Genomic DNA, 288,358 nt, shown 5'->3' on the forward strand with positions numbered 1-288,358 from the left:
TCGAGTCTGAGATCCATGCGAAGTCCGGAGTGAAAGGGGCAGTCCGGACCGATGGGTTCCGAAGCGGGGCGAATCAGGAGCTGCGAGGTTATCCGTATGAGAGGCTTCCGAGATGCAAGGTTCTGAAGCAAGACTTCGCCATTACGGAGTAGGCTAGATCCGAAGCAAGGGTGTTCCGAATGTGAGAACCTTCCTGGTTCCTTAGAAGGTGTCCGGACTAAGAGGGTTCCAGACCAAGAGGAGTCCGAACCAAGAGGTTCAGGACCAAGAGGATTCCGGACCAAGAGGGTTTCGGACCAAGAGGTGCCGGACCAAGACGGTCCTTTTGGGGTTTCCACTTCTGGTTTTGAGTTGTTTTCGACTGAGGAAGGTACTTAGGGAGATTTGAGAGAGATTTGAGATACATGGAGAGATTTCACATACTTGGAGAGATTTGAAAGAGATTTCACATACTTGGAGAGATTTAGGAGAAATTCACTATTCTTGGAGAGATTTCATATACTTAGAGAGATTTGGGAGAGATTCACTATTCTTGGAGAGATTTGGGAGAGATTCACTATTCTTGGAGAGATTTTTGGATACTTAGAGAGATTTGGGAGAGATTTCACATACTTGGAGAGATTTGGGAGACATGTACTATTCTTAGAGAGATTTCATATACTTAGAGAGATTTGGGAGAGATTTCACATACTTGGATAGATATGGGAGAGATTTCACATACATGGAGAGATTTAGGAGAGATTTCACATACTTGGAGAGATTTGCATTCTAACACTATATGGCTCCTTAGGAACTCATATTGAACACTTAGGTGTGTTAGCACAAGTCTCAAATTAGTCCTTGCTTACCCGAGGATGAAATTTCCTAGCCAAAAATGTTGGTTGTGACACTTATCTAATGGACAAGTCATTGACAAAGGTCAGAGTTCATCGACAAGGTTAGAGTTCGACAACGGCTTTTGAGAGCTACGATCGCCAGTTGGTTTTTGAAGTCATACGCAATAATAGTTTTAGACTTATCCAAGTGGGAGACTGTTGGATTAGTGTCTAGCTCCATAACTATATTTGGTATGTACTTGACCCGACTTGGCATGGTCCATTTGGGTTGCATGGCATCAGAACATTTGGATAGACCGTTTGTGAGGAAAGGACATTTGTGACATATTAATATATTATAAGTTCTAATATATTAATATGAAATCATGTTATTTAATTAGTATTGATCAAGAATAAATTTGGATTTAATTTAGTGATCAAAAGAGACTAATTAAATATATGGCGATTGATTATGTAAGTCATTCATTCTTATATATGTGGGCTTTTGATCCATGATTCCTTATGTTGGGTTTAACCCATGTGGTGACCCATGGATACTCCATGGTGGTTAAAACCCATGTAGCATAAGGAATGGGTTACAAGGTGTAACCCTAATGTTGACACTATATAAGTACCCATTTAGCTCAAGAAATATGCACTAGTGATACACATATGAGGGCTAGCCGATTTGAGCAAGAGTGTGTTCTTCTCAAGGTTATTACATGTGTTGGTCTTGTTGTGAACCATTTGAGGTGTCACACTTGGGGCACTAGGCTCTCGAGCTTCATGGAGTCGAGCTACATCAAAAAGGTATGTATTTCTATCTAGTTTATTACCCAAGTATTATCAAAGATTGTATGCTAGTTAGGGTAATACCTTGGAATATTCATATTTGCATGTATAATAAAGAAAACATAGATCCAAGATATTTAGGGTTGCATGTACACTTAGGATTGTTAGAATGCTCAAAACCCAAAAGTGGTATCAGAGCCTAGGCTGGTTTTCTTGTTATAGTTGCAAAAGTGGCTGAAAATTGAAGCTTTTATGTTGTCTGGACAGCAGACTCGCCGAATCCATGAGGGGACTCGCCGATTCCAAGGCAAAACTCATCCAACTCGTCGAGTTGGTTCATGCACTCGATGAGTTGGACCCCCAGACAACATATCTTCGACTGTTTTGGATGAAAATGGACTAGCAACATTACCCTAAGTTGTTTTTCAACTTATAAACCTGTTTTTGGTGTGGTGATGTTCATAGTAATCCAATTTAAAAGATAATTGTCAATAGATTCATGTTTTCTATTAGTTTAATGGCTAGGCTAATTACATGAAAAAGTTTGATTAAATCATCTTGTTCTTATGAGTTGGTTAGATTAATAGAAAAGTTATGTGAAATTGTTTTTTTCAATCCAAATTAATCTAAGAGTTGATTCTAAAATGTGTTTTTGTAACTTGTCCTCAAGTTATATGAAAAGTCACATTTAAGATTCATAAAACTCATAAATATTTCCATAGGTTAGGAATAAATAAATGTCATATTCTTTTAAAGTCTTCCATAACTTTTCCTCAAGTTATGGAACTTGAAGAGTTTTTTGTATTAAAACTACTTTAAACACATAATTTACGGAAATTGAATAGTTTTGAATAGTTTCCAAACTTGCCCTCAAGTTTTGGAATTTGAAAAGTTTTCCCTCATGAATACTTTAATTCCAAGTAAAGCCCTTAAAATTTTAAAAGTTAAAATTCAACCCTTATACTTTATAGTGTTATAAGTTAATAATATATATGTATAAGAGCAAGTCAGTCTTACCATTAGTAGGCGTCATTCACGAAGTCGGTCTATAAGGGGGGTATAAAATTAGTGCCTATAGAATGGCAGTTTAATGGGTGTCCACTCTCACCCACAGTTTCCTTGACAGGTGGAGGGTCGTTAGCCGAACGGGTAGGACAAGGACTAGAATTCTCCCTTCGTAAAAAGTATTAATGATAAATATAAAGTAACTAAACCTTTTATAAATTCCCAATCTAAGTTACTTTAGGAAAATGTGATTTTGGTGGTAATCCATGAAATTACACTTTGCACTTTGCTTAAGTCGGTTAGTGGAGAGCGTGTGGTTAACCGACACACTATCTGGATTTAACAAGGTAGGCAAAGGGTAACTTAATGTTTATCCTAGTATCGGTGGAGCGCATGTGGTTAACCGGCACATGGATTGAGGGGTATTTGCAAGGTTATTCATACCTTGTTTTGTGATCCTCGACATCCCAGTCACAAAACCTGAAGGGCACATTGAAGATTGAAACATGCCATTGAAAGTTTAATGAATTTTAAAAGATATAAGAGTTTCAAATCCAAGTAAAATCTAATTAAGTTATTTCGTTTTCATGGTGGAAATTGGTGAATCGTCATTCGCCTACCTTCAAATATTTTATAGCTTGGATTGCGGCATCCCTCTTCCAAGTTATTAAAGTATTATGTTGAGTCCTAGCCTTAATATTTCATATTGGGTGTTATATTAAGGAGTTTAAATCAACTATCTTGAATATATCCCAAGAGATGTCTACTTCAGACATCTATGATCTTCCCAAATCTCTTGGAACTTCACTTCGTCCACCTCCTCCGATTATTCTCCCTAACCCACAAGTTCAAGGTCACTCAAGCCCTATTGGCAAGCAAGGTCTATGTGTGATCACATCTTGGAGATGAAGTCACATATTGAAAATCCGGGAGAGTTGGGTATCAAAGTCTTAAGAAATTTAGATGTTCAATCACTTTCAAAGTCACACAGTGAGTTCCTTTGGGACTGCTATGAAACAGACTATGACATGACCCTTAATGATCTTATTTATTTGCTTGGTGCTGCTGAATCAGTAATGATTTGGAGCTTTGGTAAAGAAAATTTGATTAATAGATCAACTTCCCAATCTACAATTGACATTGAAAATGGTAACATTAGATATATAGAAAAGCCTTCTCTTCCCAAGGAAAGGGATTGACCATAGTCAACTAGGTTGACCAAATGGTATAGAGAAAGGCATGTCTGCGATAGTCCCATGTACCATTTACAAAGACTCCATATATTTCTCTTGCCAAAGGAAGGGGCATTGATTGCGAAGCTACCTATTTACCTGAAAGATCATAAGGTTGATCAAGTCAAGAAATTTGACTCTACTTCAGGTAAAGACCACTATCTAACTCTGTTAAGTTTCTATTTTGAGATTCTTGTTACATGATGTGACTGGGTCACATGTTGATGTTTTAAAAATCAAAGAAAAGTGAAGAAACTTAAAGGAAGTATACGCCGATTCTGATCACGACGATGGATTTCGATCGGATGGTTCGGTGATCAGAATTTTGAGCTGTTACTTAGGAGTTATGATATATTGCTTAGGAATAGATAACAACAAAGTTTTCCTTATACTTTTGCACTGTAGGGATAAGTTTTTTCTGAAAAGTTTGAAAATAAAAGGAAAATTTTGATTTCATTTATTCTAAGTATCCTTACAATGGCATTTGTGGAAAATTGTTGCTTATAAGATTCCATTGATAGCAGTATCGAAAAATGGATTTGTTCCTATCATTTGTGGTAGTCTCTAAATTTACCAAATAAGGAAAGATTCTCATCACCCAAGGTTTCAGTTGGATAGAAACTTGGAAATCATGCAAGTTGCATAGTATGATGAATGAGATTTTCATCTTTGGAAAATTAAGACTAATTCCTTATTCACATGTATATGTGAGTCAAGTGAAGGACTAAGGGATCGAGTACACATTCTTTTGCACTGGTCAAGTCCACCACAAAAAATCGATAATACTATTCATCATGATTTACTAAAGTTTAGTAAATATGGTTATACTCATAGGTTTAAGTATAATTCTGAAGCATTGGAAAAGTTTCAATGTATGGCAGAACGAATGAGAAGAATCAAATTAAGCAAAAGGATAAAAGTTTCTCAAATCTGAAAAGATGGGAGTGTACTTTAGTATCAGGTTTTGAGATCATCTTAATGATTTAGAAATCATATCACAATTAGTCTCTAAGGAAATCTTAGTGCATTCTTATGACTAAGAAGAGGAATCTTGAATTGTTGGAATGGTTAAATCAAGATTGTATGATAGTTAGGGTAATACCTTGGAATATTCATATTTGCATGTATAATAGAGAAAACATATATCCAAGGTATTTAGGGTTGCATGTACACTTAGGAGTGTTAGAATGCTCAAAACCCAAAAGTCGTATCAGAGCGTAGACTTGTTTTCTTGTTCTACTTGCAAAAGTGGTTGAAAATCGAAGTTTGTATGCTGTCTGGACAGCAGAATCACCAAGTCCAAGGAAAAACTCATCCAACTCGCCGGGTCCACTTATGCACTCGACAAGTTCGACCTCCAGAAAACATATCTTCGACTGTTTTGGCTGAAAATGGATTAGGAACATTACCCTAAGCTGTTTTTCAACTTATAAAGCCATTTATGGTGTGGTAATGTTCATAATAATCCAATTTAAAAGATAATTGTCAATAGATTCATGTTTTGTATTAGTTTAATGGCTAGGCTAATTATATGAAAAAGTTTGATTAAATCATATTGTTCTTATGAGTTACTTAGATTAATAGAAAAGTTATGTGAAATTGTTGTTTTCAATCCAAATTAATCTAAGAGTTGATTCTAAAATGTGTTTTTGTAACTTGTCCTCAAGTTATATGAGAAGTCACATTTAAGATTCATAAAACTCATAAATATTTCCATAGGTTAGGAATAAATAAATGTCATATTCTTTTAAAGTCTTCCATAACTTTTCCTCAAGTTATGGAACTTGAAGAGTTTTTTGTATTAAAACTACTTTAAACACATAATTTACGGAAATTGAATAGTTTTGAATAGTTTCCAAACTTGCCCTCAAGTTTTGGAATTTGAAAAGTTTTCCCTCATGAATACTTTAATTCCAAGTTAAGCCCTTAGAATTCTTAAAGTTAAAATTCAACCCTTATACTTTATAGTATTATAAGTTAATAATATATATGTATAAGAGCAAGTCAGTCTTACCGTTAGTAGGCCTCAATCAGGAAGCCGGTCTATAAGGTGGGTATAAGGTTAGTGCCTATAAAATGGCAGTTTAATGGGTGTCCAGACTCACCCACCGCTTCATTGACTGGTGGAGGGTCGTTAGCCGAATGGGTAGGACAAGGACTAGAATTCTCCCTTCATTAAAAGTATTAATGATAAATATAAAGTAACCAAACCTTTTATAAACTCCCAATATAAGTTAGTTTAGGAAAACATGATTTTGGTGCTAAGTCATGAAATAACACTTTGCACTTTGCTTAAGTCGGTTAGTGGAGCACGTGTGGTTAACCGACACACTAGCTGGATTTAACAAGATAGGCAAAGGGTAACTTAATGTTTATCCTAGTATCGGTGGAGCGCGTGTGGTTAACCGGCACATAAATTGAGGGGTAAATTATTAAGAGTACCAAGTATATTTGGATGTTTATTCACACCTTGTTTTGTGATCCTCAGCATCCCAGTCACAAAACCTGAAGGGCAAACTCGAGATTGAAACACGCCACTGAAAGTTCAATGAATCTCAAAAGATGTAGGAGTTTCAAATCCAAGTAAAACCTAATTAAGTTATTTCGTTTTCATGGTGGAAATTAGTGAATCGTCATTCTCCTACCTTCAAATATTTTATTGCTTGGATTACGGCATCCCTCTTCCAAGTTATAAAAGTATTGTGTTGGGTCCTAGCCTTAATATTTCATTTTGGGTGTTATATTAAGGAATTTAAATCAACTATCTTGACTATCTCCCAAAAGATGTCTACTTCAGACATCTATGATCTACCCAAATCTCTTGGAACTTCACTTCCTCTACCTCCTCTGATTATTCTCCCTAACCCACAAGTTCAAGGTCACTCAAGCCCTATTGGCAAGCAAGGTCTATGTGTGATCACATCTTGGAGATGAAGTCACATATTGACAATCCGGGAGAGTTGGGTGTCAAAGTCTTAAGAAAGTTAGATGTTCAATCACTTTCTAAGTCACATACTGATTTCCTTTGGGACTGCTATGAAACAGACTATGAAATGACCCTTAATGATCTTATCTATTTGCTTGGTGCTGTTGAATCAGCAATGATTTAGAGCTTTGGTAAAGCAAATTTGATTAGTAGATCAACATCCCAATCTACCATGGACATTGACAATGGTAACATTGGATATCTAGAAAAGCCTTCTCTTCTTAAGGAAAGGGATTGAGCATAGTCAACTAGGTTGACCAAATGGTAAAGAGAAAGGCAGGTCTAAGATAGTCCCATGTACCATTTACAAAGAGTCCATATGTTTCTCTTGCTAAAGGAAGGTGCATTGGTTGCGAAACTGCCTATTTACCTGAAAGATCATAAGGTTGATCAAGTCAAAAATTTTGACTCTACTTCAGGTAAAGACCACTATCTAACTCTGTTAAATTTCTATTCTGAGATTCTTGTTACATGATGTGACTGGGTTACATGTTGATGTTTCAGAAATAAAAGAAAAGTGAAGAAACTTAAAGGAAGTATACGCTGATTCTGATCGCGATGATAGATTTTGATAGTATGGTTCAATGATTAGAATTTTGAGCTGTTACTTAGGAGTTATGATATATTGCTGATGAATAGATAACAACAAAGTTTTCCATATATTTTTGCACTGTAAGGATAAGTTTTTCCGCAAAGTTTTAAAATTAAAGGAAATTTTTGATTTCATTTATTCTAAGTATCCTTACAATGGCATTTGTGGAAAATTGTTGCTTATATGATTCCGTTGATAGCAGTATTGGAAAATGGATTTGAACCTATCATATGTGGTAGTGTCTAAATTTACCAAATAAGGAAAGATTCTCATCACCCAAGGTTTCAGTTGGATAGAAACTTGGAAATCATGCAAGTTGTATAGTATTATGAATGACAATTTTCATCTTTGGAAAATTGAGACTAATTCCTTATTCACATGTATATGTGAGTCAAGTGAAGGACTAATGGATCGAGTATACATTCTTTTGAAATGTTCAAGTCCACCACAAAAGATAGATAAGACTATTCGTCATGATTTACTAAAGTTTAGTAAATATGGTTATACTTACAAGTTTAAGTATAATTATGAAGCATTGGAAAAGTTTTGATGTTTGGCAGAACGAATAAGAAAAATCAATTTAGGCAGAAGGATAAAAGTTTCTCAAATCTAAAAAGATGGAAGAGTACTTTACTATTAGGTGTTGTGATCAACTTAATGATTTAGAAATCCTATCACAATTACTCCTCTAAGGAAATCTTAGTGCATTCTTATGACTAAGAAAAGGAATCTTGAATTGTTTGAATGGTTAAATCAAGAAGATGAGTCATACTTCGTTCCAAAAAATGTCTTAGAGTCACACTCCAAGACTGTAAGTTTAGTGACATATCTTAAATAAAGGTCTAAAACACTTGTAAAATGTAAGAGTAAAAGTGTCCTACTCTTGTACATTTTAAAATTGGTAAGTTGTGATGTTTTGGATAAAACAAAGACCAACTTAGGCCAATTGTGTGAAGTGTTTGTCTTGATAAAGAACCCGCACTATCTCTTGAATATTTGGCAAGATAGTCTTATATGTCTAGAGGACAGTGGGAGTCTTAGAGATTCTGAAAGCCTCAAGATCAAATCAAGAATAAAACTTGTAGTTTATCACTAGCACACGACTTGAGGTTTATAACCTATCATGTTGACATATTTCTACTTCTGTGCTAATTCTAGTGAAAGTTGGCTTTGCGTATGTGTTCTGAGAGTTCTCAATTGGTTGCATAACAACTTGGAAGCAATGGTAGTCCCTTGTGCTGCCAGGTGGCAAGAAGTTAAGACTGCACAAGTTCAATCCATAAAAGTTTGGATTTGTCATTAACCTTGTCTTGTGATTATGGTTTTGAAAAATTCACATGGATAGGAACACATACACCATAAAATCAAAGTATCATAAGGTTTCTCTCTGATTAATGAAAATGATGGTGAGGAAACACTTTCACTTAGTAGAATTTAAGTAGATAATATTTGTTATATTTGCATTCTCAAAGTCGTTAGTTGAGCGTGTTTGGTTAACCGGACACTAACATGGACTTGTGAGGAATGGCAAAGGTCTAAACAATTGAGACTATGATTACGGCATCCCTTTTCATAGTTCTGAAATTGTTTGGACACACATATGTGCTATTTAAGGAAAGGTGTATGATTTTGAGTAAGTTTTATCAAAGCATCTCGTGTCAGAAGTCTAAACTTTGGTAAGAAAGTCTATAAAGTATTGATTTGTTGAAGTCTAGCTGATTTCTGAGTACTTGTCAAAGCTAATGGGAGCATGAGTGTATTGTTAATAATCATCATGTTAGTGGGAGCAAGATATTTATGATAAAGATCGCAAGTTAGCAATGTTAATTATAGAAAACAAAAGTTTCAATTCGTGGAGTTGTAGGGGTTGAAAATATGTTTTGCTATAATTAAAGGAGAGGAAAATACTTCATTTCAATTCTAAAAGCTTAGGTTAGGTTTTAATCATCTTTAGTCAAGGATATATATATATATATATATATATATATATATGAATTTTTGTGTTGGAATGGCTCAACATAAGGAAATTCTATATATGGGTCCATTATTTGCGTTCTAAAGTTCGGTTATGATTATGACATCCCTTTTCATAATATGAATTATGAGAACTTGGAAAATAGAAATATTGTAGCAAAAGGACTGGTCTTGTATCATGTATTTATGTGAGACATGATTAATCGTGTCCCATATGCTTCGGATATAGGATCGATTGAATGTGCTATAAAATTCATCTTTTCTAAAATTTTCCAAGTGCTTGGGGCATTAAGGATATGTTTGGCGGAGTAGCTGAAAAGCTAGCTGTTAGCTGAAAAGCTAGTTGATGCCTGAAAAGCTAGTTGTTAAATAAAAAGCTAGCTGATAAAAAATAACGTTTTGTAAAACTTGCTGAAATATATAAAATTACATAAAAGGACATGTAAGAATATGTGTTTCTATAATTAATTAAGGGGTGTATTTGGAAAATTTTAAAAAAGCTCCTAGAAAGCTAGTCTAAGTATCTTTTGAAAAAGCTAGCTTATAAGCTACTTTTTGGCTTACCAAACACGACAACATAAAAAAGCTTGAAAAATAAGCTAGCTTATCAGCTAGCTGTGGCGCGCCAAACACAGCCTAAGAAGGGAAAAGGTCTAGAATTGGATATGACTAAAATGATTAAGCAGTTGTCGAGGACATTCTAAGGTTTACCAAAGATTGGTTGCTCAGGGACAGTTAGAAGTTTAGTGTTAATTTTGAAGAACCATATTGACATATTTTTGAAAAGAGGCAACTCTTGTTTAGAAGTGGTAGTCAAAATGAGAATATGGAAATATTCCCATAGGTGGGAATTCTTCCTTAAATCTGTGTAAGATTAGGAAACTTAATGCAAAAGAATATTCAAAGGCATGAACTTTGAATATAAGACTTTGGTTTCATGGAGTGGGTCTCCTTTGGAATACTCTATAATGTATGTTGACAAGTCTTTGTGACTTTCTGCATAATCATTATAAGGGGGCCAATGCATATAAGTTTAGAATCTAACAGCTTTAGGTAAATGGTAGGAATTTGGAATTCTTGCATTTGTGGTAAGGAATTGGGATTGTGAAATGAGAATCATTGGACTTATGTTCAATCGATCTATTTCACAAAGTAAAGATCATAGAAAAAACATAGTGTGCATACTTGGTGTATGGCATGACTAATGTTTAGACAAACATAGTGTGCATACTTAGTGTATGGCATGACTAGTGTTCAGAAAACATATTGTACATGCTTGGAGAATGGGACAACTATTGTTTTAATTCAAGTATAGAGTTGATAGTTTGAAAGAGTATGCAATGAATGATGGGTAATAAATATGGTGATAAATAAAAGGTGTTTTATTTATATTCATAGGTTCTGAGACCATATTGGATTCGATTATTCTTGTGTTTTACTTTCCATGTTTTGACTTCCAGAACAACTAGGTCGTTCTTCCTGAATGACTAAGTTATTCAAACCATCCATAGTCGGTCATACGTTGGAAGTAGATATGAATCAAGATTGTCATGGTTTGGCTTGTAGAGGTCTAAGATGTTGGACAAAGTGGTGCTACAATACTCATGAGTGCTCATAAGTTTTGAGTATTGGATTCAACCCACGCTCATTGGAATCACTTCATCGATTTTATCAGGAGTGATAAAGAGATGATAATATCTTATATTCTTCAAACATAGAGATACGAGTTGTTACTATGAGTTGGTTATACATTGATTGCACGAAGACGCATTGGTCACTCGATGTTATAAAACGTGTCTTCGTGTATGATTCAATAAGTAGTAGAACAATACATATAAGTCGAACTTTATCCATTCCTTTTACTTTCGTGATAAAAGCGATATCTGTGGGCCCCTCGATGATTTAGTGATGACACCCCAAAGTGCTTGGCCAAGCTAGGACTAATGTGATTTGTTCAGTTACTCAATCGTCATAAATCGGAAATCGAGAAAAAACAAATGGACAGAGAGAATGATTATAATCCATGTCTCATTCCATATGATATCTAGAATGGAGGAATATATGATCCCTTATCTAATGGACAAGTCATTGATAAAGGTCAAAGTTCATCGACAAGGTCAGAGTTCGACATCGGCTTTTGAGAGCTACGATAAACAGTTGGTTTTTGAAGTCATACACAATAATAGTTTTAGACTTATCCAAGTGGGAGACTGTTGGATTAGTGTCTAAGTCCATAACTATATTTGCTATGTACTTGACCCGACTCGGCATAGTCCATTTGGGTTGTATGGCATTAGAACATTTGGATAGACCGTTTGTGAGGAGAGGACATTTGTGACATATTAATATATTATAAGTTTTTGTATCTTATTATGAAAGCATGTTATTTAATTAGTATTGATCAAGAATAAATTTGGACTTAATTTAGTGATCAAAAGAGACTAATTAAATATATGGGGATTGATTGTGTAAATCATTCATTCTTATATATGTGGGCTTTTGATCCATGATTCCTTATGTTAGGTGTAACCCATGTGGTGACCCATCGATACTCCATGGAGATTAAAACCCATGGAGCATAAGGAATGGGTAAAGTCATGGGTTACATGGTGTAACCCTAATGTGCACACTATATAACTACCACTTTAGTTCAAGAAATGTGCACTAGTGACACATATATGAGGGCTGGCCGATTTGAACATGAGTGTCTTCTTCTCATCGTTATTCCATGTGTTGGTGATGTTGTGTGAACCATTTGAGGTGTCAGACTTGGGGCACTAGGCTCTCGAGCTTCATGGAGTCAAGCTACATCAACAAGGTATGTATTTCAATCTAGTTTATTACCCAAGTATCAAAGATTATATTCTAGTTAGGTAATACCTTGGAATATTCATATTTGCATGTATAATAGAGAAAACATAGATACAAGGTATTTAGGTTTGCATGTACACTTAGGAGTGTTAGAATGCTCAAAACCTAACAGTGGTGTCAGAGCCTGGGCTTGTCTTATTGTTATACTTGCAAAAGTGGCTGGAAATCGAAGTTTTTATGGTGTCTTGACAGCAAACTCGCCGAGTCCAAGGTAAAAGCATGAACCAACTCGCCGAGTTGGTTCATGCACTCGATGAGTTGGACCCCCAGACAACATATCTTCGACTGTTTTGGCTGGAAATGGACTGCGAACATTACCCTAAGCTGTTTTTCAACTTATAAACGTGTTTTTGGTGTGGTAATGTTCATACTAATCCAATGTAAAAGATAATTGTCAATAGATTCATGTTTAGTATTACTTTAATGGCAAGGCTAATTACATGAAAATTTTTGATTAAATTATCTTGTTCTTATGAGTTGCTTAGATTAATAGAAAAGTTATGTGAAATTGTTGTTTTGTATTCAAATTAATCTAAGAGTTGATTCTGAAATGTGTTTTTGTAACTTTTCCTCAAGTTATATGAAAAGTCACATTTAAGATTCATAAAAATCATAAATATTTCCATAGGTTATGAATAAAGAAAAGTCATATTCTTTTAAAGTCTTCCATAACTTGTCCTCAAGTTATGGAACTTGAAGAGTTTTTTCTATTGAAACTACTTTAAACACATAAGTTATGGAAATTGAATAGTTTTGAATAGTTTCCAAACTTGCCCTCAAGTTTTGGAATTTGAAAAGTTTTCCCTCATGAATACTTTAATTCCAAGTTAAGCCCTTAGAATTCTTAAAGTTAAAATTCAACCCTTATACTTTATAGTATTATAAGTTAATAATATATATGTATAAGAGCAAGTCAGTCTTACCATTAGTAGGCCTCAATCAGGAAGCCGGTCTATAAGGTGGGTATAAGGTTAGTGCCTATAAAATGGCAGTTTAATGGGTGTCCAGACTCACCCACCGCTTCATTGACTGGTGGAGGGTTGTTAGCCGAATGGGTAGGACAAGGACTAGAATTCTCCCTTCATTAAAAGTATTAATGATAAATATAAAGTAACCAAACCTTTTATAAATTCCCAATCTAAGTTACTTTAGAAAAATGTGATTTTGGTGCTAAGCCATGAAATTACACTTTGCACTTTGCTTAAGTCGGTTAGTGGAGCACGTGTGGTTAACCGAGACACTAGCTGGATTCAACAAGATAGGTAAAGGGTAACTTAATGTTTATCCTAGTATCAGTGGAGCACGTGTGGTTAACCGACACATCGATTGAGGGGTAAATTATTAAGAGTAGCAAGTATATTTGGATGTTTATTCACACCTTGTTTTGCGATCCTCAGCATCCCAGTCACAAAACCTGAAGGGCACACTTGATATTGAAACATGCCATTGAAAGTTCAATGAATCTCAAAAGATCTAGGAGTTTCAAATCGAAGTAAAACCAAATTAAGTTATTTTGTTTTCATGGTGGAAATTGGTGAATCGTCATTCGCCTACCTTCAAATATTTTATAGCTTGGATTACGACATCCCTCTTCCAAGTTATAAAAGTATTGTGTTGGGTCCTAGCCTTAATATTTCATATTGGTTGTTATATTAAGGACTTTAAATCAACTATCTTGAATATCTCCCAAAAGATGTCTAGCTCAGACATCTATGATCTTCCCAAATCTATTGGAACTTCACTTCGTCCACCTCCTCCAATTATTCTCCCTAACCCACAAGTTCAAGGTCACTCAAGCCCTATTGGGAAGCAAGGTCTATGTGTGATCACATCTTGGAGATGAAGTCTCATATTGACAAGCCGGGAGAGTTAGGTGTCAAGGTCTTAAGAAAGTTGGATGTTCAATCACTTTCTAAGTCACATAGTAAGTTCCTTTGGGACTGCTATGAAATGGACTATGACATGTGTAACAACCCGAAATTTTGTATCATTGCTTGTAACCCTTTTCATAATCCATTTCAGTTAACCAATCGTCGTTTTCAAATTCGTTTCCGATTTAGCCATTTAATTAAGTCATTAAATTGTAATTATCTAAAATGACTTAATGGGTGTCATAATGCATTTTGAAATCATTCTAACACCCCATTCTAGTGATCGGAACATTTCTAGAATCAACCATATCGGATTACGGCAACTTGGCCAGGTGCGAGTAAAAGCCCTGTCTAAAGTCGGTATCGGGTAGAATTTCACCGTGTCCAAATCCTGAACACTATTTAAAGTGTTCTAAGCCTTCATTTGAAGCTTTTGCTTCATCTCTCTACTCTCTCTCTAACCTCTCTCCTCATCCAAGAATTAGGTCCAAAATCAATGAATTAAGGCTCCAAATCATAGAGGTAACCTTCCTAACTTGTTATCCAACCTCTTAAGCCTTCAAATCTATGTTTAAAATTGTCATTTTGGACCTGGAACATGTGTTTACGGCCAAGGAGCATGCTTGGGCCGTAAACACATAAAATCATGGGTTTTTGAGCAATTTAACCCTTCCAAACCATCATTGGGACTTAGATATGACCTTAAGGCTTGCAAACCCGGACTTAGAACACCCTAAACATGGATTTTAAGGGACAAATAAGACTTTACGGCCAAAGAACATGCTTAGGCCGTAAACTCATCATTCATGGGGAGTAAACTCATTTAAACATGTTAGAAAGCCATACAACTACACCAAAAGCCTTGGAATAAATCCTAGAATCATCTAAAAATAGTTTGGGGACCTTAAACATGTTAAACACCCTCCAATTAGGTGTTTACGGCCAAGGCACCCCAAGAACATGTTCATGGGCCGTAAACTCCTTTATACATGTCAAATGATACCCTAAATTCATACCAAGGCTTGGAAAATTAGTTAGAATCACATGTGATTGTCCTAAGCATCACAAATTAAATATGGTTTGAGGTTGGGGGAGTTTACGGCCGTAAACTCCAAGCTTACAGCCGTGAAATCCCATAAGTGATGTATATGTTGAATCAATCCATTCTAAGGCATTAGAAAAATCCATTCTAGCATTCCCCATGTCTATTCAAGCCATTTAGCACTCAAAATCACCCAAACAGGAGTTCACGACCGTGAAATCATGTATGTAGGGGATATATGGCCGAAAAATCATTAGGGAGTTTACTCTTGAGGAGTAAACTCAATTCCCAAGTCCCTCGCTTCATTACAAGTCCGTAGATGTCACCCGGGTCACTCCAAACACTTGTTTTAAAGTGTTTTAGTTCATCAGAGCATAATGTTCTATCTAATTAGTATTTTTAAATCTAATTAGATATATTTAGATATTATTTCATAATACATAGGAACCTCGCGTGTAATCAAGCCCCGAACCAACGTTTAGCATCCAAAATCATCACATTTCCTCGTCTGGTGAGTTCATACCCCTACCCTTTTTCACTGTTTTTCACTGTTTTTAGGGGGGAACACAAGCAAAGTACAAGGGATTACTTGTACTCAAAACTTGTTTTCATGTGTGTGTTTCACATTTTATATGCTTTTAACACTGATTGATACAGCTAATAACTGTTTGAACATGCAGATCACGTAAACATATATTTGTGAAATGGATTTTAAACTGTTATGTTTTATATATATATTTCACAAATGGTTTTCCACATTTTATCAGTTAAAAGCATGACATTAGAACCTTTGAACATAAAACTTGTACACAGTTTTGTCCTCGGTAACACTTCACAGAGATACGCGAGTGGAGGATTATCATATTATTACTAGTAATTTGTTAGTCCTGTATGATTGGAGACACGTCCTCGGCGAACACTCCACAGAGATACGCGAGTGAAGGAATGCACCCGTAACCAGAATCTCTAGGATAAGGAGCGTGACTTGAGTGTATAGATCTATACGGGGCTGACTACCCCACACCTGACTGCTAGCTACAACCGAACCGAAATGGTTCAAGGGTGACGAAAGTCATAAGGTGATGTGGACTACTTATTGTCATATCTAGTCTATCGTATGGTTATGGAACTCATAAGTAGAATAACAGATATTCACTTAATAGTAATAATGAATAACATAATACATTTCACAAGATAACCAGGTTTCAGTATACATCTTTCATATTGGTAACCAACAGTCAGGAAAGTATGGGACTTTCCTGGGGAACATTATACATAACTAGAAAAGGGTAACAAACCGGGTAACTTTACATCTCAAAAGGGTAAACATGTTTTTCAGAATACATGTTTTACATTTGATAACCAACAATCAGGAACGTATGGGGTTTTCCTGGGAATACATTTGTACATAAGCAGAACAGTATAACAAACCAGATAACCTAACTACATTTCATAAGAGTAAACGTGTTTTCAGTGTACAACCTTACTTTACTTTTCATCTTGAGAACCATTAACCAACCTTTTAAGAAAATACGGGATTTTCTTGGTGTGTGTAACATTTTCAGAAACAGAAAGGAAACCTGAACATTTTCACAAAACAAAACCGCTTATGAACTCACCAGCGTTATGCTGATTTTCAAACCGCTTGTGTTCTCAGGTCAGCGTTAGAACAGGTACCCGAAGATCCTTTTGTCCAAAGATGGAGTGCGCAGAAGACCTGTTTCATTTTGTTCATATATACTATGTATCACATGTACAACTTTACTTTTGAAACAATTGTAAAAATTTTCTATATGTAATGTAATGGTTGTTTACTTTACTTACTATGTGCATTGGATTTGATACTCAACGTAGAGTCAACTGTAACAGCCCGGATTCCCAGGTACTATTTATTCTTATAATTTTTGGTGATTTGTGAGGAGACTCGGCGAGTTGGAGCTCAAACTCGCCGAGTATGATCGCGGTTTGGGCACGGGTTCGCGTCCGGACTCGGCGAGTCCATGCTGTTTAATGAAACCCTAATTTCCAGGGTATGAGACCTATTTAAAGGGGCTTATGGCCGTCATTTGCGGCCACCAACCCCAGAGAGAACCCTAAAGAGTCCTTGAGCGTTTTGTGAGAGAGAAGAGGAAGATCCTTGGCAATTTGTGGGTGTTTTTGCATATAGAAGAGGATCAAGGCAACAGGAGACCAGATGAGGTGCTAATCTAGTGATTCTTAAGCTCAAAGACTTCATTTGAGGTAACCATTCGTTCCTTTCTCAGTCCTTGGTGTAAATCTTAGAGTTAGGGTTTCTTTGTGGAATGATCCATGGAGTAATTGGCCTCTTCTCATGTTGGTGCTTTAGATCTGGACCCAAAGAGGTCCAGAGACCCTTTTTCCTCAAGCTTTATGAGTGTTAATGGAGGCCATGAGCTTAGAATAGCATTCTAGAGACCATATCATCAAATAAGGCCTTTGGACCTTTGCATGAGCACCAAGATTGTAACTTTACGTGATGAATGTGGTTGGAAGGACTGGATCTATGAGTTATTGGAACGGATCTGACCTCAGGAGTGAGTTTGAGTTTATGCATGGCATAGACTCGTCGAGTCCGAAGAACAGACTCGGCGAGTAGCATGAAGATTGTCCTTAACCACTCAGCGAGTGGTCTTGCCGAGTTAAGGGGTTGACTCAGTGATTCAGGGAGAGTCAGAGAGGGTTGACGGGTGGACTGAGTCAAGCTGGAACTCGCCGAGTTGTTCTTGAGACTCGGCGAGTTGAGTCGTGGTGGCCCCGCGATTCATGCCAGGTGGAACTCGTCGAGTCAGGGAAGTACTCGGCGTATCAAGGGTAAATCCTAGGGAGTCAGTGAACACGTATAGACTCGCCGAGTCGCTCTAGTGCACTTGCCGAGTCCGGTCAGAGTTGACCGTTGACCGTTGACCAGTGTTGACTTGATAGGGGTAGTCAACCTTAGTTGTGAAAGTGTTAATTAGAGATATATTGTGTTATAGGAGGATTATAGCTCGGGGAATCGAGCGCGAGTGATTTCCGGGATTTGCGAGTTATCGAGTTACGCGAGGTGAGTCTTCTCACTATACTTTACCTTAAGTAGGTAATCAGAGTTATGTTACAGAGTATTTGTATGCTATATGTATGTTATGTGTTGTACTGCATTATTTCTAGGTGATTTATGTTGTGCATGTTTATAGAGTTGGAACCGGAAGGTTCACAGAGTTAGAACCAGAGGGTTCACAGAGTAGGGTCCACGGACCCACAGAGTTATAGCCTGGAGTGGCTAATATGTGTTATGTGTGGTATTTTGGGGAACTCACTAAGCTTTGTGCTTACAGTGTTGGTGTTATTTGTTTCAGGTACTAGTGATGACCGTGAGAAGGCGCCAGCTTGATCAGTACACACACACGGGATTTTATGTTATCAGATCTTGGGAATATTATATAGCATGGATTGAGTTTCAAACATTAATGTTTTTATGAATGTTAAATGAATTGTGTTTTTATAAAATGTGAAAAATTGTTTTGAAATTTTCGGTGTTACAAGTTGGTATCAGAGCCTTGGTTTGAGGGATTCGAGTACACCTTCGGGTGTATTTGAACTCAAACTGAGGATTTGAGAAGTATTTTCAAAAAGAGTAAAGATTTTTGGAAGAACGCAGAGCAGAGTTGTGTGTACGATCAGTCCGCGCCCGAACGGTGATTTCCCAAAATACCCTCATGTTATGTGATATTGATATTGATATGATGTATTCTCATGGTAGAGTTGGCTAGGTACTCCTATTAGGACTAGAGTGCCTGATTTGTGATGCCTTAGCCTAGGGAGATGTGAGCTGCTATGAGATGCTTGAGAGTGAGTAGGTAGCAGCGAGGGGCTTATGAGAGATCTATTAGAGAGTGGAGTATGCATGATAGAGTACTTGGAATTTGGGATCCAAAGAGGAGGACTTGGGGTGTATTCTGATACGGTGAGGACAGTAGTATTGGGCCTGTACTACTAAAAGCACCGGAGCGGTGTACAACCCAAGTAGGAATCTTTGGAATGCCAAGGATCAAGGAGGAATGAGTTGTCGAGTGTGAGTATGCTCGAATGGATTCTAATTTATCGTATGTTGTATTTCAGAGGTAGATCATGGTGAGGACACGTCTGATGTCTGAGAGAAGTGGGGCCAGTGATGAGGAGATCTGCCGGATCATCCATGAGGAGGTGGCTGCGGCCATCAGGGCAGAGATACCAGAGATGTTCGGGTCTATTAAGACCACGTTGATTGAGACCTTCGACGAGCGTTATGCCACTCTTTCTGAGGCTGCTGTTGCAGCGGCCACTGCAGCTATTGTTGCCGCGAGGCCGCAGGGTGGTGATGCGTTGCTGTTCCGAGAGTTCAGCAACACAAAACCGCCGGAGTTTGATGGGACCCAGGACCCGGTGGCGGCTATGAGATGGATTTCTGACATAGAGGGGTGTTTCTTCACTTGCTCATCTCCTGAGCATTTGAGAGTTTGGTTCGCGCTGAACCAGCTTCGCTTGGGAGCGAAGGACTGGTGGAAGTTTGTGACGGCGCACTTTACGCCTGCTGAGCTTGCGGCAGTGACCTGGGAGAGGTTCACTGCCATGTTCCGAGATGAGTACTTTCCCCAGGTGGAGAGGGAGCGTTTGGCCCAGGAGTTTGTGACCCTCAAGCAGGGTACTGAGTCTGTTACGGTGATTACCAGGATGTTCCATGAGAGGGCGATGTTCTGCCCTGAGCACGTGTCCACTGAGCAGGCACGTATGAGCCGATATTTGAGTATCTTGAGGCGAGAAATTCAGTAGTTCGTGGAGAACTCCTCATACCAGTCATTTTCCGAGCTTCAGGAAAATGCCCGGAAGAGGGAGATTGAGCTAGAGACTCAGGCCAGGGAGGAGGCGGAGTCTCAGGGGAGGGATCGGCGACCGACGCAGTCTCAGCCGGCAGCCAAGCGGGCCAAGCCCGCTGATCCCAAATCAGGGAGCCAGAAGGGCCGCACTTGTAGGAAGTGCGGCAAGGGTCATGATGGAGTCTGTAGAGTGGGATCTTGCTACAAATGTGGCAAGGAGGGGCATATGGCCAAGGACTGCCCCAAGGGGTTTGTGGTGTGTTTCCACTGCAACCAGACCGGACAACGGAAGGCAAAGTGTCCGCAATTGCGAGGATCATCTTAGGGAGCACCTCAGGGATCTGCCCCTGCCGCCATCAGAGCTACCGAGAGTCGGCCAGTGAAGGCTGAGGCGCCGAGGGCACGAGGGAGAGCTTTTCAGTTGACCGCGGAGGAGGTCCGTGCAGCGCCCGATGTCGTGGCTGGTATGTATTCTTTCGTGTATTTATTTTGATGTTGAGATATTATGCTTATTTTATGTTATGCGTAGGTACTTTTCTTGTGAATTCTGTACCTGCCTTGGTGTTATTTGACTCGAGTGCGAGTCGGTCTTTTGTATCTTTGGCTTTTAGTCAGCATATCAGTGTTAGTCGTGAGGCGTTGAGTCGGCCTCTGAGAGTTTCCATAGCTGACGAGAGGGTGATATATGCCATAGAGGTTCTCCAAGAGTGCGTATTCGAGATTTTCGGTGTTGAGTTCCCGATTGATTTGGTTCCTATTGCGATGGGTGATGTCTGTCTCATTGTGGGCATGGACTGGTTGAGCAGATTCGGTGCGGTTATCGACTGCGAGCGACAGCTGGTGACCATACGAGACCCTAGTGGGGGAGTTCTTACGGTGTACGGCGAGGGTACCCGTTCTGGATCAGCGTTTTGTTCGGCCGCTAGGGTGAGGCAGTGTCTACAGCAGGGGTCTGTAAGGGTTTTGTGGCGTATGTGATGGATACGCGGGTGGATTCCGAGAGACCGAGGTCAGTTGAGGAGGTTCCGATAGTGCGTGAGTTCCCGGATGTATTTCCAGAGGAGTTGCCGGGTGTACCTCCTGTGAGGCAAGTGGAGTTCAGTATCGATTTGGTTCCGGGGGCCGCGCCTATCGTTAACGTGCCTTATCGCCTTGCACCTCCAGAGATGCAAGAGTTATCCAGCTTCAGGAGCTGCTGGGGAAGGGGTTTATTCGGCCGAGCAGCTCGCCGTGGGGAGCGCCTATCCTGTTCGTCAAGAAGAAGGATGGTTCACACCGGATGTGCATTGATTACCGGGAGTTGAACAAGTTGACGGTCAAGAACCGTTACCCATTGCCGAGGATCGACGATTTGTTCGATCAGTTGTAGGGAGCATCTTGGTTCTCCAAGATCGATTTGAGGTCTGGATATCATCAGGTGAGGGTGCGAGATGAGGACGTCCAGAAGTCAGCGTTCAGGACGCGTTATGGGCATTATCAGTTTGTGGTGATGGCTTTCGGGCTCACCAATGCCCCGGCAGTGTTCATGGATCTCATGAACCGAGTGTGCAGGCCGATGCTGGATCGGTCGGTGATTGTATTCATCGACGACATTTTGGTGTATTCGAGATCTAGAGAGCAGCATGAGGAGCATTTGAGGGAGATTCTCGGAGTTTTGTGATCGGAGAGACTTTATGCCAAATTCTCCAAGTGTGATTTCTGGTTGCGGGAGGTCCAGTTCCTAGGACATCTCGTTAACCAGAAAGGGATATTGGTCGACCCGGCCAAAGTTGAGGCGGTGATGAGTTGGGAGGTGCCAAGGTCACCCTCCGAGATCAGGAGTTTCCTAGGGTTGGCAGGTTATTATCGGAGATTTATCAAGGATTTCTCTAAAATCGCAGTGCCACTCACCAGGTTGACCCGGAAGGGTTTCGCTTTTTCATGGGGCCCCGAGCAGCAGGCCTCCTTTAAGACACTTCGGCAAAGGTTATGCGAAGCCCCGGTGTTAGTCCTCCCGGAGGGGATGGAGGACTTTGTGGTATACTGTGATGCATCGACTTTGGGGTTAGGGGCGGTGCTGATGTAGAGAGGGCATGTGATAGCATATGCATCGAGGCAGCTGAAGCCTCATGAGACGAGATATCCCACCCATGATCTAGAGTTGGGGGCAGTGGTGTTCGCCCTCAAGATTTGGCGTCACTACCTGTATGGGGTTCGGTGTACGATATACACGGACCATAAGAGTTTGAAGTATTTGATGGATCAGCCCAACCTAAATATGCGATAGAGAAGGTGGTTGGATGTGGTCAAGGATTAAGATTGTGAGATCCTGTACCACCCAGGCAAGGCTAATGTTGTAGCCGATGCACTGAGCCGCAGAGCGGAGAGCACCCCACTGCGGGATGTATGTTTGAGATTGACCGTGATAGCTCCAGTGTTGGACGCCATTCGTGGGGCACAGGCCGAGGCTGTGCAACCTGAGATGCAGAAGAAAGAGCGAGTTGTTGGTTTGATTTCAGAGTTCGTCACCGATGGTCGGGGGCTTATGACATTCTAGGGGCGTATCTGGGTGCCGTTTGTGGGAGGAACGCGTACGATTTTGATGGAAGAGGCTCATCGGTCGAAATTTTCGATCCATCCTGGGGCCACTAAGATGTATTTGGACCTGAGGAAGGAGTATTGGTGGCCCTGTATGAAAAGGGATGTTGCATGGTTTGTCGAGAGGTGCTTGACCTGCCGTAGGGTGAAGGCCGAGCACCAGAGACTGCATGGTAAGTTGCAGCCGTTGGAGGTTCCCGAATGGAAGTGGGAATAGATCACCATGGATTTTATCACCAAATTGCCAAGGACTGCCAGGGGAGTTGATGCAATTTGGGTGATTGTGGACAGGTTGACGAAGAGCGCTCACTTTCTTGATATCAGCGAGAGTTCTTCAGCAGAGAAATTGGCAGAGGTGTACGTGAGGGAAGTGGTATCTCGGCATGGAGTGCCGATCTCGATTGTTTCAGACCATGATGTGCGTTTCACTTCCAGATTCTGGAAGAAGTTTCATGAGGAGTTGGGTACTAGGCTGCATTTTAGTACCGCATATCACCCCCAGACAGACGGACAGAGTGAGCGGACGATTCAGACGCTCGAGGACATGCTCCGGGCATGTGTGTTGGATTTCGGGGGAAGTTGGGATACGTATTTGCCCTTGGCAGAGTTTTCCTACAACAACAACCATCATTCAAGCATTGGTATGCCGCCCTTTGAGCTGTTGTATGGGCGGAGGTGTCTAACCCCCATTTGTTGGGGAGAGGTTCGACAGCGTGCGATGGGCAGTACATAGATCGTGCTTCAGACGACAGAGCAGATCCAGCAAGTCAGACAGAGGTTGTTGACCGCTCAGAGTCGTCAGAAAAGTTATGCAGACCGACGCCGGTCCGAGCTTGAGTTTCAGGTCGGCGACCTTGTACTCCTGAAGGTCTCTCCTTGGAAAGGAGTGATTCGATTCAGGAAGAGGGGCAAGTTGGGGCCCCAATATATTGGTCCATTCCGAGTGATCGTGAGGGTAGGCCGGGTAGCCTATCGTTTGGATTTGCCAGCAGAGTTGGGGCAGATTCACGACACTTTCCATGTGTCGCAGCTGCGGAAGTGTATAGCCGACGAGCCGACAGTGGTTCCATTAGAGGATATTCAGGTGGATGCGAGCCTGAATTATGCGGAGAGGCCCGTGGCAATCAGAGATCGCAAAATCAAGGTTCTGAGGAACAAGGAGGTACCTTTGGTTTTGGTTCAGTGGCAGCATCGGAAGGGGTCCGAGATAACTTGGGAGCCGGAGCATGAGATGCGTGAGCAGCATCCAGAGTTATTTGCAGAGTGAGACTTCGAGGGCGAAGTCTAGTTCTAGTAGGGGAGAATTGTTACAGCCCGGATTCCCAGGTATTATTTATTCTGATAATTTTTGGTGATTTGTGACGAGACTCGGCGAGTTGGAGCTCAAACTCGCCGAGTATGATCGCGGTTTGGGCACGGGTTCGCATCCGAACTCGACGAGTCCAAAAGGTGGACTCGGCGAGTCCACGCTGTTTAATGAAACCCTAATTTCCAGGGTATGAGACCTATTTAAAGGGGCTTATGGCCGTCATTTGCGTCCACCAACCCCAGAGAGAACCCTAAAGAGTCCTTGAGCGTTTTGTGAGAGAGAAGAGGAAGATCCTTGACTATTTATGGGTGTTTTTGCATATAGAAGAGGATCAAGGCAAGAGGAGACCAACGGAGGTGCTAATCCAGTGATTCTTGAGCTCAGAGACTTCATTTGAGGTAACCATTCGTTCCTTTCTCAGTCCTTGGTGTAAATCTTAGAGTTAGGGTTTCTTTGTGGAATGATCCATGGAGTAATTGGCCTCTTCTCATGTTGGTGCTTTAGATCTGGACCTAAAGAGGTCCAAAGACCCTTTTTCCTCAAGCTTTATGAGTGTTAATGGAGGCCATGAGCTTAGAATAGCTTTCTAGAGACCATATCATCAAATAAGGCCTTTGGACCTTTGCATGAGCACCAAGATTGTAACTTTACGTGATGAATGTGCTTGGAAGGACTGGATCTATGAGTTATTGGAACGGATCTGACCTCAGGAGTGAGTTTGAGTTTATGCATGGCATAGACTCGCCGAGTCCGAAGAACAGACTTGGCGAGTATCATGAAGATTGTCCTTAACCACTCAGCGAGTGGTCTTGCCGAGTTAAGGGGTTGACTCAGTGATTCAGGGAGAGTCAGAGAGGGTCGATGGGTGGACTGAGTCAAGCTGGAACTTGCCGAGTTGTTCTTGAGACTCGGCGAGTTGAGTCGTGGTGGCCCCGCGATTCATGTCAGGTGGAACTCGTCGAGTCAGGGAAGTACTCGGCGTGTCAAAGGAGGATCCTAGGGAGTCAGTGAATACGTATAGACTCGCCGAGTCGCTCTAGTGCACTCGCCGAGTCCGGTCAGAGTTGACCGTTGACTGTAGACCAGAGTTGACTAGTGTTGACTTGATAAGGATAGTCAACCTTAGTTGTGAAAGTGTTAATTAGAGATATATTGTGTTATAGGAGGATTATAGCTCGGGGAATCGAGTGCGAGTGATTTCCGGGATTTGCGAGTTATCGAGATACGCGAGGTGAGTCTTCTTACTATACTTTACCTTAAGTAGGTAATCAGAGTTATGTGACAGAGTATTTTTATGCTATATGTATGTTATGTGTTGTACTGCATTATTTCTATGTGATTTATGCTGTGCATGTTTATAGAGTTGGAACCGGAAGGTTCACAGAGTTAGAACCAGAGGGTTCACAGAGTAGGGTCCACGGACCCACAGAGTTATAGCCTCGAGTGGGTAATATGTGTTATGTGTGGTATTTTGGGGAACTCACTAAGCTTTGTGCTTACAGTGTTGGTGTTATTTGTTTCAGGTACTAGTGATGACCGTGGGAAGGCGCCGGCTTGATCAGTACACACACACGGGATTTTATGTTATCAGATCTTGGGAATATTATATAGCATGGATTGAGTTTCAAACATTAATGTTTTTATGAATGTTAAATGAATTGTGTTTTTATAAAATGTGAAAAATTATTTTGAAATTTTCGGTGTTACATCAACCCCAAAAATGTTTCCGCCTTCGGTTTCGGGGTGTGACAACATGACCCTTAATAATCTTATCTATTTTCTTGGTGCTGCTGAATCAGTAATGATTTGGAGCTTTGGTAAAGCAAATTTTATTAGTAGATCAACTTCCCAATCTACCATGGACATTGACAATGGTAACATTGCATATATAGAAAAGCCTTATCTTCCCAAGGAAAGGGATTGAACATAGTCAACTAGGTTGACCAAATGGTAAAGAGAAAGGCAAGTCTGCGATAGTCCCATGTACCATTTACAAAGAGTCCATATGTTTCTCTTGCCAAAGGAAGGGGCATTGATTGCGAAGCTGCCTATTTACTTGAAAGATCATAACGTTGATCTAGTCCAGAAGTTTGACTCTACTTCAAGTAAAGTCCACTATCTAACTCTGTTAAGTTTCTATTCTAAGATTCTTGTTACATGATGTGAATAGGTCACATGTTGATGTTTTAAAAATCAAAGAAAAGTGAAGAAACTTGAAGGAAGTATATGTTGATTCTGATCGCAAAGATGGATTTCTATCGTGCGGTTTGGTGATCAGAATTTTGAGTTGTTACCTAGGAGTTATGATATACAACTTAGGCATAGATAACAACAAAGTTTTCCATATACTTTTGCACTGTAAGGATAAGTTTTTTCGCAAAGTTTTAAAATAAAAGGAAAATTTTGATTTCATTTATTCTAAGTATCCTTACAATCGCAATTGTGGAAAATTGTTTCTTATATGATTCAATTGATACAGTATTGGTAAGTGGATTTGTTCCTATCATTTGTGGTAGTGTATAAATTCACCAAATAAGGAAAGATTCTCATCACCTAAGGTTTCGGTTGGATAGAAACTTGGAAAATTATGACTAATTCCTTATTCATATGTATATGTGAGTCAAGTGAAGGACTAACGGATCTAGTACACATTCTTGTGAACTGGTCAAGCCCACCACAAAAGATCGATAAGACTATTCCTCATGATTTACAAATGTTTAGTAAATATGGTTATACTTACTAGTATAAATATAATTCTGAAGCATTGGAAAAGTTTCGATGTATGGAAGAACGAATGAGAACAATCAAATTAGGCAGAAGGATAAAAGTTTCTTAAATCTGAAAAGATGGGAGAGTACTTTATATCAGGTTTTGTGATCATCTTAATGATTTATAAATCATATCACAATTAGTCGTATTAGGAAATCTTAGTGCATTCTTATGACTAAGAAGAGGAATCTTGAATTGTTGGAATGGTTAAATCAAGAAGATGAGTCATACTTCGTTCCAAAAAATGTCTTAGAGTCACACTCCAAGACTGTAAGTTTAGTGACATATCTTAAATAAAGGTCTAAAACACTTGTAAAATGTAAGAGTAAAAGTGTCCTACTCTTGTACATTTTAAAATTGGTAAGTTGTGATGTTTTGGATAAAACAAAGACCAACTTAGGCCAATTGTGTGAAGTGTTTGTCTTGATAAAGAACCCGCACTATCTCTTGAATATTTGGCAAGATAGTCTTATATGTCTAGAGGACAGTGGGAGTCTTAGAGATTCTGAAAGCCTCAAGATCAAATCAAGAATAAAACTTGTAGTTTATCACTAGCACACGACTTGAGGTTTATAACCTATCATGTTGACATATTTCTACTTCTGTGCTAATTCTAGTGAAAGTTGGCTTTGCGTATGTGTTCTGAGAGTTCTCAATTGGTTGCATAACAACTTGGAAGCAATGGTAGTCCCTTGTGCTGCCAGGTGGCAAGAAGTTAAGACTGCACAAGTTCAATCCATAAATTTTGGATTTGTCACTAACCTTGTCTTGTGATTATGGATTTGACAAATTCACATGGATAGGAACACATACACCACAAAATCAAAGTGTCATAAGGTTTCTTTCCGATTCATGAAACTGATGGTGAGGAAACACTTTCACTAAGGAGAATTTATGTAGATAATAGTTGTGATATTTGCATTCTCAAAGTCGTTAGTAGAGCGTGTTTGGTTAACCGACACACTAACTTGGACTTGTAATGAATAGAAAAGGTCTAAACAATTGAGACTATGATTACGACATCCCTTTTCATATTTCTGAAATTGTTTAGACACAAATATGTGCTATGTAAGGAAAGGTGTATGATTTTGAGTAAGTTTTATCAAAGCATCTCGTATCAAAAGTCTAAACTTTGGTAAGAAAGTGAATAAAGTATAGATTTCTAGAAGTCCAACTGATTTCTGAGTATATGAGAAAGCTAGTGGGAGCATGAGTGTGTTGCTAATAATGATCATGTTAGTGGGAGCATGATAATTATGATAAAGTTTGCAAGTTAGCAATGTTAATTATAGAAAACAAAAGTTTCAATTCGTGGAGTTGCAGGGGTTGAAAAGTTGTTTTGCTATAATTAAGGGAGAGGAAATTATACTTCTTTTCAATTATAAAAGCTTAGATTGAGGTCTTAATAATCTTTAGTCAAGGATATATATCAATTTTTGTGTTGGAATGGTAAACATAAGGAAATTCTATATATGGGTCCATTATTTGCGTTCTAAAATTCGATTATGATTACAACATCCCTTTTCATAATCGGAATTATGAGAACTTGGCAAATAGAAATATTGTAGAAAAAGGACTGGTCTAGTATCATGTCTTTATGTGAGACATCATAAATCATGTCCTATATGCTTCGAATATAGGACCGATTGGGTGTGCTATAATATTCATCCTTTCTAAAATTTTCCAAATGACTGGGGCATTAAGAAGGGAAAGATCTAGAATTGGATATGACTAAAATGATTAAGCAATTTTCGAGGACATTCTAAGGTTTATCAAAGATTGGTTGCTCAGGGACAGTTGGAAGTATAGTGTTAATTTTGGATGAACCATATTGACATATTCTGAAAAGAGGCAACTCTTGTTCAGAAGTGATAGTCAAAATGAGAATATGGAAATATTCCCATCGGTGGGAGTTATTCCTTAAATCTGTGTAAGATTAGGAAACTTAATGCAAGAAGAATGTTCAAAGGCATGAACTTTTAATATGAAATTTCGGTTCCATGGAGTGGGTGTCCTTTGGAATACTCTGCAATGTATGTTGACAAGCCTTTGTGACTTTATGCATAATCATTACAAGTGGACCAATGCATATAAGTTTGGAATCTAACAGATTTAGGTAAATGGCAAAAATTTGGAATTCTTGCATTTGCGGTAAGGAATTGGGATTTTGATGGACTTGGTCCTATGGTGAATATAGGTGGTGGAGCTCGTGGCTATGATTCGGGAGTTTGATCTTATCACTACAGTTCGACATTATGGTGTGAGTTTTCCTCACTATACTCAAGAGTCGAAGGCACCAAGGCCCACCCTTTGGATTGTTATCTTGCTTTGTTATTAGTGAGATCGGTTAGATCGGTATCCTAGTAGATAGGATGTTGCTATGATTAGAGATCTATAGATCAGTTGACTATCTGTAGACTGTTATGTGATTCCCTGTTATATGTGGACGTTTTTGATTGGTAGTTAAGGGTATTCAATCATGTGGATGATTGGACCCTAGTATGTTGTCTTTGTAGACTGTTATATGATTATTTGATATAGGTGCACATGTTTGATTGGTACCGAGAGTATTCCATCCCAAGGATGATTGGACTCATAGTATCGTGGTATTCCAACTCGGTGGATGAGGCCCGGGGGTATTCCAACTCGATGGTTAATTGGACCCATAGTATGTTGGCATTCTAACGCGATAGTTGAGGGTCGGGGGTATTCCAACCTAACAGTTAATTTGACCTATATATGTTGGCATTCCAACTCGATGGTTGGCGATCGGGGGTATTCTAACCCAATGGTTAACTGACCCATAGTATGTTGGCATTCCAAACCGATGGTTCAGGGTCGGGGGTATTCTAACCCAATGGTTGATTGGACCCATAGTAAGTTGGCATTCCAACCCGATGGTTGAGGGACGGGGGTATTCCAACCCGTTGGTTCATCGGACCCATTGTATGTTGTTTGTGATTATATGTATGTTATTGTTTGTATGGGTATTTTGGGGGAACTCAGTAAGCTTCAAGCTTACAATTTCAGTTTTGGTTTCAGGTACTTCAGATGATCGCAGAAAAGCGAAAGCCTAATCGTGCACCTCCTCGCATTTTTATGATTTTTTTCTGGGATACTCTGATATAAAACTATTTTTAAACCATTTTGTAATAAATAACAGTTTTTGAATGTTTTAAAAAGTTTTAAATTTTCACGAATTTTATGGATGTTACATCATCACCAAGCTTCCCAAGACCGCACGTGGAGTAGATTCGATATGGGTCATCATGGATTGGTTGACCAAGAGTGCGCATTTTATCCCGATCCAAGAGAGTATATCGGCTGAGAAACTAGCCGAGATCTATGTTTGAGAGGTGGTGGTATGTCATGGAGTGCCCGTTTCGGTGTTGTCAGACCGAGATGTCCGTTTCACTTCCAGGTTTTGGAAGCAGTTTCACGACGAGATGGGTACTCGTCTCCACTTCAACACCGCTTTCCACCCTCAGGCGGATGGACATAGCAAGAGGACGATATAGACTCTCGAGGACATGCTAGGTGCATGTGTCCTGGATTTCGGTGAGAGGATCCAGACTACTTAGAGTCGGCAGAAAAGCTATGCCGACAAGCGTTGTTCATGCTTGGAGTTTCAGGTGGGCGACATGGTTCTCCTGAAGGTGTCACCTTGGAAATGTGTCATTCAGTTCAAGAAGTGGGGAAAGCTGCGCCCCAGATAAATCCATTCAGGGTGTTAGCACGGGTAGGTCGGGTTGCTTACCGTTTAGATCTTCCAGCAGAGCTCAGCCAGATCCACAACACTTTCCATGTTTCTCAGTTGTGGAAGTGCTTAGTGGATGACTCGGCAGTTGTGCTTCTAGAGCATATTCAGGTTCATGATAGCGTGAATTACATCAAGAGACAAGTAACTATTCTCGATAAGAAGACGAAGGAGCTGAGGAACAAGAGGGTTGAGCTGGTGAATATGCAGTGGCAGCACTGCAAGGGTTCCGAGTGAACTTGGGAGCCCGAGGAAGAGACGAGGGAGCACTACACAGAGTTGTTTCCCGATGCAACAGACTTCAAGGACGAAGTCTTAGAAAATTAGGGGAGAATTGTAACGTCTGGATCCTAGTACACATTTAATTATAATTTATTCACTTTTGCAGAGCTTCTCGACGAGCTAGGAGCCGCAAACTCGTCAAGTAGAAACCAGAATGGACATGAGATTTTAAATCACCTACTCGACGAGTTGAGAGCCTTAATGTCACACCCCAAAACCATGAATGGCGGAAACGTTCTGGGGCGGAGGACTTCATGTACAGTATCACAACAATGAATAGTAGTAAACAAGAAACAACATCATCCATTGCATTAATAATATAATTTCAATACAAGTGTTCTGATATGTCTAATAGACACTAAAGTATAAATCAAAATGAAAGATGAGTCTTGAACGAGCTCTATCTTCTCTAAACCTTGCATCGGTACCTGTCTACCGTTGACCTGAGGATACAAGTTATTTTGAAAGAGAGTATCAACTTTAAAGCTGGTGAGATCATAAGTATTTTAGTGTCTTAATTTGTATGAAAGTATTTGTACGTATGAAATGTAAGTATTTGTACGTGTATGAAACGTATGTATTTGTACGTGTATGAAATGTAAGTATGAAGAAGTTTTGAACATCCTAGAAAGCCCTATGCTTCTTACTGAAAGTAGCCTTCTACCAAGGCATCTAGTATCTGTGTGTGCCTCTTGTAAGAGTGTGTATTTTCCCAAATCTGACTATCATTAACCAAAAATATAGTTTCTACATTACCGTGCATCGTTTGAATGTTCAGGAAGTGAATGTAATGGGAAAATGAAATAGTACTATAGTGTAGTTTCAAATAACTACAACCGTACTAACTACCTTAAATCTATTATAAATTAAAGTAACATGTGATCGACCTGTATCCTGCTACCGACTCTAGTAAAACGACGATGTAAGATGCCGTAAGAAATGACATTTGGCACCCGTAGACTTGCAAGTCCCACTATAGCGAGCAGCAAGGTGTAGGATAGTCAATCCAGTATAGATCTATACACAAACTCATACGCTCCCCAATAAAGGAGATTTGGGATACAAAAACGGTCATGTAGGAAGTGCATGAGTCGTTTAATGGTTCACATAACTGCATGAAAGTACATGTAATGAATGTGCTAACTGTAAAGTGTACTCTTTCTCTGTCTAGCCTGTATGTACTGTAATGTTCTGCTTGTGCTAGCTGTGAAGTGTTTTCTATCTCTATCTAGCATGTATAGTAATGTACTGTGTGTACTAGTTGTAATGTGTGTTCTCTCTCTATCTAGAAAGTATTGACTCATGAATGAACTGACTCGTGGTATGATTCCGCATTCTAGTAATCGTATTAGTATCTTCCTAAACTACCCATATGGTAGCTTACTAGTAATGTAACTGGTACGTATCAACATGGAAGTATACCCTTGCTACCCAAGGGTATTGACTTGACTGGAAGAACCTTTATGACTATATATGTACACATGATATATAACTAATATTTAAACGACCTTCGGACGGATACCCGATACCCTACCAGACCACATCCCAACGGGGAAAAGGAAATAAAGCGGGTTAGCCTTCCTAAGTCCTTCAAACATTACTTATATAACTATGCATATCTAGGCATGCAATTGACAATATAAAAGTATAAAATAAGTTTTGTAAAACCTTTGAAAAGTTTTATAACTAGGAAAAGATGACTTGATGTCAGTTTGTAAAACGATTTGAAAACAGTTTGTTTAATGAGAACAATTTAAAGTATAAGGAAAACCTTTGTTTTGAAACACAACTGTAACATGGTTTGAAAAGAAACATTCAGTATGTAAGAAAGGTTAACAAAGAGTTTTAAATGAGTAAACATGTTTTGGAAAACCATTTGAGGTAATCTGTTTGGTAAAACAACTAAAAGAGTAGTAAATCCTTTTGTATGCTACTTATTAATCACATGTGATTGATATAATAACTAGCATGATTCAACTTGTATCTCCACACCATAAAAGCATTTAAAAACATTTAAACCATTGATTAAGGGGTATGAACTCACCTGTAGCAAGTGGTTGGGATTGAACGGACTGTATAGGATGCTAGGTGTCAAGTGAAGACTTGTACACACTCTATGATCCTAGTTAACATATAATATCACTTATATGTAACCAATTAGCCTTTAAACAATGAGATAACAAATTTAAGACATCCTAAGTCATGTTAAACACTTTATATAAGTGTTATAAGTGCTATGGAGTGCATCTAAGTGTTGTAGGACAAAGCTATTGAGCTTAGGGTTCAAGGGAACCCCTAATATGAGTTTACTCCCTAAAGACCATAACCTATTGAGTTTACGGTCGTAAACCCTAGAGTTTACAGCCCTAAGCTCATAACCTTTTGACCATTTTTTGGTTTGAAGTCTTCTAGGCCATTCCAAGCATTCCTACTTCATGTTTAAGCCTTAGCAAATGTTTTGTGGCATCAATACACTCCTAGATGGAGTTTACGGTCCATGGACCATTTCTCCATGAGTTTTCTTCCGTAAACTCTTATGGACTAAGGTATTTTGATGTTTTCAAGCCCCAAACACTTCAAGGTAAGGGTCTAGGCTTTATTCTAGGCATAAGGAAGGAATATGGGTCATTAATAACACATTTTGGGGTGTTTACGGTTTTGGGAGATCCCCAAACCGTAAACACTTTAAATGAGTCATTTTGGTGGTTTTTATATGCTAAACACATCAAGGAAGGGTCTAAACTAGTTACCAAGGCTTAGGATAAGCTAGGGCACACATTGGCACCCTAAATAGGGTTTACGGTCCAAGGTTTTCTTGGACCATAAACACCTTTGATCTTGGTGTTGTGGGATGATTTATTGAGGTATAGAAGTGTAACAAAGCTTGTAAGACTCTAGGATAGAAGCACTTACAAGTTAGAAGCTCGAAAAGGTCCAAAAGGCCAAGAACACAAGTGTGTGTTCTTGGTGTAAATTGAAGATTGACCCTTTTGGAATGATTTCACGATTAGAAGTGTGTTAAAACATTAGATTAAGTCATATAATAACTTAAGAAGGCTAGAAACACTTACTAGATCGAAGATCTCTAAAAACTTTTGGATGATACTTGAGAGAGAATTTTGACTTGGATCTTGAGATTTGGAAAAAGTGCAAATCATGACTAACTCTTATATATATATACTCCCAAATACACTGATAAGTCTCCTATGACCACCAAGGTACGTGCTATTCTTGAATCTTTTAATATTCCTCTAATTGCTTATGATGCTGAAATAACTGCTTTCGATGATATTGTTGTTTATTTTGATGTTGTTATTGTGTCTGCTAATACTAAGGCTCAAAATCTAAAAACAAAACTAGCTGAGACACGAAGACAGTTAGACATAAAATGAAGCAGGGTAGATTATCTTGAACTACAGATGAAAAATGTCAATTCTGATAGGGATAGTCTAGATAGAGATGTTAGATTGTTGTTAGCTCAACGAAACATCTACTGTAATTCAGCTAAGAGACTATATGCGAAGTTAACTGTTTTACATCATTCATCCGAAATAAGCAAAGAACAACATAGAAAATTACTACCTTTTCTTGCTTATAAACGTGAAAAAGTTGATGTTATATCGTGTGATTGTGAAGATACTATTGCTCAGTTTGACAAAATACCTGATGATAGATTTGCATATGGTATTGTCAAAATTGATGAATTTCTGAATGCTGATGAATTGGTAGATATTGTAAATGATAGTTTAACGAAGACTGAACAAATTAAGATTTTAAAGAAAACTAAGACTTCGACTCTTGATTCTCAACTCAATTATGCTGATTTCGATGATAATTTAGATAATGTGAGTGAAATTAGTGAAATCGAATAGGATGAAGAGATTTATTGTTCTAAACTGTCTGTAAAATATATAACGTCTAAGGTCAAAGGTAAAGAAATTTTAGTTGATTTGATAGTGAAGGTTGACACTGGCAAACCATCAGCTTCGCAACTTTTTGACTTTGATGATGTGGAAGTTCGAAGTAGCCAAACATATGACACTGATGATGATGAAGAGAAAGTGAAAACTTCGTGTGAATGTAAGAAAGAGAAGAATGTTTCAACCTAAACATCACCTACACGTGTTGTTGTTAAACAAGTGTATGGTGACACGAAGGAATTCTACTAAGTTCATAATGACAAAGGTGCACACTACTTAGTTTGACATCCCCTAATTTCTTGGCCAGAAAAGACCGATTTAATTTATGCTTTTTAAAATAAAATTAGAGAAATATTTTTAAAAGATGTTGCGGAATTGGTCCCCAAACAACATATGATAAAAGTTTATCAAAATCCTTCATTAAGAAGGTATATATTTTCCATATATATCAAAACCTCGGGATTTCATGTTCCGATACAGATCAAAAGCATAAACAAGACATTATAAGCCTTTCAACAGTTATTTACAACTACTGGCCTATAATCCGAAAATCTCTCGTCGTACTCCGACTATGCTTGGGGTCCACTACCTGTAACATAAAAAGCTGAGTGGGTCAGGCTTGGGAGCCTAGTGATCATATAGGGATTTCAACCCACAATAATAATAAACTTACTAAGTTCATCAATCAACAATAACCCTGATTACCCGTTCCCGTTATCCTCACTTTATGTCCCTACACACTTGTCACAAGGGACCTAGCTTAAAGAATATCATCGGGATAGACACTACTGCTAAGGGGTTTCCTCAGCCATACATGTCCTAAAGGCAACCATGAGGGGGATGGAGTACATCGAATGAACACCCAAGTTCATTAACACCTACAGGTTGCGGACCTGCTAATGTTTCCCACTGGACTGTCTAGAAAGTTTGTGGTCGTCATCCAAACTCCGCTAGATGACTGGATCTCAAAACACATCGAGGCCTCTCCTCAATTTTATTTTATCACACATCACTATCTACCCATGTTCTACCCAACACATTTGTAGACAAAAATACTTATACAGTTTAAAACTTGTATAAAACGTTAACTCAACAGTCACCTCAAATAAACAATTAATATATCTACACATACCACGTATTATAAGGTAAATACTTCATATCTATGTGTAAACTGAAAGTGACTATACACTCACATGATTTCATGATAATCGGGCAGCAATTCGTTTCCTAAAACGATCGTTTCTAATAAAACCAAAAGTTTTATTGGGAAACCGGGCTTTGCAAAAGTCAGGCTTCGAAACCGAAAAGATAATTTTTCCGGGCTTCTTGGGCACTTCGTGGAGTATTCCGGGCTTTACAATCGATACCGGGGCTTTGCGGGATGTTAAGGTGAAGAAAATATGAAGAAAGGGGCTAAATATGGCAATTTCTTAAAAATATCCGAGAAGGCTCGCAGCCTTCTATTTATAGGGAAGAGCTTCTAATCGGACGGCTGAGAAGGTGCCACGCCTCGCAGATCCGAGGGCTCGCAGGGAAGGTTCGCACGTGGCTGCGCATGGCTCGCACCTGCGAGGGTCTCGCTGGCAGCTTGTGATTGGACCGAGGTCTAGGCTCCGAAGTAGAGGGTTCATGGCATGCTGCGAGGGCTTGGTCTCGTGCAACTTTATGTAAAGATATCGGGCTTATCCTTGTTTCGACCACTACAACTTTATGTAAAGATATCGGGCTTATCTCACACTTTAATTATGACGCTTATTTTTATTCTTAATTAATTAAATCCTAATAATTAAGCATAAAACACATAATTCATTTAAAATTCACATAACTCCTTTTCCTTTCTTCTATATGAGTTACAAAGGTTAACCTAGACCATTATGTCAATATTAATGCCTAGCCTAGAAACACAGGCTTTACAACTCTCTCCCCCTTAGGATGATTCCGTCCCCGGAATCACATAACGACAAACAACTACGGGTAGCGACTCACTATGTCACTCTCCGTTTCCTAGGTGGGATTTGGCCCATGTATATGTTTCCAACGTACAGGCACTAAATCGACTGTCTTACGTTACAACTTCTTAGTCTTACGGTTAACGATTGCGTCAGGTTCTCCAATTAACCTCTTGTTTTCATCCAACCTTAATTCAGAAATGGGAATTATGTCGGGCACACCTCCCGTGAACTTTCTCAAATAACACACATGAAAGGTGTTATGAATACTCTCTAGTTCTTCCGGTAATTCTAGCTTGTAAGCTTGATTCCCGATCCTCTGAAGAACTTTAAATGGTCCAATAAACTTTGGACTCAACTTTCCCCTTCTACCAAATCTTATAAGTCCATTCCACGACGAGAATTTAAGTAAAACCGAATCTCCAACATCAAAGGATATCGGTTGTCTTTTCTTGTCAGCGTAACTCTTTTGTCGATCTTGAGCAGCTAACATCCTTTCCCTTATCACTTTCAACTTTTCGGCAGTCTGATGGACTATTTCAGGTCCCATAAACTGCTTTTCCCCAGCTTCCAGCCAACATGATGGCGTTCGACACTTTTCCCCATACAAGGCGTTATAAGGTGCCATCCTAATGCTTGAGTGGAATCTATTATTATAGGAGAATTCTACTAAAGGTAAGTGTTCATCCCAGTTACCTTAGAATTCTAGGGTACATGCTCTCAGCATATCCTCCAATGTTTGAATCGTTCGTTCACTCTGACCATCGGTTTGCGGATGGTAAGTTGTACTCAAACACAACTTGGTACCCAATTCCTCTTGTAGACTCCTCCAAAATCTTGAGGTAAAACGGCTATCACGATCGGATACAATCGTTAGCGGAACATCGTGAAGCCTCACAATTTCATTCACGTAAGAATTTGCAAGTTTATCAATAGACCACGTCTCTTTGGTTGCTATGAAATGCATACTCTTAGTGAAGTGATCAACGACCACCCAAATCATGTCGTGACCGTTCCTTGTTCTTGGTAGTTTAGTCACAAAATCCATGGTGATGTCTTCCCATTTACCCTTGGGTACGGGTAACGGTTCTAAACTTCCATACGGTTTCTAATGTTATGCCTTAACCCTAGCACAAGTTACACACTCGGCCACATACTTAGCAACATCGAGCTTCATCGTGGGCCACTAGTAATAGGGTTTTGGATCCCTATACATTTTTGTACTGCCGGGATGAATCGAGTACATGGTCTTGTGAGCTTCTTCCATCAGAAGATCTCTTACTCCGCCCGTCTTAGGTACCCAAATCCTATCTTGGAATATCTTCAACCCTTGGTTGTTTGTACCGAACACTAACGTTTTGCCCAAAAGTTCTTCCTTTCGGTCATTTTTCTCCAAAGCTTCCTCTTGAACTTTCTTTATACTTTCCACAATTGTCGAGACAACTTCAATTCTCAACGCTCTTGGCCTTTTCTTTTCAAGGTTTACCTTCCGACTGAGAGTATCAGCAAAAACATTTGCTTTACCAGGGTGGTAAAGTATCTCACAGTCGTAGTCCTTGAGTAACTCTAGCCAGCGTCGTTGCCTCATGTTCAATTCCTTCTGATTAAAGAGATATTGGAGACTCTTATGATCAGTGAAAAGCTTGCATTTAGTACCATAAAGATATTGCCTTCATATCTTTAAGGCAAATACTACCGCTGCCAACTCCAAATCGTAAGTGGAGTAGTTCTTTTCATGCTCCTTCAATTTCCTTGATGCACACACTATCACTTTATCCCTTTGGGTCAGAACATAACCTAACCCAACTCCAGAGGCATCACTTTAAATTGTGAAGTCCTCAACTCCGTCAGGTGACGAGAGAGTCAGTGCTTCACACGACGTCTTCTTTAACTTCTCAAAGCTTCCTATGCTTCTCATTCCAAGTATAGACAGCTCCTTTGTGGGTCAAAGCTGTCAATGGAGTCGTGATCTAAGAAAAGCCTTGGATAATTCTGTGATAATATCCAGCTAATCCTAAAAAGCTTCAGATCTCCATAGGACATTCAATCGTAACCTTCGAGTTACAGAATAAATCCTTATTGAGGACTCCTTCTTTTTCTTGGAATAAGTACTTTCCTTCATTTATTGTAACAGACCAATGGGTCATGTTCTAATGATATCTCATTGTATACTGCACTACTTAGACTCATATCTCCTTAGGACAATTTTGTTTTTTTTTAAACAAACTACACCTTCCTTCATGTTCTAATGTGATACAATCACAGTTCCACATGTATTATTCCTAAATCTCAACTTCTTTAACAATGAGTGCGATACTTCTGTTGATCGCTTTAATCATCTTTTACTTCAATCTTCTGGCTTAAGTCAAATGCTACATCGAACTTGGTTCTCTGAACCACGTAACATACTCATCTTAGTCGGACTCAATTCAGTATGACCTCTAAGGTCAGAATAACAATCATCTTCTTAGTCATTACCGAAACGATGGTAGCGACAGACTAGAACAAGACGGAATCAATTAATAGCTCCTTGGTAACCTTGTGACTTTCCCTGATCCAAGTACGAGTCCTGTGCTTTCGGTAGTAGAGGCCTCTACTACCATTCGCACCTACTCATACTCGTCCCAAGTATTGTCTTGCAGTTCTCCAAATCACCATACAAGAATTTCATATAGTCATTCAATTCATCATATGACAAAACCAGGGTTTATATTATTTCCTTGAAATGATTACACAAAGGTTCACGTTTACCCTATACTATGCTTCTAATAGGCCTAACCACTTGTTACTATTCACATTACTACTTTAGAACTTGATCTTCTTCTTTCACAGCCTCAAGTGTCATCTGAAAGGCTCTCACCTTCGGCTTTGGTGGTAGATTGGGCTTTGCAGCATCCTTCCTCTTCGGATAGTCTTTAAAAACATGCCCTTCTTCATGGCATTCAAAACATACCCTCTTGTCGGATGGACACACGTTGGCATAATGCCCATTCTTTCCACATTTGAAGCAAGTCACCTCCTCACTACATTTCCCTGAGTGATTTTTCTTGCACTTCTCACACAACTTCACTTCACCTCCTCCTCCTCCAAACTTCTTAAACTTAGAAAATTTGCTTCTCTTGCTGGAACCTGAAGTTCCTTCAAATTTTTTCTTTTCACCAACTTCCACCCTTTCCAGACCCTTCTCTCTGATCTGAACCTCAACGTTCTTAGCAGCCCAGATGGCGGCTTTCAAAGTGGTTTCTTGCTTGACCATCGGACCAAAATCTGCTGGTAATCCGAGGGCGAACTTGTTGATCTTAGAGAGTTCAGTTGGAACTAGGTAAGGAACAAGCTTCATCTTTTCAGTAAAACTAGCAGCGTATTCAGTAACGCTCATCTTTCCCTTCTTTAAATTCTGGAACTCATTATTAATCTCCAGAAGATCCTGCTCAGAGCAGTATTGCAGTTTTAGTTGTAGTACAAAGTCTTCCCAAGACATCTTACTAGCTTCTCCATTGGGCATCGAATTAGTTAGTAACTTCCACCAGTTCAACACACTAGACTTTAACAGAGGAATCGCAAGTGCGGTCTTTTTGTTTGTTGTTGCACTCGCAACTTTCAAACATCGTCTCCATTTCGGAGATCCAATTCATGACTTCCACCGGTGTCAGACTTCCAGATAGACACGGCGGTTTAGATGCCATGAAATCTTTGTATTTGCATCCGCGTCCATCAACTCCTCCATCCTGGTTGTTTTGTCTAACTATCGGTGGGTTGGCTTGACCAAGAGTCCCACTGTAGTTCCCTCGTACTGATTGCCCTTCATTCAATACGGGCTGTTCAGCAGGCATCGTAGTCTCTTCTCTATGTTGTTGTAGTAATCGCCTTGTCTCCTCCATCTGGCGATCTAACATCATCTGGATCATGGCTTGTACCCTAGCCATCGTCATTGGCTCAGGTGCAGCTCCTACAATGTCACACCCCCAAACCAGAACGGCGGAAACGTTCGGGGGCGGAGGACGTCATATTCAGTATCATAACAGCTCATAGAAAGGAAAGTACACACCACCATATATATTAAAGTTTCCAAAATGTTTACATAATTGTATTCGTTACATGTTCAAAAGATAATACATAAACATCCTTCAAAAGAAGTAATTAATGTCAGCACGTTAATCCCCAAAAGTTGATTTCCAAATCTGCTTAGTGGTTCCCTGAGAATACAAGTTATTTCAAAGAAAAAGTGTCAACAATTAAGTTGGTGAGTTCATGAGTAGTGTTTTGAGAAAATGTACGCCATTCGAAAGTTCGTGTATGTTTTCCAGAAAACGAAGTATTTCAAATGTAAAGAGTTATGATTCGTTGTGTTGAAAATGAATGTATTAGATCCAGAAAATCCCATATTTTCCATAATAGTTGAGATATGATTTGTTGTGTTTTCCAAGAAAACCCCTTATTTTCTTATAAAAGTATGAATTGCATATGAATATTCGTGTTATAAGTAGTAAATAATTGCACCAGGAAAATCCCTTATTTTCCTATTAGTTGTTTGGTTTGTATACAGGAAAAACCTTTATTTTCCTAACATAACTAGCAGTCTCTAAGACCGAAAATCGCAAGCAACCGACGTGCTTAAAGGTTGTGTCATAGTTTTATATAATAAAGCTATACGAAGATCGCACTTGTTAGATGAGGAATAGTTTTAATAGCTACTCATTCATAAAAGCATAATACCATAATAATTGTATATCCGGTGAGTTTTATAACCATACTAAACATAATATGCCTGTAGCGACGTTCTTCAGGCGTCGTAGCGTTATGAAAAATTGTCACCCCAAAGGACGGACTGTAGCTAACAGTCAGGGCGCGGGATCATGACTTCCCGTATAGATCTATACACATTTGACACGTTCTCCGAACGGGAGACTCTGGTTATAGACAGGACTTGTAGTGATACGTTTTAGCAAAAGGTAGTATTTGAAGATGTACACGCCTCACGGATTCTCAACTAAGTCTGTATTAAAGTAATAGTTTTGTATGCAAAGTTTATCCTTTTTCACAATGTTTGACAAAGCATAAATCAGAAGTTCTTTGAATGTATAAAACAGTTTAGTAACGATGGTTACCCTTGATATGATGTATTTGTATGGAAATGTATAAATAAAACATATTTCTATTTATAAAACATATTGTATCCCAAGAGGGTAAAGCTGTGTTGTGAGGTGTTTTGCATGATAATAACTTCATAAGATAGTTAAAACAACAGTATGAAAAGTATATCAAAAGATCGATGTTTTACACGATTTTAGTTGTGTGTTTACTTGTATTCCCCCCCTAAAAGAGTATAAAAAGCATTTAAAAACGTATTTAAAGTGTGTTTGTAAGGGTATGAACTCACTTGAAAGCTTGAAGAAAGCGAGAAGAAAACTGGGCAGAGTTTCGTCTCGGGAAACGGATTTTTCTCGGGATTCTCGGGAATCTCGGGAGTAAAATCGACCTTCGGGACTTGAGTAAAATGACCAGGGCTTCGGGGTAGTGTGGGCACGGAAAACAAGGCAAGATCGTGAGAGAAATGAGAGAAATGGGGTGAATTTCCCAGAACCCTCGCATCTCTATTTATAGTGGTCTGGGAAGCCTCGGTACGCGGGGCGTACGCTCGTACGCGGGGCGTACTCGTGCGTCACCCATGACCGAGTCCTCGACTGCTTCGCTTCGGATGGGACGGATAGGCTTGGCTCGCATAGAGGCGACGTGGACGGACCGAGACCAAGGCTTTCACGTACGTTGGGCGTACGAGACTACGCAGCGCGTAACTCGGATGAGGACGCTGACTCGTTCTTCGGATAATACCGGGAGTTTATATTTAAATTTATATTTATTTTAAATAAACTTCTAAAATTCATATCTCCTTCATACGAACTCCGTTTTCGACGTTCTTTATATCTACGCGAAGGTGAGACTACGATCTACAACTTTCGTTTAGATTCCGTTGGCAAATTATGAAATTAAATTTATTATGTCGTGATTAAGGAATTTCTTTAGAAATTCATAACTTCTTTATCTGACGCCGGTTTTTGCCAGACTTTTTACCGCTAAATTACCATTGTCGAGACTTTCGATTCTCGTTTAGGTCATTCCGGCCAAAAGTCGCTCGATCTCCGATTCGAGTTTTTAGCTGCCCACTTCTATATCCGTAATTTAGAATGGTCATAACTTCTTCGTTATAACTCGAATTTTAGTGTTCTTTATATGCTTGGAAACCTTAAGACGATATCTACTACATAGCGTACTCCAAACAGAGCCTTTGAATACTTCATTTTTTTGATGATATTCTAATTACTTTTTCAAAGAGGTTACAAGGCTCGAATTTCAAGGACCTGAAATGACGGGTTGTTACATACAACAGGTACTTGCTCAACTACTTGAGGTTGAGGCTCTTGATCCCTGGTTCCGTTTGCATTTGCAACTCCACTACGAGTTCTTGCCATTACAATCTATATACGGAATAAGGTGAATTTAGGTCTTTACCCTCGATAGGTATTTAATTTCCCTTATCCCTCCGAAACGTTTACATGTTAGTTCTAATCTCGTAATCGTACGGTTAGAATCCTACACACATAACGCTTCCAGATCCGGTCGGCATCAGACCATAGATCCGAACAATAATGGCATATATGGCAAACATATAACATTTAGCATATAAGGGCATTTTAGGCATCTTTCCTAAAATAAACTAGTGCTCGTGTCTAAAATATGGTAGACACTCATCTCACAATCATCACTTAGCATTCTAAGTTTAAGTCTAGAAATTCTACAATTTCTTAGTTCGCTTAAACTAATGCTCTGATACCAACTGTGACATCCCCAAATTTCTCGGCCAGAAAAGACCGGTTTAATTTATGCTTTTTAAAATAAAATCAAAGAAATCTTTTTAAAAGATGTTGCGGAATTGGTCCCCAAACAACATATGATAAAAGTTTATCAAAATCCTTCATTAAGAAGGTATATATTTTCCATATATATCAAAACCTCGGGATGTCATGTTCCGATACAGATCAAAAGCATAAACAAGACATTATAAGCCTTTCAACAGCTATTTACAACTACTGGCCTATAATCCAAAAATCTCTCGTCGTACTCCGACTATGCTCGGGGTCCACTACCTGTAACATAAAAAGCTGAGTGGGTCAGGCTTGGGAGCCTGGTGAGCATATAGGGTTTTCAACCCACAATAATGATAAACTTACTAAGTTCATCAATCAACAATAACCCTGATTACCTTTCCCGTTATCCTCACTTTATGTCCCTAAACACTTGTCACAAGGGACCTAGCTTAAAGAATATCATTGGGATGGACACTACTGCTAAGGGGTTTCCTCATCCATACATGTCCTGAAGGCAACCATGAGGGGGATGGAGTACAGCGAATGAACACCCAAGTTCATTAACACCTACAGGTTGCAGACCTCAAATACTTATACAGTTTAAAACTTGTATAAAACGTTAACTCAATAGTCACCTCAAATAAACAATTAATATATCTACACATACCACGTATTATAAGGTAAATACTTCATATCTATGTGTAAAATGAAAGTGACTATACACTCACATGATTTCATGATAATCGGGCAGCAATTCGTTTCCTAAAACGATCGTTTCTAATAAAACCGGGAGTTTTATTGAGAAACCGGGCTTTGCAAAAGTCGGGCTTCAAAACCGAAAAGATAACTTTTCCGTGCTTCTCGGGCACTTCGTGGAGTATTCCGGGCTTTGCAAAAGTCGGGCTTCAAAACCGAAAAGATAACTTGAAAAGATAACTTTTCAAGTTTTTAGCTGTCTACTGCTAAGTTGAAACTTCGAAAAATCATAACTTCCTCATACTATGTCAGATTTGGGTGTTCTTTTTATCGAACTTCTCGGTTTAACGAATACTACGACTTTCGTTTAGATCACTAAGGCTAAAAATTAGTTTATCGAAAACTCACTTTTTACGACATTCAGCACTGTGCCGGTTTTGTCGCGAAACTTCGACAGGTCATAACTTCTTCGTTATAACTCGGATTTTGGTATTCTTTATATCCCCGAAATCCTTGTTTCGACCACTACAACTTTATGTAAAGATATCGGGCTTATCTCACACTTTAATTTTGACGCTTATTTTTATTCTTAATTACTTAAATCCTAATAATTAAGCATAAAACACATAATTCATTTAAAATTCACATAATTCCTTTTCATTTCTTCTAGATGAGTTAGAAAGGTTAACCTAGACCATTATGTCAATATTAATGCCTAGCCTAGAAACACGGGCTTTACACTTAGAAACTAACACGGTTGTCTATCCGAATTTTACGTGCACTGATAAAACAGTTTTTCCAAACCAAGTTTTCGTAACTGCTGGAAATGTTGAGAAAATCAAGCCTGAACTTAACAAAATGGTTGAAAATGATAACAAACGGTCAACTACCAAAGATTTCTTTGCAAATCAAAACACGGTAGAAAACAATTTAACTCAAAATTCTTATGTTTTTCAACATCAAAAACCACCACAAAATTGGGTGGTTAAACAAGAAGAAGAAGAGAAAGTGTTTCAAAAAGATGGTAAAAAAATCAGAAGTGAAATTGAATTCTCACGAATTTAAAATGATGGTTGGAAAATTTTCAAGTGAAAACAATGTTTCGAAACGAAAAGCACGGAAGACAATTTTTTGGCAAATAGTGTCTAACGAAAAGCCTAATGATGTTAAAATGCAGGATTCGATAAATAAAAAGTTAGGATCTATTCGAAAATATGATAACATTAGAAAATATGAGACTTCGCATAACTTTGTGAATGATCGTAAATTTCAAAATGTTAGAACATCAACGAATAATTCACCAATTTTGAATGACAAAACCCAATCAAAAACAAAATTTTCACCTAAACAACCAAATTTTCCAAATCATTCGATCACAAAACCAACCAAAGTGTCTTACGCAAAAAGAAAATCTGATGTAAATTCGATCAACAATTGGCTGGAAGGAAAAGGAAAACAATTTCAAAATGGCAAATTTTCACAACAACAAATCAAGACTGCATTCGAAAAATATGTGAATGAATCTTCTGTTGATAGTTCATCCTCTTATGGTTCGAATGTTCCAATACAAAAATGGAAACCAGTTGTGGAAGTTAAGCAGGTTACGAAGGCTGAGGTGAAAATCAAGGAAAACCCAAAACTATCGAACAACTTTATTTCAATATCTAGATCTGATGATGTTGATTTAATTCAAAGTGTAAAGGAAAAAGTAAAAACCTAGGTTTTAAATTCTAAGAATCTGTTTAATGATATTAATGAAGGACCCAAAAACTCTTGGGTTCCTAAATTTTTTCATTAAATGTGGGTGATTTGTAATGAGCAATACGATTCGAAATGGTATATTGACAGTGGTTGCTCTCGTCATATGATTGGAAGAAAGGAGAACTTGCAAGAATATAGAATCTTGGAAAATGCTGGAGTAGTCAAATGCGGTAATAATCATAAGTGTCAAATGAAAGGCTATGGAAAAGTCACGAATGGGAAATTCATAGTAAATGGAGTTGCTTATGTCGAAGGCCTTCAACATAACTTGATTAGTGTTTCACAACTTGTTGTGGGCACTGGAAATCAGGTGGTGTTTAATGAAGAAGGCAACATCATATCGAAAGTGAACACAAATGAAGTGCTTCTCAAGTCAAAAATATATGGAGACATGTTCACACTCGACATCAAACCGATTGTGGGCAAACTAGCAGTGTGTCTCTTGTCGAAGGCTTCTAATGATGTAAGCTGGCTATGGCATCACAGATTATCTCACTTGAACTTTCGCAATATTAATAAACTTGTCACTGAAGATTTGGTTTGAGGTTTGCCTGTACTTAAATTTGATAATGATACTTTATGTGCAGCTTGTGAACAAGGAAAACAACACAGAAAAGGACATCCAATCATTATAGATTCGAATATCGTAGAACCGTTGGAACTTCTTCACATCGACTTATGTGGACCATCGACTGTTGAGACACTCAATAAAAATCGGTACATTTGAGTTGTTGTTGATGATTTTTCTCGATTTACATGGTTATTTTTTTCTCAGGTTAAAATCTGAGGTTGCTCAAACGATGATCGACTTTATCAAGAAGATTGAGATGAGTCTTAAAAAGAGTGTTCGCAAGATCAAAAGCGATAATGGTTCTAAGTTTAAAAATCAAAAGTTGGCTCATTTCTCACAGCTAAGGGAATTTCGCATAATTTTTCATCACCATATACACCACAACAAAATGGTGTGGTCGAAAGGAGGAATAGGTCTCTATGTGAAGCAGCTAGGACTATGCTGACATATGCGAACTTACCTCAATATCTTTGGGCTGAAGTTGTGTCAACTGCGTGTTTTAGTCAGAATCGCTCATTCATTCATCGAAGATTCAATACTACTCCATAGGAAATACTTAACAATCGAAAACCTAATGTAAAATTTTTACATGTTTTTGGTTGCAGGTGTTTTATAATGAACTTAAAAGATAATCTTTCCAAGTTCGATGCGAAGGCAGATGAAGGCATATTCTTAGGATATTCGCATAATTCTGTTGCATACAGAGTATTAAACAAGCGAACATGAAAAGTTGAAAAGACTTTCAACTTAACCTTTGATGAGTATTTTCTTAAGCAGATAGATCGCCAATTCGAACAAAAACCCATCATAGCTGATTCAAATAATCAAGTTGAAAATGAAAATACTATTGATTTTGATTATGAATTAATATTTGGTATTCCCGATAGGGTGATCGATGCTGAAATTCATGCTGCTGATAATCAAACACCAGAATCCTCAAAACACAATGATGACTCTACTTATACATCTGACTCAAATAGTACCGAAAGCATGCCTGAAGTTCGTATGGAGGGGGAGCATACGACTGATGATATCAGTGTTCAAGGTAGGCATACTTTTGAGGGGGAGAAAAGACATGAAGATCAACATGTTGAGGGGGAGCATCAAGATAATAATCAAGTTAAGGGGGAGCTTGAAGGTTCAGTTGAGGGGAGTATGAATTTGATGACAATATTTCAGTTGTTGAAACTGAAAACGAAGAAGCGTATGAGGATGCACCATTAGACTTCGATCCGACATATCCACCAATGGAAAAATGGACAAAAACTCATCCCAAAGAACAGGTCATAGGGAATCCTCAAGACGGTGTGTTGACAAGAGCTCAGATTCGTGCCAAAAACGAGGTACTTCATGCAAATCAAGAATTGTGTATGTTTAATGTTTTTATTTCGAAAATAGAGCCAAAGATAGTAAAGAATGCAATGGAACACTCAGATTGGGTTGTTGCCATGCAATCTGAACTGGCTGAATTCGAACGAAACAAGGTTTGGAGACTTATTCCTAAACGTTCTGATGTTTCGATTGTCGGGTTAAAATGGATTTTCAAAAATAAAACCGACAAAGATGGCAATATTATTCGAAACAAGGCTAGGCTTGTAGTAAAATGATATTTGCAACAAGAAGGAATTGATTATGAAGAAACCTTCATCCCTGTCGCAAGACTCGAGGCAGTTCGCATATTTTTAGCATATGCAGCTCACAAAAATTTCGATGTTTATCAAATGGACGTTAAGTGCGCATTCTTGAATGGAGAGCTAGAAGAAACTGTCTATGTCGAACAACCACCGGGCTTCGTAAGTAAGGAACATCCTGATCATGTCTATATTCTAGACACCACAGTTTATGGATTAAAACAAGCATCAAGAGCATGGTATGCAACTCTTACCAATTTCATAAAACAGTCAAAATTTAAGCAAGGATCAGTTGATCCCACACTATTTAGAAAGAAAGTGGGTAATCATCTAATGCTTGTTCAAATCTATGTTGATGATATTATTTTTGGCTCAACTGACCCTGAATTGTCTAATGAATTCGAAAATCTTATGAAAAGTCAATTCAAAATGAGCATGATGGGAAAAATAAATAATTTTCTTGGTTTGAATATAAGACAAAATAAGGATGGAATTTTTATCAATCAAGAAAAATACACGAAGAATATGATCGAGAATTTTGGAATGACGAACAGTACAAAGCTTAAAGTATCAATGGCAGTGGGAACAAGACTAACTCCTTCGTTAGATGCTCCTGTTGTTGATCTAACCCTTTATCTAAGCATGATAGGGTCTTTATTGTACTTAAATGTAAGTAGGTCTGATATTATGTTTTCAGTTTGTAATTGTGCCAGGTATCAAGCAAATCCCAGAGAGCCCCACTTAACTGCAGTGAAAAACATTTTTCGCTATCTTAAGGGGACATTTTCGTTAGGACTTTGGTATCCTTCGAATTCAGGATTTTTCATTCAACCTTTTTCGGATGCTGACCTAGGGGGATGTACTTTGGATCGAAAAAGTACGAGTGGTGGATGTCAACTTTTGGATGGGAAGCTGGTGAGTTGGCAATCAAATAAGCAAACTTGTGTTGTTATCTCTACTGCTGAAGCTGAATATATTTCGGCTGCTGCCTGTACTTCTCAAATTATTTGGATCCAAAGTCAACTTCGTGATTATGCAATAAATATGAAAAATATTCCCTTGTACTGTGATTCTCAAAGTGTGATTCGCATTTGTCACAATCTTGTACAACACTCAAAGACAAAACACATTGCTCTTCGATATCACTTTATCAAAGATCATGTAGAGGAAAGGAATATCGAAGTACATTTTGTTAAGACCACTGAACAACTTGCTGATATTTTTACTAAAGCTCTTGATGAAAAATCTTTTGTGAGAGTTTTAGCAGGTTTAGGAATGCTCGATGCGAATTCAGTGCCAAATAATATCACTTAAGGATGAAAGAAGTTTGTCAAGTAAATAAATGTTCATTCAGCGGATCTGAGTCGGAATCATTCAGAAGTTATTGTGCGTTAAGAAGCTTCGCTATGTTTCACATTCGTATTTTGGGTAACATGAGTTTATTTTACTTCTTTTCTTTAAAACATTGAGAAAACACGAAAAACCAAAAATATTTTCATTTGTTTGTAATCTTTTCGAAAAATACAAAAACAACAAAAAGATTTTCTTTTTCTTTGTCTTTCATTTTCTAAAAATATAAAATTCCAAAAAGATTTTCTTAAGTTTGTATTATTTTCTTAAATTTGTTTTAATTTTTTTTAAATATAAAAACACAAAAAGATTTTTGTTCTTTTAATTTTGTTCTTTTAGATTTGTGTTTTTCAGTACTAGTGGGAGAAAAATTCGAAGTGGACATGCTTAGTTTTCTATGGGAAGGTATCATTTCTTTGAACTATATACTAGTTAGGGTGTCCCTAGAAGCATGTTGCTGCATGTCGACCTAAGCCTCAAATGACTCTATGTGTATCAAAAGAAAGCCTTAATGAAATTTTCATACGAAAGTGTCTTCCCAATTAGGCTTAATGAAATTTTCATACGAAAGTGTCTTTGCATAAGTCCAATGAGCTACCTTACTCTTCTCACATGAGTTAAGAGTATTCTGTTTGGTCCAAAAATAACAGAGGTACATTCGATCTTAAAACCAATCTTTTTCATCACAAAATTTCTTAACACAATGCACACACGAAGACACATGTCCTTGAGGTCACTTGATCAAACCAATCGTGATTTAGACATGTCATCAATCTGTGTTAATGATCTTATTTCATGAGTCCGTGAAGTAAGTAAAACCCAAAATCTTCACACATTAAGGAATTGACGGGGAACCATGTTCCAGAATTATACGAAACATTTGTTTCTGTAGCTGGTATTTCATATACTCCAAATCATATTCATTCATATGAGTGGTCCTGATCAAATGCTCGAAGCCCACGATGTTTGTTTCCCAACAGGATCCAACACTTAATTTTTTTTATGAATATGATTTCTGTGTGAGTATATATCTGAATCCATTGTTACTTTTGTTGGATTAGTGTCTAAGTCCATAACTATTTTGGTATGTACTTGACCCGATGGTGCATGGTCCTTTTGGGTTGCCTTCACCAAAGCAACTTGATTGGAGAAATAAATAGAGAGAGAGGTTATTATGATTTATTAATATGTTATAAGAATAATATATTAAATGAGAAATCATATTTGTTTAATTAATATTGGTCAATAATTAATTAAGAATTAATTTTGTGATCAAATATAATTAATTAAACTAGAGGGGCTGAATTGTAATTATGTGATAGTTACAAAATAAGGTAAGGATTATCTTATTAATAGGTTGGACGAATTTAAGGTGATAAGGCCTTAGACTTCGACTAGGATAAGGGTTTTCAAGGCTTATCTTATGGTTACTTGGTGAGCAAGTAACTAGATAAGGATAAGGACTAAAACCCTAATCTCTACACCTATATAAAGACCCCAAGGCTCATGAATTCGTCTATGCCTTCCCAAGAGGTCCTAGAGACGAATTCTTATACCTCTCCTCTCTCTTTATACCTTCTCCATTTGCTCTTGGTGTTTGTAAGCCATTAGAGGAGTGACACTTGTGACTCTAAGCCTTCCAAAGTCAATTCAAGGAGGAATTGGGATTGTTATTGCTACATAACAATCAAGGTAATATCTTAAACCTAATTATATGTTAATATCGATTTCCATATGCTAGAATTAGGGTTTATAGTCTTGGATTCAAAGAATGTACAATAGAGGAACCTAGATCCAAGCATTAGGGTTTGTATGAGCACATAGGATGTTCTTAGGACCAAAACACATTAGTGGTATCAGAGACTAGATTGGTTTCAATTGTATTGATGCATTACATGTTCAAAAAATTTGATTTTTGGTTTCTAGAGGCTGGACTTGCCGAGTCCATGCAGACTCGACGAGTCAACTCGTCAGATGGGGTTATCTTCGCGATTTCTTGCTGTTTTTGCTTATGGATAATTACCTTATCATATTAGATCAATATAAATCCGATTTTATGATATATTTGACTATATATTCTTGATCTAATTGAAGATATTTATCAATTAATAAGATAATTGTTTCCTTATGTGATAATTGATTAATTATTTTGACTAAATTGATAAATTGTTTTGCAAGAAATCATTAAATAAATCAAATATGGATAATTATGTGATTAATTGTTAATTTAGATTATTTGTTATTTGGTCCTTATTGTTATGAAAAGTTTCATATTTTCCCCTTAGGTTTTATAGTTTAAATTTGAACCCAAAAGTTTTGTTGTTTTAAAATTTAAATAGTTAAAACCCTAATGTTTTGAAAAAGGTTTCAAAACTTGCCCTCAAGTTTTGGAATTTAAATTTTGATTAATAGGTTAATTTTGATGTATATTTGAATTCTAAACCCTAATGTTTTGAAATGTTTCAAAACTTGCCCTCAAGTTTTGGAATTTAAAAGTTGATTAAAAGTTTAATTAGGAATATTAAGTTCTAAAACCCTAGTATTGTTTTGAAAAAGTTCAAATCACACCCTTATGGTTTTATTAATTAATTAAGGTGTATAATTAATAGAAGTTTAATAAATCCATAAAAGTTTAGGTTTACAATTTAATTGAATTAAAAGTATAATTGTTAAATTAGACCACCTAATATTTTAAAAGTGTAAAATACACCCTATACTATATATAACATTAAAAGTCTAACATATATATATATATATATATATATATATATATATATATATGTATGAGTAAAAGTCAGTCTTACCGTTAGTAGGCCTCATTCACGAAGCTGGTCTATAAGGGGTGTTTAAGGAAATTGCCTATAAAATGGCGATTGAATGGGTATCCACTCTTACCCACGGCACTCTTGAATAGTGGAGGGTCGTTAGCCGAACGGGTAGGATAGGACGAAACCTTCCATTATAAGTATAATGAATTATTAAAGTAACTAAACGTTTTCATAAAATTCCCAATCTTAGTTACTTAGGCAAAAGTGAATTGATGCAATTCCATGAAATTACACTTTGTGCCCTTGCAAAGACGTTAGTGGAGCGTGTGTGGTTTACCGGCACACTAAATGGTTCTAAGCAAAGGTAGAAAAGGGTGACTCAATGTTTGTCATAGTTCGGTGGAGCGTGTGTGGTTTACCGGCACATCGAATAGGTGACTGTAACATGTGAGGGCACCATGTAAGTTTGCATGGTTATTCACACCCGCTTTGTGATCCTCGGCATCCCAGTCACAAATAAGAGGGGCATATCGAGATTTAAACATGCCATTGAAATGTTCAATGAATCTCAAAGGATCTAGGAGTTTTCATAGATTTAAAAAATTAAATTTCCTTTTCGTTTTTAGTGGTGGAAATTAGTGAATCGTCATTCACTTACCTTCAAATATTCTGCAATTAGGGTTACGGAATCCCTCTCCCGAGTTGTAGAATATTGTGTTGGGTCCTACCCTTAGTATCTCATTTGGGTGATTTACTAAGGACTCAATCAATCAACTAACTTGAATTTGTTTTCTCCCGTTTTGTAGATGTCAAAATTTGACAACTATGGTCTTCCCAAATCCCGTGGAACAAGCTTTCCACATGAAGATGATATTCCACGATTCGATCGAGGAACAGGAAATCATGCTTCACTTCCTCCACCTCCTCCAATTATTCTCCCTAACCCACAAGTTCGAAGATTTGAAAATTTCAAGCTCACTCAAGCCCTTTTGGCAAGTAAACATAAAGAAGGAAAGTCGGTGTGTGCACCCGTCCTAGGGATGAAGTCACACATTGATAGGTTAAGAATGTTGGGATCCGTTGTCGGTGAGGTGATGGCTGTTGATTGGGTTCTTCAGTCACTTCCTAACTCATATAGTGAGTTCGTGAGAGAGTACTGTATGATGAACCGCGACATGACCCTTATAGATCTCACCTATATGCTTATTGCTGCTGAATCAGAAATGTTTTGGTGCAATGGAAAAGCAAAGTTGATTGGTGAATCTGCCTTTAAGACCTCTATGCATATAGACAATGGCAACGAAAGACATGCTATGGTCGAAAAGTTTGATCATAAGAGAAAGGCAATGTCTGAAGTAGTTCCATGTCGTGTTCCAAAAGAGTCAATTTGCTTTTATTGCCAAGAGTAAGGGCATTGGAGACGAAGCTGCCCTATTTACCTAAGAGATCTAAGAGATGGGAGAGTCGAAACGTATGGCTCTAATATAGGTAAAATCCATTAACTAACTCTTTAAGCTTCTATTCTAGATTCTTAATACATAATGTGATAAGATTACAATTGATGTTTCGTAGGATCGAAGAAAAGAAATGAAGCTTAAGGGAAGAAATGAGCAGAATCTGACCGTGAAGGAATGGATTTCGATCGCATTTCTCGAAGATTAGATTCTTGAGCTACTACTTAGAGTTAGAATTAGATTACTAAGAAAGATGTATTAGCATAGTTTTTCAATGAATTGCACTATAAGGACAAATTTTTCCGCAATAAACTAAATTTTGATTTTATATTATTTATGTATCCTTGCAATGGCGTATATGAAAAATTGATGTTTGAATGTTTCTATTATTAGCAATAATGGATTTGATTCTTAATTATGTTATTTGTGAAAAATGTCGGAAATTTACCGAATAAGGAAAGTTTCTCATCGCCCAAGTTTCAATTGGACAGAAACTTGGAATCGTGCAACTTGGTTGCACGATGAATGAGAAATTTCATATTTCGAAATTAGACTAATTCATTGACAAAGTGTCAAGTGAAGGACTAGGAAATCAAGTACACAAAGTTGTGTGTTGATCAAGTCCACCACAAGAATAACAAAGATATTCGTCATGATTTACTAAAGGTTTAGTAAATATGACTATACTTATAAGATTAAGTGTAATTCGGAATTGATTAAAAAGGTTTAAATCAATAGCAAAACGAATAAGAAGAATCAAGTAGGCAGAAAGATAAAATTTTCTCCATTCTAAGAAGAAGGGAGAGTACCTTTTATGCTTTATGATAGGTCTTAATGATTAAGAACCATATCTCAATTGATCCTCTAAGTGAGTCTTAGTACAATTGTATGTCTAAGAAGAGGAATCAAGAATTGAAGAAATGGTTAAATCAAGAAGTCAATCATACTTCGTTCCAAAAACAAGTCTTAGAGTTAAGATTGTGAAATTAAGTGATAAGTATTAAGAAGGTTTATAACATTCATCAAATGTGGAAAGTTGTGATGTCTTGGATAAGACAAAGACCAACTAGGACCAATTTATGAAGTGTTTTGATAAAAGCTACACTAACTCTTGAATATTTGTTTGTCAAGAAATGTTTATTGACAAAAGGATCTTATATGTCAAGGAGTCAGTGGGAGTCTTAATGGTCTTGAAAAGTTTCAAGAACAAATCAAATAGACCTTATCGATCATCACTAGCACACGAGTTGAGGTTTACAACCTATCGTGTTGACATTGTTTTGTTTATGTGCCAATCCAATCGAGTTAATTATGCATGTGAGCCCTATGAGTTCTCATTTGAATGCATAAAAGGCAAGGAACTTGATCAAAGGAAAGTACATTGATAAGAAAAGGTGAGATGCTTAACTACTTGGAAGACATGGTGGGCAGCTGTGCTACCATAAGGAAAGAAATCGAGCTTAAGAAAGTTCGATCCATATGAGTTTGAATTTGTCGTAAACTTTGGTTTTGACAAATTCACATGGATAGGAACAAATACACCATTTAAATCCAAGTGTCATAAGATTTCCTCCTTCATGAAAATGATTGTGAGGAAATGCTTTCACTAAGAAAGATTTTAAGAAGATAGTGATTGTAAAATTGCATTCTCGAATTCGATTATGGTTATGGTATCCCTTTCCATAATTTGAATTGTGAGGTTTGGCAATTAGTCTTAATTGTTTAGACACACATATGAACTATCTAAGGCAAAGGTGTATAAGTTCAAGAAACCTTGATAAAAGATTATCAAAGCACTAAGTATTAGAAACATGAACTTAAGAAATTCAATAAGCATTGTTTTTCTGAAAGTTAAAATGTTTATGAATACATGTCGAAGCTAGTTGGAGCATAAGTGTTATGTTTTATAATAATCATCATGATAATGGGAGCATAAATGTTATGATTGTATGATTATTAAGGCACGTATTGCAAGTTGGCAATATTAATTATAGAAAACAAGAGTTATAGCTTGCAAAATCGTAAGGGTTGTAAAGTTGTTTTGCTATAATTAAGGGAGAGAATATTATGCTTCATTTCAAATCTAAAGGATTAGGTTGAGAAATGTTAATAAATTTAGTCAAGGGTACATAGTGTGTTTTTAAAATTTCGATTATGATTACGACATTCCTCTTCACAATTCGAATTCTGAGAACATAGCAAATAAAACATTATGCGTCGTGTCGCATACGCTTCGGGTATAGGATCGATTGAAAATGCTTTAATGTTTGACCATTCTAAAATTTTCCAAATGTCGAGCGCATTTAGAGGGAAAAGGGACTAGAATTGGTTTTGACTAAAACAATTAAACAACTATCAAAGCACAATCCAAAGTTTGACGAGGATTGGTCGCTTGTGAGTAGTTGGAAGCATGGTATTGGATGGACCATATCGACATCATTACGAATAGATAAGATTCTATTAAGAATGAGTTGTCATATGGAAAATGGAAGCGTGTCCATATTGGGAATTGAATATTGAAAAAAAAAATCTATGTCTAAGATTAGGAACTTTTATGCAAAGGATGTTCAAAGGAATGTACTTTGAGTGAGAGACATCATATCTAAGGAATTGTCTTGTAACAATCTCCAATAGAGAACTTTGTAATATCATTGGCAATAGTCTTTGTGACTTTGGTGCAGTGACATTACGAAAAGACAATTGCATAAAATGTTAGAATCTAGCATATTCTATAAGTAGCAAGAATTTGATATTCTTACACTTATGAAAAAGGATTTGGAGTTGTGAAATGAGAATGATTGGAAATGTGTTCAATTTGATCTATTTCACAAAAGTAAGAACCATAGGTAAACATTGTGTGCATGCTAAGAGCATGGGACAAGTGTAATAATTCAAGTAAGAAGTTGATTACCCGAAACAACAAATAATGAGTAATCGATATGGTGATAAATAAAAGGTATTTTATTTATGCTCAAAGGTTTGAGGCCATATGGGATTAGTTTTATTCTTGTGTTTCACATTTGCATGTTTTGACTTCCAGAATAATTTAATTGGTTAAGAACAGTCAAATTATTCAAACCGGCCATAGTCGTTCATATGTTGGAAGTAGATATGAATGAAGACTGTCGTGAATTAGTGTATGGATTGTCTAGAGGAGTATTAGACATAAGCAAATGTTTGCTGCAACGTTCATGAGTGCTTATGAATATGATTTGAGCATTGGATTAAACCCATGCTCACTTGGATCACTCCATGAATTGTATCATGAGTGATTGGTGAGACGATAACATCTTATATTCTTGAAACCGAGATGTGTGAGTTGTATCTTGTGAATCGGTTGCACATTGATAATATGTAAACGCACTAGTAACTTGGTGTCATAAAACATGTTGTTGTGTGTAATTCGGTAAGTGAGTGCAAGCAAGCATTCTATCAAAGTTTATCCATTCCTTTTATCCAAAGAAGGATAAAAGCGATATCTTTGGGCCCCTCGATGATTTAGTGATGACAAACGTAAATGCTCGGCCGGGCTAGGGCTAATTTGATTTGTTCAATTAGTCAGTCGTCATAAATCGGGAATTGAGATATAGTACAAAGAGAATGATTTGAAATCATGTCTCATATGATATCTAGAATGGAAGAATATATGATCCATTATCTAAGGACACGCGTATCTGATATGATCAGAGTTGACAGCGGCTTTGGAAAGCTACGATTGCAGATCAGGATCTGAAGTCATACGCAAAATAGTTGTTAGACTTATCCAAGTGGGAGCCTGTTGGATTAGTGTCTAAGTACATAACTATTTTGGTATGTACTTGACCCGATGGTGCATGGTCCTTTTGGGTTGCCTTCACCAAAGCAACTTGATTGGAGAAATAAATAGAGAGAGAGGTTATTATGATTTATTAATATGTTATAAGAATAATATATTAAATGAGAAATCATATTTGTTTAATTAATATTGGTCAATAATTAATTAAGAATTAATTTTGTGATCAAATATAATTAATTAAACTAGAGGGGCTGAATTGTAATTATGTGATAGTTACAAAATAAGGTAAGGATTATCTTATTAATAGGTTGGACGAATTTAAGGTGATAAGGCCTTAGACTTCGACTAGGATAAGGGTTTTCAAGGCTTATCTTATGGTTACTTGGTGAGCAAGTAACTAGATAAGGATAAGGACTAAAACCCTAATCTCTACACCTATATAAAGACCCCAAGGCTCATGAATTCGTCTATGCCTTCCCAAGAGGTCCTAGAGACGAATTCTTATACCTCTCCTCTCTCTTTATACCTTCTCCATTTGCTCTTGGTGTTTGTAAGCCATTAGAGGAGTGACACTTGTGACTCTAAGCCTTCCAAAGTCAATTCAAGGAGGAATTGGGATTGTTATTGCTACATAACAATCAAGGTAATATCTTAAACCTAATTATATGTTAATATCAATTTCCATATGCTAGAATTAGGGTTTATAGTCTTGGATTCAAAGCATGTACAATAGAGGAACCTAGATCCAAGCATTAGGGTTTGTATGAGCACATAGGATGTTCTTAGGACCAAAACACATCAACTTTTCAATATAATCCAAAGCAATCTTGTCCCTGATCAAAACAATCAAACAAGTAATTTTGGTTACAATTACTCACCTTATGTTTAGGTTGATATCTAACGAAATTCACATAACCACCAAGTTAAGCCTATAAAAGAAGCCCTTCGATACTTCTCTACAAGTAGTCGATTGTATATCACGGGAACACACGAAAGCAGTTGATTACCTCTTTTGATAATTAATGAAGTAACCTTTGCCCGGGGTTTCACTGCTTCGTGTCAATAAAATTTGAAATCACAGAATCCCAAATTTTTCTTAAAGTTGCTTCTTATCTCATTCCTTTGAATCACATGCACTCACGAGATCATTGAGGTTCTACGTACTACCAACTTAGGCTGACGATTTCACAAGTCTTGCATACGACTTCATTTAACATCCCATAAACGAAAGAGCCTAACCTCAAAAACGAAGGGTTCATTTTTTGATAGTTGAGATTGCGAAGGGTTTAAAGTAACCGTTGTCCCTACTTTCAATGCATTTAATAGGGCATGGTCATTACAACGGCACGTAATTACGAGTTTTTAGGAACACGTAACCTGGTCTATAATTCTTCAACGGTTCAATTTTTGGGCAATATATAAAAAGGGAATTTTTCACTGCAATCTTTACGCGATTCATATCTCTCAGACGAACAAAAACCATAGAATTATTCTCTCAAGATATTCCCAAGTTTTCAACAATGGCAGCCAATCAATCCAACACTGAAGAAATTGTGTCACAACCTCTGATGAAAATCCAAAGTACAAATTATCAGGTTGACGCTGTTGTATCGACGTATCCAGAGGAGTTGAAGATGTTAATTGTTGCTCTGAAACGATCACCTTTAGCCACAGTGATGTTTAACTCTTTTTCTGTTCCGATGACCTGGTTATCAATGGCGGCTTCCACAGCTTCATACAACAAAGCAACAGACATCATCACTTTCAACTTGGTGGATGATAGAAGGATTCGATTGACAAAGTCGATGTTCATTAGTTTCTTGGAGATTCCTAACACAACACCATTCTTCAAACCTCACAATGCACAGATTGTTCATATGTTCAATGAGATGGGGCATCAACCACCGTTGGACAAAATAAGTGATTTCAGAAAGTCAGGCTTGCCATGTATGTGGAATTTTCTTTTTGGAATTTTCCTCAGGTTTTTAACAGGTCGAAGTGTAGGTCTTGACAGAGGCAGGATGGAAGTCTATGCTATGGCCATGGGGTTATACTATGATCTAAGTGTTGATTATAGGACTTAATTATGGAAGTAATTTATTAAGATCCTTGAAAATACAACTGTTGAAAAAGGATTTCGTGTACCCGTTATTGGAGCTTGATTCTTCAAAAAGTTTATGAAAAAGCAGGCATTCAAGTTCATGAAGGTGCAGAGGTTGCAGAATTTACCAAGTACCAATGCCCTAAGGTAGTGGAGGATGATGAAAATATCTTTACGAACATTGCGAGAATTCCTGATACAATGCTTCACAAAGTACATTATTCTCATAAAGTGCTCATCAGATATATGAAGACTATCAATCCAGATGTTCAAACTGGAGTTTTGTTAAATGTTGAAGGTGAGTCTTCCAAGCAAACAAAGAAGTCAAAGAATGAGGAGCAAACAAAGACTGAATTACCTAAGTCTTCAGTAGGGGAAGATGTTCAGAAGGTGGTTGGATCTAATAAGCCTGCGAAGGAGATTATACCTTCAAAATCAGGAGTTTTAAAGAAGCTTCGCAAAATGTCTCACAAGCGGACTTCATCTGATGATTCTCCAACCATTCGCAAAACACAAGTGAGTAGTAAGGGAATTGTTATCAGAGAAATTCCTGCACCCACTTCTCCAATGTCCAAGAAAAGGCGGGCCCATGATGTTGCGAAGCATATTACTGGGAAATTGTATAAGAAAAGGAAGCTTGTTGTTAGAGATGGATCTTCAGAAGATGAAGTTGTTCCTGAAACTCTGATTGTTTCGACTTCAACGATGGCAACTACTTCCCTTATGTCTTCAAAAATCACTTCGCATGTTTCTACCACAACTACATTTCCACTCGAAGTAGTCTCTACTGAATCATTTAATGAGGAGGTACCTACTTCTGATATGGTTGTCAACGTATCTGATACGGGGGCACCTATCACAAGTGTCGACACATCATTACCTATTATTTTGTCCACTTCGTTACCTATCTCATCTGAAAGCCTAAATACTTCGTTACCACCATTTCCCATTCCAAACCCATGTGTTATAACTTCACCCATATTTGATCATGTTTTGAAACATCCTTTCACGACTCTATTCCCATATCAATCTCCTGAGGATCCATACCCAATAACTTCTCAAGCTCAATCCGATGATGAAACTGAAGGAGGTGGTTTCAGAGGAACATTTGAAGAACTTCACTTTGATTCAGAGGAGGAGGAGATACCTGACCACATGCTTATGTCGAGTAAACAATTCAAAATCCTGAATCGCAAGTTAAATAACATCCTTCAGTCACAAGCTGACTCTGGTGCGAAGCATTCGCTTTTTGGTATGGAGGTTGATGCGATGATAAAAGCAGCTGAAAGAAGACTGCTTGAAAAGATAGATGGTAATGATCAAAACAATGAGCTTCGGCTTAAAGCTCAAGGGAAAAAGTTTGATGGTGCCTTACAAGAACTGAAAAATGTTACAAAAGAACATCATGTTCTTTTTATCCAAGATGTCAAGGGAGGATGTAAACTTGAAAGTCGAAGAATTGAAGCAAGAGATTGCAAAAGAGCTTCAACAAGTTACTTTGCAAAATTTGATAGTACAACAACGTGTTGATATTGTGGCAAATGCAGTCACAAAGATTGTTAAAGACTATCAATCAACTGCGCCAACTATCGAAGCCAAGAGCAAACATGACAAGGAGCAGTTCGCTAAGCTCATTGAGTTCTTAGCTGAACTAAAAGCCATTGTGTCGAAGCCTACTTCTCAGACAATTTTAACTCCTGAATTTCTAACACTGAAAGTGACTTCGTTGGAGCAGGCAATTCAGAAGGCTTTGGCTCCCATAACAAATTTTACTTCGCTTTTGCCAAAGAATGCCCCACCTGCTTTCACAGGGGTGCAAGGGGGAGAAGTAAAAGGAAGTAAAGGGGAGGATGCGAAAGTTGTTGGGAAAGTATATTCGACTCAACTAAAAATGACATTACCTTTGAATACCAGCTCAATTCCTTCAACAGTAGTAACATCAAAACCAATTACAAAAGTAATTCCTAAAGAAATTAAAATTGGTTCAACAGATAAAGGAAGTTCAAGTGCGAAGCCTGATACTTCAAATGTTGGGAAAGGAATAGGTATTGCTCATGGAAAGTCGAAGGAGGAAAAGAAAGCTGAAATTGATGCTGAGATAGAGAAACATAGACATATTCAAAGCATACTGAGGCTAAGAGAAAATGACCCACCAACAATGAACAAAGGAGATCCTGCGAAGTTATACTCGTTCGAATCAATTGAATCTAGAGTATTGGGGAACCACATGTATGCATTTGAGAAAAAGCCAAGGAAAAGCTATGCCACTTCGAACTCAGATATGTGCCAACTAGACTTCCCAATTAATGAAATGATGTTTTATCACTGCATAGTACAAGGTCAGTGAAAGATTCAAGGATCCTGATGAGTACACATATTTGAAAATTCGATTTCATGTTGTGCTTGGGAAAAATCAAGATGAAGTTTGGTCTTTGGTTAAGATAAAAAGAGTGACAGCTATCAAGAAAGACTTCATGTTCGAGAATCTACTTCAGAATTTTCGTTACTTTGTAGTTCGAGCAGACAACAAACCATTTGATTTCTCAATTGCTGACTTTCCTTTAATGAATCTCAATGATTTCATTCAAGTGGCCCTAATTTTGAAGGATATGGAAGAAAATCAACTGAAGGAAACTGATTTAGATGTGTTCAGACTTGGTTTAGGGAATCTCAAGATATTCGTAGATAATTACTATGATTGCTTGGCCTTAACTGATGAAGAGCTTGCTTCAGGTCTTGGAAGAAAGGTTAATGTTTCTATGGAACCTACGAAGCCACAACGGGAGTTGATGAAATTTGCTGATGGTGAGATTTGTCTCAAACCATTTGGCATGGTGTTCGCAGGGAAAGACACAAAGGGAAAGGCAAAGAGATTCTTGTTCCAAGTTGCTGAGATCGAAAGATATACGACTTCACAATATACGAACTTTATTTTTCGTATGAATAACTACACCAAGAACAATGATGGAGACAAGAAGGAGCTGAAGAAGATAATCACTTGGTACTCAGAAATACGAACGACAATGCACTCAGTTGCTCAAGTTCTCACTAATTGAGTGACTTCGACTGTTTACAAAGGGGGAGAATGTTGAGTCATTTTGTTGTAAAAGTCAAAGCTTTGTCTATTCTATTTCGCATATTTTATTTACTAAGTCATTTTATGTCGAAGCCTAATGTCTAGACTTAGTATTTTTTTGTACACTCATGTTTCCTATAAATAGGGACCGAGGATAGAAGTAGAGACACGAGTCTTTCTGCTTATTTTGTAATCAGTATTGTATTCGAATTCTCTATTCAATACAAACTTGCTGATTAATATTTACATTTGGTGTTCATATCATTCATTACTCATTCATCTAGATCATGATTGCTTTCTAAATCTCGATTACAATTATCATCAGATGTGACGTTCTATGTGAATTCTCATGGCTCAAGTAAACATGATTATCATTTTTACGTGTGGCGGTTCAGGGACAGTTCATTTTTCTACTTTATACATGGCGTTGTCTAATTGGAACTTCATATGAATTTGAATTTGACGCCGGTTATATAAGACGATGTGATCATGCAGTTTCCTTTTTCACATTACCAACATTCACGCAAAAACCCTAATTTCACTTTCTAATCAAGTCTCAAGTTCTCTCTCGATTGTGTATCATGTCTACTGGAAACATTGTGGTCGATCAATCAACACAAATGGCAACGAAATCCCTCAAACAACTATGAAGCTTCAAAGCAATAATCTTTAGTTTAACCCGTTGATCAAGGATTATCCATACGACTTGAAGATGCGTATTCAAGTTATGAATGATTCAATTCTCACTCATGCATTAAATGCTTCTTTTGCTATTCCCATGAAAGGGTTATCTCTGGCTACTTCCACAGTTGTATACAACAACCACATAAATCGTCACATTTCAGTTGATATCAAACAAGAGTAAATGATTGAATAAGAAGCAGTTTGCCTAAATTTTGAAATTACCTTTTGAAGGAGTGTTCGACGGGTTACGAGTGAACAAGTGTTGGACATGCTTAATGAAATGGGGAATCAACCATCTCTTTCAATTGTTAGCCATTTCAAGAAGTCAAATATTCCTGGGGTATGGAGTTTTTTATTTGGCATCACACTTAGATGTTTAACAGGAAGGAGTTTTGGTTTAGATAAGGCTAAACTAAAGTTCTACACTATAATGGATGGTTTGTACTATGGCCTAAATGTGGATTATTCCTCATTATTCTAGGCTGAGCTCGGTTCGTCGAATTCACATTCGAAGATGACAACTAAAGTTTCTAATGCTCGTTTATGGAGTTTGGTTTTACATAAGCTTTATACTCAATAAGGTATTCCACTACATATTAATGATGAAGTTGCCACATTTTCTCAATTGAGTATTCCTAAATCTTCTCTTGATGATTCGGTTGTGTTTCCTGTGGTTGGTCGTATCCCGAATGCAATGCTTAATTTGGCATCACCTATCAATAAGATTTTGATTAAATACAAAACACCTACGGATCCCACTCCCACTGGTGTTCTTCCTAAGAAGGTTAATTTTAAAGCTACATAGGGATATTTAAAAGAGTCTTAGGGTACGAAGAAGTAGTGAACTAAGAAACCTAAAGGAGTTAAGAAAGAGGTCTCGAAGAAAAATGTGTCTCAAAAATCAGGAAAGGGGGTTCTTAAGAAAACACCAAAATATGTTCCTAAGAAATCTATAGGTGTTGGTTCTGAGAAGCAAACTGAGAAGGTTCTTGAGAAGGTTACTGAGGAGATTCCTACTCAAGAGGGTGAAAATCCTACTCAAGAGGATGTCTTTACGAAGCCTGTAAAGATAAAGATGACATCCCAAAAGCGAGGAGTTCTTATCAAAGGAGGTTCTATTCCTGATTCCCCAAACATAAAAAAGAGAAAAGCATTAGAAGTCTTGTAGAGACTGAAGAAGTTTAAGCCTTATCCTGTTGAAAAACCAATGATAAATGTTACTATTAAGATGGATTATGATAGCAAAGATACAGAAAATGCATTGAATGGTTCCTTTCATGTTTCACCCTAGAAGGAAACCTCTATTAAATTGAATTTTGAGGGGAAACATACTCCTGATGTCTATGTGAACCTATTTGATATGCATGAAAACATCAATTTTGGTGAACCAATAATCACTTCACTTCCATAGAAGACAACTGTCACACTACCCAAGGTTTTGCATTCCAAGTACAATATGGAGGATGACAAAACTTCAAACGTCAATGTGAACTTATCTGATAAGGACGCAAATGTTGACATGGATGATGGGAGTTTGGCATCAACCATCGATACTACATCCGTTCTACCAGCTTCGTCACCACCATCGACATCTACCATTCAACTTACATCCATACCAGCTGTATAACCAACTTTTAAAGAAGTGTTTAATGAACCAATTACAACTTTATTTTCATCTCAATCCATATAGTTTGGGCAAATTGATAGGAAAGCAGAAGATGAAGATGATATCATGGTTGGATTTGTAGAATTGGAATTTAATCCGGATGAAGATGATGTTCATGATAATTCCATCATGTCTGGTAAACAATTCAAGATTCTAAATTCTAAAATGATTCTATTCTTCAATTTATGAATAATAGTGTTGGGAAGCCATCTGTTAGTGGGGTTGAGGTCAAAGATTTGTTAAAGTCTCAAGAGTCTCGCACAAGGAAACTAATTGAGGATGTTGATAAACATATTGATGAAAGGTTGGCTACTCATTCTCAAACTTTTGATTATGAGCTTACAAAACTACAAGATCTTACTCGTGAGTGCTATGAGTTAGTTCAGCAACTGGTGACTACTTCCAATAATTTATCGAGTTGAAGATAAAAGACTTCAGTGGCTTATTCTCAAAAGAAGTTCATTTGATAAGTTTTGTGATACTGTTACTGAGAAAGTTATGGTGTTCATTGGAGCTACAACTCGTCTGGTGGACGATATTATTGCTTTTAATAAAGATTATACTGGTGATTTGAAAATAAAGAATGAAGTATATGTGAAGGTGTTTGAAAGAATTGAGAATTCTCTTGCTATTTTTCACAAGACTTTATCGAAATTTCATTTCAAATCTACATCTTCACTTCCCAAGAATATCTTTTGACTATGGTCACTTCAGTTGAATCTTGCTTTAAGTCTGAATTGGCACCAATTATTGGCCTCTTCCTTCGCCTTCTAACCAATGCTCCACGTTCTATGAATGTGTCACAAGGGGGGATAAAAGGGGTTTGTTCATCAGAGGTAATCGATGAAGACAAAGGCATGGTAGTTGGAAGGGTCATGTCTACACAAATTCCTAATTTGCTACCAATGAAACCTATGATGATAACATAGACAACATAAATAACTACTCCAAATGTCAATGTTGACTTATCCAATTGCAAAATAAAGGGATAAGTATTGGAGAAGGAGGTTTGAGTTCTACTGTAGTTAAGAATACATCAACTGTTGATCCCAAATATAGAGGGAAGGGTGTTCGATTTGAGCCCTTCAACTAAAGAAAATAAAAGGTTGCAAGAAATGGAGATGGAAAATATGAGGCAATTGAATAGTATTTTGAGGTAGAGGAAATATGATCCATCGGGTCTTAACAAGGGTGATCCAAATAAAGTCCGGAATTACGAATTTATTGAAAGCACAACTTTCAGTGCATATAAAGATTGTATGGTCAATCCAAGGAAGAGTTATGAAACTGAGAATACAAAGTTTAATCAATTGGATTTTCCTGTTTATTACTGATTGTTTGTACTTTCTCAATTTAAACTTGTTGAGAATTACAAGGACAAGGAGGAATTTAAAAAGCTAAAGATTCAATTTCATGTAGTGCTAAGAAAGAACGAGGAAGAGTTGTGGTCGTTAGTGAAAATTATGAAGTTCGTATTGATTACTCCATATGTGTTATTTGAAGGATTGTTGCATAATTTTCGATACAAGGTGGTTCGCGCAAACAATATGTTGTTTGAATTCACGATTGCATATTTTCTACTTAAGAACGTGAATGATCTCATTTTGACTGCATTATTGATGAGCGATCTTAAAACACTAAAATTCCAGACAAATCAACCTATGTTCTTGGATATAGGCATATCAAGACTTTTTTGGATGCTTATTTTGCTCATCTAGCACTGACTGATATCGATTTCTCACCACTACAAAAACAGGTTTTGGTCACTCGATGCCGGAAATGAACAATCACTCATATGATATTTTAAGTAGCTTAAGGTCTCCATTGTGTGACTATTCGAAACCGTATTGCCACACCTTCTACTAATTAAGTAGTTGGAGTGAACTGAAAGATTTTGGTGGAACGTTCAGCCACTAATTAATCGGGAGGTGTGACTATAGAAGATTGAGCTCAACACATTAGTTACTCTATACATAAAAAAGTGACAAATTTATTGGAGTAAAAAAAGTGATAAAAAAGAGTCAAAATGTCATAAATAGTCACACGAAATAAAATATTTATGTCACTAATTCATAAACTAGAGCTTGTGTCACACGATTCTAGTGTAGCAAAAATTCGGTACCCATGGTCTCATGACTATAAGTGTGACTAAAGTTGAATGTGTGTTATAGCTTGCCTACCATTTAATGTATAGTCACTTCTTATTCAAAATGGCTATATGGATTTTGAATAGCTACACCATATCACAAATATGTATCGCACATGGCAAAATATCTGTGTAGCTCTTATTTAGAGCAAAAATGATGAAAATGTGTTAATCATTATGTTTGATATTAGTCACATTGAGTGTTATTGTTTGTAAATCAAGAGACAATACATTTGTAATGTTTTATGTGTATAGTTACATGTTATTTCAAGGTGACTGTATTGATTTCAAATAGCCGCACCATATCAGAAATGTGTATCCAAATGATTATATTAGTCACGTTGCGAAATGTTCATATAGCTATTATTTTGAGAAAAAATGGGCAAAACGGTTAATCATTAAGTTTGATATTAGTCATATTGAGTGTTATCGTATCTAAATCATGATACAATATATTTGTAATCGCTTATGCTTGTAAGTCATAAAGTCTAGTTTGCCATACATGATGTAAGTGTATCAAAATAAATCTGCGATTGCCATGTAAATCATGAGACAATATATTTGTCAATGTTTTGCACTTATAATGTATGTTTATGTCTTTGAACTGTTGTAAAACATATCAATGTGTGAAATGTATATTTTATTTAGATTCCATGATTTTTGTATGTAGAAGCATAAGTTAGAAAGATTATTGTCTTATTTTATTTAGTAGAATTGATATTATTCTTAGAAACATACAATTCAATATGTCAAATGTATCTTTTGCTTAGATTCCATGATTTTTATTTAGTAGAATCGATAGTTAAATATTTAATATTTGAATTTTAAAGCAAGTTAACATTTAGCGCACTTGGCTAAAGCGTTTCTTTGAAACTGAGCATGACGCACGCTCGAATTTGACTTTCAGCATGTTTTTTTTTAAAATAAGGTGATTTTGACCATATATTGTATATACTATATGTAGTGAAGTTTACCAGAAATTGTATAATCAAACATACGGTCAAACGTTTGTTACTAAATGCTAATGTAAAAGAGAGGTTATGACATGGAATGTAATTATATATGTGCTAATTTGTAAGGATAATGTACTAAAAATAATTCGCAATGTACTATAAATTGTGGAAGACATATAAAGTTACAAATTATTAATCTAAATAGTTATTGAAACTCATGCATCAATAATAAGTAATTAAAAATTGATCACTTGGAGTTTTTCATGGATTTTTCTTTGATACAATAGTTCCGACAATGTCGGTTCGATAGTAATCATTTCGTGATTCATTACCCAAGTCACTTTGATGTATAGGTGACAATATGTTATCATTTTGTGGGTGAATGACGATACTAAATTTCTCATCCACATCGTCATATGTATCCTTGTAATTTTTTGGAGGTGTCTTAAAGACAACAGACAAATTTTTACTTAGTTTATCTTTCACATAAAACACTTGTCATGCTTGTGATGTTAATACGAATGGATCCATTTTGTGGTATACATTATTCATGTCAACCAATGTGTAACCAAGAGCAATATCGCGTTTGACCCAACGTTTTCATGATTAACCCAATCACACTTAAAAAGAGGAATTTGCCATAAGTGGTAATCTAGTACCCATACCTCTTGTAAAAACCCATAGTAAAATATTTGCTTCGTGGTTTCAACTTCTTTGGATATGTGGATATCTAATTCCCCAACACAAACCACACTATCTTGGTAAACTCTACCATCATGAATTTTAGTACAAAACGCATACCCATTGTTTTTGTATGCGTCATATTTCACTATGGTATATATGAGCTTCAAAGTGAAGGGATATTAACAAACAAACAATTATGATTAAGATAAAATTAGTTACCTCTCCATATATCCACTTAGCAAAAGTGTTAATGTGCTCATTTTGCAGAAATGATTTTCGTTTACCTGAGTTTTTTTCCCCACAACATGCTTGTGTCGTCTAAAACATTGTATTTGATTATTATAGGTGATAGAACATTTAAAGTAACAAAATAGATTTAACACTCAAAAATCACAATAAATTTAAAATTTCCAAAATCAACCATTAATCAACACTGTTTACAAAAATAGTCATTGTTTCAAAAGCCTTATTCTAAATCAACATCGTTTTCCCGAGTTTTTTCCCCACAACATGCTTGTGTCTCCTAAAACATTGTATTTGATTATTATATGTGATATAACATTTAAAGTAACAAAATAGATGTAACACTCAAAAACCACAATAAATTTAAAATTTTCAAAATCAACCATTAATGAACATTGTTTACAAAAATAGCCGTTGTTTAAAAACATTATTCTAAATCAGAATTTTCCCAAGACCCAGTGACATAAAGCAAGAAGCTATGAATGATCATGCCTTTGCCTTTTACGATCCTCTGAAGTTCCTGAAACGATAAACTAAAAATTGTAAGCCAAATCTTTATGAGTTCCCCCAAAGTACCAGCACACACACATACATAACAGCATATACCGAGTCCACAACTAGAAACACTGGATTACCCCCGATCCCACAGTATGAGTCTGGCATGCCAATCGGACCCTCAACTCATATCTGGAATGCTCCTGATCCCTCACTATGAGTCTGACATGCCAATTCCGCCCTCAGTTCATATTTGGAATGCTCCCAAGTTTGTTAGCTATAGCACAAATAAGTACAATCTCAAACCAACACAATATTTTGACCTATGTACCCCAGAAACAAAAAATATAGATAATCACACAGATCTACTAATTAGCCACAAAATAGCATAATACTATCCTCACCATGATAAATATTCTAGTAGGCTAACATTGGTGTCTTTGACCCACAATATAGTGAGAAGAAACTCACCTCGCAGTCTGACGAATAGTTGAACAATACACTGCTCTCAATACCAGCTCTACAGGTCACCTATTTAAAAAAATAGGGACCAAGGCTTAACTATAGCTCAAAATACCCAAAATACCCTTAAAGTTAAACTTGGTCAACCCTGATCAAAGTCAAAGTCAACGGACAAGGTCCAAAAGCTAATATTTCTTCCTAGTGGAGTAGGTCGTGCATACCAAGAGAATACGCCCAACGTACTCAGATTTTGACCAAAAGCGGGGCACTGACTACGTACGCACAACGTACCTCCAGGTATGCCCAGTGTACATTGCCCAGTCCCAAAACCTCATTAAGAGCTTATTCCATTAAGCCCTTCCATCCAAAACTCAGATCTAAGCCCGAAATGATGTCCTAAATAATAAAGTTTCCAACTTTATAAATTTGCGAGCTATAAAGTGCTTAATGTCCAAAACCCTATGTTCTTAACCCGATAAGACAATCTAACACATGCATGGGTTACATGCAACACTCAACATCATATTTTTATGCACAACAACACTCTAAAATGCTTAAAAGGATGGGTTAAATGACTTAGAGTAACCCATAGTCAAAATGCCAAGCTAATGGGACAAAAATATTCACAACTTCAAGGCTAACAAGATCTTAAACAAATCATCATCAAGTTCATAGCTTTTTACCTTATAATGATGCCAAATGGTGATGAGATTCTGGATCTCAGGTGCTTCACTCTTCCTTGGTTGAACTCTCTTCTTCTCCTTCCTTCTTAATCACCAAAAGTACCCACAAAACCTCAAGAACACTGTCAAGGTGGACTAGGGTTCTAGATGGATGAAATGGCAAGTAGAGGCTGAAGAAGGAATGAGAAATGAGGAGTTAATGATGATTATATGTGACCAAACCCTAAAAGCTAAGGTTTCAGGATCCTTCACATATGCTTGGTGTACGCCTGACATACGCAGTGTATGCCCATCATACCAAGGCCCACGTATGTATACCCAACGTACGCAGCCTTGGCTCGAGTTTACGAAAAAGCCACTATAGGCCATTTGCAAGCTTTCTTATCATAAACCTTCATAATTAAGAGTTAATTTTTGAAATACCTCATTTTCAAGATGTTACAATAGACATGTGGTAGTAATACTTACTTGATATATGGAACAATTTCATTTGTATTCAATAAGACACACAAATGTGCTTGCTCGCACAGTTCCGAAGAAACTTTAATTGGCTTGCTGACCAATAGTGCCTCCCCGTCCTCATTTTCATCCATTTCAAGTTCATCATGTGAGATACCATTAGTTATCATGGATTTTTTTTATAATTTGCGAAAAAATCTATTGTTTCTTGTGCAATAATCTCTTTGGTAATGCATCCCTCCGATCGTTATCTGTTTTAAACATGTCCTTTAATATCCTTCATATCTCTTTCGAAGGGATACATGCACTGAAAGCATATGGATCACATAATTTTACCTCCCTAGTTAGGTTCACAATCAAATGTACCATAATAACAAAAAATAATGGAAGGAAAAACTTCTCGATTAGGCGCAATGTCACACAAAGTTCTGCTTGCATCTTATCAAGTTCTTCTACTACTATTTCTTTGGTGCATATCGATTTAAAGAAAAAGAAAAACCTTATAATAGCGTATCTTGTGGGTTGGCACATGATTGAGCATATTGCAATGGACATAAACTCCTACATTAGCATGTTATAGTCATACGATTTTAGACCGATAAGCTTCCTATCCTTTAGGCTGAATAAACTACAGAAATTTGAACAATAGCCTAGTGGTGCCCTGATGTTGTATAAGGTTTCACAAAAATTATCATTTTCATCATTTGTTAATGTGTAACCTACTAGAGGCAGGGTCGTGTTTTCATCTTCTTTCTTAGCAAACAACTTTGGTTTTATCCCAAAATCTACTAGATGCAATCAATCATTCAAACCATCTTTCATCTTTCCTGTATTTAGCGAAGTTCCGCCTAGAATCTCACCAACATTACATTCTGTATGCATGAAATCAATACAATGTGGAACAAGATTAAAATCAATACAATGTGGAACAAGATTATGCCTCCAATACCAAAGCTTTCGATACCAAATGTTGAATTTCATCTAATACGGACCGTTTTCTTCATGGATTGAACTACCCACTTCTTGTTTTGGTTTTCTTTTCCTTTTACCATTTTTGGTCTTCCCACCTTTACATCTCGCATCTTGTTCATTTTTTGATGCCTTATTATTTTTTTGTTTTCCTTTTCCCCACCTATTTTCAACATGTTGGACCTCATTGTATATTTGTTCCTCAGTCTTTGGAATTGGAGCTGGGAGCATTTATTGTTGTCCATTAAACGCCTTTCTTTGCTTTCTTAATGAATGGATGTATGGCAGATATCATATGTGTCTAATATGACTCTGCTTGGATGAGGCTTTTAGTCTATGTTTCTATCCCACATACTATACAACCTTTGTATCCTCTACTTGGGCAGCTATATAATGTACCAAGTGCAGGGTAATCATTTATTGTCCAGAACACAACCGTACGTAGATTAAGTTAATCTTTTGTATAAGCATCATATGTATCCACCCTTTCCTCGAATAACCGTTGGAGATCATGAACCAAAGGTTCTAAAAAACCATCTCATTTCTCGGGTGTCTTGATATTAAAACCAAAACGATGATAAAGTTTCTTTTCATACACAACCGTGGAGGAAGGTTGTATATGACAGTTAAAATTGGTTATACACTATGTCGCCTATTTCCTCTGTTGACATCACCCCATCAGTGGATATTCCTAGCCGTAGATTTCTTGGATCTTTAGCAATTTCGGAGAACTTTTCATCTATGGTACGCCATCCCGGTGAATCTAATGGGTGACTTAAAATACCCTCTGTTATTTTCCTTGTCGCGTGCCATCTTAAATCTTTAGGCATACTTTGTATCTTAAACAGTCGTTCGAGTCTTGGTGTGATTGGAGACTACCACATTACTTTGGCTGGAACAGTTTCATAGACTTTCTTTTTCTTTTCATCCACCTTCCGTCTTTTTGTCCCACAAGATCGACACACGTTCAATTTATCGTCCTCCTTATAGTAAATAAGGTTGTTATTGATATATACACTTATTTTTTGGTATCCTTATCCTTTCAATTTCAAGGAAAAAAATGGCCTTATAAGTGTTTTCCACCAATTCATTACCTTTAGATAGCATCTTTTTAAGCAATACGAGTAGTCCCGTAAAGAACGTATCAGAACATCCATGCTTAGCCTTCAAGTTGAGTAGCTTAAGTATTGCGGACAATTTTGTGAAATCAGGACATCCTTGATAAGGTGACTTTTCTGCGTCTACTAGCAGTTGTTGAAACTTGGCATGGTCATGGTTTTGAAAATTATCTATAACCATTTCTTTTGTATGTGGGTCATCTGTTGGATTTTCTGAAGCAAAATCAGGGTTGTCACCACACTCATTTCTTGTATTAACAGGATTTGGGCACTTGTTGATGGATCATTCACCATGTTTATTCCAGTTTGTGTAGTCTTCATGAATGCCATTACTGAATAAATGGAACTTCACTTCCCTCGACTTAAACTCTAAGCAGTTTACACATATTTTACAAGGACGTGCCATTTTAATACGTCGACCATCAACTCAAGGGTCGTGTTCCTCATCTCGCAGATGTCGTGTATTTCTTAATTGATAAACGCTGATGCTCCATTGAAATAAGGTTCACTGGTCCTCCTCATTTCCATCCAAGATTTGTCCATCGTTAGAGTACAACTGAATTGAAAGAAAGTTTGAAACTATGGTTTGAATCAAGCGATTACCTTAATCTCCTTGTTGCATGTTAGATTGCGAAACTAAAATCCCTTGTCAATAATTAATCTAATTCTCTTTAGTTAATGAATAATGTGTGTTTTAAAAGGAATAAAATATAAATTGGATCTAATGTTGTTAACCGGTCTAGTTTAATTCCTAGATGTGGTTTTTAAATTTATGTATTAACAATAATACCCTTACAAATAAACTATAAAGCAGTGTAACTATAAGGATAACTTGGTCATTACAATATGCCTACACTTATAGTTGTCCTTATTAGGAACCCATTATTTAATGATAAAATGACCTAATTGACCTTGTAATTACAATGATTAATATTTGGATTTATATTTATATTTATATTTATCAATTTCATGTTTTCTTTTTAAATTGTTAAACAATATATGGTTAGAATATGAACCATAATAACAAATTATATATTTTTTATACATTGAGGCATTACTTTATACATATAATTAAGTTGTGTCTACTAACCAAACATCCAAAAAAGGAACGAAAAGATTGTGTTTAGAACAATTACCACGTAACGGTACGAAACCTATGAAAACGACATAATGCACTATACTTCCTATACCAACGACAAACATGGCAATCATCCAATTCGAAATCAATCACGACAAATTCATCAAAGGCTCTTTCGGTTGAATGAACATCCTCTTTACAATGCAAGATGATATCATTTTTGTTGGCTTGTGAGCAAGTGATATATTCACCATAAACTACTTCACATTTGTTGAACAATCAATAAATTCTTCATCATGCGGTGTCATTGCACCAAACTTATCTTCAAGTATCTCTAAACCTACAATTAAACAATGGAAAAAACAATCATCCAATTCATCGGATTAAATTTGCCTTGCATATACAAACCCACAAAATATACTTGGCTCAAGATTTCTACATGAATACTAAACTTATAGTCTTACATAGATAATATCTTCTACAAATTATCAAAATATATTAACAATGATGTATATATACTATATATACCTTGATGGCATAAAGGTTGGACCATTGAGATGTAAATCATCCCAAGCACATAAATTGCTTCAAGATAAACTACATCTTTTGCGAAATGTAACAACCACAATCCTCCTTCAAAGTTACAGCTAGAGAAGAACTCAACCTGCAAATAAGATTAAAATCATCATATAAGACAATAACCAATCAAACAATTAAATATGCATGTTCCTATAAATTGATCACAGAAGATGTATATCATTCCAAATCGATATCTTGTAGCAGGGTTTCCTTCTTATAAACATCGAACTAAAAAGTCTTCTTATTCAATTTGCATATACATTCCACGATTTAGAGTAAAATGAATTTTGGTCTGCTGATTTATACACAATCTGATATTGCCCGACTAGATTCATTCATTTACAACTAAGGAAGTATATATTAAATGTTAACTAGAATAAATCAAATACTAATTCATGTAATATATATATTTATATGTTTGAGTGTGTGAGAAGTATCAAACTTTTGCAAAGGGAATGCCTTTAGTCGACTGTGATCCTAGTTTTGGAATAACTTCTGCAAAAATTGGTTCAGGCAGAGCATCATGGCGAATGGATTAGCATCTACGACTCATTCTATTACCAAAAACATAAGTTGTGAAAGCATTCAAGGATTATCACATTTTGTAAGAATACAAATGATAAATACATTGATTACTCGAAACAGGGGGTCGAAGAAAAACTTACTTTGATTGTTTGATCGACGCGATGGGATTATCAGATACACGGTGATGATTTTTTTTTTTTTTTTTTTGAAGAAATGACTGTAAATTTTCCAATCAAAATTAATTTAATGGGTGTTTTTTTTGTAACTTTCGATGGGATTGTCTTGAAGAAGATGAAGCAACATGGATAGAATAGGTGTAATGATGGAGGTAAATAATTGAATAAGTTTAATTCATTTATGTTAAATTTGGTTTAATAACAATCTCCTTACTTACAAAATATATAACCTATATTTAATTTGATAACATTTAAAGGATAGATTTATGTACTAAATAAATTTTATTTTGTTTGTACTTTATTACTAAATAATGATAACTAAATTAAAAGAATATTAAACGTACGTTTTGTAACATATATTCAACTAATGTAAAATGTTGTAAAAAAGTTATATGTATAATCCATACGGCTTGATGCCATAAACCTTACACCCTAACCAGTATACTTAATGTCATAACCCATTACCCATGATTCATATGTCATCCATTGGTGGCTATAAGTCATTACCACCCAATACACATGACTTGTGACCCATATCATATCTATTGGTCATAACAAGACACTATAAGCCACTACAACCCAATTGCCTTTAGGAGTTTGAAATTTGACTTCAACAACTCAACCTTCCGGAGGTATAATATACTAATTTTATTTTAACCTCAATTGTGATTTTGTGATATTTATGTTTTTGGAATTGTCCTTATTTTATTGTTCTTTTGAATACTAGTTGTTTTTATCTTTGTGGTTGTGTTAACTCAAATAAATATATTAATATATATAGAAGTTAATTAAGCTGCAATTTCAGTAATTAGATAAATTAATTAGGTGGTAACGAATTTGATTAATAGAGATAGTGAGTTTTAAACCCTTAAAACAGCCACCCTTAATGACGTAGTAAACTTGAGCATGTGAAAGGGTTTTAGTAGTTAAAATTTTGGGTATTATATAAAGCTCGAAAAACCCTATGAAAACCCCACTAAAATTGCAAGAAAAGGTTGATAATCAAGGGAGAAATCGGGGTTATAATTTCTTAAAGATTTTCAGAGCTTTCTAGCAAATTAAGGTATGATTCTTTGATTTTAGCCTAGTACAGTCCTTTGATTAGTGTTGTCCGTTTGCATTAAGTGTTTTGGTTCCATCTAATGTCTCTATTCAAGCCAACATGAGAGTTTGATGAAGATTTTGAAATATTTGAATTTTGGTAAAAAGCCTAAATTCATATTCATTTGAGAGTATTTCTGAAAAGTAATTTATGAACACATCTGGTAAAAAGTGGAGAAGATTAATGCTGGTTTTACAAATTAATTTTACTAAAATTTTGAAGCTTCAAATTCTTTAAAAATAGCAGAAAATAGTGTCAGGTAAAGAAGAAATGGATTTCGGTTTTGTTTTGGGTGGGTAGCAAGAATGGTCAAAACAGGAAGTCTATTGTGTACTTTTTATTTGCGAGAGATTTAAATTTACAGAAAAAGCCCTCAGGTTTTGAACAAGTTTTCGTTTTGTAAAAAACGTTTCATTCCTTTTATTTTGAATTAAAAACTAAAGTTACATAAATGGTCGTTGAAATATTACCATTTTGACAATTCTAAGTTCATCTAGAAATTGTACGAAAATAAGAATGACAAAAATGGTCCATCAAATTTTACTAAGTAGCTAGTGATTAATGTTATTATTAAAACCAAACATTTTTTGATTTCAATGTTTTAATTACTTTAATATATGAGTATTATATTTAAGAATGAAACTTTCTATGAAAATATTAATGCAACAGAAGATAATACTTGTACTAAAATTAATATATACGTTTTAACTAACGTAAATAGTGATTATTTTGATCGACCGAATGCGACACATGGATAATGGAACCAAAATCTACACGTAGGATGTTTTTTTTAGGATTTATTGTCATAGAAAACTTGTTGGTGGAACGTAGGTGCGAGTAGCATGACAAGATTCGGTTAGGATTTATCGATTACGAGGTGAGTTTTTCGTGTTCTGTGGTTACTCACACATAAATGTTTATCATACGGTTTATTATGTGGTTTCTATTTATTTATTGACATTATGTTTTATGATAAATATGGTTGCGTGCAAATGTTATTTTGGATTTGTTATCTACTATGCATGTTTTTTGGATGACATGTTTAGTGGGAACCGGTGGGTGTTTAATCGCCGTGAGCATGACAGATGTCTGTGATTGGCGGGGATGGGAATTGAGAACTATACTTATTTCCTTGGATATTTAAAGTACTTGAGTACAATGGATGGTGAGTTGTCTCAAGGAGAAGAGAAATGAACATTTGGTTCTTTCTTTGGATAATTAATGGTTCCCGTAAATTATGTCATCGGGTGATATTTTTGTTGTATGATTTATTGAAACTACATGATAAGACCTTTAGTTTCTTTTAAGTGATGGACATGTATGTGTAACATGAACTCACTAGGCCCTGGGCTTACCAATTTAGAAACTTTAAATGTGTGCAACTCAGGAAACTATTTAACAAGTGGCAGTAAGAAGGCCAAAGAGGAGGATTAATCAAGAAGGCAACAAATTTGGGTGTTAAGCATCTTTTTCTATCAAAAGTTCCGATTTGTGTGAAGATTGGAGGTATGTTTTGTGTTTCGATTTATAATTTTCTTGATTTGAAGTTGATGTATTTTACATTTTATTTTTGTATTTTGATTTAGGATGTTTACTTTTCTATTGGAGTGTCTAAAAGTTCTTATTTTTATGTAATCCGGGCCCAACTTTTGTCTTTTTATTCAATACTAGGTGTGATTATGAAAAAACATTTAAATATAAAATTCAAATATTTGAGAAGTTTGAATTTATAAGAAAAGTGAGAAAGATATTAAATTATAAAAATTAAAATGTTTTTTTTCCTCTTTTAAATGTAAATAAATAATTTAGATAAAGAAATAAATGAAATTAACGAAACTTCAATTTAGTAATTTTGAAATTAGAAGGAAAGTCCATTAATGAAATTGATATATATATATATATATATATATATATATATATATATATATATATATATATATATATATAAAATATGGAATTTAATAAAACAAAAAAATCATAAAATCACATGTGGACTAAAAATTAATATATAATAACCATAAAATTACATGAGGCAAAGTGAATAAGAACGTGATATGTAACAAAAGATCTTTATTTATTAAAATAGATTTTTGCATTGTTGTTTTTTTTTTTTTTTAAATTTTTTGGAACACGCAATCTAACCCTGCTTCTGTTAAACTACTCCTTAGATAATTTATGTCTAAGATGAGACTTAAACCCTCGACTTGTAGGCTAAAGAAAAGAAGGACAACACTTAATACCAGTAGGCTAGAAATCCGTTAGTTTTGTTTTGTGTTGTTGGTAGTGGTTTCTGTTAAATAGACTCAAACTTATGGTTAATATTGTGTTTCATTTTTCATATTACTTATTTCATGAAAGTCGAAACATAAATAATACCTTTGGCTCATAAATAATTTTTTTTATAAAGTTTTGATTACTGTAACTTTGAAAAATACACAAAAACATTGATTTAGATGATTTTGTAGGTTTTAGTTTGTGTTATTATGGATTTTATTTGATTATAAGTTTTTTTGAACTTTTTATCTTATAAAATTTCATATATATATATATATATATATATATATATATATATATATATATATATATATATATATATATATATATATATATGGTTAAGTTCATGTGAGACCACAATATTTTGTGAGATGGAGAAATGCAATCCTAGTCACTAATTTTGTAGATAAAAAAAACACATTTTAAAAATGCAAAATAATTGAAAATTTTAGAAATTTTTTTTAAAATATTTTTTTCGTCAATTATTTTATCCAAAAATAATAAAAAATTACCATTTATTTGAAATATCTATGACATATTTAGTAGAATATTAGAATATTTTACACATCTAACAAATCTACTAGAATACTAGAAGATTTCTAACATTCTAAAAATCACATTAGAATATTTATAGTATAATATTCTATTAGAATATTTCACTTATTATTCAAAAAAAAAAAAAAAAAAAACAGTCATTTTTTTAGTATTTTATTTATTTATTAAAAAAAGAATTTTTAGATTTTTCCTTTTATTTTGTATTTTAAAATTGTTTTCAAATTGTGTCTCACAGTCTCACAAAATTAATATTGTCTCAAATGAACAAACACACACACACACACACACACATATATATATATATATATATATATATATATATATATATATATATAATTTGTATATTATAGGTAAATTATAAGGCATAATTTTATATATTTTCTCATCAATTTTTTTTATCTCACCATGGTTACTAAAAATCAATGGACCTCTTTAGGGCTGTAAATGAACCGAACGTTCAGCGTACTATTCGTGAATTGTTCGGCGGGAAGTTTGCTTATGTTTTGTTTATTTAATAAATGAACGAAATGAACACAAATTCTTGTTCGTTTAGTTAAACGAACGAACATGAATAATGATTTTGTTCGTTTAATTATGTTCGTGCACGCTCGTTTACATTTGTTTATGTCCGTTCATATAAGTTCCTTTTATATTCATATATGTTTGATTGTATTTGTTTACATTAGTATATTATATGTTCATTTATGTCAATATACGTTCGAATTATGTTTGTTTATCTTTGTTTATTTATGTTTGTTCTTTTAGTATGTTCACCAACATAAATGCATGAACATGAACAATGCAATTTATTAAACGAACGAATATGAATAAGTCTCGTTCTTGTTTGTTCAGGTCATTTACAACCCTAGACCTCTTGCCCAAATGCTAACTATTTTCAATGTTATCAAAGTTTACCTAAAAAAATTAAATATCATGTTATATATATATATATATATATATATATATATATATATATATATATATATATATATATATATATATATATATATAGGAGTAGGATCAATTGAGAACATCTAAAAGGTTGAGAACGCGAGAACGGATCTGGGCCATCAAAATATTCAGATATGAGGCTGTTATCATCGGGTCATTTACGTAAATTCTAAAACCATAGGTATTAAGGTGTAACTTGTAAAATGTCACAAGGCTATAATGGTAATTGCAATTTTAACTTGTTCCTATAAATTCTCAATCCCCGTTCATATTGTCGTTCAAATTATTTGTCCCCCACTTCATTTCTTTCTCTCTTTCTATACCTAGGGTTGAATCAATAAATCGCCTCCATCATTTGCATTCCACGCTTTCTTCCTAATCGCAACATCATCATCGCTCCACCATCAATCGCAGCCCTAATTGGACCTTCGCAAGTCATCAACTCAATCATTTATGCTTTAGTCGATTTTTCAAGGCGGACATCAATTCAGGTCTGGCCGTTGATTACATGCCACGATCTCTTCCTCCCTTAGCCTCCCTCCATCGCACCATCGTTTGAAGCAATCCTAATCGAAGTATCGCAAGTCTCCACCTCGATGCGTTTTTGGTTTAATATTTCCTTCATCTTCTCATGTTTCTTTAAACCCTAATCAACCAAAAAAACAGAGAATCATTCAATCTGGGGAGAGCTTTCTGGGGCGTGTAAATGGAGATGAATTAGAACTAAGAAATCATTCATCTTCATCACGCATCTACTTTCATCTTCTTAACTACACTTCATCGCACGATCACTACTCATCTATCCAGCCTACGCCACATCGACTTCAACCCTCTATCTTCACATAATCAACACACAACCTGTAACAAATCGGCTGCTCTAGGAGGATATCATCAACGTCACTCCATCTTTGTTGATTAAATGATTTCTTGTGATAAACATGATAACTACACATGTAAGTCGATTTCTTATGAGGATCATTACACACGCCCCAGAAAGCTCTCACCGATTTGCCACTTTCATTTTAAATTTCCTTGTTCTTCATTTTTCTAGGTGAATTGTAGACCATTGTTCTTCATTTACACACCAACCTTATATTTCTTGGTTCTAATTCATCTCATACCAACCCTTATAATTGATTGAATAGATAGCCACACAAAGCTGTAATCAGATTGAAGGTAAAAGGTTGTGCACATAAGCTGTTTGATGAAATGTGTGAAAGAGGTATTCATTTGTGAATAGCAGGATATTCATTTGTTAAACAATGTATTCACTTGTAAATAGTAGTGTAATCATGTGTGAATGAGTTTATTTATTTATGATTATAGGTATTATTTTATTCATTTGTGAATACTAGGGTATTCATTTGTTAATAACAATGTATTCATTTGTAAATAATAGCGTAATCATGTGTGAACAAGTGTATTTATTTATGATTAAATGTATTCTTTTATGAAGAAATGATAATTTTTACACCCTTTTTATTTTCAGTTGATTAAAAGAAAGTAATTAGATTACTTGTAAATTGATATGTATGTTGGATTAGTGTCTAAGTCCATAACTATTTTGGTATGTACTTGACCCGATTATGAGCATGGTCCTTTTGGGTTGCCTTCACCGTAGCAATATGTAGGATGATTTAAGGAGAGAAAGGTTTAAATATGATTTATTAATATATTATGAGAATAATATATTAAAGGAGAAATCATATTGTTTAATTAATATTAGTCAAGAATTAATTGATAATTAATTTTGTGGCTAAAAGAGATTAATTAAATTTAGGGGACTGGACAGCAATTATTGGATAATTGAGCTATTGGGCTAAGGAATGCTAAAGGAATAAGGGGTGAACGAAATTATGATGGAAGCCCATCATATTTTCGTCCATGGTCTTTATCCAGAAGGTTCCATGGGCTGCTTAGAGTTTAAGCTGTCCATTAGGGTTTTGACTGAAACCCTAGCAGCCCACACAAGTATATAAAGGACCCCTGAGGCCCCAAAAACGTGGAACTAATTCTCTAGGGTTTCTAGTCGTTTTTGGCAGCCTCCTTTCTTCTCCTCTTCATCCAAGTTGTATATGGTGTTTGTGACTCCATTAGAGGTGCAGCACTTGAGGCACTAAGCTTTCTAAGGCCAATCCAAGCAAGGAATTGATTGTTATTGCTATATAACAATCAAAGGTAATTCTCTAAACCCTAATTCAGTTTATAATATGTTAGATCTAAGTTTATTAGTCTTGGATTCAAAGCATGTACAATAGAGAAACCTAGATCCAAGCATTAGGGTTTGTATGAGCACATAGGATTGTTCTTATGCCTAAAACCCATCAGTGGTATCAGAGCCTTGATTGGTTTCAGTTGTATGTGATGCTATGTTGAATTATTTACTGAAAAACGAATTTTTGGCCTCTGCCCGACCTGACTCGGCGAGTCAGTGGATGAACTCGACGAGTCTGTCTGACTCGGCGAGTCCAGTCCCTGACTCGGCGAGTCTAGGGGTCAGACAGAGGGATTTTCAGGTTTTGGCTGCGGTTTTGACTTGGACTTGATGCCTAATTTGTTTTATGAAGTTAAAATCCGAATTGTATCTTAATTAAATGTTTATCCTTGCCAAAACAATAGATAATTTCAAATCTTTTAAATATTGGTTGTTTATGTGATAAATATGGATTATTTAAAGTTATTTGGTAATTATCTAATGACTAAAATAAGATTAGGTCAAATGTAGATAATTATGAAATTAATTGTTTAATTTGAATTATTTGTTATTTGATCCATAATGTTTTGAAATGTTTCAAAATTTGCCCTCAAGTTTTGGAATTTAAAAAGTTGATTATAAGTTTAATTTTGAAATGTTAAATTCTAAAACCCTAGTAATTTGAAAAGTTCGAATTACACCCTTATGGTTTTGTTAATTAATTAAAGTGTATAATTAAAAGTGATTTAATAAACCCATAAAGTTTTTGGTTTACATTTAATTAAATTAAAAGTATAATTTACTAAGTTAAACCACCTAGTATTTTAAAAGTGTAAAAGACACCCTATACTATATATAACATTAAAATTCTAGTATTATATATGAGTAAACAGTCAGTCTTACCGTTAGTAGGCCTCATTCACGAAGCTCGTCTATAAGGGGTGTTTAAGAAAATTGCCTATAAAATGGCGATTGAATGGGTATCCACTCTTACCCACCGCACTCTTGACTAGTGGAGGGTCGTTAGCCGAACGGGTAGGATAGGACAGAAACCTTCCATTATAAGTATAATGAAGTGCAAAGTAACTAAATGCTTTTTCAAATTCCCAAATCATAGTTACTTTAAGAAAAATGTGAAATTGTATGCTAATCCATAGAATTACACTTCGTACCCCTGTCAAACGTTAGTGGAGCGTGTGTGGTTAACCGGCACACTAATTTGGGGATGACATTAGTAGCGAAGGGTGACTCGAGGTTTGTCATAGATCAGTGGAGCGTGTGTGGCTAACCGGCACATTGATTAGGTGATAGTAGCATTGGGTGCACCACGTGATTCGTATGGTTATTCACACCTTGTTTGTGATCCTCGGCATCCCAGTCACAAATAGTAAGGCATAATCGAGATTAAACATGCCATTGAAAAGTTCAATGAATCTCAAAAGATCTAGGAGTTTCAATTCATTTAAAACTTAATCTTCCTTTTCGTTTTTCATGGTGGAAATTGGTAAATCGTCATTTACCTACCTTCAAATATTTTGCAACTAGATTACGGCATCCCTTTTCTAGGTTGTAGAATATTGTGTTGGATCCTAGCTTGATGTTTCATTTGGGTATTACATCAAGAATTCTAATCAACATAACTTGAATTTTCTCCCGTTTTGTAGATGTCTGAATCTTACAATGGTCTTCCCAAATCCTTTGGAACAAGCTTTCCAAATGAAGATGACGTTCCGAGATACGATCAAGGAAATGAGAGTCATGCTTCACTTCCTCCACCTCCTCCAATCGTTCTCCCTGACCCACAAGTTCAAAGGCTTGAAAAGGTCAAGCTCACTCAAGCCCTTTTGGCAAGTAAACACGAAGATGGGAAACCTGTGTGTGCACACGTCTTAGAGATGAAGTCACACATTGATAGGTTAAGCATATTGGGTGTCGAGATTTCAAGCGAGTTGGCTGCTGACTGGGTTCTTCAGTCACTTCCTGAATCATATAGTGAGTTCATTAGAGAGTACTATATGATGGATCACAACGTGACCCTCATTAATCTCACCTATTTGCTTATAGCTGCTGAATCAGCAATGATTTGGCGTGCTGGTCAAGCAAACTTGTCTGGTGAATCAAACTCCCAAACTTCAATGGACACTGGCAACATTGGAAGTGCAGAAAGAACTAAATCTGTGATTGTCTGATGAGCTGTGCCAAAGGAGTCCATTTGCTTTTATTGCCAAGAGAAGGGGCATTGGAGACGAAGCTGCCCTAACTACCTGAGAAATCTAAGAGATGGGAGAGTCAAGACGTATGGCTCTGCTTCAGGTAAAATCCATTATCTAACTCTTTTGAGTTCCTATTCTAGATTCTTAATACATGATGTGATAAGATTACATTTTGATGTTTTGTAGGATCGAAGAAAAGAGAAGAAGCTTGAGGGAAGAAGTGAGTTGAATCTAATCATGAAGAAATGGATTTCGATCGCATTACTTGAAGAATGGATTCTTGAGCTACTACTTGGAGTTAGAATAGATTGTTAAGAAATATGTAATAACATAGTTTTTCAATTGAATTGCATTGTAAGGACAAATTTTTTTCCGCAATAAAATGAATTTTGATTTTATCTTATTTATTTATCCTTGCGATGGCATGTATGAAAAAAAATTGATGTTTGAATGTTTATATTATTAGCAACAATGGATTTGATTCTTAATTATGTTATTTGTGGACATATCAAAAGTTTACCAATTAGGGAGAGTTTCTCATCACCCAAGTTTCAATTGGACAGAAACTTGGAATCATGCAACGTGTATTGCATGATGAATGAAAAACTTTCACATTTGGGAAATTTAGACTAATTCTTTGACAAAGTGTCAATTGAAGGACTAGGAGATCAAGTACACTAGGTCGTACGTTGATCAAGTCTACCACAAGAGTGACAAAGATATTCATCATGATTTACTAAAGTTTAGTAAATATGGTTATACTTATAAGATTGAGTATAATTCTGAGTTAACTGAAATAGTTTCAATCAATAGCAGAACGAATAAGAAGAATCAAGAAGGCAGAAAGATGAAAGTTTCTCCTTTCTAAGAAGAAGGGAGAGTACCTTTTATTGTGTTTTATGATGAAGTCTTAATGATTAAGAACCATATCTCAGTTGATCCTCTAAGTGAGTCTTAGTGCATTTGCATGTCTAAGAAGAGGAATCAAGAATTGTAGAAATGGTTAAATCAAAGAGTCAATCATACTTCATTCCAATATCAAGTCTTAGAGTCATACTCCAAGATTGTGACATTGAGTGACAAGTCTTAAGTAGGTTTATAACACTCATCAAATGTGGAATTTGGAAAAGTTTTCTTATTCTTGCACATTAGAAATTGGTAAGTTGTGATGTCTTGGATAAGACAAAGACCAACTAGGACCAATTTGTGAAGTGTTTTGTCTTGATAAGAACTACACTAACTCTTGAATATTTGCTTTGTCAAGAAATGTTTCTTGACAAGAGAATCTTATATGTCAAGGAGTCAGTGGGAGTCTTAATGGTCTTGAAAGGTTTCAAGAAAAAATCAAGAATATACCTTATCGATCATCACTAGCACACGACTTGAGGTTTGCAACCTATCGTGCTGACATTATTTTGTTTTGTGTCATTCCAATTGAGTTAATTGCGTATGTGAGTTCTATGAGTTCTCATTTGAATGCATACTAGAGCCTTAGTCGATGGAAAGTACATTGATATGTAAGGACAAGTTACTAAACTACTTGGAAGACATGGTGGGCACTCGTGTTACCATAAGGCAAGAAATCAAGATTAAGAAAGTTCAGGCCATATGAGTTTGGATTTGTCGCAAACCTTGGTTTTGGCAAATTCACATGGATAGGAACTCATACACCATAAAATCTAAGTGTCATAAGATTCTCTCCTTCATGAAAATGACTGTGAGGAAATGCTTTCACTAAAAGAGATTTTAAGAAGATAGCGATTGTGAAAATTGTATTCTCAAAATTCGATTATGGTTACGACATCCCTTTCCATAGTTCGAATTATGAGATTTGGCAATTAGTTTCAACATTTGGAACTTAGTAACATAAGTTCTGAATTGTTTAAACACACATATGAGCTATCTAAGACAAAGGTGTATAAGGTTAAGAAGCCTAGATAAAGGCTTATCGAAGCATCTGGTATTAGAAATATGAATTTCAGAAATTCAATAGGCATTGTTTTCTGAAAGTTCATTTGTTTTCTGAATACATGTCAAAGCTAGTGGGATCATAAGTGTTGTGCTTATATGATAATAATCATCATGATAGTGGGAGCATAAGTGTTATGCTTGTATGACTATTATGGCGAGTATTGCAAGTTAGCAATATTATATATAGAAAAACAAAGATTCAATTTGCAAAGTTGCATAGGTTGAAAAGTTGTTTTAATATAATTAAGGGAGAGAATATTATACTTCGTTTCAAAATCTAAAGCTTAGATTGAGAAATTTTAATATTTTCAGTCAAAGGATACATTGTGTGTTCTTAAAATTCGATTATGATTACGACATCCCTCTTCATAGTTCAAATTGTAAGAACATGACACATAAAATATTATGGCAAAAGATTGGTAAAGTATCATATCTTTATGTAAGACATTATGCATCGTGTCCCATACGCTTCGGGTATAGGATCGATTGCAAAGGTTATAATATTTGACCATTCTAAAATTTTCCAAATGTCTAGCGCATTAAGTGGGAAAAAGGATTAGAATCAGTTTTGACTAAAATAATTAAACAACTATCAAAGGACAATCCAAAGTTCGTTGAGGATTGGTCGCTTGAGAGTAGTTGGAAGTATGGTATTGGATGGACCATATTGACATTATTATGAATAGATAAGATTCTATTAAGAATGAGTTGTCATATGGAAAATGTGGAAATGTTTCCATATTGGGAGTTGCATATTGAGAGTCTATGTCTAGATTAGAAACTTTTATGCAAGAAGGATGTTCAAAGGAATGTACTTTGAATGTGAGACTTCGCATCTATGGAATTGTCTTGCAACAATTTCTGAGAGAGTACTTTGTAATTTCATTAGCCAAGTCTTGGTGACTTTTGTGCTATGACTTTATGAAAGGATCGTTGCATAAGATGTTAGAATCTAGCATATTCTAATAGTAGCAAAGAACCTTGTGTTCTTACACTAATGATAAGGATTGGGAATTGTGAAATGAGCATCATTGAAAAGGTTTTTCAATTGATCTATTTCACAAAGTAAGGGCCATAGGAAACATAGTGTGCATGCTTTATGCATGGGACAGCTATTGTTGTAATTTGAGTAATAAGTTGATTTTCTGAAACAGTAAACGATAATAATAAGTAATCAATATGGTGGTTAAATAGACGTGTTTTATTTACACTCACAAGTTTGAGGCCATATAGGATTAAGTATTATTATTATGTTTCAGTTTGCATGTTTTGACTTCCAGAATAACTAGGTTATTTAAACATCCACAGTCAGTCATACGTTGGGAGTAGGTATGAATAAAGACTGTCATGAATCTGTCTGTAGATTGTCTGAAGTGTTTAGACATAGCACAAGTTTGCTGCAGAGTTCATGAGTGCTTTGATAAGATTAGAGTATTGGATTAAACCCACGCTCACTTGGATCACTTCATAGATTTATCACGAGTGATTAGTGAGACGATAATATTGTCTATTCTTGAAACCGAGACATGTGAGTTGTTATTTGTTGGTCGGTTGCACATTGATAATAAGTAAACGCTCCAGTAACTTGGTGTTATAAAACTTATTGTTGTGTGTGATTCGATCAGTAAATGCAAGCAAGCATTTGAGTCGAAGTTTATCCATTCCTTTTACCCAAAGTGGGATAAAAGCGATATCTTTGGGCCTCTCGATGATTTTGTGATGACACCTAAGCGCTTGGCCAAGCCGAGACTAAGTTGATGTGTTCAATTGTAGTCTCTTATCAGTCGTCATAAATCAGAAGTCGGGAAACAGTATAGAGAGAATGATTAAAATGCATGTCTTATGTCTATACGATATCTTGAGAATGGAGGAATATATGATCCCTTATCTAGAGGACACGCTATCTGATAAGATCAGAGTTGACAACGGCTTTTGAAAGCTACGATTGTTGATCAGGTTCTGAAGTCATACGGAAAATAGTTATTAGACTTATCCAAGTGGGAGACTGTTGGATTAGTGTCTAAGTCCATAACTATTTTGGTATGTACTTGACCCGATTATGAGCATGGTCCTTTTGGGTTGCCTTCACCGTAGCAATATGTACGATGATTTAAGGAGAGAAAGGTTTAAATATGATTTATTAATATATTATGAGAATAATATATTAAAGGAGAAATCATATTGTTAGTTTAATATTAGTCAAGAATTAATTGATAATTAATTTTGTGGCTAAAAGAGATTAATTAAATTTAGGGGACTGGACTGCAATTATTGGATAATTGAGCTATTGGGCTAAGGAATGCTAAAGGAATAAGGGGTGAACGAAATTATGATGGAAGCCCATCATATTTTCGTCCATGGTCTTTATCCAGAAGGTTCCATGGGCTGCTTAGAGTTTAAGCTGTCCATTAGGGTTTTGACTGAAACCCTAGCAGCCCACACAAGTATATAAAGGACCCCTGAGGCCCCAAAAACGTGGAACTAATTCTCTAGGGTTTCTAGTCGTTTTTGGCAGCCTCCTTTCTTCTCCTCTTCATCCAAGTTGTATATGGTGTTTGTGACTCCATTAGAGGTGCAGCACTTGAGGCACTAAGCTTTCTAAGGCCAATCCAAGCAAGGAATTGATTGTTATTGCTATATAACAATCAAAGGTAATTCTCTAAACCCTAATTCAGTTTATAATATGTTAGATCTAAGTTTATTAGTCTTGGATTCAAAGCATGTACAATAGAGAAACCTAGATCCAAGCATTAGGGTTTGTATGAGCACATAGGATTGTTCTTATGCCTAAAACCCATCAATGTATTGATTAATGATTGCAGTATTATTAGTTTTTTTGAAAAAAAAAATCGTTTATGAATACAAATGTATTGATTTGGGTTTGGATTTCTATTAATTTTTTGAAAAAAAAACGGGAAGTAAGAGAAAAAAATATTTTTTAAGAAAAAAAAATAATTTTTTTAGTTTTAATTTTTTTTATAAAAGTGTTTTTTATATTTCATTAATAAGAAAAATAGAAAATCAAATATTTCTTTTTTTTGGTAACAGATCCTAAATTTAAGGGAATTTGATTGATTTTAATTTAATTAAAATATACAGTTATTAATATGCCCTTATATATTGATTGGTCCAGAATTTTTCTCGCGTTCTCAATCTTTTAAGAGTTCTCATTTGATCGTTCCCATATATATATATATATATATATATATATATATATATATATATATATATATATATATATATATATATATATATATCAAATGTTGAAATATATCATATTTAATGAAAGACAAAATTGCAAGTTTGGTCCCTGTGGTATGTCAAAAATTGGATGTTTGGTCCAAAAAGTTTTGGGGTTGCACCGGTGGTCCAAAAGGTTTGATTTGTTGTGGAATTGGTCCAAAGGCTTAACAACCGTTTGTGTCCTCCGTTTGTGTGAGGATATTTCTATCAATTCACACCCCTTCTTTTAATATCTTATTAAATTAAACCCTAATTAATTGATACCTACCGCTAAATCATATGTGCAGTTCCCCGGAGCAAACACGGGAGGCGACAAGCCCCTTTTGATCCCTCACCATTGTACCTTCCAGTCGAGACAGAAGAGGCGCCCTTAAGCCGCCATTGCTGCTTTCGTATTCTCCTCTGCGAAATAGTGAAGCACCGGAGGTGCTTCTCCCAGCCAACGACCGATCGCCTCCACCTCCCCTTCTCGTGGCTGCCTGACCACCAAACACAGCCTCCACTGGCGCCAATCGCTACTACCGTGCCCTTCGTTTTTCCCCATCGCACCTCACAACTGGAGTAGAAGAAGAATGAGTCGTCGACTACCACCTCCTAACACCCCTCGTTGCCTCCTCCTTTCCTTTCCTCTTCTTCAGCCTAAATCAAATCCCAGAGGCCATCACTGATTGCGAATCAATTGACGAAAAATCAAAAGCCATCGGGCCCCCTTCATTCAGCCATAAGAACGATCAAACCTTCGCTGACTTCGTTTTCCTTCTTCTTGACTGCCTTCGGTTCATTCTCGTTCCAATCTCCTCTTCCTCCCAATCGATTTAGCTGCGTCAAAGAGGGCTTTTACTTGAATCAGATTTGATACGTCGACTTTGAAAGAAACAGCTTGTGGGGATTCAGATTGAAATTTGGAATTAATTTCTGAAACGACGAGTTTTGCTCCAAGGGATGCTAGGTGGAGGGAGATGGCTTTGCTGATACCGCAAGAGACGCCGATGACTATTGCAACCCGGTCCTGCTGTTGGAGGGGCTGAGATTGGGTGGCTTCCGGTGGTGAGACTGTGCTGATTTTACTAGCCATAGGTGTTGTTGAGTCTTGAAGTTTGAGTGGAGAATTGGAAGTTGGACATAAATACCCTCATACAAACGGAGGGCACAAACAGCTGTTAAACCTTTGGACCAATTCCACAACAAATCAAACATTTTGGACCACCGGTGCAACCCCAAAACTTTTTGGACCAAACATCCAATTTTTGACATACCACAGGGACCAAACTTGCAATTTTGTCTTAATGAAATTTATAATATTTTAAATTTAGATGTTATCGTTTAATATGAATAGATGATAGGTAAAAAGAAAAAGTAAGAAAGATTTATATTTAATTTCTCTTTCCCAAATCACCCTTTGTGAATTGTAATAACAAGTTCTTTGGTTCTTATATTTTTTTAACAAGTTTGTCGTAAGTTTTAGAATATGTTACAAAATTAGGTCCAATTTTTTATTTTTATTAACTTTCTCATACTTCTTTTAACAACTTAATATTTAGAAGTCTCCTAAAAAATTATAACTTTTTGACAATAATTTTTTCAACATAGTCTTGTTTTACAAATTAGGATTTTTTACAAATTTTGTTTTTCTACGAATTCTATTTTACAAATCATTCTTTAGTTTTTTTACGTATTATATTTAGCATGTTTTCTAGTGATATTTTTTTTGCTATTTTATAAATTAGTTTTTAAATCGTTTTCTACCTTTTTTATACATTCGTTTTTACACATATGATTGATAAAGAAAACATGTAATATTTTCTATTTAACTTTTGGTATTACATATTTAAAAAAAAAAACGAAGTAAGATGTAAAAAAAAAGTAAAAAAAAAAAAACTTTGTAAAAACGTGCAAAATATTGTAAAGAAAATAAATTGTATAAAAAGGGCTTTGTAAAAAATGTTGTAAAAGAAAAGTTAATTTTGATATACATGTTAAAGCAAAGTTGTAAACGAGCTATAGTGATCAATTATTAAAAAAAAATGAAAAATTCATTAAAAAAAAAAATTCAAACTTATGCCAAATTGAGGCATCTTTCTTACTTAGTTACGTCTTTGTATAGAAAATTGTAAAAATGCTATTTTGGATGCATTGGAAATATTTGATCGGTCTATTTGATTTTAATCCTTTACATTTTCCATATGTTGTTCGCAATTGCCATGACTGAATCGAATCCTAACAAATTTGGTTTCAGGGAACACATGATGATAATGTAGGATTCATTATCAAATTCAAGAAATACTTACATAGACGGTACGGATAAACGAATAATAAGCTGTGCTGCAACCTTAAGAAAGATTAATGTGGAAATATATAAATACTAACAAGAGATAGAACTATGACTATGACGTTTGAATAAAAAAAAGTAGAATGACATAACATAAGTAACAAAAGTTAAATGATCATGAGTACGACCATAAGCGAATCTACATGTTTTTCGATTGTAACAAGTGCTTCGGTTCACATATAACCCATTAATTTATGGGTTTGTGTCTTATCTTTGATAATATGGAGGCAATTGTAAGATTGATACTTACATGGGGTATATGATAATTTAATACTTAATTTTTATGTATGCAAAATATTTGAGGTCCAGAGGTTCTAAAACTAGAAGAACGACCCCACTTCCACCATTATCTAGAATGTTAAGGAGGGAGGACCAGACGCAAAACCTTATTATTTGGGGCAGGTCTTAAGCAACTAATTTCATGTGGACACAATAGTTTGTTCGTGATAAACGAACTATCTCATATGGATCCCAACAAACTTCCTAAAACACAGTTGGAACTTGATATGAACAACATAAATGATCATAAAACAAAAAGATAAATGCAATAGCTAAAAATATTGCGAACTGTCTTTTTATTACGCAAGTGCATTTTCTTTTAAAATCAAACTTTATCCTCTTCGTGTTTATTCTATCTTTAGAACAAAAGTAAACTATATTAAAAGGGAAAGTGATTCGTACATAATAGATTTTTGCCATACATAACAATTTATGTATTATAAAGTTGTACAGTACATCATTTTAAAATGTCAATTGTTGTATATAGAAAAAAATTGTTGTATATAAATCATTTCTCGCATTAAAAACCCTAATTTTTTCTAAAAATTATGGTTTACCTAAATTCACTTTTATGTGTGTTATAGCCTAAAGTTTTCTATATTTTTTATACTTAGGCCAGTTAGCAAGTTTTGAGGGTTTTAGCCGGTTACAATGCAGCATGGCTATAATGTTAAGACATAACTGGACTTTTGACTGTGAAGGGTGGTGGTTTTCTTAACAAAATTTCATAGCATACTAGCTATAAAATATCATTACGAAGCAGGATAACTACAAAATTTAGTTATGCAGTAGTTTTTGTAGCAAAATAGTTATGTATTTTCATTCTGTAGCAAACTGACTACGGATTATGATTCTGTAAGTAGACCTGAGTTTGCCATGAAATTTTATTTCACAGAAAATTATGTAAGAAAAAAGCTACATAAAATCATTATGTTGCATATTATGTAGCAAAATAGTTACAAGGTTCGATTCCTTAGCTAACATCAGCTTTTTGCTTCCTCACTATTAAACAACCACATTTAGTCCATGTGGTATGGGAGCCTGTAGACACCTGTAAAGATTATATGGGATGCAAAACCATGTATTAACGTTGAACCAGGCCTTCATAAACATTATGTAGAGTAAATGACGGATGAGAGGATGAGAGGCTATCTACGGTTTCTAAGGTTGAGAGGCTGGTAAGGAGGCTAGGGTTTGAGTCATAATGCTCTTTATATAATGCTTAACCCTAAAAATTAGGGTTTGGAGACTCTGAACGTATGTTCGGTGTACTTCTCGTACGCTGGGTGTACGCCTCCAACATCCGCGTCCATTTACTCCACTACGATAGGCATACTTCCGCACTGGCCACCTTGCATGCATGGTCTCTTCTTGCCACTTTTCTCCATTAGGGACCAATATTGCCAATAACTTTAAAGTGTCATATCTTCCTCATCCGAGGTCCGTTCCCGACGAACCTTATATCCACGAAAAGGTGGCAAGAAGCCCTACCGCTCCTAATAACACGCCCAAGCCTTAAAGCCTTCCAAATAAAACCCAAACCCGATAAGGAGCCCGAACTGCCACTTTACCGATATACCCTTTGGCTCAAAGGCACAACCCAGCTCCTAGATCACCTCAATTACATTATTCATACCTGAGTGGGTCTAGATCTTTCTTCTCTAAAGGCCCTAAGCTTTATGACAACCTATCCTCTGGCCACAGTCCCGAATTAGGAAAGCGATTCGGAACAGGGCGTTACAACTCTCCCCCAATTAAATTAGATTTCGTCCTCAAAATCTTTCCTTAGTAACACCCATATTCCTATAATCATCTGAGAAATGCCACCGATGATTCTATGTATAAGACCATCTTCTCAAGACAACCGAAAACCAACCGAACTTCCATCTTGAAGAAAGTGAACTTCAACTTCAGCAAATCACTTCTGTCTTTCCAGAGTCCAAATCCATGATGGTCTGTCTCCTTGATAGAATGCCCACATATAACTATCTACAGGGAAATCATACTTAACAAAAGGCTTAGATAATCCTTCGAGTAAAAGATTCATCCCTGCAAATGTTAGACTCAAATGAGAGATGCACAACGGGGTCAAATCAATTACTCTGAGATTATTTAATCCAACTATTAGTGTCTTCGCTCTTTCGATCCGCAAGCTACCCCACACACAAGAATCATCACATCACTACTTATGCCTGAACATCCTGCTGCCCTTTATCTACCTTCCAAAGGAACCGAGACCTCCCAGGTCCCAACTTATCTGACAACTATCTGGAATACCGGATTCCCACCCGGTTGCTGAACCATTGAACACCCTCTAAATCACTCTCCGCGACTTCCGAAGAAACTTCAGCTACTGGGACTGCCCTATCCGTATTGCCACTTCTGGCTCTATAAATCATGGGATCCCCGACCCCATACCTTGACCCAACGATCATTGCCAGGTCCTACCTGCACTGCTATAAGCACACGGGCCTCGACCACGGGTCCCACCCAAACTGTATCACGGAGCGGCCTTGCCCACAGGTCCCACCTATCTAGGGCTACATAGGCCCTAACTCCACCTCAAATTCCCATTACCCATCCTTTCCTAATTCCAATCCTACAGTGGCCTTTCCACAATCCTACGAACTGGCCCACCCTAGCCTAGCTTATCCGAATGAATCTGTGAATGCTACAACTCATTCCACATCTGAGAACACTTTCCCATACTATCTAACCGCATGAAGAAAGCTACAGCTGACATGCAGTCATACTATACTTTCCGTGCTATCCGGTTGCTGGTGAATGCTACGGCTATCCTACAGTCCTACAACACTTTCCACGCTAACTTAACCATTGGCATCCTGACTGAACTCATGTCCTGACGGGAATTCCCAACCTTATTCCCCAACACCAGCTATCATACACTTAGAAGACGCAAACCTAATGTTGGGAAGTTTCCCAAACTCCCAACTTACACCCTCCTCGAACTAAACAACCACTTGGGCCATCTTCCTCTCCAGCAGAAATGCGAACTCACCCTAGTCTCACATCTACTTCTTTTCCTGGATACCTGAACGATTCTGCCCCACTTGGATTCAACTAGCATCTTACAGCACACAAGAATGGAAGGATTCCCAATCCTTCTTCCAATTCAATGATCAATCAACTGGAGACCAATGCTTACCACTGTTAGTGTTCCCAAAACTAACCAACACTAAAGTAGTATAACTCTTGAAGACTAATGGAACACCTCCCGAGTTTCAATCACACTTGCTACAGCTACCGCATCCTGAGAACCCATTACATAAGGAGACGACCTCACAATACTACTTTAAGACTCATGTTATGTAGATGGCATATAACCCGAACATAAGCAGGAAGTATAACCCTAAGATACAATTACTCATATGGATGTGAGGAAATAACAATAAAATCATAAATAAAAACTGATAGGAAAGTAAAAGATACGCACCTATAAAATCGGAAGCTGATCGTGCCTCCTATGTAGTCAACTGGAAATCCCTGCTCCTCGCTCTAGGTGCCTCTGCCCGGCCCTGAAAGTTGTCGATGATCCTCAATGTCACAGGGGCGGGTGCTAACACCTATCATACTGCAACCAAACTCGTACATTGAGCCTTCTGGTGGCCCTGCTGATTGCAATGAAAGCAGATAAGGTCTGATCCATGAGTGGTGGTACCAGTATAATACCTACTACAATAACCGATCCGGCCGCACATGAAGCAGCCATAATCACCACCACTACCGCTCCTACACGCATCCTCGAGTGTCCTGCTGCACTTTACACAGTGGCTACGGTCCTTATGACCCCTCAATCTAGAATACGATACCTTGGGCCACTTGCCCGACCCTGTAGATGTCTGAACGTCGTCTGGCTTCCTTTTCCTCTATGCCTCTAAGTCGATCTCCCTCTCCCTGTGTAACATCCGGATTCCCAGGTATATTATTTTATTCCTTTATTTTTTTGGAGGTTGGGAGGGGACTCGACAATTTGGTGTTTAGACTCGCCAAGTATGGTCGCGGATTCTTATCCGGGTTCACAGCTGGACTTGGCGACTTCATGAGTGGACTCGACGAGTCCATGCTGTTTAATGAAACCCTAATTTCCTGGGTTTGGGACCTATTTAAAGGCCCTTAGGGCCGTCATTTGCGGCTACAAAACCCTAGAGAGAAACCCTAAGAGATCTAGAGCTTTTGTGAGGAAGGAGAGGCCACTTTTGATCATTTTGTTGGTGTAATTGCAAGAAGGAGGTGACCAAGGCAAGAGGAGGCTGAAGGAGGTGCGATTCTGGTGATTTCAGAGCTCAGAAACTTCATCTTGAGGTATTAATTCGGACCTTCTTCAGATTTGGTGTTGATTCTTAGAGTTAGGGTTTTCTAACCCCGTTTAGAGGATGGATATGTAGAGCAATTGGTCCTTTCTCGAGTTTATGCTTTGGATCTGGACTCAAAGAGGTCCAGAGACCTTAACCCTTTGAGCTTTATGAGTTATTTTGGGAGCCATGAACTTAGGATGTTATTTTTGGGGCTAAATCACCAAGTGAGACCATCTAGATGTTATATGAGTGTCAAGGTCTGAACTTTAAGTGATTATCATGCGTGGGAAGGTTAGATCTATGGATTAAAGGAACAGATCTGACCTCAGGAGGTCTATGGAGTTTGTGCATGGCATGAACTTGCCGAGTCCAAAGATCAGACTCGGTGAGTAGGGTTAGGGTTTCCCGTAAATCACTCAGTGAGTAGACTTGCCGAGTTGGAGAAATAACTCAATGAGTCAGAGGGGGATTAGAGGACTGGAGTTCAAGGCGGAACTCGCCAAGTTGTTCTTGAGACTTGGCGAGTTGAGTCGGGGTGGCCCTACGATTCATGCCAGGTGTGACTCGTCGAGCAAGGGGAGGAACTCGACGTACCAAGAGGGACTAAAGAGTTAGCGGACACGTGTAGACTCGCCGAGTCGCCCAAGTGCACTCGACGAGTTGGGTCAAAGTTTGACCGTTGACTTTTGTTGACTTTTAGGGTTTGGTCAACAATGAGGCCTTTAAGCCAAGAGAGGGGTAAAATGGTCTTTTACCCTTCTAAGGGTGCTAAGAGAGGTTTGAGTATAATTATATTTATGAGGGTATTTACTTTATGTGATTAGGCGGAGGGTAGATCATATTTCTACCGAGTCAGATATTTACCGAGACATCTGAGGTGAGTCTTCTCACTATACTTTACCTAGTGTGGTAACAGAGTTATGTGACAGAGTATTTTAGAGTTATATGCCAGTGTATTTACATGTTATTATGTGTTGTGATTTATTGTGATATGTGATATGCATGATTCAGAGTTTACAGAGTTAGGAGCAGTGGGTCCACAGAGTTATGGGACCAAGAGGGTCCCACAGAGATATTCGACCAGAGGGTCAACAAAGTTACAGCCTTGAGTGGCTGATATGTGTTCATGTGGTATTTTGGGGAACTCACTAAGCAATTATGATTACAGTGTTATGTGTGGTGTTTTTCAGGTACCAGCGATGATCGCGGGAAGGCGCTGACATGACTCGTACACACGCACACTTGAGTTCATATGATTTGATCTTGGGGTTTTGTATTGAGTTGATGTTGATACAATGTTTTGAGAAAAATGAATGTCAATGATACTTTATGTTTTTTTAAAAAAAAGTGAAAAAAATTGTTAAATTTTTACAGTGTTACAAGTTGAGAGTGTTTAGATAGCAGCGAGGTGCTTATGAGTTATCTGCTAATGAGTAGCACATGATTTAAGAGAGTAGAGTGCTTGGAAATTTGGGACTCTGGGAGGAGGACTTGGGATGAGTGCTGAGTCGGTGTGGTCGGTAGTATTGAGCCCGTACTACCGAAGGCACTGGGACAGTGCACAACCCAAGTAAGAATCCTTAGGGTACCAGAAACCAAGTAGGATTGGGGGTATCGAGTGTGTGTACGCTCGAGCGAGTCTTTGATATCTTGTATTATATTTCAGAGAGGTATCATGGTGGGGACGCGCCACAGACCAGGGACCAGTGGAGGGGGTGTGAGTGACGAGGAGCTCCGCCTGATGACTCATGATGAGGTGGCTGCTGCCATCCGCGCTGAGATTCCAGAGATGTTCGGGTCTATCAAGACCACCCTGATAGAGACATTTGACGATAGATACACTGCTCTTTCTGATGCTGCTGTTGTTGCGGCCACTGCAGGTGTAGCTGCGGCTAGACCGCAAGGTGGTGATGCGTTGTTGTTCCGGGAGTTCAGCAACACAAAACCACCGGAGTTTGATGGGACCTAGGACCCGATTGCAGCGATGAGGTGGATTTCAGACATGGAGGGATGTTTCTTTACTTGCTCGTCTCCTAAGCATTTGAGAGTTCGGTTCGCGCTGAACCAGCTTCGCTTGGGAGCGAAGGACTGGTGGAAGTTTGTGACGACACACTACACGCCTGCTGAGCTTGCTGCAGTCACCTGGGAGAGGTTCACTGCTATGTTTCGAGATGAGTACGTTGGTGGAGAGGGAGCGATTGGCACAGGAGTTTCTGACCCTCAAGCAGGGCACCGAGTCTGTTACGGCGATTACTCGGATGTTCCATGATAGGGCGATGTTCTGCCCAGAGCACGTGTCCTCCGAGCAGGCACGTATGAGCCGATATCTAAGCATTTTGAGGAGGGATATCCGGGAGTTCGTGGCGAACTCAACGTACCGGACATTTGCTGAGCTTCAGGGAAATGGCTGGAAAAGGGAGATAGAGCTAGAGACTCAGGCTAGGGAGGAGCCTGAGTCTCTGGGGAGGGATCGACGACCGGCACAGTCTCAGCTGGCAGCCAAGCGGGCCAAGCCCGCTGATTCGAGATCTGGGAGTCAGAAGGGCCACACTTGTGGCAAGTGCGGCAAGAGCCACAGTGGGGTGTGTAGAGTGGGGTCTTGCTACAAATGTGGCAAAGAGGGGCATATGGCCAAGGATTTCCCCAAAGGGTTTGCAATATGTTTTCATTGCAACCAGACCGGACACCGCAAGGTAGAGTGTCCACAGTTGTGAGGGACAGCCCAGGAAGCACCTCAGGGATCTTCCCCTACTGCTATCAGAGCTACTGAGAGCCAGACAATGAAGGCTGAGTTACCGAAGGCACGAGGGAGAGCCTTTCAGTTGACTGCAGAGGAGGTCATTGGTGTTATTTGACTCGGGTGCGAGTCGGTCATTTGTATCTTTGGCATTTAGTCAGCACATCAGTATTAACCGAGAGGTGTTGAGTCGACCTCTGAGAGTTTCCATAGCTGATGAGAGGACGGTGTATGCCGCCTAGGTGATCCGAGGATGTGTACTCGAGATTTTTGACGTTGAGTTCCCGATTGATTTAGTTCCCATTACGATGGGAGATGTCTGTGTCATCGTAGGCATGGACTGGTTGAGCAAATTTGGAGCGGTCATCGACTGCGAGAGACAGCTGGTGACTATATGAGCCCCCAGTGGGGGAGTTCTTACGGTGTACGGTGAGGGTACACGTGCTGGGTCAGCATTTTGTTCGGCCGCCAGAGCGAGACAGAGTCTACAGCAGGGCTGTAGGGGATTTGTAGCATATGTGATGGATGAGAGGGTTGATTCAGAGAGACCAAGGTCAGTTGATGAGGTTCCGATAGTGCGCGAGTTTCTGGATGTATTTCCGGAAGAGTTGTCAGGTGTGCCTCCCGAGGGGCAGTTTGAGTTCAGTATCCATTTGGTTCCGGGGGCTGCGCCTATTGCCAAGGCGCCTTATCACCTTGCGCCTACAGAGATGCAGGAGTTGTCCTCGCAGCTTTAGGAGCTGCTGGGGAAAGGGTTTATTCGGCCGAGCAGCTCACCTTAGGGAGCGCCTATCCTTTTTGTCAAGAAGAAGGATGGTTCACATCGGATGTGCATTGATTACCGGGAGTTAAACAAGTAACGGTCAAGAACCATTACCCGTTACCGAGGATCGACGATCTGTTCGATCAGTTGCAGGGAGCATTTTGGTTCTCCAAGATCGATTTGAGGTCTGCATATCACCGGGTGAGGGTGCGAGACGAGGACATTAAGAAGACAACATTCAGGACTCGTTATGGGCATTACGAGTTCGTAGTGATGCCTTTTGGACTCACCAATGCACCGACGGTGTTCATGGATCTCATGAATAGAGTGTGCAGGACGATGTTGGATCACTCGGTGATCGTGTTCATCAACGACATATTGGCATATTCGAGATCCAGAGAGCAGCATGAGGAGCATTTGGGGGAGATTCTCGGAGTTCTGAGATCGGGGAGGCTTTATGCCAAATTCTCCAAGTGTGATTTTTGGTTGCGAGAGGTCAAGTTTCTAGGGCACCTCGTTAACCAGAAAGGGATATTGGTCGACCCGGCCAAGATTGAGGCAGTGATGAGTAGGGAGGTGTTGAGGTCACCTACTGAGATCAGGAGTTTCCTAGGGTTGGTTGGTTATCATCAGAGGTTTATCAGGGATTTCTTAAAGATCACCGTGCCACTCACCAGTTTGACCCAAAAGGGTGTTGCTTTTTCATGGGTTCCAGAGCAGCAGGCCTCCTTCGAGACACTTCGCCAGAGATTATGCAAAGCTCTGGTGTTAGCCCTTCTGGAGGGGATGGAGGACTTCGTAGTGTATTGTGACGTGTCGATATCTGGGCTGGGAGCGGTGCTTATGCAGAGGGGTCATGTGATAGCATACGCATCGAGGCAACTGAAGCCTCATGAGATGAGGTATCCCACCCACGACCTGGAGTTGGGAGAGGTGGTGTTTGCCCTCAAGATCTGGCGTCACTATCTGTATGGGGTTCAGTGTACCATATACACGGACCACAAGAGCCTGAAGTATCTAATGGATCAACCCAACCTGAATATGCGCTAGTGGAGATGGTTGGATGTGGTGAAGGATTACGATTGTGAGATCCTGTACCACCCGGGCAAGGCTAATGTTGTAGCCGATGCACTGAGCCGTAGGGCGGAGGGCGCATCGATGCGAGATGTTTGTTTGAGATTGACAGTGATGACTCCGGTGTTGGACACTATTCGTGGAGCCCATGCTGAGGCCGTGAGGCCAGAAAGCCAGAAGAGAGAGCGAGTTGTCGAGCTGGTATCGGAGTTCGTTACCGATAACCGGGGGCTCATGACATTTCAAGGTCGGATATGGAGACCGTTTGTGGGCGGGACGCGTACCATTTTGATGGAAGAGGCTCATCGATCGAAGTTCTCGATCCATCCCGGGGCCACTAAGATGTATTTGGACCTGAAGAGGGAGTATTGGTGGCCCTGTATGAAGAGGGATGTCGCATGGTTTGTAGAGAGATGCTTGACCTGTCGCAGGGTTAAGGCCGAGCACCAGCGTCCACATGGTATGTTGCAGCCGTTAGAGATTCCCGAGTGGAAATGGGAACAGATTACCGTGGATTTCATCACCAAATTGCCAAGGACTACGAGAGGTGTCGATGCAATTTGGGTGATTGTGGACAGGTTGACGAAGAGCGCTCATTTCCTTGCTATCAGTGAGAGCTCTTCCGCGGAGAGGTTGGCAGAGATGTACGTGAGAGAGGTGGTATCGCGACATGGAGTGCCGATCTCGATTGTCTCAGATCGAGATGTACGTTTCACTTCCAGATTCTGGAAGAAGTTTCATGAGGAATTTGGTACAAGACTGCATTTTAGTACCACATACCACCCACAGACTGATGGGCGGAGTGAGCGGACGATTCAGACACTAGAGGACATGCTCCGAGCATGTGTGTAACATCCCAAAATTTAAGACTAAAATTTCTTTTAATAAAACATTACTTTAAGAAAATTCATCATTTCAAAACATAAGCAGAGTATTAGTTTCCAAAATACATGTTCGTTATCAGAGTAAACATTCCCAGGCTGTCTAATCTATGGTGTGTGCCATGCGATCACCCCGAGCTCTTCCCTCCGCTACCGGAAGTACCTGAAACCAAAACTGAAAACATAAGCACGAAGCTTAGTGAGTTCCCCCACCCTACCACATATCATGCATAACCACATACTGCACATATTGGGCCACGCCCCCTTCCTCGGGCCTCGCCCGCTACAACGACCCCGCCGCCCCAGGCCCCGCCTGGCTTCGAGCCCCGCTCGGATACAGATCTGTTTCACTTAGGCCTCGCCGGTCACAGGGCCTCGCCCACTAACGTATAATAGCACATAAACATATCACATCACATCACATAATCTAAACACATACTAACAGATCTTGTCCTAAGGCCTCGCCTGTCCCTGGGCCCCGCCCTTGTCTTACTACTGATGAGTCATGGAACCCCGTCCATACTCCTACTAATAGTGAGGTACGGGCCCAGACCACCCTCACTCCTTCCCTAGCTTGGGCCTCGCCCCTGATCTGCTGCTACTGAGATGTGGAACACCATCCACACTCTGCTATTGGTGAGATACAGGACCTCGCCCACACTCACCTCCCTACCAGGCACATACAAGTATCATACAGACAAAAAGTATAAACTATCACATAAACCATTCCTTGGGCACCCGCCCTCTGTCATTGGACCTCGTCCCGAATATCATACTAGCATACTGTGCCTAGGGCTAACCCCCGGGTCTTCTACTCATAGCTACATGGCCCGGCATTGTGGTCGTAGACCCATTCATACAAAGGGAAACTCACCTGCATTGGCTGATGAACCCAATAGATGCTGCCCGACAACTCTCTGAACTCCTGCTCCACTCGCTCCCCGAGCTACCAATATCAATGCAACACTGAGTCTAACCGACCCTCGAAAGACAACCAAGTCAACCTTGGTCAAAGTCAAAGTCCTGGTCAAATTCAACCTTCCAGGTCAACCCTACTCGCCGAGTCACCCTATTGACTCGCCGAGTTCATATGTTCAGAGTCCTTCTATTCGCGACTCGACTCGCCGAGTCTACCGATTACCGAGTCCTGACCTGTCCAACTCACCGAGTCTCCATTTGACTCACTGATTCGAGTCTCAACTCGAAGGGTTTGGGTTTCGCGACCTGACTCGCCGAGTCCAAGAACGGACTCGTCGACTCCAAGACAACCTTCAACAGACTCGCCGAGTTCCTGCCCAACTTCATCTGACTCGACGAGCTGTTCATCCCACTCGTCGAGTTCCTCCTCATCTTCATGCTACTCATCGAGTCCACTCAAAGGACTCGCCGAGTCTATTCAGATCTCTATACATGCAGAGGACTTTTGAGTCATGCATGGACTCCAAACTGTAGATCTACCCTTCCCAAGCCCTTTCCTCACGTAAAGTTGCAACCTTTACGTGTAGAGAAGGAGATCTAGGCAAAATACACCATAAACTAGGGTTTAAGGCAAGGAGGCTCCATAATCAACTCAAGGGCTGAAACTTTATGCTTCCCAAGACCAAAATCTGCTTAGATCTGAAGTAGCAACTCTAGATCCGACTTCTAACTCAAATGGACAGCTAATCATGGCTTAAATAGCCCCAAATCTCACAACCATAGAAGATCTAAAGGAAGGAAACGACTTAATACTTTCAATACCTCAGAAAGGCTCCACAAACTCCAGATCTGAAGCCAATCCTTGAAGCTTCACTGATTCCCCTCTTTCTTCTTCCTTCAAATCACCCAAAAATGGCTTGGAAGCTTGAATGCACAACAATGGAGGCTTAGGGTTCGTTTTCTGTATGAGGGAGGCTCTAAGGAACCCTAATGGAGAGAATGAGGAGCTTAAATAGCGCCCAAAGTCTCGGATTTAGGGTTTTCCTCGAACAGACCTGACTCGCCGAGTCTCCTTGGCTGACTCGCCGAGTCGGTCACTTACTCCTCGACCCGGATCCCGCTTGGACTCGCCGAGTTCCTACTTGGAATCGCCGAGTCCCTCCTTAAAGTTAGGGTTTTCCTTCCTTTCTTGGCCTTCAAAACTTTGGGTGTGACAACTCTCCCCCACTTAAACTAAACTTCGTCCTCGAAGTTTGCCATGGTCCATCGCCTGCGATCTGCTTCCAAAACCCACCAATTATCCCAACACCAGTTACCTACCTTTGCTGGTTTTCCACCTGGTCATTCTGACTAACATAATCCTCGCGGATAAAACCTCAGGTCAAACCTAACCCTGAACAACTTAGAAACACAACTTACTCAACCGACAATCCTTCTGGTACTCTCTGAGTACTGCACTTGGACTCATAGGGGTTGACCCCTTCTTTCCTTACGCGATTCCCTTGCCTTCCTAAGGCGATGCTCCATATCCAACTATTTCCCCTATCACTGTGAAGACCCTATCTTCACCAATCCATCATTCCCGCTACTTACATTACGGGTCATCACCGCCAGTAACCACTGACACTCTTCTCTGTCAAAACTTGGTGCCGAGCACCCCTCGATTCAACTAACTGAATTCCACCATACACTGCTTACCCGCAGTACTACTGACTGAAAATTCTGCTATTCCTTGTCTGCCTTCCGGATGAACTGAGACCACCCCGGGTCCCTACCAACCTATCAATGTCTGGATTACCGGCTCCTACTGGTTGCTAGTCCCAACACCACGACTAGTCGCTCCCAGCGACTTCCGAAGAAACTTCGACCACCTATAACTGCTCAATCTATTCTGCCATTCAGGAACTACAAACCTGGGATCCCCGATCCCCTAACTTGATACTAAGGTCCCTACCAGGTCCCACCTGTGCTGCAAAAACTCACGGGCCTCGCCCACGGGTCCCACCCGCCTCTATCCTTCTAGTCCCACTAGTCTAATCACTCTCGCTCGGGCCTCACCCACGGGTCTCACCCAACCATACTACTGGGCAACCCTGCTTTCAGGTCTCCTCTACACTGCTAATCTCATATGGGTCTCGCCCATGGGTCTCACCCAACTATATCCTGGAGCGGCCTCTCCCAAGGTCTCACCTCTCTAGGGCTATATAGGCCAACTCCCTATCATTCTCATCCACTACCCATTCCTGATCCCTGACCGATCAGTAGGAGGTAAGGGCCTCGCCCCAACTCCGCTAACGAAGCTACTAAGGAATGCTATGGATTACCCATAGTCTTACATCACTTTCTACCACTGACTGCTACTACGAAGGCACCCATGTGCCATTAGCTCTCGAGATCCTCATTCCGACTCCCTCGAGCCCTACAGGCGATTCACAACCTGAATTCCCAACCACGTACTAACAATTACCATCACACGCATTAGCTGATGGGGAGTTTCTCAAACTCCCAACCCTGAAATCCTCAATCCATCAAACGTTGAACCACTTCTTTTCCTTCTCGGAGGTCGCGCACTTATTCTGGGTCTGCGTGCTTCTACCTTTGCACACTCGGAGGATTCTCCCCCACTTCGATCCTGCTTACCCCTTGTTGCTCAATACTCAAAAGAAATCCTTGCTACCATTCCACAATCAATCTGCTGAGGAACCCAAGCTTACCATAGTTAGGGATCTAACCAATCCATTTCTAACACTATACAACTCCGATCTAGCGAGACATACCAAGTCCCTCCCAAGCATGTTACAGTTACTGCATCCTATGTAACCTTCTCCAATAGGGCACATCCCCTCACCACCATTCGAATATCCAAGGTATGAAGATGGCATATAACTCGATCACAATCAACCGCTCAAAAATAAAATACTCATACCGATAATGATGCAGAACCATAACAATATAATCATGCACAAATAAAAGAACTGAAAACAGAAATCGCATACCTGCAACGTCCGGTGCTGATCACGCCTCTAAGGTAGTCATTTGAAGAGATCTGCCTCCTACCGCAGGTGCCTCTGCACGGCCCTGACGGCCGTCTGTGATCCTCAAAGTTGCAGGGGCAGGTGCCATCACCCGTCCTGCTGAAAGCAAACTGGGGAACTGGGCCTTCTTGTGGCCCCGCTGATGGCAGTGAAAACATAAGAAGTCTGATCCCTGCGCGGTGGTAACAGTACAATCCCTGCTGAAATGATCAGTTTGACCGCACTTGAAACAGCCAGACTCACCACCGCTACCACTCCTGCATGCGCCCCCGTGCACCCTGCCACACTTCCCGCACCGACTGCAGTCCTGATAATCCCTCTATCTCGAATCCGATCCCTTGGGCCTTTTGCCCGAACCTGCAGCTACCCGAACCTCATCCGGCTTCCTCTTCCGAATCGGCTCCAAATCAATTTCCGTCTCTCTAGCCCGAGAAATCATATCTTCCAGCGTCTTACAGCTGGATCTGCTCACGAACTCTCTGATGTCATCCCTCAACATCTCATGGTATCGAGCCTTCTTCATCTCCTCATCCGCGACATACTACGGTACAAGAAGAGCCCTCTCCCTGAACTTGGCGGTGATCTCTAACACAGTCTCAGTGGTCTGCGTCAAATCCTGAAACTCCCGTGCTAACTGCTGCACCTCAATAATCGGCAAAAACTCCGCCCTGAACCTGGCCGAGAAATCTCTCCAAGTCATCGCGTCCAACGCGACATCGTTCCCCAAAGCATTCTTAGTCTCCTCCCACCAATCCCTCGCTCTGTCCTTCAGAAGACATGAAGCGATTCTGACCTTGTCCCCCTCAGGACACCGGCTCGTACGGAATGCGTTGGCAACATCAGCCAACCATCTGCTACTAGCGATGGGGTCCCTAGCCCCATGATAATCTGGTTCCCTGCAAGCCATGAACTCCCGAAATGTCAAGGTACGCGCTCCCATCAATGCCATCATCTCAGTATGGAAGGCTCCCAACCTCTCATCCAAAATCTCCAATATACCCTCCTTGACCGTGCCAAAGATCACATAAGTCCGATCTAGAATACTGCATGTAACCTCGGCGGATATCAACTCCCTCATTCGCTCCTCGAGCTGCTCGGCCCCTGAACCCGGGCCTGATCCCTCTCCGGCGCCTGATCCGCCCGCTGGTCTCTCTCGCAACATCACCATGCTGAAAATATACCACAACCACTATCAGAATACTCATCACTGATGCGAGACCAAACACACCCTACCAGGTTCCCGGTCTTGTCTCGGCCTTTCCCAAATCGAGTACGGATCCTCTGCTTTCAGTAGTACGGGCCCATACTACCTTCCACATCTAGCCGTACTTTCCTCAGGAATTGCTTCGACTCCACCAGGTCCCTTATGCACTACTACTACTCCCAGCACTATCTCATCCTAGGCATACCCTAGGGAAACCTCTGACTCAACTCAAACCAGTCCTCAGCTGCTGAAGGTCTCCTTGTGATGCCAATTAGCCATCACCTGGATACCATCACATGTGAAGAGGCTCAGATAATCCTTCAAGTAAAAGACTCGTCCTACAACGGTTGGACTCAAACAAGAGCTGCGCAATAGGACCAAATCCAGCACTCTGAGATTATTCAACCCTGATCACATGTGACGCGTCGTATCCACCTAATGGCTAACTTTCATCACTTAGAATCCCACAATGCACAAAGCAAGCAGCATTCAGACAAGGGAAAATCTAACCACAACATACTCAAGCAATCATATCCACATAGCATCAACCACATCATCCCTCAACTCACTACAAACCTCTTCCTATCAATCTCGTGCTCTATCCCTCAGGAGATAGGAAGTAAGCCAGATCTTGTCTCCTTTCGAGACAACGTCTGGTACGAAAAGTGTTGGTGACATCTGCCAACCATCTGCTGCTAACAATGGGGTGCCTAACGCCCATGACAATCTGAAGCCTCACTAACTCTAAATTCCCAAAACATCAACATACGGGTCTCTTTATCATGACTGCTATCTCAGTGCAGAATGCACTCGGCCTCTCACCACAAATCTCCATAATGCCCTCCTTGATCACACTGAGGATCACAGGAGTCTGGTCGGTGATACTGCGCAAAATTCTCAAATGAAATGAACTCTCTCATCTGATCATCAATCTGCCTGGCTCCAGAGTCCGAGCCTGATCCCCTGTCGACACCAGAACTACCATCTGGTCTACCATGTAGCGTCACTATACTCGGCAACTTGCCATCACTAACATCACAATACTCATCCAAACTCGAGGGATCTCACACACTACTGCTGAGGGATATCTCACACAATCTACTAGTTCCCTGGTTTTGCCTTGGCCGCTCTTGAATCGAGTACAGATCCTCTGCTTTCAGTAATACGGGCCCATACTACCTTCCACATCTATCCGTACTTTCCTCAAGAGTTACCTCAACTCCACCAAGTCCCCTTTTCTTTACTACTGATCTATGCTACTCTCATCCTAGGCTTGCCCTAGGGAACTTCTGACTCTACCCAACCAGTCCTCAGCTGTTGAAGGCCTCCTTGTAATGCCAATTAGCCACCAACTGAATACCATCACATGCAATGAGGCTCGGATAATCCTTCGAGTAAAAGACTCGTCCCTACAACGGTTGGACTCAGACAAGAGCTGCGCAATAGGGCCAAATCCAACACTCTGAGATTATCCAACCCTGCTCACATGTGATGTGACGTATTCACCTAATGGCTAACTCTAATCACTCAGAGTCCCACAAAGCACGAAGCAAGCAACATTCGAATAAAGGAAACATACTCAGGCAAAACTATTCTCATAACAAGATACTGTACTAGCATACAATGCTAAGCTCATACTATCAGGCATAACCTACACAGACTATCGTACTACTGTCTACTCATTACTAGCATGAAATTCTTATCAAGCTTGAAGACATAAAGCAGGCACATAAGGCATCATCCTGGATCCTTAGTCCTATTCTAGCATGCTGTTCTACTGAAACTGAAGCTGAAACTAAAACTGAAACTGAAACTGAAACTAATACTGATACTGATAATCATAACGTAACTTGTATGGGTAATTTGGGAGTACTTACTTGAGCTCGGCTGATTGCATGCACCACACCCTTTTTCTCCTTTCAAGTTATTTACTTTCTAAATATTGTTTTTGCTTTTTCTAAAACTCTTTTCTTTTCTCAAACTCTTTTTTCAAAAATGACTTTTCCTTTTGAAAACCTTTATACCAATCCCTTAGTTTGAGTTTAGACGCGCCCGAGGGTATGTCCGAATCCCTCAAACTTCGAGGACAGTTGGCCATAGCAAACTTCGAGGACAAAGTTTAGTTTAAGTGGGGGAGAGTTGTAACACCCGAAATCAGAAAGGTCAAGAAAGGAAAGGAAAAACCCTAAGTAAAAGAGGGTTGACTCGTCGAGTCCAGGGAGGAACTCGGCGAGTCGGAGCAGGATCCGGGTGTAAAGCAAGTGACCGACTCGGCGAGTCGGCAAGTGGACTCAGCGAGTCAGGTCTATTTGCGGCCCCATAGTCAAGAACCAGAAACCCTATTTAAGCATCTTAATCTCTTCCCTAGGGCTCATCTGCGGCCCTATAGTCAAGAACCAGAAACCCTAAGCCTCTATTGTTGCTCAATCGAGCTTTCTTGCCAATTTGGGTGATTTGAAGGAAGAAGGAGGAAGGCACACATTGGGGATTCAAGAATTTGCAGTAGATCCAGAGTTTGTGAGGTCTTCCAGAGCTTTTGAAGGTAATGAGTCGCTACCTTCCCTCTTTTGCATATAGATCAACCTTTATCATGGGAATTGGGGCTTTTAGGACAAGTTTATGAACCACTTCGAGTTAGAAGCGCAGATCTGAAGTTGCTACTTCAGATCTATGTGTATCTTTTCCTAGAGAATCATAAAGCATCAGTCTATGGGTTGATTGTTGAGCCCCTTTGTCTCAAACCCTAGTTTATAGTGATTTGAGCCTAGATCTCGTTAGCTACACGTGAAGTTTGCCACTTTACGTAAGGAATAGGCTTTAGAAGAGTGGATCTACAGTTTGGAGTCCATGCATAACTCAAAAGTCCTCTGCATGTATGTAGATCTGAATGGACTCGGCGAGTCCTTCGAGTGGACTCGGCGAGTAGCATGAAGATGAGGAGGAACTCGACGAGTGGGATGAACAACTCGTCGAGTCGGATGAAGTTAGGCATGAACTCGGCGAGTTGGAAGAACAACTCGACGAGTTGGTTGAAGATTGCCTTGGACTCGGCGAGTCTATTAGTGGACTCGGCGAGTCAGGTCGTGAAGCCCCAATCCCTTCGAGTTGAGATTCGAATCAGAGATTCGGGTGGAGACTCAGCGAGTTGGACAGGTCAGGACTTGGAAATAGTTGGACTCGGCGAGTCATGGACTGACTCGGCGAGTCGAGTCGCGAATAGAAAGACCCTGAGCATATGAACTCGGCGAGTCATTAGGTGGACTCGGCGAGTAGGGTTGACCTAGAAGGTTGACTTTGACCAGGACTTTGACTTTGACCAGAGTTGACTTAGTTGACTTTTAGAGGACTATCAGACTAAGTGTCATATTGATATTGGTAGCTCGGAGAGCTGGAGGAGCAGCGGCTCAGGGGATTGTCGATTAGCAGCCAGAGGATTATCGGCAGAGCTCAGCAGTTCAGGTGAGTTTCGTTTCAGTAGGCAAGGGTCAAAGGCCACAATGCCGGCCCATTTAGCTCGCAGTAGTTTCCGGATTTTAGTCCGATGTAGTAGTTAGTATGTTTGATGCCTTTGTGGCTCAGGCAGGATTTATGTGTTATGTGTTCCGGGTTACGGGCCGATGCATTATGCAGTATATGTGTGTTCATGCTAGTTGATATGCTTATGTTATGTTCTGTTCAGTTAGTCCGGACTTCGGTCCGATGCAGGGGACAAGGTCCCAGTCAGTTTCCGGACTTCGGTCCGATGCAGGGGGCAAGGCCCCAGTTAGTCCGGACTTCGGTCCGATGCAGGGGACGAGGCCCCAATTAGTCCGGACTTCGGTCCGATGCAGGGGACAAGGTCCCAGTCAGTTAGTCCGGACTTCGGTCCGATGCAGGGGACAAGGTCCCAGTCAGTTTCCGGACTTCGGTCCGATGCAGGGGGCAAGGCCCCAGTTAGTCCGGACTTCGGTCCGATGCAGGGGACAAGGTCCCAGTCAGTTAGTCCGGACTTCGGTCCGATGCAGGGGAAAAGGTCCCAGTCAGTTTCTGGACTTTGGTCCGATGCAGGGGGCAAGGCCCCAGTTAGTCCGGACCTCGGTCCGATGCAGTGGGCAAGGCCCAATATGTGCTTTATATGTTATTGCATGGTATGTGGTAGATTGGGGGAGCTCACTAAGCTTCGTGCTTACAGCTTTCAGTTTGGTTTCAGGTACTCAGTTTTCAAAAGAGGAGCTCGGGAAGATTGCAGTGCACAGACCATAGTCAGTTAGCCTGGGAATGTTTGACTCTGATAATGAGTTTATGTTTTGAATTTAATACTCGAAAGTTATGTTTTGACTTATGATACGTTTTTATAATCTGGTTTTAGTAATGTTTTTAAAGAAATTTTTAGTCGTGATTTTTGGGTCGTTACAAGTTGGTATCAGAGCCTTGGTTTGAGGGATTCGGACATCTTTGAGAGTGTGTCTGGACTCAAACTAAGGAAATGGTAAAAGGTTTTCAAAAGAAAAACATTTTTGAAAGAAATTAATGGTAAAAAGGAGTTTGAGAAAAAGAAAAGAGTTTTAAGAAAAAGCGGAAAGAATATTTAGAAAGTAAATAACTTGAAAAGAGAAAAAGGGGTGGTACATGTAATCAACCGAGCTCAAGTAAGTACTCCCAAAATTACCCATACAAGTTACGTTATGATTATCAGTATCAGTATCAGTTTCAGTTTCAGTTTCAGTTTTAGTTTCAGCTTCAGTTTTAGTAGAACAACATGCTAGAATAGGACTAAGGATCTAGGATGATGCCTTATGTTCCTACTTTATGTGTTTCAGCTTGATAAGAATTTCATGCTAGTAATGAGTAGACAGTAGTAGGATAGCCTGTGTAGGTTATGCCTGATAGTATGAGCTTAACATTGTATGCTACAACAGTTTCTTGTTATATGAATAGTTTTGCCTGAGTATGCTTCCTTTATCCGAATGTTGCTTGCTTTGTGCTTTGTGGGACTCTGAGTGATGGGAGTTAGCCATTAGGTGAATACGTCACATCACATGTGAGTAGGGTTGAATAATCTCAGAGTGTTGGATTTGGCCCTATTGCGTAACTCTTGTCTGAGTCCAACCGTTGTAGGGACGAGTCTTTTACTCGAAGGATTATCCGAGCCTCATTGCATGTGATGGTATTCAGGTGGTGGCTAATTGGCATTACAAGGAGGCCTTCTGCAGCTGAGGACTGGTTAGGTGAAGTCAGAAGTTCCCTAGGGCAAGCCTAGGAAGGTAGTAGCAGAGATCAGTAGTAGTAGAAGTGACTTGGTGGAGTCGAGGCAGTACTTGAGGAAAGTACGGATAGATGTGGAAGGTAGTGTGGGCCGGTACTACTGAAAGCAGAGGATCTGTACTCGAATCAAGGAAGGCTGAGATGAATCCAGGGAACTTGTAGTGTGTGAGATCCCTCGAGTTTGGATGAGTATTGTGATGTTAGTGATGGCAAGTTGCCAAGTATAGTGACGCTACGTGGTAGACCAGATGGTAGTTCTGGTGTCGACAGGGGATCAGGCTTGGACTCTGGAGCCAGGCCCATTGATGATCAGATGACGGAGTTCATTTCATTTGAGAATTTTGCACAGTATCACCGACCAGACTCCTGTGATCCTCAGTGTGATCAAGGAGGGCATTATGGAGATTTGTGGTGAGAGGCCGAGTGCATTCTGCACTGAGATAGCAGTCATGATAGAGACCCGTACGTTGATGTTTCGGGAATTCACAGTTTGTGAGACTTCAGATTGTCATGGGGGTTAGGGAACCCATTGTTAGTGGCAGATGGTTGGCAGATGTTGCCAACACTTTTCGTACCAGACGTTGTCTCGAAAGGAGACAAGATCTGGCTTACTTCCTATCTCGTGAGGGATAGAGAACGAGATTGATAGGAAGAGGTTGGTAGTGCGTTGAGGGATGATGTGGTTGATGCTATGTCATGGGATGACTTCCAGACAAGATTATGGGCAGAGTGTGCCCAAGCGATTGAGGTGCATCAGTAACGCCAGAGTTGTTAGATCCTCACCAGACGAATGAGACTGTGGCAGAGATCACTGCCAAGCCTCGGGAAAGAGCTTATATGGTACCACAGTATGCAGTAGATGAGGAAATGAAGAAGGAAAGTTATCAGGACATACTGTAGAATGATAGCAGGGAGATCATGAGTATCTCGGGGTGCAAGACCCTGAATGATATGACTTCTAGAGCTCGAGAGCAGGATATTGACTTGGAGCACATTGTTAAGAGGGAACCAGATCAGTTGCTTATAGTGAAGGGTCTCGGGAGGAGACCGTAGATTTCAGATCAGCTTCTGAGTGGCCAGCGGGGTCAGAATCGGTGCAGCACTTGTAGGAATCTGCACAAGGGAGCCTTTCGTTCCAGAGGTTTGAGAAAGTGTAATCCTGAGTTATCCTCTGTTTGTGTCTGAATTGTATTTTTATGAGATGTCATATGACAATTGCATACTGAGGAGCAGCACGAGAAACACCTGAGGGAGGTGCTAGAGACCCTGAGGAGGAAGAGAAGTTTCGCAAGGTTCTTTAACCGTGAGTTCTGGTTGCGCGGAGTGCAATTTCTTTGGGTACTTCATCAATTGGAAGGATATTCTAGTCGATTCGGCCAAGTTAGAGGCCGTGATGCAGTGGGAGATTCCGAGGTCTCCAATTGAGATTCGGAGCTTCCTAGGTCTAGCGGGTTATTATCAAAGATTTATTCGGATTTTTTTTAGAAGTTGGGTGATTTTTTTTGGATTAGCTGGTGTTGAAAACACTAGAAAGGGTAAGCGTGGTTCTAGTAGGAGCAGTGAACTGTAAGAAGGATCAGGAATCCTTTCGACCAGTGAGCAGTAAGGAGTTAGTCGAATCCAAGGGGGGGAGAACCCTCCGAGTATACAAGGATAAGGGCCACGTAGACCCAGAATGAGTGCGCGGCCTCTGAGAAGAAAAGATAGTAGCACAGTGATTGGTGGATTGAGGAGTTCAGAATTGGGAGTTTGAGGACCTTCCCAGCAGTTAGTTCATGTAATCAAGATGGTTAGAAGCTGGTTGGGAATCCAGGATTGGAGGACCACCTGTAGGGCTCAAGTGAGTCGGAATGAGGATCCTGAGAACAGTTAGCAAGAGATGCTTTTGTATTAGTAGCCAGTGTCAGAGTCAGCATGTAGAATTGTGTAGATTCAGGAGTTGGGAGTTTGGAAACTTCCCAACAATATCTTCTTGTATACGGATTAGTAGACGGTTGGTTTGGGAACCAAGCCGAAGAATTCCTCGACGAAGCGCTAAGTATATCAAGGATATAAGATGTCGAGGTTGATGCAGTGTTCAAAGACTGAGGGCTGGTTTTTTAGAAATCAGGATGAGGAATCCCTAGCAGGACTAGGGATAGTCAGGATGTCCTCAGATAGTAGTAGTAGTGGTGTTGTAAGTCTGCAGGGGTAGCCGTAGCATTCACTAACAGGCAGATAGTAGTAGTAGTGTTGTAAGTCTGCGGGGGTAGCCGTAGCATTCACTAGCAGTCAGATAGTAGTAGTAGTGTTGTAAGTCTGCGGGGGTAGCCGTGGCATTCACTAGCAGTCAGATAGTAGTAGTAGTGTTGTAAGTCTGCGGGGGTAGCCGTAGCATGCACTAGCAGAGAGTTGTAAGTCCGCGGGTGTAGTCGTGGCCTTTATCAGATTGGTAGGCAGCATGAGCGCGTTGTTGGACGCGGGAAAGCAGTAGTTCCCACCCGTTCGGGTGTAGCAGTGAGGATATGGGAATCCACGGGTTAGATTTTGGATTTCCCAAATGGTTCAGTTATGGTTAAGTCGGCGATTCGACAGTCGGATCGTCACCACAGTTACGAGATCAGAGTACCAGTGGACCGTTGGGGTTCAAGTATGTTAAGGCTACCGTTAGTCTGGGAGCCATCATGTTGTTAGTCGTGGAATTGATGATGTCAGGATGTGACGTTTGGACCTGATCGGTAGATCGGAAGGTTGTTAGAACCACAGTGACAGGATAACTAGTGGAAACTAGTTCCAGAGAAAGATTTCGTTCAGAAGTCGTGGGAGCGACTAAGTGAGGAGTCCTTTGACTCTATAGTTGAGTTGGAACTCAGTGTTTCAGTCAGATCAGTGTATCAGGCAGTTCAGTGTTTCAGGCAGTTCAGTGTATCAGGCAGTTCAGTGTATCAGGCAGTTCAGTGTTTCAGGCAGTCCAGTGTATCAGGCAGTTCAGTGTATCAGGCAGTTCAGTGTTTCAGTCAGTTCAGTGTTTCAGGCAGTTCAGTGTTTCAGGCAGTTCAGTGTTTTAGGCAATTCGGTGTTGCAGGCAGTTCCGTGTTTCGGATAGTTGTAGTGTGAGGGTCAGTGTTAGTATAGTTGGTTGATTTGGTAATGGCAAGTCCCTCTCAGCAGGATCAGTGGAGCCTTCTGCCAAGTATAAGTGATCTGTAAGGATAGCTAGGCAGGCAGCTTTTCCTTAAGGATGGAAGGCTCGAGTTAGTAGGAGTTGAGTAATCAGATGGGAGATAAGCAAGCTGGTTCCAGCAGCATCGTTTCAGTATGAGTGGCAGAATGGATAGAACAGTTATAGATAGTCGAAGTATCTTCAAGAGTCGCTGGAAGCGACTAGGAGATTGCGATGGAGTGTAGTGACCGGTGGGAGTCCGGTAACTCAGATATCGACAGATTAGTTGGACCAGGGTGGTCTCAGTGCATCCGGTAGGCGGGTGAGGGGTAACAAAATTCTCAGTCGGAGGAAGTAACATTGAGGAAATTAGGGAAAAGAGAAGAATTCAGGATGTACCAACAGTAGTGACCAGCACTGTGAGTGGCTGGAGTGATGGACAGAAGGGTGTTAGTTTTTCCAGACAAAGTGTTGAAGGCAGTTCGCAGGATAGTTGGCCTTAGCAAACTTCGAGGAAGAAGTTTAGTTTAAGTGGGGGAGAGTTGTAACACCCGAAATCAGAAAGGTCAAGAAAGAAAAGGAAAAACCCTAAGTTAAAGAGGGTTGACTCGTCGAGTCCAGGGAGGAACTCGGCAAGTCGGAGCGGGATCCGGGTGTAAAGCAAGTGACCGACTCGGCGAGTCGGCAAGTGGACTCGGCGAGTTAGGTATGGGTTGGGAAACCCTAATTTCGGGACTTGGTACCCTATTTAAGCATCTTAATCTCTTCCCTAGGGCTCATTTGCGGCCCTATAGTCCAGAACCAGAAACCCTAAGCCTCCATTGTTGATCAATCAAGCTTTCTTGCCAATTTGGGTGATTTGCAGGAAGAAGGAGGAAGGCACACATTGGGGATTCAAGAATTGGCAGAAGATCCAAAGTTTGGGAGGTCTTCCAGAGCTTTTGAAGGTAATGAGTCTCTACCTTCCCTCTTTTGCATATAGATCAACCTTTATCATGGGAATTGGGGCTTTTAGGACAAGTTTATGAACCATTTCGAGTTAGAAGCCCAGATCTGAAGTTGCTACTTCAGATCTATGTGTATCTTGGCCTAGAGAATCATAAAGCATCAGTCTATGGGTTGATTGTTGAGCCCCTTTGTCTCAAACCCTAGTTTATAGTGATTTGAGCCTAGATCTCGTTAGCTACACGTGAAGTTTGCCACTTTACGTAAGGAATAGGCTTTAGAAGAGTGGATCTACAGTTTGGAGTCCATGCATGACTCAAAAGTGCTCTACATGTATGTAGATCTGAATGGACTCGACGAGTCCTTCGAGTGGACTCGGCAAGTAGCATGAAGATGAGGAGGAACTCGACGAGTGGGATGAACAACTCGTCGAGTCGGATGAAGTTAGGCATGAACTCGGCGAGTTGGAAGAACAACTTGACGAGTTGGTTGAAGATTGCCTTGGACTCGGCGAGTCTATTAGTGGACTCGGTGAGTCAGGTCGCGAAACCCCAATCCCTTCGAGTTGAGATTCGAATCAGAGAGTCGGGTGGAGACTCAGCGAGTTGGACAGGTCAGGACTTGGAAATAGTTGGACTCGGCGAGTGATGGACTGACTCGGCGAGTCGAGTCGCGAGTAGAAAGACCTTGAGCATATGAACTCGGCGAGTCATTAGGTGGACTCAGCGAGTAGGGTTGACCTGGAAGGTTGACTTTGACCAGAGTTGATTTAGTTGACTTTTAGAGGACTGTCAGACTAAGTGTCATATTGATATTGGTAGCTCGGCGAGCTAGAGCAGCAGCAGCTCAGGGGATTGTCGAGTAGCAGCCAGAGGATTATCGGCAGAGCTCAGCAGTTCAGGTGAGTTTCCTTCAGTAGGAACGGGTCTAAGGCCACAATGCCGGCCCGTTTAGCTAGCAGTAGTTTCTGGGTTTTGATCCGATGCAGTAGTTAGTATGTTTGATGCCTTCGTGGCTCAGACAGGATTATGTGTTATGTGTTCCGGGTTACGACCCGATGCAGTATGCAGTATATGTGTGTTCATGCTAGTTGATATGTTTATGCTATGTTCTGTTCAGTTAGTTCCGGACTTCGGTCTGATGCAGGGGGCAAGGCCCCAGTTTGTCCGGACTTCGGTCCGATGCAGGGGACAAGGTCCCAGTCAGTTTCCGGGCTTCGGTCCGATGCAGGGGGCAAGGCCCCAGTTAGTCCGGACTTCGGTCCGATGTAGGGGACAAGCTCCTAGTCAGTTAGTCCGGACTTTGGTCCGATGCAGGGGACACGGTCCCAGTCAGTTTCCGGACTTCAGTCCGATGCAGGGGGCAAGGCCCTAGTTAGTCCGGACTTCGGTCCAATGCAGGGGACAAGGTCCCAGTCAGTTTCCGGACTTCGGTCCGATGGAGGGGGCAAGGCCCCAGTTAGTCCGGACCTCGGTCCGATGCAGTGGGCAAGGCCTAGTATGTGCTTTATATGTTATTGCATGGTATGTGGTAGATTGGGGGAGCTCACTAAGCTTCGTGCTTACGGTTTTCAGTTTTGGTACTGCCTTGGTTTGAGAGATTCGGACATACCTTCGGGCATGTCTGAACTCAAACTAAGGGATTGGTATAAAGGTTTTCAAAAGGAAAAGACAGTTTTGAAAAAAGAGTTTGAGAAAAGAAAGGAGTTTTAGAAAAAGCGGAAAGAATATTTAGAAAGTAAATAACTTGAAAAGAGAAAAAGGGTGTGGTGCATGTAATCAGCCGAGCTCAAGTAAGTACTCCCAAATTACCCATACAAGTTACGTTATGATTATCAGTATAAGTATCAGTTTCGGTTTCAGTTTCAGTTTTAGTTTCAGCTTCAGTTTCAGTAGAATAGCATGCTAGAATAGGACTAAGGATCCAGGATGATGCCTTATGTTCCTGCTTTATCTGTTCAGCTTGATAAGAATTTCATGCTATTAATGAGTAGACAGTAGTAGGATAGCCTGTGTAGGTTATGCTTGATAGTATGAGCTTAGCATTGTATGCTAGTACAGTTTCTTGTTATGAGAATAGTTTTGCCTGAGTATGTTTCCTTTATCCGAATGCTGCTTGCTTCGTGCTTTGTGGGACTCTGAGTGATTAGAGTTAGCCATTAGGTGAATATGTCACATCACATGTGAGCAGGGTTGGATAATCTCAGAGTGTTGGATTTGGCCCTATTGCGCAGCTCTTGTCTGAGTCCAACCGTTGTAGGGACGAGTCTTTTAATCGAAGGATTATCCGAGCCTCATTGCATGTGATGGTATTCAGGTGGTGGCTAATTGGCATAACGAGGAGGCCTTCAGCAGCTGAGGACTGTTTGGGTACAGTCAGAGGTTCCCTAGGGCAAGCCTAGGAAGGTAGTAGTAGAGATCAGTAGTAGTGGAAGTGACTTGGTGGAGTTGAGGTAACGCTTGAGGAAAGTACGGATAGATGTGGAAGGTAGTATGGGCCCGTACTACTGAAAGCAGAGGATCTGTACTTGATTCAAGAGGGGCCAATGCAAAACCAGGAAACTAGTAGAGTGTGTGAGAGATCCCTCAGCAGTAGTGTGTGAGATCCGTCGAGTTTGGATGAGTATTGTGATGTTAGTAATGGCAAGTTGCCGAGTATAGTGACGTTACGTGGTAGACCAGATGGTAGTTCTGGTGTCGATAGGGGATCAGGCTCGGACTCTGGAGCCGGGCAGATTGATGATCAGATGAGAGAGTTCATTTCATTTGAGAATTTTGCGCAGTATCACCGACCAGACTCCTGTGATCCTCAGTGTGATCAAGGAGGGCATTATGGAGATTTGTGATGAGAGGCCGATTGCATTCTGCACTGAGATAGCAGTCATGATAGAGACCCATACGTTGATGTTTCAGGAATTCAGAGTTAGTGAGGCTTCAGATTGTCATGGGGGTTTGGGACCCCATTGTTAGCGGCAGATGGTTGGCAGATGTTGCCAACACTTTTCGTACCAGACGTTGTCTCGAAAGGAGACAAGGTCTGACTTACTTCCTGTCTCCTGAGGGATAGAGCACGAAATTGATAGGAAGAGGTTGGTAGTGAGTTGAGGGATGATGTGGTTGATGCTATGTCATGGGATGACTTCCAGACCAGATTCTGGGCAGAGTGTGCCCAGGCGATTGAGGCGCAGCAGTTGGCGCCAGAGTTGTTAGATCCTCACTAGACGAATGAGACTGTGGCAGAGATCACTGCCAAGCCTCAGGAACGGGCTTATATGGTACTACACCTCCAAGGTCTTTCTTCCTTCTCCAAGCTTTAGTGCACTCTTCAAGGTAAGATCTAGCTCAAAAACGGATATCGTGGCTAGGGTTTGGTGTTCTGGGGTAGAAAGGCAGTAAAGGAACCCTAGGGAGGAGAATGAGACGTTTAAATAGGCTCCAAGTCCCGGATTTAGGGTTTTCCTCGTTCAGACCCAACTCGCCGAGTTCACGAGCCGAATCGCCGAGTTGGTCACTTACTCGATCCCCCGGATCCCGCTCCGACTCGTCGAGTTCCTCCCTGGGCTCGACGAGTCCACTCCTTGACTTAGAGTTTCTTTCCTTTTCTTGGCCTTTCTGATCTTGGATGTTACAACTCTCCCCCACTTAAAATTAAACTTCGTCCTCGAAGTTTGCTATGGCCAACTGCCCTGCGAACTGCCTCCAACTCTCTGTCTGGAAAAACTAACACCCTTCTGTCCATCACTCCAGCCACTCACAGTGTCGGTCACTACTGTTGGTACATACTGAATTCTTCTCTTTTCCCTAATTTCCTCAATGTTACTTCCTCCGACTGAGAATTTTGTTACCCCTCACCCGCCTACCGGATGCACTGAGACCACCCTGGTCCAACTAATCTGCCGATATCTGAGTTACCGGACTCCCACCGGTCACTACACTCCATCGCAATCTCCTAGTCGCTTCCAGCGACTCTTGAAGATACTTCGACTATCTATAACTGTTCTATCCATTCTGCCACTCATACTAAAACGATGCTGCTGGAACCAGCTTGCTTATCTCTCATCTGATTACTCAACTCCTACTAACTCGAGCCTTCCATCCTTAAGGAAAAGCTGCCTGCCTAGCTCTCCTTACAAATCACTTATACTTGGCAGAAGGCTCCATTGATCCTGCTGAGAGGGACATGCCATTACCAAATCAACCAACTATACTAACACTGACCCTCACACTGCAACTATCTGAAACACGGAACTGCCTGCAACACCGAATTGCCTAAAACACTGAACTGCCTGAAACACTGAACTGCCTGAAACACTGAACTGACTAAAACACTGAACTGCCTGAAACACTGAACTGACTGAAACACTGAACTGACTGAAACACTGAACTGCCTGAAACACTGAACTGCCTGATACACTGAACTGCCTGAAACACTGAACTGCATGATACACTGAACTGCCTGATACACTAAACTGCCTGAAACACTGAACTGCCTGATACACTGATCTGACTGAAACACTGAGTTCCAAATCAACTGTAGAGTCAAAGGACTCCTCACTTAGTCGCTCCCACGACTTCTGAATGAAATCTTTCTCTGGAACTAGTTTCCACTAGTTATCCTGTCACTGTGATTCTAACAACCTTCCGATCCACCGATCAGGTCCAAACGTCACATCCTGACATCATCAATTCCACGACTAACAACATGATGGCTCCCAGACTAACGGTAGCCTTAACATACTTGAACCCCAACGGTCCACTGCTACTCTGATCTCATAACTGTGGTGACGATCCGACTGTCGAATCGCCGACTTAACCATAGCTGAACCATTTGGGAAATCCGAAATCTAACCCTTGGATTCCCATATCCTCACCGCTTCACCCGAACGGGTGGGAACTACTGCTTTCCCGCGTCCAACAACGCGCTCATGCTGCCTACCAATCTGATAAAGGCCACGGCTACACCCGCGGACTTTCAACTCTCTAATACTATTTGGCTGCTAGTGAATGCTACGGCTACCCCCGTAGACTTACAACACTCCTACTACTATCTGACTGCTAGTGAATGCTACGGCTGTCCCCGTAGATTTACAACACTACTACTACTATCTGACTGCTAGTGAATGCTACGACTACCCCCCCCCCCCCCCCCGACTTACACCACTCTACTACTATCTAACTTCTAGTCAATGCTATGGCTACCCACGCAGACTTACAACACTACTACTACTATCTGACTGCTAGTGAATGCTACGGCTACCCCCGCAGACTTACAACACTACTACTACTATCTGTTGATATCCTGACTATTCCTAGTCCTGTTAAGGATTCCTCATCCTGATTTCTCAAAACCATCCCTCAGTCTTTGAACACTACATCAACCTCGACATCTTATATCCTTGATATACTTAGCGCTTCGTCAAGGAATTCTTCGGCTTGGTTCCCAAACCAACCGTCTACTAATCCGTATACAAGAAGCTATTGTTGGGATGTTTCCAAACTCCCAACTCCTGAATCTACACAATTCTACATGCTGACTCTGACACTGGCTACTAATACGAAAGCATCTCTTGCTAACCGTTCTCAGGATCCTCATTCCGACTCACTTGAGCCCTACAGGTGGTCCTCCAATCCTGGATTCCCAACCAGCTTCTAACCATCTCGACTACATGAACTAACTGCTGGGAAGGTCCTCAAACTCCCAATTCTAAACTCCTCAATCCATCAATCACTATGCTACTTTCTTTTCTTCCGTTCCTGACTATACGAGGGTTCCTCCCCCACTTCGATTCAACTAGCTCCTTACAGTTCACCGTCTAGAAAGGATTCCCGATCCTTCTTACCACCCATGAAAAATCTGCTAGAACCACGCTTGCCCTTTCTAGTGTTTTCAACACCAGCTAATCCAAAAAGATCACCCAACTTTGAAAAAAATCCGAATAAATCTCTAGTAATAACCCACTAGACCTAGGAAGCTCCGAATCTCAATTGGAGACCTCGGGATCTCCCACTGCATCATGGCCTCTAACTTGGCCGGATCGACTAGAATATCCTTCCAATTGACGAGGTACCCAAAGAAATTGCACTCCGCGCAACCAGAACTCACGATTAAAGAACCTTGCGAAAATTCTCTTCCTCTTCAAAGTCTCTAGCACCTCCCTCAGGTGTTTCTTGTGCTGCTCCTCGGTATGCAATTGTCATATGACATCTCATAAAAATACAATTCAGACACAAACTGAGGATAACTCAGGATTACACTTTCTCAAACCTCTGGAACGAAAGGCTCCCTTGTGCAGTCTCCTACAAGTGGTGCACCGATTCTGACCCCGCTGGCCTCTCAGAAGCTGATCTGAAATCTACGGTCTCCTCCTGAGACCCTTCACTATAAGCAACTGATATGGTTCCCTCTTAACAATGTGCTCCAAATCAATATCCCGCTCTCGAGCTCTAGAAGTCATATCATTCAGGGTCTTGCACCCCGAGATACTCATGATCTCCCTGCTATCATTCTACAGTATGTCCTGATAACTTTTCCTTCTTCATTCCCTCATCTACTGCATAATGTGGTACCAGATAAGCTCTTTCCCGAGGCTTGGCAGTGATCTCTGCCACAGTCTCATTCGTCTAGTGAGGATCTAACAACTCTGGCGCCAACTGTTGCGCCTCAATCGCCTGGGCACACTCTACCCAGAATCTGGTCTGGAAGTCATCCCATGACATAGCATCAACCACATCATCCCTCAACTCACTACAAACCTCTTCCTATCAATCTCGTGCTCTATCCCTCAGGAGATAGGAAGTAAGCCAGATCTTGTCTCCTTTCGAGACAACGTCTGGTACGAAAAGTGTTGGTGACATCTGCCAACCATCTGCTGCTAACAATGGGGTGCCTAACGCCCATGACAATCTGAAGCCTCACTAACTCTAAATTCCCAAAACATCAACATACGGGTCTCTTTATCATGACTGCTATCTCAGTGCAGAATGCACTCGGCCTCTCACCACAAATCTCCATAATGCCCTCCTTGATCACACTGAGGATCACAGGAGTCTGGTCGGTGATACTGCGCAAAATTCTCAAATGAAATGAACTCTCTCATCTGATCATCAATCTGCCTGGCTCCAGAGTCCGAGCCTGATCCCCTGTCGACACCAGAACTACCATCTGGTCTACCATGTAGCGTCACTATACTCGGCAACTTGCCATCACTAACATCACAATACTCATCCAAACTCGAGGGATCTCACACACTACTGCTGAGGGATATCTCACACAATCTACTAGTTCCCTGGTTTTGCCTTGGCCGCTCTTGAATCGAGTACAGATCCTCTGCTTTCAGTAATACGGGCCCATACTACCTTCCACATCTATCCGTACTTTCCTCAAGAGTTACCTCAACTCCACCAAGTCCCCTTTTCTTTACTACTGATCTATGCTACTCTCATCCTAGGCTTGCCCTAGGGAACTTCTGACTCTACCCAACCAGTCCTCAGCTGTTGAAGGCCTCCTTGTAATGCCAATTAGCCACCAACTGAATACCATCACATGCAATGAGGCTCGGATAATCCTTCGAGTAAAAGACTCGTCCCTACAACGGTTGGACTCAGACAAGAGCTGCGCAATAGGGCCAAATCCAACACTCTGAGATTATCCAACCCTGCTCACATGTGATGTGACGTATTCACCTAATGGCTAACTCTAATCACTCAGAGTCCCACAAAGCACGAAGCAAGCAACATTCGAATAAAGGAAACATACTCAGGCAAAACTATTCTCATAACAAGATACTGTACTAGCATACAATGCTAAGCTCATACTATCAGGCATAACCTACACAGACTATCGTACTACTGTCTACTCATTACTAGCATGAAATTCTTATCAAGCTTGAAGACATAAAGCAGGCACATAAGGCATCATCCTGGATCCTTAGTCCTATTCTAGCATGCTGTTCTACTGAAACTGAAGCTGAAACTAAAACTGAAACTGAAACTGAAACTAATACTGATACTGATAATCATAACGTAACTTGTATGGGTAATTTGGGAGTACTTACTTGAGCTCGGCTGATTGCATGCACCACACCCTTTTTCTCCTTTCAAGTTATTTACTTTCTAAATATTGTTTTTGCTTTTTCTAAAACTCTTTTCTTTTCTCAAACTCTTTTTTCAAAAATGACTTTTCCTTTTGAAAACCTTTATACCAATCCCTTAGTTTGAGTTTAGACGCGCCCGAGGGTATGTCCGAATCCCTCAAACTTCGAGGACAGTTGGCCATAGCAAACTTCGAGGACAAAGTTTAGTTTAAGTGGGGGAGAGTTGTAACACCCGAAATCAGAAAGGTCAAGAAAGAAAAGGAAAAACCCTAAGTTAAAGAGGGTTGACTCGTCGAGTCCAGGGAGGAACTCGGCGAGTCGGAGCAGGATCCGGGTGTAAAGCAAGTGACCGACTCGGCGAGTCGGCAAGTGGACTCAGCGAGTCAGGTCTATTTGCGGCCCCATAGTCAAGAACCAGAAACCCTATTTAAGCATCTTAATCTCTTCCCTAGGGCTCATCTGCGGCCCTATAGTCAAGAACCAGAAACCCTAAGCCTCTATTGTTGCTCAATCGAGCTTTCTTGCCAATTTGGGTGATTTGAAGGAAGAAGGAGGAAGGCACACATTGGGGATTCAAGAATTTGCAGTAGATCCAGAGTTTGTGAGGTCTTCCAGAGCTTTTGAAGGTAATGAGTCGCTACCTTCCCTCTTTTGCATATAGATCAACCTTTATCATGGGAATTGGGGCTTTTAGGACAAGTTTATGAACCACTTCGAGTTAGAAGCGCAGATCTGAAGTTGCTACTTCAGATCTATGTGTATCTTTTCCTAGAGAATCATAAAGCATCAGTCTATGGGTTGATTGTTGAGCCCCTTTGTCTCAAACCCTAGTTTATAGTGATTTGAGCCTAGATCTCGTTAGCTACACGTGAAGTTTGCCACTTTACGTAAGGAATAGGCTTTAGAAGAGTGGATCTACAGTTTGGAGTCCATGCATAACTCAAAAGTCCTCTGCATGTATGTAGATCTGAATGGACTCGGCGAGTCCTTCGAGTGGACTCGGCGAGTAGCATGAAGATGAGGAGGAACTCGACGAGTGGGATGAACAACTCGTCGAGTCGGATGAAGTTAGGCATGAACTCGGCGAGTTGGAAGAACAACTCGACGAGTTGGTTGAAGATTGCCTTGGACTCGGCGAGTCTATTAGTGGACTCGGCGAGTCAGGTCGTGAAGCCCCAATCCCTTCGAGTTGAGATTCGAATCAGAGATTCGGGTGGAGACTCAGCGAGTTGGACAGGTCAGGACTTGGAAATAGTTGGACTCGGCGAGTCATGGACTGACTCGGCGAGTCGAGTCGCGAATAGAAAGACCCTGAGCATATGAACTCGGCGAGTCATTAGGTGGACTCGGCGAGTAGGGTTGACCTAGAAGGTTGACTTTGACCAGGACTTTGACTTTGACCAGAGTTGACTTAGTTGACTTTTAGAGGACTATCAGACTAAGTGTCATATTGATATTGGTAGCTCGGAGAGCTGGAGGAGCAGCGGCTCAGGGGATTGTCGTTTAGCAGCCAAAGGATTATCGGCAGAGGTCAGCAGTTCAGGTGAGTTTCCTTTCAGTAGGAACGGGTCTAAGGCCACAATGCCGACCCGTTTAGCTAGCAGTAGTTTCCGGATTTTAGTCCGATGCAGTAGTTAGTATCTTTGATGCCTTCGTGGCTCAGGCAGGATTTATGTGTTATGTGTTCCGGGTTACGGCCCGATGCAGTATGCAGTATATGTGTGTTCATGCTAGTTGATATGCTTATGTTATGTTTTGTTCAGTTAGTCCGGACTTCGGTCCGATGCAGGGGACAAGGTCCCAGACAGTTTGCGGACTTCGGTCTGATGCAGGGGGCAAGGCCCCAATTAGTCCGGACTTCGGTCCGATGCAGGGGACAAGGTCCCAGTCAGTTTCCGGACTTCTGTCCGATGCAGGGGCAAGGCCCCAGTTAGTCCGGACTTCGGTCCGATGCAGGGGGCAAGGCCCCAGTTAGTCCAGACTTCGGTCCGATGCAGGGGACAAGGTCCCAGTAAGTTAGTCTGGACTTCGGTCCGATGTAGGGGACAAGGTCCCAGTCAGTTTCCGGACTTCGGTCCGATGCAGGGGGCAAGGCCCCAGTTAGTCCGGACTTCGGTCCGATGCAAGGGACAAGGTCCCAGTCAGTTAGTCCGGACTTCGGTCCGATGCAGGGGACAAGGTCCCAATCAGTTTCCGGACTTCGGTCCGATGCAGGGGGCAAGGCCCCAGTTAGTCCAGACCTCGGTCCGATGCAGTGGGCAAGGCCCAGTATGTGCCTTATATGTTATTGCATGGTATGTGGTAGATTGGGGGAGCTCACTAAGCTTCGTGCTTACGGTTTTCAGTTTGGTTTCAGGTACTCAGTTTTCAAAAAGGAGCTCGGGAAGATTGCAGTGCACACACCATAGTCAGTTAGCCTGGGAATGTTTGACACAGATAATGAGTTATGTTTTGACTTATGATACGTTTTTATAATCTGGTTTTAGTAATGTTTTTAAAGAAATTTTTAGTCGTGATTTTTGGGTCGTTACACAAGGATCTAATACCAACTTGTAACGTCCCAAAATTTAAGACTAAAATTTCTTTTAATAAAACATTACTTTAAGCAAATTCATCATTTCAAAACATAAGCAGAGTATTAGTTTCCAAAATACATGTACGTTATCAGAGTAAACATTCCCAGGCTGTCTAATCTATGGTGTGTGCCATGCGATCACCCCGAGCTCTTCCCTCCGCTACCGAAAGTACCTGAAACCAAAACTGAAAACGTAAGCACGAAGCTTAGTGAGTTCCCCCACCCTACCACATATCATGCGTAACCACATACTGTACATGTTGGGCCACGCCCCCTTCCTCGGGCCTCGCCCGCTACAACGGCCCCGCCGCTCCAGGCCCCGCCTGGCTTCGAGCCCCGCTCGGATACATATCTGTTTCACTTAGGCCTCGCCTGTCACAGGGCCTCGCCCACTAACGTATAATAGCACATAAACATATCACATCACATCACATAATCTAAACACATACTAACAGATCTTGTCCTAAGGCCTCGCCTGTCCCTGGGCCCCGCCCTTGTCCTGCTACTGATGAGTCATGGAACCCCGTCCATACTCCTGCTAATAGTGAGGTACGGGCCCAGCCCACCCTCACTCCTTCCCTAGCTTGTGCCTCGCCCCTGATCTGCTGCTACTGAGATGTGGAACACCATCCACACTCTGCTATTGGTGAGATACGGGACCTCGCCCACACTCACCTCCCTACCAGGAACATACAAGTTTCACACAGACAACAAGTATAAACTATCACATAAACCATTCCTTGGGCACCCGCCCTCTGTCATTGGACCTCGTCCCGAATATCATACTAGCATACTGTGCCTAGGGCTAACCCCCAGGTCTTCTACTCACCTGCACTGGCTGAACTGGCTGATGAACCCACTAGCTGTTGCCCGGCAACTCTCTAAACTCCTGCTCCACTCGCTCCCCGAGCTACCAATATCAATGCAACACTGAGTCTAACCGACCCCCAAAAGACAACCAAGTCAACTCTGGTCAAAGTCAAAGTCCTGGTCAAAGTCAACCTTCCAAGTCAACCCTACTCGCCGAGTCAGCCTATTGACTCGCCGGGTTCATATGTTCAGAGTCCCTCTATTTGCGACTCGACTCACAGAGTCAGTCCATGACTCGCCGAGTCTACCAATTATCGAGTCCTGACCTCTCTAACTCACTGAGTCTCCATTTGACTCACTGATTCGAGTCTCAACTCGAAGGGTTTGGGGTTTCGCGACCTGACTCGCCGAGTCCAAGAACGGACTTGCCAAGTCCAAGACAACCTTCAACAGACTCGCCGAGTTGTTCATCCAACTCGCCGAGTTCCTGCCCAACTTCATCTGACTCGACGAGCTGTTCATCCCACTCGTCGAGTTCCTCCTCATCTTCATGCTACTCGCCGAGTCCACTCAACAGACTCACCGAGTCTATTTAGATCTCTATACATGCAGAGGACTTTTGAGTCATGCATGGACTCCAAACTGTAGATCTACCCTTCCCAAGCCCTTTCCTCACGTAAAGTTGCAAACTTTACGTGTAGAGAAGGAGATCTAGGCAAAATACACCATAAACTAGGGTTTAAGGCAATGAGGCTCCATAATCAACTCAAGGGTTGAAACTTTATGCTTCCCAAGACCAAAATCTGCTTAGATCTGAAGTAGCAACTCCAGATCCGGCTTCTAACTTAAATGGACAACTAATCATGGCTTAAAAAGCCCCAAATCTAACAACCATAGAAGATCTAAAGGAAGGAAACGACTTAATACCTTCAATACCTCAGAAAGGCTCCACAAACTCCAGATCTGAAGCCAATCCTTGAAGCTTCACTGATTCCTCTCTTTCTTCTTCCTTCAAACCACCCAAAAATGGCTTGGAAGCTTGAATGCACAACAATGGAGGCTTAGGGTTCGTTTTCTATATGAGGGAGGCTCTAAGGAACCCTAATGGAGAGAATAAGCAGCCCAAAGTCCAAAGTCCCGGATTTAGGGTTTTCCTCGAACAGACCTGACTCGCCGAGTCTCGTTGGCCGACTCGCCGAGTCGGTCACTTACTCCTCGACCCGGATCCCGCTTGGACTCGCCGAGTTCCTACTTGGACTCACCGAGTCCCTCCTTAAAGTTAGGGTTTCCTTCCTTTCTTGGCCTTCAAAACTTTGGGTGTTACAATGTGTGTTGGATTTCGGCGGGAGTTGGACTATATTGAGAGACCAGTGACGATTAGGGATCGGAAGATCAAGGTTTTGAGGAACAAGGAGGTGCCTCTGGTGCAGGTCCAGTGGCAGCATCGGAAAGGGTCAGAGTTGACTTGGGAACCAGAGCGTGAGATGCGGGAGCAGCATCCAGAGTTGTTTGCAGAGTAAGACTTCGAGGGCGAAGTCTAATTCTAGTGGGGGAGAATTGTAACATCCGGATTCCCATGTATATTATTTCATTCCTTTATTTTTTTGGAGGTTGGGAGGGGACTCGACGAGTTGGTGTTTAGACTCGCCGAGTATGGTCGCGGATTCTTATCCGGGTTCACAGCTGGACTCGGCGGGTTCACAGCTGGCGAGTCCATGCTGTTTAATGAAACCATAATTTCTTGGGTTTGGGACCTATTTAAAGGCCCTTAGGGCCGTCATTTGCGGCTACCAAACCCCAGAGAGAAACCCTAAGAGATCTAGAGCGTTTATGAGGAAGGAGAGGCCATTTTTGATCATTTTGTTGGTGTAATTGCAAGAAGGAGGTGACCAAGGCAAGATGAGGCTGAAGGAGGTGCGATTCTGGTGATTTCAGAGCTCAGAAACTTCATCTTGAGGTATTTATTCGGACCTTCTTCAGATTTGGTGTTGATTCTTAGAGTTAGGGTTTTCTAACCCCCTTTAGAGGATGGATATGTGGAGCAATTGGTCCCTTCTCGAGTTTATGCTTTGGATCTTGACTCAAAGAGGTTTAGAGACCTTAACCATTGGAGCTTTATGAGTTATTTTGGGAGCCATGAACTTAGGATGTTATTTTTGGGGTTAAATCACCAAGTGAGACCATCTACATGTTATATGAGTGTCAAGGTCTAAACTTTACGTGAGTATCATGCTTGGGAAGGTCAGATCTATAGATTAAAGGAACAGATCTGACCTCAGGAGGACTATGGAGTTTGTGTAAGGCATGAACTCGCCGAGTCCAAAGATCAGACTTGGCGAGTAGGGTTAGGGTTTCCCGTAAATCACTCAGTGAGTAGACTTGCCGAGTTGGGGAAATAACTCAATGAGTTAGAGGGGGATTAGAGGACTGGAGTTCAAGGCGGAAGTCGCCGAGTTGTTCTTGAGACTCGGCGAGTTGATTCGGGGTGGCCCCGCGATTCATGCTAGGTGTGACTCGTCGAGCAAGGAGAGGAACTCGACGTGCCAAGCGAGACTAAAGATTTAGCTGACACGTGTAGACTCGCCGAGTCGCCCAAGTGCACTCGACGAGTTTGGTCAAAGTTTGACCGTTGACTTTTGTTGACTTTTAGGGTTTGGTCAACAATGAGGCCTTTAAGCCAATAGAGGGGTAAAATGGTCTTTTACCCTTCTAAGGGTGATAAGAGAGGGTTGAGTATAGTTATATTTATGAGGGTATTTACTTTAGGTGATTAGGCGGAGGCTAGATCATATTTCTACAAAGTCAGAGATTTACCGTGACATATGAGGTAAGTCTTCTCACTATACTTTACCTAGGGTGGTAACAGAGTTATGTCACAAAGTATTTTAGATTTATATGCCAGTGTATTTGCATGTTATTATGTGTTGTAATTTATTGTGATATGTGATACGCATGATTCAGAGTTTATAGAGTTAGGACCAGTGCGTCCACAGAGTTATGGGACCAAGAGGGTCCCACAGAGATATTCGACTAGAGGGTCAACAGAGTTACAGCCTTGATTGGCTGATATGTGTTCATGTGGTATTTTGGGGAACTCACTAAGCAATTATGCTTACTGTGTTATGTGTGGTGTTTCAGGTACCAGCGATGATCGCGGGAAGGCGCTGACATGACTCGTACACAAGCACATTGGAGTTCATCTGTTTTGATCTTTGGATTTTGTATTGAGATGATGTTGATACAATGTTTTGAAAAAAATGAATGTGAATGATACATTATGTTTTTTTTAAAAAGTGAAAAAAATTGTTAAATTTTTACGGTGTTACACCCTGGCTCAAGTGATCATATCCCCCAGCATCTTGCAGCTAGACCGGCTTGCAAACTGTCTGATGTCAATCCTCAGCATCTCGTGGTACCGAGCCTTCTTTATCTCCTCGGCCGCCACGTACTGCGGATCAAGAAAAGCCCTCTCCCTGAACTTGGCGGTGATCTCTGCCACCGTCTCTGTAGTCTGCTAGAGATCCTGGAACTCCCATGCTAACTGTTCTACCTCAATCACTGGTGCAAACTCGGCCCTGAACCTGGACCAGAAGTCACTCCATGTCATCGCATTAATAGCGGCATCATATTAAATAGCATGTCCAACCTCCTCCCACCAATCACGTGCTCTGTCCTTCAGAAGACAAGAGGCGAGTCGGACCTTGTCCCCCTCGTGACACTGTCTAGTACGAAAAGTGTTGGCGACATCTGCCAACCACCGAGTTCTAGCAATAGGTTCCTTAGCCCCATGATAGTCTGGAGCTACACAAGCTCTGAACTCCCGGAAAGTCATCGTGTGCGCCCCTATCATGGTCGCCATCTCGGTGCAGAATGCACCTAACCTCTCATCTAGTATCTCCAAGATGTCCTACTTGACCGTACCGAAGATCACATGAGTTTGGTCTAAAATAATTCGCTTGACCTCAGATGAAATGAACTCTATCATCTACTCGATGAGCTGTCGATTCTAGAGCCCGAGCCTGATCCCTCACCAACACATGAACTGCCAACTGGTCTAGTACGTAACGTCACCATACTGAAAATACACCATAACAATTATCGGTATACACATCATAAATCGAGGGATCTCACATACTACAAGTTCCCTGGGTTCATCTCATCCTTCCTTGATTCGAGTATGGATCCTCTGCTTTCAATAGTACGGGCCCAAACGACCTTCCACCTTTATCCGTACTTTCCTCAAGAACTGCATTGATTCCACCAAGTCCCTTTCACTACTACTGCTGTAACATCCCAAAAGTTGTCATTTGTAGTCTCGGGGATTGGAAGAGTAGAACCTTGAAGAGCTCAATGGATAAGTTGTAATTTTGGGATCAATAAGAGTATGTTGTGCGTACATAAAGTACATTGAGCGTACTAGGGCGCACCCTAGTACGCTGGGCGTACTCATATTAGAAGGAAACCCTAATAACCTAGTTTGGGAGCTATATAAACATCCTTGTGGTTTATTTTCTCTCATCACTCTTAGCCTCCATAATCAAAAAACGTCCCAAACGCTAGTTCTTGTGTGAGAGTGTGAGTAAGTGGATATTTTGAGCTCTCGGAGGTGAAGGCATTACACCAAGAAGTTGGAGAACAAGATTGGATTGTAGATCTGAAGTTGGTTTGTGTCCTAGAAGCTCCAGAAGGTAAAAAGCCTCAGACTTTATGCTTGTATATCATAGATCTAGCCATTCTAGCATTTTGGAACTATTTCTTGTCCCCAAAAGTTCCATGATGTTGTATGATGTGCTTTGGACGACATGATCTGTCCTTCTAGACTCTTGTTTAGGTGTTGAGTGATAAAAATGACGTCCTAATGGTCTAAGAGGTCGCATGCAAGTATTATAAAGGTCTTAATGGATTAATACCTTGGATTAAGAACTTTCTGGACGTCCAAAGTGATAAAGTTAGAGACTTTATGAGTCCTGGGCATATTTGGTCGATGTATATGAAGTTTGGGCTTAAGTACTTAAGCCATTAAGCACTTATGAGGATTTTTGTGAAACTCGTGTACGCCCCGCGTAGGAAGCAGTACGCCCAGCGTACCGAGTCAAGGGTCTCGCTTTCCAGTCAACATGAATAGGAGTACACCCCACGTACCAAAGGAGTACGCCCCGCGTACTCCCTCTGTTGGGCTTATGATATTTGGGCTTCGGGTATTGGGCTGCTTAAGGACTAGTTAGACTTAGGTCTTTGTTGGGCTTTATGGATATGGTATTTTGGGCCAAGTCTTGGTAATGGATCTTGGAATTAGGCCCAATTAGGCAGTTGGGCCTAATTTGAAAATTGGGTCAACGATGGGCCTCGTATATGAGGACTTGTGGATCGTGGATTTGGTATTGGGCCTTGGCCCAAATAAGAGGAAAGGCAAATTGGACTATTATTATAAGTGGAATTCTTGGTCAAGATTAATGTTCCCATTATTGACTTTTCGTTCGTTATTTGGATAGTTTGAGATTTTTGGAGAGACAATGATTCGGGAATTTGATTCTTCAGTTTAGATCGACATTTCGAGGTTAGCTATCCTCACTATATTAACAGGGTCTAAGGCACCAAGGCCGACCCTTTTCTCAGATTGTATAATGGTATTTGTTTGATATGCTTATTGATCTGTTAGATCTACGTCCTGGTAGTTAGGACGGTATTATGTTTTAGTGACATGGTCTATATCGGTATCTTGGTATATAGGATGATGCTATGTTAGTGACCGGTTAGGTCAGTATTCTGGTTATAAGATATTGCTATGCTAAGTGATCTGTTAGATTGGTTTTTCTGTCTATAGACTATTATGTGATTATATGTTTTATGTGCACATGGTTGTTTGATCGGGGGATAGGTTGAGGCGGCTCTTGCTTTGTGTTGTAGGCCAACATACCCAGGGTAGACCGGATAGACTGCAGACCCGGGAGGGCGCATAGTCAGTCCGAAGGCCCGACGAGCGCTCCGGATAGGCTGAAGGCCCCGTGAGGGTGGTCCAGACATCCCGAGGCTCGGAGACTGGGCCAGATACACTGAAGGCCCGGTGCGGGCAGTCCAGTCATACTATAGACTCAGAGAGTGGACCAGGTGGACTGAAGGCCCGATGCGGGCAAACCAGTCACACTGTAGACTCGTGACGCATGGCTGTTTTGTATTGGTTTATATGTTATGTTTGTTGTATTAATGTCCTAGTCCATAACTACAATTGGTAAGACTTGACCCGACCCGGCATGATCCATTTGGGTTGCATGGCATCATGCATTTGGATAGACTAAAATGAGAGAAATAACACTTAACGTTTATTAATATATTACAAGTTCTAATATATTAATAAGATTATTTAATTAGTATTGATCGAGAATTAATCTAGAATTAATTAAGTGATCAAAAGAAGACTAGTTAAATATATGGGTTGATTGTGTAAATCATCCATACTCATATAGTGGGCTGATGCTCCATGGATTATCAAGTTGGGCTAAAACCCACATGATGCTCCATGGATGCTCCATGGTGTATTTGAGCCCATGGATCCAAGGAAATGGAAAGCCATGACAATTAGGGTTTACCCTAATTGTGACTAACTATATAATGATCTTATGATTGAAGAAATCACACACTAGTGAAGCAAGTGAGGGAAAACTACTTTTTGAAGTGTTCTAATTTCTCTCTAAGTTATTCCAAATGTATTTGATGTTGTGTGAACCATTTGAGGTGTCACACTTGGGGCACTAGGCTCTCAAGCTACATGGAATCAAGCACCAACAAAGAGGTATGTAATTCTACTAGCTTTTATATTACTTATACTTTATAATATGCTAGTTAGAACAATACCTTGGAAAATTGATATTTGCATGTATAATAGAGAAAACATAGATCCAAGGTATTTAGGGTTGAATATACACCATAGGAGTGTTAAATTGCTCAATACCCAATAGTGGTATCAGAGCCTAGGATTTTTTTTCTGTATACTTGATGCAAACTGCTTGAAAAATCGAAAAAACTGCTCACTGTTCGACTGGACTTGCCGAGTTCATGGGGAGGAATCGACGAGTCCATGACCAAATTCATCCTACTCGTTAAGTAGGATCATGCACTCGATGAGTAGGTGCGTGCTGGGCAGTTTTCTGGATTTTGTTGCTAGAAATGGGCTAGAATCTTTATCCCAAACTGTTTTGGACTTGTAAAATCTGTTTTTCAAAATGGTAATGATTATGTTAACCCATTTCAAATTACTAATATGAAGTTTTAAGTTTTATATATGTTTATGTAATTCTTGAAAAATGTTGATTATGAATGTTCGTGCTTATGAGTTTTGGTTGATCATAGGAATTATGTGCAAATTGTTTGTTAGTATAATTTTTAATCTTAATGATATTGTATGGACTCCATAACTTGTCCTCAATTTATGGATTACCACGAGTTTTATGTTTCCTTGTTCATATGAGTTGATAATGTGTTTTCAATCCAAATTAATCTAGAGTTAGTTCATAAAATATGTTTTTGTAACTTGTCTTCAAGTTATATGAAAAGTGATAGTTATGAATCTTAAAACTCATAAAAGGTGTCATAGGTTACATAAAAATGAAGAGTCTTTTTAATTAAATGGTTTTTTTTTACTCCATAACTTGTCCTCAAGTTATGGATATTGAAAAGTCACTTCCTTAAAATTGTTATTAAAAGATAAGATGTTACATAAAAATGAAGAGTCTTCATTTTAATGAACCATTAAACTCATAAGTTATGAATTGAAGTGTCTTGAAATAGTTTCAAAACTTGCCCTCAAGTTTTGGAATTTGTAAAGTTTACCCCTCATGTATACTTTAATTCCAAATTGAACCCTAGAATTTTAAAAGTTTAAAATTCAACCCTTATACTATTATTATAATTTTCATTATATATATATATATATATATATATATATATATATATATATATATATAAGAGAATGTTAATCTTACCGTTAGTAGGCCTCATTCACGAAGCCGGTCTACAAGGGGGGGTATAAGGTTACTGCCTATAAAATGACAGTTTAATGGGTGTCCACTCTCACCCATCGCTTCCTTGACTGGTGGAGGGTTGATAGCCAAAAGGGTAGGAAATGACTATAATTCTCCCTTCATTAAAAGTATAATGATAAATACTAAGTAACTAAATACTTATATATTCCTAATCTTTGTTACTTAGGAAAATGTGAAATAGGTGCTAACCCATGAAATTACACTTTGTACCTTACCAAGTCGTTATTGGAGTGTGTGTGGTTAACTGACACACTAATAAGGACTAGTAAGAGTGGCAAAGGGTAACTTGACTTTATTATAGATCGGTGGAGTGTGTGTGGTTAATCGGCACATCGATTAGGTGATAAAGTTAAGGGTACCATGTCACAACTGTAAATTTTGAGCCATGTAATCTATATATTCAAGTTAATGTGAATCAAAAACTTCAATCAAATACATCATGCAAGTACCACAAATAGTCATCAAACAATTGGAGACCCTAGAAGCTCTTGTTAGGTCTATTTTAGACTAGAACTTCCTTATTGGATCCCAATGGACCAATAAGCTTCCAATTGGACTATCATGGGCTTAGAACCCTAATTGGGCTCTAATTGGAACCACACTTATTTATTTTAACATTTTGGGCCATATTGGGCCTAGAATTAAATGAATTAAAAGCTTTGATACATGAATAACCTAAACTAGTCCAATAAAAATATAAAAATCATACTACATTCTTTTAAGCATAAAACACACTCTAACTAACTCAAATTTTGGGCTTAAGGGAAAAAGCCCAAATTTTTCTTTTCCCTTTCAAAAATCTCGGCCCAAAGGCCCAAACCCAAAGAGAAATGGAAGTGTTGACTTAATGCATGCCACCTCATTATTATCCAAAGGATATCCATGCAATATTTCCCATTCCTCCATGCACATCACCTCAAATATCACTTCTCTTCTCTCCTCTCTCTCACTCTCGGCCATACACACATACACACACCAAAAATATCTCAAATTCTCTCTAGATTCACTCAAGAACACTCTCTTCTTCCCTCTCCAAAATCTCGAAAAATAGGAAGCATTCAAGGAAGTTCTTCCACAAAAATCATCATCTAAGGTAAGGTTTTGTTTGGATCTATGACTTGTATTCCTTATTTATCAAACATCTCTTCCTAATCCATGCAAAAATCATGATCTTGCACCCTAGAACCATCTCCAAACTCGAGATCTTCATCAAAGGGAGCCAAGGCCAAAAACACTTCATTTTCCTTCCATTTTTCCTTGCAAAACCGAACCAACACCCCAAGGTGAGCTTCATACCCCCTATTTTCTGTTTTTATGAGTTTTGTGGGGGGGGGGAATACAAGTGAAAGTGTATATCTATATGTGTTTGTATGCCTTGTATGATTTCCATGCTTATATGTATGCTTTTATGTGTTTTTATGTTGGATCTAGCCTTAAAACCCATCAAAACCGAGATATATCTTGTGTTAAATGATTTTAGCTTCAAATATATTTCTAAACACAAAGTGCTTCAAGAAAAATGGCTAAGTGGTTTAGTAATAATTTTCTTTGGGTTAAAAACACAAATTTTGGGCCTAAAATGTGAAAAATGCAAAAATAAGGGCCCAAATTGACATTTCACAGATTCTGATGGATGAAGTGTTCCAAAACAGTTTCCATAAATAAATTTCTGGAAATATACTCATTTAGGGGATTAAAAACATAAATTCCAAGCTTAATGGGCTAAAAATGAAAATTTCGGCCCAATAAGGCCCATTATGCGAATTTTTCTGTTTTGGAGGGCCAAAACTGTAACTTTCTGTAAAACAGTGGACTATAAGTGTTCCAAATCCTTTTCAAAGGTTTAAAATGCTTTTTAAATTTAAAAAGGACCAAAGTTGCAAAAATTTTCCAATTTGGGCCAAAATTGTCAAAGTTGCGAAAAGAAGGGATTAAAACCGAGAAAACTGCATTTTTAAGGACTTAAACTGTTTTTATGAAAAATATGTTGAAAAATATGAATTTCAATAATTTTTGGTGTTAAAATGTCAAGAAAAATAGTTTAAGGACCAAACCGGGAAGTATTTAATAAAAAGGGTTGAAAATGTAAATTTTACAAATAATGAGGGGCTGAAAACAGGAATATTTCAAGGCTAGTTCAATGTACACAATTTGATCAAATAATGGCACCGCGACTATCGACGAAATACAATACATTACAATACCCAAAAGTCGTTGTTAAACGAATTGGCTCGGTCTCGAGCCAATAGAAATCTACAACTACTAACACTACGACACTACGATTCATACAAGTAACGTTTGGTAATACATATACATGCGAGTGTGCACAGACGTCTACGCACCATCTTTGGGCCCCACAAGTGTAAAATCTTGTTCGTTGAGCCTAGCTAGCCCAATGACCTGATCTTAAGGCCCGAAGACATTTTTTTTTACGGTGTGTTGGGTTTTACCGATCCGACACAACGTAAATGGACTTTCAATGGCTTGTATACCACCGGTCCCCAAGGGTCCTTTGGTATTGCTAGTAAAGTCTACATTTCATGCGAGGCGGGTCGGGGACCCCTCGTACATTTTATCCCCAACCGGCTAATGGAGTTACCGGGGTCTTCGTGACCTCTTTCTCTTCGGATGTGGGACTACACCTAGTCAGGGCGATTGGATAACGCGATTAGTACTGACGATGCCTTCGGAGTCGTTAGTATAACTATAAACTGGGCGTTTGTGTAACGCGGGTTTGTAGTAAATAATCCTGCTCGAGAACCTTCCAACGTCGCCTGGGACTGACACTATACGCTATGCAATGGTTTCAATGTAACATCACGTAATTCAAGGAACTAGGAGAACATCAGGTTTTCCTAGGGTTTTCAATACTTACAAAATTGAAATGCATACATTTTCAATGAACATTTTTCTTACAAGTATAGAAACAAACAAGCATACCTATGGATCTTCACAAATGTTTTCAAAAGCTTATCTTTTTAGAAAATATCGGATTTTCTGGTGGTTTTTCAAACAATACAAACATTCGATTTCAAACACTACTTATGAACTCACCAACATTTCATATGTTGACGTTTTTCAAAATACTTGTATTCTCAGGGAACCAGTGAATCAAGGGAAATCATATTCAGTGACGGTTGCAGTTTATTTTTGTATGAATTGAACAAATTAATTTTTGGGGAATGTAATGTTTAAACAATGTATGATATGTAAACACTACTGGTTGTACTATGTTGATGAATGGTGACGAATGTTGTTATGTTTCATATATATTCAATGTTATGGTATTCAATTGAGTCACGACAGCCCCCGGACGTTTCCGCCGTCTGGTTCGGGGGTGTGACAGGTTGGTATCAGAGCTTTGTTTATAGTGAACTAGCATGTCGAGCCATACATTGATATGCAACTATAAACCAAAAAGAGGGACTAACATAACTCTGAACAGAACAAGTAAATAAAACACACTTGCTTGCATTAGGAATAAGGATCCAACGCTGAATCAAACACAATAACACTGGTATCTCGGTTAATTCGGGACTGTTCTTAGTGATACCAAGGAGTGAATGTAGCCTGATCAACTACATTCTCTCCAAGGTAAAACTAACACACGTCTTGATGAGATCGGGATAGCCAGGGAACCTAAAACTATACCCTTTATCACCCAAAAAGAGAATGTTTGCTTAGTCTGTGCAATAGTCATAGCATCCTAGGATAATGTAGCATATTTACGTACTCGCGCAGACAACATGGCTGGCTTTCATCACCCGGGAGACCCCTACTTCCCTAATCAGGGAAACAACGGGTGGCTAGAGGAGGAGGAGGAGCCTGAGGAAGAGCCTGAAGAAGAACCTGAGGAGGACCCCGAAGAGGAATCTGACGGGGAACCGGAGGCGGAAGTCGAGGGCGAGCCTGTCGAACCCGAAGAAGACGAAGAACCTTTCGAAGAGGAGCTCGATGACAGCAAAGGGGGTGATTCGGATGCAGAGTCCGAGATCATCGACCCCCCTTACCCGATCAGGGTGCCTGCATATCGTGTGGGACCCACTGGACCTACCCCTCCTTGGGGCATTGATCTTTGGAGATGGAGCAGACATCAGGGACAGCGACCCCCGTTTGGCATGTCACGTGAGTTCTTTGACTTGAGGGACGGAGGACCAGCCGACCGAGCTCTACCAGTCATGGTGAGACGACTACGGGACACCGGCGACCTTGCTCAGGGCACTGCTGATCAAGTACGCCAGTTGTGGACTAGAGTCGAGCGTGCGGAGCAGGAGACGCGTGACGTCCTCCGGGAGTTTCACATGAGGCAGGTAAGGTGGGAATCTCGACTTCAGGATGCAAAACGCCTAGTGGCTCGTCTTCAGGGAGCATCCACATCTTCGGCACCACCTCCTGACGCAGCTCATCGCGGTTAGGGATAGACTTATCATAGTAGGTTATTAGGAACTATGTTATGTACTCCGGCTCTATGTTTAAGTGACTACACTACTCATGGAGTCGTTATGCTGTCGGATTAGTGTTACTTATGTATGCTCCTACGAGCAAATTTTCTTGTACTAAATGCGGATAATATTAATAAACTTTTGTGTGTTTTGCTAAATTATTCTCAGTTGCTATGTGTTGAGACATTATGATTGCATGCTTGATGATAGTAATGTTTAGGTACGCACCATACACCTAGTTAGTAGAGTCGCCACCTCACGGAAACCACGTACACTCAACATCTTTCCGTTTCATGACAGAAAGATGCCTCGCCCAGCTACTCGCGGAAATCCCGAACCAACCCCGCCGGAAGTTGACTCCACTGCTTTCCAGGCAGCCGTGTCTGCTGCAGTCACAGCGGCTATGGCACAACTTCACCGAGGGAACAACGGAGGAGGTAACGGGCAAGGATCCGGAAGTTCGAACAACGGGACGAACCAAGGACTCACTAAAACGTGCACCTACAAGGATTTTGCGAACGCTAAACCCCGAACTTTCAACGGTACCGGAGGAGTGATCGCCCTAAAGCGATGGATCGAGAAGGTAGAGTCGGTATTCGAGATATGCGAGTGCCCCGAGCAGATGAAAGTGAAGTTCGCGGCCTGCACTTTTGTGGACCAAGCACTCACTTGGTGGAATGGTCATGTGGAAGCTATGACACTCCCTGTCGCCAACTCTATTCCCTGGGCAGAGATGAAAGAGATGTTGACGGCTGAGTACTGCCCCCGAGGCGAAATACAGAAGATGGAGCAGGAACTATGGAATCTCACGGTGCAGAATGGGAACATCGATGCTTACATATTGAGATTCAGCGAACTATCTCTGTTGTGCCCGGGTATGATCACATCAGAGGGGAAGAAGATTGAACGATTCATTTGGGGACTGACATCCCCCATTCAAGGGAATGTGATAGCTGCAAACCCTGAAACTTTTGACAGTGCGAAGAGATTGGCAAAGAGGCTATACGATCATAACCACAAAAAGGGCGAGAAACCGGTAGAGACTGAGAAGAAGAAGGAGAGTGATGGTAAGAAAGGATGGAACAACAAGAGGAAGGGGCGCCAGGGTCCCGAGACCTCTAAAAAGCAGCAAACGGTGGCAGTTCACGCTGTCACTGCGCCGGTACCAGTCACATCACATGCTCCAGCCTCAGCTGCTTCAAATACTTCAAGACCCTATTCCGGTAATCATCCCAAATGCAACAAGTGCGGTTTCCATCACCAAGGAGAATGTAGGGAGTTCCATTGCACCAGTTGCAACCGAAGGGGACACACTGCAAGGTTCTGCAGGACTTATCCTTCTCAGAACCAGAGTCAGGGAAACAACCAGAACAACAACAACAACCACCGCAATACCAACAACCCCAAAAGCTAAATGAAACCTATACGGTGGAAATGGCCAATGGGAAGACCGAATCCACTAGGGAAATCTACGCTGGATGTACCCTAACCCTTAACCAACACGTCTTACGAATAGATCTGATGCCAGTGTCAATTAGGAGTTTCGATGTGATTATCGGCATGGATTGGTTAAGCCCCCACCATGCTGAGATTTTGTGCCACGAGAAGGCCGTTCGTCTTCGTCTCCCGAATCACGAAACCCTAGTAATTTACGGAGACAAACCTAGCACGAATCTTCGTCTTATCTCGTGCATCAAAGCACAAAAACATCTGCGAAAGAACAACTTAGCGTTCTTGGCCCACATAGTGGACAAGGCCAAAGAAGAAATTAACATCCAAGACATTCCGGTAGCGTGTGAATTCCCGGACGTGTTTCCTGAAGATCTTCCAGGAGTACCCCCAGAGAGACAGGTTGAGTTCCGAATCGACCTCGTTCCAGGAGCAACTCCTCTCGCTAAATCACCATATCGATTGGCACCTGCTGAAATGCAGGAATTGTCCAGCCAACTCAGTGAGCTTCTGGACAAGGGATTTATCCGACCTAGCTACTCGCCATGGGGACCTCCGGTGCTCTTTGTCAAAAAGAAGGACGGATCTTTCAGAATGTGCATCGATTACAGAGAGTTGAATAAACTCACTGTTAAAAACCGCTACCCACTCCCACGAATCGATGATCTATTCGACCAGCTCCAAGGAGCTAGCTATTTTTCTAAAATAGATCTACGGTCCGGATACCATCAACTCAAGGTCCGAGAAGAAGATATTCCTAAAACCGTTTTCCAAACCCGCTATGGACATTATGAATTCGTCGTAATGCCCTTCGGTCTAACAAATGCACCCGCCGCATTTATGGACCTAATGAACCGAATCTGTCGACCGTTCTTGGACAACTTCGTCATTGTATTTATCGATGACATCCTCGTCTATTCTCGAAGCAAAGAGGAGCATGGCCAACATCTCCGACAAGTCCTAGAGACGTTGCGATCGGAAAGGCTTTACGCCAAACTCTCTAAGTGTGAGTTTTGGCTACGGAGCGTGAATTTTCTCGGTCACGTAGTTAGCCAAGATGGAATTCATGTGGATCCCTCTAAGGTCAAAGCTGTGGAAGGATGGGCAACTCCGACTACGCCCACAGAAATTCGTCAGTTCTTAGGCCTAGCAGGCTACTATAGGAGATTCATCCAAAATTTCTCTAAAATCGCCAAGCCACTTACCTTGCTTACGCAAAAGAGTGTGCCATTCAAGTGGACAGACCGACAAGAGATTGCGTTTCGAGCCTTGAAGCAAGCTCTTTGTAGCGCTCCTGTACTATCTCTACCCGAAGGAACGGAAGATTTTGTAGTTTACTGTGACGCGTCAAATCAAGGCTTAGGTTGCGTTCTCATGCAACGTGGAAGAGTGATAGCATATGCGTCCCGTCAACTAAAGACGCACGAAGTAAATTACACAACCCATGACCTAGAACTGGGAGCTGTGGTCTTCGCCCTAAAAATTTGGAGGCACTACCTGTACGGTACAAAGTGCACCATCTTCACAGACCACAAAAGCCTCCAGCACATCTTGAATCAGAAGGAGCTGAACATGAGACAACGAAGATGGGTGGAGTTGTTAAACGACTACGAATGCGAGATCAAGTACCATCCAGGCAAGGCCAACGTGGTAGCTGACGCATTAAGTCGGAAGGAGTACACAAATCGCCGTACGAAAACGCACTCGATAACCATTCAGTCTCATCTGACCGCTCAAATTGCATCAGTCCAGGCAGAGGCTATGAAAGCGGAAAATAGAACTAGCGAGGCATTACGCGGTATGGAGAAGAACCTGGAAGTCAAAGAGAATGGGGTATACTACTTCATGAACCGTATTTGGGTCCCAAAAATCGGAGGATTCAGGGAGATCGTTATGAAGGAAGCCCACAAGACACGATACTCCATTCATCCTGGTTCGGACAAGATGTATTTGGACATTAAGCAGCACTATTGGTGGCCTAACATGAAGGCGGAAATCGCAACTTATGTTAGTAAGTGCCTTACGTGTGCCAAAGTAAAAGTGGAATACCAGAAACCTTCCGGATTGTTACAGCAACCGGCAATCCCTGAGTGGAAATGGGAGGGGATTTCTATGGACTTCGTGACCAAGCTGCCCAAGACGTCGGACGGATTGGACACCATATGGGTAATAATCGACCGACTGACGAAATCTGCCCATTTCCTGCCGATCAAAGAGTCCTACAAGATGGAGAGGCTGACGCGTTTGTACCTACGAGAGATTGTAAGACTTCATGGAGTGCCAAAATCTATCATCTCGGATAGGGACAGTAGGTTCACGTCACGCTTTTGGCAGTCGCTCCACAAGGCAATGGGAACTCATCTTGATATGAGCACCGCGTATCACCCACAAACGGACGGTCAAAGCGAACGAACCATTCAGACGCTCGAAGACATGCTTCGTGCATGTGTGATAGACTTCGGAAAGTCTTGGGATACCCACCTACCGTTGATCGAGTTTTCATATAACAATAGTTATCATTCGAGCATTAAGGTGGCCCCTTTCGAAGCACTGTACGGGCGTAAATGTAGATCACCGTTATGTTGGGCTGAAGTAGGTGACACCCAGCTAGCAAGAACACATACGTCAAACAGGGCATTAACGGGACCGGAAATCATTCGCGAGACCACAGAAAAGATTGTCCAGATCAAAGCTCGATTACAGGCATCGCGTGACCGGCAAAAGAGCTATGCTGATAAACGGCGAAAGCCCTTAGAATTCCAAGTCGGTGATCGAGTATTGTTAAAGGTCTCACCCTGGAAAGGGGTTATACGTTTCGAAAAACGGGGAAAGCTGAACCCGCGATACATTGGACCTTTCGAAATCGTCGCCCGAATAGGTCCAGTAGCATACAAACTACAACTACCCGCGGAGCTAAACGGTGTACACCCCGTGTTTCACGTCTCTAATCTGAAAAAGTGCCTATCAGATGAAACCCTTGTCATTCCTCTTGACGAAATCGAAATCAATGAGAATCTCCTGTTCGTCGAAGAGCCAATCGAAATCATGGACAGGGAGGTGAAGCGTACTAAGCAGAGTCGCATCCCGATCGTGAAGGTACGGTGGAACGCAAAGCGTGGGCCAGAATTCACGTGGGAACGCGAAGATCAAATGAAGCAAAAGTACCCTCGCCTATTCTAGCATTCTCAAATCTAGCTTTCAAACAGAATTTCGGGACGAAATTCCCTCTAACGGGGGGATGATGTCACAACTGTAAATTTTGAGCCATGTAATCTATATATTCAAGTTAATGTGAATCAAAAACTTCAATCAAATACATCATGCAAGTACCACAAATAGTCATCAAACAATTGGAGACCCTAGAAGCTCTTGTTAGGTCTATTTTAGACTAGAACTTCCTTATTGGATCCCAATGGACCAATAAGCTTCCAATTGGACTATCATGGGCTTAGAACCCTAATTGGGCTCTAATTGGAACCACACTTATTTATTTTAACATTTTGGGCCATATTGGGCCTAGAATTAAATGAATTAAAAGCTTTGATACATGAATAACCTAAACTAGTCCAATAAAAATATAAAAATCATACTACATTCTTTTAAGCATAAAACACACTCTAACTAACTCAAATTTTGGGCTTAAGGGAAAAAGCCCAAAATTTTCTTTTCCCTTTCAAAAATCTCGGCCCAAAGGCCCAAACCCAAAGAGAAATGGAAGTGTTGACTTAATGCATGCCACCTCATTATTATCCAAAGGATATCCATGCAATATTTCCCATTCCTCCATGCACATCACCTCAAATATCACTTCTCTTCTCTCCTCTCTCTCACTCTCGGCCATACACACATACACACACCAAAAATATCTCAAATTCTCTCTAGATTCACTCAAGAACACTCTCTTCTTCCCTCTCCAAAATCTCGAAAAATAGGAAGCATTCAAGGAAGTTCTTCCACAAAAATCATCATCTAAGGTAAGGTTTTGTTTGGATCTATGACTTGTATTCCTTATTTATCAAACATCTCTTCCTAATCCATGCAAAAATCATGATCTTGCACCCTAGAACCATCTCCAAACTCGAGATCTTCATCAAAGGGAGCCAAGGCCAAAAACACTTCATTTTCCTTCCATTTTTCCTTGCAAAACCGAACCAACACCCCAAGGTGAGCTTCATACCCCCTATTTTCTGTTTTTATGAGTTTTGTGGGGGGGGGGGGGGGGAATACAAGTGAAAGTGTAGATCTATATGTGTTTGTATGCCTTGTATGATTTCCATGCTTATATGTATGCTTTTATGTGTTTTTATGTTGGATCTAGCCTTAAAACCCATCAAAACCGAGATATATCTTGTGTTAAATGATTTTAGCTTCAAATATATTTCTAAACACAAAGTGCTTCAAGAAAAATGGCTAAGTGGTTTAGTAATAATTTTCTTTGGGTTAAAAACACAAATTTTGGGCCTAAAATGTGAAAAATGCAAAAATAAGGGCCCAAATTGACATTTCACAGATTCTGATGGATGAAGTGTGCCAAAACAGTTTCCATAAATAAATTTCTGGAAATATACTCATTTAGGGGATTAAAAACATAAATTCCAAGCTTAATGGGCTAAAAATGAAAATTTCGGCCCAATAAGGCCCATTATGCGAATTTTTCTGTTTTGGAGGGCCAAAACTGTAACTTTCTGTAAAACAGTGGACTATAAGTGTTCCAAATCCTTTTCAAAGGTTTAAAATGCTTTTTAAATTTAAAAAGGACCAAAGTTGCAAAAATTTTCCAATTTGGGCCAAAATTGTCAAAGTTGCGAAAAGAAGGGATTAAAACCGAGAAAACTGCATTTTTAAGGACTTAAACTGTTTTTATGAAAAATATGTTGAAAAATATTAATTTCAATAATTTTTGGTGTTAAAATGTCAAGAAAAATAGTTTAAGGACCAAACCGGGAAGTATTTAATAAAAAGGGTTGAAAATGTAAATTTTACAAATAATGAGGGGCTGAAAACAGGAATATTTCAAGGCTAGTTCAATGTACACAATTTGATCAAATAATGGCACCGCGACTATCGACGAAATACAATACATTACAATACCCAAAAGTCGTTGTTAAACGAATTGGCTCGGTCTCGAGCCAATAGAAATCTACAACTACTAACACTACGACACTACGATTCATACAAGTAACGTTTGGTAATACATATACATGCGAGTGTGCACAGACGTCTACGCACCATCTTTGGGCCCCACAAGTGTAAAATCTTGTTCGTTGAGCCTAGCTAGCCCAATGACCTGATCTTAAGGCCCGAAGACATTTTTTTTTACGGTGTGTTGGGTTTTACCGATCCGACACAACGTAAATGGACTTTCAATGGCTTGTATACCACCGGTCCCCAAGGGTCCTTTGGTATTGCTAGTAAAGTCTATATTTCATGCGAGGCGGGTCGGGGACCCCTCGTACATTTTATCCCCAACCGGCTAATGGAGTTACCGGGGTCTTCGTGACCTCTTTCTCTTCGGATGTGGGACTACACCTAGTCAGGGCGATTGGATAACGCGATTAGTACTGACGATGCCTTCGGAGTCGTTAGTATAACTATAAACTGGGCGTTTGTGTAACGCGGGTTTGTAGTAAATAATCCTGCTCGAGAACCTTCCAACGTCGCCTGGGACTGACACTATACGCTATGCAATGGTTTCAATGTAACATCACGTAATTCAAGGAACTAGGAGAACATCGGGTTTTCCTAGGGTTTTCAATACTTACAAAATTGAAATGCATACATTTTCAATGAACATTTTTCTTACAAGTATAGAAACAAACAAGCATACCTATGGATCTTCACAAATGTTTTCAAAAGCTTATCTTTTCAGAAAATATTGGATTTTCTGGTGGTTTTTCAAACAATACAAACATTCGATTTCAAACACTACTTATGAACTCACCAACATTTCATATGTTGACGTTTTTCAAAATACTTGTATTCTCAGGGAACCAGTGAATCAAGGGAAATCATATTCAGTGACGGTTGCAGTTTATTTTTGTATGAATTGAACAAATTAATTTTTGGGGAATGTAATGTTTAAACAATGTATGATATGTAAACACTACTGGTTGTACTATGTTGATGAATGGTGACGAATGTTGTTATGTTTCATATATATTCAATGTTATGGTATTCAATTGAGTCACGACAGCCCCCGGACGTTTCCGCCGTCTGGTTCGGGGGTGTGACATACCAAGTCAATTTGCATGGTTATTCACACCTTCTTTGTGATCCTTGGCATCCCAGTCACAAACTTGAGAGGGCACAATTGAGATTCAGACAATCCATTGAAAGTTCAACGTATCTCAAAAGATCTAGGAGGTTCAAATCCAATTAAAACTTAATTATATTTCGTTTTTCATGGTGAAAATTGGTAAATTGTCATTTACCTACCTTCAACTATTTTATAACTCGGATTACGACATCCCTCTTCCGGTTATAAATAGGTTGTTGGGTCCTAGCCTTAATATTTCATATTGGGTGTTATATTAAGGACTTTAAATCAACTAACTTGAATTTCTCCCTTATAGATGTCTAGTTTAGACAATTATGGTCTTCCCAAATCTTTAGGAACAATCTTCTTAGTGAAGATGATATCCCAAAAAGGCAATCAAGGTGAAAGACTAATCCCTTTATTGAGCACTAATGGGACTGGAAATCATACTTCATTTCCTCTACCTCCTCCAATAATTCTCCCTATCCCACAAGTTTCAAGACTTGATAAGTTCTAAGTCACTCAATCCGTATTGCCAAAAAAAGTCTATGTGTGCTTAGGTCTTGGAGTTTAAGTAACATATTGACAAGCCAGGAGAGTTGGGTGTCAAAGTCTCGAGGTAGCTGGTTGTTGACCTGGTTCTTTAGTCACTCCCTGATGACAAATCACCACATGAACCTTATTGATCTTACCTATTTGCTTAATGATGCTGAATCAGCATTGATTTGGAGAATTGGTAAAGCAAAATTTGATTGGAAAATCAACTTCCCAAACTTCCATGGACATTAACAATGGTAACATTAGAAGTTCAGAAAAGCTTTCTCTTCCCAATGGAAAAGGATCAGCCATGGTTAAGTCATTTGACCTAATGGGAAAGAGAAATGCTAATTCTAAGATAGTCTTGTGTACCATTTCCAAAGAGTCCATATGTTTCTTTTGCCAAAAGAAGGGGCATTGGTTGCGAAGCTGCCAGATTTACCCGAAAGATCTGGTAAAGTCAAAAGTTTGACTCTACTTCAGGTAAAGTCCATTATGTAACTCTATTAAGTATCTTTTGGTGACTCTTAATACATAATGTAATCTAATTACATTTTGATGTTTTAGAAAATCAAAGGAAGCTTAAAGAAAGAGTGTGTTGATTCTGATCGCATGGTTCGATGACCAGAATTTTGAGCCGCTGCATAAGAGTTATGAAATATTGCTAGGAATAGATAACAACAAGTTTTCATATATATTTGCATTGTAAGGATAAGTTTTTTTTTTCCGAAAGTTTTAAAATAAAAGAAAAATTTTGTTTTATTTATTTTAAGTATCCTTACAATGGAATTTGTGAAAAATTGTTGTTTATATGTTTCCATTGAAAAGCAATATTTGAAAATGAATTTGATTCTTTCGTTTGTGGAAGTGTCATAATTTATCCAATAAGGAAATGTTCTCCTCACCCAAGTTTCAGTTGGATAGAAACTTGGAATCATGCAAGTTTTATTGTGTGATGAATGATAATTTTCATCTTTTGCAAATTAAGACTGATTCCTTATTCACATTCGCATGTGAGTCAAGCGAATGACTAAAGGACCAGGTACATTAGGTTGTGCACTAGTCAGGTTGTCACACCCCCGAACCAGACGGCAGAAACGTCCGGGGGCTGTCGTGACTCAATTGAATACCATAACATTGAATATATATGAAACATAACAACATTCGTCACCATTCATCAACATAGTACAACCAGTAGTGTTTACATATCATACATTGTTTAAACATTACATTCCCCAAAAATTAATTTGTTCAATTCATACAAAAATAAACTGCAACCGTCACTGAGTATGATTTCCCTTGATTCACTGGTTCCCTGAGAATACAAGTATTTTGAAAAACGTCAACATATGAAATGTTGGTGAGTTCATAAGTAGTGTTTGAAATCGGATGTTTGTATTGTTTGAAAAACCACCAGAAAATCCGATATTTTCTGAAAAGAAAAGCTTTTGAAAACGTTTGTGAAGATCCATAGGTATGCTTGTTTGTTTCTATACTTGTAAAAAAAAACGTTCATTGAAAATGTATGCATTTCAAATCTGTACGTATTGAAAACCCTAGGAAAACCCGATGTTCCCCTAGTTCCTTTGGAATCCATTAAGTTGCGTTGAAACCATTACGAAGATAGCAGTGTCAGTCCCAGGCGACGTTGGAAGGTTCTCGAGCAGGATTATTTACTACAAACCCGCGTTACGCAAACGCCCAGTTTGTAGATATACTAACGATTCCCGAAGGCATCGTCAGTACTAATCGCGTTATCCAATCGCCCGGACAAGGTGTAGTCCCACATCCGAAGAGAAAGAGGTCACGAAGACCCCGGTGACTCCATTAACCGGTTGGGGAAAATATGCGTGCGAGGGGTCCCCGACCCGCCTCGTAAAATATGCAGACTCTTCTAGCAATACCAAGGACCCTTGGGGACCAGTGGTACAAGCCATTGAAAGTCACTCTACGTTGTGCCAAGTCGGTGAAACTCAACACTTCGTAGAAAATATGTGTCTTCGGGCCTTAAGATCAGGTCATTGGGCTAGCTAGGCCCAACAAGCAAGATTTTACACTTTTGGGGCCCGAAGATGGTGCGTAGACGTCTGTGCACACTCGTATGTATATGTATTACCAAACGTTATTTGTATGATTCGTAGTGTCGAAGAGTTAGTAGTTGTAGATTTCCATTGGCTCGAGACCGAGCCAATTCGTTTAACAACGACTTTTGGTATTGTAATGAGTTGTATTTCGTTGATAGTCGAGGTGTCATTATTTGATCAAATTGTACATATTGAATTAGCCTTGAAATATTTCTGTTTTCAGCCCCTCATTATTTGTAAAATTTACATTTTCAACCCTTTTATTGTAATATTTCCCGGTTTGGTCCTTAAACTATTTTTCTTGACATTTTAACACCAAAAATTATTGAAATTAATATTTTCCAGCATATTTTTCATAGAAAACAGTTTAAGTCCCTGAAAATGCAGTTTTTCTCGGTTTTAGCCCTTCTTTTCGCAATTTTGACAATTTTGGCCCAAATTGGAAAATTTTTGCAACTTTAGTCCTTTTTAAATTTAAAAAGCATTTTAAACCTTTGAAAAGGATTTGGGACACTTATAGTCCACTGTTTTACAGAAATTCACAGTTTTGGCCCTTCAAAACAGAAAAATTCGCATAATGGGCCTCCTTGGGCCGAAATTTTCATATTTAGCCCAATAAGCTTGAAATTTATGTTTTTAATCCTCTAATTGAATATAATTCCAGAAATAGTTTTATGGAAACTGTTTTGGCACATTTCAACCATCAGAATCTGTGAAGTGTCAATTTGGGCCCTTAATTTTGTATTTTTCACATTTTTGGCCCAAAATGGGTGTTTTTAGCTTAAAGAAAATTGTTGCTAACCACTTAGCTATTTTTCTTGTATCACTTTATATGTAGAGATATATTTGAAGCTAAAATCATAAAACATAAGTTATATCTCGGTTTTGAGGGGTTTAATGGCTAGATCCAACATTAAAACACATATAAGCATACATATAAGCATGGAAATCATACAAGGCATACAAACACATATAGATCTACACTTTCACTTGTATTCCCCCCCCCCAAAACTCATAAAAACAGAAAATAGGGGTATGAATCTCACCTTGGGGTGTTGGCTCGGTTTTGCAAGGAAAAATGGAAGGAAAATGAAGTGATTTTTGGCCTAAGCTCCCTTTGATGAAGATCTCGAGTTTGAGATGGTTCTAGGGTGCAAGATCATGATTTTTGCATGGATTAGGAAAGGATTTTGATAACAAAAGAATTTAAACCATAGATCTATGCATAATCTTACCTTAGATGAAGAATATTGTGGAGATTTCCTCTTGAATGCTTCCTAGAACTCGAGATTTTTGAGTGGAGAGGGAGAGTTGTTCTTGAGTGATCTAGAGAGTGTTTGAGAGATTTTTGGTGTGTGTAGGTGTGTATGGCCGAGAGTGAGAGAGGAGAGAAGAAGAAATGACTTTTGAAGTGATATGCATGGAGATATGGACTAAGGTGCATGGAAACATGTTGGGTAATAATGAGGTGGCAAGCAAATAGTCAACTCTTCCATTTCTCTTTGGGTGTGGGCCTTGGGCCGAGAATTTGAAAGAAAAAAAAAGATTTTTGGGCCTTTTGGCCCTTAAGCCCAATATTTGAGTTAGTTAGAGTGTGTTTTATGCTTAAGGGAATGTAGTATGATTTTTATATTTTTATTGGACTAGTTTAGGTTATTCATGGCCCAAAGCTTTCAATTCATTTCATTATAGGCCCAACATGACCTAAAATGTTAAAATAAATAAGAGTGGGTCCAATTAGAGCCCAATTAGGGTTCTAAGCCCATGATAGTCCAAATTGGAAACTTATTGGCCCATTTGGATCCAATAAGGAAGTTCTAGCCTAAATTAGACTTAACAAGAACTTCTAGGGTCTCCAATTGTTTGATGACTATTTGTAGTTCTAGCTTGTTGTATTTGATTGAAGTTTTTGATTCACATTAACTTGAATGTATAGATTACATGGCTCAAAATTTACAGTTGTGACACAGGTCCACCACAAAGGTTGATAAGATTATTCGTTATGATTTACTAAAGTTTAGTAAATATGATTATGCTTACAAGTTTAAGTGTATTTCTGAAACATTGGAAAAGTTTCAATGTATGGCAGAATGAATAAGAAGAATCAAATAAGGCAGAAAGATAAAAGTTTCTCCAATCTGAAGAGAAGGGAGAGTACTTGTGTATCTTGTTTTATGATTATCTTAGTGATTATAGAACCATATTACAATTGATCCTCTAAGGACACCTTAGTGCATTTGTTTGCCTAAGGAGAGGAATCGTGAATTGTTGAAATGGTTAAATCAAAAGATAAATCATACTTCGTTCCAAAAACAGTTCCTGGAGTTATACTCCAAGATTGAGCCTTGAGTGACATAATCTTAAGAAAGGTTTAAAACACTTGTCAAATGTAGAGTAAAATGTTTTCTTACTCTTGTACATTTGAAATTGGTAAGTTGTGATGTCTTGGATAAGACAAAGACAAATTAAGGCCAATTGTGTGAAGTGTTTTTTCTTGATAAGAATCCGCACTAACTCTTGAATATTTGTTTAGTCAAGGAATGGTTCTTGACAAAAAGAGTCTTATATGCCAAGAGGACAGTGGGATTCTAAAAAGATCTTGAGATAGTTTCAAGAACTAATCAAGAGTATTGTTAATCACTAGCCCACGACTTGTGGTTTGTAACCTGGAAGCAATGGTAGGCCCTTGTGTTGCCGGGTGGCAAGAAATTAAGATTGAAGAAGTTCAGTCCATATGTGTTTGGATTTGCCACGAACCTTGTCTTGTGATTATTATAATTATGACAAATTCACATGGATAGGAACACTTACACCATAAAATCTAAGTGTCATAAGGTTTCTCTTCGATTCATGAATGATGGTGAGGAAACTCTTTCACTAAGTAGATTTTAAGTAGATAGCAATTGAGAGAATGACATAAGGTCTAAACATTATGATTACGACATCCCTCTTCATAATTATTTAGACATGCAAGTGAGCTATGTAAGGAAAGGTCTATGATTTTGATAAAGTCTTATCAAAGCAATTGCGTATCAGAAATTTGAACTTTGGTAAGAAAGTCTATAAAGTATTGATTTCTAAAAGTCCAGTAGATCTCTAGATACATGTCAAAGCTAGTGGGAGCATAAGTGTTATGCTAGTAAGATAATAATCATTATGCTAGTGGGAGCATGATTATTATGTTAAGTGTTGCAAGTTAGCAATATTAACTATAGAAAACGAAATTTTCTATTCGCCTTGAAAATGTTGTTTTCCTATAATTAAGGGAGAGGATTTTATACTTCATTCCAATTCTACAAGCTTAGAATTAGATTTTAATCTACTTTAGTCAAGGATATATAAGAATATTATGTTGTAATGGTTCAACATATGGAAATTCTATATATGTTGCGTTCTCAAAATTCGATTATGATTACGACATACCTCTTCATAGTTCGAATTGTGAGAATATGGCAAATAAAATTTTTTATAGCATGAATCGTGTCCCATATGCTTCGGATATACGATCGATTACGTGTGATATATTATTTATCCATTCTAAATTTTCCTAATGCTTAGGGAATTAAGAGGGGAAAAGGGATTACAACTATATATGACTAAAATGATTAAGCAATTGTCGAGGACAAATTTAGGTTTACCAAAGATTGGTTACTCATAGACAATTGGAAGTATAGAGTAAGGACCATATTGATATATTTTGAAAAGAGGCAACTCTTGTTCAAAAGTGATGGTCAAAATGGGAATATGGAATTGTTTCCATAGGTGCAAGTTATTCTTTGAATCTGTATAAGATTAAAGAACTTAATGCAAAGAAGGATGTTCAAAGGAATGTACTTTTAATTCGAGATTTCATTTCCATGGGATTGATTTCCATTGGAAATACTTTGTAATGTATGTTGCCAGGTCTTTCTGACGTGTGTGCATATTCATTACAAGAGGATCATTGCATATAACTTTAGAATCTAACAAGATTACGGTAAATGACAAGAATTTGGTGTTCTTACATTTATTGTAAAGGATTTGGGATTGTCAAATGAGTATCATTGAAATGTTGTCAATCGATCTGTTTCACAAAGAGAGGACGACATGTAAACATAGTGTGCATACTTGGAGTATGGCATAGCTATATTTTTGGACGAACATAGTGTGCCTGCTTGGAGCATGCCATGACTATTATTTCAATTCAAGTATTAAGTTGATTAATCGAAACATGAATAATGAGTAATCAATATGGTGCTTAGATAAAAGGTTTTTTTTATTTACACTCAAAGCGTTGAGGCTATACAAGATTAGTATTATTTATGTGTTTCACTTTGCATGTTTTGACTTCCAGAATAATTAGATCATTCTTCTCGAATGATTAAGTTATTCAAACAATCCACGGTCGGTCATATGTTGGAAGTAGATATGATTCAAGACCGTCATGAATTTGGCTTGTATGATTTGTCTAATGTGCATTAGACATAACAATGGTTGCTACAACATTCTTGAGTGCTCATAAGTTTTGAGTATTGGATTCAACCCACGCTCATTTGGATTCACTTCATGGATTTTATCACGAGTGAATCATGAGATGATAATATCTTATATTCTTCAAACCTAGAGATATGAGTTGTTGACTATGAGTTGGTTATACATTGATTGCACGAAAACGCATCGGTAACTCGATGTTATAAAACGTGCCTTTGTGTATTATTCAACAAGTAGTCAGTACAAGCATAGGAGTCAAAGTTTCTCCATTTCTTTTGCCCTCAAAGGGATAAAAGCGATATCTGTGGGCCCCTCGATGATTTAGTGATGACAAAACGTAAGTGCTCGGTAGGGCCTGGACTGATTTGATTTGTTCAATTAGTCAGTCATCATATATCGAAAATTGGGAAACAACAAATGGATAGAGAGAATGATTATAATCCATGTCTCAGTCCATATGATATCTAGAATGGAGGAATATATGATCACTTATCTAATGGACGCGTCATTGATTTGTTCAGAGTTCGACAGCGGCTTTTGAGAGCTACGATTGCTAGTCGGGATATGATGTCGTACTTGCAATAATAGTTTTAGACTTATTCAAGTGGGAGATTGTTGGATTAATATCTAATTCCATAACTATAATTGGTAAGACTTGACCCGACCCGACATGGTCCATTTGGGTTGCATTGCATCATGCATTTGGATAGACTAAAATGAGAGAAATAACACTTAAGGTTTATTAATATATTGCAAGTTCTAATATATTAATAATATTATTTAATTAGTATAGATCAAGAATTAATCTAGAATTAATTAAGTGATCAAAAGAAGTCTAGTTAAATATATGGGTTGATTGTGTAAATCATCCATACTTATATAGTGGGCTAATGCTCCGTGTATTATCAAGTTGGGCAAAAACCCATATGATGCTCCATGGATGCTCCATGGTGTATTTAAGCCCATGGATCCAAGGAAATGGAAAGCCATGACAATTAGGGTTTACCCTAATTGAGACTAACTACATAATGATCTTACAATTGAAGAAATCGCACACTAGTGAAGTAAGTGAGGGAAAACAAATTTTTGAGGTGTTCTAATTTCTCTCTAAGTTATTCCAAATGTATTTGATGTTGTGTGAACCATTTGAGGTGTCACACTTGGCACACTAGGCTCTCAAGCTACATGGAATCAAGCACCAACAAAGAGGTATGTAATTCTACTAGCTTTTATATTACTTATACTCTATAATATGCTAGTTAGAACAATACCTTGGAAAATTGATATTTGCATGTATAATAGAGAAAACATAGATCCAAGGTATTTAGGGTTGCATGTACACCATAGGAGTGTTAGATTGCTCAAAACCCAACAATGTTATGATTATGGTGATATGAGGTTGGTATTTTGGGGATAACTCACTAAGCCTTGGAGCTTACATTTATCGATTATTGTTTCAGTTACAGTGGATGACCGCGGGAAGGAGAAGGCATGACCGTACACTTCCTCGAATTATGACTATGATTTCTGGGAACTCTGATAGGAAACTATTTTGAAAACAAATTGTAATAACTTAATGGTTTTTACTTGGTTGAAAAAGTTTTAATTTGGTGTGAATTTTATGGATGTTACAAGTTGGTATCAGAGCCTTGGTTTGAGTGAATTGGAGGAACATTTGTGTGAATCCAGTCTCAAATCAAGGAAAGATTTTCAAAATGGTTTCTAAAATTGTTTTCAAAATAAGTAAAAGAGGATGTGAAGTGTATGATCAGTCGGAGCCAGTAAGTAGACCACAAAATACCATACAATATTTAACTATGTGATATGTTAGAACAACATGCTAGTGCTAGGCTAGGGATCTTCAGGAATTGCATGATAGAATTGCCTAATTACATGATGCCTGGTAGCCTATAGTTTTCCTTATATGAGATTGACATCATTACTGTAGTTTCTTAGTGTATGCATCATGGTCGTACAGAAATATGATCTTATAGCTTGAGAATGTTTGGTTTGGCTTTATTTCTTGTTCTTTTTTGTTGAAGGGCATAGGGTAGGATCAAGTATTCGAAAGTCTATAGGGTCCTGCGTTATGTATAACTAGCATACACTAGTGTTGTAGGGTTGGTGGAAGTTTCATGGATGGGTGGGTTGTGTGAGGCCGGTAGGCCAATTATGATATGTTTAACATTCCTCTAGGAGTGAGGATTGAGCGATCACCATGATTATATACATTGTTAGGGCATTGTGGTGATACTTGAGACAAATATGGGTAGGTGTGGAAGGTAGTATGGGCTCGTAATACTGAAAGCACATGACCCATACGCGTAGCAAGGAAGTCACAACCCTTAGGGTTTTTGGTTAGGAGTGTTTCCTGAATTGTTATGAGGAGTATTTGATATTTTGTTTTTTTTTTCAGCATGTTTTTCAGCATGGTGGTTACTCGACGCTTCTTGACTGGATCCGTGGAACCCCTTCCACACTCCTTCTAACTTTGAGATACGGGACCAGCCCACACTCACTCTTTTCGTAACTTGGGCCTCGCCCCTGCTCTACTGCTACAAAGGTATAGAACATCGTCCACACTCTGTTCTTGGTGAGATACAGGACCTTGCCCACACTCACCTCCCTACCAGGCACATACATGTATCACACAGACAACAAGTATAACTATCATACAAACCATTCCTTGGGCACCCGCCCGCTAACATTGAACCTTAGTCCCGAATGTCATACTAACATATTGTGCCTAGGAGTAACCCCTGGGTCTTCCTACTCATAACTATATGGGCCAACATTGTGGCCGTAGACCCATTCACACAAAAGGGAAACTCACCTGCACTACTGAATGTTTTTGATAACTCTCTGGCTGCTGTCCGACAACTCTTTGAACCGCTGCTTGTGACAACCCAAAATTTCCATTCTGAACAAACATTATCATGTCAATAGAAGTTAGAACAGTCGTAGTAAATTTTCAGACTTTTCCGTATAAGTTTGAGTATTTCAGGATTTACACTTAAAGATATATAAGGAGAGTGGATGCACTAAGGTTTTGTGCAACTTTGTTATTCCATCACTCTATGATATTAGAGTTCATTTCGTGAATAAAATCTTTTCTGCCAAAAATCCCAGGACTATATATAGGATTCTGAACCATATTTACTCATTAGTTACATTTCCAACTAGAGAAAAGCCGAATTCTCTCTCACGGATCTTCGGGTTTTCATCCCAAGTCGTGAGTACTTCTATCTAGGTGTATTATATAGCTTAGATTGTGCTTAATAACATCCAAATCATATCAAAACAACAAGATTTGAGAGCTTACCGCCCAAGAACACCTTGGGGAGTAAACTCTTTTATAAGGGTCAAATGATGCCTAGTCCTTTCCTTAAGCAATGAAACTAGTTTGGACTTGTACCCTAATGAGTTTAGGGCTAGAAAACAACCCCAAAACACAAAGTAAATGGTGTTCACGGCCCAAGGTCTTCTTGGACCGTGAACACTAAATTTAGGGCCAAAGTGTGCCCTATGTCCCTCCAAACTTTGGAACTGAACCTAGAGACTACCCATGGGTTGTTTAGACATCAAAAACATTAAGAATCAAGGGCTAAAAGTGAGTTCACGGCCAAGGATATTCTTGGGCCGTGAACTCCATTTTAAGTTGCCAAAATGCCCTAAATGCCTTCATTAAGCCAAGAGACTAGCATAGCACTTTACCTTGATGTGTCTAGGACCCAAAACAATCAAAATACCAACACCCATAAGTGTTCACGACCGCAAACACATGAACAAATGGTCCATGGGCCGTAAACTCAAGTTAGGGCTGTTTTGATTCCACAAACACTTCCAAAGGCTTAGGCTTGAATTTAGAATGCTTCCTTATGACCTTTAGGACCCTCATAAACATAAATGGCCATGAGTTTACGGCAGTAAACTCATAAGGGCCGTGAACTCCTCAAAAACTCCAAAGAAGGTGGTCTTTTTCATCCTAGGTTAGAGCTAATGTCCCTAAATCATTCCGTAGCCTTCAAACTTGCATTCCCACATGAGTAGCCATGAGTTTACGGCCGTAAACTCCCTTGGGCCGTGAACTCATGGTAGTAAACTCATGTCAGTGCCTGTATACCTTCCGATGTTGAATCACATGTGATTCCAACACTTGGTCAAGGTGTTTCCTAGTCCCGGAAGGTGTTTCCTTTCATATAGATGTTACAAAAACTATATTCATGTCAATATGTGTCCTTATATGTCATTTAGGACTTATTGTGTCTTGGGACGTCATTCGTGGAACTTGTCATCCCTACACGCATACCGGTTAGAACCACTCACAACAAGTGAGTTCATACCCCTTAATCAATGTTTTAAATGATTTTAAATGATTTAATGGGGGGGGGGGATACAAATAGAAAACAACATGTTATTTAATCACTGATATGTAGTTATAACTGTGTTTTCATCCAGTAGATTTCACATACTTCAAACTATGATGCATGAAATGGTTTTCTGTCTTAAAAATACCTTGGTAGCAAAAGTATTACGTTTGAAATGTTTATTAAAATGACATCAAGTCGTTGTTAATTATTGTTCAAAACTCTTAAATGTCTTACAAAACCATTTTTACCTTCTTGAACAAAACAATATCTATACACTTATGTTCTTATATATGTATTGATATTATAGTTTTCATCCTTCATTTAGTTTTTCTCAAAATCTTGTGTTGCAAGGGTGGTTAAACCTGCTTGAACAATCAATTACCTTCCAGTTAACTATTATAGGGATAGTTAGGAGTCATAAAACATTATTCCTATTACAAGGAATTACACCAGAGTCAGTTCATTCATTAGTCTATACTATACATTACATGTTACATGAATACGTCTACATAGATACGCTTACATGAATACCTTACATGAATACCTTTACATAGATACATTTACCTGTATACACTTACATGGATACTTGTACCTAGATTCACTAGGATGATTTACTAGTACATTATGTGTAGATTGTCCTACCTATCCCAGTTCAACGGGATATCTAGACGGGACTAACCATTCCGGAACCCACCTATTAGCAACAGTGGTAGATGAACATCTACGGATGCCTACGGTTATTAATTATATTAGGGGTACCTTTACGGGAGTATCCATTCCTTTGGCCTACGGTTCGCTACTGATGTAAATGACCATCTACGGATGCCTATTTTTAATACTTATATTAGGAGTACCTTTACGGGACTAACCCTTCCTTAACCCTGCTGTAGCTATAGAGGAAAATTGAACAATCTATGGATGTTCAAAGGTTATACATGTCGCTATTCGTGATGTCGTGTTAATCCTTATACAAAAGGATAACACTTACATGGTAATATTTTTCCTATTAGCTTATTTTGTGATACATTCACATAAACGATGAGTTAGACTAAGTACTGTTAGTAATAGTCAAAAAGAAGAAAAACCATCTTTGTTATAGCAAAAACACGATTCTTGGTAGAAGACTACTTACAAAACACAGGAGTCTTGGTAGAAGACTACTTACAAAACACACGAGTCTTGGTAGAAGACTACTTACAAAACACACGAGTCCTGGTAGAAGACTACCTTCAAAACATTTAGGTCTTGGTAGAAGGCTACTCGTTATACTAATAGAAATCATAGCGATTTGCTAGAGTATTCAAACGTTTTAAACTGCTCTCAAACAATTCACACTCATACAGTCTTTTTCCAAAGGTTTCCAATCATTACTTTACAGTTTTACAAATCAAAGACACATTTATACTTATGAATTCACCAGCTTTACGCTGATACTCGCTTTCAAAATAACTTGTATTCTTAGGTCACTAGTTAGACATGTACAATGGCCAGGTTTTGAGAAGACGGAGCACAGACAAGACTCATCTTTTATTTTGATTACATATTTTGGTGTCTTATTACAATGAAAGAACACACATGTATTAAAACTTTACTTTAATGCAATGGATGATGTTTTTGCTTGTTTACTACTTTACACTGTTATGATACATCACATGACATCCTCCACCCCGGAATGTTTCCGCCGTTCTTGGTTTTGGGGTGTGACAGATTGGTATCAGAGGACTATTTATAGTGAATTAAGTATATCAACCCATAAAAGATATACTAACTATAAATACATTGGGATTAAAACACTCTGTCTAAGAGTTTATACTTCTAAAATAATAAAATATTTAAGTAAGTATACGTGCCTGCATTCATACTAAAATCCGTGTCACAATGACAAGAACAAAAGTATTGCGATTGTTAAATATTACAGGTAAGCTCGGGGATGTATGGTCAGTCTTGGGAGTGGCATAGCCTGATCAACTATGTTGTTCCGAGGAGGGATTAGCACATGCCAAAGAATGGTTGTGATATGGCAACAAGTCTAATAACTTACCAACATTTCCACAATGAGAACATTATAAAGAAACCTAAGTCTAAAATACCATAGGGGTGTTTTGTGTTACCATAATTACTTACTTGAGAACTAAAAAGGGCCTTCATTACTAAGTTGATAGTTTCTAAGTGGATACACTAAGGCTATATGTAACTAGGATGTTATAGACTTAGAATCGGTGAAATTTTTGCTTTACCCCTATTCCTTGTGAATTTGGAGTTAAGGTCACTTATTCGAAGGCCTATCCTGTGTTGATTACATATAACTGGTATGCACTTTACAAATAGCGATATAACTAATGAAGATTTTCTAGCAATTGTCTAGATAGTTCATCTAATAATTATTTCCTTACCCAAATTCTCGCGTAGATAACATGGCTGGACTCCATCCCCACGACAATTCGTACCTTCCGAACGAGGTCATTGCTGGATGGCTTGGAGAAGAACCGGGGAATGATCATCCTATCCTTTTGAATGATCACCATGAAGAAGACCTTTTGGATGGTGCTAACTCCGAACCCGAGGTTGAGAACCTACCCCAGGCATCTCCCTTTCCAATTCCCAACCCTCGTCCGACTTTTCATGGCCCGACGCCTGAGTGGGTGGAATGTTTGGAAACATGGATCCAAGGACAAGATCAGCCCATGCGATTTAATGGTGACCGAAGCTTCTGTGACCTGAGCAATGGGGGCTCAGTAGACAGAATCTTGCCAATCTTGGTCCGCAGAGTGGCCCGAAATGAGATTCAAGGCAGGACAACCCTCCATCAGATCACTGAAGTAGTCGCCGATGCGAGAATGCATACCCTCCGCACCGTTCGTCTAGAAGATGCTCGTGAGAGATCTTAGAGAAACCATGAAACCCTGCTGCAAGCACTGGCTGAATCACGAGCCAAAGTCATAGAACTTCGAGTACGCTGGAGGGTGTACGAAAGACACCTACTTGATGTGGAACGCCAATTGGCTGAACTGAGAGTTCACCAGAAGGATGACCGTCGCCAGTAGTAGATGCTTTACTTTATTTTCCTTGTTATAAAGGAATCATTTTCTGTCTATGCCCGATGTGGCATTTTCTATGAAACTATCTTGTACCGTAAGTACTTTTGGTTAGGTCTTTATACCGTCAAGGACTATCTTCTCTGGATATGATATAAGACCTTCTACAAGGTCATTTTCCCGGACTTTTACATCATAAATATCAAAGATATTGACAGTCGGCTAACTTCTGTGTCATTCTTTATTCAAGTACTCTTATCATACTTGCATTTGAGTCTATCTGAAACATGCTTTAGTCAAGTGATTGGACTATAGCAATTTAACTCCGGAGACATTTCCAAGTCTCTTTTAGTGGTTGGATCATGTTATTCACCAACCAAAGATACCTCGGCTAGAGCGACAAATGTCTTGAGACCATTTTTCGAACTTACATCCACTTAGTATTAGGGCTGCATCATAGGGATGTAGGTCAAACCTTCCCGAACATATTTCCAATCCATACTAGGGCTGCATCATAGGGATGTAGGTCAAACTCATGAGAACATACTTCTATTCTTTACATAGACAAACGAACTACGTCTAGGTTCAACCATGCTCGCTCACAAATTCATTTTCTTTCCGTGAAATAGAATCATGCCACCAAAGGAAAACGATCAACCCTTCAACCAAACACCAACTCTTCAGATTGATGCAACTACCTTTGAAGCTGCAGTCTCGGCTGCCGTATCAGCTATTCTGACCCACCTGAACGCTAACAATGCAAATGTTAGCGGGATTGTTAACAACAATTCCAATCCGGGTAACAATCAAGCACCTCAACGAGCAGCAAACTACCACGACACCCCGAGTCCCAAGACCAAGAGTAACAAATGGATGTCTTGGACTAAATCTAAGGACAAATCGCTTCGAAGGGCGAACAGGAAACAACCACCAGTAACAACCTTCACAGCCACGACATCGGTACCTCCTACTACCATCCCTTCGGGCATCCTAATTGTCCCTAACCCAGCCAGACAATATGCTGGAAATATCCCAAAATGCATCAAATGCAGTTATCACCACCATGGACCTTGTCGAGAGATGCAGTGCTCAAACTACAACAAAAAGGGGCACACCATACGTTACTTCAAGAGCCTAACAAGGCCGATCAACCAAGTGCCCAAAACCGTTGAGAACCAGGCTTGCTACGGTTGTGGCAAGGTGGGTCACTACAAAAGGAACTGCCCAGCGGCAGCAAATGCTGGCACAGACAGAAGTATGCTACCGACCACTGCCGCAGGAGAGACTACTCCGGACCCACGTTAATGTAATTTAGGCGTTTCGTTGTAACAGACTTATAAACTATCCAAAACTAGTGCAACCAGAGTCTTACCTTTTGCGAGATCCCGTCCGTTAAAGGATGCTCGTGCTGCGTATACTTGTCTTTTGTAGTATACCTTGTTCGTAGCAATAGTCTTGTAGTAAATCTTAAGTACAGTAACTCTGTTAAAGGTTGCACTGTTGTGTTTTGTTTGTAACGCCTTATGTTCAAATCTAATGTCTTTAGTTTCCATATGATTCCGACTTTATCATACGACTCGAGTAAACTCAATCCTCGCAATACCAGCTTCATACGTATATCTCTTTCTCAGTAATGGTATTTTGAGCGAAGCCGTCATATCAGAACACCGAAGTAGTCATGAATGGAGTACCTTATCGTTCTTTTCCTTTCCGAAGGAATCACTGCAGTATCACACGTACAGTACGTCAAGTTCAATCCAAAGATTCATACAGTTGATATATCACTGAAGAATGTATACATGAGGGTGATATATAATCAAGGTTCTATAGGTTTACAATTGATGATTCCACTTTAACTTCTTTTCCCTCGATCGGATATGAGCTTTAGGAAGAATTAGTTATTAGACTACCTTTTCAATCTTAATTATATACGAATCGTATACACGAGATTGTGATTGTTGAACCATGTATGAATTCTAATATGAACTTCATGATGGAGACTGCCCAAGACTACGAGTAATTGCATTGGCATGTGAACGAACTTAGAACCCAGTATGACTCCTGTAAACAGATCACCCTATAGTCTAAACACCTACGGAGATACAAGAACAATCCAGACAGCTTAGCGAGCTACTCAACAATAGAATTGGAAGACCAGGCTTCTCACCATGGAGAGCTCCGGTCTTATTCTTCCAGAAGTCGACGAATTGCATCATATGTACCTCGACGATCGGGGACTCCATTAAGATTTCCTTTAGAAATTGTTATTTCTGCCTCGCATAGATGAGTTGATTGAGCAAATGCAGGGAAAGAAGTACTTTCAGAATTGGACCTGAGATCCAAATATCACCAGTTCGAGTGTTAGGGAAGGATGTCCTGAGGACTACCCTCCGAAATCAATGCAGACACTTCGAGTCCATAGTGATACCCCTCGGATAGGACCAATACGCCCATAGTATTCATGAGCTAAATGAGTAGGGTATGTCTTTCTTACTTGGATTAGTTCGTCATTTCTCCATGTAATGACTTACTTATCTACCCTCGTAGTAAGAAAGAACCCATGGAGACATTACCCTCGGAGATACTTTTCACAAAGTTCTCTAAACACGAGTTTTGGAATTAAAGAGTCAAAATTTCCTAAGACACACTATTAGTGATGTGGAAATTCTTGAGTACTATGGCAAATTATCCAAAACCGTTGGGAATTCGACGGCACCATAGACACCGGAAGAAATTCGCCAAATTCTAGGTCGTGTAGACCTAATATCGTAGTCCATTCAGAACTCCTCACAAATTATAGAAACCCTTTGGACTTTGACCCAGCAAGGGGTGGCCCTTGACTAGGAAGTTAAGCAAGAGCAAGAACCTTTGGAATTCCAAGTGAGAGACCAAATTCTTTAGGAAGTCTCACTTTGGGAAGGGCTTAATACGATTCGTAAAGCGTGGAAAGCTAAATCCAATATAGTTAGGACCTCCGAGATTCTTACCAGAATCGGTCCTGTATCGCACAAACTAGCCCTACTCTGCAAACTCAGTAACGTACATTTTACTCTTCGCATCTCGATCTTGAAAACATATCTTTCCGTTAGGACTCTCATAAGCCCACTCGACGAGATCGAGATTAACGAGATCCTCGCCTTCGCATTAAAATCGTAGTTACCCTCGACCGAGAGGTCAAGCGGACGAAGCAACGACGTCGCCCGTTAGTGAAGGTTCGTTGGAATACCAACCGAGGACCCGGTTACACTTATGAGCGTGAGGACCAATCGATTAGGAAGTTTCCACCTCACGACTTGATCACTTCTACCTACTTCCTTACATAGATTCTAATTTCGGGACGAAATTCCCTCTAACAGGGGGATGATGTGACAACCCGAAATTTCCATTCTGAACAAACATTATCAGGTCAATAGAAGTTAGAACAGTCGCAGTAAGTTTTCATTCTTTTCCGTATAAGTTTGAGTATTTGAGGATTTACACTTAAAGAGATATCAGGAGAGTGGATGCACTTGGGGTTTGTGCAACTCTGTTATTCCAAAAATCTATGATATTAGAGTTCAGTTCGTAAAAAAAATATTTTCTGCCAAAAATCCCAGGACTATCTATAGGATTCCGAACCATATTTGTAACAACGCAAATTTTCAAACAAATTTTTCATTTTTAAAATATAATTATTTCCATTCAAAACAAGGCATAAATAGTTTAAGTATTCTGTCAAATATTAATATTCAAAATCCCAAGATCATAAAAGCATTATTCAGTGTGCATCGATCATGCCGGCGCCTTCCCACGGTCCTCGCTAGTACCTGAAATACATGCACAACAACTGTAAGCATAAATTCTTAGTGAGTTCCCCAATATACACTTACGCACATACGCCTTTCCAGGCCCTGACCTTCCGGTCCTCATTACAACGCCTTCCGGCCCATAACATAATCGCCTTCCGGCCCATAACATATTGCCTTCCGGCTCACATACATAGCACATATAACAAATAACTCACCACATATAGCATACATATCACATAACATATCCGACCTTCCGGTCACACAGTCAAACCCTTCCGAGTATAGTATAGTGAGAAGACTCACCTCGTAGAAGCTGAACGCTAGCAACCCCGAAATGACTCGTGCACAACCGACGAGCTACAACCTCCCTATAGCATTACATATCTCATTAATACTTATATCTTCTAAGTGTGACTATCCCTAAGAAGTCAGACTTAGGTCAACTCTGGTCAACGGTCAACTGCCAACTCGACCGGACTCGGCGAGTACCATGACGACTCGGCGATTCTGGACGTCTTCCAACTTTCTGAGATTCCTTATCTACTCGTCGAGTACCCTCCTCGACCCGACGAGTTACTCCTGGAAGAATCGCGGGGCCACCCCGACTCCACTCGCCGAGTTTGAAGAACAACTCGGCGAGTCCCAGTAAATCTTCAAGCTACTCGCCGAGTCTGAAGAACAACTCGGCGAGTCCATGCCATGCAGACGAGTAACTGCTTCCTGAGATAGGTCTCGTCCCGAATTACACATGCATGGGACCTTCTGGACCTCTAAAGGTCCTACTACAAGATTATAGTCGTTGGGTAACAGGGCACTACTTCATCTAATCACTAAATGGGTTCTATAAACCCTAATTTCATAAATACATCAATATAGCAGAGCACACACGAATTCTTACCTGGATGATGTATTCTCTGTATTCCCAATCCTCAGAATGTGACCCCCTGCTGCTCCTTTAGCCAATCCTCTCTCTTCCTTGCACAACCACTCTTCTATAACCAACAATGGCCTAAGATCCTTGCTCCAGCTGCACCCAATCGATCTAGGGTTCTTCTCAGAAGGCTAAAACGAACAATGACGGCCAATGAGTCCCTTTTATACGTCCCAAACCTGAACGGTTAGGGTTTCCGCTAAACAGCGTCGACTCGTCGAGTCCATACCTGGACTCGTCGAGTCCAGTCGCGATCCCGCGACCAAGTCTGCGATCCTACTCGGCGAGTCTAGGCTCCAACTCGCCGAGTCCCCTCTTAAACCACCAAAAAAACGTAATTTAATAATACCTGAGATTTCGGGCTGTTACAACTCTCCCCCGCTAGGATTAGACTTCGCCCTCGAAGTCTCATTCTGAAAATAGTTCCGGATGCTGCTCTCGCATCTCACGTTCCGGCTCCCACGTCATTTCCGATCCCTTACGGTGTTGCCATTGAACCAACACCAGAGGTACCTCCTTGTTCCTCAGAACCTTGATCTTCCGATCCCTGATAGCCACTGGTCTCTCCGCGTAATTCAGGCTCGCATCCACCTGAATATCCTCCAATGGAACCACTGCCGACTCATCGGCTATGCACTTCCTCAGCTGCGACACATGAAAAGTGTCATGGATCTGACCCAACTCTGCTGGCAATTCCAACCGATAGGCTACCCGGCCTATCCTTGCAATCACACGAAATGGCCCAATATACCGGGGCCCCAATTTGCCCCTCTTCCTGAATCGAATCACTCCTTTCCAAGGAGAGACCTTCAGGAGAACGAAGTCGCCGACCTGAAACTCAAGCTCGGATCGGCGCCTGTCTGCATAACTCTTTTGTCGGCTCTGGGCGGTCAATAACCTTTGTCTCACTTGCTGAATCTGCTCTGTCGTCTGAAGTACGATCTCTGTACTGCCCATCACTCTCTGTCCCACCTCTCCCCAGCAAATGGGAGTCCGACACCTCCTACCATATAACAACTCAAAAGGTGGCATACCAATGCTCGAATGATGGCTGTTGTTGTAGGAAAACTCAGCCAAAGGCAAATGCGTATCCCAGCTACCCCCGAAGTCTAACACACACGCTCTAAGCATGTCCTCCAATGTCTGAATCGTCCGCTCGCTCTGACCGTCTGTCTGGGGATGGTATGCGGTACTAAAATGCAGTTTAGTACCCAGCTCCTCATGGAATTTCTTCCAGAACCTGGAAGTGAAACGTACATCGCGGTCTGACACAATCGAGATCGGCACCCCATGCCGAGATACCACTTCTTTCACATATATCTCCGCCAACTTCTCCGCTGAAGAACTCTCACTGATGGCAAGGAAGTGTGCACTCTTTGTCAACCTATCCACAATCACCCAAATTGCGTCAACTCCCCTGGCAGTCCTCGGCAATTTGGTGATGAAATCCATAGTGATTTGTTCCCACTTCCACTCGGGGATCTCCAATGGCTGTAACTTGCCATGCGGTCTCTGGTGCTCGGCCTTAACCCTACGACAGGTCAAGCACCTCTCAACGAACCATGCGACATCTCTCTTCATACAAGGCCACCAATATTCCTTCCTCAAGTCCAAATACATCTTCGTAGCACCGGGATGAATCGAGAGTTTCGATCTATGAGCCTCCTCCATCAAAGTAGTACGCGTACCGCCCACGAACGGTACCCAAATCCGACCCTGCAACGTCATAAGGCCTCGACTATCCTTGACAAACTCTGAGATTAACCCCACAACCCGCTCTTTCTTCTGCATTTCTGGTCGCACAGCCTCTGCCTGGGCCCCACAAATAGCGTCCAATACTGGAGTCATCACAGTCAGTCTCAAACACACATCTCGCAATGGAGCGCTCTCCGCCCTGCGGCTCAATGCATCGGCTACCACATTAGCCTTGCCTGGGTGGTACAGGATCTCACAATCATAATCCTTGACCACATCCAACCATCTCCTCTGACGCATATTTAGGTTGGGTTGAACCATCAAATACTTCAAACTCTTATGGTCCGTGTATATCGTACATCGAACCCCATACAAGTAGTGACGCCAGATTTTGAGAGCGAACACTACTGCCCCCAATTCCAAATCATGCGTGGGATATCTCGCCTCATGAGGCTTCAGCTGCCTCGACGCATAAGCTATCACATGACCCCTCTGCATCAACACTGCGCCCAGTCCCGAAATCGACGCGTCGCAATATACCACAAAGTCTTCCATCCCTTCTGGGAGGGCTAATACCGGGGCTTCGCACAATCTCTGGCGAAGTGTCTCAAAGGAGGTCTGCTGCTCGGGCCCCCATGAGAATGCAACACCCTTCCGGGTCAATCTGGTGAGTGGCACTGCGATCTTGGAGAAATCCTTGATAAATCTCCGATAATACCCTGCCAACCCAAGGAAACTTCTGATCTCAGAGGGTGACTTCGGCACCTCCCAACTCATCACCGCCTCAACCTTGGCCGGATCGACCAATATCCCTTTCTGATTAACTACATGTCCTAGAAACTGGACCTCCCGCAACCAGAAGTCACATTTGGAGAACTTTGCATAAAGCTTCTCCGACCTCAATACCTCCAGGACCTCCCTCAAATGCTCCTCATGCTGCTCACTAGATCTCGAATATACCAGAATGTCGTCGATAAATACAATCACCGACCGATCCAACATCGGCCTGCATACCCTGTTCATGAGATCCATGAACACAGCCGGGGCGTTGGTGAGTCCAAAAGGCATCACCACAAACTCATAATGCCCATATCGCGTCCTAAATGCGGTCTTCTGGACGTCCTCATTCCGTACTCTCACCTGATGGTATCCCGACCTCAGATCGATCTTGGAAAACCAAGATGCTCCCTGCAACTGATCGAATAAATCATCGATCCTCGGCAACGGGTAACGGTTCTTGACCGTTAGCTTGTTCAACTCCCGGTAATCAATGCACATCCGGTGTGAACCATCCTTCTTCTTGACGAACAGAATAGGTGCTCCCCAAGGCGAGCTGCTCGGCCGAATGAACCCCTTTCCCAGCAACTCCTGGAGTTGCGAGGACAACTCTTGCATCTCTAGAGGTGCAAGACGATAGGGCACTTTAGCAATAGGCGCGGCCCCCGGAACCAGATCGATACCAAACTCTACTTGCCTCACTGGAGGTACTCCCGGCAGTTCCTCGGGAAAAACATCTGAAAACTCACGCACCACAGGGACCTCTTTAACTGACTTCGGTCTCTCGGAAACCTCCCGCGTATCCATCACATACGCCACAAAACCCTTACAGCCCTGCTGTAGACACTGCCTCGCCCTAGCGGCCGAACAAAAAGCTGATCCTGAACGGGTACCCTCACCGTACACCGAAAGAACTCCCCCACTATGGTCTCGTATGGTCACCAACTGACGCTCGCAGTCGATGACAGCGCCGAATCGGCTCAACCAGTCCATGCCCACGATAACACAGACATCCCCCATCGCAATAGGAATCAGGTCAATCGGGAATTCAACCCCGAAAATCTCTAGTACACATCCCCGAAGAACCTCCGTAGCACAAATCACTTTCTCGTCAGCTATAGAAACTCTCAAAGGTCGACTCAACGACTCACGACTAACGCTGATATGGTGACTAAAGGCTAAGGACACAAAGGACCTACTCGCACCCGAGTCAAATAACACTAAGGCAGGCACAGAGTTCACAAGGAAAGTACCTACGCGCATAATAACATAAGCATAACATATCGTCATTAAAATAATTACACGAATTACAACATACCTGCCACAACATCGGGCGCAGCGCGGACCTCCTCCGCAGTCAGCTGAAAGGCTCTCCCACGAGCCCTCGGGGCCTCGACCTTCACCGGTCGAGTCTCAGTAGTCCTGGCAACAGGTGCAGATCCCTGACGAAGCTGCGGACACTCGGCCTTCCGATGGCCGGTCTGGTTGCAATGGAAGCAAACCATAAACCCCTTGGGGCACTCCCTAGCAATGTGCCCCTCCTTGCCGCACTTGTAGCAGGCACCGGCTCGACACGCCCCATCGTGACCCTTGCCGCACTTTACGCAAGTGCGGTTCTTCGAACCTCCCATCCTCGAATCGGCGGACTTGATCCGCTTGGCTGCCGGCTGAGACTGAGCCGGCCGCCGGTCTGCCTGCTGAGACTCGGCCTCCTCCCTGGCCTGAGTCTCTAACTCGATCTCACGCTTCCTGGCATTCGCCTGAAGCTTAGTAAAAGTATGGTAAGTGGAGTTTGACACAAACTCCCGGATCTCCCTCCTCAGAACACCCAAGTACCGGCTCATCCGAGCCTGCTCTGTGGCCACCAGCTCGGGGCAAAACATCGCCCTCTCATGGAACTTCCGCGTGATCGCCGCCACCGAATCAGTACCCTGCTTGAGGGTTAAGAACTCCTGAACCAATCGTTCCCGCTCCACCGGGGGAACGTACTCATCCCTGAACATGGTAGTGAACCCCTCCCATGTCACTGCCGCGGTCTCTGCCAAAGTGAAGTTCGCCGTCACGAACTTCCACCAGTCCTTTGCTCCCAGACGGAGCTGGTTCAAAGCGAACCGTACCCTCAGGTGCTCCGGGCATGAACAAGTGTAGAAGCACCCCTCTATATCTGCGATCCACCTCATCGCAGCAATCGGATCCTGCGTCCCATCGAACTCTGGTGGCTTCGTGTTGCTAAACTCTCGGAACAGCAATGAATCACCCCCCTGTGGCCTGGCAGCGGCCACAGCTGCGGTAGCTGCAGCGGTTGCAGCCTCAGTCAATGCGGCGTACCGCTCGTCGAACGTCTCCATCAGGGTGGTCTTGATAGACCCAAACATCTCCGGGATCTCAGCCCGGATCGCCGCCGCCACCTCCTCGTGGATCATCTGACGAATATCCTCGTCACTCACACCGCTCGTACCTGCTCCGTGACGCGGTCTAACCATGATATCTCTGAAATACAACATAAAACTATCAGAGATTCTACCGAGTATAATCGTACTCGACACGCAACCCTACTCAGTCCCAGATATCCAGGGATTCTTACTTGGGCCTCCCACTGACCCGGTGTCCTCGGTAGTACGGGCCCAATACTACCGACCACACCGCATTAATGTTCATCCCAAGTCCTCCTCCCCAAACTCCGGATAGTGAGTACTCTACTTCTGATACGCTCTATCTACCCGCATACTAGCAAAGCATCCCATATAGGCAACTTCCCTGGACTAAGGCATCACAAATCAGGCCACTCTAGTCCTATCATGAATACCTAGTCTTCTAGCATGCATAACAATTCATATCATATAATATTGTAAGGTATTTTGGGGATCTTTACCGTTCGGGCGCTGACTGATCGTACACATTGCTTCTTTCTTGCTTACCACAAAACCATTTACAAAAGTTTATGCCTTTATTTGAAAAAAACTTCCTCAAATCCTCGGTTTGAGTTCAGTTACCCCCTAAGGTGCACCCGAATCCCTCAAACCAAGGCTCTGATACCAATTGTAACAACGCAAATTTTCAAACAAATTTTTCATTTTTAAAATATAATTATTTCCATTCAAAACAAGGCATAAATAGTTTAAGTATTCTGTCAAATATTAATATTCAAAATCCCAAGATCATAAAAGCATTATTCAGTGTGCATCGATCATGCCGGCGCCTTCCCACGGTCCTCGCTAGTACCTGAAATACATGCACAACAACTGTAAGCATAAATGCTTAGTGAGTTCCCCAATATACACTTACGCACATACGCCTTTCCAGGCCCTGACCTTCCGGTCCTCATTACAACGCCTTCCGGCCCATAACATAATCGCCTTCCGGCCCATAACATATTGCCTTCCGGCTCACATACATAGCACATATAACAAATAACTCACCACATATAGCATACATATCACATAACATATCCGACCTTCCGGTCACACAGTCAAACCCTTCCGAGTATAGTATAGTGAGAAGACTCACCTCGTAGAAGCTGAACGCTAGCAACCCCGAAATGACTCGTGCACAACCGACGAGCTACAACCTCCCTATAGCATTACATATCTCATTAATACTTATATCTTCTAAGTGTGACTATCCCTAAGAAGTCAGACTTAGGTCAACTCTGGTCAACGGTCAACTGCCAACTCGACCAGACTCGGCGAGTACCATGACGACTCGGCGAGTCTGGACGTCTTCCAACTTTCTGAGATTCCTTATCTACTCGTCGAGTACCCTCCTCGACCCGACGAGTTACTCCTGGAAGAATCGCGGGGCCACCCCGACTCCACTCGCCGAGTCTGAAGAACAACTCGGCGAGTCCCAGTAAATCTTCAAGCTACTCGCCGAGTCTGAAGAACAACTCGGCGAGTCCATGCCATGCAGACGAGTAACTGCTTCCTGAGATAGGTCTCGTCCCGAATTACACATGCATGGGACCTTCTGGACCTCTAAAGGTCCTACTACAAGATTATAGTCGTTGGGTAACAGGGCACTACTTCATCTAATCACTAAATGGGTTCTATAAACCCTAATTTCATAAATACATCAATATAGCAGAGCACACACGAATTCTTACCTGGATGATGTATTCTCTGTATTCCCAATCCTCAGAATGTGACCCCCTGCTGCTCCTTTAGCCAATCCTCTCTCTTCCTTGCACAACCACTCTTCTATAACCAACAATGGCCTAAGATCCTTGCTCCAGCTGCACCCAATCGATCTAGGGTTCTTCTCAGAAGGCTAAAACGAACAATGACGGCCAATGAGTCCCTTTTATACGTCCCAAACCTGAACGGTTAGGGTTTCCGCTAAACAGCGTCGACTCGCCGAGTCCATACCTGGACTCGTCGAGTCCAGTCGCGATCCCGCGACCAAGTCTGCGATCCTACTCGGCGAGTCTAGGCTCCAACTCGCCGAGTCCCCTCTTAAACCACCAAAAAAACGTAATTTAATAATACCTGAGATTTCGGGCTGTTACAATATTTATTTATTAGTTACATTTCCAACTAGAGAAAAATCGAATTCTCTCTCACGGATCTTCGGATTTTCATCCCAAATCGTGAGTACTTGCATCTAGTTGTATTATATAGCTTAGATTGTGCTTAATAAAATCAAAATCATATCAAAACAACAAGATTTGAGAGCTTACCGCCCAAGAACACCTTGGGGAGTAAACTCTTTTATAAGGGTTAAATGATGCCTAGTCCCTTCCTTAAGCAATGAAACTAGTTTGGACTTGTACCCTAATGAGTTTAAGGCTAGAAAACAACATCAAAAAACCAAGGAAATGGTGTTCACGGCCCACGGTCTTCTTGGATCGTGAACACTAAATTTAGGGCCAAAGTGTGCCCAATATCCCTCCAAACTTTGGAACTGAACCTCGAGACTACCCATGGCTTGTTTAGACATCAAAAACATTAAGAATCAAGGGCTAAAAGTGAGTTCATGGCCAAGGATGTTCTTGGGCCGTGAACTCCATTTTAAGTTGCCAAAATTCCCTAAATTCCTTCATTAAGCCAAGAGACTAGCATAGCACTTTACCTTGATGTGTCTAGGACCCAAAACAATCAAAATACCAACACCCATAAGTGTTCACGGCCGCAAACACATGATGAAATGGTCCATGGGTCGTAAACTCAAGTTTAGGGTGTTTTGATGCCACAAACACTTCCTAAGGCTTAGGCTTATATTTAGAATGCTTCCTTATGACCTTTAGGACCCCAATAAACATAAATGGCCATGCGTTTATGGCAGTAAACTCATAAGGGCCGTGAACTCCTCAAAAACTCCAAAGAAGGTGGTCTTTTTCATCCTAGGTTAGAGCTAATGTCCCTAAATCATTCCCTAGCCTTCAAACTTGCATTCCCACATGAATAGCCATGAGTTTACGGCCGTAAACTCCCTTGGGCCGTGAACTCATGGTAGTAAACTCCTGTGAGTGCCTGTATACCTTCCTATGTTGAATCACATGTGATTCCAACACTTAGTCAAGGTGTTTCCTAGTCCCAGAAGGTGTTTCATTTCATACAGATGTTATAAACACTATATTCATGTCAATATGTGTCCTTATATGTCATTTAGGTCTTATTGTGTCTAGCGACATCATTCGTGGAACTTCTCATCCCTACACGCATACCCGTTAGAACCACTCACAATAGGTGAGTTCATACCCCTTAATCAATGTTTTACATGATTTTAAATGCTTTAATGGGGGGGGGGGATACAAATAGAAAACAACAAGTTATTAAATCACTCATATGTATTTATAAATGTGTTTTCATCCAATAGATTTCACATACTTCAAACTGTGATGCATGAAATGGTTTTCTGTCTTAAAAATACCTTGGTGGCAAAAGTATTACGTTTGAAATGTTTATTAAAATGACATCAAGTCATTGTTAATTATTGCTCAAAACTCTTAAATGTCTTACAAAACCATTTTTACCTTCTTGAGCAAAACTATATCTATACACTTATGTTCTTATATACGTATTGATATTATAGTTTTCATCCTTCATTCAGTTTTTCCCACACTCTTGTGTAGCAAGGGTGTATAAACCTTCTTGAACAATCAATTACCTTCCAGTTAACTATTATAGGGATAGTTAGGAGTCACAAAACATTATTCCTATTACAAGGAATTACACCAGATTCAGTTCATTCATTAGTCTATACTATACATTACATGTTACATGAATACGTCTACATAGATACGCTTACATGAATACCTTACATGAATACCTTTACATAGATACATTTGTTGGATTAATGTCTAAGTCCATAACTATATTTGGTATGTACTTGACCCGACCCGGCATGGTCCATTTGGGTTGCACTTCACCGACACAATTTATATGGATAATCTTTTGAGAATGGTATGTTTATGATTAATATTAATATATTATAAGTTCTAATATATTAATATGGAATCATATTAATTAATTAGTATCTTTTATTAAATTTGACCTAATTCAACTCATAAAGCAAATTATTCAAATTTAATTAGTATTGATCAAGAATTAATTTATAATTAATTAAGTGATCAAAAGGAACTAATTAAATATGGACTCTTATATATATGGAATGGGCCAAGTTCATTTAGGTTGGGCTAAGCTTTCATGGATAGTCCATGGAGTGTTTAACCCATGGATCCTAGGAAATGAAAGGTCATGGGTATTAGGGTTTAACCCTAATCCTCCATACTATATAAAGATGTCTTTGGTTGGTGAAATTGGCACTAGTGTGGATACACTAAGAGGGCTAGCCGATTTTACTAAGAGAGAACCAAGTATTCATATTCTCTAAAGTCTTCCAAGGTGTCTTGGTGATTTGTGATTACACTTGAGGCTTCCACACTATTGGGGCTAAGCTCTTAAAGCTTGAAGACATCAAGCTACATCAAAAGGTATGTCCTCTAACTAGTACTTTGTAGATTAAGAACATCATAATATGCTAGTTAGGATTAAAGCCTTGGAAAGTTCTTATTTGCATGTATAATAGAGAAAACATAGATCCAAGGTTTATAGGGTTGCATGTACACCATAGGAGTGTTAGAATGCTCAAAACCCAACAGTGGTATCAGAGCCACGGGTTGTTTTCTGTTATATTGATGCAAATATTGTATTTTCCAAGTTGAAAAAAAAGGAAAAAACCATGAAGTTTGTCAAATTTTAAGATAATTACTTGTTCTTGTGAAAAACTAATTATTTGTAAAATTTGAATAATTTGCTTTATGAGTTGAATTAGGTCAAATTTAATAAAAGATAAAATGATATGATTATTTTATTAGTTTTAAAAGTTTGATCTAAAGAGTTTTATTTTTTGAAACCTCCATAAGTTATGGATATGAAAAGGTTTTTTAAAAAAATTGATTCAAAGTTTTTATGGAGTTACAAAATTTGGTGTTAATGTTTTAAAGGATTCCATAACTTAAGAATAAGTTATGGATCACCAAAAGTTTTTTGTGTTACCTTGTTTTATGAGTGAATTTAGATTAATGAATAAAATTATGTGATAGTTGGTTTTAATCCAAATTAATCTAAAAGAAGTTCATAAAATGTGTTTATGTAACTTATAAGTCACATTTATGAATCTTAAAACTCATAAAAGTTGGCAAAGGTTACAAAAATGAAGAGTCTAGTTCTAATTAAAAGGTGTTATGACTCCATAATTTGTCCTCAAGTTATGGAGGACCAAGAGTCTCTTCATTAAATAATAAATTAAAAAAAAAGTGTAACCTTAATTAATTCCATAAGTTATAAAATAAAGAAAAAGTTAATTCTTTTATTAGTTTAAAGTCTTCCATAACTTGTCCTCAAGTTATGGAACTTGAAGAGTTTTTGGATTAAAACTACTTTAAACACATAAGTTATGGAATTAATTAGTTTTGAATAGTTTCAAAACTTGCCCTCAAGTTTTGGAATTTGTAAAGTTTTCTCTTATGAATACTTTAATTCCAAGTTAGCCCTTAGAATTTTAAAAGTTAAAATTCAACCCTTATACTTTATAATATTATAAGTTAATAATATATATATATATATATATATATATATATATATATATATATATATGTATAAGAGTAAAGTCAGTCTTACCGCTAGTATGCCTCATTCACGAAGCCGGTCTATAAGGTGGGTATAAGGTTGTTGCCTATAAAATGACGACTTAATGGGTGTCCACTCTCACCCACCGCTTGCTTGACTGGTGGAGGGTCGTTAGCCGAACGGGTTTGACATGACTATAATTCTCCCTTCATTAAAAGTATTAATGATAAATACTAAGTAACTAAACTCTTAATAATACCCAATCTTAGTTACTTAGGAAAATGTGAATAACGTGCTAATCCATGAAATTACACTTTGCACTTTGTTTAAGTCGGTTAGTGGAGCGTGTGTGGTTAACCGGCACACTAACTCGTATTTAACAAGGTAGGTAAAGGGTAACTTAATGTTTATCATAGTATCGATGGAGCGTGTGTGGTTAACCGGCACATCGATTGAGGGGTAAACACTTAAGGGTACCAAGTAATTTGCATGGTTACTTCACACCTTGTTTTATGATCCTCGGCATCCCAGTCACAAAACCTGAAGGGCACACTCGAGATTGAAACATGCCTTTGAACAGTTCAATGAATCTCAAAGATCTAGGAGTTTCAAAACCAATTAAAACCTAATAATACATTTCGTTTATCTTGGTGGAAATTGGTGAATCGTCATTCACCTACCTTCAAATATTTTATAGCTTGGATTACGGCATCCCTCTTCTGAGTTATAAAATAGTTTGTTGGGTCCTAGCCTTAATATTTCATATTGGGTGTCATATTAAGGACTTTAAAATCAACTATCTTGAATATCTCCCAAAAGATGTCTGGTTTAGACATATATGATCTTCCCAAATCTCTTAAAACAAGCTTTCCTAAATGAAGATGATGTCCCATGGAAATCATACTTCTTTCACCTCCTCCAATTATTCTCCCTAACCCACAAGTTCAAGGTCACTCAAGCCCTATTGGCAAGGCAAGGTCTAGGTGTGATCACATCTTGGAGATGTAGTCACATATTGACAAGCCGGGAGAGTTGGGTGTCAAAGTCTTGAGAAAGTTGGTGGTTCAATCACTTTCTAAGTCACATAGTGAGTTCCTTTGGGACACCTATGAAACAAACTATGACAAGACCCTTAATGATCTTATCTATTTGTTAAGATCAACTTCCTTAAAACTTGATGGACATTGACAATAGTGACACAGGAAATCCATAAAAGCATTCTCTTCCCAATGGTAAAGGGATCAGCCATAGTCAACTCGGTTGACCAAATGGTAAAGAGAAAAGCTAAGTCTGTGATAGTCCCTTGTACCATTATCAAAGGGTCCATATGTTTATATTGCCAAAGGAAGGGGCATTGGTTGCGAAGCTGCCAAATTTACCTAAGGATGTTGAAGTCAATAAGTTTGACTCTACTTCAGGTAAATTCCACTATCTAACTCTGCTAAGTTTCTATTCTGAGATTCCTGATACATGATGTGACTAGGTCACATGGTGATGTTTTAAGAATCAAAGAAAAGTGAAGAAACTTAAAGAAAGAATATGTTGAATCTGATGGCGTAGATGGATTTCTATCGCGTAGTTTGAAGATCGGATTCTTGAGCTACTTCTTAGGAGTTATGAGATATTGCCTAGGAATAGATAACAAGAAGTTTTCATATGGATTGTAAGGATAAGTTTTTCCGCAAAGTTTTAAAGTAAAAGAAAAATTTTTGATTTTATTTATTTTAAAATATCCTTAAAATGCCATTTGAGAAAAATTGTTGCTTATATGATTCCATTAATAGCAAGAGTGGATATATGAAATTGATTCTTTCATTTGTGGTAATGTCTAAATTTACCAAATAAGGAAAAATTCTCATCACCCAAGTTTCAAGTGGACCGGAACTTGGAATCATGGAAGTTGTATAGCATGATGAATGAGAACGTTCAAGTTTTGGAAAATTAAGACTAATTACTTATTCACATGGATGTGTGAGTCAAGTAATGGACTAAGGGATCGAGTACATAGTCTTGTGCACTGGTCAAGTCCACCACAAAAGATCGATAAGATTATTCGTCATAATTTACAAAAGCTCAGTAAATTTGATTATACTTACAAGCTTAAGTGTAACTCTGAGACATTGGAAAAAGGTTCCAATGTATGACAGAGCGAATAAGAAGAATCAAATTAGGCAGAAGGATAAAAATTTCTCAAATCTGAAAAGATGGGAGAGTACTTTCGTATCAGTTTTGTGATCATCTTAATGATTTAGAGACCTTATCACAATTCATCCTCTAAGAGCCTTCTTATAGCTAAGAAGAGGAACTTGAATTGTTGAAGTGGTTAAATCAAGAAGATGATTCATACTTCGTTCCAAAAACAATTCTTAGAGTTATACTCTAAGATTGTAACTTGAGTGACATGTCTTATAAAGGTTTAAAACTCTTGTACATTTGAAATTGGTATGTTGTGATGTTTTGGATAAAACAAAGACCAACTAAGGCCAATTGTGTGAAGTGTTTGTCTTGATTAGAATCCGCACTATCTCTTGGATGTTTGACAAGGGAGTCTTATATGTCAAGAGGACAGTGGGAGTCTTAAAGGTCTTGAAAGTCTCAAGAACTAATCAAGAATAAACCTGAAGTTCTTCACTAGCACACGACTTGAGGTTTATAACCTATCGTGTTGACATATTCTGTGCCCATTCCAGTTAAAGTTGGCTTTGCATATGAGTTCTTAGAGTTCTCAATTTGTTGCACAACTTCTTGGAAGCAATGGCAGGCCCTTGAGCTGCCAGGTGGCAAGAAATTAAGATTGAGTTCAGTCCATATGAGTTTGTATTTGTCATTATCCTTGTCTTCTGTCTATGGTTTTGACAATTCACATGGATAAGAACACATACACCATTAAATCTAAGTGTCATAAGGTTTCTCTCCGATTCATGAAAATGATGGTGAGGGAACACTTTCACTAAGTAGATTTTAGTTAGATAGCAATTGTGATATTTGCATTCTCAAAGTCATTAGTGGAGCGTGTGTGGTTTACCGGCACACTAACCTGGACTTGTGAGAAGTAGCAAAAAGGTCTAACCATTATGATTACGGCATCCCTTTTCATAATTGTTTAGACACACAAGTGTGATATCTAAGGGAAGGTGTATGCTTTTGATTAAGTTTTATCAAAACAATCTAGTATCAGAAATATGAACTTTGGTAAGAAAGTCAGCTGATTTCTGAGTACATGTCAAAGCTAGTGGGAGCATAAGTGTTATGCTAATAATCATCATGTTAGTGGGAGCATGATAATTATGATAAGTATTGCAAGTTGTTTTGCTATAATTAAGGGAGAGAAAATTATACTTTATCTCAAATCTATAAGCTTAGATCGTGAGGTTTTAATCATTTAGTCAAGGATATATATGAATTTCATGTTGGAATGGCTCAACATAAGGAAATTTTGTATATGAGTCCATTATTTGCGTTCTAAAATTCGATTATGATTACGGCATCCCTTTTCATAATCTGAATTATGAGAACTTGGCAAATTGAAATGGAAATGTTATAGCAAAAGACTGGTTTAGTCTTTATGTGAGACATCATGAATCGATTCCCATATACTTCGGATATAGGATCGATTACATGTGCTATATTCATCCTTTCTAAAATTTTCCAAATGCCTGGGGCATTAAGAAGGGAAAAGGTTTAGAACTGGATATGACTAAAAGGATTAAACAATTGTCGAGGACAATCTAAGGTTTACCAAAGATTGGTTGCTCAAGGACAGTTGGAAGTATAGTGATAATTCTGGAAGGACCATATTGACATAATCTGTAAGGAGGCAAATCTTGTTCAGAAGTGATAGTCAAAATGGAATCTGGAAATGTTTCAAAGTTAGAATTTTTCAATCTGTTTAAGATTAGGAAACTTAATGGAAGAAGGATATTCCCAAGGAGCTGATCTCCTTTGGAATGGTCTGTAATGGTTGTTGTCAAGTCCTTCTGACTTTGTGCATAATCATTACAAGAGGTTCAATGCATGTAAGTTTAGAATCTAACAGATTTCAGTAAATGGCATGAATTTGGAATTCTTGCATTTGCAGTAAGGATTTGGGAGTGTGAAAAGAGAATCATTGAAGTTATGTTCAATTGATCTAGTTCACAAAGTAAAGATCATAGACAAACATAGTATGCATACTTGGTGTGTGGCATGACTAGTGTTTAGAAAAACATAGTGTACATGCTTGGAGCACGGGACAACTATTGTTTTAAATTCAAGAATAAAGTTGATAGCTGAAACAGTATACAATGAATAATGTGCAATCATATGGTGATAAATAAAAGGTGTTTTATTTATGTTCAAAGGGTTGATACCATATTGGATTCAATTATTATTGTGTTTCATTTTGCATGTTTTGACTTCCCGAATAAACTAGGTTATTCTTCCAGAATGACTAAGTTATTCAAACCATCCACAGTCGGTCATATGTTGGAAGTAGATATGAATTAAGACTGTCATGGGTTGGCTTGTAGAGGTCTAAGGTGTTGGACAAAGGGCTACAACACTCATGAGTGCTCATAAGTTCTGAGTATTGGATTCAACCCGCGCTCATTGGAATCACTTCATGGGTTTTATCATGAGTGATCATGAGACGATAATATCTTATATTCTTCAAACCTAGAGATATGAGTTGTTACTATGAGTTGGTTGTACATTGATTGCACGAAAACGCATTTGGTAACTCGGTGCTATAAAACGTGCCTTTGTGTATGATTCAACAAGTAGTAGAACAAGCCATATGAGTCGAAGTTTATCCATTCCTTTTACCTTTGGGATAAACGCGATATCTGTGGGCCCCTCGATGATTTGATGATGACAAATGGAAGTGCTCGGCCGGGCCAGGACTGATTTGATTTGTTCAATTAGTCAGTCGTCATAAATCGGAAATCGGGAAACAACAAATGGACAGAGAGAATGATTATAATCCATGTCTCAATCCATATGATATCTAAAATGGAGGAATATATGATCCCTTATGTAATGGACAAGTTCGTTGACAAGATCAGAGTTCGACAGCAGCTTTAAGAGCTACGATTGCCAGTTAGGTTTGAAGTCATACGCAATAATAGTTTTAGACTTATCCAAGTGGGAGACTGTTGGATTAATGTCTAAGTCCATAACTATATTTGGTATGTACTTGACCCGACCCGGCATGGTCCATTTGGGTTGCACTTCACCGACACAATTTATATGGATAATCTTTTGAGAATAGTATGTTTATGATTAATATTAATATATTATAAGTTCTAATATATTAATATGGAATCATATTATTTAATTAGTATTGATCAAGAATTAATTTATAATTAATTAAGTGATCAAAAGGAACTAATTAAATATGGACTCTTATATATATATGGAATGGGCCAAGTTCATTTAGGTTGGGCTAAGCTTTCATGGATAGTCCATGGAGTGTTTAACCCATGGATCCTAGGAAATGAAAGGTCATGGGTATTAGGGTTTAACCCTAATCCTCCATACTATATAAAGATGTCTTTGGTTGGTGAAATTGGCACTAGTGTGGATACACTAAGAGGGCTAGCCGATTTTACTAAGAGAGAACCAAGTATTCATATTCTCTAAAGTCTTCCAAGGTGTCTTGGTGATTTGTGATTCCACTTGAGGCTTCCACACTATTGGGGCTAAGCTCTTAAAGCTTGAAGACATCAAGCTACATCAAAAGGTATGTCCTCTAACTAGTACTTTGTAGATTAAGAACATCATAATATGCTAGTTAGGATTAAAGCCTTGGAAAGTTCTTATTTGCATGTATAATAGAGAAAACATAGATCCAAGGTTTATAGGGTTGCATGTACACCATAGGAGTGTTAGAATGCTCAAAACCCAACAACATTTACCTATATACATTTACATGGATACTTTTACCTAGATTCACTAGGATGATTTACCAGTACATTATGTGTAGATTGTCCTGCCTATCCCAGTTCAACGGGATATCTAGACGGGACTAACCATTCCGGAACCCACCTGTTAGCAACAGTGGTAGATGAACATCTACGGATGCCTACGGTTATTACTTATATTAGGGGTACCGTTACGGGACTAACCATTCCTTTGGCCTACTGTTCGCTACAGAGGTAAATGACCATCTACGGATGCCTACGGTTAATACTTATATTAGGAGAACCTTTACGAGACTAACCCTTAACCCTGCTGTAGCTACAGAGGAAAATTGAACAATCTACGGATGTTCAAAGGTTATACATGTCGCTATTTGCGATGTCGTGTTAATCCTAATACAAAAGGATAACACTTACATGGTTATTTTTCCTATTACCTTATTTTGTGATACATTCACATAAACGAAGAGTTAGACTAAGTACTGTTAGTAATAGTCAAAAAGAAGGAAAACCATCTTTGTTATAGCAGAAACATGAGTCTTGGTAGAAGACTACTTACAAAACACATGAGTCTTGGTAGAAGACTACCTTCAAAACAATTAGGTCTTGGTAGAAGCCTACTCGTTATACTAATAGAAATCATAGGATTTGCTAGAGTATTCAAACATTTTCAACTGTTTTCAAACAATTCACACTTATACAGTCTTTTTCCAAAGGTTTCCAAGTCATTACTTTACAGTTTTACAAATCAAAGACACATTAATACTTATGAATTCACCAACTTTACGCTAATACTCACTTTCAAAATTGTTGGATTAATGTCTAAGTCCATAACTATATTTGGTAAGACTTGACCCGACCCGGCATGGTCCATTTGGGTTGCATACCATCATGCACTTGGATGAGAGAAATAAGACACTTATGGTTATTAATATATTATAAGTTCTAGTATATTAATAATAAGAATGATAAGATTATTTAATTAGTATTGATCAAGAATTAATCTAGGATTAATTAAGTGATCAAAAGAAGACTAATTAAATATATGGGTTGATTGTGTAAATCATCCATACTTGTATAGTGGGCTAATGCTACATGGATTATCTAGTTGGGCCAAAACCTATATGATGCTCCATGGATGCTCCATGGTGTATTTGAACCCATGGATCCAAGGAAATGGAAAGTCATGACAATTAGGGTTTGCCCTAATTGTAACACTATATAAAGATATTATTCTTGACAAAATTGGCGACTAGTATTATTCTAGAGAGGGCTAGCCGATTTCATGAGTTGTAAGAATTCTCTCAAGTTATTCCAAGTGTTTTGATGATTGTGATTCCATTTGAGGTGTCACACTTGGGGCACTAGGCACTCTAGCTTCATGAAGATTTTCTTCTCCAAAGAGGTATGTATTCTATCTTGCTATAGTTATTGTTTTGTATACTAGATTAGGATAATACCTTGGAAGTTCTTATTTGCATGTATAATAGAGAAAACATAGATCCAAGGTATTTAGGGTTGCATGTACACTTAGGAGTGTTAGAATGCTCAAAACCCAACAGTGGTATCAGAGCCTAGGCTTGTTTTCTTGTTATACTTGCAAAAGAAGCTTGAAAATCGAGTTTTGATGCTGTCTGCCCAGCAGACTTGCCGAGTCAATGAATGGACTCGCCGAGTCCAAGGCAAAATGCATCCAACTCGCCGAGTTGGTTCGTGCACTCGACGAGTTGGACCCCCAGACAGCATAAACTCGACTGTTTTGGCTAGAAATGGACTAGGAACATTACCCTAAGTTGTTTTTGAACTTATAAACTTGTTTTTGATGTGGTAATGTTCATGCTAATCCATTTTCAAAGATAATTGTCAATAGATTCATGTTTTGTATTAGTTTAAGGTTTACACTAATTACATGAAAAAGTTTGATTTGAATTATCTTGTTCTTATGAGTTGCTTAGATTAATAGAAATGTTGAGTGAAATAGTTGTTTTCAATCCATTTTAATCTAAGAGTTGAGTATAAAATGTGTTTGTGTAACTTGTCCTCAAGTTACATGAAGAGTCACACTAAAGACTCATAAAACTCATAATAGTTGGCAATGGTTACAAAATGAAGAGTCTTGTGTCATTGAATAACTTTTTATGACTCCATAACTTGTCCTCAAGTTATGGAAGTTCAAGAGTCACTTCATTAAAGAAAAATATGTAACCATAATTAAATCCATAAGTTATAAAATAAAGAAAAAATTAGTTCTTTTATTAGTTTAAAGTCTTCCATAACTTGTCCTCAAGTTATGGAACTTGAAGAGTTTTTGGATTAAAACTACTTTAAACACATAAGTTATGGAATTAATTAGTTTTGAATAGTTTCAAAACTTGCCCTCAAGTTTTGGAATTTGAAAAGTTTTCAAGTATGAATACTTTAATTCCAAGTTAGCCCTTAGAATTTTAAAAGTTAAAATTCAACCCTTATACTTTATAATATTATAAGTTAATAATATATATATGTATAAGAGTAAAGTCAGTCTTACCGCTAGTACGCCTCATTCACGAAGCCGGTCTATAAGGTGGGTATAAGGTTGTTGCCTATAAAATGGCAACTTAATGGGTGTCCACTCTCACCCACCGCTTGCTTGACTGGTGGAGGGTCGTTAGCCGAACGGGTTTGACAGGACTAGAATTCTCCCTTCATTAAAAGTATTAATGATAATACTAAGTAACTAAACTCTTAATAATACCCAATCTTAGTTACTTAGGAAAAATGTGAATAAGGTGCTAATCCATGAAATTACACTTTGCACTTTGTTTAAGTCGTTAGTGGAGCGTGTGTGGTTAACCGGCACACTAACTTGGACTTAACAAGGTAGGTAAAGGGTGACTTAATATTTATCATAGTATCGATGGAGCGTGTGTGGTTAACCGGCACATCGATTGAGGGGTAATTTATTAAGGGTACCAAGTGATTTGCATGGTTACTTCACACCTCGTTTTGTGATCCTCGGCATCCCAGTCACAAAACTTGGAGGGCACACTCGAGATTGAAACATGGCTTTGAAAAGTTCAATGAATCTCAAAGATCTAGGAGTTTCAAAACCAATTAAAACCTAATAATACATTTCGTTTATCTTGGTGGAAATTGGTGAATCATCATTCACCTACCTTCAAATATTTTATAGCTTGGATTACGGCATACCTCTTCTAAGTTATAAAATAGTTTGTTGGGTCCTAGCCTTAATATTTAATATTGGATGTCATATTAAGGACTTAAGATCAACTATCTTGAATATCTCCCAAAATAATGTCTGGTTTAGACATTTATGATCTTCCCAAATCTCTTGAAACAAGCTTTCCTAAATGAAGATGATGTTCCTTGGAAATCATACTTCTTTCACCTCCTTCAATTATTCTCCCCAACCCACAAGTTCTTGAAAAGTTTAAGGTCACTCAAGCCCTATTGGCAAGGCAAGGTCTAGGTGTGGTCACATCTTGGAGATGTAGTCACATATTGACAAGCCGGGAGAGTTGGGTGTCAAAGTCTTGAGAAAGTTGGTGGTTCAATCACTTTCTAAGTCATATAGTGAGTTCCTTTGGGACACCTATGAAACAGACTATGACAAGACCCTTAATGATCTTATCTGTTTGCTAAGATCAACTTCCTAAAAACTTTATGGACATTGACAATAGTGACATTGGATATCTAGTAAAGCATTCTCTTCCCAATGGAAAGGGATCGGCCATAGTCAACTCGGTTGACCAAATGGTAAAGAGAAAAGCTAAGTCTGGGATAGTCTCATGTACCATTATCAAAGGGTCCATATGTTTATATTGCCAAAGGAAGGGGCATTGGTTGCGAAGCTGCCAAATTTACCTAAGGATGTTAAAGTCAATAAGTTTGACTCTACTTCAGGTAAATTCCACTATCTAACTCTGCTAAGTTTCTATTCTGAGATTCTTGATACATGATGTGACTGGGTCACATGGTAATGTTTTAAGAATCAAAGAAAAGTGAAGAAACTTAAAGAAAGAATATGCTGAATCTGATCGCATAGATGGATTTCTATCGCATAGTTTGAAAATCGGATTCTTGAGCTACTTCTTAGGAGTTATGAGATATTGCTTAGGAATAGATAACAACAAGTTTTCATATGGATTGTAAGGATAAGTTTTTTTCCGCAAAGTTTTAAAATAAAAGGAAATTTTTTATTTTATTTATTTTAAAATATCCTTACAATGGCATTTGAGGAAAAATTGTTGCTTATAAGATTCCATTAACAGCAAGAGTGGAAATATGAAATTGATTCTTTCATTTGTGGTAATGTCTATATTTACCAAATAAGGAAAGATTCTCATCACCCAAGTTTCAATTGGACCAGAACTTGGAATCATGCAAGTTGTATAGCATGATGAATGAGAACTTTCAAGTTTTGGAAAATTAAGACTAATTACTTGTTCACATGGATGTGTGAGTCAAGTAAAGGACTAAGGGATCGAGTACACATTCTTGTGCACTGGTCAAGTCCACCACAAAAAGATTGATAAAACTATTCGTCATAGTTTACTAAAGCACAGTAAATATGATTATACTTACAAGCTTAAGTGTAATTCTGAGACATTGGAAAAAGGTTCCAATGTATGGCAGAGCGAATAAGAAGAATCAATTTAGGCAGAAGGATAAAAGTTTCTCAAATCTGAAAAGATGGGAGAGTACTTTAGTATCAGCTTTTGTGATCATCTTAATGATTAAGAAACCATAGCACAATTAGTTCTCTAAGGAAATCTTAGTGCATTCTTATGACTAAGAAGAGGGATCTTGAATTGTTGAAATGGTTAAATCAAGAAGATGAGTCATACTTCGTTCCAATACTAGTCTTAGAGTCATACTCCAAGATTGTAACTTGAGTGACATGTCTCAAAAGAAGGTTTAAAACACTTGTCAAATGTAAGAGTAAAAGTTTTCTACTCTTGTACATTTGAAATTGGTAAGTTGTGATGTTTTGGATAAAACAAAGACCAACTAAGGCCAATTGTGTGAAGTGTTTGTCTTGATTAGAATCTGCACTATCTCTTGGATGTTTGACAAGGGAGTCTTATAGGTCAAGAGGACAGTGGGAGTCTTAAAGGTCTTGAAAGTCTCAAGAACTAATCAAGAATAAAACCTGAACTTCTTCACTAGCACACGACTTGAGGTTTATAACCTATCGTGTTGACTTATTCTATGCCCATTCCAGTTAAAGTTGGTTTTGCATATGAGTTCTTAGAGTTCTCAATTTGTTGCACAACAACTTGGAAGCAATGGCAGGCCCTTGAGCTGCCAGGTGGCAAGAAGTTGAGATTGAGTTCAATCCATATGAGTTTGGATTTGTCATTATCCTTGTCTTGTGACTATGATTTTGACAATTCACATGGATAAGAACACATACACCAGTAAATCTAAGTGTCATAAGGTTTCTCTCCGATTCATGAAAATGATGGTGAGGAAACACTTTCACTAAGTAGATTTTAGCTAGATAGCAATTGTGATATTTGCATTCTCAAAGTCGTTAGTGGAGCGCGTGTGGTTAACCGGCACACTAATATGGACTTGTGAGAAGTGGCAAAAAGGTCTAAACATTATGATTACGGCATCCCTCTTCATAATTGTTTAGATACACAAGTGTGCTATCTAAGGGAAGGTGTATGATTTTGATAAAGTCTTATCAAAACAATCTAGTATCAGAAATCTGAACTTTGGTAAGGAAGTCAATAAAGTATTGATTTCTAGAAGTCCAGCTGATTTCTGGGTACATGTCAAAGCTAGTGGGAGCATAAGTGTTATGCTAATAATCATCATGTTAGTGGGAGCATGATAATTATGTTAAGTATTGCAAGCTAGCAATGTTAATTATAGAAAACAAAAGTTTCAATTGGGAAAAAGTTGTTTTGCTATAATTAAGGGAGAGGAAATTATGCTTCATCTCAAATCTATAAGCTTAGATTGTGAGGTTTTTAATCATTTAGTCAAGGAAATATATATGAATTTCATGTTGGAATGGCTCAACATAAGGAAATTCTGTATATGAGTCCATTATTTGCGTTCTAAAATTCGATTATGATTACGGCATCCCTTTTCATAATCTGAATTATGAGAACTTGGCAAATTGAAATGGAAATATTATAACAAAAGACTGGTTTAGTCTTTATGTGAGACATCATGAATCGTGTCCCATATGCTTCGGATATAGGATCGATTACATGTGCTATAATCATCCGTTCTAAAATTTTCCAAATGCCTGGGGCATTAAGAAGGGAAAAGGTTTAGAACTGGATATGACTAAAAGGATTAAACAATTGTCGAGGACAATCTAAGGTTTACCAAAGATTGCTTGCTCAAGGACAGTTGGAAGTATAGTGATAATTCTGGAAGGACCATATTGACATAATCTGTAAGGAGGCAACTCTTGTTCAGAAGTGATAGTCAAAATGGAATCTGGAAATGTTTCAAAGTTAGAATTTTCAATCTGTGTAAGATTAAGGAAACTTAATGCAAGAAGGATATTTCCAAGGAGTGGATCTCCTTTGGAATACTCTGTAATGATTGTTGCCAAGTCTTTATGACTTTGTGCATAATCATTACGAGAGGATCAATGCATATAAGTTTAGAATCTAACAGATTTCAGTAAATGGCATGAATTTGGAATTCTTGCATTTGCAGTAAGGATTTGGGAGTGTGAAAAGAGAATCATTGAAGTTATGTTCAATTGATCTAGTTCACAAAGTAAAGGCCATAGACAAACATAGTATGCATACTTGGTGTATGGCATGACTAGTGTTTAAGAAAACATAGTGTACATGCTTGGAGCATGGGACAACTATTGTTTTAAATTCAAGAATAAAGTTGATAGCTGAAACAGTATACAATGAATAATGTGTAATCATATGGTGATAAATAAAAGGTGTTTTATTTATGTTCAAAGAGTTGATACCATATTGGATTCAATTATTATTGTGTTTCACTTTGCATGTTTTGACTCCCGAATAAACTGGGTTATTCTTCCGGAATGACTAAGTTATTCAAACCATCCACAGTCGGTTATATTTTGGAAGTAGATATGAATTAAGACTGTCATGATGGGTTGTAGAGGTCTAAGGTGTTGGACAAGGCTACAGCAATCATGAGTGCTCATAAGTTCTGAGTATTGGATTCAACCCACGCTCATTGGAATCACTTCATGGATTTTATCACGAGTGATCATGAGACGATAATATCTTATATTCTTCAAACCTAGAGATATGAGTTGTTACTATGAGTTGATAGTACATTGATTGCACGAAACCGCATTTGGTAACTCGGTGCTATAAAAAGTGCTTTTATGTATGATTCAACAAGTAGTAGAACAAGCCATATGAGTCGAAGTTTATCCATTCCTTTTACCTTCGGGATAAAAGTGATATCTGTGGGCCCCTCGATGATTGGATGATGACAAATGGAAGTGCTCGGCCGGGCCAGGACTGATTTGATTTGTTCAATTAGTCAGTCGTCATAAATCGGAAATCGGGAAACAACAAATGGACAGAGAGAATGATTATAATCCATGTCTCAGTCCATATGATATCTAGAATGGAGGAATATATGATCCCTTATCTAATGGACAAGTCACTGACAAAGGTCAGAGTTCATCTACAAGGTCAGAGTTCGACAGAAGCTTTTGAGAGCTACGATTGCCGGTCGGTTCTTGAAGTCATTCGCAATAATAGTTTTAGACTTATCCAAGTGGGAGACTGTTGGATTAATGTCTAAGTCCATAACTATATTTGGTAAGACTTGACCCGACCCGACATGGTCCATTTGGGTTGCATACCATCATGCACTTGGATGAGAGAAATAAGACACTTATGGTTATTAATATATTATAAGTTCTAGTATATTAATAATAAGAATGATAAGATTATTTAATTAGTATTGATCAAGAATTAATCTAGGATTAATTAAGTGATCAAAAGAAGACTAATTAAATATATGGGTTGATTGTGTAAATCATCCATACTTGTATAGTGGGCTAATGCTCCATGGATTATCTAGTTGGGCCAAAACCCATATGATGCTCCATGGATGCTCCATGGTGTATTTGAACCCATGGATCCAAGGAAATGGAAAGTCATGACAATTAGGGTTTGCCCTAATTGTAACACTATATAAAGATATTATTCTTGACAAAATTGGTGACTAGTATTATTCTAGAGAGGGCTAGCCGATTTCATGAGTTGTAAGAATTCTCTCAAGTTATTCCAAGTGTTTTGATGATTGTGATTCCATTTGAGGTGTCACACTTGGGGCACTAGGCACTCTAGCTTCATGAAGATTTTCTTCTCCAAAGAGGTATGTATTCTATCTTGCTATAGTTATTGTTTTGTATACTAGATTAGGATAATACCTTGGAAGTTCTTATTTGCATGTATAATAGAGAAAACATAGATCCAAGGTATTTAGGGTTGCATGTACACTTAGGATTGTTAGAATGCTCAAAACCCAACAAAAATAACTTGTATTCTCAGGTCACCAGTTAGACAGGTACGATGGCTAGGTTTTGAGAAGACGGAGCATAGACAAGACTCATCTTTTATTTTGATTACATATTTTGGTGTCTTATTTTCAATGAAAGAACAAACATGTATTAAAACTTTACTTTAATGCAATGGATGATGTTGTTTCTTGTTTACTACTTTACACTATTATGATACTTCACATGACGTCCTCGACCACCGAACGTTTCCGCCGTTCTTGGTTTTGGGGTGTGACACTGCTCCAATAGCTCCCCGAGCTGCCAATATCAATATACATAACACATAGATCCAAACAGAACTCTAGAAGCCAAATAAGTCCACTCTTGCCAAAGTTAAATCCTGGTCAAAGTCAAACTTCTTGACTGAATCCACTCGCTGAGTCAACCCGTTGACTCATCGAGTCCATATGCTCTGAAACTCTCACAATACAGCACTACTCGCCGAGTCACCCCGCCGACTCGTCGAGTACAACGATCTCTTAGTCCCATCCTATCCAACTCACTGAGTCACCACTCAGCTCACTGATCTAAGTCTTAATCGGAAAAGGTTGAGGTTCTACGATCCAACTCGTCGAGTCCAAGAACACACTCGCCGAGTCCGTGGCAATACTCAACAAAATCGCCGAGTTGTTCTTCCAACTTGTCGAGTTCCTACCTACCTTCATCCAACTCGCTGAGTAGCTTCAATTCTTAATCCATACAGTGGCTTTTCAAGCCACGCAGGAGCTCCAACTCATAGATTCCCCCTTCCAAAGTCCATCCCTCACGTAAAGTTGCAAACTTTATGTGAAACCAAGGAGCTATAGGCTTAAAACACTCTAGGGCTAGGGTTTCGGGCAAACATGCTTGACCAACACACTAAGGACTGATACTTTACGGGTTTTTTCACCAAAACAAGCCTAGATCTGAAGTAGCAACCTCAGATCTGGACATCTAACATGAAATGGCTCCTTAACATGCCAAAAATGGCCCGAAAACATCATCCATGAGAAGATCTAGAAGCAACATAGGCAAGGTGATAGATTGTTACCTTCAAAATGATGCTCACAACAAAAGGGTTGGATACTCCAGCTCCTTAGTGGTCAAATCCTCCAAACCTTCCTCTTACAATAGCCCCAAACTCACTTCCTTCCTTCTCTCACTCAACTAGGGTTTGGAATCATGTATAGCAGCTTCTAGCCGACAAGGGGGACTAAGGAGAGGACATAAGGTCCTTTAAATAGGGTGCAAACCCTCAAATTAGGGCTTTTCCTCGTTCAGACCAGACTCGTCGAGTCCACTTGCCGACTCGCCGAGTCGGTTAATTATTCTGTGACCCGGATCCTTTTCCGACTCGTCGAGTTCACTTATGGACTCGACGAGTTGACTCCTTGATTTAGGGGTTTCCTTTCCTTTCTTAGTCTTTCTGATTCTGGGTGTTACAACTCTCCCCCACTTAAACTAAACTTCGTCCTCGAAGTTTCTCTACGTTCAATCGCCCTACAATCTGCTTCCAACACTCTGCTTGATAGACCTAACACCCGCTAACTGACTTCGTTGGTCTTCCGCCCAGTCATTCTGACAAACACTAATCCTTGCGGATAATATTCTCGGGTTAACCCTAACCCTGACCATCTTGGAAGCATAACTTACTCAACTGACAAACCTTTTGGTACTCCTCGAGTACTTATGCTGGACATCCTAGGGGTTCACCCCTTTTTCCTTGTGTGTTTTCTGACCTCCCCAGGGCAACGTTCCATAACCAATTACCTCCCTTATCGACGTGAAGGACTTATCCTTCACCGAATCTATTACTCCTGCTACTTCCAATACGGTCATTCCTGCCAGTACCCACTGGATAATTCTTACAATCATTGCCACTGACTGAAAATTTCTGCTGCCCCTTATCCGCCTTTCGGATGAACCGAGACCACCCTGGTCCCTAATAATCTATCAATATCTAGATTACCGGACTCCTACCGGTCGTTATTCCCATCGTAATCTCTCAGTCGCTCCCAGTGACTTCCGAAGAAACTTCGGCCAGCTAATACTGCTCCATCTACCATGCCACCCTGGCGCTACAAGTCATGGGATCCTCGATCCCCTATCTTGACCCTAAGGTCCTTACCAAGTCCCACCTGTGCTACTAAAACTGACGGGCCTCACCAACGGGTCTCACCCGACTAACTACTGTCGCACGGGCCTCGCCCACGGGTCTCACCCAAACCATACTATTGTGCAATCCTGGTCCCAAGTCTTGTGACAACCCGAAATTTCCATTTTGTACGAACATTATCTATTCAATAGAAGCTAGACCTGTTTCAATGAATTTCAGACTTTTCCGAATAAGTTTGTGTACATTAGGGTTTATGTTAAAGGAGATATCAGGAGAGTGGATGCTCATGGGTTTGTGAAACTTGATTATTTCAAAACTTCATAATGTTAGAGTCAAATTTCGGAATAAAAGTATTTTCTGCAAAAAAATATTTCTACTATAAATAGATTTCTGAACGAAATTCATTCATTATTCACATTTCCAACTAGAGAAAAGCCATTTTCTCTCTCACGGATCTTCGGGTTTTCATCCCAAATCGTGAGTACACTTCTCTAGTTGTTTTATAATACTTGTTATATGCTTATTAACATAGATTACATGTCAAATACGTGAGATCCGGGAGTTTGCCACCCAAGAACGTTCTTGGGGAGTAAACTCCAAAATGAAGCTTAAAGGCTATCTAGTTCCATTTCCTTGTTAAGTAACTAGCTAAGGATTATATGTATGTACATTTGAGACTAGAAAACAATCACAAACACCTAGCTTACGGTGTTCACGGCCCAAGAACTTCTTGGACCGTGAACTCCAAATTCAAGGGCCAAAATGTGCCCTAATCACTCCTAAGGCTTTAGACATTAATACCCATTTACTCCTAGCTAATTTATGGACTTAAAAACATCAAAAGCAACCCTCAAAGTGAGTTTACGGCCAAGGAATACTCATAGGCCGTAAACTCCAAACAAGGGCACCAAAGTGTGCCTAGGGTCCTCTTTAGCTTTAAACAAATGCCTAGAAATTATCCTACATATGCTTGGGAATTGAAAGAATAAAAACACCCATCCCATGAGAGTTTACGGCCATAAACTCTAAGGGATTTGGCCTTGGGGCCGTAAACTCCTTAAAGGAGTATTTTAATGCCCTAAACTACCCAAAGGATTAAACAACCAAGCAAAGCTTATTCTAGAAATCAAATAGCACTTCAAAACATCAATTACCACCAAGATTGGAGTTCACGGCCGTAAACTCAAGGGTTTACGACCGTAAAATCCTTGTGTGGGGTTTATTGAGGAGTAAACACTTATATAAGGCCCTTTGGTACATTAAACCCCTTTAGCCTTGTCCCACAACAACTTAGATGCAACAATTAGGACCTATAACACTTATACAAAGTGTTTACATGTTCCTGAGTGTCCCAACTAAATTTCATTAGTTATTATTTGGTTAATTAGTTATGTATATAAGCTCATTATATGATAACTAGGCTCGTGCGTGTGAACAAGTCTCCGTTTGCCACCTAGCACGGTATCCGACACTTCAATCCAATCCACTCACCACAAGTGAGTTCATACCCCTTTAATTAACCTTTGAGATACTTTTAAATGTTTTATTACTGTTCAATCACATGTTAAATACAAGTTAAATACTTATAGTTAAATACAAGTTAAATACTTATAGTTAATACATCAATCACATGTGATTAATAACTAGAAAAGCAATGATTTTATTACTGTTCAAACTATTTATCAAACTGTTTTACTTCCAACTGTTTTACAAACTCTTTTACTTATCAAATACTTTTATTTAAACTTTGTTATACTTCTTATAAATTGCATGCCCATATATGTATAGATATATAAGCAATGTTTAAAGAGCTTAGGAAGGCCATCCGCCCTATTTCCTTTTCACGCTTGAGATGTGGTCTGGTGGGATTTCGGGTAGCCCTCCGAAGGTCGTTTCAATATTAATTATATATCAAATGTACATATATAGACATAAAAGTACTCCTTTATTCATGCGTATCAGTACATCATTAGTAAGTTACCATCGGGGTAACACAGGATCATACTACTACAATTTCTAGATCAATGAGTCAGTTCATTCATGAGTCAATACTTATTACTACGAAAACATATACAACTATACTAGAAAGAGAACATATACAACTATACTAGAAAGAGAACATATACAACTATACTAGAAAGAGAACATATACAACTATACTAGAAAGAGAACATATACAACTATACTAGAGAGAGAACATATACAACTATACTAGAGAGAGAACATATACAACTATACTAGACAGAGAACATGTACAACTATGCTAGAGCAGTTCATTACATTACATATACAAGAATACGTTCATTATTGTGATATGAATCGGAGCATGACTTAACTGCCATGGCCCGAGTTGTAGCCAGAGTCTCTTGAAGGGAGAGCGTGAGTTTGCGTATAGATCTATACTGGATTGACTATCCTACACCTTGCTGCTAGCTACAGCTGGACCTGCAGGTCTGCGGGTGCCAAACGTCATTCCGTTATTACGACCATTCGTATGTCGTTGTTACCAGTCGATAGTATGGTGCAATTAGTCACATGATACCTTAATATAAATACGATTTAAGGTAGTTAGTACAGCAGTAGTTCTTATAATACAACATTACAGTACTACAATAATTTACCCATTACATATATTTAGTGATTATTTCACTTAAACATTAATGTACAAACTATATTTTGTTAAATGATAGTTACACTTGGGAAATTACACACTTTTACAACAAACGAGCATACAAAATAGTTAAGCCTTGGTAGAAGGCTACTTTAATAGAAAATATAGGTTTTTCTGAGAGATTCAAAATTTTACAAACACTTACATACATTTTACAAACTTACACTTGACAAACGTTCAAACATTTTGATAACAAACACTGACACTAAAATACTTATGAACTCACTAGCTTAATGTTGATAAACTCTTTCAAAATAACTTGTATTCTCAGGTCATCAGTAGACAGGTACCGAGGCCAACTTTTGAGAAGATGGAGCGCATCCAAGACTCGTCTTATTATTTTGATTTACATTATTTTTGGTGTCTATAACTGTTCAGAACACGCTTCTATTAAAATTATATATTTAACGCAATGGATGATGTTGTTTGCTTATTTACATTTACTGTGTTGTGATACTTTACATGACGTCCTCCGCCCCATAACGTTTTCGCCATTCTTGGTTTTGGGGTGTGACAAGTCTCACCTATATTGTTGCTAACATACGGGTCTCGCCCACGGGTCTCACCTAACTGCATACTGGAGTGGCCTCGCCTAACAAGGGCTTTGCAGGCCAACTCCATACTAAACCTCAACGGATTAGCCTTTCCTGGTCCCTATCGCGCTGACTAGGAGATACGGGCCTCCGCCCACACTCCGCGAACTAATCTGCTAATAAAAGTTATGGCTTACCCGTAGTCTTACATCACTTCCCTCACTGACTCGCTGCTGGGGAATGATGCAGCTACCCCACAGTCTTATATCCCGCCTAAACCCGCACCTAGGGAAGGCTCTGCGACCTGATTTTCCCGAACCAGTCACCCGCTAGACATGAATACACAAACTCAAGGTCGGAAAGTTTCTCCAACTCCCCACTAACCTGATCCTCCATCCAAACAGCCACTTGAGCTACTTACTTCCTTACCAAGACTGCGAAACCACCCCAGTCTTGTACTTACTTCTATCCTTTGCCACACAGATGGCACTCCCCCACTTCGACTTGACTAGCCCCTCACAGCTCACAGCCCGGAAGAATTTCCAATTCTTCCTACCATCCCTTGATCACTTTGCTGAAAACCCGGCTTACTGCAACTGGGGATCTAACCAATCCATTTCCAATCGACACCTTCCCGAACTAGCGAGGCACTACCAAGCCCCCCATTGGCATGCTACAGATAATGCATCCTAAGTAGCGCACTTTAAAGGAGAAGACTTCCTCTATCATTATAACATCCAAGGTATGCAGATGGCATATAATTCAATCACCAGCAGGCTGCAAAATTCCGAAGTCTCGTTATCAATATTGATGCAGAACCATAACAATCAGACCATATCATAAGCTGATAGAGAAATGAAAGAAGATATGTACCTGGCACATCAGGCTGCTCACACCTCATCTGAAACCAACTCATACGCCCTGCTCCTCGTTGCAAGCATCTCTGCCTAGCCCTGACTGCCGTCGGTGATCCTCACGGTTGCAAGGGAAGGTGCTATCACCTGTCCTGCTGAATACAAACTCGGACATTGGGCCCTCTTGTGTCCCCTCTGACTGCAATGGAAACATAACAAGTCTGATCCCTGAGTGGTGGTAGCAGTATAATCTCTGCTGAAATGACCAATCCAGCCGCACTTGAAGCAACTAGAATCACCACCGCTGCCACTCCTACACGCACCCTCATGCGTCCTGCCACACTTGCCACAGCGGCCCCGGTCCTGAGGACCTCTCGATCTAGAGTCTGATGTCATGGGCCTCTTGCCCGATCCCTTAGATACCTGAACCTCCTCCGGCTTCCTCTTCCCCAGGTGCTCTAGATCGATCTCCCTTTCCCTGGCCCGATCAATCATATCCTCCAGCATCTTGCAACTAGACCGGCTCACAAACTCTTTGATGTCGTCTCGCAACATATCGCGATATCGAGCCTTCTTCATTTCCTCATCCGCGACATACTACAGAACAAGAAGAGGCCTCTCCCTCAACTTGGCGGTGATCTCCGCCACCGTCTCGGTCGTCTGCTGTAGATCCTGGAATTCCCGAGCTAACTATTGCAACTCAATAATCGGTGCAAAATCGGCCTTGAAGTTGGCTAAGAAATCACTCTATGTCATCGCGACCAATGCGGAATCATCTCCGATATCATGAACAACCTCCTCCCACCAATCCTGTGCTCTGTCCTTCAGGAGACAGGAGGCGAGTCGAACCTTGTCCCCCTCGGGACACCGACTAGAACGAAAAGCGTTGGCGACATCAGCCAACCATCTGCCACTAGCAATGGGGTCCCTAGCCCCATGATAATCTGGAGCTCCACAAGCCCTGAACTCTCGGAAGTTCAAAGTACGCGCTCCAAACGTAGCCATCAGCTCTATGCGAAAGGCTCCAAGCCTCTCATCCAAAATCTCAATGATGCCCTCCTTGACCGTGCTAAAGATCACAGGAGTCTGGTCAAGAATATCACGCGTAATCTCAGCTGATACAAACTCTCTCATCCGCTCCTCGAGCTGCTCGATCCCTGAACCTGAGCCTGACCCCTCTCTAACACCTGATCCATCCACTGGTCCATCTTGCGATGTCGTCATTCTGAAAGCACATCACCATAACTATCAGGATACTCGTCACTACTGAGGGATCATACACACACTACAAGTTTCCCGCTCTCATCTTAGCCTTTCCCGAATCGAGTACGGATCCTCTACTTTCAATAGTACCGGCCCATACTACCTTCCATATCTATCCGTACTTTCCTTAAGAACCGCTTCGACTCCACTAGGTCCCTTTTTCTACTACTACAGCTCCCAACACTATCTCATCCTAGGCTGACCCTAGGGAAACCTCTGACTCCACCCAAACTAGTCCTCAGCTGCTGAAGGCCTCTTTGCGATGCCAATTAACCATCACCTGAATACCACCACATGTGACAAGGCTCAAATAATCCTTCGAGTAAAAGATTCGTCCCTAAAACGGTTAGACTCAAACGAGAGTTGCGCAATAGGGCCAAATCCAACGCTCTAAGATTATTCAACCCTGATCACATGTGACGTGACGTATTCACCTAATGGCTAACTCCCATCACTCAGAATCCCACAATGCACAAAGCAAGCAACATGAAGAAAAGGGAAAATGTAACCACAACACACTCAAGCAATCATAATCTCATATCAAGAATCTGTACTAGCATGCAACATAATCTCATATACTCAGGCATAACCTAAACAGGCTACCCTACTACTGTCTAACCGACACTATCATGCAACACAAAGCATATATAACAGGCACATTAGGCATCCTCCCTAGATCCTTAGTCCTAATCTAGCATGTTGTTCTACTAACTGATAATCATAACATAAACTTGTATGAGTATTTTAGGGTACTTACTTAAGCTCGGCTGGTTGCATGCACCATACCCTTTTCTCTTATCAAAGTTCTTTTCTTTTTGAATTTTTTTGCTTTTCTAAAACTGTTTTCTTTCTCAAAACTCTTTTTACAAAACATGTCTTTTTATTTTGAAAACTTTTATACCACTCCCTTAGTTTGAGTTCAGACACACCTGAGAGTATGTCTGAATCCTTCAAACCAAGGCTCTGATACCAACTTGTAATATCCCAAATTTCGAGTCCCAAAAATTCTTTTTTAAAAACATTACTAATTCATATCATTAAGTCATTGAAACATACAAAAGGGTTTATATGACAAATCATAGTTTCATTTCCAAAACACTTGTTTAATTATCAGAGTAAATATCCCAGGCTAACTTTCTGTGGTGTGTGCACTGCAACCCACCCGAGCTCCTCTTTTGAAAACTGAATACCTGAAACCAAAACTGAAAACCGTAAGCACGAAGCTTAGTGAGTTCCCCAACCTACCGCATACCATTGATATAAACTGATCCTTACATGCCATACATAATACTGAGCACATAACCACATACTACAAATACTGGGCTACGCCTGCTACTTCAGGCCTCGCCCATTACCACAGGCCTCACCTGCTAAAACGGTCCCGCCGCTCCAGGCCCCGCCTGGCTTCGAGCCCCGCTCGGATACATATATGTTTGTCTTAGGCCCCGCCTGTCTCTGGGCCCCGCCCGCTAACATATTCTAACACATAAACATACCATAACGCATAACTGGGCACATACTACTGAATCATGTCCTAAGCCCTCTCCTATCTTGGGCCTCGCCCTTGTCCTGCTACTGATGAGTCGTGGAACCCCGTCCACACTCCTTCTGACTGTGAGATACGGGCCCGACCCACACTCACTCTTTTCCTAACTTGGGCCTCGCCCCTACTCTACTGCTAATGAGGTATGGAACACCGTCCAGACTCTGTTCTTGGTGAGATACGGGACCTATCCCACACTCACCTCCCTACCAGGCACATACATGTATCACATAGACAACAAGTATAACTATCATACAAACCATTCCTTAGGCACCCACCCGCTAACATTGGACCTTAGTCCCTAATGTCATACTAGCATATTGTGCCTAGGGGTAACCCCCGGGTCTTCCTACTCATAACTATATTGGCCAACATTGTGGCCGTAGACCCATTCACACAAAAGGGAAACTCACCTGCCCTGCTGAACGTTGCTGATAACCCTCTGGCTGCTATCCGACAACTCTCTGAACTGCTGCTCCACTAGCTCCCCGAGCTACCAATATCAATATACATAACACTTAGATCCAAACAGAACTCTAGAAGCCAACTAAGTTCACTCATTCCAAAGTCAAAGTCCTCGTCAAAGTCAAACTTCTTGACTGACTCCACTCACGGAGTCAACCCGTTGACTTGCCGAGTCCTTATGCTCTGAAACTCTCATAATACACCACAACTCGCCGAGTCCCCCCGCCGACTTGTCGAGTTCAACGATCTCTAAGTCCCATCATGTCCAACTCTCTAAGTCACCACTCAGCTCATCGATATAAGTCTTAACCAGAAAAGGTTGAGGTTCTACGATCCAACACGTCGAGTCCAAGAACAGACTCGTCGGGTCCATGACAATATTCAACAGACCCGCTGAGTAGTTCTTCCAACTCGTCGAGTTCCCGCCTATCTTCATCGAAATCGTCGAGTCCACCCATGTGACTCGCCGATTAGATTCAGTTCTTAATCCATACAGTGGCTTTTCAAGCCATGTAGGAGCTCCAAATCATAGATTCCCCCTTCCAAAGTCCATTCGTCACATAAAGTTGCAAACTTTACGTGAAACCAAGGATCTATAGGCTTAAAACACTCTAGGGCTAGGGTTTGGGGAAAAATGCTTCACCAACAAACCAAGGATTGATACTTTACGGGTTTTTGGACCAAAACAAGCCTAGATTTGAAGTTCCAACCTCAGATCTGGACTTCTAACTTGAAATGGCTCCTTAACATGCCAAAATGGCCCCAAAACATCATCCATGAGAGGATTTAGAAGCAACAAAGGCAAGATGACAGATTGTTACCTTCAAACTGATGCTAACAACAAAAGGGTTGGATACTCCAGCTCCTTAGTGGTCAAATCCTCCAAACCTTCCTCTTGCAAAAGCCCTAAACTCACTTCCTTCCTTCTCTCACTCAACTAGGGTTTGGAATCGTGTATTGCAGCTTCTGGCCGACAAGGGGGACTAAGGCGAGGACATAAGGTCCTTTAAATAGGCTGCAAACCCTCGGATTAGGGATTTTCCTCGTTCAGACCAGCCTTGCCGAGTCCACTTGCCGACTCGCCGAGTCGGTTACTTATTTCGTAACCTGGATCCCGCTCCAACTCGTCGACTTCACCTATGGACTCGACGAGTTTAATCCTTGACTTAGGGTTTTCCTTTCCTTTCTTAGTCTTTCTGATTCTGGGTGTTACAATAAGGATGATAATATCTAGTAGGGACGATTAAGGGGTGTTGGTTACGTCGTCAGCAGGTAGTAGCTAGTGTCACAAGTGGGGGAGAATTGGAAATTCTCAGATGAAGTAGCGGCCAATGAGGGTTCTGTTAGCTGTCGGGGTTAGAGAATACTTTAAGCATGTATGTGGGTTACTTAGCGCATGTGGTAGGTGCGCAGGTCAGGGATCGGGCCACGACTTTTCGAGTGGGTGGACGATCGACATGAGGCCTAGGGTTAGGTCGGGGTTATGTACGCAGAATGGATCAGGAGTTCAAAGCTCCAAGTGGGTGGGAACATGCTGCATGGGAGAGAGAGTACCCGGAGGGGGTGGCCCAGGGTGATTCTCAATAGTTTAGAGCGGTCCGGATAGACTGAAGGCTGGTATGGCATACTAGTCAGGCCGAAGGCTCGGAGAACGATCCAGACAAGCTGAAGGCCCAGAGAGGTGGTCCAGACATGCTGAAGGTTCCGAGAGTGGTCCAGATAGGCTGAAGGTCTGGTGAGGCACTCCAATCATGCTGCAGACTCTGTATGTTTTGTAGACCTATTTGCGGGTATTGAGTATGCTGCTATGTTATAACATTCAGTAGGTCCGTCCCGAAGTATTGAACATCCTGTTGGAGGAGGCTGAAGACTCCGGTGTATTTTTGGTTTGATCGAAAGTTGTTTTTAGAGATCGGATGGAGTGTAGACGATCTTGGTGATCTTATCAATTTGGAGTGTATCAAAGGATTAATCTTCTTGGATTAGGCATTACTCTAGTTGGGGACTGGGAGTACATCCGAATGGGTATTCGTCAGCTTAGGAAGGCTTGGGAGTATAATGTCTTGTCTTTCAGGTTCTGGGAACCGGGTTAAACCTTTCTCGGGATTATCTATGGCATATGGATAGGGTAGATGCGGTCCTGCTCTATGTAGTAGGCCAAGATACCCGATGCGGCCGACTGGAAGTCATAGGCACGGAGGCTCAATTGGAGCGGTAGGGTTGAGGAGGTAGGCTCAAAAACCTTGAGAATTTCATCTTGATGGTTGAATTTACTCGGTATATTGTTATTCGCACCCAATGGGGGGGATGATATGGACTAGTTATGAGTGTCGTATTGGTTGATCGGTACAGGTAGGTATGTCGTGGGGTAACCGTTTGCGGGACTGCACTCTTTGGAAGTGGTGGGCGACAAGGAGCGACATGGTGGATTATCGTCGGTATAATGTAAACATCTTATCCTGATGGTCTATTATATGGCAAGTTGTGCTTGATCTGACTAAGGCGGTCTGACTCTTTGTAGTAGGCCAAGATACCTGGCGCGAGGAAATAGTAAGTTATGGGCGTAGGCGTCTAACAGAATATGATCCATGGTTCTATCTATGGGTAGAAACCTCAGGTTCTCAGGGTGGAATTGTCTGCTAGCAGTTAGGGAAAGAGAGTTAGCGATGGATGGTACGAGTGGTCGGCCGGGGGGTCAAACAGAATCCAGGGTCCCAGATCGCAGGTTTTAGGTGGTAAAGAATTGTGTGCCGCATGGGATTGTAGAATCATCTTCTTCGGAATGTAAAGATTCCCTTTGAGTTTAGTCTCCTTCAAAATTCGTCGGAGGCTATGCTTGCGGAGGTGCTCTTCAGGATGTCGGGTTACCAAAGACAATAAGGAATGAGTTCGAGGACAAAATCGAATTTAAGTGGGGGAGAGTTGTAACATCCCAAAAGTTGTCATTTGTAGTCCCGCGGGTTGGAAGAGTAAAGCCTTGAAGAACTCAACGGCTAACTTGTAATTTTGGGACCAAGAGGAGTACGCTATGCGTACATAAGGTACGATGAGCATACTAGGGCGCGCCCTAGTACGCATGGCATACAATTGTGTACACTGGGCGTACTCATAATAGAAGGAAACCCTAATAACCCATTTTAGGAGCTATATAAACATCCTTATGGTTCATTTTCTCTTGTCACTCTTAGCCTCCATACTCCAGAAACGTCCCAAACCCTAGTTCTTATGTGAGAGTGTGAGTAAGTGGATATTTTGAGCTCTTAGGGATGAAGGCATTGCACCAAGAAGTTGGAGAAGAAGATTGGCTTGTAGATCTGAAGTTGGTTTGTGTCCTAGAAGCTCCAAAAAGTACAAAGCTTCAAACTTTATGCTTGTATATCATATATCTAGCCATTCTAGTATTTTGGAACCATTTCATGTCCCAAAAGTTCCAAGATGTTGTATGATGTGGTTTGGACAAGATGATCTATCCTTCTAGACTCTTGATGAGGTGTTGAGTGATAAAAATAAGGTCCTAATGGTCTAAGAGGTCCCATGTAAGTAGTATAAAGATCATAATGGGTTAAGACCTTGGATTAAGAACTTTCTGGACGTCCAAAATGATAAAGTTAGAGACTTTATGAGTCCTGGGCATATTTGGTCGATGGATCCGAAGTTTGGGCTTAAGTTCTTAAGCCATTAAGCACTTATGAGGAGTACGCCCAACGTACCGAGTACGCTCTTGCTTTTCAGTCAACGTCAATAGGAAGCAGTACGCCCAACGTACCGAGTTGACGGTCTTGCTTTTCAGTCAACGTCAATAGGAGTACGCTCTATGTACTCCCTCTGTTGGGCCTATGATATTTGGGCTTCAGGTATTGGGTTGTTTATGGACTAGTTGGACGTGGGAATTTGCTGGACTTTATGGATATGGTGTTTTGGGCCATGTCTTGGTAATGGATCTTAGAATTAGGCCCAATTAGGCAGTTGGGCCCAATTTGAAAATTGGGCCAACGATGGGCCTTGTATATGAAGACTTGTGGATGGTGGATTTGGTATTAGGCCTTGGCAAAGATGGTGGATGTAACAACCTGAAATTTCGTATCATTACTTGTAACCCTTTTCTTAATCCATTTCGATCAACCAATCGTCGTTTCTAAATTTGTTTTCGATTTCATCGTTTAATTAAGTCATTAAATTTCATGTATCTAAAATGACTTAATGGGTGTCCTAATGCATTTAGAAATCATTCTAACACCCCATTCTAGTGATCGGAACATTTCTAGAATCAACCATATCGGGTTACGGCAACTTGGCCGGGTGCGACCAAAAGCCCCGTCTAAAGCCGGTATCGGGTAGAATTTCACCGTGTCCAATTCCCGAACACTATTTAAAGTGTTCTAAGCCTTCATTTGAAGCTTTTTCTTCATCTCACTACTCTCTCTCTAACCTCTCTCCTCATCCTAGATCAAGGTCCAAAATCAAAGATTTAAAGCTCCAAATCATAGAGGTAACCTTCCTAGCTTGTTATTCAACCTCTTAAGCCTTCAAATCTATGTTTAAAGTGTGAATTAGGACTAGGAACATGTTTTTACGGACAAGGAGCATGCTTGGGCCGTAAACACATAATAATGGGGTTTTTGAGCAATTTAACCCTTCCAAATCATTGTTGGGACTTAGATACGACTTTATGGCTTACAAACCTGGACTTGGAACACCTTAAACTTGGATTTTGAGGGATTAGCATGATTTTACGACCAACGTATGTTCTTGGGCCGTAAACCCCTCAAACATGGGGAGTAAACTCACTTTTACATGTTAGAATGCCTTGTAACTTAACCAATAGCCTTGTGGTAAATCCTAGAACCATCTAAAAATAGTTTGGAGACCTTAAACATAACAAAACCTTACATATGAGAGTTTACGGCCATAGAACATGCTCCAGGGCCATAAACTCCTACATATATATGTTGTTTGATGCCCTAAATTCACCCTAAGGCTTGGAAAATTAACTAGAATCACATGTGATTGCTCTAAGTGCCACAAAATGAATATAGTTTGAGCATGGGAGAGTTTACGGCCGTAAACTCCAAGTTTACAGCCGTGAACTCCCATATGTGATGTATATGTTGATTCAATTCAATCCATGGCATTAGAAAAATCCATTCTAGCATTCCCTTGTCCATTTAAGCCATTTTAGCACTCAAAACCACCCAAACATGAGTTCACGGCCATGAACTCATGTATGTAGGGTATATATGGCCGCAAACTCCATTAGGGAGTTTACTCTTGTGGATTAAACTCAAATCCCAAGTCCCTCGCTTCATTTCAAGTCCATAGATGTCACCCGGGTCACTCCAAACACTCGTTTTGAGGTGTTTTACTTCATTGGAGTGTAATGTTCCATCTGATTAGTAATTGTAAATCTAATTAGATATATATGGACATTATTTTATAATACATAGGAACATCGCAAGTAATCAAGCCCCAAACCAACGTTTAGTGTCCGAAAGCGTCGCATTTCCTTGCCTGGTGAGTTCATACCCCTACCCTTTTTCACTGTTTTTCACTGTTTTCGGGGAGGGGGGGGGGAACACAAGCAAAGTACAAGGGATTACTTGTACCCAAAACTTGTTTTCATGTGTGTGTTTCACATTTTATATGCTTTTAACACTGATTGATACAACTGATAACCGTTTGAACATGCAGATCACGTAAACATATTATTTGTGAAATGGGTTTGTAAACTGTTATGTTTTATATATTTCACAAATGGTTTCTACATTTTTTAAGTTAAAAGCATGTCATTAGAACTTTTTAAACATAAAACTTGTACACTGTATATACTCGGTAACACTCCACAGAGATACGCGAGTGGAGGATTATCATACTATTACTAGTAAATTGTTAGTCTTGTATGATTGGAGACACTTCCTCGGTGAACACTCCACAGAGATTCGCGAGTGGAGGACTGCACCCGTAACCAGAATCTCTGGGATTAGAGAGCATGAATTGAGTGTATAGATCTATACGGGGCTGACTACCCCACACCTGGCTGCTAGCTACAGCTGAACCGAAATGGTTCAAGGGTGACGAAAGTCATAAGGTGATGTGGACTACTTATTGCCATATCTAGTCTATCGTATGGTTATGGAACTCGCAATTAGGATAACAATGATTACTTAATAGTAATAATGAATAACTTAACACATTTCACAAGATAACCAGGTTTCAGTATACATCTTTCACATTGATAACCAACATTCAGGAAAGCATGGGGCTTTCCTGGGGAACGATTACATAACTAGAAAAGTGTAACAAACCGGATAACTTTACATCTTTCACAATTGGTAATACACAATCAGGAAGGTATGGGACTTTCCTGTGGATACATTGGTACGTAACCAGAATAGTATAACAAACCAGATAACCAACCTGTACATTTCACAAGAGTAAACGTGTTCTCAGTGTACAACTTTACTTTATATGTTGAGAACAAAAACCAACCTTATTAAGAAAATATGGGATTTTCTTGGTGTGTGTAAAATTTTCAGAAACAGAAAGGAAACTCGAACATTTTTACAAAACAAAAACCGCTTATGAACTAACCAGCGTTATGCTGATTTCCAAACCGCTTGTGTTCTCAGGTTAGCGTTAGAACAGGTACCCGAAGATCATTTTGTTCCAGGTTGGAGTGTGCAGAAGACGAGTTCGTTTTATTATTATATACTATGTATCACAACTGTATAACTTTACTTTTGAAACAAATGTAAAACTTTTCTATATGTAATGTAATGGTTGTTCTACTGTACTTACTATGTGCATTGGATTTGATACTCAACGTGGAGTCAACCCCGGAAATGTTTCCGCCTTCGGTTTTCGGGGTGTGACAGATTGGTATAAGAGTCGTTGTTTATAGTGAATAAAGTATACCAAACCTTACATGGTATAAAACTATAAACACTAAAGGGCCTAAGTGCTCTGAAATAAAAGTATCTTCAAACTATAAGTATTTTCAAAAGTATATAAGTATACCGAGCCGTCGAGATCCGTAAATACAAGTAGAACAAAACATAAGTAAATGGGTGTTGTGTACTGTGGTTAAACCTGGGCAGTTATGTAGTCGTGTCTAGGATCAATATAGCCTGGCCAACTATATTCATTCGATACACGGCCAACATGTGCTTGGGAGTGACTGTGGTATGCGACATGCCTAAAACTTACCCTAATACCACAACATCGAGCTAGTGTCGTAGCGAATCATGAAATACTATGGGAGTATTTCTCGAGCCAATCCTTTGTAGAAATCCTCGTTCACGTATAGATCCTCGATCATTCCGTTAGCGATAGTTTACCTGCTTTGATAACTTTTTCCTGCCTTAACGCTTATTCGGAATATATATCTGTCATATCTCTCGATTCGATTCAGAGGACTTATCATCCTCTCTTTCTTGATGTTATTAGATCAAGATGCCTCCCAGAAAGAGAGCCAGCTCAAAGACCAACAACCCTCCGCCACCACCTCCTCCTGAAATTGACCCCGTGGTATTTCAGGCAGCTGTTACCGCCGCGGTGGCAGCTGCTATGTCTCAATTAAACACCGGGGATTCCGATGGTTCAGGAGGTGGTACTCAAACTCAGGATCAAGAAAATAATCAGGGACACTGAAAGGAGGGTTCCGATAAGGATTTCATGAATGCAAAACCAACATCCTTCGATGGCACTAGAGGTGTCATTTCCTTATCCCGATGGTTCGAGAAAATCGAATCCATCTTTGAAATATGTGCTTGTGCGGAATCTGATAAGGTCAAGTTCGCAGCTTGTACCTTTATTGATAAAGCCTTGATTTGGTGGAATGGCCGAGTCAAATCTCTGACCCTACCCGTAGCCAACGCCATTGGCTGGGAAGCCATGAAAGAACTCTTGATAGTCAAATACTTCCCCCATGGTGAAATGCAGAAACTAGAGCACGAGCTCTAGAACCTGAAGATGAAAGGTTTCGATATTGCAGCATACACCTCTCGATTCGATGATCTCGCACTACTCTGCCCGGGACTAGTCACTCCTGAAAGTAAAAAGATCAAGAGGTTCATTTGGGGGTTAACTCAACCAACAAAGGGTCATGTCTTAGCTGCTCGTCCGGATACCTATGATAGTGCTAAGACTTTAGCCCAAACCCTAATTGATCATAGTGATGATGTCGAGGAAACCACCACCGCTTCTGAGTCGACTAAGAGGAGTGGTGAGAAGAGAAAGTTCTGGAAGAAGAAGAAGGGTCAATCTTCCCAAGGATCCTCCAAGAAACAGCAAACTGTAGCAGTCCATGTTGTTACTACCCCCGTTGCGGCTACTTCTGTTGTGGGATCCACAGCACCAACTCCTACCAGCCGGTATACTGGTAATCTTCCTCTATGTGACAAGTGCAAATATCACCACAACCCCGGCCCCTGTCGAGAATTATCATGTACCAATTGTGGGAAGAAGGGGCACACGGTTCGATTCTGCAAAGCTCTAGCCCAATCGGCCAATAAATCTTTTGGAGCAGGTGTTGGTCAAGCCTGCTACAACTGTGGTGAAGTTGGGCACTTTAAAAAGAACTGCCCCAAGAAGTCAACAGCTGATAACACCGGGAGAGTCCTAGCCATAGGACGGGAGGAAGCAGTCGCCGATCCCACTGTTGTCTCGGGTACGTTCCTTATCGACAACTCATATGCTAGTATTCTTTTCGATTCGGGTGCTGAAAGAAGCTATGTTAGTCATTCGTTCAAACATAACCTAAAACATAATCCCAAAACTTTAACTGAAACGTTTACCATCGAGATGGCTAACGGTGAGAAAGAAAGCGCTAACGAGATATTCGTAGGTTGTACCCTTACCCTGAACGACCATTCATTTCCTATCGATCTCATGCCGGTTTCCATAAAGAGCTTTGATGTCATTATCGGCATGGATTGGTTGAGTTCCAATCATGCTGATATCCTTTGTTTCAAAAAAGCCATCCGTCTCAACCTTCCTTCGGATCAAAATCTCGTAATCTATGGCGATAAACTAAGTTCCAATCTTCGTATCATTTCCTGCATCAAAGCTGAAAAGCTCCTGCGAAAAGAGTGCATTGCGTTCTTAGCTCATGTAATCCATGAGAAATAGGAAGTTAAAGACCTCGCGAGCATCCCCGAAGTCTGTAACTTTCCTGATGTATTTCCTGAAGAGCTTCCAGGAATTCCTCCCGAGCGTCAGGTCGAGTTCCGTAGTGACCTAATTCCTAGAGCTACCCCTGTAGCGAAGTCTCCGTATCACTTAGCTCCAGCAGAAATGCAGGATTTATCCAACCAACTTAATGAGTTGCTCAGTAAAGGATTCATTAGACCGAGTTCCTCACCCTGGGGAGCTCCGGTATTGTTTGTCAAGAAGAAAGATGGATCCTTTCGGATGTGTATCGATTATCGCGATCTGAACAAGTTGACCCTCAAAAACCGATATCCTCTTCCGTGAATAGATGACCTCTTAGATCAACTCCAGGGAGCCAGTTACTTCTCCAAGATAGACCTTCGGTCAGGGTACCATCAGCTACGAGTTCATGAGAGTGATGTGTCCAAAACAGCTTTCAGAACTCGATATGGACACTACGAGTTCGTAGTGATGCCCTTCGGTCTAACCAACGCACTGGCAGTGTTCATGGACCTGCTGAACCGGGTGTGTTGTCCTTATCTGGATAAGTTTTTCATTGTGTTCATTGATGACATACTTGTGTACTCCAGAAGCGAAGAAGACCACAAACAGCACTTGAGGTTAGTGTTGGAAACCCTTAGATCCGCGAAGTTGTACGCGAAATTTTCCAAGTGTGAGTTCTGGATTCGGAAGGTAACTTTCCTCGGTCACGTGGTAAGCGAGGAGGGTATTCATGTAGATCCTTCCAAGATTAAAATGTTAGAGAATTGGTCGGCACCGAAGACACCCACAGAAATTCGGCAATTCTTGGGTCTCACCGGCTATTATCGGAGATTCATCCAGAACTTTTCCAGAATCGCCAAACCCTTAACCACTCTAACACAGAAAGGTGTACCCTTTTGTTGGAGTGATAAGCAAGAAACTGCATTCCAGACGTTGAAGAAATCCTTGTGCAGCGTGCTTGTTCTGTCCCTACCCGAAGGGACAGAGGACTTCGTTGTCTACTGCGATGCGTCCAATCAAGGCTTAGGCTGTGTGCTTATGCAAAGAGGAAAGGTGATTGCTTATGCCTCTAGACAGCTGAAAGCACACGAGATCAACTATACCACGCATGACTTGGAATTAGGAGATGTAGTCTTTGCATTGAAGATTTGGAGACATTACCTCTACGAAACCAAGTGTACGATCTTCACTAACCACAAGAGCTTGCAGCACATCTTTGATCAGAAAGACTTGAACATGAGGCAACGGGGATGGGTAGAACGACTCATCGATTATGAGTGTGAAATCCGTTACCATCCCGACAAGGCCAATGTGGTGGTAGATGCCCTTAGCCTAAAGGAGAGTGCAGGCCGCAAAGTGAAGAACCAGACGATGACCATCCATTCCAACTTACCCATGCAAATCCGAGAAGCCCAGTTAGAAGCCCTCAAACCCAAGAACATGTCGATCGAATCCTTAAGAGGAATGGAAAAGAAACTTGAGATCAGAGGTGACAGAGTGTACTGCTTCATGGATCGGATCTGAATTCCAAAGTCCAGAGGATTCAGGGAGATTGTTATGGAGGAAGCACACAAGACCAGATACTCTGTTCACCCGAGTTCGGACAAGATGTACCTGGATCTCAAGAAACAATACTGGTGGCCAAACATGAAAGCTGAGATAGCTATGTTCGTGGGCAAGTGTATGACTTGCGCCAAAGTTAAAGTTGAGCACCAGAAACCCTCGGGTCTGCTCCATCAGCCCGAGATACCCGAATGGAAATGGGAGATGATTACCATGGATTTCATCACCAAACTACCCAAGTGTCCGAGTGGGTACGACAACATTTGGGTAATTGTCGATCGTCTGACAAAGTCCGCCCATTTCATCCCGATCAAAGAATCATTCAAGATGGAAAGACTCGTGCGAATCTACATCCAAGAGGTAGTTCGACTGCACGGTGTACCTGCGTCCATTATCTATGATCGAGATAGTAGGTTTACCTCCAGATTCTGGCAGTCTCTCCAAAAAGCCCTTGGAACCAAACTAGACATGAGCACGGCGTATCATCCTCAGACTGACGGACAAAGTGAGAGAACAATCCAAACCCTAGAGCACATGCTTAGGGCATGTGTTATTGATTTTGGAAAGTCGTGGGACACACATCTATCTTTGATCGAATTATCGTACAACAACAGTTACCACACCAGCGTCAGGGCTGCCCCGTTCGAAGCTCTTTACGGTCGCAAGTGCAGATCCCCTCTGTGCTGGGCCGAGGTGGGGGATACACAGTTAGCCAAGAGTCAAGTCCCTGACAGTGCTCTCACTGGTCCTGAAATCATCCAAGAAACTGCTGAGAAGATTATCCAAATCCGGGAACGATTGAAAGCTTCACGAGATCGCTAAAAGAGTTACGCTGATAACCGTCGGAAACCTCTGGAATTCCAGGTCAGAGACCGTGTCCTGTTGAAAGTCTCACCCAGGAAAGGCACGGTACGCTTTGGAAAGCGTGGGAAACTTAACCCGAGATACATTGGACCCTTCGTGATCCTCGCCAGGATAGGTCCGGTAGCCTATAAACTTCGTTTACCCCATGAGCTCAGCAACATGCATCCCTTCTTCCATGTTTTAAATCTCAAGAAGTGCTTATCCGATGAAACCCTAGTGATTCCTTTAGACGAGATCGAGATCAATGAAAACCTCAACTTTGTGGAGGAACCAATCGAAATCATGGATCGAGAAGTCAAACGTACAAAGTAAAGCCGGATCCTGTTAGTGAAGGTTCGTTGGAATGCTAAGCGGGGACCAGAGTTCACTTGGGAGCGTGAAGACTCGATGAAACAGAAGTATCCACAACTCTTTCCAGATCCATGATTTGTATCTTGTCTTGTATTTTAATTTTGAATTTCGGGACGAAATTCCCTCTAACAGGGGGATAATGTAACAACCCGAAATTTCGTATCATTACTTGTAACCCTTTTCGTAATCCATTTCGATCAACCAATCGTCGTTTCCAAATTTGTTTCCGGTTTCATCGTTTAATTAAGTTATTAAATTTCATGTATCTAAAATGACTTAATGGGTGTCCTAATGCATTTAGAAATCATTCTAACACCCCATTCTAGTGATCAGAAGATTTCTAGAATCAACCATATCGGGTTACGGCAACTTGGCCGGGTGCGACCAAAAGCCCTATCTAAAGCCGGTATCGAGTAGAATTTCACCGTGTCCAATTCCCGAACACTATTTAAAGTGTTCTAAGCCTTCATTTGAAGCTTTTGATTCATCTCACTACTCTCTCTCTCTAACCTCTCTCCTCATCCTAGATCAAGGTCCAAAATCAAAGATTTAAGGCTCCAAATCATAAAGGTAACCTTCCTAGCTTATTATTCAACCTCTTAAGCCTTCAAATCTATGTTTAAAGTGTGAATTAGGACCTGGAACATGTGTTTACGGCCAAGGAAATCAAAGATTTAAGGCTCCAAATCATAGAGGTAACCTTCCTAGCTTGTTATTCAACCTCTTAAGCCTTCAAATCTATGTTTAAAGTGTGAATTAGGACCTGGAACATGTGTTTACGGCCAAGGAGCATGCTTGGGCCGTAAACACATAATAATGGGGTTTTTGAGCAATTTAACCCTTCCAAATCATTGTTGGGACTTAGATACGACTTTATGGCTTACAAATCTGGACTTGGAACACCTTAAACTTGGATTTTGAGGGATTAGCATGAGTTTACGGCCAAGGTATGTTCTTGGGCCGTAAACCCCTCAAACATGGGGAGTAAACTCACTTTTACATGTTAGAATGCCTTGTAACTTAACCAATAGCCTTGTGGTAAATCCTAGAACCATCTAAAAATAGTTTGGAGACCTTAAACATAACAAAACCTTACATATGAGAGTTTACGGCCATAGAACATGCTCCAGGGCCGTAAACTCCTAAATATATATGTTGTTTGATGCCCTAAATTCACCCCAAGGCTTGGAAAATTAACTAGAATCACATGTGATTGCTCTATGTGCCACAAAATGAATATAATTTGAGCATGGGAGAGTTTACGGCCGTAAACTCCAAGTTTACAGCCGTGAACTCCCATATGTGATGTATATGTTGATTCAATTCAATCCATGGCATTATAAAAATCCATTCTAGCATTCCCTTATCCATTTAAGCCATTTTTGCACTCAAAACCACCCAAACATGAGTTCACGGCCGTGAACTCATGTATGTAGGGTATATATGGCCGCAAACTCCATTAGGGAGTTTACTCTTGTGGAGTAAACTCAAATCCCAAGTCCCTCGCTTCATTTCAAGTCCATAGATGTCACCCGGGTCACTCCAAACACTCGTTTTGAGGTGTTTTACTTCATTGGAGTGTAATGTTCCATCTGATTAGTAATTGTAAATCTAATTAGATATATATATATATATATATATATATATATATATATATATATATATATATATATATATATATGGACATTATTTCATAATACATAGGAACATCGCGAGTAATCAAGCCCCGAAGCAACGTTTAGTGTCCGAAACCGTCGCATTTCCTTGCCTGGTGAGTTCATACCCCTACCCATTTTCACTATTTTTCACTGTTTTCAGGGGGGAACACAAGCAAAGTATAAGGGATTACTTGTAATCAAAACTTGTTTTCATGTGTGTGTTTCACATTTTATATGCTTTTAACACTGATTGATACAACTGATAACCGTTTGAACATGCAGATCACGTAAACATATTATTTGTGAAATGGGTTTATAAACTGTTATGTTTTATATATTTCACAAATGGTTTCTACATTTTTTAAGTCATAAGGTGATGTGGACTACTTATTTCCATATCTAGTCTATCGTATGGTTATGGAACTCGCAATTAGGATAACAGTGATTTACTTAATAGTAATAATGAATAAGTTAACACATTTCACAAGATAACCAGGTTTCAGTATACATCTTTCACATTGATAACCAACATTCAGGAAAGCATGGGGCTTTCCTGGGGAACGATTACATAACTAGAAAAGTGTAACAAACCAGATAACTTTATATCTATCACAATTGGTAATACACAATCAGGAAGGTATGGGACTTTCCTAGGGATACATTGGTACGTAACCAGAATAGTATAACAAACCAGATAACCTAACTGTACATTTTCACAAGAGTAAACGTGTTTTCAGTGTACAACTTTACTTTACATGTTGAGAACAAAAACCAACCTTATTAAGAAAATATGGGATTTTCTTGGTGTGTGTAACATTTTCAAAAACAGAAAGGAAACTCGAACATTTTCACAAAACAAAAAACGCTTATGAATTCACCAGCGTTATGTTGATTTCCAAACCGTTTGTGTTCTTAGGTCAGCGTTAGAACAGGTACCCGAAGATCATTTTGTTCCAGGTTGGAGTGCGCAGAAGACCAGTTCGTTTTGTTACTATATACTATGTTTCACAACTGTATAACTTTACTTTTGAAACAAATGTAAAACTTTTCTATATGTAATGTAATGGTTGTTCTACTTTACTTACTATGTTCATTGGATTTGATACTCAACGTGGAGTCAACCCTAGAAATGTTTCCGCCTTCGGTTTTCGGGGTGTGACAGTGGATTTGGTATTAGGCCCAATTTGAAAATACCATTTCATCATACATCGAATAGAAGAAGGAATTCTCGTGGCAAAGAGGGTATCATCGGATGACAACCCAACAGATCCCCTCACGAAGGGACTGAGTCGGGTTAAGCATCTCCAGCATGCTCGGAGCATAGGGCTAAAGGATGATATTAGTTTTAGTAGTTAGATAATTTTGAAATTGGTAAAGTGTAATTGACATTTGATGATGAATAAAAGTTGTGTTTATTTATGAGTAAAGTGTTGTTATGTTTTGTCAATTGTTTACTATATTTCTTTTGCATCTTTTGACGTCCAGAATAATTATGTTTGGTATATCATATTATTCAAATTCTCCACAGTTGGTTGCAGAGGTCTAAGTTGTTGGACATGGCTACAACACTCATGAGTGCTCATAAGTTCTGAGCATTAGATTCAACCCGCGCTCACTGGTATCACTTCAAGGAATTTATCTCGAGTGATCATGAGACGGTAATATCGTATAAGTCTTCAAACATAGAGATATGTCTTGATGCCTATGAGTTGGTTATGCATTGATCATACGAAAACGCATTGGTAACTCGATGTTATAAAACGTACTTTTGTGTGTGATTCAACAAGTAGTACAACAAGCATATGAGTCGAACTTTATATGTTCCTTCTGTTGGGTTTTGGTATACTACAACATCCTATGGTGCACATACAACCTTAAATACCTTGGATCTATGTTTTCACTAATTATACATGAAAATGGTTTCTAAGGTATTAATCTTACAACTAGCATGCATTTAACATAAAAAAACGTAATATACTAGTTAGCATGACATACCTTTTTAATGGAGCTTGAAGTCTTGGTGTATTTGGCCTTAAAGAGATTAGCCTCAATAACGTGGAAGCCTCAAATGAAGTCACAACACATCATGCACAAAGGTAGGACTTGAGAGAGAATTCTATGCACACAAAAGACACCATGAACTCTAAAAAGATACTAGTGGCAATTTTGGGCAATGAATTATCTATTTATAGGTGGGATTTCTAGGGTCATGGATATAACCCAAATCCATACCCATGGATTTTATGATCCATGGTTCATGTAGCCCAACTCTTTATGTATCCATACATAAACTTGGTCCAACATGGATCATAAGCCTAACACATATAAATATAACTAATTATCATAATTAGTCCCCATAGATTTAATTAGTCTCTTTTGACCACTAAATTAATTCCAAATTAATTCTTGATCAATAATAATTAAAACATATGATTTCATATTAATATATTATTACTTATAATATATTAATAAACCATAAATAACCTTCTCTCAAAAGTCCATCCTAACAAATTGTCCTGATGATATGAAACCCAAATGGACCATGCTACTCTCGGGTTGAATACATACCAATAATAGTTATGGGATTAGACACCTAATCCAACAGTCTCCCACTTGGATAAGTCTAAAACTATTATTCAAGTATGACTCCAAGATCCCGACTAGCAATCGTAGCTCTTAAAGCCGTTGTCAAACTCTTAACAAATCAAATGACGTGTCCATTAGATACGGGATCATATATTCCTCCATTCTAGATATCATATAGACTGAGACATGGATTATAATCGTTCTCTCTATCCATTTGTTGTTTCCCGATAACGTTTGTCATCACCAAATCATCGAGGGGCCCACAGATATCACTTTTATCCCGAAGGTAAAAGGAATGGATAAACTTTGACTCATATGTCTTGTTCTACTACTTGTTGAATCATACAAAAAGGCACGTTTTATAACAGTGAGTTACCGAATGTGTTTTTGTGCAATCAATGTACAACCAACTCATAGTAACAACTCATATCTATAGGTTTGAAGAATATAAGATATTATTGTCTCATGATCAGTCATGATAAAATCCATGAAGTGATTCAAATGAGCGTGGGTTGAATCCAATACTCGAATCCCTATTCAAGGAGTACTCATGAATGTTGTAGTAACTCTTACTATGTCCACTACCTTGGACATCGACAAACCTGATTCATGACAGTCTTGCCTTAATACCTACTTCCAACGTATTATCGATTGTGGATGGTTTGAATAACTTAGTCATTTGGAGAGAATAACCTAGTTATTTTGGAATTCAAAACATGCAAAGTGAAACACAAGAATAATACTAATCCTCTGAGGTCCCAAGCACCTTTGAGAGTAAATAAAACACCTTTTATTCAAACACCATATTGATTACTCATTGTTCATTGTATAATGTTTCAAATAATCAACTTTATACTTGAATTAAAACAATAGTTTTCCCATGCTCCAAGCATGTAAACTATGTTTATCTATGATCTTTACCTTGTGAAATAGATCAATTGAACATGATTCCAATGATGCTCATTTCACAATCCCAAATCTTTATCGTAAATGTAAGAATTCCAAATCCCTACCATTTAACGAAATTTGTTAGATTCTAAACTTATATGCATTGATCCTCTCGTAATGACTATGCACAAAGTCACAAAGACTTGTCAATAGACATTACAAAGCATTCCAATGGAGATCAATTCCATGGAAATGAAGTCTCAAATTCAAAGTACATTAGTTTGAACATCCTTCTTGCATTAAGCTTTCTCATCTAACACAGATTGAATAACTTCCACCTATGTGAATATTTTTATATTCTCATTTTGGCTATCACTTCTGAACAAGAGTTGCCTCTTTTCAGAATATCTCAATTACGGTCCTTTCCAAAATTAACACTTATACTTCCAACTGTCCATGAGCAACCAATCTTTGGTAAACCTCAGATTGTCCTCGACAATTACTTAATCATTTTAGTTATATCAAATTCTAGACCTTTCCCTTCTTAATGCCCTGAGCATTTGGAAAATTTAGAAAAGATGAATATTGCGGCACATGCAACCGATCCAATATCTGAATCATACGAGACACGATTCATGATGTCTCACATAAAGACATGATACTACTGTCGGGTTTTGAGCATTCTAACACTCCTAAGTGTACATGCAACCCTAAATACCTTGGATATATGTTTTCTCTATAATACATGCAAATATGAACTCTTCAAGGTATTCATCCTAACTAGCATAATAACATTGATTCAAATGAATATATCAAGTTAGAATTACATACCTATTTGATGTAGAAAGTCTTCATGAAGCTTGAGTGCCTAGTGCCCCAAGTGTGACACCTCAAATGGTTCACACAACATCATATGCACTTGGAAAGACATGAGAGAATTCCACACTTCATGAAAATCGGCTAGCCCTATCACTCACTCATAGTGGCCGACTTTCCCAATGATATGATCTTTTTATAGTCTCACAATTAGGGTAAGCCCTGAACCTTATGGGTTTTAGCCCAACTTGATAATCCATGAAGCATTAGCCCACTATACAAGTATGGATGATTTACACAATCAACCCATATATTTAATTAGTCTTCTTTTGATCACTTAATTAATCCTAGATTAATTCTTGATCAATACTAATTAAATAATCTTATTAATATATTAGAACTTATAATATATTAACAAACATTAAGTGTTATTTCTCTCATTATAGTCTATCCAAATGCATGATGCCATGCAACCCAAATGGACTTAGACATTAATCCAACAACTAGACCAATCTTTTGCTACAATATTTTTTTATTTGCCATGTTTTCAAAATTTGACTATGAAGAGGGATGTCGTAATCATAATCGAATTTTGAAAACACAATACATATAGAATTTCTTTAAGTCAAACCATTCCAACATAAAATTCATATATATACTTGACTAAACATGATTAAAATCTCACTATCTAATAAGATTTAAAATGAAGTATAATTTCCTCTCCCTTAACTATAGTAAAACAACTTTTCAATCCCTGCATCTTCACGAATTGAAACTTTTGTTTTCTATAATTAACACTTAACATAATAATTGTTGAGAATTAAACTCTAGATCGATTAGATCTTTCACAGGTATGATTATGGAAATCAAAGAAGTCAAAAAGAGTAAGAGAATGAACACAGAATAGAATCAAATGTATGCTTATGATTCAAAATAAAGTCACGCCTCAACAGAGCTTCATGAAGAACTTCCGCTGTAGAGGCGAGCTAAGGTTTACAAAACTTAGAGAAAATAAATGATAAAAGCGATAACATCTAAGACTGCATGTATGCAACTTATATACTAAACCCTAGTACAAAAACATGCACGGTTGGACAGACCCAATACCAACAATCAAAACTGGGCTAAGCACTGAGCCCATGACGCAATCTTATAGACCCAACAATCTCCCTCTTTGCGTCAAATGAGGCGAGAGATCATTTCTTCTGGGTTGGCTTCACTGTCTTTATTACTTTAAACAGACGAGGAATTATTGCAAGAGGTGTCTGTCTAAACTGTATGTACCACCTCAGCATGTCAGTGAATGACTTCTTATCAGTAGCACTGTTCTGATCACACCTCTGAATGATCTCCAAGATATGCTCCAGGCAAGACGTTAAGAAGAGTTGTTTGTCAACGAGAGCAAACAGGAATTTCTGACCTTCGCCTCTTATGAACATAATGGTGTGGTACTTTGAATCTATCTTCCCCTTGACCATAGAATTGACGTTGCCTGCTCTGCCCATAGTCTTGATCGTGGTTCGCTTGTGAATGGCAGAGGCAATCTCCTGGTCCATCTTCGCTGCCTCGTGAATGTAGCATACAAGCATACGCTTGACATGATCAATTATTGGCTGGTACTCCTGAGGATTTGACAGAAGAATGTTGTTGAGGAGTATCCAGTCATGGGGATTAAGGTTCGGTAGATCAGCAAGGGTGAAGTTCTGGACTGAGCCTTCGGTTCCTCGAGTCACCTTGAATTTGGCATTAATAAACTTCCCTGCTGAGTAGGGCTTCAGAACCTTGACAGTGGTAATCTTCTTGGAACTCCAGGACAAGTACTGGGGTTGAGCAAACTCCAAGTAAAACTCCAACATATCCTTATCTACCTTCAGGTCTGGGGAAGGAATAGCAATAGTCAAATTGAAGCAATGGAAGATAAATGTCTTTCATGTGATTGGCATGTCGAACTATGCATCCTTGGAGCTCTCAAGTCAAAAGGACATTACTGGCTCAAGCCAGAGAATGCTTGGCTCATTGATTGCGCATCTTTGAAGCGAGTCTATAGTCCAGACAGGAAACATGGACTTTTTCTTCTCTAAGAGCTCCGTCTCCCTTCGCTTTTGCTCGAGCTCAACTTCTTGTTTCTTGATGTTTTCTTCAAATTCCTTTTCAGAGGACTTTACCTTCTGGAAGGGATTCTTGGGATTCTCGGCATAGACATCATCCTCATTGTCTGTGTCGTCCTCGCCAATTTTCTTCTTCTTTTTATCCTTCTTATTGGTCGAAGCCTCATTACCCTTCGGTCCAGCAGATGGTTTCGGCCCAGAAGGAGGTTGAGTTGTCACCTTCTCTCCCCCTTGTTTTGGTTGGACCCCATTCACCGGAACACCCACGATGCGACTAAGGATGTCCAATGCTGGTCTTAGATTGTCTGCTAGATGGCCCCTCATGGTTATGTTAATGATCGGATTATGAGCCTCAATGAGATGAAGGAGGATGGAGTGAACATCAGCAGCAGAACTCCTAATGACCTCCCTTTCTGACTTTAGGTCATCAACCCCAGCATTAGTAGTACACAACTTGTGGGTTTGCAATTTGAGCTGTGAGGTGTGTCTGTCCAGCTCATCCATAATACGATTCTCTACAGCTAACTCAGCCTCCAGTTGAGTCAATCGGTCATTGACTTTAGCGTGTAGAGTTTCGTTGGCCGCTTCAATGGCCTGGCGTGCAACTTCGAGGTTGGAATGTTCAGAATGAAGAGACCGTTGAAGGTTCTCCACTGAAACGTTGACAGTTTGAGCGTTCTTTGCAGCAGCAGCCTGCAAGGAATCTAAAATCAGGTGAGCTTCAGAGACTAGTTTATCGACTTTTGCAGTCGCTTCCTTGCACTCCTTAGTAGAAGCATCAACAGCAAGAGAGGCTTGTTGAAACTGAGAAGTAGAGGCTTCAATTTCTTTGGATGCAGCAGATAATGTGGCACTATGTTCTGTAACAACAGAGGAGAACAAGGCCTTCAATGCAGCTTCAGAATAAGCGCCGGAGGAAGAGGAAGAAAGCAGTTGATCAATCTTTTCATTTACCGCCTTGAGATGACGCTTTGTGACATGCTCATCATCATCATCATTGCTCTGCACACAGTATGGACTGAAATACGTGTAATCAAATTCCAAGTCCTCACCGCCTAGAATAGGGGGTGTTTTGGTAGATTGAATGGGTGATAAGGGTTTTGAAGTAGCTAGAGGGTCGGTTGTGACAGGTGGTTCGGTTACTGGTGGATTAGGAACAGTAAAGTGAGCTCCTGTGGTAGTAGTGGTAGTAATGGTAGTAGTGGTATCTGTGAAAATGGGAGGAGGGATGGGAATTGTAGTGGACGGTTGAGTGGTTGGAATAGGAAATATATAAGGGATGGATATAGGGATGGTTACAGGCGGAGGTGAAGGAGGATTAGAGCGAACTGGAATTTCTGGGGTAGGGGAGCGAAGCGGATTATCACCTCGGCCCAAAGCCTCTTCATCAGAGCTTTCGCTCTCAGATGCTGAAGGAGGAGCATTCTTATGCTTAGGAGGGACATACTCTGAATCTGAATCACTTGTGGATTGTAGTATAAGCCTCCTAGCAGGCTTCTTCTGCTTGTTTGGTTGAGCCTGAGAAGTTGCAGCCTTATCAGACTTTCGCTTCTTGGGGGTTTACCCCTTGGTTGGTTTAGAGACAGGTCCTTCCTTCTGATTATTTGGCTTCTTACCCCTCTTTGTTAGCTTGTCAGCCTCTTCAATGGAGCGAACCATGGACGGCGTAAGCTCCCGTGGACCCGATGATGGTAGTTTCTTGTATTGTTGGAGAACATTACTCGACGCAGAGATATGACCGAGCATTGCTTCAGGAATGGATCCAATAAAAGAGTACTTGGTTGGATCTGTGACAATGATTTTTGTAGTGTGAAAGGTAGCAATGGATGAGAGCAGAGAATTCGCCATTATTGGAACACGAAGGCGGTCCATTGCCCAGTTCGTGATGATCGACCAAAATCGTCCACATGAAATCTCAGAGTGCCTGGATGAAGAGACCAAGCTTTGAACCAACTTCTGCCATATAATAGACCCATAATCTAAGTCGATCCCATGGTATAGCCCATACAGCACAATCATAAATGACTTGCTTGCACCATCTAAGCCAGCGCTTCGCTCAGAAAGACCCTTGAACAACAGTGTGAAAAGGCCATTCCATTGTGGAGGAAGGCAAGACTTCTTGAACTTTGTGATTGTGGTTAGGGCTTCGGTATACCCTATCTGATAAAACATTGAAAATAGTTGATCAGTGGTGATGGATTCAGGTTTTAACAAAGATGGGTCTTGAGAAAGACCAATTAGGGCACATAATCGATGCTTGGAGATAAAGGTCTTCTCATCGTGGAGTTCGAAGTGAATCCTTTCATTAACCTTGTCATAATAGGGAGTAGAGTAGACAAGAGACAGGCAAAATATTAGAACAACTTCGACTTTAGTCAGTGCGTCGACGAGAGGTGAGTATTTGGGACACTCAACAACATACATCATGTCTGGCTCATAAATAAACGGGGTGAGATCGATCATCAGGTTCTGTTAGGGTTTGACGGTGAGCAGTGGTTGATGAACGGAAGTATCATGAACTGATGAAGAGTCTGCTATTGTAGTAGATTGGAGAAGATGATGAACAGTTGCAAAAATCACTGGTGTTCTGTGAGAGAAATTGGTAAGTGATAAAAGTTGAGAGAGAACCATTACAATTCCTTTTATACGTACAAGGAAGAGAGAGAAAAATTCGGCTTAGATCTTGGATTATCTCAAAAATAGCGCCTGACTTGATGGGTGAACAGTTGGCATACCGAAGATGACGCATGAATGAGAAAGGCCGTTTCCTTTTTACATGCCATTCCATAAAATGCACTTTTTTAAATCGCCAAACTGTTTGGATAGTCGCTGAGTCAGTTTCCACTTTATCCCAAGAGTCTCTTCATAATACGTTTGAATCTTCGTTACCTATAGTGCTTTATTGAATAGTCATAAAAGAACTAGAGTTTGGAAAATTAAAAAATTTTGTGCATAGGGTGTAAAAGATAAAGAAATAAAGCAAAATTTAAGGGATAATCTGTGATGTCTTAAGTAGACATAAAACAGTGGATTCTGGGCATAAATCACTTCCTTCAAAGTCAAGAGAGACATTGAAGTTCTTACTTGGTTTCCCATTAAATAAAGATCAATAACTTGTGGAGAAGTATTGAAAGGCATCTTTTGAAGGTTAAAAGAAAGGTGGCTTTCACTTCAATTCAGAATTTTGGTACTTGACATAAGACCAAAACTGAATGAAGTACTTGTGAGATCATTGTGATCTATTGAACAAGTAGGTAGGATAAATGTTATAGTGACAAAAGGAAGTAAGGAAATCTTAAAAAGAAAATAAACTGGATCTTTTAGGGTAAGAGACGCCTTGGTGAAAGACAAACTCATAAAGATCACTCAAAAAAAATTCATTAGGTAACAAGTAAGATCTAGAATATTAGAATTCACCATCAATTCATTAGTGGTGTTGTACTTTGGGTTTCACTTAGTACATAGTGGCATGAAACTAAGATGATAAACACAGATGTTGTATAACCATAAACCTCAGTGGTGAATACTGAGAGTCTCAGGGGTTATATTAGTGAAACGAAGTATAATGGAGAAAAGTGATGGAGATGATATAAGAAGCGAATATACCTATGCTTTAAAGAAAGAAGGACCAAGCAGAAAACTCTAAACTCAATTTGAGTAGAGTGAGGTAGCTCATGATTAGAGTGAATGTGACAGCCTGTATTGGGAAAACATGATTGGTGTATATCATGTTATTAAGGCTTCACTTAAAAATCTTTCAAGGCTTTAGGCGACATACAACAACATGCTTCTAGGGACTCCTAACTAATAAAACCATTTACCTGCCTTAGTTTCACCATCAAGAATCACACTTAAACAAAAAGATAAACTTTAGATATATATATATATATATATATATATATATATATATATATATATATATATATATATATATATATATATATATAGTAAATAGAATAAAATAAAAAAATAAAAAAATAAAAAAAATATTTTTAAATATTTTAAGAATTGACCAATTGAACGAAAGAGAAAAATATTTTTGGATTTCATAAGTATTTTTATGACAATAAAAGAGAGAAATATTTTTTGGATTTTATAAGTAAAAAAAAATTATGAAAAAGGTGTACATTAGAAAACAGTTAAAATGCCTTGTTAAGAAAAAGAAGCAAACAAGTTCAGAAGGACCGAACCCGAAATAGACCAAACGTTTGGTTCATGTTCGAACTTCACCCGAAATAGACCGAATGTTCGGTTCATTTCGGTTCATTTCGGTTCACTCTATTTCGCTAGTTACCTTTATGAAAGTGAAGGTGATTTTGGTACATATTCGGCTTGCATCATTCCTAGGCCTTGTAGAATCTTATTGAAGCTTGCTTCAGGTAAGGCCTTCGTGAATATATCTGCCAGTTGATCAGTCGTTCTGACGAAGTGAATTTCTACGTTACCATCTTCAACATGATCCTTGATGAAATGGTACCTCAGTGCTATATGCTTAGTGTTTGAGTGTTGCACTAGGTTGTGACAAATCCTAATTGCGCTTTCAGAGTCGCAATATAGTGGTATTTTCTTCATGTTTAGTCTGTAATCCCTAAGTTGACTTTGTATCCATACGACTTGAGATGTGCATGATGTTGCAGCAATGTATTCAGCTTCTGCAATGGATAGCGAAACACAGGTTTGTTTCTTCGATTGCCAACTGACCAATTTACCATCTAGAAATTAACGTCCTCCAGTGGTACTTTTATGAGGTTCGTGTGGGTTTTCTTGAAATCGTGCACAATAACAGAATGAGAACATGATGTCAGGTCTACTAGCTGTAAGATACATCAGAGACCCAATCATTTGCCGATAGAGTGTCATATCGGCTGCTGGTTTCTCTAATGAGGGTGTAAGCTTAGTTCCAAAGGCCATAGGTACTTTCACTTTGGAGTCTCCCATCATCCCAAATTTAGCTAATAGAATCTTGGTGTATACCTCCTGATTAATAAAAATGCCATCGGGTCCCTGTCTAATGTTCAATCCAAGAAAAAAATTAATTGGACCCATTGAGCTCATCTCAAATTTAGTTTCCATAAATTTCCTGAATTCAGCTGTTAAGCTAGGATTCGTGGAGCCAAAGATGATGTCATCAACATAAATTTGGACTATCATAAGGTTGTTACCTTCTCGCTTACGAAAGAAGGTTAGTTCAACCGAACCTTGTTTAAATTTAGACATTTTTAAGAAACGAGTGAGAGTTTCATACCATGCTCTGGGAGCCTGTTTTAGGCCATATGCAGCTTTGTCAAGGACATAACAGTGATCTAGATACTTCTCGTTCAAGAAGCCTGGTGGTTGCTCAACATATACAGTTTCTTCAAGTTCCCCGTTGAGGAAGGCGTATTTGACGTCCATTTGATAGACTTCAAAGTTCTTGTGCATTGCATAAGCAAGAAAGATACGAACATACTCTAATCTGGCAACTGGAGTGAAGGTTTCTTCATAATCGATTCCCTCTTCCTGACAGTATCCTTTGACCACTAGCCTTGCTTTGTTACGAATGACATTCCCTTCCTTATCCATCTTGTTTCTGAATACCCATTTGAGAATGACAACCAAAGCACCTTTTGGAGTTGGAATAAGACGCCATACTTTGTTTCTTTCAAACTCATTTAATTCATCTTGCATGGCTTGAACCCAGTCTGAATGATAAAGTGTTGAGTTAATAGTCTTCGGTTCAAATTTGGAAATGAAGGAGTTGAACATGCAAAACTCTACTTGAGAATAGAGTGCAGCCTGTTTAGCTTTGATTTAAGATCGAGTTAACACTTTTTTTGAAGATTCCCCGATAATTTGACTTTAAGGGTGATCTTTGGTCCATTTGATAAGAGGAAGGTAATTTGGATCATAAGTGGGATCCAATTCGGCATTAATTTCTTCTTCTAACTCAGACATAACGTCATCATCATTGACATTGGTATTTTTCCCCCTCGAAGAATGACTCCTGTTCAGGACCAGTATTGGTATTCCCTTCTTTAATTGGAATTTCAGTAGAATTTGTAAAATGAGACGATGAGTTCTCCCCTAGAACGATGAACCTTGATCATAATGAAGAGTTGGACCCTCCCCCTGGACATTAGGACGGTCGAATGAAGGTTCGCTTCCTTCTGGCCTTTCAATTTCTTTGGATTGATCATCAGCCATCTTTTGAGCAACGTCATTGATAACTTGTTTCAGATTATCAACTTTGTTGTCTTTTCCAATTGATTCAGAATCAATTGCCTTTTGAGGCTAATCAAACAGAAGCATGTATTGCTCGAAAAGATTCGAGATAGAGATCGTAACTTGACCATTGTTTGGAAAGATCTCTTACGTTGCACTTTCTGTGGATTTCAACTTCATAACATAACTATCGTCAAAGGTGACATAGTATGTTTCTTCAATCTTCTTTGAGTGCTTATTGAGAACCCTATACACCTTGGAGTTCAAAGAATAGCCTAAGAAAATTCCTTCATCAGCCTTAGCATAAAACTTATATCGATTCTCTCTTGAGTTGAAGATGAAGCACCTTGAACCGAACACATGAAAGAATTTCACATTTGGTTTACGATTGTTAAAAATCTCGTAAGGTGTAATGGAGAATCTCTTGTTCAAATATGATCTGTTTTGAGTATAACATGCAGTTGCGATTGTGTCAAACCAGAAATACAAAGGTAATGACGCGAAGCATAGCATTATTCGAGCTGCTTCACACAGAGATCGGTTTCGTCTTTCAACGATTCCATTCTGCTACGGAGTATAAGGGGCTGAGAAATTGTGAGTCATCCCCCTTTCAGCAAGAAAGTCTTCAAACTCTTTGTTCTTGAATTCTAGGCCATTGTCCCTTCTCACATTACGAACGACCTTCATTAGTTGTGTCTTTACGTGTTTAATAAAGAGCTCAAGCTTTGGAGTGGCTTCAGACTTCTGTTTCAGGAAGAATACCCATGTAAATCTAGAGAAATCATCCATTATAACCAGAATGTATTTGTTTCTCCCAATACTTTCAATGGACGATGGACCACACAAGTCAATATGCAGTAGTTCCAATGGTGCTATCACCATAGTATTGATAATAGAGGGATGACTTTGCCTACTCTGCTTTCCCATTTCACATGTTGCACAAAGATGTTCTTTATCAAATTTAAGAACTGGAAGACCTCGAACATGATCACCCAAAACCAACTAGCTAATATCCTTGAAATTTAGATGAGGCAACCTTCTATGTCATAACCAGCTTTCATCAGAGTGAGCCTTTGTTAGGAAGCAGACTGCTGGTTTACCTTGATATGGGTTGAGGTTCAAAGAGTACATTTCCCCTTTTCGCTTTGACTTTAGCAGAATGTTGTTAGTTTTCTTCTCGACAATCTCTGAGCCTTCATCGTTAAAAGATACTTTCAATCCAGTGCCAACCACCAGCTGTGATACACTGATAAGATTGTGTTGGAGCCCTTCAACATAGGCTACTTCTCTTATAGATAACTCGCCATTAGTAATAATTCCATATCCTTTGATAATACCAAATGAGCTGTTGCCGTACTTCACAATACCACCATCCTTGAGAGACCGAAACTCCCTCAGTTCTTCCTTCCTTCCTGTCATGTGACGTGAGCAGCCACTATTAATGTACCATTCTTCGTCAAACTGCTCGTCATGAATAACCTGCAAAATATTAAGCAGATTTAGGAACCCAAAGTTTCTTGGGTCCTTGTGAGCCTTTTATAGACAGGGAATAGTAAGAGAAATATCAACCATGTATGTGCGTTTAAATAAAGTTGTTTCATCTTTTCTTTTAATGGTGAAAACTTTAATTTTAGTTGATTTATTAGGATTGGAGTTTGTGGTGTTGACATCAACATTCTTTTGATTCTCTTTTGGAAGATTGTTATCTTCAGGAAAGAGTTTTTCTTTTCCCTTTGAAGTAATTGAATGACGAGAATTTGAATGGGAATAGTTAGATTCAGAAGTGACTTTGGATCCCCTGTGTTTCTGATTGTACTTGTATTGATGGGGACCGAAACTGCTCTTTCGGTTGTAGTTGGATGAAGAGCCGAGACCGTCCTTTCGGTTGATATTACTTTGAGGACCGAAACTATTCTTTCGGTTCCTTTCGATCGAGGGACCGAACTTCTCCTTTCGGTTTTTTTCGTTAGAGGGACCGAAACCTTCCTTTCGGTTCTTTTCAGTAGAGGGACCGAAACCATCCTTTCGGTTGGTGTTGCCGTGAGGACCGAAACTACTCTTTCAGTTCATTCCCGTCGTGGGACCAAAACTTCCCTTTCGATTCCTTGATTCCTCTTGTGATTTGTGCTTCCTTTCTATCCTTATAAAGTCAGGATTTTGAGAATTCCAAAACTGTTTTCTTTCTGAGAGATTCTTCTTGTATCTCAGATTTCTTTGATGCTTTCTATCAGCCACTTGTTTTGGATTTCTGTGAATGTTGGCCTTTCTTTTCGAAGTATGTGCACAACATTCACTTGTTGCCGATGATGTTTCACTAGTGGTTTGCATACGTTCGCCCAATGGGGTTTTAGTGCCACTTGTGCTCGGCACATCAATTTTGTAGGCTCATTTAGTGGTTCGGGTATCCACCTACCCTTCACTCTCCATGAAGTTTTTTGAGATAGACCCTTAGTCTCATCAGCGTTGTCTATTGGGGCCGACCAGAAAAACTCGTCACATCCGCCAGCATTGTCTTCTTCTACCATAGCTGTTAATTATGCAGTTTGTTGTGGAGTGACACCTGGAACTGTATAGACTCGATTTGCAGTTGTTTGTACCTTTTGGTACACAGCAACTTTATCTTTGAGAACTTTGGTTTTGTCAGTAGATGGGCGAGCGAACTCAACTGAGTTTTTAGAAATCAGGTTTTTGCGTGACTTAGGTTCGCTTTTGACAAATTATGAACAGTCTACCATATCCTCTAGAGAGATTTCACTTAGATCATCATCCTCATTAAGTTCAGATGCATTTTCAACATCAATTTTATTTTCTGAACTTAATTTGGCGTTCAAAGAGTCAAATTTCTGTACGGTTTCGGTTCTTAATTTTAGTCTATCATTTTCATCTAACAGATTTTTGAGCATGTCCTTGTGGTCTTTGGACTTTATATAGGATTCCATTTTTTTCCAGACCTATTTTATATGCTGGAGAAACTTCGTTAGAAGATACAACGCCTTCACATTTGTAGGCTTCCGCATCGATTTCATCCTCCTTTAACTCAAGGAAGGGTAAAATCATGCGATGTATCTTCTTTCCTATTTCACAATCAAGATGCAACTAAACAAAACACATTTTGCTGTTTAAGAAGTTTAAGGTTGTCTCTTTGCAAATAAATTAAATCATCCTTAGACCTAATTATCTCTTTTTCCTTTTACTCGATCCACATCCTTCGTTCCTCACTCTTTGATGAAATCCTGCTGATTTTATCAGTTAGGTTAGAATTTGTGACACGGGTTTGGGTGAGACTGCTACTTATACTCGAGAATTTTGACTTTTAGTTATTTAATTCCTTTTCATAATTAGTAACAGGTATTTTTAAAGAAGCAAAAATATTTTGTACCTTTTTGATCAACTCATCACATTCGTTGATCTGTGCACTGACAGGTTTGGCAGCGAAACACCTAACATCTCGCACCCTTTCGTCTTCAACTCCCCCGTCGATTGTATATCCTCTCATTTGGGACACACCTTCCGTCACCACAAAGCACCTTCCTATTGCATGTTCTTCTTTTGCCACCATAGCCTTCCCATGAGTGGGCTTCCTGACTTCATCATCCTCAGAATTTGTGGACCAGACATCCACACCACCAAATTCATCATTGTTGTTTGTATCCTGCACAATTAAAGCATTCATGGTTGTATTGTTAGCAACAGACTTTCTTTTCTTGATTTCCTCTAGTCTTCTCAGGAGGCTCGCTTCCTCATCTTCTTCATTTGTCTTCTCTTCTTCCTTTCTCGGGTTACAATCTTTAGCAAAATCATTCTTGCCTCCACAATAATGGCAGTCGAATCCTGAGTCTCCTCCAACTTTCACTTCTTTCTTTGACTCTTCAGAATTTGACCCCATCTTCGGTTCCTCCTTGATCTTTTCGGCGCTGTAACTACCATGCCAGTTTCGGTTCTTGTTGGCTGGGAATTTATTCTTAATGAATTTTCTGGGATTGGAAACCATCATGGCATATTCTTCACCGGTTAGATCATAATTTGCAAGATCTAATTCCTCTTCTTCATCAACCGAGCTTTTACCTTTAGAGACGAGAGCTAAAGAACCCAGGCTGGAAACCACATTCATTTCCTTAGACAGTGCATTCTCATGGGATTTCAAAATACCCACTAATTTTTCCAGAGAATATTACTTGAAATGTTCATGAGCTTTAACTGTTGATACAACAACCATCCATTCGGGTCTGAGACCATTCATGAAAGTAACTTTTTGCTCGATAACCTTCCTTTCAATCCCATGCTTTATCATCTTACTCAAAAGATGATTGAAGCGATTAAAGGTTTGAACAAGCTTCTCTTCAGGCTCCTACTTAAAGTCTCGAAATTCAGACACCAAGAGAGTTTGAATAGAATGTTCCAAATCTTCGTTAGTGGAATACAATTCTTTTAATCTGTCTCAGATCTCTTTAGCCGTGGCGCATGAGCTTACCAAACGAAACGTATCTGACTGCAATGCAAACCTTATCATCCTCAAGGCTTTGATATTGCATCGAAACTTTTCCTTTTCATCCTGAGGAATATCATTGACATCGTTAACAAGCTGATTGTACTCTTTTTATGTTTTGACAATCTTAGAAGTGCTTGAGTGAGCGAATGGTCCTACAGTAATCGCTTCCCAGATTAAATATCCATTATCCTCCGATCCAATCACCTAATCTTCAAAGTGATGCATCCAAACTTCATAGTCTTGTGTATACAAGATTGATATTCTTGTCGTAGACCCTATGTTGTTGGAGATATTGATCGGATTGGTTTGTGAATCATCCATGGACATTGTAAAGACTTTTGATCGATAACCTGTAAAAGTTCGGACTTGTAATATATCGTTAGGGTTAGATCAACAATTAATGAGATACGTCAATATAGAGTGACGACTCAATTAATATCAATGAATGCGGAATTAAAAACCCTAAAAACTTCTTCGACAGAAGAGATGTATATGAATTACACAGTCTCCTGCTCTGATACCAATTACTGAGAATTAAACTCTAGATCGATTAGATCTTTCACAGGTATGATTATGGAAATCAAACAAGTCAAAAATAGTAAGAGAATGAACACAGAATAGAATCAAATGTATGCTTATGATTCAAAATAAAGTCACGCCTCAGTAGAGCTTGATGAAGAACTTCCGCTGTAGAGGCGAGCTAGGGTTTACAAAACTTAGAGAAAATAAATGATAAAAGCGATAACATCTAAGACTGCATGCATGCAACTTATATACTAAACCCTAGTACAAAAACATGCACGGTTGGACAGGCCCAATACCGCCAATCAAAACTGGGCTAAGGACTGAGCCCATGACGCAATCTTATAGACCCAACAATAATCATGCTCCCACTAACATGATAATTATTAGCATAACACTTATGCTCTTACTAGCTTTGACATGTATCCAGAAATTAGTTGGACTTCTAGAAATCAATACTTTATTGAGTCTCTTACCAAAGCTCAGATTTCTGATACTAGATGCTTTGATAAAACTTTATCAAAATCATACACCTTTCCTTAGATAGCTCATATGTGTATCTAAACAATTTTATAGAACTATTAAAATAGATGTCGTAATCATAGTCTCAATTGTTTAGACCTTTTTCATTTCTCACAAGTCTATGTTAGTCTGTCGGTTACCCACATACGCTCCACTAACGACTTTGAGAATGCAAATGTCATAATTGCTATCTAGTAAAAATCTACTTAGTGAAAGTGTTTCCTCACCATCATTTTCATGAATCGGAGAGAAACCTTATGACCCTTAGATTTTATGGTGTATGTGTTCCTTTCCATGTGAGTTTTGTCAAAACCATAATCACAAGACAAGATTAGTGACAATTTCAAATTCATATGCACTGAACTTGTGCAGTCTTAACTTCTTGTCATCTGGCAGCACAAGGGCCTGCCATTGCTTCCAAGTTGTTTTGCAATCAATTGAGAACTCTCAGAACTCCTATGCGAAGCCAACTTTAACTAGAAGTGACAAAAAATGTCAACACGATAGATTATAAACCTTAAGTCGTGTGCTAGTGAAGAACTATAGGTTTTATCCTTGATTAGTTCTTGAAACTTTCAAGACCTTTAAGACTCCCACTGTCCTCTTGACATATAAGACTCTCTTGTCAAGAACCATTCCTTGACAAAACAAATATTCAAGGGATAGTGCGGATTCTTATCAAGACTAACACTTCACGCAATTGGCCTAAGTTGGTATCTGTTTTATCCAAAACATCACAACTTACCAATTTCAAAAGTACAAGAGTAGAAAACATTTTACTCTTACATTTGACTAGTCTTAATAAACCTTTTTTTAAGATGTGTCACTCAAGTTACAATCTTGGAGTATGACTCTAATAATTTTCTTTTGGAACGAAGTATGACTCATCTTCTTGATTTAACCATTCCAACAATTCAGACTCCTCTTCTTAGCCATAAGAAAGCACTAAGATGTCCTTGGAGGATCATTTGTGATATGGTATCTTAATCATTAAGATGATCATAAAACATGATACTAAAGTACTCTCCCATCTTTTCAGATTTGAGAAACTTTTACCTTTCTGCCGAATTTGATTCTTCTCATTCGTTCTGCCATACATCGAATACTTTCCAATGTTTTAGAATTATACTTAAACTTGTAAGCATAACCATATTTACTAAAATTTAGTAAATCATGACCAATAGTCTTATCAATCTTTGTGGTGGACTTGACCAGTGCACATGAATGTGTACTCAATCCCTTAGTCCTTTCACTTGACTTAATTTTCCAATGATGAAAATTCTCATTCATCATACAACTTGTATGATTCCAAGTTTCGGTCCAATTGAAACTTGGGTGATGATAATCTTTCCTTATTTGGTAATTATGACACTACCACATCCGAAAGAATCAAATCCATTTTCCAATATTGCTATCAATGGAATCCTATAAACAACCATTTTTCACAAATGCCACTGTAAGGATATAAAAATAAAACCTTATATTTTATTTAAAACTTGCGGAAAAACTTATCCTTACAATGCAAATGCATATGAAAAATTTGTTGTTATCTATTCCTAAGCAATATCTCATAACTCTTAAGCAACAACTCACAATTCTGTTCACCGAACCATGCGATCGAAATCCATTTTCGCGATTAAAATCAGCATATACTTCGTTTAAGCTTCCTCTCTTCGATTCTACAAAACATCAAAATGTGATCTGGTCACACCATGTATAAGAATCTCAAATAGGAACTTAATAGAGTTAGATACCACACTTTACCCGAAGTAGAGTCAAACTCTTTGACTTTACCAACCTTATGATTGTTCAGGCAGCTTCACAACCAATGCCTTATCCTTTGGCAATAGAAGGTTTGGGAAGTTGATCTTCTAATCAAATTCGCTTTACTATTCCTCAAATCATTTCTGATTCAGCAGCACCAAGCAAATAGGTAAGATCATTAAGGGTCAAGTCATGGTCTGTCACATAGTATGTGACTTAGAAAGTGATTGAACATCCAACTTTCTCAAGACTTTGACACCCAACTCTACCGGCTTTTCAATATGTGACTTCATCTCCAAGATGTGATCACACATAGATCTTGCTTGCCAATAGGGCTTGAGTGACCTTGAACTTGTGGGTTAGGGAGAATAATTGGAGGGGGTGGAGGAAGTGAAATTACAAGAGATTTGGCTAGATCATAGATGTCTAAACTAGACATCGAAAATGGGAGATATTCAAGTTAGTTGATTTTTAAGTCCTTAATATAACACCCAATATGAAATATTAAGGCTAGGACCCAACACAATATTTTATAACTTGGAAGAGGGATGTCATAATCCAAGTTATAAGATATTTGAAGGTAGACGAATGACGGTTCACCAATTTCCACCATGAAAAACGAAATAATTTATTAGGTTTTAATTTGCTTTGAAACTCCTAGATCTTTTGAGATTCATTGAACTTTTCAACGACATGTTTCAATCTTGAGTGTGCCCTCTCAAATTTTGTGACTAGGATGCCGAGGATCACAAAACAAGGTGTGAATAACCATGCAAACTCACTTGGTACCCTTAATATTATCACCTAATCGATGTGTCGGTTACCCACACGCGCTCCACCGATCTATGATAAACATTAAGTCACCCTTTGATTTCCTTACTAGTCCAAGTTAGTGTGTCGGTTACCCACACACGCTCCACTAACGACTTGGTAAGGTACAAAGTGTGAATTTCATGGGTTAAAACCAAATTCACATTTTACTAAGTAACTAAGATTGGGAATTTAAAAAAGGTTTACTTACTTCGTATTTATCATTAATATTTTTAATGAAGGGAGAATTATAGTCCTGTCAAGCCCGTTCAGCTAACGACCCTCCACCAATCAAGGAAGCAGTGGGTGAGAGTGGACACCCATTAAACTGCCATTTTATACGCAGTAACCTTATACCTCCCTTATAGACCGACTTCGTGAATGAGGCCTACTAGCGGTAAGACTGACTTTTAATCTTATACATACAGACATATATATATATATATATATATATATATATATATATATATATATATATAATTTTAAAATAATAATAGTATAAGGGTGTATTTTACACATTTTAAATACTTGGTGGTTTAATCTATTAATTAAACTATACTCTTAATTTAATTAAACTTAAACCATGTCTTTATGGAATTATTAACTCTTTTAATTAGACACTTTAATTAATTTAATGAAGTCCATAAAGTTTGAACTTTAACTTTTAAAATTCTTGGGTTTGGAATTAAAGTGTATATGGGGTTTGACTTTACAAATTCCAAAACTTGAGGACAAGTTTTGAACAATTCAAAAACATGTGGTTTCCATAACTTATGAATTTTAAAGTGGTTTAATTGAAAAACCCTTCAAGCTCCATAACTTGTAGACAAGTTATGGAAGACTTTAAAAGCATTAAAAAATGTGACTCTTCATTTTTTTCATAAATTATGGAAATTTTATTAGTTTTAAAATTCATAAATGTGACATTTCATGTAACTTGAGGACAAGTTACAAAAACACATATTATGAACAACTTCTAGATTAATTTGGATTGAAAACAATTATCTCATAATTTTTCCTATTAATCTAAACAAACTCATAAACATGAACATTCACAATAACCATTTTTAAAGCATCATATAAACATGTATAAAACTTGAAAATTTGATTATTATACTTTATTTGGATGAGAATAAACATTACCATAGTATCAAAAAACAAATTTTATGAACAAAAACACTTTGCGGTAATGATTCTAATCCAAAACAGGCCAAAAAGCTCGAAGATAAGCTGTCAGCGGGTCCAACTCGTCGAGTGCATGAACCAACTCGACGAGTTGGATGAATTTGTTCATGGACTCGACGAGTCCATCACTGGACTCGTCGAGTCTACTGTCCCGACAGCAAAAAATTCTATTTTTTTCAGTTTTTTTTTTCAGCAACTTGCATCAAGTATAATTGAAAACAACCGATGGCTCTGATACCGCTGTTGGGTTTTGGTATACTACAACATCCTATGGTGCACATACAACCCTAAATACCTTGGATCTATGTTTTCACTAATTATACATGCAAATGGTTTCTAAGGAATCAATCTTACAACTAGCATGCATTTAACATAAAAAACATAATATACTAGTTAGCATGACATAACTTTTTGATGGAGCTTGAAGTCTTGGTGTATTTGGCCTTAAAGAGCTTAGCCCTAATAATGTTGAAGCCTCAAATGAAGTCACAACACATCATGGACAAAGGTAGGACTTGAGAGGGAATTCTATGCACACAAAAGACACCATAAACTCTAAAAAGATACTAGTGGTGATTTTGGGCAATAAATTACCTATTTATATGTGGGATTTCTAGGGTCATGGATATAACCCAAATCTATACCCATGAGTTTTATGATTCATTGTTCATGTAGCCCAACTATTTATGTATCCATACATAAACTTGGTCCAACATGGATCATAAGCCCAGCACATATAAATATAACTAATTATCATAATTAGTCCCCATAGATTTAATTTGTCTCTTTTGACCACTAAATTAATTCCAAATTAATTCTTGATCAATACTAATTAAAACATATGATTTCATATTAATATATTATTACTTATAATATATTAACAAACCATAAATAACCTTCTCTCAAAAGTCCATCCTAACAAATTGTCCTAATGATATGCAACCCAAATGGACCATGCTACTCTCGGGTCGAATACATACCAATAATAGTTATGGGCTTAGACACCTAATCCAACACCTTTTAGCATTAGATGCGGATATTTGGGCCTTTCCATGATTTTGTTTTGACCTATGTACCGGGCCCAGTCAGAACTAAGGTGATGTGTTCAATTAAGTTCTTTGTCAAACAAATCGGAAATCGGGAAACAAACTGCTGGACAATAAGTAAGACATTGTTCCATATATTTGTCCGGTTGATATCTAGAATAGAGGATTATATGATCACTTATCTTAAATTGTGTATCATCATCTTCTCAGTTCTGAGAGTCCTTGAAAGAGCTACGATTGTTGATTGGTTCCTGAAGTAATACTTGCAGTTATAGTTATTAGACTTATCTAAGTGGGAGACTGTTGGATAAGGTGTCTAAGTCCATAACTATATTTGGTATGTTCTTGACCCGACCCGGCATGGTCCATTTGGGTTGCATTGCATCATGCATTTGGATAAACTAAAATGAGAGAAATAACACTTATGGTTTATTAATATATTATAAGTTCTAATATATTAATAATATTATTTAATTAGTATTGATCAAGAATTAATCTTGAATTAATCAAGTAATCAAAAGGAGACTAATTAAATATATGGGTTGATTGTGTAAGTCATCCATACTTGTACAGTGGACTAGATGCTCCATGGATTATCAAGTTGCACTAAGGTCCATAGGATGTTCCATGGGAGTTACAAACCCATGGGTCACGGAAATGAAGAGTCATGTCACATTAGGGTTTACTTGGTGCAACCCTATATGTAACACACTATATAAAGGATATGAAGCTCACTAAAATCGGTCATTAGAAGCAACATAGAGGGAAAACCGATTTCTAATTGTGACGTTCTCTCTCATAGTTTATTCCAAGAGCATTTGGTGTTGTGTGAAACATTTGAGGCATCACACTTGGGGTGGTAGGCTCTCAAGGTTTTCAGGGAATCAAAGCAACTACAATGTATGTAATTCTAACCATGTTTTATGTTAAAAGTTCCCCATGTATGCTAGATAGGATTATAAACCTTGGAAATCATATTTTGCATGTATTTTAGACAAACATAGATCCAAGGTTTTCTACGGTTGCATGTACACTTAGGAGTGTTGGAATTCTCATAACCCATCACTTTGTACGCTAAGCGTACACCTGTATGGCTTGTATGCTGCACGTACATGCATTTACGCCTAACATACTACTCTGTTAAGCCACTTTTCCATTAAGCGCTTAATATTCTATTCTAAAGGCTATAATTACATATCAAAGTCCTCTTCAACGTCTTAATCCATAAAGTCAATTACTTGGTGGCTTGCAACCCACCAAATGGACCCAAACTTGGAATATAGCAACTAACATCCATGGAAATGATTAGAATTCGTGCATGGTTACAAAATGACCTTAAAGATCGAAACTTTACTGATATAGTGAAACATTTATCACTAAAGGTAACAACTCTAAGGCTAGAAATGAAGTTGAATCGTAAAATGCAATATTGGGACCTAAAGAGGTCCAAAACTCCATTAACATAGATCTAATCATTCATGACGCAAGTTGAAAGCTTTATACCTCTAATGAGTGCCAAATGGTGATGTAATGTCGGATCCTTGAGCTTAAGATACTCAAGTTCTTCTTCTCTAACTTCCCCTTTCTTCTTTTAAGCTTCTAAAAACCACCAAGAACTTCTCAAAGCCAAAAACACACAAGCGTGGAGGATGAGAAGCTATCTAGGGTTTATGAGGTTGAGAGGCTGGTAAGGAGGCTAGGGTTTGAGTCATAATGTTCTTTATATAGTGCTTAACCCTAAAAGTTAGAGTTTGGAGAATCTAAACGTACGTTGGGCGCACGCCTCCAACATCCGCATCCATTTACTCCACTACGTTGGGTGTATCCCCAACTTACATTGGGCATACTTCTTCGCCGGTCACCTTGCATGCATGGTCTCTTCTTTCCACTTTTCTCCATTAGGGACCAATATTGCCAATAACTTCAAAGTGTCATATCTTCCTCATCCGATGTTAGTTCCTGACGAACCTTATCTCCATGAAAAGGTGTCGAGAAGCCCCACGCTCCTAAAAACACACCCAAGCCTTAAAGCCTTCTAAATAAAACCCAAAACCCATAAGGAGCTCTAACTGGTGCTTTACTGATATATACTTTTGGCTCCAAGACACAACCTAGCTACCAGATCACCTCAATTACATTATTTATACTTGAATTGGCGTATATCTCTCTTTTCTAAAGGCCCCAAGCCTTATGACAACATATCCTCAGGCTGCAGTCCCGAATTAGGAAAGCGATTCGGAACAAGGCATTACAGAAACAATTGAGCTTCTACATATACCCACTCATAATCAACAAGTAGATCTTTCACTAAATCCCTTAATTATTAAAGGATAAAATTTTTAATTGGAGAAATGGGAATGGTTTCTATGTTAATTTTCATTTTTTTTATATTCAAGTACATGTTTGAGATTCTACATTTTTTTAACTATTGTGTGTGCTACATTTCAAAGACAAATTCTTTTGCTTGTTAACTATTTGTTTGCTTATATTCAGAACATTTTTTTTAGTTTTTAGCTTTGTTGTATTCCTTTTTACATAGAACAAAAAAAAAATAAATGTAATAAATAATAAAAAATATTATTTCTGATTTTCAATACATATCATGCTAGTACATTTCCGATTACACTCTGATATCTATTCAGATACATCCAACCAATAGGCTCTTCCGAATTTAATTCTTGATGGATTGTTAACACCAACCACCAACCTTTGTTGTGCAAAACATCCAACAGATCCCCTTCCCCCAGATCTATTGTGACTGAAGGAGGATCAGGACGAATCTTACCATGGTGATAGTTTCCACCAAGGGTGCTCCACTCTCCTAAACTAGTATCTCATAATGCATATGAAACCTTCCATGAGACTTTACCATGATTCATGCTACAAAATATGAACCTATGAATCCAGGATCATCGTTCATCACTTCCACTCGATTTCCAACTTGAAACTCAACACTATCAAGAATATTTATATGAAAAGGCTTGAATGATTCAATGTAGACAGAAATTATTGAATTTGTACTCTCTCTTGTGATACATGTGACTTTTTATATATTAAAAGCACAATTACACGTTTCTCCAGATCCTTTTCAAAAAGAAAATTTAAAGTCTTTATCATTTCTTGGGAAATATTTCTTTTGTCACCGAAAAGACTACTCTCTATCTCTTTAAAATCCAAGAAATCCTTCAGTAAGGATCCATTATTTCAACATTACGTCGCATTGAATGATGAGTATGAGTGGGAACTTCTACTGGTAAAAGATACCATCCACCGATAGGAAACATTGAATTGATCGAGAACAACATCTTAAAAAGACTTGAATTTGTACTCTCCCCAGTGAAGAATGATGCTATATGTGCCTAAGCCTCAATGTTTTTTTTAACTATCATGACTTAATGAGACCCCTTCTCACAAAACCTAGTACCCACTTACTTATTTTCATAATATCCAAATTTCTCTCTATCTTACACGAATTACCAATGTTTCAATTCCAAAAAAAACTTGATATATAGATTCAAAATTATGTATCCATTGTCTTTAGTATTGAAAAAATAGTTTATATGAGATACCAAAATCATTTTACTAAGTGTTAGTGATCTTTTCCAAGAAACACAATCTATGTGAGATACAACAACCCCTGATGTCAGTAATCTTTTCTATTGTCAACATAGTCTATGCGAGACATCAAAAACCATTCCTAGTGTCTGTAATCTTTCCTATTGGAAACATATGTCATGTGAGGCATAATACTCCTTGGTGCAAATGATCTTCTATGATATCAACATAGTTTCTATTAGACACCTTCCCTTTTCCAAAAAACTCCAATTCACTGATCTTCGACAATAGCTACATGTTTCTTTACTCAGTGATCATTGCCAGTGGCTAAATCTTTCTTTAATCATTAATCATCATTAGTAGAAATATGTGTCTCTATCCACTGACTAGTTCCAATGGATTCCACTTATGACGCTTCATTTACCACATATGTATAGCCATAGATCAAGATGTATCTAAAATTTGTATCAGGTGGGAAATCTTCAAGAGTTCTTTGATAACTATCACGTGAAATCCGATAATAATTACCTAATTCTGTACCTAATCTACTTAATCAATATATGATATTAACCATATCTTCTTTGAAACCTTAATTACGCTAACATCATCTCTTTATATCAAAGAAGTTTTGAAGAATTATCTTTTTCACTATCTTAAATCAATTCCACTTATCTCGGTTGTAATGTCAGTAAATTCGGGCTAGGCACTTAAGGTATAATAATAATAGTTATATATTTTATCAAACAATTAAAATCGTTGAATAGAGTAATTGTTCTTCATATGGCTTATGAGCAAATATATTTTTATCGTATACATGTAATACGAACAAGTATTAAGATTACACAATATTTGTAGAAAACCTTAACATAAAACTTATCATTAAGAGATAAAATAAAGTACAAAAATAAAAGATGATTTAAGATAAATAATCTAAACCAAACTCGTAGAGACCATAAGCACAAGCACATGGATACAAAGAACGCACAAATCTGACTTTGTATGAGAAAGTTATGATTTATCTAAGTTTCACGTTCAGCCAGATACAACAATGTGCGTCATAAAAAGTGAATATACAATAGGTTGCTTTTTAGCCAAATTAATTTAAGGGAAAGTTGAAGTTCTCATGAATACAAGATTGTGCATAAAAAGAACGTATAAATCCGACATCATATTAGGAAGTTATAACTTTTGATAACGACACAGTACGTTAGTATGTGTCACAAAGTACAAAATAAAGAACAGTCGCTTGTTAGAAAAAAATATCTAAAGGAAAGTTGATGTCGAGGAAATTACGAATCTGTCGATATAGATAAAATCTAGAATGGAGCTTGTGTGCGATAGATTTGAGTGAAACTTGGTCCCTACTCTTCCAACGTGGCAAAATCTGTATAAATTTGTAAATTTGAAATAGAGTGAGAATTAGCCGATGGAGTCTAAATAAAAGTTTTAGTACTCGTTGATATAAAGTCAGGAATATAAAGAACGTCAAAAATGGAGCTTGTATGCGAAAGATATGAGCAAAACTTGGTCCCTACTCTTTAGGAGCCGCAAAATTAGTACAAATTTGTAAATTTAAAATAGAATGAAAAGTAGCCGACGGATAAACGAAAGTTTATAGTACTCGTCAATAAAAAGTTAGGAATATAAAGTACGCCAAAAGTAGAGATCGTATGTGAAAAATGTTTTATATATTTTGACCCTTTTGTAATATGTTGAGCATAAAGGTATTTCATGTTCATAAAATTAGATTACAAATGTTTCTAGTACATTATAGAACATTATGAATAAAATATAATTGGTATAGTTTGGGAATCTCTACACTATTTTTCTAAGTACAATACACAGAATTAAAACATTTATTCAAACTATAATAGGTATAGTTTGGGAAACACTACTCTAATACATTGGTACAAAAACACACTAATAAATAGTTATTTAAATATAATTATTTTCTATTACAAGTACATTACTACAAGGTTAAACATATATATTGAAATACCATAAAAGGCCACTACACTACCGTATACGTAAACTAGTTAATAATGGGTTGTGGGGCATTACTTTGTTGTACCCATCAGGGTACGGTTTCTAAATCCTATACAGTATAACCAAACTCTCCTGGAGGGAGAGTGTGGGATTTGTGTATAGATCTATACGGGACTGATAATCCCATGCCCCGACTACTAGCTACAATTGGAACGGAAGTTTTGGGGTAACCAATGTCATTTCATTTGGACGCCTGAACAACGTCGCAGAGGTCACTAGGTTGTATCAGGCATGGTTATATGAAACTCACAACAATATTCTAACATACATGTTTACAGGGTTAATATAACTTCATTGGTTTTATATTATTTAAATAAAACTATAGTACTCTATGTTATACTATTTTACACTACAGCAGGGGTATCCAGATATTCATACAAGGTTTTCATACAATCACTACAAGGATACACTACTTTACACTACAACTGATGTAACATACATACATACAAGGGTATTCATACAAATATAGACTCAATGCACTATTTTCTAGTAATAAATGCGCCACTACAGCATACATTTTTCAAGGAATACACACGACTTCATTACAGTCACTATAGAAAATATTGGATTTTTTGGAGAAACTTACTAGCATTTTCTAAATACAAATAGAGTCATATTACACTAGTTTTCCAAGTACGAGTCAATGGAACATACATAACACCAGAAAATTTAGGATTTTCTAGAAGGATATACTTACAATTCAAAAAGGACCATTACAGTTAACTCTATAAGTAATTAGTGAATGTGATAGGGTTATATACTGTAGGGTCCATTATGTGTTGCGTCTTGGGCTCGGTCCTTAGTCCAATTTTGTATCCGGATTGGGCCTGTCCATCCGTGATTTTATTATTAGGGTTTGGTATTTATAGATGCTTGCATGCATCTTTGTACGTAAGATTTTAGAGTCGATTATTCACTGCGAATATCTCTTATCGATTGTAACCCTAAAAAGCCTCTACAACGGAAGTTCTTTATCGAGCTCTGCTGAGGCGTGAATCTATTGAATCATTAAACGTATTTTGATTCATTATCGTGTTTGATGTTTCTATTTGCATTATTCTGATTAACCTGTATAAGATTTAAACGATCAAAGAGTTTTTCAACTCATCAATTGGTATCAGAGCAGGAGACTGTGTAATTCATACACATCTCTTCTGTGAAAGAAGTGATTAGGGTTTATTCCGCATTCATTGATATTTATTGAGCCGTCACTCAATAATTGACGTATCTCAGTAATTATTCATCTTGCCCTAATATTACGTATTACAAAGTCTGATCTTATAACAGGTTAAACGATCAAGCATGGACGATTCTCTATCCAATCCCATCAACATCTATAACAGCATCGGATCAACAACCAAGATTCCAATCCTCTACACTCAAGATTATGAAGTGTGGACGCATCACTTTGAAGATTACATTATTGGATCGGAAGATAATGGGTATCTGATATGGGAAGCTATCACAGCTGGCCCTTTCGCTCATTCAAGCACTTCAAGAATCATTAAAACTCAAAAGGAGTATAATGATCTATTAAAAGATGTGAAGGACGTCGCTGAGAACGAAAAGGAGAAGTTCCAATGCAACATTAAGGCATTGAGACTAATTCGATTCGCTCTTCAATCTGACACATTTCGATTAGTAAGTTCTTGTGGTACAACAATGGAAATGAAACTGGGACCGGCTGCGAGAGCTGTACTCCACAGATGAAGATCTGGAGCACTCAATTCAGACCCTACTTCTCTCTGAATTTGGAGAGTTCAAGCAGATGCAAGAGGAGGTTGTTACACAAACATTTGATCGGTTCAATCATCTTCTCAGCAAGATGATCAAACATGACATTGAAAGAAATCTCATTGAACAGAAGGGCACTTTCTTAAATGGCCTAAGACCCGAGTGGAGGGCAGTTGTGTCAACGGTTAAAGCACATGAGCAGTTCAAATCGTATTCTTTGGCGAAACTGGTGGGGATTCCGAAATCCCAGGAAAATATTGTGCTACAAGAGAAGAGCGTGGTTTCAAACATGGGATCTTTGGCTCTTCTATCTAAAGGTAAGAATGCAGCAGAAGAAGAAGAAGATTTGAATCTGGGAGACTACGATTTAACAGCTGAAGACTATGCTATGATGGTATCAAATCCCAGAAGGTTCATCAAGAAGAAGTTCCCTACCAATAAGAACCAAAACTGGCAGGGAAGCTACATCTCTGAAAAAGTGAAAGAGGAGCCGAAAGTTGAAGAATCAAAGAAAGAAGCGAAGGTTGAAGCTGATTCTAGTGTCAGCTGTTTTTACTGTGGTGGGAAAAATCACTACTCAAAAGATTGCGTGTTGAAGAAGATGGCAGAGAAAGATGAGGAGAAGGATGAAGAAGCGAGTCTCCTGAAAAGACTAGAGGAGATTAAAAGGAAGAAAGCTACTACTAATCCCTCTATGAATGCTCTTGTTGTGCAGGATTTTGTAGATGATGATGAGTTCGGTGGCGTACAGGTGTGGTCAACCGACTCAGAAGATGATGAGGTGAGAAAGCCTTCTCATGGAAAGGCATATGTGGCGAAGAGTGGTGATGCTGGTGGAAGATGTCTGATGGTGACAGATGTATCCCAGATGAGAGGATACAACACTGATGGTAGAAACGAAGTGGATAAGGAGCGAGAGGACGTGAGCTTTACAACAAAGCCTCTCAGTGTGCAGATCAGTGAACTAGATGAACTGATCAAGAAGGTACAATCCATTTTTGTTTCGTTTAAAATTCCACAAACATCATATGAAAAAGAATTAAATAACTTGAATTCAAGAATTTCAAATCTAGATAGTTGTTTAACTCAAACACGTGTCACGAATTCTAATCTAACTTACCAAATAAGCAGGGTATCATCCAAGAGTGAGGAGCGAAGAATATGGATTGAGCAGAAGGAGTTGGAGTTGGTTAAGTCTAGGGATGAGAATATCTATTTGCAAAGAGACAATCTTAAATTGTTAAAACAGAGGAATGTTTTTTGTTTAATTGCAAAAAGACTTTATACTAACATTACTCAGCTGCATTTAAACTGTGAAATAGGCCAGAAGATACATCGCATGATTTTGCCCTTCCTTGAGTTAAAGGAGGATGAAATCGATGCCGAAGCATACAATTGTGAAAGTGTTGTATCTTCAGATGATGTAAATCCCACTTACATGTATGGTCTAGACAAAATTGAATCTTTTATAAAGTCCAAAGACCATAAGGACATGCTTAAGAATCTTTTGGATGAAAATGATAAGTTGAAACTGTAACAACCCGAAGTTGTTCATCGCCGAAAACCCATTCTACCCGTATAACTCGCCATATATCGAAACGTTCCGATGTCGTTTTTGGGTCAAGTTAATCAAACTTATATGTTTAATTGATACTATTGAGTGTCCAAACCCCTTAGGAACTCATGAAATTAGCCCAAAATAGTTATTTCAAAAATTTTAGAAACGTTCGCGCCTAGTAACGAAAACTTAATCGGGTGCGACCAAAAGCCCCGTTTAATGCCGGTATCGGGTAGAATTCCACTGTGTCCAAGTTTTGCAACCTATATAAACATGTTAAACCTTTCATTTGAAGCTTTTTCGCTCTCTCACTACTCTCTCTAACCACTCTCCTAAATTCAAGTTTAAGGGTCCAAATCATCAATTTAAGGCTTCAAATCTTTGAGGTACCTTCCTAAACTCATTGTATAGCATATTTGGCATTCAAATTCGGGATTAAAACATGAATTAAGGTCTCGTATATGAGTTTACGGCCCCGGAAGGAACTTGGGCCGTAAACACATAATAAGAGGGTTTTTATGCCTTTAAACCCCTCCTAAACAATTTTGGGACTTAGATATGGCTTAATGGCTTAATGGACTGGACTTAGAATGCCTTTAACATGGATTTTGAAGAGTAAACATGAGTTTACTGCCCAAAAACATGCTTGGGCCGTAAACTCATATATATGGGATTTTTATGAACTTAAACCCTTCCAAAACACTAATAAGGCTTAGATATGAATTTTAGAATATTGGTTTTAGCCTTAGAACACTTTAAACATATATTTTGAGGGATAAATGAGAGTTTACGGCCAAGGCTTATGCTTGGGCCGTAAACTCCATAACAAGGGGAGTAAACTCCTTTAAAAGTGTTAAAAAGCCACGTTAAGACCCCTAAAGCCTTAGAATAAATTCTAGAAGTGTTTACAAACAAGTTTTAAACCTTTAAACATAATAAATCATACACTAGGGGAGTTCATGGCCATGAGGGGGTCTCATGGGCCGTAAACTCCAAAAATGTTGCCAAAAGTCCCTTAAAACTTCATGAAAAGCCTTGGAACAATTTTAGGAATCACTTGTGATTAATTTGGAGACATTAAAACACTTATTCAAGGGTATATAGGAGTTTACGGCCGTAAGCTCCATGCTAGGGCCGTAAACTCCCTTAAGTGTTGTCATTGGGTGTTTAAATTAATTCCAAGCCCTTAAACCAACCCTAGAATTTTCCCTTTAAGTGTTTCAAGCCAATTTGCACCATAAACCACCCCACCATGAGTTTACGGCCGTAAACTCATGGGGAGGGGGTCATTAGAGCCGAAATCTCCTCTATGAGTTTACTCTTGAAGAGTAAACTCCATATCCAAGCCTTATGTGACATTAAACGCCACCCGGGTCCCTCCAAACACTTGTAATGGGGTGTTTCCGCGACTAAAAGTGTTTGTCCCTAACAATTAAATAATCTAAGTCCTAATTAGATACAAATGTGTATCTTTGCATTATACTTAGGAACCTCGTGCGTTTGCAAGCCCCGAACCAACGTTTAGCATCCTAAAGCGTCACGTTTCTCGTCCGGTGAGTTCATACCCCTACGCTTTTGTCCATGTTTTTCAATGTTTTCAGGGGGGAATACAAGCAAACTATAACTGTTTTCAAAACATAACATTGATGTGTTTCAAATAATATCTGGCAAATTTATAAACACTTTAACCCCTTATGTATTATGTTGAGCATAAGGGACGATTTATCAACTACAACTAAATGGATTTTAGTTAAGAAAATAACCAAACTAATCAAATTATTATGGGAATAATTTGGGGTTCTTTAGTTCTCGTTTTATCAAGTACTGATATGTGTATAAAGTTATTAGATAAACTATGTCCGATTCAGTTTATCTCTGCATCATTTGAATGTATTGCCAGATAGTTTCATTGTATGTATCTATATTCACTATATTATGTTTCATAATCTTTTGTATGTTTGATATCGTATGAGAACCCTGTGAATAGTTTAGTACTAGTTTGTGAGTTAGTCACTACCCTTTATGGATGATCAGTAAATCCTCCCCGGAAGTGTAACCAGAGTCTCCTGGAGGGAGACCGAGGAATTTGTGAATAGATCTATTCGGGACTAACAATCCCACACCTTAACTGCTAGCTATAGTTAGGCGGGCACGCCTGGGGTGACAAATTCTGGATATTGTCTGACGTCTGACAAGCGTCAAGGAGGTCTCGTTGTCGTATCAGCATGGTTACCCGACTCACAATACGTATTAATATAAATTTATTCACGGCTTTGGTTTTAGATATATATCTAGTACGGGATGGTAATCCCATGGTTTTTGGTCTATAGGGTTCATATCTATTGCAGGATGTTATTCCTATGGTTAGAATCTATATCTAATTCGGGATAGTGATCCCATGGTTTTATCAAACTATCTTATATCTAGTTCGGGATAGTAATCCCATGGTTTTATCAAAATATCTTATATATAGTTCGGGATAGTAATCCCATGGTTTTTAACAAACTATTTTGTATCTAGTCCGGGATGGTAGTCCCATGGTTTTCAATCTATATTTTCAAGTATATCAAACTATATTGTATCTAGTCCGGGATGATAGTCCCATGGTATTAAATCTATATGTAGTACAGGATGTTAGTCTCAAGGATTTCAAACTATTTTCCATCTACAGTTCACGTATATTAAAGTATTTTATATCTAATTCAGGATAGTAATCCCAAGATTCTCAATATATAGTTTTGTGTATTAAACTATACTCTATGATATTAAATTGGTCTGTATTTAGGAAACTATGGGATTTTCCTGGGGTAACATATAACGCGTAATTGAACTGTAATGAAGGATAATTAAACTGTTTTACATAAGAAAATATGGGATTTTCTTGGATAACAAACCTTTTCGGAAAACTAAAGGAAACCGGTACATTTTTCAGAAAACAAACATCTTATGAACTCACCATCTTTATGCTGATTTTCAAACTGCTTGTATTCTCAGGTCCACGTTAGACAGGTACTCGGCGATATCTTTTGGTGAAGACGGAGTGCTCAGAAGACTCGTCTCTACTTTTGTTCATATGATATATGTATAACATGTACAATTTACTTTTGAGGCAAATGTAAACTTTCAAATATATGTAATGTAATGGTTGTTTACTGTGATTACTATGTACATTGGATTTGATACTCAACGTGGAGTCAACCCCGGAAATGTTTCCGCCTTTGGTTTTCGGGGTGTGACAGATTGGTATCAGAGCCCTTGTTTATAGTGAACGGAGTATACCAAACCTTACATGGTATAAAACTATAAACATTAAGTGGCCTAAGTGCTCTGAACTAAAAGTATCCTTCAAAATATAAGTATTTTCAAAAGTATATAAGTATACCGAGCCGTCGAGATCCGTAACTACAAGTAGAACAAAACATTAGTAAATGGGTGTTGTACGCTGCGGTTAAACCTGGGCAGTTATGTAGTCGTGTCTAGGATCAATATAGCCTGGCCAACTATATTCATTCGAGACACGGCCAACATGTGCTTGGGAGTGACTATGGTACGCAGCATACCTAAAACTTACCCAATACCCCAAACAACAACTCTTCGTTGCAGTGAATCATGAAATACTATGGGAGTATTTCTCGAGTAAATCCTTTGTAGAAAGTCTTCGTATACGCGTTGTTCCTTGATCATTCCTCTAGCGATAAAATGTTCTGTCTTGATAACTCTTTCATTTCTTATCGCTTAACACGGTGCTATATCTGTCTTGATGAGATACTCCCTGTTCCATATCTCTTGATTCAATTCAAAGGACTTATGATCCTCTCTTTCCTGGTCTTGATGCCTCCAAGAAAGAGACCCAGCTCGAAGAACACCAACAACCCTCCGCCACCACCTCCTCCTGAATTTGACCCTATGATGTTCCAGGCAGCTGTCAATGCCGCGGTGGCAGCTGCTATGTCTCAAAAGAACTCGGATGGTTCCAGTGGTACCCAAAACCCAGAGAACAGTCAGGGACACCAAAAAGGGGGTTCCTATAAAGACTTCATGAACTCGAAGCCCACATCCTTTGATGGCACTGGAGGTGTCATTTCCCTCACCCGATGGTTCGAGAAAATCGAATCAATCTTTGAAATATGCGCCTGTTCGGAGTCTGATAAAGTAAAGTTCGCCGCCTGCACCTTCCTTGACAAAGCCCTGACTTGGTGGAACGGCCGAGTCAAATCTTTAACTCTACCTGTAGCGAATGCTATGGGTTGGGAAGCTATGAAGGAGCTTCTACTCGCAGAATATTGCCCTCGGGGTGAAATTCAGAAGCTAGAACACGAACTCTGGAATCTTAAGATGAAGGGTTCCGACATAGCCTCTTATATGTCAAGATTCGATGATCTAGCATTACTCTGTCCGGGAATGGTTACCCCGGAGAGTAAAAAGATTGAGAGGTTCATCTGGGGGTTGACCCAGCCAACAAAAGGGAATGTCTTAGCTGCGAAGCCAGACACCTATGACAGTGCTAAATGTCTTGCGCAAATCCTGATCGATCACGAAGACAACTCTGATGAGGAGACTACCACTCCCGAACCGGTCAAAAGTGGAGGTGGAAGCAAAAAGAAATTTTAGAACAAGAGGAAGGCCCAGAGTACGCAAGGGTCTTCTAAGAAACAGCAAATAGTAGCAGTCCTTGCTGCTACTGCCCCTGTTGCTGTTGCAGCTGTCGGGTCCACGGCCCAAACTCCTACCAGTGGATACACTGGTACCCTTCCTTGGTGTGGTAAGTGCAGCTACCACCACTGCATTCCTGGTCGATGTCGCGAAAGGATCTGTGACAACTGTGGCAAGAAAGGCCATCTTGCTCAAACCTGCAAAAAAAACAGCCAAATCAACGAACCAATCATCCGGAGCAGGAATCAGTCCAGCCTGCTACAATTGTGGCGAAGTAGGACACTTCAAAAGAAATTGCCCCAAAGCAGCTCCAACCGCTGATCCCACTGTCGCCGCAGGTATACTTCTCTTTGACAATTCTTATGCTTGCAACTCTTTTCGATTCTAGTACCAGAAGGGAAACTTGTTATCTATCTATCCGAGCAATTTCTAAACTTAATCCTTTGTTTGTGATCGAAATTGAGTACAATCGAGACGGCTAACCAGTGAGATAGAGAACACTAACTCCGTACCTATAGATTGTATCCTCGGTCCGGAGGATTATTCTGTTCCATTCAATTTAAATGGAGGAAACTTTTCACGAAATACTTTGATGCTATGTTTGACATGAAATGACCGAGTCTCATTCATGTTGTTATCCTTGGTTTTGAAAGGGTCGCTCGTCTAGATCTTTTCCCCAACCCGTCTCTCGTGATCTTCGGCATCAAACCTTCGTATCATTTCATGCCTTCAAGCTCAAAAGTTTTCCCGATATAAATTTCCATGCATCCCTCGTTCCTGTGATCATTGAGAAACGGGAAGTCTGCAGCTCTTTTCCCTAAATTCTTTCTCGAAGAATTCCCGAGAATTCCTGACCGAACCACAGTGAGAATGTCGTGTGCAAAACGGTGACCAAGAACTGATATGATCACTACGGATTAGTAGTGGTATCCTTTCGGTCGAATCTCTTTCCCTCGATCATGTAGCCAAGCAAAGTGGTCGTAACCGTGTACTTTTCCAACGTCTAAGGCAATAGGGAAATTTTCGGCACCGAATATACCCATAGAAATCTATCGATTCTTGGGTCCCATCGACTAATATCGCAGTATTACCCATAAATTTCTTCTAAATCCATCAGACCCTTAGCCACTCGGCTCCATGAAGATGTGCCTTCCTTTTGGAGCGTGTGTCCTGTTGATGGCTTTATCCTAGAAAAGCATGATACCATTTAGGAAGTATAGAATACTTCCGTCGTGATACATCAGGCCTTTCGAGATCTTCGTAGAATCGATTCTGCAATCTTCAGACTTTGGATGCCCTGAGAGCTTAGTATCATTTATTCGGTACTTCACGTCTCGAATCCTTAAAAGTACCTATCCGACGAAACCCTAGTGATTTCCTTTGAGGAAACCGAAGTCGTCCAGGGTTGAAACTTCCATGAGAGAACCGATTGAGATCGTAGATTGAGAGATAATCAATGTACGAAACAAAGACACGTCCCGATAGTGAGAATTTGCTAGAACGCCTAGCAGAGACCTGATCCCACATGAAAATGTGAAGATCCGAGGCAACAAATCCATTCGTGTCTCATTCCAGTTCGTGATCTATATCTTAATCTTTGAATTTCAGGACGAAATTCCCTCTAACGGGGGGATAATGTAACAACCCGAAGTTTTTCATCGCCGAAAACCCATTCTACCTGTATAACTCGCCGTATATCGAAACGTTCCGATGTCGTTTTGGGTTAAGTTAATCAGACTTATATGTTTAATTGATGCTATTGAGTGTCCAAACCCCTTAGGAACTCATGAAATTAGCCCAAAATAGTTATTTCAAAAATTTTAGAAACGTTCCCGCCTAGTAACGAAAACTTAATCGGGTGCGACCAAAAGCCCCGTTTAATGCCAGTATCGGGTAGAATTCCACCGTGTCCAAGTTTTGCAACCTATATAAACGTGTTAAACCTTTCAATTGAAGCTTTTTCACTCTCTCACTACTCTCTCCTAAATTCAAGTTTAAGGGTCCGAATCATCAATTTAAGGCTTCAAATCTTTGAGGTACCTTCCTAAACTCATTGTATAGCATATTTGGCATGCAAATTCGGGATTAAAACATGAATTAAGGTCTTGTATATGAGTTTACGGCCCCGGAAGGAACTTGGGCCGTAAACACATAATAAGAGGGTTTTTATGCCTTTAAACCCCTCCTAAACAATTTTGGGACTTAGATATGGCTTAATGGCTTAATGGACTGGACTTAGAATGCCTTTAACATGGATTTTGAAGAGTAAACATGAGTTTACTGCCCAAGAACATGCTTGGGCCGTAAACTCATATATATGGGATTTTTATGACCTTAAACGCTTCCAAAACACTAATAAGGCTTAGATATGAATTTTAGAATATTGGTTTTAGCCTTAGAACACTTTAAACATATATTTTGAGGGATAAATGAGAGTTCACGGCCAAGGCTTATGCTTGGGCCGTAAACTCCATAACAAGGGGAGTAAACTCCTTTAAAAGTGTTAAAAAGCCACTTTAACACTCCTAAAGCCTTAGAATAAATTCTAGAAGTGTTTACAAACAAGTTTTATACCTTTAAACATAATAAATCATACACTAGGGGAGTTCACGGCCATGAGGGGGTCTCATGGGCCGTAAAATCCAAAAATGTTGCCAAAAGTCCCTTAAAACTTCATGAAAGGCCTTGGAACAATTTTAAGAATCACATGTGATTAATTTGGAGACATTAAAACATTTATTCAAGGGTATATAGGAGTTTACGGCCGTAAGCTCCATGCTAGGGCCGTAAACTCCCTTAAGTGTTGTCATTTGGTGTTTCAATTAATTCCAAGCCCTTAAACCAACCCTAGAATTTTCCCTTTAAGCGTTTCAAGCCAATTTGCACCATAAACCACCCCACCATGAGTTTACGGCTGTAAACTCATGGGGAGGGGGTCATTAGAGCCGAAATCTCCTCTATGAGTTTACTCTTGAAGAGTAAACTCCATATCCAAGCCTTATGTGACTTTAAACGCCACCCGGGTCCCTCCAAACACTTGTAATGGGGTGTTTCCGTGACTAAAAGTGTTTGTCCCTAACAATTAAATAATCTAAGTCCTAATTAGATACAAATGTGTATCTTTGCATTATACTTAGGAACCTCGTGCGTTTGCAAGCCCCGAACCAACGTTTAGCATCCTAAAGTGTCACGTTTCTCGTCCGGTGAGTTCATACCCCTACGCTTTTGTCCATGTTTTTCAATGCTTTCAGGGGGGGAATACAAGCAAACTATAACTGTTTTCAAAACATAACATTGATGTGTTTCAAATAATATCTGGCAAATTTATAAACACTTTAACCCCTTATGTATTATGCTGAGCATAAGGGACGATTTATCAACTACAACTAAATGGATTTTAGTTAAGAAAATAACCAAACTAATCAAATTATTATGGGAATAATTTGGGGTTCTTTAGTTCTCGTTTTATCATGTACTGATATGTGTATAAAGTTATTAGATAAACTATGTCTGATTCAGTTTATCTCCGCATCATTTGAATGTATTGCCAGATAGTTTCAGTGTATGTATCTATATTCACTGTATTATGTTTCATAATCTTTTGTATGTTTGATATCGTATGAGAACCCTGTGAATAGTTTAGTACTAGTTTGTGAGTTAGTCACTACCCTTTATGGATGATCAGTAAATCCTCCCCGGAAGTGTAACCAGAGTCTCCTGGAGGGAGACCGAGGAATTTGTGAATAGATCTATTCGGGACTGACAATCCCACACCTTAACTGCTAGCTACAGTTAGGCGGGCAAGCCTGGGGTGACAAATTCTGGATATCGCCCGACGTCTGACAAGCGTCAAGGAGGTCTCGTTGTCGTATCAGCATGGTTACCCGACTCACAATACATATTAATATAAATTTATTCACGGCTTTGGTTTTAGATATATATCTAGTACGGGATGGTAATCCTATGGTTTTTGGTCTATAGGGTTCATATCTATTGCAGGACGTTATTCTTATGGTTAGAATCTATATCTACTTCGGGATAGTGATCCCATGGTTTTATCAAACTATCTTATATCTAATTCGGGATAGTAATCCCATGGTTTTATCAAAATATCTTATATCTAGTTCGGGATAGTAATCCCATGGTTTTTAACAAACTATTTTGTATCTAGTCCGGGATGGTAGTCCCATGGTTTTCAGTCTATATTTTCAAGTATATCAAACTATCTTGTATCTAGTCCAGGATGATAGTCCCATGGTATTAAATCTATATGTAGTACGGGATGTTAGTCTCAAGGTTTTCAAACTATTTTCCATCTACAGTTCACGTATATTAAAGTATTTTATATCTAATTCGGGATAGTAATCCCAAGATTCTCAATATATAGTTTTGTGTATTAAACTATACTCTGTGATATTAAATCGGTCTGTATTTAGGAAAATATGGGATTTTCCTGGGGTAACATATAATGCGTAATTGAACTGTAATGAAGGATAATTAAACTTTTTTACATAAGAAAATATGGGATTTTCTTGGATAACAAACCTTTTCGGAAAACTAAAGGAAACCGGTACATTTTTCAGAAAACAAACATCTTATGAACTCACCATCTTTATGCTGATTTTCAAACTGCTTGTATTCTCAGGTCCACGTTAGACAGGTACCCGGCGATATCTTTTGGTGAAGACGGAGTGCTCAGAAGACTCGTCTCTACTTTTGTTCATATGATATATGTATAACTTGTACAATTTACTTTTCAGACAAATGTAAACTTTCAAATATATGTAATGTAATGGTTGTTTACTGTGATTACTATGTACATTGGATTTGATACTCAGAGCCGAAACTATACAAAAATTTGACTCATTGAGTACCAAATTAAGTTCAGAAAATAAAATTAATGTTGAAAATGCATCCAAACTTAATGAGGACGATGACATGAGTGAAATCTCTGTAGAGGATGGGGTTGACTGTTCAAAGTTTATTATGAGCGAACCTGAAAACCACAAAAACTTGATTTCTGAAAATTCTGTGGAATTTGCTCGTCTGTCCAAAAATAAGTCCCCCAATCCTTAAAGAAAAGGCCGTTGTATACCAAAAGGTTAGAACCACTCCTAATCAGGTTTATAAGGTCACAGGAGTAACCGAACATCAGACAGCCGAACTCACTGCCATGGTGAATGAAGATAATGCAAATGGATGTGATGAGTTTTTCTGGTCTGCACCGATAGACAACGCAGATGAAACAGTTGGTTTGTCGGAGCGAACATCATGGAAGGCCAAAGGTAGATATGTGGCAGAACCACTAAATAAACCTACCAACTTTGACGTGCCTAGTTCCAGTGGCACAAAAGAGGTTCCGGTGGAATTCGTCTCTTCTACAGGCGAAACCTCTTCCATGGAAAGTGAACTAGTTGTTCAAAAACCGAAACAAAAAGGCAAATATTCACAGACAACCGAAACAGGTGAAAAATCAAAAGCAGCAGAGAAATCTGAGATACAAGAAAAATCTCTCAGAGCGAAAGCAATTTTGGCGCCCCCAAAATCCTCACTATACTCACTCTGATAGAAACTCCAAGTCAAAAGGAGAAGAAAATAAGAGTAAAAGAAGCTTCGGTCCATTGGATCAAAAGAACCAGAAAAAGACTTTCAGGCCACAGGAAGAACAAAACTGAAAGGACAGGTTCGGTCCCGAAAGTAACAACAACTGAAAGCCTGGTTTCGGTCCACCAAACGACAACAAACAAAGACCAGAGTTCAGCCCATCAAGCTTTTACAGCAAAAGACCCAGTTTCGGTCCCGCAACCCACAACAACCATAGACCCAGTTTCGGTCCATCAACAAATAGCAACCGAAGGTCCAGGTTCGGTCCCTCAAATGGTCACAATCGAAAGGGTCATTTTGAACCTCAAGTCAGGAAAGATTCTCATTCTAATTTCTATTCCTATAATTCTTCTCGTTCTCATTCTTCTTCTAAGCCTAATTCTCGTCCTACACCAACCTCACAATCGACGAAGGATTTGAAAGGAAAAAGACAGCGAATGAAGACCGAAAGCAAGCTAAAGCCCAAACTCCCGAACCTGAATCCAAAATACCTGCATCTAACTCTAATAAAATCAAAGTGTTTACTATTAAGAGGAAAGATGAAACAACCTTAATAAAACGAACATATATCGTTGATGTTTCTCTTACTATTCCTGTTTCTGTAAAAGGCTCACGAGGACCCAAGAAACTTTGGTACATAGACAGTGGCTGCTCACGTCACATGACAGGAAGGAAGGAAGACCTAAGGGAGTTTCGGTCACTTCAAAACGGTGGCAACATCAAGTTTGGTAACAACTCTTATGGAATGATAAAGGGCTATGGAATGATAACCAATGGAGACTTTACAATCAGGAAGGTGGCGTATGTAGAGGGATTGAAGCATAACCTCATCAGTGTGTTTCAACTGGTGGGAGGTACCGGTCTCAAAGTTTTGTTCGATGACGAAGGTTCAGATATAATAGAGAAGAACTGCAACAAAGTTATTCTCAAGTCTGAACGAAAAGGTGAAATGTTCCCTCTGAATCTCAGACCAATAAAAGGGAATCCAGCCATATGTCTTTTGTCCAAAGCCCATTCAGACGAAAGTTGGTTGTGGCACCGAAGGCTCTCACACCTCAACTTCAAAGACATCAACAAGCTAGTCACCAGTGGTCATGTTCAGGGACTTCCACTGCTCAAGTTCAATCGTGAACACTTATGTGTTGCATGTGAAATGGGGAAACAAAGTCGCCAAAGTCACCCAACAATGATAAACACCAAAGTTGTTGAACCACTTGAGTTGCTTCACATCGACTTTTGTGGTCCATCATCAATCGAGATCATTGGCGGTAACAAGTACATCCTTGTTATTGTTGATGACTTCTCACGATTTACTTGGGTATTCTTTCTAAAGCACAAATCTGAGGCGACTCCCAAACTGAAGATCTTTATCAAGCAAGCCGAAGTGCAACTGAGAAAAGTCGTTCGAAACATCAGGAGCGACAATGGACTTGAATTCAAAAACAAAGAATTCGAAGATTTCTTAGCAGAAAAAGGCACCAGTCACAATTTCTCATCCCTCTATACACCTCAACAAAACGGAATTGTCAAAAGGCAAAATCGATCCCTATGTGAGGTGGCCCGAACCATGTTGAGTTTTGCTTCTCTTCCTCTATATTTTTGGGCTGACGCCATCGCTGCAGCTTGTTTTACTCAAAACAGATCGTATCTCAACAAGCGTTTCTCTCTCACCCCTTATGAGATTATAAACAACAGGAAGCCGAATGTCAAGTTCTTTCACGTGTTCGATTCAAGGTGCTTCATCTTCAACTCCAAAGAACATCGCAACAAGTTTGATGCCAAAGCTGATGAAGGTATCTTTCTGGGATATTCTCTTACTTCAAAGGCATACAGGGTTTTGAATAAGCGTTCTAAAAGAATTGAAGAAACCTATTATGTGACGTTCGATGACAATTACGTCAAGAAGCTGAAGTCTACCGAAGAAGCAATTGGAGAGATTTTCACTCAAACAGGTCAAGTCACAGCATCGATCGCCAATTTCTTTGACCAGTTCATGGATTTGTTTGACGAACCTGAGAAAGCTACTCATTTTGAGGCCACGGCAGCAGACAACAAGATTGATCACCTTAAGAAGATTGTCGAAGATGTAGCCAAACAAATGGGAGAAGAAGAAGGGTAACTATACTTTGCACTTTGCTTAAGTCAGTTACTGGAGCGTGTGTGGTTAACCGTCACACTAGCTGGACTTAACAAGGTAGGCAAAGGGTAACTTAATGTTTATCATAGTATCGATGGAGCGCATGTGGTTAACCGACACATCGATTAAGGGGTAATATTTAAGGGTACCAAGTAATTTGCATGGTTACTTCACACCTTGTTTTATCCATGGCATCCCAGTCACAAAACCTGAAGGGCACACTTGAGATTGAAACATGCCATTGAAATTTCAATGAATCTCAAAAGATCTAGGAGTTTCAAAACCAATTAAAACCTAATAATTTAATTCGTTTTTCATGGTGGAAATTGGTGAATCATCATTCACCTACCTTCAAATATTTTATAGCTTGGATTACGACATCCCTCTTCCAAGTTATAAAATATTGTGTTGGTTCCTAGCCTTAATATTTCATATTGGGTGTTATATTTGTTGGTTTTTGAGCATTCTAACACTCCTATGGTGTACATGCAACCCTATAAACCTTGGATCTATGTTTTCTCTATTATACATGCAAATAAGAACTTTCCAAGGCTTTAATCCTAACTAGCATATTATGAAGTTCTTATACTACAAAGTTCTAGTTAGATGACATACCTTTTGGTGTAGCTTGATGTCTTCAAGATTTAGGAGCTTAGCCCCAATAGTGTGGAAGCCTCAAGTGGAATCACAAATCACCAAAACACCTTGGAACACTTTAGAGAATAGGAATACTTGGTTCTCTCTAGTGAAATCGGCTAGCCCTCATAGTGTAACCACACTAGTGCCCAATTTCACCAACCAAGGACATCTTTATATAGTATGGAGACTAGGGTTAAACCCATGACCTTTCATTTCATAAGATCCATGGGTTAAACACTCCATGGACTATCCATGAAAGCTTAGCCCAACCTAATTGAACTTGGCCCATTCCATATATATATATATATATAAGAGTCCATATTTAATTAGTTCATTTTGATCACTTAATTAATTCTAAATTAAGTCTTGATCAATACTAATTAAATAATATGATTCCATTTTAATATATTAGAACTTATAATATATTAATATTAATCATAAATATACTATTCTCAAAAGTCTATCCATATAAATTGTGTCGGTGAAGTGCAACCCAAATGGACCATGTCGGGTTGGGTCAAGTACATACCAAATATAGTTATGGACTTAGACATTAATCCAACAGTCTCCCACTTAGATAAGTCTAAAACTATTATTGAGTATGACTTCAAAACCTAACTGGCAATCATAGCTCTTAAAGCCGCTGTTGAACTCTGATCTTGTCAACGAAATTGTCCATTAGATAAGGGATCATATATTCCTCCATTCTCGATATCATATGGACTGAGACATGGATTATCATCATTCTCTCTGTCCATTTGTTGTTTCCCGATTTCCGATTCATGACGACTGACTGATTGAACAAATCAAATCAGTCCTGGCTTGGCCAAGCACTCACATGTGTCATCGCTAAATCATCGAGGGGCCTACAGATATCGCTTTTATCCCGAAGGTAAAAGGAATGGATAAACTTCAACTCATATGGCTTGTTCTACTACTTGTTGAATCATACACAAAGGCATGTTTTATAACACCGAGTTACCGAGTGCGTTTTCGTGCAATCAATGTACAACCAACTCATAGTAACAACTCATATCTCTAGGTTTGAAGAATATAAGATATTATCGTCTCATGATCACTCGTGATAAAATCCATGAAGTGATTCCAATGAGCGCGGGTTAAATCCAATACTCAGAACTTATGAGCACTCATGAGTTTTGTAGCCCTTTGTCCAACACCTTAGACCTCTACAAGCCAACCCGTGACAGTCTTAATTCATATCTACTTCCAACATATGACCAACTGTGGATGGTTTGAATAACTTAGTCATTCCGGAAGAATAACCTAGTTTATTCTGGAAGTCAAAACATGCAAAATGAAACACAAGAATAATCGAATCCAATATGGTCACAGAACTTATGAATATAAATAAAACATCTTTTATTTATCACCATATGATTACACATTATTCATTGTATATTGTTTCAGCTATCAACTTTATTCTTGAATTTAAAACAATAGCTATCCCATGCTCCACGCATGTACACTATGTTTTCTAAACACTAGTCATGCCACACACTAAGTATGCATAATATGTTTGTCTATGATCGTTACTTTGTGAACTAGATCAATTGAACATAACTTCAATGATTCTCTTTTCACAGACCCAAATCCTTACTGCAAATGCAAGAATTCCAAATTCATGCGATTTACTGAAATCTGTTAGATTCTAAACTTATATGCATTGATCCTCTTGTAATGATTATGCACGAAGTTAGAAAGACTTGACAACAACCATTACAGAGCATTCCAAAGGAGATCAGCTCCTTAGAAACATCCTTCTTGCATTAAGTTTCCTAATCTTACACAGATTAAATAATTTCTAACTTTGAAACATTTCCAGATTCCATTTTGACTATCACTTTTGAACAAGAGTTGCCTCCTTACAGATTATGTCAATATGGTCCTTCCAAAGTCAACACTATACTTCTAACTGTCCTTGATCAACCAATCCTTGGTAAATCTTAGATTGTCCTCAACAATTGCTTAATCATTTTAGTCATATCCAATTCTAGATTCTTAATGCCCCAGGCATTTGGAAAATTTTAGAAAGGATGAATATAGCACATGTAATCGATCCTATATCCGAAGCATATGGGACACGATTCATGATGTCTCACATAAAGACTAAACCAGTCTTTTGCTATAATATTTCCAGTTCTATTTTCCAAGTTCTCATAATTCAGATTATGAAAAGGGATGCCGTAATCATAATCGAATTTTAGAACGCAAATAATGAACCCATATATAGAATTTCCTTATGTTGAGCCATTCAAACATGAAATTCATATATATATTCTTGACTAAATACGATTAAGACCTCAATCTAAGCTTTTAGATTTGAGATGAAGTATAATTTCCTCTCCCATAATTATAGCAAAACAACTTTTCCCAATTGAGACCTTTTGTTTTCTATAATTAACATTGCTAACTTGCAACCTTTATCATGCTCCCACTAACATGATGATTAATAGCATAAGACTTATGCTCCCACTAGCTTCGACATGTACCCAAAAATCAACTGGACTTCTAGAAATCAATATTTATTGACTTTCTTACCAAATTTCAGATTTCTGATACTAGACTGCGTTGATAAGACTTTATCAATATCATACACCTCTCTTAGATAGCTCACATGTGTGTCTAAACAATTTCAGAACTATGAAAAGGGATGTCGTAATCATAGTCTAAATTGTTTAGACCTTTTGCCATTTCTCATAAGTCAATGTTAGTGTGTCGATTAACCACGCACGCTCCACTAACGACTTTGAGAACCGCAAATATCACAATTGCTATCTACTTAAAATCTACTTAGTGAAAGAGTTTCCTTACCATCATTTTCTTGAATCGAAGAGAAACCTTATGACACTTAGATTTTATGGTGTAAGTGTTCCTATCCATGTGAATTTGTCAAACCATAATCACAAGACTAGGTTAGTGACAAATCCTAACTCATATGGATTGAACTTGTGTAATCTCAATTTCTTGCCACCTGACAGCTCAAGGGCCTACCATTGCTTCCAAGTTGTTGTGCAAGCAATTGAGAACTCTAAGAACTCATATGCAAAGCCAACTTTAATTGGAATGGGCACAGAATATGTCAACACGATAGGTTATAAACCTCAAGTCGTGTGCTAGTGAAGAACTTCAGGTTTTATTCTTGATTAGTTCTTGAGACTTTCAAGTACCTTTAAGACTCCCACTGTCCTCTTGACATATAAGACTCTCTTGTTAAATATTCAAGAGGTAGTGTGGATTCTAATCAACACAAACACTTTCACACAATTGGCCTAAGTTGGTCTTTGTTTTATCCAAAACATCACAACTTACCAATTTCAAATGTACAAGAGTAGAAAACTTTTACTCTTACATTTGACAAGTGTTTTAAACCTTTCTTTAAGATATGTCACTCAACTTACAGTCTTGGAGTATGACTCTAAGACTTATATTGGAACGAAGTATGACTCATCTTCTTGATTTAACCATTTCAACAATTCAAGATTCCTCTTCTTAGTCATAAGAATGCACTAAGATTCCCTTAGAGAAATAATTGTGCTATGGTTTCTTAATCATTAAGATGATCACAAAACTGATATTAAAGTACTCTCCCATCTTTTCAGATTTGAGAAACTTTTATCTTTCTGCCTATGTTGATTCATCTTATTCGCTCTGCCTTACATTGGAACCTTTTCCAATGTCTCAGAGTTACACTTAAGCTTGTAAGTATAACCATATTTACTGAGCTTTAGTAAACTATGACGAATAGTCTTATCAATCTTTTGTGGTGGACTTGACCAGTGCACAAGAATGTGTACTCGATCCCTTAGTCCTTTACTTGACTCACACATCCATGTGAATAAGTAATTAGTCTTAATTTTCCAATGCTTGAAAGTTCTCATTCATCATACTATCCAACTTGCATGATTCCAAGTTCCGGTCCAAATGAAACTTGGGTGATGAGAATCTTTCCTTATTTGGTAAATTTAGACATTACCACAAATGAAAGAATCAATTTCATATTTCCACTCTTGCTATTAATGGAATCATATAAGCAACAATTTTTCCCCAAATGCCATTGTAAGGATATTTTAAAAATAAATAAAATCATCATTTTTTTTCTTTTTATTTTAAAAACTTTGCGGAAAAACTTATCCTTACAATCCATATGAAAACTTGTTGTTATCTATTCCTAAGCAATATCTCATAACTCCTAAGAAGTAGCTCAAGAATCCAATCTTCAAACTATGCGATAGAAATCCATCTACGCGATCAGATTCAGCATACTCTTTTATTTAAGTTTCTTTACTTTTCTTTGATTCTTAAAGCATCAACATGTAACCTAGTCACATCATGTATCAAGAATCTCATAATAGAAACTTAGCAGAGTTAGATAGTGGAAGTTTTACCTTAAATAAAGTCAAACTTATTGACTTTACCATCCTTAGGTAAGCTTGGCCACTTCGTAACCAAAGCCCCTTTCTTTGGCAATAGAAACATATGGACCCTTAGGTAATAGTACATGGGACTATCTCAGACTTAGCCTTTCTCTTTACCATTTGGTCAACCAAGTTGACTATGGCCAATCCCTTTCCATTGGGAAGAGAATGCATTTCTGGATTTCCTGTGTAACTATTGTCCTTGTCAATAAAGTTTTTGGGAAGTTGATCTCCTAATCAAATTTGCTTTACTAGTACACTAAATCATTTCTGATTTAGCAACACCAAGCAAATAGAGAAGATCATTAAGGGTCTTGTCATAGTCTATTTCATAGGAGTCCCAAAGGAACTCACTATATGAATTAGAAAGTGATTGAACCACTAACTTTCTCAAGACTTTGACACCCAACTCTCCCGGCTTGTCAGCATGTGACTTCATCTCCAAGATGTGATCACACCTAGACCTTGCCTTACCAATAGGGCTTCAATGACCTTGAACTTTGTGGGTTAGGGAGAATAATTGCAGGAGGTGGAGGAAGTGAAGTTCCAAGATATTTGGGAAGATCATAGATGTCTGAACTTGACATCTCTTGGGAGATATTCAAGATAGTTGATTTAAAGTCCTTAATATAACACCCAATATGAAATATTAAGGCTAGGACCCAACAAACTATTTTATAACTTGGAAGAGGGATGCCGTAATCCAAGCTATAGAATATTTGAAGGTAAGTGAATGACGATTCACCAATTTCCACCATGAAAAACGAAATAATTAATTAGGTTTTAATTGGATTTGAAATTCCTAGATCTTTGAGATTCATTGAACTGTTCAATGGCATGTTTCGATCTCGAGTGTGCCCTTCAGGTTTTGTGACTAGGATGCCGAGGATCACAAAACAAGGTGTGAAGTAACCATGCAAATTAATGGGTACCCTTAAGTGTTTACCCCTCGATCGATGTGCCGGTTAACCACACACGCTCCATCGATACTATGATAAACATTAAGTTACCCTTTGCCTACCTTGTTAAATACGAGTTAGTGTGCCGGTTAACCACACACACTCCACTAACCGACTTAAACAAAGTGCAAAGTGTAATTTCATGGATTAGCACCTTATTCACATTTTCCTAAGTAACTAAGATTGGGTATTTATAAAAGGTTTAGTTACTTAGTATTTATCATTAATAGTTTTAACGAAGGGAGGATTATAGTCCTATCAAACCCGTTCGGCTAACGACCCTCCACCAGTCAAGGAAGCGGTGGGTGAGAGTGGACACCCATTAAATTGCCATTTTATAGGCAGTAACCTTATACCCCCCTTATAGACCCGCTTCGTGAATGAGGTGTACTAGCAGTAAGACTAACTTTACTCTTATACATACATATATATATATATATATATATATATATATATATTATTAACTTATAATATTATAAAGTATAAGGGTTGAATTTTAACTTTTAAAATTCTAAGGGCTAACTTGGAATTAAAGTATTCATAAGAGAAAACTTTTCAAATTCCAAAACTTGAGGGCAAGTTTTGTAACTTTCAAAACTTTTCCTATTCCATAACTTATTTGTTTAAAGTAGTTTTAATCCAAAAACTCTTCAAGTTCCATAACTTGAGGACAAGTTATGGAAGACTTTAAATTATTAAAGAATGTAACTTTTTCTTTATTTTGTAACTTATGGAATTAATTAAGGTTAGATATTTTATTACTTAATGAAGTGACTCTTGAACCTCCATAACTTGAGGACAAGACTCTTCATCGTTTGTAACCATTGCCAACTTTTATGAGTTTTATGAAACTTAAATGTGACTTTTCATATAACTTGAGGACAAGTTACAAAAACACATTTTAGAATCAACTCTTAGATTAATTTGGATTGAAAACAATAATTTCACATAACTTTCTATTAATCTAAGCAACTCATAAGAACAAGATAATTCAAATCAAACTATTTTCATGTAATTAGCCTAATCACTAAACTAATTCGAAACATGAATCTATTGACAATTATCTTTGAAATTGGATTAGCATGAACATTACCACATCAAAAACAAGTTTATAAGTTCAAAAACAACTTAGGGTAATGTTCCTAGTCCATTTCTAGCCAAAAACCTCGAAAATATGTTGTCTGGGGCTCCTACTCGTCGAGTGCATGAACCTACTCGGCGAGTAGGATGATTTTACTCATGGACTCGGCAAGTTCATTAGTGGACTCGGCAAGTCCAGTGCCCAGAAAGCCAGAAAATCGAGTTTTTCAGGATTTTTCAGCAATTCGGATCAAGTATAATTGAAAACAAGCCTTGGCTCTGATACCATTGTTGGGTTTTGAGCATTCTAACACTCATATGGTATACATGCAACCCTATAAACCTTGGATCTACGTTTTCTCTATTATACATGCAAATAAGAACTTTCCAAGGCTTTAATCCTAACTAGCATATTATGAAGTTCTTATACTACAAAGTTCTAGTTAGATGACATACCCTTTGGTGTAGCTTAATGTCTTCAAGCTTTAAGAGCGTAGCCCCAATAGTGTGGAAGCCTCAAGTGGAATCACAAATCACCAAAACACCTTGGAAGACTTTAGAGAATATGTATACTTGGTTCTCTCTAGTGAAATCGGTTAGCCCTCATAATGTAACCACACTAGCGCCCAATTTCACCAACCAAGGACATCTTTATATAGTATGGAGACTAGGTTTAAACCCATGACCTTTCATTTCATATGATCCATGGGTTAAACACTCCATGGACTATCCATGAAAGCTTAGCCCAACCTAAATGAACTTGGCCCATATATATATATATATATATATATATATATATATATATATATATATATATAAGAGTCCATATTTAATTAGTTCATTTTGATCACCTAATTAATTCTAAATTAAGTCTTGATCAATACTAATTAAATAATATGATTCCATTTTAATATATTAGAACTTATAATATATTAATATTAATCATAAATATACTATTCTCAAAAGTCTATCCACAAAAATTGTGTCGGTGAAGTGCAACCCAAATGGACCATGCTGGGTCGGGTCAAGTACATACCAAATATAGTTATGGACTTAGACATTAATCCAACAATATTAAGGACTGTAAATCAACTATCTTCAATATCTCCCAAAAGATGTCTGGTTCAGACGATTATGATCTTCCCAAAACTCTTGGAATAAGCTTTCCTAATGAAGATGATTTCCCGTGACTGGATCGTGGAAATCATACTTCAATTCCCACACCTCCTCCAATTATTCTCCCTTAACCCACAAGTTCAAGGTCACTTAAGCCCTATTGGCAAGCAAGGTCTATGTGTGATCACATCTTGGAGATGAAGTCACATATTGAAAAGTCGGGAGACTTGGGTGTCAAAGTCTTGAGAAAGTTGGTTGTTCAATCACTTTCTAAGTCACATAGTGAGTGTCCTTTGGGACTACTATGTAAAAGACTATGACATGACCCTTATTGATCTTAGCTATTTGCTTGGTGCTACTGAATCATAAATGATTTGGAGCTCTGGCAAAGAAAATTTGATTAGTAGATCAACTTCCCAAACTACCATGGACATTGACAAATTGGTGACATTGGAAATCCATAAATGTTTCTCTTCCCAATGGAAAGGGACCGGCCATAGTCAACTCGGTTGACCAGATGGTAAAGAGAAAGGCTAAATATGAGATAGTCATGTGTACCATTCCCAAAGGGTGTATATGGTTCTATTGCCAAAAAGGAAAGGCATTAGTTGCAAAGCTACCCTAACTACCTGAAAGATCTGAGAGAAGGTCTAGTTAGAAAGTTTGATGCCGCTTCAGGTAAGTCCACTATCTAACTATGTTAAGTTCCTTATTGATGATTCTTAATACAAAATGTGACTCGGTTACATTTTGATGTTTGGCAGAATCAAGAAAAGGGAAGGAAACTTAAAGAAAGAGTATGTTGAATCTGATCGCGAAGATGGATTTCAATCGCATGGTTCAAGATCGGATTCTTGAGCTACTACTTAGGAGTTATGATACATTGCTTGGAAATATGTAACAACATAGTTTTCATTTAATGCTGCATTGTAAGGAAAACTTTTTTCTCAGTTTATAAATTAATAAAAATTTGATTTTATTTTAATTTGTATCCATTGCAATGACTTTTATGGAAAATTGATGTTTATATGTTTTTAGTAATAATGGAAATGTGAATTTGATTCTTTCATTTGTGGTAGTGTCGAAATTTATCAAATAAGGAAAGATTCTCATCACCTAAGATTTCAATTGGACCGAAACTTGGAATCATGCAAGCTGTATAGTATGATGAATGAAAACTTTTAGCTTTGGAAAATTAAGACAAATTACTTGTTCAAATGTATATGTTAGTCAAGTGAGGGACTAAGGGATCGAGTACACATTCTTGTGCACTGATCAAGTCCACCACAAAAAATCGATAAGACTATTCTTCATGATTTACTAAAGTTGAGTAAATATGGTTATACTTACCAGTTGAAGTATAATTCTGAAACACTAAAAATTTTCATTGTTTTGTAGGACGAATGTGAAGAATCAAATTAGGCAGAAGGATAAAAGTTTCTCAAATCTAAAAAGATTGGAGAGTACTTTAGTATCATGTTTAGTGATCATCTTAATGATCGAGAAACCATATCACAATTGGTCTTCTAAGGACATCTTAGTGCATTCTTATGGCTAAGAAGAGGAATCATGAAGTGTTGAAGTGTTTAAATCAAGAAGATGAGTCATACTTCGTTGCAAAACAATTGTTAGAGTCGTACTCCAAGATTGTAACTTGAGTGACATATCTTAAAGAAAGGTTTATAACACTTATCAAATGTAAGAGAAAAATATATCCTACTATTGTACATTTGAAATTGGTAAGTTGTGATGTTTTGGATAAAAGAAAGACCAACTAAGGCCAATTGTGTGAAGTGTTTGTCTTGATAAAGAATCCGCACTATCTCTTGAATATTTGGCAAGTGAGTCTTATATGTCAAGTAGACATTCGGAGTCTTAAAGATCTTGGAAAAGCTTCCAGACCTAATCAAGAAGAAAAAACCATAGCGTTAATTTTGGAAGGACCATATTGACATATTCTGAAAAGAGGCAACTCTTGTTCACGAGTAATAGTCAAAAGGGGAATATGGAAATGTTCCCATAGGTGGAAGTATTCATTAAATATGTGTATGATTAGGAAACTTAATGCAAGAAGAATGTTCAAATCAATATACTTTGAATATGAGACTTTGTTTCCGTAGAGTGATCTCCATTGGAATACTCTGTAATGTTTGTTGACAAGTCTTTGTGACTTTGTGCATAATCATTACAAGAAGACCAATACATATAAGTTTAGAATCTAACAGATTTAAGTAAATGGTAGGAATTTTGAATTCTTGCATTTACGCTAAGGATTTGGGATTGTGAAATGAGTATCACTGGAATTATGTTCAGTCGATGTATTTCACAGAGTAAAGATCATAGACAAACTTAGTGTGCATACTTGGTGTGTGGCATAAATAACGTTTGGAAAAAGATAGTGTGCATACTTGGTGTATGGCATGACTAGTTTTTAGAAAAACATAGTGTACATGCTAGGAGCATGGGACAACTATTGTTTTTAATTCAAGTATAAAGTTGATAGTTTGAAACATTATGCAATGAATGATGGGTAATCAATATGGTGATAAATAAAAGATGTTTTATTTATATTCATAAGTTCTGAGACCATATTGGATTCGATTATTCTTGTGTTTCACTTTGCATGTTTTGACTTCCAGAATAACTAAGTCGCTCTTTCTGAATGACTAAGTTATTCAAACCATCCACAGTCGGTCATATGTTGGAAGTAGATATGAATCAACACTGTCATGAAGCTGAATTGTAGATGTCCAAGGTATGGGATATAGCAAGGATTGTTGCAACCTTCATGAGTGCTCATAAGTTATGAGTATTGGATTCAAACCATGCTCACTGGTATTACTTCATGGAATTTATCTCGAGTAATCATGAGACGGTAATATCATATAAGTCTTCAAACCTAGAGATATGACTTGTTGCCTATGAGTTTGTTATACATTGATTGTGCGTAAACGCATTGGTAACTCGATGTTATAAAACATGCCTTTGTGTATGATTAAACAAGTAGTAAAACATGCCTTGATAATTTTGTGTTCACCCATGTACCGGGCCCAGTCAGAACTAAGTTGATGTGTTCAAATAAGTTCTATTTCAAACAAATCGGAAATCGAGAAAAAAACTAATGAACAATAAGTAAGACATTGTTCCATGTATTTGTCCGACTAATATCTAGAATAGAGGATTATATGATCACTTATCTTAAATGGTGTATCTTATCATCTCAGTTCCTCTAAACCTTGAAAGAGATACGATTGCTGATCGGTTCCTGAAGTTATTCGTGCAGATATAGTTATTAGACTTATCCAAGTGGGAGACTGTTGGATTAGGTGTCTAAGTTCATAACTATTTATGGGATGTACTTGAACCGGTTGGTATGGCCCATTTGGTTTTCATGGCATCATGCATTTAGATAGACCAAAATGAGAGAAATAACACTTAAGGTTTATTAATATATTATAAGTTCTAATATATTAATAAGATTATTTAATTAGTGTTGATCAAGAATTAATTTGGAATTAATTAAGTGATCAAAAGAAGACTAATTAAATATATGGGTTGATTGTGTAAATCACCAATACTTGTATAGTGGGCTAACGCTCTATGGATTATCAAGTTGGGCTAAAACCCATAGGATGCTCCGTGAAGTCTCGATGGTGTTTTTGTACCCATGGATCCAAGAAATGAAGAGTCATGTCAATTAGGGTTTACTTGGTGTAACCCTAATTATAACACACTGTAACAGCCCGGATTCCCAGGTATTAATCATTTATTTATTTTTGGTAAATTGTGAGGAGACTCGGCGAGTTGGAGCCTAGACTCGACGAGTAGGATCGCAGATTTGGACGCGGGTTCGCGTCCGGACTCGGCGAGTCCAAGAGTGGACTCGGCGAGTCCACGCTGTTTAATAAAACCCTAATTTCCCGGCCCTGAGCCCTATTTAAAGGGCCTTATAACCCTTCATTGCGGCTACCTTCGACCTTGAGAGCACCAGTGCAGCTGAGAGTCCTTGTGAGTGAGATAAGGGGCCATTATTCACCATTTTTGTGTGTAACTGCAAGAAAGGAAGAGGAAGGCCAAGCTAGGAGAGTTGGGGAGCTTGGATCTACTCCTATTTCGGCAGAGGAAGCTATTTGAGGTAACATTCAGAGCTTATTCTCGTGTTTTTCTTAGTATTGTCAAATCCAGGGTTTCTTCATGCCTTGTTTCCCTTGTAATTGGAGTGTGAGAGGTCCCATGGGGAAATGGTACCTAGATCTGGACCTTAGTAGGTCCAGAGAGTCCCAAATGCTCTGCTTTATGCCTTTCGTTTTGAGTTGGGGGCTTAGGTTGCCATTTTAGATGTCATTTCACCAAAAGAAGCTTTGTAGGCGTTGCATGGTAGCCAAGATTGTGACTTTACGTGATGAATGTGCTTGGGAGGGCTAGATCTATGAGTTGTTGGAGCAGATCTGACCTCAGGAGCGAGATTGAGTTGATGCATGGCATGGACTTGCCGAGTCCGAAGAACAGACTCGGCGAGTAGCATTAAGATTGTCCTTAGCCACTCAGCGAGTGGTCTTGCCGAGTTAAGGGGTTGACTCAGTGAGTCAGGGAGATTTGGAGAGGGTTGACATATGGAATGAGTCGAGATGGAACTCGCCGAGTTGTTCTTGAGACTCGGCGAGTTGAGTCGTGGTGGCCCCGCGATTCATGCCAGGTGGAACTCGTCGATTCAGGGAAGTACTCGACGTGTCAAAAGAGGATCCTAGGGAGACAGTGAACACGTATAGACTCGCCGAGTTGCTCTAGTGCACTCGCCGAGTCCGGTCAAAGTTGACCGTTGACCAGAGTTGACCAGTGTTGACTTGATAGGGGTAGTCAACCTTAGTTGAGAAAGTGCTAATTAGAGATATATTGTGTTATAGGAGGATTATAGCTCGGAGGATCGAGCGCGAGTGATTTCCGGGATTTGCGAGTTATCGAGATACGCAAGGTGAGTCTTCTCACTATACTTTACCTTGAGTAGGTAACCAGAGTTATGTGACAGAGTAATTGTATGCTATATGTATGTTATGTGTTGTACTGCATTATTTCTATGTGATTTATGATGTGCATGTTTATAGAGTTGGAACCGGAAGGTTCCTAGAGTTAGAACCAGAGGGTTCACAGAGTAGGGTCTACGGACCCACAGAGTTATAGCCTCGAGTGGCTAATATGTGTTATGTGTGGTATTTTGGGGAACTCACTAAGCTTTGTGCTTACAGTGTTAGTGTGGTTTGTTTCAAGTACTAGTGATGACCGTGGGAAGGCGCCGGCTTGATCTGGACACACGCATGGGATTTTTATGATATGTGATCTTGGGATTTTTGTATGATATGGATTAGAGTTTTAAAACATTGATGTTTTTATGAAAATTAAATGAAAATGTTTTTATATTATGCGAAAAGTTATTTTGAAATTTTCGGTGTTACAAGTTGGTATCGGAGCCTTGGTTTGAGGGATTCGAGTACACCTTCGGGCGTATTTGAACTCAAACTGAGGATTTGAGAAGCATTTTCAAAAAGAGTAAAAGATTTTTGGAAAAACGCAGAGCAGAGTTGTGTGTACGATCAGTCCGCGCCCAAACAGTGATTTCCCAAAATACCCTCATGTTATGTGATATTAATATTGATATGATGTATTCTCATGATAGAGTAGGCTAGGTACTCCTATTAGGACTAGAGTGGCTTGATTTGTGACGCCTTAGCCTAGGGAGAGGTGAGTTGCTCTGAGATGCTTGAGAGGGAGTAGGTAGCAGCGAGGGGCCTATGAGAGATTTGTTAGAGAGTGGATTGTGCATGATAGAGTACTTGGAATTTGGGATCCGAAGAGGAGGACTTGCGGTGTATTCTGATACGGTGTGGACAGTAGTATTGGGCCCGTACTACTGAAAGCACCGGAGCGATGTACAGCCCAAGTAGAAATCTTTGGAATACCAAGAATCAAGGAGGGAAGAGTTGTCGAGTGTGAGTATGCTCGAATGGATTCTAATTTATCGTATGTTGTATTTCAGAGGTAGATCATGGTGAGGACACGTCTGATGCCTGAGAGCAGTGAGACTAGTGATGAGGAGATCTGCCGGATCATCCATGAGGAGGTGGCTGCAGCCATCAGGGCAAAGATACCAGAGATGTTCGGGTCTATTAAGACCACGCTGATTGAGACTTTTGACGAGCGTTATGGCGCTCTTTCTGAGGTTGCTGTTGCAGCGGCCATCGCAGCTATTGCTGCCGCGAGGCCACAGGGTGGTGATGTGTTGCTGTTCCGAGAGTTCAGCAACACAAAACCACCAGAGTTTGATGGGACCCAGGACCCGGTGGCGGCTATGAGATGGATTTCTGACATGGAGGGGTGTTTCTTCACTTGCTCAACTCCTGAGCATTTGAAGGTTCGGTTCGCACTGAACCAGCTTCGCTTGGGAGCGAAGGACTGGTGGAAGTTTGTGACGGCGCACTTTACGCCTGCTGAGCTTGCGGCAGTGACCTGGGAGAGGTTCACTGCCATGTTCCGAGATGAGTACGTTCCCCAGGTGGAGAGGGAGAGTTTGGCCCAGGAGTTTCTGACCCTAAAGCAGGGTACTGAGTCTGTTACGGTGATTACCAGGATGTTCCACGAGAGGGCGCTGTTCTGCCCTGAGCACGTGTCCACGGAGCAGGCATGTATGAGCCGATATTTGAGTATCTTGAGGCGAGACATTCGGGAGTTCGGGGCGAACTCCTCATACTGGAAATTTCCCGAGCTTCAGGCAAATGCCCGGAAAAAGGAGATTGAACTAGAGACTCAGGCCAGGGAGGAGGCCGAGTCTCATGGGAGGGATCGACGACCGGCACAGTCTCAGCCGGCAGCCAAGCGGGCCAAGCCCGTTGATCCCAAACCAGGGAGCCAGAAGGGCCGCACTTGTGAGAAGTGTGGCAAGGGTCATGATGGAGTCTGTAGAGCGGGATCTTGCTACAAGTGTGGCAAGGAGGGGCACATGGCCAAGGACTGCTCCAAGGGGTTCGCAGTGTGCTTTCACTGCAACCAGACCGGACACCGGAAGGCAGAGTGTCCGCAATTGCGAGGGTCATCTCAAGGAGCACCTCAGGGATCTGCCCCTGCCGCCATCAGAGCTACCGAGAGTCGGCCAGTGAAGGCCAAGGCGCTGAGAGCACGAGGGAGAGCTTTTTAGCTGACCGCGGAGGAGGTCCGCGCAGCACCCGATGTCGTGGCTGGTATGTAATCTTTTGTGTATTTATTTTGATGTTGTGATATTATGCTTATATTATGTTATGCGTAGGTACTTTTCTTGTGAATTCTGTACCTGCCTTGGTGTTATTTGACTCGGGTGCGAGTCGGTGTTTTGTATCTTTGACTTTTCGTCAGCATATCAGTGTTAGTCGTGAGGCGTTGAGTCGGCCTCTAAGAGTTTCCATAGCTGACGAGAGGGTGATATATGCCATGGAGGTTCTCCGAGGGTGCGTAGTCGAAATTTTCGGTGTTGAGTTCCCGATTGATCTGGTTCCTATTGCGATGGGGGATGTCTGTGTCATTATGGGCATGGACTGGTTGAGCAGATTCAGTGTGGTTATCGACTGCGAGCGATAGCTGGTGACCATACGAGACCCTAGTGGGGGAGTTCTTAGGGTGTACGGTGAGGGTACACGTTCGGGATCAGCGTTTTGTTCGGCCGCTAGGGTAAGGCAGTGTCTACAGCAGGGCTGTAAGGGTTTTGTGGTGTATGTGATGGATACGCGGGTGGGTTCCGAGAGACTGTGGTCTGTAGAGGAGGTTCCGGTAGTGCGTGAGTTCCCTGATGTATTTCCTGAGGAGTTGCCGAGTGTGCCTCCTGTGAGGAAAGTGGAGTTCAGTATCGATTTGGTTCCGGGGGCCGCGCCTATCGCTAAGGTGCCTTATCATCTTGCACCTCCAGAAATGCAAGAGTTATCCTCGAGATCTAGGGAGCAGCATGAGGAGCATTTGAGAGAGGTTCTCGGAGTTCTGAGATCGGAGAGGCTTTATGCCAAATTCTCCAAGTGTGATTTCTGGTTGCGGGAGGTCCAGTTCTTAGGACATCTCGTTAACCAGAAAGGGATATTGGTCGACCCGGCCAAAGTTGAGGCGGTGATGAGTTGGGAGGTGCCGAGGTCACCCTCCGAGATCAGGAGTTTCTTAGGGTTGGTGGGGTATTATCGGAGATTTATCCAGGATTTCTCTAAAATCGCAGTGCCACTCACCAGTTTGACCCGGAAGGGTGTTGCTTTTTCATGGGGCCCCGAGCAGCAGGCCTCCTTTGAGACACTTCACCAAAGGTTATGCGAAGCCCCGGTGTTAGCCCTCCCGGAAGGGATGGAGGACTTTGTGGTATACTGTGACGCATCGATTTTGGGGTTGGGGGCGGTGCTGATGCAGAGAGGGCATGTGATAGCATATGCATCGAGGCAGCTGAAGCCTCATGAGATGAGATATCCCACCTATGATTTAGAGTTGGGGGCAGTGGTGTTCGCCCTCAAGATTTGGCGTCACTACCTGTATGGGGTTCGGTGTACAATATACACGGACCATAAGAGTTTGAAATATTTGATGGATCAGCCCAACCTAAATAAGCGACAGAGAAGGTGGTTGGATGTGGTCAAGGATTATGATTGTGAGATCCTGTACCACCCAGGCAAGGCTAATGTTGTAGCCGATGCACTGAGTCACAGGGCGGAAAGCACCCCGCTGCGGGATGTATGTTTGAGATTGACCGTGGTAGCTCCAGTGTTGGACGCCATTCGTGGGGCACAGGCCGAGGCTGTGCAGCCTGAGATGCAGAAGAAAGAGCGGGTTGCTGGTTTGGTTTCAAAGTTTGTTACCGATGGTCAGGGACTTATGACATTTCAGGGGCGTATCTGGGTGCCGTTTGTGGGAAGAACGCGTACAATTTTGATGGAAGAGGCTCATCGGTCGAAATTTTCGATCCATCCTGGGGCCCCTAAGATGTATTTGGACCTAAGGAAGGAGTATTGGTGGCCCTGTATGAAGAGGGATGTTGCGTGGTTTGTTGAGAGGTGCTTGACCTGCCGTAGGGTTAAGGCCGAGCACCAGAGGCCGCATGGTAAGTTGCAGCCGTTGGAGGTTCCCGAATGGAAGTGGGAACAAATCACCATGGATTTTATCACCAAATTGCCAAGGACTGCCAGGGGAGTTGATGCAATTTAGGTGATTGTGGACAGGTTGACGAAGAGCGCTCACTTTCTTGCTATCAACGAGAGCTCTTCAGCAGAGAAATTGGCAAAGGTTTACGTGAGTGAAGTGGTATCTCGGCATAGAGTGCCAATCTCGATTGTTTCAGACCGAGATGTGCGTTTCACTTCCAGGTTCTGGAAGAAGTTTCATGAGGAGTTAGGTACTAGGCTGCATTTTAGTACCGCATATCATCCCCAGACAGACGGTCAGAGTGAGCGGACAATTCAAACGCTCGAGGACATGCTCCGGGCATGTGTATTGGATTTCGGAGGTAGTTGGGATGCATACTTGCCCTTGGCAGAGTTTTCCTACAACAACAGCCATCATTCGAGCGTTGGTATGCCGCCCTTTGAGCTGTTGTATGGGAGGAGGTGTCGGACCCCCATTTGTTGGGGAGAGGTTGGTCAGCGTGTGATGGGCAGTACAGAGATCGTGCTTCAGACGACAGAGCAGATCCAGCAGGTGAGACAGAGGTTCTTGACCGCTCAGAGTCGTCAGAAGAGCTATGCAGACAGATGTCGGTCCGAGCTTGAGTTTCAGGTCGGTGACCTTGTGCTCCTGAAGGTCTCTCCTTGGTAAGGAGTGATTCGATTCAGGAAGAGGGGCAAGTTGGGGCCCCGATATATTGGTCCTTTCCGAGTGATCGCGAGGGTAGGCCGGGTAGCCTATCGTTTGGATTTGCCAGCAGAGTTGGGGCAGATTCACGACACTTTTCATGTGTCGCAGCTGAGGAAGTGTATAGCCGATGAGTCGGTAGTGGTTCCATTAGAGGATATTCAGGTGGATGCGAGCCTGAATTATGCTGAGAGACCAGTGGCAATCAGAGATTGGAAAATCAAGGTTCTGAGGAACAAGGAGGTACCCCTGGTTTTGGTTCAGTGGCAGCATTGGAAGGGGTCCAAGATGACTTGGGAACCGGAGAGTGAGATACGTGAGCAGCATCCAGAGTTATTTGCAGAGCGAGACTTCAAAGGCGAAGTCTAGTTCTAGCGGGGGAGAATTGTAACAGCCCGGATTCCCAAGTATTATTCATCTATTTATTTTCGGTAAATTGTGAGGAGACTCGGCGAGTTGGAGCCTAGACTCGCCGAGTAGGATCGCGGATTTGGACGCGAGTTCGTGTCCGGACTCGGCGAGTCCAAGAGTGGACTCGGCGAGTCCATGCTGTTTAATGAAACCCTAATTTCCTGGCCCTAAGCCCTATTTAAAGGGCCTTATAACCTTTCATTGCGGCTACCTTCGACCTTGAGAGCACCAGTGCAGCTGAGAGTCCTTGTGAGTGAGATAAGGGGCCATTATTCACCATTTTTGTGTGTAACTGCAAGAAAGGAAGAGGAAGGACAAGCTAGGAGAGTTGGGGAGCTTGGATCTACTCCTATTTCGGCAGAGGAAGCTATTTGAGGTAACATTCAGAGCTTATTCTCGTGTTTTTCTTAGTATTGTCAAATCTAGGGTTTCTTCATGCCTTGTTTCCCTTGTAATTGGAGTGTGAGAGGTCCCATGGGGAAATGGTACCTAGATCTGGACCTTAGTAGGTCCAGAGAGTCCCAAATGCTCTGCTTTATGCCTTTCGTTTTGAGTTGGGGGCTTAGGTTGCCATTTTAGATGTCATTTCACCAAAAGAAGCTTTGTAGGCGTTGCATGGTAGCCAAGATTGTGACTTTACGTGATGAATGTGCTTGGGAGGGCTAGATCTATGAGTTGTTGGAGCAGATCTGACCTCAGGAGCGAGATTGAGTTGATGCATGGCATGGACTTGCCGAGTCCGAAGAACAGACTCGGCGAGTAGCATTAAGATTGTCCTTAGCCACTCAGCGAGTGGTCTTGCCGAGTTAAGGGGTTGACTCAGTGAGTCAGGGAGATTTGGAGAGGGTTGACATATGGAATGAGTCGAGATGGAACTCGCCGAGTTGTTCTTGAGACTTGGCGAGTTGAGTCGTGGTGGCCCCGCGATTCATGCCAGGTGGAACTCGTCGATTCAGGGAAGTACTCGACGTGTCAAAAGAGGATCCTAGGGAGACAGTGAACACGTATAGACTCGCCGAGTTGCTCTAGTGCACTCGCCTAGTCCGGTCAAAGTTTACCGTTGACCGTTGACCAGAGTTGACCAGTGTTGACTTGATAGGGGTAGTCAACCTTAGTTAAGAAAGTGTTAATTAGAGATATATTGTGTTATAGGAGGATTATAGCTTAGAGGATCGAGCGCGAGTGATTTCCGGGATTTGCGAGTTATCGAGGTACGCAAGGTGAGTCTTCTCACTATACTTTACCTTGAGTAGGTAACCAGAGTTATGTGACAGAGTAATTGTATGCTATATGTATGTTATGTGTTGTACTGCATTATTTCTATGTGATTTATGATGTGCATGTTTATAGAGTTGGAACCGGAAGGTTCCTAGAGTTAGAACCAGAGGGTTCACAAAGTAGGGTCTACGGACCCACAGAGTTATAGCCTCGAGTGGCTAATATGTGTTATGTGTGGTATTTTGGGGAACTCACTAAGCTTTGTGCTTACAGTGTTAGTGTGGTTTGTTTCAAGTACTAGTGATGACCGTGGGAAGGCACCGGCTTGATCTGTACACACGCATGGGATTTTTATGATATGTGATCTTGGGATTTTTGTATGATATGGATTAGAGTTTTAAAACATTGATGTTTTTATGAAAATTAAATGAAAATGTTTTTATATTATGCAAAAAGTTATTTTGAAATTTTCGGTGTTACACACACTATATAACCAACATGTTGTAGACCAAAATCAGCACTAGTGTGTGCACAAGAAGGCATATCAGATTTTAGAAGTGTTCTATTTCTCTCAAGGTTATTCCAGGTGTATTTGGTGTTGTGTGAGCTATTTGAGGCATCATACTTGAGGTGCTAGGCTCACAAGGTTTTCAAGGAATCCAAGCATCTAAAAGGTATGTCTTTCTTACTAACTTTTATGTTTAAAAGTTCCCCTTATATGCCAGATAGGTTATGAACCTTGGAAAATCAATTTTGCATGTATCATAGATAAAACATAGATCCAAGGTTTCGAGGGTTGCATGTACACCATAGGAGTGTTAGAATGCTCAAAACCCAACATAAGGTCTCTCTTTAGAAATGCATTATTCGATTTGGGAAACAAGGCACACTAAACCCACAATATATTGGACCTTTCGAAATTCTAGTAAGATTTGGTTTTGTCGCATATCTACTTAAGTTGGCTCAAGGGTTTAGGAATATACAGGATGTTTTCCACATATCGAATCTCAAAAGATGTCTATCCGATGACACTCTTTTTGTACCTCTCAATGATATACAAGTCAATGCCAAACTCAACTTTGTTGAAGAACCTGTCGAAATCATGGATCGAGAGGTCAAACAATTAAAACAAAGCTGTATTCCCATAGTGAAAGTTTGATGGAACTCTTTACGAGGACCTGAATATACTTGGGAATGTGAAGATCGGATGAAACAAAAATACCCCCAACTATTTAACAATACCCCTTCCACAGGATAAATTTAGTGAGAGAATTATTTCAACGACGGGAGAATATAACACCAATCAAAATAGGTCAACAATAATCACATGTGATTATGTTAATCAAGTAATGTGATTTTGTCAAAAAAGTAATGTGATAAACTTACTATGTAATGCAAGTATGAATTTTCGTACATAAATTATAATATAAATCAAAGTATACGTCCATACAAATCTCAATGTAACTTCAAATAAAGAAGTTATGATAAACTCTAACACTATAAATATCTATAATAACAAGAAGTTAAAATATAATTAGAGTTAGCTATAGGAATCTAAAAGAATAGTTGTAGTACTCGAAAATACCTACGTGTAGATATAAAGAACATCAAAAATGGAGTTCGTATGCAAAAGTTATGACCTTCCGAAGATGTAGAAGTCTGAGAGCATGACACGTGGCAAAAACCCTAATCTGTCAGGGCTCACGATGTGAGCATGTATTCTCATGACGTGAGCTTGTATTCTTACGACGTGAGAAAAACCTATAAATAGCAAGCTCGATCCTAACACTTCTTACACCTAAAATTCCTTCCTCTCTCTCGTTTGCTAAAGGCATATCCCGTTCCAATCCCGACAATCACGAATCGCTTACCGTTTCTTGTTAGATTCTATAAAATCACGCTACTAGGGTGTGTTTCACAGCCCAACTTTTTAATGTTTTCGGAGGAAAATGCATGTTAAATCTTATATAAAATGTTAATATTATGTTTATATGATAGTATGTTCGTACCAACATAGATAGTTATATTAACCGGGATATATTTGCTTTATATCATAGATACATAGAATATATCTGATATATTTATTGAAAACATACAACTATCTTAAACTTATTAGAATGTTATTATACTAATGTAGACCGTAAGTTATACTCGGGAGTAGCTTCACCTCAGATTGCACAAGGATCACTCTTCATGTTCTAACACAATCATGTAATACACATTCACATCTTAAATGAGATAACGTAATCAAAAAGCACTCCCAAAACGAGGACAACCCATAATTAATTTCTAAATCAATTTCGAGCGGGTATTCTAGGCTCTTGATGGTTTAAAAGGAAGATACTTAAACAAAAAAAAAACCTATTTTTATTATTATAACATTTTAATTTAAATAATTAAGTTTTTAGCATTTTTTCTTATGTCGTAATTTTTGTATTATGGCATTGTACTTTTTTATGTTTTTTTTTTTTTAATTATTTACCCGATTTTTCTTATGTTGTTTTCTATTATAATATTTTACTTTAATGACATTGTCAATTATACCATACTTCTTTTGCATACATACCAAATACACATATGCATATTGCAATTACATATATACACACACAAATTCTATTTGCATGCATAAAAATACACATATACACACTTAATAAATACAATATATATATATATATATATATATATATATATATATATATATATATATATATATATATATATATATATATATACCCATTCACCATTGTTAAAATCGTTGAGTAATTTTATGAAATTATCAAACATGATTACAAAAACCTAAAATTTTGTCCAAGACAAATCATATAAAAAAACATATATTGCAAACACAAAATCCAATCATATATATATATATATATATATATATATATATATATATATATATATATATATATATATATATATCGATCTGATGCGTTTAACTTGCGAATACAACTTTTTATGTAACAATATGCATATACAAATTTCGTATACAGTTCATAAAAAGACTTTCAATTCATATATAATTTTCACATAAAGCTGATAGAGAGTAACAAAATACACATAATACATGCATAACAGAAAAATTATGCCGGAAAATTAACCGGTAGAGTTGTAGTGGTGGTGGTCATCGGAGAACAGCTTTGTTGTGGCGATGGTGGTTGTTGTGTGCTTAATTAGGCGAAATTCGACATATAAGTAAAGGAATTAAGATCATAGTAGAAACAAAAAGAGAAAGGAGGGCATACTGTCGTCGAAAATCGATGTGCCTGTTACTGAAAACGAACGTCTATCGCCAGAAATGGATGAACTAATCTGACGAGTTGGTGGAGGAGGCATGTCGGAGGAGTTTAGGGAAAAACGTCGTAATACGCCGGAGATACGGTGTTGCCGTCGGATAATTCGAAAGAGAAAAAACGGTTGCGCTTGGATCTGAACAGGGACGAAGTTGAACAAAAGGGGACTAACCTTTTGCGGCGACGCCTTTAGCGACGATACCAAAGCAGTAACAACGATATGTTGGAGGGAAACGGACGCACCATTTTCTTGTCATTTTTTGCCTCGTCATTTTTCGCCATAAGATCATGTCCATTTCGTAGGGCCAATATCGCTTGTCACATGGGTCACGTGAATCGAAAACACTAGTGGTGATGTCGTCATCGCAAATAGTGTCGTCGCTATTACTTCCACGAGAGTGAACCCTTGTCACAACTAGCAATTTTAGCTAGGGAATTCTATTCTCATAAAAACATCATCTATTGTAAGGCTTATATTCTAAGTGGATATCATACCCTATGTTCAATCAACGTCATCCATTTGAATCCAAACTCTTGAATGAAGGTCAAAACCTAATATAATACATCTCATATGTTCATCTATGAGTTGAAAACCCTAGACATCCCGGTTGAAGTTCACTATAGACTAGGATTCTCTTATTGGGCCTAATGGACCAATAAACCTTGAACTTGAATTATTTTGGGCTTAAAGACCATGATTGGGTTCTAAATGGACCCACACTCATAAAACTCAACCTTTTGGGCCATATGGGCCTAAAATGGTTCATTTTTTCCTTAGTGGGCCGAAAATGGACTAGTTATCTATAACGGGCCTTGTTGGGCCATAAATGAATTAATTAGCCTTAATGGACCACAAACCCATTCCTTTGTACCATCTTGGGCCGTGAACCACGTTAAGAGCACAATGGGCTGAAAAATATTAATTGGGCCTCGTAATTTCGAACTAAGTCAAGATAGGGCCCAAACTTATCTCAATTCCTTTTCTTATGGCCCAATCTCAGCCCAACAAGAATAATACAAAAAAAAATAATAACAAGACGATAATTAAGTGTTGCCACCTCATATTTACATAGTGGATTTCCATGCAATTATACCACATGCAACTAGGCTAATCCCATATATCAATACAACATCTTGTCACTTTTTTCTTCTCTTCTCCTCTTCCTTCTTAATCTCGGCTTCCCAACTCACCATTTCAAACCTCATCTGTTCTTCTAAATGCTCTCAAAAATACTCTCTCAATTATCTCCCAAAAACCATGAATCTTAGGGTGATTCAAGGAGTTTTCATCAACTTCATCCTGTTGGTAAGTTTATGACAAAATCTATTGTTTTGATTCAAGTTTATGCTAAGAATCCTTCCCTTACTCTCCAATTTTCGTGATTATGGACCTTAGAATAACCATCATTTCAAAAGTTTCACCAAGAACACAAGCTAGGCACAAGCTTCTTCTTCTTCTTCCTCTACATCTCAAAAACCCTCAAGGTGAGTTCATACCCCCTTGTTTTTGGTTTTTACTTGTTTTTAGGGGAGAATACAAGTTGATTTGTGTAGATCTATGGGTATATGCATGATTATGTGTTTTTTGCATGAATTATTTGGCGATTATGTGTTGATTACTTCATTAATCTAAAAATATGTTAAGAAGTTAAAGTTTATCACTTGTGTCTTCATAAGAACATTGAGAAAAGTATGTTTTATCAAATATATTACATATAAACTGTTTTGACCCTCTTAATGCAAGTATTTTTAAAAACTGTTTCACATGGATAAAGTTCAAAATTATACCTTTAAAATGACTACTCTCATGTTTTCAAACGATTTTTCTATAATTTTTGGTGAATTTTACAAAAGTATCTATCAGATTTAAAATAATTTCAGACCAGCTTGTGAAGGTGAGCAATTTCACACTTGTTAGAAGCCATTAAAAATTATGAGCAAAATTGTGAACAAAGTGGAAAAAATTTCCAACCTTCCAGAATTTACGGATCCAAATTTCGACTTACGATGATTTTTCTAAAAATTTTCCAAAAACTAGGTCGGAAAAGCCCAAAACCAGAAAAATGTGTATTTCCACAAAAATCAAGCCAAAAATGATATTTTTGACAAAAATGGGTTTAAAATGTTATTTTTACCACAAACTAGTCGTCAACACAAGTTTTTAGCAAAACTGGAGACTAAAGTGTTATTCTTACAAAAATTGGGCCTTAATTGTAAATTTTTGGCTTATTGGGCAAAGAACGTCATTTTTACAAAAAGTGGGTTTTTTATATCAACTTTGTAAATAATCAAGCTAAAATAAACAAAACAATAGCAAACGGGTTAAAAACGATATTCATATCCTTATCGGGCCTGGAAATAATATACATGCTTAGTGGGCCTTAGTGTCCTTTTACATGTATATTGGGCTTAGGATAGACATTTATATTCCTTTGAGTCTGGAAATAATAGACACGTATAGTGGGCCTTAGTGGTCCATTTACATGTTTATTGGGCCTGAGAATGAGTTTTATATGTGTTATTCTTTCTTTTGCTATTTTAGTAAATAGTTGAACCAAAACCAACGAAAACTAACAAACGGATTATTTGTGATCATTTTCTAGATTATTGGGCCTTAGTGGCCCATTTTTATGTGTGATAGGTCTTGTATACTATTTATTTGTTTATTGGGCCTCATTGACCCATTAACATGTGCGACGGACCTTAGATACTATTTGTGTGCTATTTGGGCCTCTAAATACCTTACATGTGAAATGGGCCTTAGTAGTCCTTTCATATATATTTCGAGCTCATGTTATATAATTTCATTCCAACTTGGGCTTTTAAATGATTTACATGTTTAGTGATGCCTTAGTGGTTCACTTACATGGTTCATTGGGCCTAGAATGAGATTATACCCTTTTTCGTGTGAATTCGATTAAGGATTTAATGAGTATTGTCGGTTGGCACCTATTAAGTGTACGATCGTAACCTGTAGTTATAACCAGAGTCTCTTGGAGGGAGAGCGTGGATTTGTGTATAGATCTACACGGGGATGACACCCCACACCTGAGCTGTTCGCTACAGTTAGACTAACTCAGTCTAGGGTGACGAAAACCTTATAATCAAAAATCAAAACCGGTGTCCAACAACGCCAAGATAGGCGAAATTGTCATTATTTAGTATGCTTATGACGACTCACTTAGAGGAATTAACGTATGAAGTTTACGGAAGACCCTTCTCTTTTCTTTTGGCTTACTCGGAAACATTCTTGTACTGGTACTCAACCTCGGGGGTTGGTATGAAAGCTTTCTCTTTTACAAACAACATCAGGTTGTCTGGGAACATTTTCTTTACATGCTCTGTATATTCTCTCTACATTATCTTTACCTTTTTAATCAAATAAACAAAAACATACATGCATTAATACAAGATCTGACACAAACATTCTAAACAGTTTGCAGAAAATATCGGATTTTCTGGTGGTTTCAAAGTTATACAAATCATTTTCACAAACATGCTTATGAACTCACCAACATTATATATTTTGACATTTTTCCAAATAACTTGTATTCTCAGGAAACCGTTGAAGCAGGATGAACGAAACAAATTAATGGATATTGTATTATATTTTGTTTCATCATACTTTTACTATTTTAGCATGTAATATTCAAATACAATACTCGATGTAAACAATGAACGTTGTTATATTATATGTGTGATGATGATGATGTTATGTTTCAATTATATTCACTGTAATTATATTTCAAGATGAAGTCACGCACAAGCCCCCGAACGTTTCCGCCGTCTCGTTCGGGGGTGTGACATTACCCTATCTGTTGGATCATGTTGCAAGTGTAGGGTCAACATTGATAGTAGTGTATGTTTTCCGAATCACCGATGGATATTTTAGCGACGACATTTATCCTTTAGCGGCGACACTAGGTGTGTCTCCTGATATGGTGGTTAAAGGTCTTATCGTTAAAATTGGCGTCCTTAATACTCTCTTTTCTTGTGGTGGTCATTGGTATAATGAAAAACGAAATGCGATTAGCATGCAGTAGGATACTATAATCAAATAGTGAATGAGAGTATGTTGGAATTCATGCATTTACCAAGGTATCTTCTAAAGACATTGCCTTTACAATAAAACGGTCATTTCTACCCGTCGCGAAACGTGAGATACCCCTACACTTTATAAGTTTTAGAGGTAAGAAAGATATGGTCGGAAATAATAAACTCACGGTATTTCAATGGCTTAAAATTACAGATAGGAAAGAAATGGATTTGAATTGAAGGGACTGGAGGTTAAACCTCATATCTGAATATGTCGATGCTATGTAATCTTAGCTTTTTACTATTTTTTTCATCACGATGAAATATTATCTTGTTGTTAAAAAAAACATTGGGAATATCAACAAATTAAAATATTAATAAATTTAATAATTATTCAAATAATTTCAACGAATCAATATATTTAAAAATTGTTATATATATATATATATATATATATATATATATATATATATATATATATATATATATATATATATATATATAACGGTTAAAAATTATGAATTTTATGTATTCAAGAAGTTTTTTAAATACGCGTTATTATAAAAGAAAATTAATAAACAAAGCTAATAATTAGATATAGAAAAATAAAAGAAAAATTAATTTTAAAAAATATAACATATATATTTGTTCGCATTATTATTCATTATCTAGATTATGACGTGAAACTAACAGCAATAAATGTCTTCTATCCCATCCAAATATAAATGCACTTCTAAATAATTCTCACTATTTGTTTTCATCAGTCCTATTTTATTATCCTATAAGGAAATCTCTATTATATATACATACAAGATAAAACTAAGGTTCTAAAACATAATTTAATAATGTTTTCGTACTTTTTTGTTTTCTCTTCATTGTAATAGCAACGTAAATATAACAATCATTTATTTTTTTATGGGTTTCTGTAATTTAATTGGAGAAAATAACAATAATACTTAAATCCCGTTAGTAGATACAGAGATAATACACTTTCTTTGTGATGGTGTTCTCAAACGAAGTAGAAAATGAAATTGAAAAAAAAATAGTGACAATGTAAGATTATATATCATGTGACAGATTGAACAATACTTAAAATGCTATGTAAGAAAAAAAAAATGCATAGTATGAATATGACAAAATGTACATACGTTCCTAACAAAATAAAATTATCACAATATTACTGGTCTAGTATAAATGCATTGTTGTTGTGTATACTTAGTTTTTTTTTTTCTTCTTCTTCTTCTTATTATTATTATTTTATTTATTTATTTATTTATTATTATTTTTTTTTGGACTTTCTAAAACAGTTACTA

Source organism: Lactuca serriola, chromosome 3 (assembly GCF_051521515.1).
Source record: "Lactuca serriola cultivar US96UC23 chromosome 3, Lser_US96UC23_V15, whole genome shotgun sequence".
Taxonomy (NCBI): domain Eukaryota; kingdom Viridiplantae; phylum Streptophyta; class Magnoliopsida; order Asterales; family Asteraceae; genus Lactuca; species Lactuca serriola.